This window comes from Oryx dammah, unplaced genomic scaffold, assembly GCF_014754425.2.
Source record: "Oryx dammah isolate SB20612 unplaced genomic scaffold, SCBI_Odam_1.1 HiC_scaffold_10, whole genome shotgun sequence".
Taxonomy (NCBI): Eukaryota; Metazoa; Chordata; class Mammalia; order Artiodactyla; family Bovidae; genus Oryx; species Oryx dammah.
In genome coordinates this window covers 57,653,568-57,941,925 of record NW_024070194.1, presented here as the reverse complement: position 1 = coordinate 57,941,925, position 288,358 = coordinate 57,653,568, and the positions used below count along the sequence as shown (strand labels likewise).

Genomic DNA, 288,358 nt, shown 5'->3' with positions numbered 1-288,358 from the left:
TCTGTGTGAAGCCTGTCCCACAGAACTGCACTGTCACACAAAGGAAGTAGCATAGCGTCTCCTTTGGATTCCCACACCTTCTGATCCTGTGTTACTGGGGATCCTTTGGGGGTCACTTTGGTTTTTATTGGTCGTGCCACTCAGCATGTGGCATCTGTTCTGACCAGGGATTGAACTCTCGCACCCTGCATTGCAACCTCGGAGTCTTAACCCCTGGACCACCAAGGAAGTCCCTTGGGGGCATTTTTAAGGCAAACTTGCTCAAATCGGGCCCTTCCCAGATGCACTTAGGCACTGCAAGAGGATGATTTAAGTTGGACTCAGGGAGCAAAAAGTTATGGCAGTGGCAAAACTGTTCAGGAAGGGTTTCTCTCTGTTGCCTTTTTTTGGTTCTTCTCCCAAAGAATATTAGCATGCCTGATTGCCTCACTAAAGGAGATGTGTGCAGAGGGCCTGCTGCTTTTAGTCAGGAAATTCCAAGGGACTCAGGAGAGTACCCAGTCCTTATTAGCTTTCCCTTGGTGACTGGCCAAATCTCTGTCCAGAACTAAGTGGGTCTTCTTGGGATCTATCTGCCCACAGGGAAGAGTCACATGACTACCCTGTGTTAGGATCCAGAGGTCTAAATTATTAATATTTTTTCTATTATAAAATTGTAGGAACTTCCCTGATGGTCCGGTGGTTAGGACCCTGTGCATCCATTGCTGGGGGAGATGGGGGGCGGTGCATTGGTTCAATACCTGGTCAGGGAACTAAGATCCCACATGCCACATGGTGAGGCCAATAAATAAGATACACAGACAGCTAGCTTCTTTAATATGGCATCATGCTCTACCTGCCGCCCTGCAATCTCCCTTCTTACAGCACCAGACTTCTAGAACATGACTTCTCCAGACTGCGTACTATAACAATGGACGCATGTTCCCTAATTTATTTAAACCCAATTCCCCCCTTTTTGCCCTTTAGAGAGCCAATATCGTTTTGAAGATTTTTTTTTTTTTCACAATGAGGGAATGGGCATTTTCTGTGTTGGGATGGGACTTGCAGCTTTGACTGCCCCTTCCTGGCATCTCAGGGGCTTTGCTGCTGTTTTTCCTAGGAACGCCCCAGGTTTCCGGTGGGAAGACTCTCGGCGCCGTGGATTCCTCGGGGCCGCCCGGCCAGCCCGCGCCCGCCAGCGCCTCCGCGGTCCACGCGAGCCTGCTCGACATGAGGCGGAGCGTGGCCCAGCTCAGGCTCCAGCTGCGACAGATGCGACAGCTCCAGGTACGGGTCCGCGTTCCCGGGACGCTGTCCTCGGACACAGGCTCCTCCCCCGCCCGCCGCCTCCCGCACCCCTGGCCCCGCAGCATCTTCCCGGTGGCGCTCTCTGCAGCATCCTTTGGTAGGGATGACAGCGCCAGGGCGCAGGCGCCGTGACACCCTGGGCTCCTCTCTCACACACATCATCTTGGTCTAGAGCCTTCCGCCGCAACGACAGTCTGTAGCCACTTTAAGCTGCGCGTGCTTCTTACACATGAAAAAACCATTAAGCATCTGTTTTTTTTTTCTTTTTCTTTTTTTTTTGAGGAGAGCTGGAAGCAGAGGAGTCCCGTGGTGGAGTGTTCCCACAGCCAGTTACGACTTCCTGCTTCCTAGGGTTTGGCTTTTGCGCTTCCTCCATGAGCACGTGCGGAAGTGCTGCCGGCAGCTCAGGAGTTTTGCAAGGAAAAAAAAAAACCTTTGTATTCAGAACTAGGAGTTTAAGAGGGTGAATTCATAAGGAAAAGGAGCCATCGTGGATGGTTTGAGAAAAACATCTGCATTATTATTGGAATAGTGTGTCTTCCATAATACTTCCCTTCCCTTTCCCATTCTTAGAAATAGATGAACTACACGGGCACCAAAGGGCAGGGGAAAATGACCCTTCCTGTCACCAGGCATGGTGAATAAATCCCATAAATCTGACTTGGCATGGCTGGTCCAGGGTAATAAGGAACTGGGAAGGTGTACCTTTATGAGATCATGTGTCTGCTCCGGGGATCAGCCTCACCCCTCCCTGCCCCTGGGGGTAGGCTGGTGACTGAGGATGTAGTGCTGGCTTAGATGATGCCCAGGCATCCTCCTCAACTTCGGGGAAGCTCATGGTCCAGCAAACGTTAGTAAAAGGCAGACGCGTCCAGGAGCAGGGAGTAGCCACAGGTGCGGCATCCTCAGGGGCATGCAAGCTCCTGTGCAGCGAGCCCAGTAAGGAAAGGGCACTCCAAACCCCAGCTGCTCTCACACTGCAGCTTGCCATGCGTGAGCCCTCCACTTCCCCCGACCTGAGTAAAGCTAAGACAGTGATTTCCCCTTGTCCTCTACCTCTGGGAGAACTAACAGAAGGGAAGGTAGCTTGAGAGCCTGCCCTGAGCCCTATCACAGATCACACTACTCATGCTCGGGTCTCCAAAGGGTAGTCCGGCGGCGTCCCAAACCCCTTGGACCTCCCACACAAGTTCACTTCAGTCCTCCCTGAATCACGTTGCAGGGGAAGTTCCCCATCCTCTGCATTCACTTTTCCTTGCTTTGCTGTTTTTAAGACTTTGCAGTGAAATGAAGTGTACAGGGTGGCACAATTCAGTGCCCACAGTGAACAGGCAGTAACTAAGCAAGCGAGTGGACGAGGGAGAGTGGCGAGTTGGCACCTCTGAAGGACAGTCACCACTCCACCCCAGGCAGCTCTTAACCTGGTAAAATGAGAGTCCAGTGTTTCTAGATGTTTCAGCATCTCAAGAGAATCTGGAAATAGAGGTTTTTGTTTTGTTAGTATTTATTTGGCCGCACCAAGTTGGTGCTTCCCAGGTAAAGAACCCACTTGCCAATGCAGGAGACCTAAGAGATTTGGGTTCTATCCTTCCGTCAGGAAGATCCCTTGGAGAAGGAAATGACAACCCACTCCAGTATTCTTGCCTGGAGAATCCCATGGACAGAGGAGCCTGGCCAGCTATAGCCCATGGGGTCGCAGAGTCAGACACGACTTAAGTGACTGAGCATGTAGCACGCATGTCTTAGTTTGGCACGTGGGATCTAGTTCCCCAATCAGGGATGGGACCCAGACCCCCTACATTAGGAGCTCGGAGTCTTAGCCACTGGACCAACGGGAAGTCACAGGACACACAGATGTTTTATATAAAATATCTAAGTTCATTCTAAAAGTGTTGGAAGGTAATTTAAAAATCAATTATTTAATAATCTGCAGGCCAGAGGGCACGTGTGCAGGCCAGCAAGTGTCTGTGAGCTCCTGTGTTCTTTGCTGGTGCTTAAAGAGGTTCAGCCTCCCATCTTGCACTGCATCTGCCTTTTACTGCCACCTGCTGGTCAAATTGGAAATTGTGCGCTCCTAGTCTCAAGAGTCCGGAGAAGGCAATGGCATCCCACTCCAGTACTCTTGCCTGGAAAATCCCATGGACGGAGGAGCCTGCTGGGCTGTGGGTCGCTAGGAGTCAGACACGACTGAGCGACTTCAGTTTCGCTTTTCACTTTCATGCATTGGAGAAGGAAATGGCAACCGACACCAGTGTTCTTGCCTGGAGAATCCCAGGAACGGGGGAGCCTGGTGGGCTGCCGTCTCTGGGGTTGCACAGAGTCGGACACGACTGAAGCAACTTAGCAGGAGCAGCAGTAGTCTCAAGAGTCAGACACAACTTAGTGGCTAAACATTTAGACCCCCACAAAGAAAAAAAGTGCTAAATATGTTGTTTGCAAGGTAGTTCCTACTGCTTTCGTTTGTTGGTGTGGGGTCAGAGGTGGAATTGCCGTGAAGTGTGGCAAATCTGATAGCCGGGGGCCGTGATGTATGGGGTGGCGGCATCACCCTGCTGGTGGATGGCAGTGTTTGGTCCTCTGGTCAGGGTGAGGCGGGAGGTGAAGAGGGACCTCCCACAACTTGCCATTCCTTGTAACCCTTGAACTGAGGAGGCTCAGCCGCAGAATCATAGCTTCTCAAAGAGGTGCTACAGCCAGTTCGGGGTCGCAATCTTAATTACTCAGGTTCCTTAATTGGCCCCGAGCTGCTCAGCTTTCCTGGCTCTCGGAGTAAAGAACATGGAGCAGGTGTGCTCTTTTCTTTAAAAAAAAAAAAAAAAAGATATTTATTTGGCCACACTGGGTCTTAGTTGCATCACGTGGGATCCTTTGTCACAGTGCACGGACTCTAGTTGTGACGCAGGCTCAGTACTTGCAGGGAGCGGGCTTAGTTGCCCCACAGCATGTGGGATCTTAGTTCCCTGACCAGGGATCGAACCAGCATCCACTGCATTATAAGGCAAATTCTTAACCACTGAACCACCAGGGAAGTCCCCAGGTGTGCTCCTGAGCTGAGACGCTGGTGCGGTTCTAAAGTGCAGGCACTCAGGGAAAGAGAAGCATTTTAATTCCTAACCTGGATGCTCTTGTTTCTGCCTCAGTCTTTGCATCCTCTGTGCCTCCATCAGCTTTCAGGGGAGTCTGTTTGAGACCAGACCAGTTTAGAATAACTCAGCCATCTCAGCACCAATTCCCCCTCGGCACATGTATTATACACCAAAAGGGAAGTACAAGCCCACAGTGATTATAAGCCCAATAATGGAGCTATCATTAGAGAGCTCCGAAACTCCGGAACAGTCTCAAAAGAACAAAAATTGAATTAGAAATTCAAATGTTCTTTGAACTGTGTTATAAAATAGTGAAAACGAATGAAATCTTTTTTGTGCTTGGCAGCCGGCTCCAGTAATTAGATAATTAAATCAATGGGAAAATCCTAGACTGTCAGGCATAGCCTGTGTGAGCATTTCATTTGCAAAATTGATGGATTATTCTCAGAAGTAGAAATTCGATGCAGACACCGTGGGGTGTGTAGATTTAAATACAGCAAAAAGAATGTCGAGGGAGGTGAAAGAGCCTGAGATGATGAAGAAAACCACGGGAACTTTGCTCCCGTTTTCCTGCTCTCCAGGCTAATGTGAATTTTCAGTCTAAGAGAATGGTTCTTAATTCTGGCTACCCGTGAGAATCACCTGAGGCCTTGCAGAAAAATGCCGATACTTAAGGGCCACTGCCAGAGTCTGACTTCATTGGCTGTGGATCAAAGACTCTAGAATGTTCCAGGGTAAGAAGTACTGCTCTCAGACATTATGAATTCTTAGTCCATTGAGATGCCACGTGGAAACTGACATCTCAGTCAGCTGTCACAAGGAGTGAAGCAGAAATACCCTGCAGGCATGAACAACACACTTGGTGATTTCAAAGCCCTAACTCTCAACAATGTACCTCTTTCCCAGAGACTAACCAGACCTGTTCTCTTCTTCCTCATAACTGATAAGAGCTACATGGACCTTCTGTATTGTGATAGTCCCATCCCAGGTAGGAGCTGCACCTGCATCTAGCTGAAAACAGCAGAGAGAGACAGGGGAAGGCCTAGCTCCTAACAAATGTGCCCTTCAAAAGGTGATCATCTTTGTCTATTACCCTTTCTGGTATGATTTAGGAAAAAAATGATGAGTTACATCATTGTCCCAAAATGCCCAATCCTTAGGTTTCACCCAGGTCATCCAGGACCCATAGGAGTGACTGCTGTTCTGCCCCTCATTATGGGCTAAGGGGAGAGAGATGTTTCTGGAAGAGAGGGTTCAAGTTCTGTGAACGTGAGCCTGGCCCAACGTTGAGATGGATACATCTTTCTCCAGTTGCCACAGTTTTCTTCTTGGTCTCTCGTCTCCTCCCCCTGCTTCTTGATAAATTAAAAATTGGATTATTCTGAACTCAGTGTTCCATTTTTAAGACTACTGAGAATTGACCGTATCTTCCCAAGAGAGGGAGGAGGTAAAACATCAACATAAAAAAGAAACATAGCGGGACACAGAGCCCATGCGCTTGAAACGATATAATTCAGCACCGTTATCGTAAGGTGTCTTTTTATAAGATAGCGCCTCATAGCAATGTGCCAGGGTCTCATTTATCTTCTGACGTTCAAAACAACGGTCATGGGGATGTGTGTCCCTGAGAAAAGCATGCAGGATGTTGGCCCATACTGAGCAGACCTGTTTCTCCCCACCAGGCAGAAATAATAAATGGAACTAGCACAGGAGATGACAGGCAGGCCACCGTGCAATGCATCAAGCCCTCGAAATGCCTACACTGGCTAAGGTGGGGCACATCTCCCAGATATCATGTGCTTGGTGAGCAGGCATCCCCTACCTGCTTGCCTGCAGCCCGGGGGCTAATGGGGGAAAAACTCCTGGTCAGGAATCATTCTGGGGTCTGGCTGTCATGAAACTTCCTGATGGGTTGTACAGCCCCTGTTTACTGTCACTGCCAGACAGCAAAATCAGTTCAATTAAACCACACTGTTGGCAAGCCGGATAGTCTTAGATTTTACCTAAGAACTCACGATGAGTATGTGAGGCACATGTCCATTTTGAGGTGAGTGGGATTTGGTTTAGGCAGTTTCCTACCTTCTCAGGGAAGCTGACAGAAATAATTTATTTCATCGAGTTCAAAATTTTAAAATATTTATGTACTTGTTTGGCTACATAGGGTCTTAGTTGAGGCATGTGGGATCTAGTTCCCTGAGCAGGAATCGAACCTGGGTCCCCTGCATTGGGAGTGTGGAGTCTTAGCCACTGGACCGCCAGGGAAGTCCCGTGGTCCAGTTAACTTTTATTTTTGAGTAGTTTTATAAAATCATCAAGCCACGGCATTTACAACCAACTGAAATTTCTAGAGATGTAGGGATAACTACAGCTGTTCTTGCCCTTCTACTGTTGACAACTGGAACACTGAAAAATAAATGCATGAAATAACTCTTCAGCATCGGCCAACAGACAGCACAGGAGTGTGACCCTTGGGAGAATGAAAGGAAAGGAGACAAAACCTCTATCTTCCTCAGCTTTCTGCCTGTTGACACTTCTTAGATCACAGGACAGAGAGAGAGAAACCCAGCAGAGTACTGACCACATGACCAGCTAAGGGCAAGGAGTGGATGCAGCTAGGATTTGGGGAGCCGAGTACCAAACGAGAGGAAACTCTGCGCAGAAAGAGTTACGTCAATCTGTGGACCCGTCATCAACTAATAGGCCAAGCATGAGTGTTGTGAAAGACCACTGATCCAAGCACAAAGCAGGAGGCTGTAGGCCAGAAAATTCCCAGAGCTCACACAGTTCTGGGAGATGCTCATGCCTCAACCAGCAAGCACAGAGAGGTTTTATTAATCGCTCGGGGCATTTGGTAGTGACAGAGAAAGGCCCTGCTTCAGTTTTTTTTTTTTTTTTCTTCAGTGTTTAGTTCATACATTTTAATTTATTTGTGGGCACCACATTTTAGTTGCAGCATGTGGTATTTAGTTCTCTGACCAGGGATCAAACCCGGCCCCCCCAGCATTGGGAAATGTATGTAACAAATCCTTAACAAAATATCAGCAATTGAATCCAGCAGTATATAAAAAGGATAATACATTATCCTGGATTTTATCCCAGGAGTTCAAGATGGTTTTAATATGGGGGAGGGAAAAATGATTCAATGTATTTGACCTTTTTGCAGAATAAAGAAGACAATCATATCATTTCAATAAATGCAGAAAAAAACATATAACAAAATTCAATACCGATGATAAAAACACTCAGCACTCTTGGAGTAGAAGCAAACTTCCTTAACCTGATAAAGGATGTCTGAAAACCCTACAGAAAACGTTACAGTTAGTGGTGAAACACAACCACATTCTCCATAACATCGGGACCACAGCCAAAGAAGCCTCCTCTTTCTTCTCTTTAACTCTGTACTGAATGTCCTAGCAAGTGCAGTAAGGCTGGAAGACGAAAGGAAAAAGCACATGGATGGAAAAGTTAAAAGCATAATTGGCATTAAATCACTTCACAATCACGACTGTGTAATATAAAATCAAAAAAAGATGCTTCCAGAAATAAGTGAATGTAAGCAAGATCACAATCAAGTCAATATGTAAAAACATTACAATGTTAGTACATACAACATACTAAATCCATACAATAGAAAACCACCTAGCATAAAAAAGCATTGAGGCCCTAAAATTCCGAACAGCATGGCTGGATCTCAAAAACAATATACTGACGGAAAGAAGCCAGATACACACAATTTCACAGTGTACAGTTCCATGAGTGTGACATTCCAGAACAGGAAGAACTAATCTAAGGGACAAAACGCAGGTGGGTGGTTTCTTTGAGCTGGAGGTCGGGAAATTGAGTGCAGAGTGCTGAGGATTTTTTTAGGGTGAAAACAAATGTTGTCTCTGTTTTTAGTGGTGCTTTCATCAGTGTATACATTTGTCAAAACTCATTGACCTGTGCACTATTAAATGGGTATATTTTATAGCTTGTAAACCATATCTTTTTAAAAAAATGTATTTGGCTGCACCAGGTCTTAGCTACAGCAGGTAGGATCTTTTTAGTTGCAGCCTGTGGGATCTAGTTCCCTGACCGGGGACTGAACCCAGGTCCCCTGCCTTGGGAGTGTGGAGTCTTTTAAATTGAAATTTAGAATCCCCGCTAAGAAAAACTAAATGTATTGATTTTTAGTGCTGGTGGCTAATTTATCCGAAGCATTTAGAGAGAGATGGTGACACACGTCCTGCCTTCAGCACTGTTTTTTTTTTTTAATTAATTTTTATTGGAGTACAATTGCTTTACAACGTTGTTCCTACTGTACAGCAGAGTGAGTCAGCTATACATACACACCTCCCTCCTTTGTGGATTTCCTTCCCGTTTAGGTCCCACAGAGCATCGAGGAGGGCTCTGTGCTGCACGGTCGGCTCTCATTGGTTGTCTATTTCATATATAGCAGTAGTCAGCACTAGCACTGCCTTCTGCACACTCTAGGAGCAAGTCCTAGAGACAGTGGTAAGAACTCCAGACAGGAGGGTCAGGGGCCCAGGGAAAGTAGAAACAGAACCTCTGCGTGTCTGTATTCCTTTGTGATTTTACTTACTGTGGCCTGCTCACCAGCCAGTGTGCTATGGGAAAGTCAGTTTCTTCTCCCTCTCTCTGGGTTAAGGCACTCTTCCTGGGCGGGAGGATCATACAGCCTGGAACTCAAGGCCCGTCTCTCCTTGCCTCCACTTTGAGTGGAATCATTTGAGCGTGATCTGACTCTGTTACAAGTTGAGTAATTTGAATACCGTATGCAGTTGTGTTCCTCTGATACGTCTGTAGGTTTTCAGAGTGTACACTCAGTTGCTCGGTCGTGTCCAGCTCTTTGCTACCCCGGGGACCATAGCCCACCAGGCTCCTCTGTGGGGTTTTTGGGGCGAGAATCCTGGAGTGGGTTGCCATTTCCTCCTCCAGGGGATATTCCCAACCCAGGGATCAAACCTGCGTGTCCTGCATTGGCAGGCAGATTCTTTACCACTGAGCCACCCAGGAAATCTTGGCATCTGAGGTTGATTAAATCTGAAGATGTGGAACTGTGAGTATGGAGGGCAGGCTAGGAAGTTATACTCAGATTCTTGTTTAAAATATGTATTTATCTGGCTGCGCTGGGTCTTAGTTGTGGCACGTGGGATCTTTAATTCTGGATGCAAACTCTTAGTTGCAGCATGAGGGATCTAGTTCCCAGGGATCAAACTCAGACCCCTTGCACTGGAGCATGGCATCCTAGCCACTGGACCACCAGCGAAGTCCCTATACCTGGATTTTTGCGCAGAGGGTAGGCACTCCCACTCGTGTTGTTCAAGGGTCAACTGTATTGTCACTCAAGCATTGACTGTGCTGGGTTCATCAGCTGTGTGCCAGAAGCTGCTTGTGTGTGGGAGTATAGCAGACACTGCTGTGTAGTGCTGTCTAGTAGACGCTGATTGGAAAATTACTGGGTTGAATTTGACTCTGAACAAGTCACCTCACTTCTCAGGGCTTCACTTCTCCCATCTTTGGAATTTCAGTTTTAAGGATTTGAAATATTCTGAGCGACTTCACTTTCACTTTTCACTTTCATGCACTGGAGGAGGAAATGGCAACCCACTCCAGTGTTCTTGCCTGGAGAATCCCAGGGACGGGGGAGCCTGGTGGACTGCTGTCTATGGGGTCGCACAGAGTCAGACACGACTGAAGCGACTTAGCAGCAGCAGTAATTTCTGGCTTCATAGTCACTGTCAATATCCACTGATGATTAGACTGTAATTTTATTGGAGCTTGTCTGGGAGATTTGGGCAGAAGGGTTAGGGAGGGCTGTGCCACTCAGCTCACAGCACAGTGATGTCATCTGTCCATCAAAGTGTTCTTAGACCACAGTGCTCAGACTGGTGGCACATTAGAATCATCTGAGGTGGTTTTTTTTTTTTTTTTAACACATCTATATCTTCCATTTCTTATTTATTTGGCTGCACCAGGTCTTCGCTGCAGCATGTGGGATCTTTAGTTGGGGCATGCAAACTCTTAGTTGTGCCATGTGGGATCTAGTTCCCTGACCAGGGATTGAACCTGGGACCCCTGCGTTGGGAGCACAGTGTCTTAGCTACTGGACCACCAGGGAAGTCTTTGAGGGGTTTTTAAAAATTCCCAGTGCCCAAGCTGCATCTCAGACCACTTAAATCTGACTCTCTCAGGGATGGACCTAGGCATCAGTCACTTTTAGACACATTTAATCATCTTATTTGTCCCTTACATACCCATTACCACTAACCCTCAACCCCCAAAGGAAATAGGTCTATAGGATTTGACACATGGCCTTGAATTTGATGCTGTTTTGATAACAGCTGGTTTACTATGTCTGTTTAGCAACTGTAGTCAGAGCAAGTCTGGGCATTAGCACTGAGCTCAAGACATAGCCAAGCCATGGGTCACCTTGCATTTCTACCATCTGGCAAATAATTGTGGATTTTCCCTTGTTTGTTATTACCAACTCAGTTCACACATTCAACAAATATTGGGTTGGCCAAAAAGCTCGTTCGTGTTCTTCTATAACATTTGGTGGAAAAACCTGAATGAACTTTGTGGCCAACGCCATATTTGAGTGCCTGCTATGTACTAGGCATGGTGTCCTGGAGACTCTGTGGAAGGCAAAAATTAACCAGGTAGAGGGAGTACCATGCAAAGTCCCTGTGGCAGAAAGGAAAGGGAGTCAGGCTGTCAGAAGAACAGAGAGGGTGGCCCTGCGGCTGGAGCAGAGAGCACGCTAGCCGCCTGCAGTGATAGGAGGCTGGTGATGTGGGCAAGGGCCAGACCTCCGCATGCCTTGCGGACAGAGCTGTCACTGCAGAGAGCGTGGCCGGAAGCTGCTGTCTGTGCTCTGCCTCCAAACTTGCTGCCTTTCAGCAACCGACTGTCTTAAGACCTCAATAAAAAGACAGCATTAGCGAGGAGAGTATGAAAGCATGATCATGACTCATTCAGAGGAGGTAACCCAAGGGTGGCACTTTTTTTGGGGTTCCCTCCCAGACAAAACCGCAGGTTACACCCCCACAGTTATCCTCCCTGATAGCACCTCATCTGCACCGAGAGCTTGGTTTGTGCCAGGCACGACTGTGAGCACTTGATTGCCTCACGAAGCTCCATTACGCCTCCGAGATATGAACTACTACTGTCCCTTTCTGTTTGTTTTGGAGAGACACGGAGAGATTAATAACTTGCCCACAATCGCATGGCTACTAATTAGGAAGACTGGGAACTAATTAGGGAGACTGAGAACTAATTAGGAAGACTGGGAGCTAATTAGGAAGTCTGGGAGCTAATTAGGAAGTCTGGGAACTACTTAGGAAGGCTGGGAAATGAACTCAGGCTGTCTTTCTCTGGATGGACAGTTGATGATGGTGGTGTTCAAACGATGGTGGTTCTGTAGGGCTGGTCCATGTTGAATTTTTTTTTTAATGTGGACCATTTTTAAAGTCTTTATTGAACTGTTACAATATTGCTTCTATTTTATGTTTTGGTGTTTTGGCTGTGAGGCATATGGGATCTTAGTTCCCCGACCAGGGATGGAACCTGCATCCCCTGCATTGGAAGGCAAAATCTTAACCACTGGGCCATCAGGGAAGTCCCAGAAATGGTTTATTTTTATTCAGAAAAAATGGAAGCCATGATGAGGTTTCAAGCAGGTGGTGGCACAGTCAGACGGCATTTCCTCTCTGTTTGCACGGATGATGGACAGCTGATAGAGCGTCATCCCTCCCGTGAGGTGATACACAGTCTACGAAGCCACAAAACGAAGGAAGCAGTAACAGCTAATTGGAATTTCAGAGGAACTTCAGATATAATAGGTATGATAGAGTTACTGGTTTTCAGGCCGATTGAATGAGCGCACTTGATGTACGTGCTGTCAGAAAATTGTCCTGCCCCAGGGAGCCATGTAATACCTTCTTGGAAACAGGATTCAAATGTTTGGCTAGATTTTGTGTAAAGCCTGGACTGATACTCACACATCCTATACTTTGGGGTGAGAAACAAGAGTACTCTGGAAACCACCTGGGAAAATTATGTGGAAATTGTGGTCTTATGTATGCAAGCAGCCTACGTATAATCCAGGGAGATCAGTTAATTGACAAAAGCCTTAGGGCTCGTCTGCAAATATCATTGCCACCACTGAAAGCAAGTACTGTGTTTTGAGTTTTGTTTTTCTTTTTTGAACTATAGTTGATTTACAGTGTTGTACCAATCTCTGTTGTACAGCAAAGCAACTCAGTTATATACATATAGACATTCTTTTTTATATATTATTTTCCATTGTGGTTTATTACAGGATATTGAACATACTGCCCTATGCTATACAGTAGGACCTTGTTGTTTATCCTTCCTATATATAATAGTTTACATCTGCTAATCCCAAATCCCAGTCCTTCCCTTCCCCACCCTCTTAAGTACTATGTTGTGATGGTCTGTAATTACATGGTATTTGGTCCATGGACCCATTAATAAGAGGGACACAGATATTCATTTAATTGATGGGCTGAAATAGTCCACAGTCAAACCAACATTTGTTGAGTACCTTTCTATACCAAACAGTATCTCGTTTAATTTTCAGAGTAGAAGAGGCAAGGGAGATGAATGCCCCCATCTTTAGAGATAAAGAGCGTGCCCAGAGTCTCTCAGTGCATCTGGGAGTAGGTTTAGGGTTTGATTGTAAGTCTGCTTGGCTCCAGAGCAGGTACTCTTGGCTCTCTCTATGAAAACATGTGCGATTTCATGCCCGTTGTCTGTATGTCTATCCAGCATTTAGGAAGGACTACTTTTTTGCAGACAGGGATGTGAAAATGTGCTTGTTAGCTGTCTACTCAAACTTGGATGCTGGCTGAAGCAGCAATGTTATATACAGTCTGTGCTCCCTTCTCTTTTACAGTGAAATAAAGAAAGACTCAGCTATGGGGCTGTTTATCCAGACCCATACCTGGGGCCTGCCAGGCGCCCTGGCACCCCCATGGCAACCCGGCAAGAGTTGATGGAGGGCGATTTCTTTTGTCCAACAGCTGCAGAACCAGGAGCTGCTGAAGGCAATGATGAGGAAGGCTGAGCAGGAAATCAGCAGCAAGGTAATCGAGACGATGAAGAGACTGGAGGACCCTGTGCAGCGCCAGAGGGTCCTGGTGGAGCAGGAGAGGCAGAAGTACCTGCACGAAGAGGAGAAGATCGTCCGCAAGCTGTGGTGAGTCTGGCCCTTGCAGTCAGTCCCTGGTTGCGTGCATAGCTGTCCAATCTGGAAGGCAAGCCTGTCTTGGCCAAGGAGGTGGCCCTTCCTAGACGGTGTTCTCACACTCTTTCTTTACTGAGCACCCAGTTCTGGCTGGCTCTGGATATCCGTGGACACTCGGCTAGTGCCCTCCATCCGAGCTCAGGAAATTGAACAGTCCTCAGGTGACTGAGCTTATTAGTCTCTTTGGAAGCATCGCACTGTTCTGTAGGGCTTGGCGACCCATCAAATTAAAAGGAGCCAGTGGCACAACCCAATGATAAATGGGAAGTCTGAATTTAATCTCAATAAATTAAAACTAATAGCCAAAATAACAAAGCGCTAAAATTATCCTCCTATTATTCAACTGTAGTTTAAATCACAAAAGAAGAATTTCAGTGTAAAGTATGTTTGATGCACAATGAAAGATGCTGCCTTGAATGCGACCCATCTTCTGTGAGGTTCTTATTGAAAACATCTATCAAGTCGCACGACTGAAATAAGCAGAGTTTTATTACGCCCCAGTCACTGGGGCAGGCCCATCTGTTATGTTAATATATGCTTTGTTATGCAGTGAAGATTTATCATAGAACAGTTTCACCTTTTAGTATAATGAAGAGTCATTTGTGTGGGTTCTTCTAGTGTTAGCAGTTCTCCTGTTTGTTTTTTTTTGAGTTTCACAAAGCCATTTTAATTTATTCAATTATTTGTTAATACTTGAAGTATTTAAATATTTAAAATACTTTAAAATATTTTATTACAAAATATCGGCTGTATTTCCCATGTTGTACAGTACATCCTTGTAGCCCGTCTTACACTCGATGGTTTGAACCTCCTGTTCTCCCACTAGATTCCCCTTCGCTGCCCCCACTGATAAGCACCAGTTTGTTCTCTGTATCCAGTAGTCCACTGTTTTTTTGTTATATTCACTGGTTTGTGAATTTTTTGGATTTCCCATATAAGTGATAAGCATACAGTATTTTCCTGACTTGTTGTACTTTGCATAATGCCCTCCACACCCACAGGTAAATGCTGCAAATAGCAAATCCATTCTTTTTTGTGGCTGAGTAGTATTCCATTGTAGATGGGTAATTCTCTTGTTTTTGGAAAGCATAAACGTCCCACAGTGGGATTGTAAGGGAGCAACTTTCAAATTCTTTCCATGAGTATAATCACCAGAAGCCTACAGGATGAGGAGTTATGCTCATTGACCTCTTGGATATTTGAGCGTAGCTTATGTCAAATCAGATGCCAACCCAGTGTGCCTGATTAAAATTAGAATACCCTTCTCAGTAGAGTCAGATAATAAATTTGACCACTGTTCATCAGCATCTCAAAATAGACTCCAATTTGTATTTAGTCCCTGCACTTATAGACAATCACCCGCAATGAGATAGTAAAGCTGTTATTTGTCTGAAATGGGTCTGTGACAGCTGACTGTCTACAACTAGGTCTCAAGGTTCTTCTTGAAAAGTTCTTTTAAAAAAATATATAGCCTTTAATGTTTTTATAGAATTGTCAGTTAATTTTTCTTCCAGTTTTATTGAGATGTAATTGACATGTAGCCCCATATAGTTTAAGGTGGACAGCATAATGATTTGACTTCCACACATCATGAAATTATTGCCACAGTAAGTTTAGTGAATATCTATCATCTCCTATAGGTATGAAATTAAAGAAATAGAAAAAACTTTTTTTCCTTCTGATGACAACTCTGAGGATTTACTCTCGTAACAAATTTCATAAGTAACATATAGCAATGTTAATTATATTTATCGTGTTGTTGATTACACTCCTAGTCCCTGTAACTGGAAGTCTGTCGACTTGCTGCCTGCCCCACACTAAAGGTTCTGGCACTGGAATTGCTGTCCGCTTACTGCCACCTAGTGGTTCTTCAAATCAAAGCTCTTTTCCTGTTTCTTTGATAGCAGGGGTTTCTACTGTCAGAGCAACAGGCAAAATGAAATAATGCACACATCTGTTTAGGGTGGGGTTATTGACGTGCGCAGGAGACAGGATGTTGTTATTGGTGTGTTTGTTGAAGTGGGAGACGTACACTAAGCGGTGAGTACATGTGTGCACATGCACCCCCTCCAGAAATCAGACCTGGGATCATTCATTCTCTTTGCAGCCTGGAGAGGGCAGTCCGTCCTTACTGACAGGACAGTCAGTATAAACCAGAGGTTCTCAGGGGCAAGTTTGTTCCCCTCCTGACCTCTAGGGACATTTTAACAATGTCTGTGGAACATTCTTGTTTGTCTCAAGTTAGGGGAGGTTGCTACCGGCATCTGTCATAAATGGGTGTTGGATTTTTTCAAAAGCTTTTTATGCACCTATTGAAATGATTATATGGTTTTATTCTTCAGTTTGTTAATGTGGTGTATCACACTGATTGATTTGCAGATACTGAAGAATCCTTGCATCCTCAGGATAAATCCCACTTGATCATGGTGTATGATCCTTTTAATGTACTGTTGGATTTCGTTTGCTAGTTTTTTTGTTTTTTTGCATCTGTGTTCAACAATTATACTGGCCTGTAATTTTCTTTTTCTTGGGGTATCTTTGTCTGGTTTTGGTATCACGGTGATAGTGGCCTCAGAGAATGAGTTTGAGAGTGTTCCTTCCTCTGCAATTTTTTGGAATAGTTTGAGAAAAGGATAGCTGCTGTCTCTCCTCTAATGTTTGATAGAATTTGCCAACTAAAGCCATCTGGTCCTGGACTTCTGTTTGTTGGAAGTTTTTTCTTTTTAATTAATTTTTATTGGCGTATAGTTGCTTTATAATGTTGTTAGTTTCTACTGTAAGCAAAGTGAATCAGCTCTATGTATACATATATTCCCTCTTTTGGATTTCCTTCCCATTCAGGTCACCACAGAGCACTGAGCAGAGTTCTCTGTGCTGTACAGTAACTCTCATTACCTATTTATACGCAGTATCCATAGTGTATGTGTATCGTACCAATCTCAATCTCCCAATTCATCCCACCACCCTGCTGCCTTTGGTGTCTATACTTTTTTTTTTCTATGTTTGTGTATCCATTTCTGTTTTGCAGATAAGATCATCTGTACCATTTTTCTAGATTCCATATATATGTGTGATATATTTTTCTCTTTTTGACTTCATTCTTTATGACAGTCATCAACAGAGGAATGGATGAAGAACATACGGTATATCTACAATAGAATTTTAGCCTTATAAAGGAACAAAACTGGGTCATTTGTAGAGACGTGGATGGACCTAGAGACCTTTGAGTTTTGTAACCACAGTTTGAACTTCAGTACTTATGACTGATCTGTTCATTTTTTTCTGTTTCCTCCTGGTTCAGTCTTGGGAGGTTGTACCTTTCTAAGAATTTGTCCATTTCCTCCACATTGTCCGTTTTGTCGGCTTAGAGCTGCTGCTCCTGGAGGCTAATGTGTCGAGGTCAGGGGTGCTGCTGAATACCCTACAGTGCACGGGACACCCTCCACCCCCACCACCCCCCCACCCCACCCCCGGAAAAGAATGACCTGGCCCCAGAGGTCAGTGCCAAGGTGGAAAAGCTTGATCTGCAGCAACCTGGGCTCCTCTTCTTGCTGTCTCTCCCCCTCTTAGTCCTCTGTCACATCAGAGTCCACACAGCCCTCCCTCAGTCAGCATTAGCACCGCTAAAAACAAAGAGTGGGTCCTTTGTCAGCCAGGTGGTGGACCTGGGCCTCCCCGAGAAACCTCACCTCACACCCCAGAAGGGTCTATTAAGCCAAACCAATCTACTCCTCCCCAGCTGCTTACACTTCCGTGGGCATGGAGGGACCCGTGGCGCTGAGGCCCAGGCTCCTCTGCTCTTGCACTGTCCGTAGGGAAGGCCCCGCACTCACTCCATCTGTGGTCGGCTTTCCCCCTAGTGACCTGGAAGACTTCGTTGATGATCTAAAGAAGGACTCCACCTCGGCCAGCCGTGTAGTGACTCTGAAAGACGTGGAGGATGGGGCTTTCCTGCTGCGCCAGGTGGGAGAGGCCGTCGCCTCCCTGAAAGGTGAGCATCCTCCTTGGAGCGGGAGGGGAATCCAGACAACCCATCAGATGGTGAAGGATTCGTTCGTGCACATGGGCAGGTGTTCATCCAACACCCACCGTGCACTGTTCTGGGTGCTCAAGATGCATCCCTGAACAGCAGAAGACGCGCCCCTCTCTGCCGGGAGCTGGTATTAATACTTTAGTGACTGCTGTAATCTGAATACACCTCGGGGCCCCGCAGACACACCCCACATACAGAGACGGGAAATGAGACCTCGAGGGGCTGCGCCCTGAGCCCAGCTCACGTTGAACCAGCTCTGCCTCCTGAACCCCCACACTTCTCGACCATGTCCAGTGTTGGGGTCTGGGAGGGGAGCCTGCTCTTCTTGCCTTTGCTCCTGCTGCTCACTCACTGTTCTTGGTCTGCAGGAGAATTTCCAACCTTACAAAATAAGATGCGAGCCATCCTGCGCATAGAAGTGGAGGCGGTGCGGTTCCTGAAGGAGGAGCCACACAGGCTGGACAGTCTCCTACAGAGAGTGCGCGGCCTGACGGACACCCTGACCATGCTGCGGAGGTGACCAGGCTTGGGAGGACCGGGCGGGCCTGGACGGGGTGGTGTGGGGTGGCGCGGGGTGGCGTGGGGTGGCGTGGGTGTGACCTCAGAGTTTGACACCAGACTTGTTGGTTCTGATCTCATGGCCAGGCAGTCAGTCCTATTTGGATGTTCTTATCTGTTCCAGTCCTGGTGTTGGGTGTCAAGAGTTTAAGAATAAACCAGACAGAACCCCTGCCCGTATAAAACTTCCTTTCCCACATGGAAAATAGACACAGCTACCACATAAACCACCTCCCAACAGCATCAGTCCTGAATTTTCCTTTTCTTTAGAAAACAGAACTAGGAAATTACAGAGATACTACCCTTTAGATCTTAAACCAGATTTGAGAGCCAGTCACAAGCATACTAACATCTAAATTCTTAGGAGAATTTTAATCACTATCATCTTTTGATAGGTTTGCAGGAGAAATATGTTGAAAGTACAGTTGACTTTTAGATGAATTATTAACCGTAAGGAGCAAGTGAGATTTTTCTAGTAATAGTGACCTCAAGGAAAGAGGCTCTTTTGAGATGCTAATGCTACAAAGAGCTCTATAATCTCCTGGATAAGTTTCAGGAGGCCAGCAAAAATCTGAATTAAGGTAACTCTTGCCTCTTCCTGCAGAGAAAACATCTGCCTGGGTACAGGATGAAATTGTACTTGAATTACATTTTCTCATAGACTCACTACTTTAAATTGCCAGAGTGAACTTTTTCTTCCAGTAGGATAAAAATATGTTAAAAGGATTCTTCATTAAACTCGTAACTAAATGTGGTAACCCAACCACAAAGCCTATAACAAGCCTTCCTGACTAAGTGTTTACAGAGATAGCAGGCTGGCAGCAGTGCCCACCCTCCCTCTCTTCCCTGAAAACCAATTTTAAAACATGATACAGATAAAGCCAGTTAAGTTACTTTAAAAATAAAATAAATATAGCCTCCATTAAGCTGCCCATCACAAGCCTTTATATTATTATTTCTTGGGATCTTTCTGTCTACGTGCTGTACTCAGCACTGTGGAAAACACAAGAAGGAAGATAGGAATACACCCGCCCCCAGGGACAGGCACATGTCCTGGCGCCCGACAGAGACGACACGGGTGACAGTCATGGCTCAGAGCAACTGTAGCGGGTTGGGAAGATGCTGGAGAGGTTCTGTGTGTCTTGCGTTTGAGGTGCCGGAAGGATAGCAGAGCAGAGTTGCCCAGGAAGCCCTTAGAAACGCAGACTGAAGTTCAAGAGACAGTTAGAAGGAGTCTTTGCCTAACTCAGAGGGAGGGGGAAGGAGGTTTAGAGTTGAAAGTTGCCTTCATGTAGGTGATTACTGAAGATGGAAGAGAAGCTCTGACAGAAGGAGAAGGAAAGGGGGAAACAGACCCTTGGGGATTTGAGATTGAAGCAACCAGACAGTTAAAAGAAGTGAGCAGCAGAGGAGAGCTATGGAAGGCAGTATCTTTTTTTCAAAGCAAAAGAAAAACACATTTTGGTAAGAGAATGAGGGGCTAATTAAAAATTATGGGTTGAGTATCACGTTTGATAGTATCTTTCATTTGACTATGTTGATCGTAGCCACCAGCCCAGAGGAAGGAATTAGACCATCATCATCTTTACTATAATCCACAGATAAGTACCTGAGGCTCACAGAGGTGAAGTTCCCAGCATTACAGAGCTAGAACACGGAAGCTGATAGTTGAACACAAGCCTTTCTGACCCTGAAGGTCATGTCTTTTCCACCATAGTGTGGGTGGAGCTGGACAGAGCATCAGATGACCGCCTTCCCCCCATACCCCCTACAAAGCAGAGGAGGATGAGGACTAACCCGGCAGTTAGATTCACAGTCACTCTCAATGTTGCAAAAAGGCTAGTCAAGTCCAGGTTGGGTGGCCAGATGGCTGAGCTGTAAGAAGAGCAAGTAAAAGGAACTGGCATGTAAACCACCTTCCCGACGTGTGCAGCAGTGAAAGCAGGAGAGAGTGGAGGGTTAAGGAAGCTCAGGCCAGAACCGAGCATCTGAGCGCTGCCTAGGCCTGGAACGGGTGTGGGCAGTATGGTTAGAATCATGTGTCCACTCTGGGACACCACCACCCCTACAGTGGGCACAGCAGCAGGAGTGGACCATCTCCTGAGGGAAGAAGAGGAAGCAGCTGCTAAAAGGAGGCAGTTCTGTTGCTATGGAAACCCTCAACTCTAAGCTGCTACTTGGCATTTTAGCATGTCTTAATTTCTGCAACAAAATCTTGCCTGTTCTGCGGATGACACAGCACTCAAGTAAATACAGTCCAATGAAAATGCGCGTTACCTGGTTCACTGGTTGATGCTGCTGTGTGGTCTCTCCCAGGCATGTCACCGATGGGCTCTTGAAAGGCTCAGATGCAGCCCAGGCCGTGCAGTACGTCGCTATGGAGAAGGCCACAGCCGCCGAGGTCCTGAAGGCCCAGGAGGAGGCCCCCCACAGCTCGGGCCAGCCTGTCCCCGGCGACGTGAAGGCAGAAGTGGTGCCCTTGGCCGTCCACCACGCACAGAGCTCTCCCGTGGTCATCCAGCCATCCCAGCTGTCCTCCGCGCTGCTGAACCCTGCCCAGCATGCGCCTGGGGGCCCGGGCCCTCACTCCGCCAGTGCCCCCGCCGCCACGCAGGAGGCCCCCTCCACTCTGCCGTCCCCGCAGATGCCCGGGGATGGCTCCTCCGTGCAGAGCCTGTTCATCGAGGAAATCCACAGTGTGAGCGCCAGGAACAGGGCGGTGTCTATCGAGGTAGGTCCTCCTTCCATTTCTCCTAATTCCGTGAAGGGGGAAGGATGGGGTCCTTTCCCACCAAGAGTTGACAGTCTGGTTGTAGAGACAATGGATATATGTATCAAAGATGTATATAACTTATATACATGTATGATAGATTTTTAAAAGTCATTAAGTAGGTTTCAATGGCCAGATTAAGAGAAAGGCCATCAGATTTCAGAGAAGAGTCAGGTACCCAACCTGTAGGAAGATGAGACAGTGGTGTGCTGGTCCGTGTTTAACAACAGGGAGAAGCCTGATTTGTAGCGTTTGCCAGTTTCTGTGGTGGAAAGACTTAACCAACCATTACTGATTTTGAGTAAAGCAACAGTGTGACATCCACTGAACATGACTTTGGGAGGAAAGATGACGGTCAGCCCTCCTGAGCCAATGTGAGCTGGCTCAAGCACACCACTGGTGAATGCAGTGACCTTGAAGATGAAATAGAATCTGGGTAAGCAGAGAAGGCTGGTGAGCGCATTCTCAGATAGAGAAGGTCGGGCCTTGAGTACACCTATTTACTGGGAAGAGGAGGAAAAACGGCTGGCCAAAGGGGCTGGAAGCTGACTCAGGAGAGATTACTCCCCAGTCTCAGACAACTAAGGTTTTATTCCATGGATATCAGAGAAATTCTGCTGCTTGGACCAGTCATAAAACGTGGTGTCTTGAGAAAATTCATGTGGAAACAGTATGCAGAACTGATTTTGGTGGTGGGTCTCAAATAAAGGATGCTGGATGGGAAGTTGTTACCAAAGTCTCAGAAGAAACGAGAGGGAGGCCTCAACGTCACAGGGTATAGAGAGAAAACCTGCTGTGTTTTTAAAATATTATTTTCAGCAAGAGCTGGTGTCAGTGTTCGTGCAGCACACTGCATTCCCCTGGGTCTCTCCTTCCCCTTCTCTAAACAGTCTCCTCTGCTCAGGACTGTGTCCTGGTCCCCAGTCCTAACCATTCCTGCCTCTCTTGCAAGTCAGCAGTGGATAACTTGTTTCAAGAGGTGACAACTTAAAACCATGAAGGCCAGAGTCACGGCTACTGGGCCTCTGAACACGAGGCAGCTCCCCTCTGCTCCAGACTCGGAGGCTGTGCCCCCTAAACCAAGTTAGCTGCTTATAAAATGCATATTACAAGATGGGGTGAAATGTGATTGATGATGATTCTGCCTGTCAGGGTGGGGAGGAGGCTGCAAGCACATCTTCCTCCTGACAGTTAGTGGATCTGCCACATTAAGCACCTCTATATTGCAAAGAGGTCAGTAGGATGATTCTTTTAGTTAAAAATGTCTATTGAGAATCCATGAGGCATAATTACCATTGTTATGTGTATATTTTAAGTTTTAGCAGCACATTCACACGTCACCTCTGAAATGCTCTGATCCTCCGTAAGGAGGCCTGAGTCTTCTACTGGCTCTGCCTTTGAGCTTGATTCACTCAAAAGATGTTACTGAGCCCCAGTGAGTGCTAGCCTTCCTAGGCTCTGGGGTAGGCAGTGAACAGAAGGGACCAGGCTCTGGTGATGATAAAATGCGAGGAAGGAAAAAACAGAGGCGGCTCAGGATGGTGACAGTGCTGGCTGTTACTCCTAGAGAGTGAATCTTGGGCAAATCCTTCATCTCACCGGGCCCCTGTGTTCTCACTGTAAGATACGCTGATTCTGTGATCTCCTGGGTCTTTTCTGATTCTGACACTATGGGGTTCTGCTGATGCTGGTGCTCATTTCCACTCTTCCCTCTTAAAATGATAATGTAACATCTCAAAATCACAGGAAAATGTTCTTTCAAAAAATGTACAGGTATTTTAAAATGCATTTTATGTATTTCTGTGTAGAAACTATAGAACTTAATGGAGCTTAGAGATTATCTCAATACCCCCTTCATTTGGTAAATAGGAAAATGTGACCCAGAAGGTCATATGGCAGTTCTTTAGACAGCAGCAGAACTAAGACATAGGATTAGTGAGTGTTCTGGGGTTTGTTTCTTTGAACATCTCCTCTATGATGAAAGCTCAGTGTAGACGAAAAGAAAGTTACGGGCTACACGCCTTTGTGTATCTCTGTCCCTCTCCTGAGTGCTGGAAGAGTATGTGGTGAGTGCTCAGTGATAGCCGAGTGAGTGAGGGGTTGGGTTTCTGAGCTTACTGCTCTGTGAATGAACTTCACGTGGGCTTCTGTGTCAGCCTATTTAAGGAGATGTAGCAGACAGCATAAGGGTCAGGTTTGTCTGATGTGCAGACGTGTCCCTGGACACAGAAGCCAGAGCATTATTTGACCAGTGGTTTAAACGGGTTACACTTTCTCCCACCCCAGCATCAAATCTCAAAACTTACCAATTCACGTTCCCTTCTGACTTCTGAACTTTCTTCATTGCTGATGTCCTTCAGAAAGCAGAAAGGAAATGGGAAGAGAAAAGGCAAAATCTGGACCACTATAATGGGAAGGAGTTTGAGAAACTCCTAGAAGAAGCCCAGGCCAATATTATGAAGTCAATTCCAAACCTGGAGATGCCACCAGCCTCAGGCCCCCAGCCAAAGGGTGATGCTCCAGTGGACAAGTTAGAGCTTTCAGGTAAGGTGCTATCAGAGCTGTGTGGTGCCACCCACGTGGGCACAGGCTGGCCATTGGGATCAAGCTCTCACTTCCTAAAAATCTTATATAATATTGTATCTCAACTATGCCTCAGTAAAAAACTTTTTTTAATTTATAAGTTTTAGGTGCACAATAGTGATTCACAATTTTTATGGGTTATATTCCATTTATAGTTATAAAATAGTGGCTATATTCCCAGTTTTGTACAATATATCATTGTAGCTAATTTATTTTATACAGCATAGTTTATAACTCTCAGTCCCTTACCCTTATCTTGCCCCTCCTCCCTTCCCTCTATACTCACTGGTAATCACTAGTTTCTTCTCTGTATATGTGAGTCTGATTCATTTTGTTATCTATGTACTACTTTATTTTTTAGATTCCACATGTAAGTGATAGCATAAAGTATTTGTCTTTTTCTGACTTATGCACTTAGCATAATACCTTCCAAGAGTCCATGTTGTAAATGGCAAAATTTGACTCTCTTTATGACTGAGTAATATGCTCGTGTATATATACACTGCACACCTTCTTTATCCATTCCTCTGTTCATGGACACTTAGCTTGCTTCCATATTGTGGCAAATGTAAATACTGTGGCTATAAATACTGGGGTACACGTATCTTTTCAGATTAGTGTTTGTTCTGGGAGGCTATATACCCAACAGTACTATATACTACTGCTGGTAATTCTGTTTTTAGTTTTTTGAGAAACCCAATACACACAGATGGCCAACAGTTATTTGAAAAGTTGTTCAACATAACCAGGGAAATTTCAAATCAGAATCACAATGAGATATTACTTCACATCTGTTAGGATGTCTTTTATCAAAAAAAACAAGATAACACATGTTAGCAAAGATGTGGAGAAAAGAGTATCATCATCCACTGTTGATGGGAATGTAAATTTGTACAGCCACTATGGAAAATGGTATGAAGGTTTCTCCAAAAATTAAATATAGAACTACCATATAACCAGCAATCCCACATCCAAGTATATATTCCAAGGAAAGACAGTCATCTCAAGAGATATCAACACCCTCATGCTCATGGCTGCATTATTTGTTGAGGGGTATGGAAAAGTTCATAGCTGAATAGAATGGATAACGAAGATGTGACGTGTATGCCTATTATATAATTATACATGTGTACATAATATATACTTCATATTTATACATATATTCCATTATTTGTGAAGGGATATGGAAAAGTTCATAGCTGAATGGAATGGATAACGAAGATGTGACGTGTATGCCTATTATATAATTATACATGTGTACATAATATATATTGCATATTTATACATATATTCTATGTATGTGTATACACATGTATAATATATATGTGGATAATTGTGTAATATATATATATGAACATTATTCAACTATAAGAAATAAGATAATCCTGCCTTTTGTGACAACATGGACAGAAACTGAAGTCACTCGGTTATGTCCAACTCTTTGCGACCCTGTGAACTGTCGCCCACCAGGCTCCTCCATCCATGGGATTTTCCAGGCAGGAATACTGGAGTGGGTTGCCATTTCCTTCTCCAACATGGATGAACCTGGAGCATATTATACTAAGTGAAAGAAGCCGGCCAAAGAAAAATAAATACTGTGTATCCTCACTTATAGGTGGAATCTTTAAAAAAAAAAAAGTGAACTCACAGAAACAGGGAGTCTAGTAGAATGGGGACGTGCTGGTCAGTGGATACAAGCTTTCAGTTACAAGATGAATAAACTCTGGATAGCTCAGGTACAGCATGTTGACAATAATATATAATATATACTTGAAATTTGCTGAGAGAGTAGATCTTAAACATTCTTACCACACACACACAAAACTATGAAGTGATGGTTTGTTAATGATTGTTAAGCATTTCACAATGTTTATGCTTATCAAATCATCAGGTTGTACACTTTACATATGTATAATTTTGTTCAATTATATCTCAAAGCTGGGAGGAAAATAAAGTCCATTTTGACAAGAAAAAAAATTTAATTGGAAACAAAGCCTCAGATGTCTCTAGAGCCTTGCTTCTATTTTAATTTTTATTGGCTACTACTGTTGAAGAACTGTAACCATAGCAGGGAAGCTGTGTTCTGCATTAGGATTCTAGAACAGTGTCCACTAAGGAAAAATGTAGCTTCTGCCATTCTTATGAATTTATGACCCTTTGCCACAGCAGCTGGGGGAACAGGAGGCCTGTGTTTAAATTGAGCTCTCCTTAGAAAACACCAGATTTTATGAGTTCCCAGAGGAATGTTAGATCACAGAGAGGATTCACATTATTTTTTTAATCAAAATTATTAGATAGTATATTTAACCAACCAAACCGTGGAAATTAAGCATCAGTATCTCCATAATAATATAAAATAGCTGTTAAACTCAAGCTGGTAAATCTTCAACCAGTTAAAAACCATGTGCCTTATTCTGATCTTAAAATTATGGACAAAGACATTATTTTACATGCAGCCCAGGGCACCTCAAGTTGGTCAGAGACAGAACCTTCATCATTACATATGGGAGGGAGACCAGAGCCAGACTGTTGGCCTCAGGATGAGACCCTACAACCCAGCACCCTCTGCACAAGCCAGAAACCATCCACTGCAATCACTGGCCTGTTATCCTGATGACTTACCCAAGCCTGTATTAAAGCTTTCAGTAGAAAGTCCTCAAGCACCTCCTCTAAACAACTCCATGTCATTTGCTCAGAAAAGACAAACACTCCTGGGAGGCCTGAACTGTGAGTCCCCGGAGTTGGGGCAAAGGCTAGCTGGAAGCTCCGATTCCAAATTTCTGGTTTTACTGCATTTGCGAGCTTTTAGATAGAGTATTGGTAAACGGTGCAAGGGAAGGATATTGATACAGGACAGGATTGAAGCTGTTTGAGTTTTGAATAAGAAATGCCCCTTTTTGCACATTTTTGGCAGGAAAGCTCAGCAGACAGCTGCATCTCCTAACCATCGGTGTCAGTACTACTTTTTGATTCGCTCATTTCTGCGTTTGCTTCTTCCTTTAATTAGCAGAGAGGCCATTTCTAACCACATAACAAAGACCAAAAAAATCCACTTTCTCCCCAACTCTGCTCTGTGACCCCATCTACTTCCCACTCTCCCTCTGGCCCTTCCTAGGCCAGATTCTACTCTCACCTCCTCCACCTGAAGCCTTCCTCCGAACCCTCCTTTTCAAACTCAGGGGTGAAAGCTCTGGAGGCCCTGCAAGGGGTTCTGACCTCTCATCTCTCCCAGTAAAAGTTTTGGGGGTAAGTTTGTTTAGAAGTCACACTAAGTAATACTTGCATAGCATTTGCTATAAGCCAGGCATTATTTTAAATGCTTTATGTGCATCAAGCCATTTAATCTTCACAACACCCCAGTGGAAACAGTATTGTTAACCCATTAAGCAGATGAGAAAACTGAGGCAGACAGAGGTTAATTAAATTGTTCAGGGCCTTTATAGGACTTCAAACCAGTCAGGCTTCAGGGCCTGTATTTTTAGTTGTTGCACCATGGAGAGAAGAAAGAAGTTTTGAGTCAGGTTGCACTAACATTCTAGAAATACAGTGGACTTTCTGGATGTTAATTGAAAGCTGATTTTGCAATGACACACTGTTTTCCAGAAGACTCTCCAAATTCAGAACTGGACTTGGACAAGCTGGGGGGTAGGTCCCCACCTCCTCCTCCACCACCTCCACGGCGGAGCTACCTGCCAGGATCTGGGCTCACCACCACAAGGTCGGGGGACGTGGTCTACACCGGCAGGAAGGAGAGTGCCACTGCTAAGGTCTGATGGGTGAAGCCCTGCTAAACTGGTCTCTGGGTACAGATGCTCTCCTTTAGAACATGAAAGGTAGCAAACAGAAGCAGATAATGAACTAGATCTCCAAGGAAGCGCCACAGGTGGGAAAGTATACTATTGGAATAGACTCAGCCCCAGGAGTTCTGTCCTTACTTGACTTAGCTGCAACTATGTGAAATTCAAATCACCAGCTACTTGCCCAGCAAACCACACTAAGACTGGAAATGGGGGCCTGTGGGGCAAGCACAAGAAAGATCATCTTACAGAGGTAATTGCGATTAGCTGACCCTGCTGTGGGCGTCAGCAGAGAGAGGTTCAGAGAGCTTTCACCTCCACTTAACCTGGCAAGCTTGGTCTTTTATGTTAAATGAAAATACAGGTTCCAAGGAGGACCTTTCTAAAAGGCATTAAAATTAAGGAGTTTTAATTCTTCAATTTCTTTGCCAAAATGACACCTTGGGCAAGGAAAAACCCAAGCTACATGGGAGTGGACAAAACAGCCTTTTAGCTTGATTTGAAGATCTAGGAAGCTGAGGCACCTGGCAGTGAGAGAATGCATGCTCTTCTGTGATCTGTCCCCCCTTTTGCCAGCACCTAGGGGTGAAAAACCAATAACTGTGGTTCAAATCTTCCACAGGCAACCAGTGAAGATGCTGGACCAAGTCCACAGGCTAGAGCTGCAAAGTGTCCGGCCGAAGAGCCAGCATCAGCCTGGGCCACATCGCCACCCCCCGTCACTGCTTCTGCAGAGGAGGAGGAGGAGGAGGAGGGAGACAAAATCATGGCGGAACTTCAGGTATGTGGAGAGGTGACTGACCGTGGCTCCTGGCCGCTCCCATCTGGGACTCTGGCTGTGTCTCTCACAGACTCATGAGGCAGAGTGGGCATGGGAGAGCCCTGTGGGACCTGGGCCATGTCACCTGCATCTCTGGGCTGGGCCCGAGGTGGCACTGAATATGTGTAAGGCATGACCACTGCATAAAACAGCTCAGGAAGTGTACGCCCAAAAATTAATTCCAAGCTTTCCTAACTCTGGCTGGTAGGTAGGATTTACTTTCCTTTCAGTCCCTGCTTCATTTTAAAAGCACTTAACACATTATTGACTGAGGGAATTTTGCAGAAACTAAGGCCCATGGCCAGCAGTTGGTTAAGTGAATGCTGAAGCATCTCAGGTCATTTGGTAACAAAAGACATATGACTACATCTGTGGTCAGTAGTGAGTTAAGATGGCGATTAGAAATACCAGTCCTTCCTAAGGACTGATTCAAGCCCCCTTCAAGTGGGGTACCCTTCTTTCGCTTTAATTCTTAGAATGACAGGCCTGGAATCATGTGGCCTTCTGTCCTCCACGCCAAATTCCCAGTCAGTGTCAACGTCATCTTTTCAGGTATTCCAGAAAGCAGAATAATCTTGACTCCCGTTTTCTTTGGTCTATTTGAGAAATGTTACTTTTAGATTTTTATTTGTCAACAGACCCAGTCTATTTGTAGGAATAATGATGGGATATAGAGCTGTACCCAAAGTTGATCCCACATTCAGATCCTGGGTGTAAATCTGACCCAGGTGTATACTCTAAGAACTTGTCTAGTCAGTCATAAAGCACGATTCCTAGACCAAAGTCTATTTGTAGAATATTTCATTTTGATTCATGAATTAATGTAGGACTTTTTTGCCCATTCAATGGTCAGATCAAACTTGTTTAGGGCTCCAGAACATGTTTGCCAAGGTACCAGTGGTTTTGTGCAGCCCAAGGATCTGCCTTCCTCATTTGGAGCAGGAGAACTTTCTCCAGACCATGCTATGTGTCCATCCTGCTCTCCATGGGAACAACTGCCAACGTTAAGCTGCTTGGGTTTTCCAAGGAAAGCCTGGTTTAACCTCATTAAACCTCGTACTGGCCTGAGACATCCCCTCCACTAAACAGTTTAAACCTGTGCTGCTTACAGGTTTTTTAGACCAAAGAATTTCATTCATAGGAACCATGGATTATAGTTAGTGACTCATGAAACAGTTGAGTGCATGGAGGCCTTATCCACTGAGGGCCCTCTGACCAAGACACTGGTAGGTCAAGGCTACTTGCTGCTGGGCATTGGTGCCTGTCCTAAGATGCACAGGCAGATGCTGAGGCCTTTCATTATGGCATTTGCTCCCAAATTATGGTGTAAATAACAAATATGAAGGGGAAGAGGACAAGATAGTGGAGAAGAAGGATGTCAGCTCATCTCCTCTCACAAAAACACCACAACCACACTAACTGCTGAACAGCCATCAACAAAGAGGACTAGAACCTACCAATAAGAGATACTGTACATCCAAAGACAAAGAAGAAGCCAAGATAAGATGGGAGGAGGGACACAGCTGCTGCCATAACACCAAATCCAGTACCTACCAGGTGAGAGACCCACCAACGGGAAGATGATTGTATCACAGAGGTTCTCCCACAGGAGTGAGAGTGTGGAGCCCCACGTCCAGCTCCCCAGCCTGGGGGCCTGGCCTCAGGAGGAGCCCCCACAGCATGTGGCTTTGAAGGCCAGCAAAGTTGGGGTCAGAGCACTCCACCAAGAGGAGGGAAACAAACTCCACTCCTGGAAATGCACTGAAGGTCTTGTGCACTCTCAACCCAGGGAAAAAGCAGTGACTTCATAGGAGCCTGGGCCAGACTTCCCTGCTGGTCTCGGAGGGTCTCTGGGGAGGTATGAGGTCACTGTGGGGTCAGAGATACTGGAGGCAGACATACTGGAAAGTACTCATAGGTGTGAGCTCCCCAAGCAGTCACCATGTTGACCCAGCCCCACCCAACAGCCTGTAGGTCCAGTGCTAGGACACCTCAGGCCAAACAATCGATAGGAACACAGCCCCATCTGAGCCCACAGCCACCTCTGAACAGCCACCCCTTGACACAGCTCCACCCACCAATGGGCAGGAAGCAGCTACTCTCACCAGGAAGCCTGTACAAGCCCCCTAGATCTGCCACCTCCCCCAAGAGGCAAACACCAGAAGCAAGATGAAGGACAGCCCTGGAGCCTGTGGAAAGGGAACCACAATCAAGGAAAGGGAATCAATCAGTGTGATACACCCATATTAACAAATTAAAGAATAAAAACCATATGATCATCTCAAGAGATGTAGAAAAAGCTTTTGACAAAATTCAACACCCATACATGACAAAAACTCTGCAGAACGTGGGCATAGAGGGAACCTACCTCAATGCAATAAAGGCCATATATGACAAACCCACAGCCAAAATCATTCTCAATGGTGAAAAACTGAAAGCATTTTCTCTAAGATCAGAAACAAGGTAAAGATGTCCACTCTTGCCATGATTATTCACTGTAGTTTTGGAAGTCCTAGCCATGGCAACCACAGAAGAAAAAGAAATAAAAAGAATCCAAATTGGAAAAGAAGTAAAACTGTCACTATTTGCAGATAACATGATACTATACATTGAAACTCCTAAGGATGCCACCAGAAAACTACTAGAGCTAATCAGTGAATTTGGCAAAGTTGCAGATTACAAAATTAGTGTATAGAGATGCAAGGGATTTCTGTGCATTAAGAGCAAAAAAATCAAGAGAAATTAAAGAAACAATCCCATTTACCATAGCAACAAAAATAATTAAATACCTAGGAATAAACCAGTCTCTAAGGAGGTAAAAGACCTGTATTCACAAAACCACCTAAGACACTGATGAAAGAAATCAAAGATGACACAAACAGATGAAGAGATATATACCATGTTCTTGGATGGGAAGAATCAATATTGTGAAAATGAATATACTATCCAAAGCAACCTACAATTGAATGCAATCCCTATCAAATTAACAACGGCATTTTTCACAGAATGAGAACAAAAACTTTTTACCATCTCTATGGAAACACAAACACCCCAAAAAGTCAAAGCAATCTTGAGAAAGAAAAATGGAGCTGGAGGATTCAGGCTCCCAGACTTCAGGCTCTACTGCAAGCTACCGTGATCAAAACCTATGGTACTGGCAGGCTAGAAAGCCCCAAGATAAACCCATGCATCTCTGGTCACCTAGCCTAGAACAAAGGGAGCAAGAATATACAATGGAGAAGAGAGAGCCTTTTCAATAATGTGTGCTGGGAAAACTGGACAGCTGCATATAAAAGAAGGAAATTAGAATACTCCCTAACACCATACACGAAAAGAAACTCAAAATGGATTAAAGACCTAAATGTAAGCCAGACACTATTAAAACTCCTAGAGGAAAACATAGGAAGAACATTCTTTGACATAAATCACAGCAAGAAGTTTTCTGACCTACCACCTAGAGTAATGAAAACAAAAATAAACAAATAGGACCTAATTAAACTTAAAAGCTTTTGCACAGCAAAGAAAACCATAAACAAGATGAAAAGACATCCCTCAGAATGGGAGAAAGTATTTGCAACTGACAAGGAATTGATCTCCAAAATTTACAAATAGCTCATCAAAAAATAAAACAACACAAGGGCAGAAGACCTAAATAGACATTTCTCCAAAGACATACAGATGCCCCTAAAACACATGGAAAGATGCTCAACATCACTAATTATCCGAGAGATGCAGACCAAAACTACAGTGAAGTATTGCCTCACACTAGTCAAAGAGACCATCATCAAAAATCTATAAACCCATAAACGCTGCAGAGGGTGTGAAGAAAAGGGGACCCTCTTACACTGTTGGTGGAAATGTAAATTGGTACAGGCAACTATGAAGAACAGTATGAAAGTTCCTCAAACTAAAAATAGTACCACATATGATTCAACAGTCCCACTTCTGGGCATATCCAGAGAAAACCGTCACTCACAAAGACACATGCACCCCAGTGTTAACTGCAGCACTGTATACAACATTCAGGAGATGGCAGTAACCTAAATGCTCATCAGAGGAATGAATTAAGAATGGGTGGTGTATATATACACGACAGAATACTACTCACTCATCAAAAAGAATTAAACAGTGCCATTTGCAGCCACACAGATGGGCCTAGAGATCATCATCATAAGTCAGAGAAAGATAAATATATGATATCACAAATAGCAGTTCAGTTCAGTTGCTCAGTCTTGTCTGACTCTTTGTGACCCTGTAGACTGCAGCACGCCAGGCTTCCCTATCCATCACCAACTCCTGGAGCTTATTTAAACTCATTCCATTGAGTTGGTGATACTATCCAACTATCTCACCACCCTCTGTCATCCCCTTCTCTTCTGGCCTTCAATCTTTCCCAGCATCAGGGTCTTTACAAATGAGTCAGTTCTTTGCACCAGGTGGCCAAAGTATCGGAGTTTCAGCTTCAGCAGCAGTCCTTCCCATGAATATTCAGGACTGATTTCCTTTAGGACAGACTGGTTGGATCTCCTTGCAGTCCAAGGGACTCTCAAGAGTCTTCTCCAACACCACAGTTCAAAAGCATCAATTCTTTGGGACTCAGGCTTCTTTATAGTCCAACTCTCACATCCACTCATGACTACTGGGAAAACCATAGCTGTGACTAGATGGACCTTTGTTAAGCAAAGTAATGTCTCTGCTTTTTAGTATGCTGTCTAGGTTTGTCACAGCTTTTCTTCCAAGGAGCAAGCATCTTTTAATTTCATGGCTGCAATCACCATCTGCAGTGATTTTGGAGCCCAGAAAAACAAAGTCTTTCAATGTTTCCATTGTTTCCCCATCTATTTGCTGTGAAGTAATGAGACCAGATGCCATGATCTTAGTTTTCTGAATGTTGAGTTTTAAGCCAACTTTTTCTCTCTCCTCTTTCGTCAAGAGGCTCTTTAGTTCTTTGCTTTCTTCCATAAGGGTGGTGTCATCTGCATATCTGAGGTTATTGATATTTCTCCTAGCAGTCTTGATTCTAGCTTGTGCTTCATCCAACCCAGTGTTTCTCATGATGTACTCTGTATATAGGTTAAACCAGCAGGGTGACAACATACAGCCTTGACGTACCTCTTTCCCAATCTGGAACCAGTCTGTTGTTCCATGTCCAGTTCTAACTATAGCTTCCTGACCTGCGTACAGATTTCTCAGGAGGCAAGTCAGGTGGTCTGGTATTCCCCTCTCTTTCAGAATTTTCCACAGTTTGTTGTGATCCACATAATCAAAGCCTTTGGCATAGTCAATAAAGCGGAAATAGATTTTTTTTGGAACTCTTGCTTTCTTGATGATACAATGGACGTTGGCAATTTGATCTCTGGTTTCTCTGCCTTTTCTAAATCCATCTTGAACATCTGAAGTTCTCAGTTCACGTACTGTTGAAGCCTGGCTTGCAGAACTTTGAACATTACTTTGCTAGCGTGTGAGATGAGTGCAATTGTGCGGTAGTTTGAACATTCTTTGGCATTGCCTTTCTTTGGGAGTAGAATAAAAATTGACCTTTTCCAGTCCTGTGGCCGCTACTGAGTTTTCCAAATTTGCTGACATACTGAGTGGAGCACTTTCACAGCATCATCTTTTAGGATTTTGAAATGTATTGAATCTAAAAAATGGCTTATTTACATAACAGAAACAGACTCACAGACTAAGCAAACAAACTTAGGTTACCAAAGGGGTTGTGGGGTTATTAATTAGGAGTCTGGGATTAATATGTACACATTACTATATATAAAATAGATAATAAGCAAGGACCTACTGTATAGCACAGGGAATTCTATTCAACATACCATAACATAAATGAGAAAAGACTTTTTAAAAAAACAGATATGTGTATATGTATAACTGAATCACTTTGCTGTACACCTGAAACTAACAGAACATTGTAAATCAATTATATGCCGATATTAAATAACAAATACAGTATAAATAATCAATCATGGTATAAGTAAACCATGACCCAGTTTGTTTCAAATGAAGACAAAGCACTAGATAATTTCTAATTTGTGAAAGGTGAACAAGCACTAATAATCAAAGAACTATAGGCTTTTAGGCTTGTGAATAGTCCTGCACTGCCCCCAAGAGAAGTAATTTCTGTGTTCCAACACTTGAGGATATTTCCCTCCATTGATATCTAAATGGCTTGGATGCTTTCTTTGACTGAAAGCTATACAAAGGCAGAGTATCCAGCTTCCTGTTGGATTATTGGTGGTCAGGTAGCAGTGGGAGTAAAGTGCTCTAAGCCTAAAGTTACCAGCTTCATCGGTTAGCCTGCTGCATTAGAAAGTCGGCCAGTGGCCCTGCTGGAGCCTTTGCCTCCACAGGCTCTACAGAGTTAGGCAGCCCCCAGCCCCACTGAGGCAGGACAAGCAAGGAGTGGCTGCAGCCCCAAGCATAACTGTGGGACAGCTTTCCTACTGCATGTCACTGGGCATCAGAAGGAAAAACCACTGGCTCTGAAGGCCAGGGTCTACCAGCCCAATGGAGATGGTGAATGCCCTTAATAAGCAGAGGCCTGGGGCCTGTCCAGAATCAGGGAGGACAGGGTGTCTAAGGAGGGGACCAGGAGCCAGAATAGCTGGGGAAGGTGCCAGGCATCAGCTCTATGTGTATTTTAAAAGCTGTGCTGGAATGTTCATGTGGGGAGGGCACAGGTTATTCTTTGTGTCTACAGTTATTTCCAAATGACAGTACTTAGTATTAAGAAAACATGATTTCCAAATGACAGTACTTAGTATTAAGAAAACATGAGATGATTATTTGAAATTATTCATTTAAATAACTGGTCTTTAATTCTGCCTGCACCTAGAATAATTTGAAGAGTTAAAGTCCTATGACACCATGAAACTCCTAGAAGAGAGCATAGGCAAAACATTTTCAGACATAAATCATAAATAAATCAATGTTTTCTTAGGTCAGTCTCCTAAGAGAATAGAAGTAAAAACAAAAGCAAGCAAAATGGGACCTAATCAAACTTACAAGCTTTTGCAAAGAAAGGAAACCATTTTTTTTTTAATGAAAAGATAACCTATGGGATGGCAGAAAATATTTACAAATAATGTGACAAACAAGGGTTTAATTTCCAAAATATACAACAGTTCTTACAGCTCAACAACAAAAAAAACAATCAAAAAATGGGCAGAAGACTTTACAGACATTTATTCCAAGAAGACATACAGATGGCCAAGAGGCACATGAAAAGATGATCATAATCACTAATCATTAGAGAAATGCAAATCAAAACCATAATGAGATACCGTCTCATAATATTCAGAATGGCCATTATTAAAAAGTCTACAAATAACAAATGCTGGAGAGGGTGAAGGAAAAAGGGAACTCTCCTACACTATTGGTGGGAATATATGTTGGTACAGCCACTTGAAAGAGAGTACGGCGGTTCCTCAAACACTAAACATAGAATTGCTGAGTGGAAGTCAGTTGTTCCACTCCTGGGCATACACTGGGCAAAGCTCTAATGGGTTAAGACCGGCATGCCAGCCTGGATACTGTAAAACTCTTTCGAGGAAAACACAGGCAGAACACTCTTTGATATAAATCACAGTAACATCTTTTTTGACCCAAGTCCTAGAGTAACAAAAACAACAATGGGAACTAATTGAACTCAAAAGCTTTGCACAGCCAAGGAAACTATCAACAAGACAAAAAGACAGCCCTCAGAATGGGAGAAATATTTGCTGACAAGGGATTAATCTCCAAAATAAACAGTTCATGAAGCTCAATACCAAAACAGTAAACAACCCAGTAAAAAACTGGGTAGAAGACCTCAACAGACATTTCTCCACAGATGACACATAGATGGTTGAGAGGCGCATAAAAAGATGCTCAACATCATTAATTATTAGAGAAATGCAAATCAAAACTACAATGAGGGGTCACCTCACACTGGTCAGAATGGTCATCATCAAAATATTTACAAACAGTAGATCCTGGAAAGGGTGTGGATTGAAGGGACCCTCCTACAGTGGTGGTGGGAATGTAAATTGATACAGCCACTATGGAAAACAGTATAGAGTCTCTTTGAACAATAAAACTAAAAACAGAGCTACCATATGACCCAGCAACCGCAGTCCTGGGCCTGTATCTGGAGAGGACTGTAATTTGAAAGGTGCATGCACCCTAATGTTCACTGCAGCACTGTTTACAGCAGCCAGGACATGGAAGCAACCTAAATGTCCATCAGCAGAGGAATGGACAAAGAAGCTGTGGTACATCTATATTGGGTTTGCCAAAAGGTTCATTTGGGTTTTTCCATAACTCCTAAACCAAAAAACCTGAAAAAAACTTTTTGGCCAACCCAACACAGTGGAATTCACTTCAGTTCAGTCTCAGTTGTGTCCAACTCTTCATGACCCCGTGGACTGCAGCAGGCCAGGCTTCCCTGTCCATCACCAACTCCCAAAACCTGCTCAAACTTACGTGTCCCTCGAGTCGGTGATGCCATCCAACCATCTCATCCTCTGTCATCCCCTTTCCTCCTTCCATAAAAGTATGAAAAGGCAAAAAGATATGACAGTGGAATTACTCATCCTTAAAAAGGAACAGATTTGTGCCATTTACAGAGTCATGATGGACCTAGAGACTGTCATTCAGAGTGAAGTCAGAGAAAAACAAATATTATATACTAATGCTATACTAGAAAAATGGTACAGATGAACCTATTTGCAAAGCAGAAATAGACACAGATGTAGAAAACAAACATACGGACACCAGGGGGTAAAGGAGGGTAGTTGGGATGAACTGGAATACTGGGATTGACATATGTACACTGCTATGTATAAAACAGATAACTAATGAGAGCCTACTGTATAACACAGGGAACTCACTGCTCTGTGCTGACCCAAATGGGAAGGAAATCCAAAAAAGAGGGGATCTCTGCATACATATAGCTAATTCACTTTGCGGTACAGCAGAAACTAACACATTATAAACCAACTATACTCCAATAAAAAAAGATTTTTTTAAGATAAATGTACCCCAATGTTCATAGCAGCACAATTCACAATAGCCAAAAGATGGAAACAGCCTTCATGTCCATCAACAGATAAATGGATAAAGAAGATGTGATGTGGTACATACACACAACAGAATACCATTCAGCCATAAAACAGAATGAATGATGCCATCTGTAGCAACACGGATGGACCTAGAGGCTATCATACTAAATCAAGTCAGGAAGAGGAAGAAGTACTATCTGACATCCCTTGTATGTGGAGTCTAAAATACGGCACAAATGAACCTATCTTCAAAACAGAAACAGACTCACAGAGATTAGTAGATGTCAACTATTACATAAAGATATATAGTATGGATAAACAACAAGGTCCTAGTATATAGCACAGGGAGCTATATTCAATATCATGTGATAAACCATAATGGAAAGGAATCTTTAAAAAAGAACGTGTGTTATGTATATAACCAAGTCACTTTGCTGTACAACAGAGATTGGCACAGCATTATAAATCAACCCTAGTTGCATGAAACAAAAATTTGAAAACTTAAAGAAAAAGTCCTACAGCACAAAGTCTGGCTTAATTCCCTAGGTGTGGCCCAGGAAACGGTATTTCTTGACTGGATGTCAGGCAGCCTGACTGAACCAGTAATTTCAGGGAACGCCGCTGCTTGGGTCACGCTCCTGCTCTTACTTTCACATGGGCTGTCGCTCCCTTTCTGCTCTACACACAGCTGATGCTTTCTCTCTGAAAGCTGGCCGCCCTCACTCTATTCACTAGACTGGCCCTGTACTCCTGTAACCACAGTCATTAGTTTTCAGAGACAAGTCTGTGGGGTTCTGGTTGCTCCCAGGCTGCTCAAAATTCACTTGATTCTACAGCAGAACAGTCCAGAGCATGGGAGTATGTTGCTGCTGCAAACAGTGAACTGTTAAAGATGACTTCCATTTTAAGGTTTAAAAATGTACAGTATCTTGTGCCCTTTCATCTCAATAACACTGGCAAAAATATAATGGAAACTGGAAAGATAGCTTCTTATTAATTCATTTACATAGTCAGCATTTTTAAGGGTCAAAACTCTTTCAAAGAAGCCCTACTAAGTACAAATCAGGCTCACCCAGACAGAATTAAAGGACTTTCATTTCAAAGGCTCTGTCCATTTCATCTTGGCCCCAAAAATAAGGGCTTTGCTGACCTGAGGTCAACTGGGGAGCCAGTTTTAAGGGCGCTGACTCCCTGGCCCCAGCGTGTCCCACACGCAGGTCTCAACCGGGAAATCCTCTGGAATCCCAGCTGTTCCCTCTGACTGCCTCACTGCACTCCATCCCTGTTAATCTCAGTATTTTAATTCCTTAGGCATTCCAGAAGTGTTCCTTTATGGATGTAAATTCAAACAGTCCCGCTGAGCAGTCCCGGGCTGACAGCCACGTTAAAGACACTAGGCTGGGGGCCACAGCCCCATCCAAGGAGAAGAAGGTAACGTGGCAGTTACACGTTGGCCACCCAGTGGGCCGTCCTTCTTTCCTGGCTCTGGCACTAACATCGCTCTGTGCTTGAGCTTCTGTTCCTTCTCTCTTTTCCTCACCTTTTTTTTCCCCCCTTCCTTAAACTAATGGAGACACGGCTTGGGGTTTCACTAGAGATCTCTTGCTCAGGTTTCCAGAATGGATGCTGTGTTCTGTGCACAGCACACAACCATAGATGCAGAATTTAGGCATTTTCTCCCCAAACCAAAGATAAGACATCATCAAGATTTTCTAGAACTCTTAAGAGAAAAAAAAAAAAAAGGGAACATGAAGCAGGTAGCACTTTTTCTAATTTTTAACATGTCTTCTGGACCAAAGATGTCTACATTAAAAGTAAGCAAAAGTTTTAGATCCCAGGAAGAAAATGCAGAGCAAAATTGTTGACCTGCCATCCATGGGTGTATCCGTGGAGACTTCCACACACGTTTGAGGATGCCAGAGTTCCTGTTACTACTACAGATTCTCAACGCGCCCCTTCCAACTCAGCAAGTGCAGCTCACTTTAGTGCTGTTGTACTTTGTGTCATTCTCAGAGTTTCCAAAGAGACAACTAGGCTCTGAAACAAGCTCACTGTCATGACATAAGGACTTTAAAGAAAGTGAAAGTCACTCAGTCACGTTCTACTCTTTGCAACCCCATGGGCTATACAGTCCATGAAACTCTCCAGGCCAGAATACAGGAGAGGGTAGCCAGCCGTTCCCTTCTCCAGGGAATCTTCCCAACCCAGGGATCAAACCCAGGTCTCCCGCATTGCAGGCAGGTTCGTTACCAGCTGGGTCACCAGGGAAGCCCCTGGTGGCTTAGCTTAAAGTCCTTTCCTCTAAGGACTTTAAGGAAAGGAGATTAACCTGCATGTCTGAACTTCAACTCTGTAAATTGAATCTGGAGCTTTGATGATTTTTGGAAACAGAGTCATCTTCTATGAATGAAGCCTCTGTCTAAGTTTAGGGTAAAAAGTCTTAACATTTTCTGCCAGGAACTTGTATCTCAGAATTCAAAGCTTCTAGTTTCCTTTAAGTAAAGTCAAACAAATCAGCCATAACATACAGCCCAGTAGCTACTTCACGTAGGTACCTCAGTCCAGGGATAAGCAAGTTCAGTGAAGATACAGGATCACAAAGTCAGAGGGCTATTCAAGCACAATCCTTCAAGAGATGCAGTCCTGGCTTATAACTGTCAGCTGTGGAGCCTTGACAGAGGCTGACTGGCTGCTCCCTGGCTCCCAGCCATCCCAGAGCCTCATGTAAACTCCGCCTGCCACATATCTGGCAAATGAAACTGTTAACCAGGTGATAGGGGTACCTCTATGCACCAGGGGAGATTATTGTTGATTTATCTTTCTCATGAAGAAAATCTCCTACTAGTATGAACTGAATGCGTGACAGTCACAATGGAAATATGTTGCTTCTTCAGTCTGAGGAATTTCCTTCTGTGGCCTTATAAAGCCAGCTCATAGAAGGCCCTGGCGTGTCCTGAGTTACATGCTGTACTTGAACCAAAGTGACTGTTTCTTCCAAAATACTGACCAGGAGCTTCTTGAGGATCCCTCCAGAAACAGTCATCATCTCATTGTAGAATTTTTCTAATTTGCTAAAATGCTGCATGGGGTTTCTTGCCCTGCAATTAGAAATCCATATCCCATCGATCACATAGATCAGATATTGAGCAAGTCTGTACTGATTGTCCAACACCAGGCCACTAAACACAAGGTTTAATTACAGGTACTTTTTCTGGATAATCATATTGAGTAGACTGATCTCCTTCATAATAACCATGACTCTATCAGAACTGTCCCCAAATTGTTGTCATTATTAACCTCTTCTTGGGCTATTCATCTTCTCTTCCATAAATCAAATGTTTCTTAAAATTCTTCTCTGTCGTGAAGTGCTAGCCTAATACTTACTTCTGTGTTTCTAATTTTGGTTTCTTGCCCAAATGCTTATTACCTTTGCTTCACCAGTTGTCTGAACAGTCAAATCTCGGGGTCCCGAAACAGATACATTCATGAGGCTTAATTACATTTCATGCAGAGTCTTGACTATCTAAGACTAAGATGTCATTGTGAGATTACATGACAGCTGTGAACAAGTTACCCTTGATAAAGTTACTGCACTTGCTTTGATCCCTGCCTTCATTTTTCTAGCCCAGCACCAAAAACGCTAGGTCATGTGAGACCCACACATGGCATCTTTACCTTAGTGACTTTCCATCAGAGGAAAGTCATTTTCCTTTGATGAAGCAGATCCATTCTTGCTGCTAAATTTGTTTTAAAATACATATACTTCTGGGTGGCATTTGAAATATTTCACTGGATATGACATGGACTGGCCAATCAGAACAGATGCCAGTCCTAACCCCCAGTACACAGGTCGGCAGAACAGCAGCCCTGCGTACACCAGTTCTTCCTCTGGGTGTACTCGCATTCAGGGCCTAGCACAGTATGCTGACTCCCTCTTTGGAGTTGAAACCTTAAAACAAAAACCTCGTTTATTTTTCTTCATACAGCATTTTACGTCTAAATTTAAAATCTGAATTTTAAATCCCACAAGAGATATTGTTCCACTGTAGCAGCTGAATCTCACTGCACCGTCTGGGGCCCTATGGGGATGAGGGGAGGTTAAACACGAGGTGTTTGGTGGCTGACGCGCTTAGGATCCTGTGCCGTATTTCCCTGTGATTAACACTGACTCTGTCGTCTCTCTGTTACTCCCTGGATGTGTACAGACACTCTTTCCGTTTCCAGCTGGGCAGTAGGGTTGATCTAGGTTGTCCCTGGTGGGGCCTGGGTTCTCGTGCTTCGTTATGTCGTCATCACTTTAAACCCAACCGCCTCCTTGGGATCATGCCCCAGTCTGCTCTGATCACCTCTTCCTCTTGGGCTTCTGCAGCCAGAAGAAAGGCCAGCGAGGCCCTGGAAGTGAAGGTGGGGCTAGTGTCAGGGCTGTGGACGGGGCCGAGGCTACCGCTATACCCCCAGCAGGTAGCGCGTTCTCCATAGCTGGTCCTCTCCACTGGGCTCTTACCTTCTGAATCTTGGTGGGAACCTCAGAAACACATCTTCCCTCTAAATTAGAGCACCCAGCAACTCAAAGCTGAATCATGACGGCACAGTCACGACTTCGGCCTCAAGTATCTGTTTTTTAAATGTTTAGATGATATTTTGGAGGCACTGTCACTCTGAATGAGGATTTGATCATCTTGGCTATGATTAGTTTGAAGGTTATTTTGACACTTTGCTTGGCAAGTACAAGTACAAACTGCAAGTATGTTTTCAAAGCTATGATTTGACCAGGGAAAAATAATGGTCTGGGGTTTTTTTTAACCTCAAAGTACCACACCCAACAGTGCAGGGCCCTTATAGACAATCCCCATACAAGAAGCATAGCTAAGACTGAAATAACCATCTGGCAGAGATGTGGAAACTTTCCTGGTCTAGTTCCTTGGTTTATAAGCAAGAAACCTGAGGCCCAGGGAAGTGAGGTGACTTGCCTAAAATGACACAGTTAAGTGGCAGATCCGAGCCAGAATCAAAATCTGCCTGCTGATATATTGTGCTTTCTACAACGCCACCCCAATCCTCTGGTTTTAGAGTCGGCTAAGCGCACAGTCAGATGGTGAAAAGAGGACGTGCTGGTCCAGAATCAGTCCCTTTATATTCTGTTAACTGCTCCCCCTACCGACATTTGAAATCCTTGAAGCATTTTGCTAATTGAGATTTTCGTCTTGTGCAAACACAGGGCATTTTTGGAAGTTGGAGAACCAAGCAACCCAAGGTAAACAGAGCTGTAGGCTTTGGACCGGTGTGTAACAAATGTGCTTGGCCCGCATGTTTTGGAAGTGTAATTAAAGGAACACTCTAGTTGTAGTCCACTTTGGGGGCGGGGGTGTGGTTTTGTGGAGTAACGTGTCCTACACTGTTCTACCAGAATTTGGAATTTTTCCACGAAGACGTACGGAAATCTGATGTTGAATATGAAAATGGCCCCCCAGTGGAATCCCGGAAGGTGAGTTTACCAGATATGTGTTCCAACTGATAGCATGCAGATTGACTCCCTTCCTCTCCAGATCCATTTCTGATCACTCTGTGTGGTTTCCCCCCTCTGCTCTTCCTCTCAGGTTACCCCAGGGGCTCTCACACCTAGTGACCATCCCAAGTGGGAAAGAGGAATGGAGAATAGTGTTTCTGGTGCAGCAAGAACAGCAGAATACAAACCTGACATCTCAGTGAAGGAAAGTTCCCTCTCCACTAAGAGTTTACTTAGAGACAGTAAAAACCATTCCCAGAAAAATGTGTCTCAAGTCAATTCTAGTTTCTCTGGTATTAGTTCATTCGAATGTGAAATCAACAAAGGACCTAAAAAGTCCGGGCTGCAGTACCCTGCATCTGATGCTGAGAATCAGAAGATGAATTATGGGAAGACAAAGGGGGTGAGTCAGCAAGGCCAAGAAGATTCAGAGAAGGGTCACCTTCCCTCTCCCACTAGACCAACCGAATTGACGACTCGTGATGTCAAAACTCCAGACCAAGAGGTTCCCATGACAGAGTTTGGCCAAGTTGTCTTAAGACCAAAGGGAGCTAAGCACGCTAACACGATGCCTAGTGAGGACGGGGAGTCCACACCAAGTTCTCCCAGCGAGGAGAAGGCAACCACCGACAACATTGCCTTCATGATCACCAAAACCGCGGTCCAGGCTCTCTCCAGTGGGGAGGTCCATGATATAGTGAGCCGACAGGGGGAAGATGTACAGACGGTCAACATTGACACCAAAAAAGAGACGCTGTCCCAGCAGGAAGGCACTGAAAGTGAAGAGCCTGTGGTGTGCCTGGACAAGAAGCCCGTGATCATCATCTTTGATGAGCCCATGGACATCCGGGCTGCATACAAGAGACTTTCAACCATATTTGAGGAGTGTGACGAGGAACTGGAGAGAATGATGAGGGAAGAAAAGATAGAGGAAGAGGAAGAGGAGGAGACTGGAGACCCTGTGGTCCAGAATGACACTCCCCAGAAGTTTCCTAAGGAAGGGGCCTTGGGTAGCCCTCAAGCAGGGCAGGAGGCCAAGAGTAAATTGCAGCCACACTTCCTTTCAGTGGAGACAGGAGTGTCAGGAGGACAGGAAGTGAATAAAACCGAGCAGATCAAGTTCAACCCAACTGATTCTCCAAGCTCAGAAAGCCAGGGTGATGTGACCGATGACCAGTTTGAAAGCCCCAAGAAAAAGTTCAAGTTCAAATTCCCAAAGAAGCAGCTTGCGGCTCTCACGCAAGCCATTCGCACAGGCACGAAGACTGGGAAGAAGACGTTACAGGTGGTGGTCTACGAAGAGGAGGAAGAGGATGGCACGCTGAAACAGCACAAGGAAGCCAAGCGATTCGAGATCAGTAGGTCTCCATCCGAAGACGTCCCTAAAAGCCTGTTCAGGAGACTAGAGCAGCCCAGTCCAGAGAGTACTGCTCCAGTTTCAAGAACTGATGAAATCAGAAAAAATACCTACAGGACGCTGGACAGCCTGGAGCAGACCATCAAACAGCTGGAAAACACCATCAGTGAGATGAGCCCCAAAGCCCTAGTTGAGACCGCATGTTCTTCCCACAGAGATTCTGTTGCAAGTTCATCCCACACGGCCCAGGAGGCCGTTCCCCCGTCCTTGCTAGTCCTGGATGAAGCATCCACTGCCTTAGAGCCCCCCTCATCTATACCTTCAGCTTCACGTAAGGTATCTTGGTCTGATGGAAAAATGAAAAGAGCCAGCTGCTTTCTTAAATCTGCCATAATCACCATTAGCAAAAGGTGTCTTGTGATTGACTCGCTTCCTTTCAGGTGGCTCGTTTTGTTTTGTTGTCTGTTCACCATGATCCCTTTCTCTCACACTTCTTCCCTCGCCTTCAAAACAACAACAACTAGGTGTCTAACAGCTAATCGATTTCTGTTTTTACCTCTGTTGCTGACTGGTGTTGGGAAAACCCCAAGGACGCTGGGCCAGCTATTTGCCGTTGAAGTGATTGCTCTGATACTCACATTAAAATCCGTTTGATCAGTAGTGGGGCAGTTTCATTGTTTGATTCTCCGAATTAACCCCAGTGGTGTCTCCTGATGTTCGTCTCCTAGATCTGTCCTGCATGTAGGGCTGTGGCTTCTCACGTTGAGCTTCTCTGCACACAGTCGGGTGGCCTCAGATGACCCACTCACGCCGTCCTTTCTCTCCCCCCTCTTGCTGCTCCTCTCCACAGGGCTCCACTGGGACCCCTCAGACGAGCAGGATGCCAGTCCCCATGAGCTCCAAGAACAGACCCGGAAGCCTGGACAAGCCTGGCAAGCAGTCCAAACTGCAGGACCCCCGCCAGTACCGCCAGGTAGTTCTACCTTAAGCCCGCTTTTGGATGGACACTCTTGTGCTTAAGAAGCAAGTCACTGACTTAGTTTATACCAAATATTGCACTTTTTCTTTGTTAAGATACAGTTTATCTAGACATCCTGGATCTGGGGGCATGAAGAGAGAGTTTCAAAGCCTTTGTTGAACTTCTCACCACGCTTTTGCATGCTCGCAATAAAACATCTTTCACTGTGTGACTCCAAAGTTGACCTGTAAAAACGAGGTGGCAGGCCAGGTGGCTTTCCCTGGGGGAGTGTAGTGGTTCATCAGAACACCTGGGGAAACCGAGAGAAAAGGCTGCCCTGAAATTCACCAGGACTAACGTGTGTGTTGACGGCATCGCACTAGAGGCCCATTAACCATCATGATGCCCCGCCCCCACCCCAGTAATAGCCCCCCGCATGGCCCCCCTGCCCCCTGAACCCAGAGGTGGGAGGAGAATGATGTGCCTGTTCTCACAAGCACTCTTCTTCCTTCTTCCCTGTTCTGTACATCCTCTGCCCAGCACTTGGGGGGTTTCTACCAGGCCCAGTACAGCATGACAAGAGTTAGCTCAGGCCTCGAACTGGTTTAAGTTTGGTTTGGTGTCTTTGATTTAATGATCCTCAGAAGGGCTGTGTTGCCAGAGCCTGTGGACTGATGGTGTTACCAGCTTTCTGATAAACTGTCTCCCGCCATCTTTGTTTGCAGGCTAATGGAAGTGCTAAGAAAGCTGGTGGGGACTGTAAGCCTACTTTCCCCTCCTTACCTGCTTCTAAGATTCCAGCCCTTTCTCCCAGCTCTGGGAAAAGCGGTTCTCTGCCTTCTTCTAGTGGTGACGGCCCTAACTTCCCTAATCCGCCTGCTACTAAACCATCGGTTCCTTCTAACCCTCTCAGCCCCCACACAGGACGACCTGCTCCCTCCGCCTCCCTGATCCCCTCTGTCTCTAACGGCTCCTTAAAGTTTCAGAGCCCCACTCATACAGGGAAAGGTCACCATCTCTCATTCTCACTGCAGACTCAAAACGGCCGAGCAGCCCCTCCTTCCTTCTCCTCCTCCCCCCCGTCCCCTGCCTCCCCCACTTCACTGAATCAAGGTGCAAAGAGCGTCAGGAGCAGCCACACTCCTAGCCTCACCAGCTACAAGGCACAGAACGGAAGTTCAAGCAAAGCCACCCCATCCACAGCAAAGGAAACCTCTTAAAGGCCAAATCCAATTAATCACAAGTTGGAGTTACATTTAAGAAAAAAAAAATTTTTTTTAATGGTCTTACTGTTTTCACAAGAGAATGTAACATATTGCTGTACTGTTTGAGGCTTAATGCTAAGTATGTGCTAAATACTGAATTAATAGACTTCAGTAAAGCTTTTTTTTTTTTTTTACTTTGTTGCTGTTCTAATTACATAGTGTTTACTGTCTCTATTCAGTACCTGTTAAATGAAGCAAGCATGTGTTACCAAAAAAGAGAGTATGGCGAGAGAGAAGGGTGTGTGTGAGAGGAAAATAAAAAATGTATTAAGCATGTAAAACATGTATGATTCCAGAATTTTAGTATGTTTTGTATAAAAATATTTTTCATTACGGAGACTAGAAGTGAACAGAGAAATACACAAGTGTGACTATACAAATTGTAAAACAGATACTATTATATTTCCTTTTATTTTAGTGTTATTTAGCTTTATTACAGATTTCTATTTTTGTCAAAACTTCATGGTTTCTTTCGAGATCTTTTTTGCCAAAACATTTTGATACTATAGCATTGTACATTTGAAAGTAGTGTGCTAGACAAGAAGCCAATGAACTTCTACACAAGCCGACACAGAGGCATGTGTAGAAGGCAATTATCAACCCTGCTGCACTGCCATAAAAGTTATGTATAATAATTTGCCAGCCCAAGCAAGCCAGTTCTGCTTTTCTTTCTTTCTTTTCAACGTATTGGGATTCTCTAGTTGTTTTCTTTGCAGTATCTCAATCCTCCCTTTGTTTTCTGAGACCTGGTAACCCACACTACTGCATTGTGGATTTTAAAATGTACACTTCTGTACGGTTCTGTAAACTGATCAATTTTTGTAAATATATAAATAGATGCCAAAAATACTGTATGTGACAGCACATAGAGTAGTTTTCCCACACCAAAGTTCATTTTTATGCATGCTTTAAACATCTATCTTGGGATGGGCAGAAATGGGACTTGCCGGACATTTTTAAAAAGCAAAAAGTTTGCACAGCTAGAGTGTTTTTGTAAATAAGTGTATTTGTATAACACAGTCATGTAATATACAGAACTATAAGCAGAGACTTTGCAAAACTAAATAAAGGGCTGCATGCTTACTATTTTTTGTACCTTGTCCCTATAACTACTTACTAGTCAAAGAACAAACATAACTGTTACCAAGTTAAATACTTTTGGCTTTGAGGGCATGATAAGAAAACATGTAACCAGATGCAGACGGGTTTTCTGAAAGCTCTGGGGCGGTGCATTCTGAGAAATTCATTACAAATATAGTGCCTTCCCATGAAACCTCCAACCTTCTTCATGGCTTAGCAAGATTTAGCTGACAGCAAGCAAACCAGATAGAGTTTCTACCACTCTCCTTTACCAGACGGGCTCTTATTAACTTTTGTTTCTTCATCTCCAGTAGAAGTAAAGTAGAAATAAAATGCCTTTATCACTAAGATTTTGGGGTTTTTTTTTTGAGTTCTCAATTTTAAAAGAGATCACTGGTCTAGAGGGAAATATTCTCACTAACATTACCCTATTATGTATTCATTTTAAATATCAGCAGAAAAGCTAGTGAAAATAATACCAAGATAATGAACTGACTACAAGAAATCTCAGGGACTTGCTTACCATTATTTTTTGACCCTCCACCCCCAATATTTAACTTGATTTGGTACTAAATACAAATGTTACTATTGCTTTAGCACCTGATTATTAATGTTCTCAGACTTTAGGTTTACTGAGCTGGGATGCCTTCACCAGAAATGTTAGTACATCTCTATTCAAAGTAGTCATTGTAGTCACAAGTTTCAGGGCACACTCAGGGAAGGTATCTTTTTTGTCCACTTTTAATGCAACATAACTGACACAGTATACATCTTGCTGCATAAGGTGTGCAGCGTAATGATCTGACTCACATCCGCCACGAGATGATGGCCACACTGGGCTTAGTGTCCAGAGACGGCATGCAGATGACCAAGAGGCACATGAACAGATGCTCAACATCAGTACCTGTTAGAGAAGTGCAAAGCAGAACTACAGTGCCACACCACCTCACCATGGTCAGAGTGGCCATCACTAAAAAGTCTACAGATAACAAATGCTGGAGAGGGTGTGGAGCAGAGGGAACCCCCCTTACACTGTTGGTGGGAATGTAATCTGGTGCAGCCACTATGTAAAACAGTACAGCGTTCCCTCAGAAAACTAAAAATAGAATTATCATATGATCCAGCAACCCCACTCCTGGGCACATACCCAGATAAAATTATAATTTGCAAAGATCCATGCACCCCTATGTTCATAGCAGCACTATCGACAAAAGCCAAAGCATGGAAACAACCTAAACGTCCACGGACAGAATAAAGAAGCACAATGGAATATCACTCAGTCATCAAAAAGAATAGAATAATGTCATTCGCAGCAACATGGGTAGACCTAGAGACTGTCACACTAAGTGAAACACAAATGCCATGTAATATCACATATATGTGGAATCTAAAATAAAACCAAAATGAACATATCTATGAAAAAACAGACAACAGAACAGACTTGCGGTTGGCAAGGGGAAGGGATGAATGGGGAGCTTAGGATTAGCAGAGGCAAACTATTATATATATAGGATTGATAAACAGGGTCCTGTATAGCACAGGGAACAATATCCAATATCCTGTGACAAACCATAATGGAAAAGGGTAAGAAAAAGAATGCATATGTATATGTGTAACTGAGTCACTTTGCTGTACAACAGAAATTAACACAATATTGTAAATCAACTTCAATAAAATTTTTTATAAATTAAAAAGAAATAAGTTTAGTGAACATCATCTCATATAGATACAAAATTAAAGCAACAGAAAAGAAAGTCATTATCTATACTTTGTAAGTATAAAGACCTCCAACATTTTCATCATGTCCCATAATCTCAACAACTACATTATATAAATTATAATGTATATGTTACAGTGTATGTTTAAAATATATACACAAGCTGGCTGTTTATGTCAGCTTATTTGCTCTTGTGCATGGACAAGCTGAGAATTCTTTGTGAGCTCTAGACACAATTTGCAGTTGAAACTGCAGGCTTCCCAGAGCCCTGGCAGGATGCACAGGTGGTGGTCAGTGTCAGCCAGCGTAGCGAAGGCTGAAGCATGGCACCAAGCCAGGGGGAGCTCAGCACGGCTCCAGGCATGACCTTGCCCGAGACCCAGGCAAGTGCGCCTGCCTGCTCAGGAAGCTGGAGGGGAAACTACCATACCTGGAGGAACTGAACCCAGGTGCCCAGAGCTCCCTTCACAAAAGGGCACCCTGGTTCCTTTAACTGAGGGAATGATGTCAGGTAGGGTGAGCTCTCAGATTTTGTTAAACCACAGATTCTCCTTCAGTCAGTCAGTTCAGTCTCACAGTCGTGTCTTACTCTTTGTGACCCTGTGGACTCTGCAGCACGCCAGGCCTCCCTGTCCATTACCAACTCCCAAAGCCTACTCAAACCCATGTCCATCAAGTCAGTGATGCCATCCAACCATCTCATCCTCTGTCGTCCCCTTCTGCCTTCAATCCTTCCCAGCATCAGGGTCTTTTCCAGTGAATCAGTTCTTTGCATCAGGTGGCCAAAGTATTAGAGTTTTAGCTTCAGCATCAGTCCTTCCAATGAACATTCAGGACTGCTTTCCTTTAGGATGGACTGGTTGGATCTCCTTGCAGTCCAAGGGATTCTCAAGAGTCTTCTCCAACACCACAGTTCAAAAGCGTCAATGCTAGTCCAACTCTCACGTCCATACATGACTACTCGAAAAACCATACCTTTGACTAGACGGACCTTTGTCAGTAATGTCTCTGCTTTTTAATATGCTGTCTAGGTTGGTCATAGCTTTTCTTCCAAGGAGCAAGTATCTTTTAATTTCATGGCTGCCCTCACCATCTGCAGTGATTTTGGAGCCCCCCAAAAATAGTCTGTCTCTGTTTCCATTGTTTCCCCATCTATTTGCTATAAAGTGATGGGACCGAATGCCATGATCTTAAGTTTTCTTTTAAGCTCATCATTCAACCAACTGGCTGCACCTGAAAAAAGATTCTTAGAAATAAACCATGGGGGCTTCTCAGATTCTGTCAATAACCAATCCATCAACCAGGTCACTTGCTGGCTATGCAACCTGGAGCTTGTCTTGGCTTCCTCATCTCTTAATAGAAAATAGTAATGGAGTCTACCTCACAGGGAGACTGCTGAGGTTAAATGTGACATAGTAATTAAAACTCTTAAGACAGAACCTGACATAGCACATCCAATAAAGATTAGTTAGGGCTGGTGTCCTTATCACTGCTACAGTTATGCCTGGATACTTCCCTTAAAAGCTGTTGGTCTGGCTGGTGGGGGGAGGACGGTGGGGGGGGGGCACAAAAATGGGCAGGCAGGGAGTGGCTGGAGGAGTCTAGAAGAGTGACCGTGCGATGGCAGTGAGGGCACTGAGCCCTCGCTGGTACAATACAGAACTTTTAGTAGTGTCTCAGCACTAAAGAGGCTGCTTTTAATGCTGCTGCTTGAGGCTGAACTTCTTTCCAAAATAAACACATGTTTCTAAACAGACTAGGAGCCAAGCCAAGGCCCTCCAATTGTGGTTACAGAGAAGCAGTCCTTGGTGAGACCTATTTTGCATTTTTTTCAAGCCTGGGAGGAAGTGTCCCCAAATCAACCCACCCAGATGCCTTGGGTGGTGAGAAGTGCTGGTGGCCGTCCCTGAGCTGAATCCCATGAGGAACAGTGGACGCAACTACTAAAGGGGACCCGGCGCAGGCGTGGCCAAGCCGCAACCCCTTCCAGAGTCATCTCAGATGGCTTCCACCACCTGCCATGTGATTAGAAGGAACTTTCTCCCCTCTTCCCATTCTGTAAATGAGAGTATTTGAGAACAACCAGGAAACCCTTCTGGAGGGAGTCAAGGAATGAAAACTGCCTCAACCCAAAATTCAGAAGTTAATTTTGCAAAAGTAACCAGGGAATATCATCCAGGAAAACACACCACTCAACCACACTCCTGCGGGGAGACTGTCCAAAAGGAAGAAATGGTCACAAGAGTACTTTGGGGGACAGAATCCCACACTCTGCCAGGGCTCTTGGCCCTCTAGCTCCAGAGCCACTTTAGAGACAAGCTCACCCTGGAGGCAGGAAGGTCAAGTCACACTGCACACACTCCACCAAGAAGGTAGTGGAGCTCACAGTGGAAACCTGAGATTTACACAAAATGCTGAATTGGTTAAACAGCCTTACGTGTATGGGTGTGTGTGTGTTTAACCCTCAAGTCTGTAGTCACATCAACAAAAACTGCCATCTGTCCCCTATCATGAGCCAAGTTATGGGCTAAAGTGAAGTGAAGTTGCTCAGTCGTGTCTGACTCTTTGCGACCCTGTGGACTGTAGCCTACCGGGCTCCTCTGTCCATGAGATTCTCCAGGCGAGGAACTGGAGTGGGTTGCCATTTCCTTCTCCAGGGGATCTTCCTGACCCACGGATTGAACCTGGGTCTTCTGTGTTGCAGGGAGACACTTTACCATCTGAGCCACCAGGGAAGCCCAAAGTGCTTCGCATATATTGGCTCTTAATCACTCAAAAGTGTGTGAGATACTTCTTGCCCTTATCCTCCTCCCACACCGCTGCAGACACAGGCTGGTAAGAGACAGAAGGTACAGGTCAGCCGTCTGGAATGAGGCCTAGATGGTAACCACTTGACTATTCAGGTCAGAGTAGCAGGTTTTCATTCCTGGACCAAACAGAGCATCATTCAGGAAGTCGTCCGTTTAGGGATTACTGGATGACAGATTTTGCCTGCCTCAGTCAGTCCTAAAGGAAATCAACCCTGAATATTCATTGGGAGGACTGATGCTAAAGCTGAAGCTCCAATACTTTGGCCATCTGATGCGAAGAGCTGAAGCATTGGAAAAGACCTTGATGCTGGGAAAGATTGAAGGCAGGAAGAGAAGGGGATGATAGAGGATGAGACAGTTGGAGGGCATCATCAACTCAAGGGATATGAGTTTGAGCAAACTCTGAGAAACAGTGAAGGACAGGGAAATCTAGCATTCTACAGTCCACAGGGTTGCAAAGAGTCGGACCTGACTGAGCAACTGAACACCACCACCTTCAAACCCTAATGGCAGAAAGCAAAGAGGAGCTAAGAGCCTCTTGATGAAGAATTGATGCTTTTGAACTGTGATGCTAGAAAAGACTCTTGAGAGTCCCTTGGACAGCACAGAGATCAAACCACTCAATCCTAAAGGAAATCAACCCTGAATCTACCTTGGAAGGACTGATGCTGAAGCTGAAGCTCCAGTACTTTGGCCACCTGATGTGGGGAGCCAAACTATTGGAAGTGATACTGGGAAAGATTGAGGGCAGGAAGAGATGGGAGTGACAGAGGATGAGAAAGGAATGACAGAGGATGAGAAGGAAGCATCATCGACTCAAGGGACATGAGTTTGAAGAAACTCTGGGAGATAGTGAAGGACAGGGAAGCCTGGGGTGCAGTGGTCCATGGGGGTCGCAAAGGGTCAGACATGACTGAGCAACTGAACACCACCACCATCAAAAGAAGGGGTAGGCAGAGAAGTAAGTGCTCAAGTCATGGAATTAATAGTCTCATCCTACATCCCTGGAAGGCAGGTGAAGGTGGGTGGGTAACTCAGATCATGACACTTTTTTTCCTTGAGCCCAGTTCAGTTCAGTTGCTCAGTTGTGTCCGACTCTTTGTGACCCCATGAATTGCAGCACGCCAGGCCTCCCTGTCCATCACCAACTCCCGGAGGTCACTCAGACTCATGTCCATCAAGTCCGTGATGCCATCCAGCCATCTCATCCTCTGTCGTCTCCTTCTCCTCCTGCCCCCAATCCCTCCCAGCATCAGAGTCTTTTCCAATGAGTCAACTCTTCGCATGAGGTGGCCAAAGTACTGGAGTTTCAGCTTTAGCATCATTCCTTCCAAAGAAATCCCAGGGCTGATCTCCTTCAGAGTGGACTGGTTGGATCTCCTTGCAGTCCAAGGGACTCTCAAGAGTCTTCTCCAACACCACAGTTCAAATGCATCAATTCTTCGGCGCTCAGCTTTCTTCACAGTCCAACTCTCACATCCATACATGACCACAGGAAAAACCATAGCCTTGACTAGATGGACCTTAGTCGGCAAAGTAATGTCTCTGCCTTTGAATATGTTATCTAGGTTGGTCATAACTTTTCTTCCGAGGAGTAAGCGTCTTTTAATTTCATGGCAGCAGTCACCATCTGCAGTGATTTTGGAGCCCCCCAAAATAAAGTCTGACACTGTTTCCACTGTTTCCCCATCTATTTCACGTGAAGTGATGGGACCAGATGCCATGATCTTCGTTTTCTGAATATTGAGCTTTAAGCCAACTTTTTCACTCTCCACTTTCACTTTCATCAAGAGGCTTTTTAGTTCCTCTTCACTTTGTGCCATAAGGGTGGTGTCATCTGCATATCTGAGGTTATTGATATTTCTCCCGGCAATCTTGATTCCAGCTTGTGCTTCTTCCAGCCCAGCGTTTCTCATGATGTACTCTGCATATAACTTAAATAAGTAGGGTGACAATATACAGCCTTGATGTACTCCTTTTCCTATTTGGAACCAGTCTGTTGTTCCATGTCCAGTTCTAACTGTTGCTTCCTGACTGCATACAGATTTCTCAAGTATTCCCATCTCTCTCAGAATTTTCCAGTTTATTGTGATCCACACAGTCAAAGGCTTTGGCATAGTCAAGAAAGCAGAAATATATGCTTTTCTGGAACTCTCTTGCTTTTTCAATGATCCAGCAGATGTTGGCGATTTGATCTCTGGTTCCTCTGCCTTTTCTAAAACCAGCTTGAACATCTAGAAGTTCACAGTTCACGTATTGCTGAAGCCTGGGTTGGAGAATTTTGAGCAGTACTTTACTAACATGTGAGATGAGTGCAATTACGTGATAGTTTGAGCATTCTTTGGCATTGCCTTTCTTTGGGATTGGAATGAAAACTGACCTTTTCCAGTCCTGTGGCCACTGCTGAGTTTTCCAAATTTGCTGGCATATTGAGTGCAGCACTTTCACAGCATCATCTTTCAGGATTTGAAATAGCTCCACTGGAATTCCATCACCTCCACTAGCTTTGTTCGGAGTGATGCTTTCTAAGGCCCACTTGACTTCACATTCCAGGATGTCTGGCTCTAGGTGAGTGATCACACCATTGTGATTATCCGGGTCATGAAGATCTTTTTTGTACAGTTCTTCTGTGTATTCTTGCCACCTCTTCTTAATATCTTCTGCTTCTGTTAGGTCCAGACCATTTCTGTCTTTTATCGAGCCCATCTTTGCATGAAATGTTCCCTTGGTATCTCTAATTTTCTTGAAGAGATCTCTATTCTTTCCCATTCTGTCGTTTTCCTCTATTTCTTTCCATTGATTGCTGAGGAAGGCTTATCTCTTCTTGCTATTCTTTGGAACTCTACATTCAGATGCTTATATCTTTCCTTTTCTCCTTTGCTTTTCGCTTCTCTTCTTTTCACAGCTATTTGTAAGGCCTCCCCAGACAGGCATTTTGCATTTTTGCATTTCTTTTCCATGGGGATGGTCTTGATCCCTGTCTCCTGTACCATGTCACAAACCTCATTCCATAGTTCATCAGGCACTCTATCTATCAGATCTAGTCCCTTAAATCTATTTCTCATTTCCACTGTATAATCATAAGGGATTTGATTTAGGTCATACCTAAATGGTCTAGTGGTTTTCCCTACTTTCTTCAATTTAAGTCTGAATTTGGCAATAAGGAGTTCATGATCTGAGCCACAGTCAGCTCCTAGTCTTGTTTTTGTTGACTGTATAGAGCTTCTCCATCTTTGGCTACAAAGAATATAATCAGTCTGATTTCGGTGTTGAGCATTTGGTGATGTCCATGTGTAGTCTTCTCTTGTGTTGTTGGAAGAGGGTGTTTGCTATGACCAGTGCATTTTCTTGGCAAAACTGTATTAGTTTTTGCCCTGCTTCATTCCATATTCCAAGGCCAAATTTGCCTGTTACTCCAGGTGTTTCTTGACTTCCCTACTTTTGCATTCCAGTCCCCTAGAATGAAAAGGACATCTTTTTGGGGTGTTAGTTCTAAAAGGTCTTGTAGGTCTTCATAGAACCATTCAACTTCAGGTTCTTGAGCATTACTGGTTGGGGCATAGACTTGGATATTGTGATATTGAATGGTTTGCCTTGGAAATGAACAGAGATCATTCTGTCATTTTTGAGATTGCAACCAAGTACTGCATTTTGGACTCTTTTGTTGACCATGATGGCTACTCCTTTTCTTCTGAGGGATTCCTGCCTGCAGTAGTAGATATAATGGTCATCTGAGTTAAATTCACCCATTCCAGTCCATTTTAGTTCGCTGATTCCTAGAATGTCGACGTTCACTCTTGCCATCTCTTGTTTGACCACTTCCAGTTTGCCTTGATTCATGGACCTGACATTCCAGGTTCCTATGCAATATTGCTCTTTACAGCATCGGACCTTGCTTCTATCACCAGTCACATCCACAGCTGGGTATTGTTTTTGCTTTGGCTCCATCCCTTCATTCTTTCTGGAGTTATTTCTCCACTGATCTCCAGTAGCATATTGGGCACCTACTGACCTGGGGAGTTCCTCTTTCAGTATCCTATCATTTTGCCTTTTCATACTGTTCATGGGGTTCTCAAGGCAAGAATACTGAAGTGGTTTGCCATTCCCTTCTCCAGTGGACCACATTCTGTCAGACCTCTCCACCATGACCCGCCCGTCTTGGGTGGCCCCAAGGGCATGGCTTCGTTTCATTGAGTTAGACAAGGCTATGGTCCTAGTATGATTAGATTGACTAGTTTTCTGTGAGTATGGTTTCAGTGTGTCTGCCCTCTGATGCCCTCTTGCAACACCTACCATCCTACTTGGGTTTCTCCTACCTTGGGCATGGGGTATCTCTTCACAGCTGCTCCAGCAAAGGAGGACTTAAACCCAAAGGGCATGGGGCAAGGACAGCAGAGAAACCCAGCCAGGTGACACAGAGGTCCCACCCCTCCTGAACAGGCCACATACCCTTTCACCACACTCAGGCCAGGCCACGCCCCAACCCCTATGGGCATGCCTTCTAGACCACTCCTTTATCATAGCTCACAATCCAACCCCATACCTGGTTGAACTGCCCCTTTTCTGGTCCTGGAGGTAAGAGGCTCCCAATTGCCTTCTAAAAGGCATTTCTTGAGGATTTGTTTCCTGAGGCTTCCCAGGCTCAGATGTGAGTGGGCAGTGCTTTTAAATGACAAATGTTTTAACAATAAATGCTGGAGAGAGTGTGGAGAAAAGGGAACCCTCTTACACTGTTGGTGGGAATGCAAACTAGTACAGCCACTATGGAGAACAGCATGGAGATCCCTAAAAAAATTGGAAATAGAACTGCCATATGACCTAGCAATCCCACTGCTGGACATACACACTGAGGAAACCAGAACTGAAAGAGACACGTGTACCTATGAGACACATGTTCATTGCAGCACTGTTTACAATAGGTTTATGGAAGCAACCTAGATGTCCATCGGCAGACGAATGGATAAGAAAGCTTTGGTACATATACACGATGGAATATTACTCAGTCTTAAAAAGAATGCATCAGTTCTAATGAGTTGGATGAAACTGGAGCCTATATACAGAGTGAAGTATGCCAGAAAGAAAAACACAAATACAGTATACTAACACATATATATGGAATTTAGAAAGATGGTAATGATAACCCTGTATGCGAGACAGCAAAAGAGACACAGATGTATAGAACAGTCTTTTGGACTCTGTGGGAGAGGGAGAGGGTGGGATGATTTGGGAGAATGGCATTGAAACATGTATACTATCATATGTGAAAAAGATCGCCAGTCCAGGTTCGATGCATGAGACAGGGTGCTCAGGGCTGGTGCGCTGGGATGACCCAGAGGGATGGGATGGGGAGGGAGGTGGGAGGGGGGTTCAGGATGGGGAACACATGTACCCATGGCTGATTCATGTCAATGTATGGCAAAAACCACTATAGCATTGTACAGTAATTAGCCTCCAATTAAAATAAATAAATTTTTTAAAAAATAAAAAAAATTACAAATGTTTTGTAAGAGATAAATGATTGATGACGTATCCTACCTACTTTCCCAGCAAGCCATAATACAGTGCCCTAACTAATGATAACATAAGGAAGCTGTCACAAGCCTGTACTTGACAAGCAGAATTCAATAACAAATGCTTCCACTGCATTTGGAGACAAGCCCCACGTTTGCTGATATCTCATTCCAAACAGTGGACGACTGTTTTTAAAGCTTCAAACAAAGCAAATCACGAGTCTCCCTCATTTTACCCATTCCTGGAAATGGTATTGCCATCTAAGAATGCAGGGGCAGAAAAATGCTTCTTATTTGTAAAACAGAATTAACCTCTAGACTCAGATCATTATAAACAGGTTTTTCACTACATAAATGTCCAGTGGGACCTTACGTGGTCCTGCCTGGAGGGGACAGTTCTTCCTTAGCAGCTCACTGCTGGACACCTAGTATCCCAGGCCTACATCCATGAAATGCCAGTTTTGTCTCCATCACTGTGACAACTGAAAGAAAAAAAAAAACAACCTCAGATACCACAAAGTGCTTCTAAAGGGCATTGCTGTTTTGGCTGAGAATCACTGGCCTAGAATATGGAACACAGACTCCACAGTTGAAAAATGCAGGGCAAACTCCAAAGGGACAAGGATCCAGCAGAGAGGATCCAGGCCAGAGACGCCTTCCCCACAAAATAACAGCACTCAGGGTCCATGTGTAGAGCTCAGGTCTACTTGTATGTCCTTCTGCCTTTTCTGGAATGTTCCCATGATGCCACTAATCATGTCAGCATTTTCTCTCTCTTCATTCACACCTGGAAGAGCAAGTGGTCAACAACAGAAGACATCCAACCTGTAAGTCACTGCAAGGAGGAGAGCAAGAGAAGCCTAGAGATGGTCAGTGGGAACAGATTTTCCTCTTCTCAGAGCTGAGCCTCTGGGTTTAGCAGGGGGCTGCATCATTTAGAACCAGGTCCTAACCTGCTACAGACACTTCCTCCTCTCTGATTAACTGTGAAAAGATGGGCAACAGAGTGGTGGTCACTGGGCTACACCACAGCAGCCCAATCTTGCATTTGGGATAACCCTGACTCACATTCCAGGTTCTCAAACATAGCAATCTCAAACAATCTGGGATCACATGGAAGGCTTTAATGTGCTGAGGGCTGGGTCTTATCTGCAGAGATTCTATATCAGGGATCAGAGTGCTGCCTGTTCAGGGGACTGACAAGTCTTTCCAGGCGATTCTAATGGGAAGGCAGGGCTAAGAATCACAGTCTCATACTAGGAACACAGCAGTTCAGGAATATTAAGAATAAGTTCTCTCTTAAAAATAAATGGAATGGGATTCTTTTAAAGTCATCAGCTGATTTTTCAGCAGAAAATTCAGGCCAGAAGGGAGGCAGGATATACTTAAGTAGCAAAAGGGAAAAACCTACAACCAAGATTACTCACCCTACCTAGCAAGGATCTCATTCAGACTCAGCAAGGATCTCACTCAGATTCATCAGAGAAACCAAAAGCTTTACAGACAAGCAAAAAACTAAGAAAATTCATCATCATCAATCAGCTCTCCCACAAAAGCTAAAGATACTTCTTTAGGTGGGAGACACAAGAGAAGAAGAAAAGATCTAAAAAAATAAACCCCAAATAATAAAGAAAATGGTAATGGTAATAAGAATATACACAGTGATAATTACTTAAGTGTAAATGGATTAAAAGCTCCAACAAAAAGACCGACTGGCTGAATGTATACAAAAACAAGACCAACTATCTTTAAGAGATCCGCTTCAGATGCGGAGACAACACAAACTGACAGTGAGAGACTGGGAAAAGGTAATTCCATGCAAATGGAAATCAAAAGAAAGCTGAAGTAGCAATACTTATATAAGGGAAACTAGACTTTAAAATAAAGATGGTTCTGAGAGACAAGGAAAGACAACATAATGATCAAGGGATCAATCCAAGAGGAAAACATAAAATTATAAATATATATGCATCCAACCCAGGAACACCTCAATACATAAGGCAAATGCTAGCAGCCATAAAAGGAGAAACTGACAGTAACACAATGATAGTGGAGGACTTTTAAAACTCTGCTTATACAAATGAACAGATCATCCAGAGAGAAGATAAACAGAAGCCTGATTTTTTTTAAGTATTCAAAATGTATTCATAGCCTTACCTGGCAGACAATGCATAATAAAAGTACATACGCAAACACCAAACCAGCAACTGAAAATTTTCCAGAGATTTGCCTTATTAAAATAAGCACCATTTCTAACAGTTTCAAAGTTCAATTAAAGGATAAGTTACCTCATTTCTTTTTAGGAAACACAAGCTTTAAATGACACAATAGACCAGACTGACATAACTGATATTTATAGGACATTCCATCCTAAAGCAGCAGAATGCATTTTCTTCTCAAGTGCTAACAGAACATTGTCCAGGACAGATTACATCTTGGGTCAGAAATCAAGTCTCAGTAAAATTTTAAAAAATTAAATCAAACATCTTTCAAACCACAGCTCTATGAGATTAGAAATTACAGGAAAAAAAACTGTAAAAATCATGAACATGTGGAAGCTAAACAATACTCTCCTAAATAACTAAGAGTTCACTTAAGAAATCAAAGAGGAAATTTTAAAATATATAAAAACAAATGACAATGAAAACACGACGATCCAAAACCTAAGGGATGTAGCAAAAGCAGTCCTAAGAGGGAAGTTTATAGCAACTCAATCCTACCTCAAGAAACAAGAAAAATCGCAAACAACCTAAGCTTACCCCTAAAGCAACTAGAGAAAGAAGAACAAACAAAACCCAAAGTTAGTAGAAGGAAAAAAAAAATCACAAAAATCAGAACAAAAATACATGAAATAGGAATGAAGAAAATAGAAAAAAAAATCAGTGAAACTAACAGCTGGTTCTTTGAGAAGATAAAACTTATAAACCATTAGCCAGACTCAACAAAAAAAAAAAAAAGGGAGAGGATTCAAATTAATAAAATGAAAAAGGAGAAATTACAACTGACACCACAGAAATACAAAGGATCATAAGAGACTGCTCTAAGCAACTATGTGCCAATAAAATGGATAACCTTGAAGAAATGGACAAACTCTTAGAAAGGTACAACCTTCCAAGACTGAACCAGGAGGAAATAGAAAATATAAGCAGACCAATTACAAATAATGAAATTGAAACTGCAATTAAAAATCTTCCGACAAACAGAAGTCCAAGACCAGATGGCTTCACAGGAGAATTGTGTCAAACATTTAGAGAAGCGTTAACTCCATTATTCTCAAAACTCTTCCAAAAAATTGCATAGGAAAGAACACTCCCCAAGTTCACACTCCCCAAGTTCATTTTATGAGACCATTATCACCCTGATAAGAAAACCAGATAAAGATACCACAAATAAAATTACACACCAACATCACTGATAAACAGATGTAAAAACCTTCAACAAAATACCAACAAACAGAATCCAACAATATATCAAAAGGATTATACACCATGATCAAGAGGGATTTATCCTAGGGGTGCAAGGATTCTTCAATATGTGCAAATCAATGTGATACACCATATTATCAATTAAAGAATAAAAACCATATGATCATCTCAATAGATGCATAAAAAGCTTTTGAAAAAATTCAACATCCATTTATGATAAAAGCTCCCCAGATAGTTGGCACAGAGGGAATCTACCTCTATCAACCTAATAAAGGCTACATATGACAAATCCACTGCAAACATTCTCAATGGTAAAGAAACAAAACCATTTCCCCTAAGATCTGAAATAAGATAAGGATGTATTCTCACCACTATTACTCAACATAGTTTTGGAAGCTGTAGCCATGGCAATCAGAGAAGGAAAAGAATTCAAATTGGAAAAGAAGAAGCAGAACTGTCACTGTTTGCAGATGACATGATAGATGACTTCACATAGAAAATCCTAAAGATGCCACCAGAATACTAATAAAGTTAATGAATCAATCATTATCAATGAATCTGATAAAGTTGCAAGATACAAAATCGATGCACAGAAATCTCTTGCATGCCTAAACACTAATCATTAAAGATCAGAAAGAAATTAGGGGAAAATACCATTTTTTAATACTACAGCAACAAGAATAAAATACCTAGGAATAAACCTGATTTCAAGGAGGTAAACGACCAGTACTCAGAAAACTTTAAGTCACTGATGAAAGAAATCAGAGAAGACACAAACATAGAGATATACCATGTTCTTAGATAGGAAGATCAATCAATATTGTGAAAATGACTATACCACCTGAAGCAATCTACAGGCTCAATACAATTCCTATGAAATTATCTATGGCATTTTTCATAGAATTAGAACAAAAAGTTTTATAATTTGTATGGAAACACAAAATACCCCAAATAACCAAAGCAATCTTGAGAAAGAAAAATGGAACTGGAGGAATCAGGTTCCTTGACTTTAGACTATATTGCAAGCAACAGTGATCAAGACAGGCTGGTACTGGCACAAAAACAGACATATACATCAGAGGAACAAGGTAGAAAGCCCAGAGATAAATCCATTCACCTATGATCGCCTAATCTTATGACAAAAGAAGCAAGACTATACAATGGAGAAAAGACAATCTCTTCAGTAAGTGGTACTGGGAAAACCGGACAGCTAGCTATATGTAAGAGAATGAAATTTTAAGACTCCTTAACATCATACACAAAAATAAACAAAATGGATTAAAGACCCAAATGTAAGACCAGACACTATAAAACTCTTCGAGGAAAATACAGACAGAATACTCTTTTTCAAAAATCACAGCAAGATCTTTTTTGACTCACTTCCTAGAGTAATAAAAAATAAAAACAAAAATAAACGGGACCTAATTAAGCTTAAAAGTTTTTGCATAGCAAAGGAAACCATAAACAAGGTGAAAAGACAACCTTCAGAATGGGAAAAAATATTTGCAAGCGCAGCAGCTGACAAAGGATTGATCTCCAAAATATGTAAACAGCTCATGAAACTCAGTATCAAACAAATGACCTAATCAAAAAATGAGCATTAGATCTTAGTAGACATTTCTCCAAAGAAGAGATACAGATGGCCAAGAGGCACATGAAAAGATGCTCAACATCAGTAATGATCAGAGAAATGCATATCCAAACTACTATAAGGTATCACACCTCATACTGGTCAGAATGGCCATCATAAAAAAATCTATAAACTATAAATCCTGGAGAGGGTGTGGAGAAAAGGGAACCCTCTTGCACTGTTGGTGGGAATGTACATTGATACAGCCACTATGAAGAACAGTATGGAGGCTCCTTAAAAAACTAAAAATAGAACTAACAACCAGGCACATACTCTGAAAAAAAACCTTAATTCAAAAAGATACATGCATCTCAATGTTCATTACAGCACTGTTCACAATGGCCAGGACTTGGAAGCAACTTAAATGTCCATTAACAGACTGAATGGATAAAGAAGATCTGGTACATGTATACAGTGGAATACTACTAAGCCATTAAAAGGAACATTACTCAGTCATTTTTACAGACATGGATGGATCCAGAGTTTGTCACACCTAGTGAAGTAAGTCAGAAAGAGAAAAACAAATATCCTATATTAACACATCTATGTGGGATCTAGAAAAATGAGCCTATATGCAGGGCTGGTATAGAGATGCAGATGTAGAGAACAGACAAGGTGGACCGATCTGGGAGACTGGGAGTGATGCACGCACTGCCACCTGTGAAAGAGACACCTAGTGGGGACCTGCCAGACCGCCCAGGGAGCTCAGTTTGGTGCTCTGTGATGACCTAGACGAGTGGGATGGGAAGGATGCCCAAGAGGGAGGGAACAAATGCAGACGTACAGCTGATTCACTTCACTGAACAGCAGAAACAAACACAACATTGTAAAGCAACTACACCCCCAATTGAAAAAAAAACCCTCGCAGATACAGAGAACAAGCTGTGGTTATAAGTAGGGAGGTGGTAAGGGAGGGTCAAGAGAGGGGAGGGGGATTAGAGACACAAACTATTGGTAATAAAATAAACAAGATGCAAGGATGTAATACACAGCACAGGGAATATAGCAAATACTTTCTAATAACTTCAAATGCAGTATAATCTATAGAAAGACTGAATATGTTGTACACCTAAAACATATTGTATATCAACTCTACTTCAATTTAAAAAAATGCAAAAAGGAAAAAAAAACCCACAAAAAGATGGAGGCTAAACAATGTGCTACCGAACAACCAATGGATCACTGAAGAAATAAGAGAAGATCAAAAAACACCTAGAGACAAATGAAAATCCAAAACCTATGAGATGCAGCAAAAGCAGTTCTAAGAGGGTCATTTACAGCAAAACAATCTTACCTCACAAAATAAGAAAAATTGCAAACAACCTAAGCTTACACCTTAGAGAAAAAAGAATACAGAGTCATTGGGAAAAAATCATAAAGATCAGAGCAGAAATAAACAAAACAGAGAGGAAGTAAATAGAAAATGTCAGTGAAACTAAAAGTTGGGTCTTTGAAAAGATAAAACAGAACTGATAAACCTTTAGCCAATCAAGAAAAAAAGGAGAGGGTTCAAATCAACAAAATTAGAAATGAAAAAGGAGAAATTATAACTGACATCACAGAAATACAAAGGATCATAAGAGATTACAACAAGAAATTTTTAATGTATGCCAATGAAATGGACAACCTATAAGAAATAGACAAATTCTTAGAAAGATACAATCTCCCAAGATTGAGCCGGGAAGAAATGGAAAATATAAACAGACCAATCACAAGTATTGAGATTGAAACTGCGATATAAAAACTTCCAACAAACAAAAATGCAAGACCAGATGACTTCATAGGTGAATTCTATCAAACAATTAGAGAAGAGTTAACATCTATCCTGAAACTCCTCCCCAAAATCACAAATTCTGTGTGACCACCCATCATCTTGATACCAAAACCAGACAAAGATACCACACACAAAAAAGAAAATTACAGGCCAATATCACTGATGAACTTAGACACAAAAGTCCCCAACAAAATTCTAGCAAACCAATAATACATTAAAAGAATTATACACTATAATCAAGTAAAATTTATCCCAGGGATCCAAGAATTTTTCAATATCCACAAAACAATCAGTGTGACACACTATATTAACCCACTGAAGAATAAAAATCATATGATCATCAATAGATGCAGAAAAAGGATTTAACAAAATTCACCCCTTTATGATAAAAACTCTCCAGGAAGTGGATATTGAGGGAGTATACCTTAACATAATAATAGCCATATATGACAAACTCACAGCTAACAATCTATTCAACAGTGAAAAGCTGAAAGCATTTCCTGTAAGAACAGGAACAAAACAAGGATGTCCACTCTTGATAGTTTTAGTCAACATAGTCTTGGAAGTCCTAGCCAAGGCAATCAGAGAAGAAAAAGAAAGAAAAGGAATCCAAATTGGAAAAGAAGTAAAACTGTCACTGTTTGCAAATGATCTAATACTATACATACAAAATCCTAAAGATGCCACCAGAAAACTACCAGAGCTCAGAGCTCAGAAATGAATTTTGGTAAAGCTGCAGATACAAAATTAATGCACGTAATCTCTGAATTCCTATACAATGATGACAAAGAATCAGAAAGAGAGATAAAGGAAAACAATCCCATTTACCATAGTAACAAAAAGGATAAATGCCTAGGAATAAACCTAAGGAAGTAAAAGTCCTGTACTCAGAAAACTGTAAGATACCAATGAAAGAACTCAAAGATGAAGAGATATACCATGTTCTTGGATTGGAAGAATCAATATTGTGAAAATGAATATACTACCCAAAGCAATCTACAGATTCAATGCAATTCCTATCAAATTAACAATGACATTTTTCATCTATAGAATTAGAACAAAAATTTTACAATTTGTATGGAAACACAGAAGACCTGAAGAGCCAAGCAATCTTGAGAAAGGAAAATGGAGCTGGAAGAATCAAGCTCCCTGACTTCAGGCTATGCTGCAAGCTACAGTAATCAAGACAGTATGGTACTAGCACAAAAACAGAAATATAGATCAGTGAAATAGAATAGAAAGCCCAGAAATAAACTGATGAAATAAACAATTGATCTATGACAGAATAAACAATTGATCTATGACAAAGGAGGCAAGATTACATAATGGAGAAAAGACAGTCACTTCAATAAGTGGTGCTGGGAAAACTGGACAACTACATGTAAAAGAATGAAATTAGAATACTCCCTAAAACCATACACAAAAATAAACTCCAAATGGATTAAAGATCTATATGTAAGACCAGACAACATAAAACTCTAGAGAAAAACATAGGAAGAACACTATTTTACATAAATCACAGCAAGATATTTTTTGACTGACTTCCCTGAGTGATGAAAACAAGAACAAAATAAGCAAATGGGACCTAATCAAACTTAAAAGCTTTTGCATAGCAAGAAAACCATCAACGAGATGAGAAGACAACCCTCAGAAGGAGAAAATATTTGCAAACAAAGCATCTGACAAGGGGACTAATCATCAAAATACACAAACAGCTCATGAAACTCAATATTAAAAAAAAAAAAAAAAAGAATCAAATCCAAAAATGGGCAGAAGACCTAAACAGATATTTCTCCAAAGACGATATATAAGATGGCCAAGAGGCACATGAAAAGACGCTCAAAACCACTAATGATTAGAGAAAGACAGATCAAAACTACAATGAGATATGACCTCACACTGGTCAGAATGGCCCTCATCAAAAAATCTACAAACAGTAAGTGCTGGAGAGGGTGTGGAGAAAAGGAAACCCTCCTACACTGTTGGTGGGAATGTAAACTGGTACGGCCACTATGGAGAAGTCTGGACATTCCTTAACTAAACCAGAGCTACCAGATGGTTCAGCAGTCCCACCCCTGGGCCTTTACCTGGAGAAAACCATAAACTGAAAAGATATATGCCCCCAGCGTGCACTGCAGCATTATTTACAAAGTTAAGACATACGGACCCGGAAGATGTTGTACACACAATGGACTACTACTCAGCCATCAAAAAGAATGAATAATGCCCTCTGCAGCAATACAGATGGACGTAGATTAGCACACTAAATCAGACAGAGAAAGACAAACATGATATCACTTATATGCGGAATCTAAAAAAAAAAAATACAAATGAATTCATTTACAAGACAGAAACAGACTCACAGACTGAGAAAACAAATATTTGGTTACCAAAAGGATATGGTTAGGGGTGGGATAAATTAGGAGTTTGGGATTAACATGTACACACTACTATATATAAAATAGATAACAAGGACCTACCGTATAGCACAGGGAGCTCCATTCAATATTCTATGGTAACCTAACTGGTAAAAGAATTTTAAAAAATGATGCATGTATATGTATAACTGAGTCACTTTCCTGTACACCTGAAACTAACACATTATAAATCAATTATATTCCAATATTAAATGAGTAAATAACAAATATCTTATAAATAATCAAATTATTATATAAATAAATCATGATTCAGTTTATTTCAAATGGATGACAAAGCACTAGATAACTTCTAATTTTTGAAAGGTGAATGAGCACTATTAAAAAACTACAGGCTTTTCGGCTTATCCTGCACTGGCCCCCAAGAGAAGTAATTTCTGTGTTCCATCACTTGAGGATATTTCCCTCCACTATGATCTAAATGGCTTGGATGCTTTCTTTGACAGAAAGCTTACAAAGGTAGAATATCTATCTAGCTTCCTGTTGTATTGGTGGTGATCAGGTAGCAGTGGTGATCTGAGTGCTGTAACCCCTAAGGTAACCAACCTCATCAGCCAGCTGCTGCATCAAAAAGTTAGCCAGTGGCCCTGCTGGAGCCTTTGCCTTCACAGACTGGAGAGTTAGGCAGCCCCCAGCTCCCCAAAGGCAGGACAAGGAGCAGCTTCAGCCCCCTGAGTGTAACAATTTTTCCTGCTCCGTGTCACCGGGCATCAGAAGAAACCACTGGTTCCAAAGTCCAAAAGCCTGATGGAGATGGCAAATGGCCTTAATAAGCAGAGCCCTGGGGCATTTCCAGGGTCAGAGATGACAGTGCGTCTTAAGGAGGGGATCAGGAGCCAGCAGAGCCAGAGAAGGTCCCAGGCATCGGTTCCACTTGTATTTTAAAACCTGGGCTAGAATGTTCCAGAGAAGGCAATGGCACCCCACTCCAGTACTCTTGCCTGGAAAATCCCATGGGCAGAGGAGCCTGGTAGGCTGTAGTCCATGGGGTCACGAAGAGTTGGACACGACTGAAGCGACTTAGCAGCAGCAGCAGAATGTTCATGTGGGGAGGGCATGGGTTATTCTTTGTGTCTACTGATATTTCCAAATGACAGTACTTAGTATTAAGAAAACATGAGGTGATTATGGGAAATAATTCATTTAAATAACTGGTCTTTAATTGTGCCTGCACAATGGAATAATCTGAGGAGTTAAGAAAGTGCCTGCACAATGGAATAATCTGAGGAGTTAAGAAAGTCCTATGAGGCAATAAAACTCCTAGAAGAGAGCTTAGGCAAAACATTCTCAGACATAAATCATACCAATGTTTTCTTAGATCAGTCTCCCAAGGGAATAGAAATAAAAACTAAAATAAATAAAATGGGACCTAATCTAATTTATAAGCTTTTGTAAATCAAAGGAAGCCATTTTTAAAACAATGAGAAGACAATCTACAGAACGGAATGGGAGAAAATATTTGCAAATAATGAGACAGATAAGGGCTTAATCTCCAAAATATACAAACAGTTCAAATAGCTCAACAGCAACAAAAAAACCCAATCAAAAAATGGGCAGAAGACTTTGTAACAGAGATTTCTCCAAAGAAGACATGCAAATGGCAAGTAGGCATATGAAAAGATGCTCAATATCAATAATTATTAGAGACATGCAAATCAAAACTACAATGATGTACTACCTCAAACCAATAAGAATGGCCATCATTTAAACATCCACAAATAACAAATGCTGAGGGGGGTGCAGAGAAAAGGGAACCCTCCTACACTATTGGTGGGAATGTAAGTTTGTGCAGCCACTATGGAAAACAGTATGGCGATTCCTCAGAAAACTAAGAATAGAACTACCATATGATCCAGCAATCCCACTCCTGGGCACACATCTGGATAAAGCTATAATGCATTAAAGACCTAAATGTAAGGGCAGAAGCTATAAAACTCTTCAAGAAAAACACAGGTAGAACACTCTTTCATAGCAAGATCTTTCTTGACCTACCTCAGAGTAATGAAAATAAAAATAAACAAACAGGACTCAAGTACACTTAAAAGCTTCTGCACTGAAAAGGAAACCATAAACAAGATGAAAAGACAAGCCAAGAATAGGAGGAAATACTAACAAAGCAACTGACAAGTGATTGATCTCTAAAATATACAAACAGCTCATGACACTCAGTATCAAAAAAAAAAAATAACCCAGTCAAAAAGAGGGCAGAAGACCTAGACATTTCTCCAAAAAAGAGATACAGATGGCCAACAGGCACATGAAAAGATGCTCAACATCACTAATTATTGCAGAAATGCAGATCAAAACTCTGAGTATATCACCTCAAACTGATCAGATTGGCTGTCAACAAAAAATCTACAAACGATAAATCCTGTAGAGGGTTGTGAAAAAAAGGCAACCCTCCTGCACCATTGGTAGGAATATAAGTTGGTGCAGATACTATGGAAAACAGTATAGCGTTTCCTCAGAAAACTAAGACTTATCCTATCAGCCAGCAATCCCGCTAATGGGCATACACCCTGAGAAAAATAAAATTCAAAAAGACATCTGCACCCCAAAGTTCACTGCAGCACTTTACAATAGCCAGAACATGGAAGCAACCTAAATGTCCACCGACAGATGAAAGGATAAAGAAGATGTGGTATATATATACGCACAATCATAAAAAGGAGTGAAACTGGGTCATTTGTAGAAACATAGATGATTCCTACATAAGGAGTGAAGGAAGTCAAAAAGAGAAAGAACAAATCCTGTATATGAATGCATGTATGTGGAATCTATATGGTACAGATGAACCTATTTGCAGGGCAGGAAGAGACACACAAACGTAGAGAACAGATGGCAGTGAAGGGTGGGGTGAATTGGGAGACTGAGATTGACATGCGTGCACTGCCAGGCAGCTAGTGGGAACTTGCCATGTAGTGCAGGAAGCTCGGCTCTGAGCTCTGTGGTGACCTGGGGTGGGGAGGGACAGAGGGCGGGCTGAGAGGGAGGGGATCTGTGTATACACACAGCTGAGTCACTTACTTGCACAACAGAAACTAACACCACCGTAAAGCGACTATAGTCCTTTTTTTTTTTTAAGTGGCTATTACCACATGACAGCAGATTCCCCCTGAAAAGCATGGCTCAGTCATCACAGATGTTTTCTCAAACTTTCCAACTGGTTTTTTTTTCCCTAAATAGTTGGAATTTATGAACATGTCTTTTACCCTCTGAGCAGATGTTCTCACCTGGTGCTTTCTAGAGTCTTGCTTAGGTTTTCATACTTCCAGTGGGGCCAGCATCTGCCTACAGTGACTGAACTGAAGAGTCTGTTTGGTTTGCAGGTAGCTTAACGTGTATAGAACTCAAATGCCTTTTGTAGTTGGAGTAATTTAAGGATCTGACTTCAAGAAAATGCAGATGTAGCTCCTCCCTTAGCTTCTAGAAATCCCTGAAGTCCCCAGAATGGTTCCCAGGATTTGGGCAAATGAGACATCTCAAGTGCAATTGTCACAGAGGCCCCACTTGACAGTGAGTATTGTTTCAAATGTTGTGTCTGGCCTCTGTTTACATGTTGCGAATGTAGAAAGCCGAAAAGCAGAAGCTGGGAATCACTCCTCCGGGGGAAAGGGCTGGCGGGAGGGTGGCTCCTGTAGACACAAGAGCTATTCAGGGGACACAGGGTCTGGGGACAGGGCAGGAGAATTCAGAAAGAAAGATGCCCACATAAACAGAGAAGACTGGGGAGAGCAAGCCTATCTTCGACCTCGCAGTTTTAGAGTCAGAAGGTGAGGCGTGTGGGAGGGAGACCGTTCCAAGAGGCCCCTCTCCTCTCGGATAGCCCCTCATCTTCTCCTTCCTCCTCAGAGCTTGAGCTCTTCCAGCAGACCCCTCCCCACTTCTCCCACATCCTCCTCACCCCCAATCCTTTCCTTCAGCATATAGACAGGTTGCCCACTTCCTTGCCCCAGCCCCTAATGTCTCTCTCTCCTTCAGAGAAGACCCGCAGAGCCCAGTCTGGGTCTCCAGGCCACCCTCCACCCAACACCCTGGAAGGGCTCCCTCCAGGGGTACTCAAACCTCCAAACTGCCATGCCCAGCGCACATCTGAGACAGGCTGGGGCCTGGGACCCTCCGCTCTAGCACTGCAATGCCTACCCTACGCACCCCTCTCCTCCAGCAACAAAATAAAAGAAACTGGATGGGACTAAAAATAACTGCAGGCATGCTCAGTAATGGCACCCCACTCCAGGACTCTTGCCTGGAAAATTCCATGGGTGGAGGAGCCTGGTGGGCTGCAGTCCATGGGGTCGCTAAGAGTCGGACACGACTGAGTGACTTCACTTTCACTTTTCACTTTCATGCATTGGAGAAGGAAATGGCACCCCACTCCAGTGTTCTTGCCTGGAGAATCCCGGGGATGGGGGAGCCTGGTGGGCTTCCGTCTATGGGGTCGCACAGAGTCGGACACGACTGAAGCGACTTAGCAGTAGCAGCAGCAGTAGCATGCTCAGTAAGGGCAAATTCCTGAGGAAGATACAAAAAAATCAAAATGCCACCTCTAAGAGCCCATGGCAAAAGCAGAGTGCTGCACATGCCCCGGGCACACAATACCACCTAAGGGCCTACCCCTCTGCCGACCACTGGACACACCCCTACAACACCCCATATAAGGAATAAGCTTGACCCACCTCAGCAAGTGAGCAAGCAAGGGACCTCCTGTTACTCGTTCCCCCCAACCCCCACCGCAGCAGGGGCCCCAGTAAAGCCTCGCCTGAACAATTTCTATCAATTAAGGAGGCCAATAACCCTGTTGCACCAGGACCCAGGAGAAAGGAGCAATGACCCCACAAGAGGCTGAGCCAGACTTGCCTGTGAGGGTCTGGGAGTCTCCGGTGAAGGCGTGGGTCAACAAGTGGCTGCTGTGGGGTCAGGGGCACTGAATACAACAGTCCTGGGAGCTGCAGCTGCTGGCAGAAGCCCTTTTGAATGAGGTGCTATCACTGTCATTACTCCCACCATAGTTTGGCCTTGGGCCAAACTACAGGGAGTGAACACAGCCCTACCCATCAACCGAAAATTGGATTAAAGATTTACTGAGCATGGCCCCGCCCATCAGAGCAAGACTCAGATTCTCCCACAGCCAGTTCCTCCCATCAGGAAGCTGCCATAAGCCTCTTATACTTATCCATCAGAAGGCAGACAGAATGGAAACCACAATTACAGAAAACTAACCTAAATCAAATCCCTTATGATTATACAGTGGAAGTGAGAAATAGATTTAAGGGACTAGATCTGATAGATAGAGTGCCTGATGAACTATGGAATGAGGTTTGTGACATGGTACAGGAGACAGGGATCAAGACCATCCCCATGGAAAAGAAATTCAAAAAAGCAAAATGGCTGTCTGGGGAGGCCTTACAAATAGCTGTGAAAAGAAGAGAGGCGAAAAGCAAAGGAGAAAAGGAAAGATATAAGCATCTGAATGCAGAGTTCCAAAGAATAGCAAGAAGAGATAAGAAAGCCTTCTTCAGTGATCAATGCAAAGAAATAGAGGAAAAGAACAGAATGGGAAAGACTAGAGATCTCTTCAAGAAAATTAGAGATACCAAGGGAACATTTCATGCAAAGATGGGCTTGATAAAGGACAGAAATGGTCTGGACCTAACAGAAGTAGAAGATATTAAGAAGAGGAGGCAAGAATACACAGAAGAACTGTACAAAAAAGATCTTTATGACCCGGATAATCACGATGGTTTGATCACTCATCTAGAGCCAGACATCCTGGAATGTGAAGTCAAGTGGGCCTTAGAAAGCATCACTATGAACAAAGCTAGTTGAGGTGATGGAATTCCAGTTGAGCTATTTCAAATCATTGAAAGATGATGCTGTGAAAGTGCTGCACTCAATATGCCAACAAATTTGGAAAACTCAGCAGTGGCCACAGGACTGGAAAAGGTCAGTTTTCATTCCAATCCCAAAGAAAGGCAATGAGAAAGAATGCTCAAACTACCACATAATTGCACTCATCTCACACGCTAGTAAAGCACCGCTCAAAATTCTTCAGGCCAGGCTTCAGCAATACGTGAACCGTGAACTTCCTGATGTTCATGCTGGTTTTAGAGGCAGAGAAACCAGAGATCAAATTGCCAACATCCACTGGATCATCGAAAAGGCAAGAGAGTTCCAGAAAAACATATATTTCTGCTTTCTTGACTATGCCAAAGCCTTTGACTGTGTGGATCACAATAAACTGTGGAAAATTCTGAAAGAGATGGCAATACCAGACCACCTGACCTGCCTCTTGAGAAATCTGTATGCAGGTCAGGAAGCTACAGTTAGAACTGGACATGGAACAACAGACTGGTTCCAAATAGGAAAAGGAGTACGTCAAGGCTGTATATTGTCACCCTGCTTATTTAACTTCTATGCAGAGTACATCATGAGAAACACTGGGCTGGAAGACGCACGAGCTGGAATCCAGATTGCCGGGAGAAATATCAATAACCTCAGATATGCAGATGACACCACCCTTATGGCACAAAGTGAAGAGGAACTGAAAAGCCTCTTGATGAAAGTGAAAGAGGCAAGTGAAAAAGTTGGCTTAAGGCTCAACATTCAGAAAATGCAGATCATGGCATCTGGTCCCATCACTTCATGGCAAATAGATGGGGAAACAGTGGAAACAGTGTCAGAATTTTATTTTGGGGGGCTCCCAAATCACTGCCGATGGTGATTGCAGCCATGAAATTAAAAGACGCTTACTCCTTGGAAGAAAAGTTATGACCAACCTAGATAGCATATTCAAAAGCAGAGACATTACTTTGCTGGCTAAGGTCTGTCTAGTCAAGGCTATGGTTTTTCCAGTAGTCATGTATGGATGTGAGAGTTTGACTGTGAAGAAAGCTGAGCGCCGAAGAATTGAAGCTTTTGAACTGTGGTGTTGGAGAAGACTCTTGAGAGTCCTTTGGACTGCAAGGAGATCCAAACAGTCCACTCTGAAGGAGATCAGCCCTGGGATTTCTTTGGAAGTAATGATGCTAAAGCTGAAACTCCAGCTTGGCCACATCATGCGAAGAGTTGTGCTGCAATTCATGGGGTCGCAAAGAGTTGGACACAACTGAGCAACTGAACTGAACTGAACCAAACTGATCACTTGGATCACAGTCTTGTCTAACTCAATGTAACTATGAGCTATGCTGTGTAGGGCCACCCAAGATGGATGGGTCATGGTGCAGAGTTCTCACAAAACATGGTCCACTGGAGAAGGGAATGGCAAACCACTTTAGCATTCTTGCCATGAGAACCCTATGAACAATATGAAAAGGCAAAAGATCTGGCACTGAAAGGTAAATTCCCCAGGTCAGTAGATGCCCAATATGCTACTGAAGAAGAGCACAGAAATAGTTTCAAAAAAATGAAAAGGCTAAGCCAAAGCAAAGACAATTCCCAGTTGTGGATGTGACTGGTGATGGAAGTAAAGTCTGATGCTATAAAGAACAATATTGCACAGGAACCCAGAATGTTAGGTACATGAATCAAGGTAAATTAGAAGTGGTCAAAAACAGGAGATGGCAAGAGGGAACATCAACATTTTAGGAATCAGTGAACTAAAATGGACTGGAATGGGTGAATTTAATTCAGATGACCATTATAATTCAGCTGACCATTATAATAGTAGTATTGTGGGCAAGAATCACTTCGAAGAAATGGAGTTACCCTCATAATCAACAAAAGAGTCCAAAATGCAGTACTTGGGGACCATCTCAAAAATGACAGAATGATCACTGTTAGTTTCCAAGGCAAACCATTGGAAATCCATCACGGTAATCCAAGTCTCTACCCCAACCACTAATGCCAAAGAAGTTGAACAGTTCTATGAAGACTTACAAGACCTTCTAGAACTAACACCAAAAAAAGATGTCCTTTTCATCTTAGGGGACTGGAATGCAAAAGTAGGAAGTCAAGAAACACCTGCAGTAACAGGCAAGTTTGGCTTTGGAATACAAATGAGGCAGGGCAAAGGCTAACAGAGTTTTGCCAAGAGAACACACTGGTCATAGCAAACACCCTCTTCCAACAACACAAGAAATGACTCTACATAGGGACATCACCAGATGGCCAATACCAAAATCAGATTCATTATATTCTTTGCAGCCAAAGACGGAGAAGCTCTATACTGTCACCAAAAACAAGACTGGGAGCTGTGGCTCAGATTATGAACTCCTTATTGCCAAATTCAGACTTAATTTGAAGAAAGTAGGGAAAATCACTAGACCATTCAGTTCAGTTCAGTTCAGTTCAGTCGCTCAGTCGTGTCTGACTCTTTGCGACCCCATGAATCGCAGCACACCAGGCCTCCCTGTCCATCACCAACTCCCAGAGTTCACTCAGACTCATGTCCATCAAGTCCGTGATGCCATCCAGCCATCTCATCCTCTGTCATCCCCTTCTCCTCCTGCCCCCAATCCCTCCTAGCATCAAAGTCTTTTCCAATGAGTCAACTCTTCGCATGAGGTGGCCAAAGTACTGGAGTTTCAGCTTTAGCATCATTCCTTCCAAAGAAATCCCAGGGCTGATCTCCTTTAGAATGGACTGGTTGGATCTCCTTGCAGTCCAAGGGACTCTCAAGAGTCTTCTCCAACACCATAGTTCAAAAGCATCAATTCTTTGACACTCAGCCTTCTTCACAGTCCAACTCTCACATCCATACATGACCACTGGAAAAACCATAGCCTTGACTAGAGAGACATTAGCCGGCAAAGTAATGTCTCTGCTTTTGAATATACTATCTAGGTTGCTCATAACTTTTCTTCTAAGGAGTAAGCGTCTTTTAATTCATGGCTGCAGTCATCATCTGCAGTGATTTTGGAGCCCCCAAAAATAAAATTCTGACACTGTTTCCACTGTTTCCCCATCTATTTGCCATGAAGTGATGGGACCAGATGCCATGATCTGCATTTTCTGAATGTTGAGCCTTAAGCCAACTTTTTCACTCTCCACTTTCACTTTCATCTAGAGGCTTTTTAGTTCCTCTTCACTTTCTGCCATAAGGGTGGTGTCATCTGCATATCTGAGGTTATGGATATTTCTTCCAGCAATCTGAATTCCAGCTTGCACTTCTTCCAGCCCAGTGTTTCTCATGATGTACTCTGCATAGAAGTTAAATAAGCAGGGTGACAATATACAGCCTTGACATACTCCTTTTCCTATTTTGAACCAGTCTGTTGTTCCATGTCCAGTTCGAACTGTTGCTTCCTAGCCTGCATACAGATTTCTCAAGAGGCAGGTCAGGTGGTCTGGTATGCCCAGATCTCTCAGAATTTTCCACAGTTATATTGTGATCCACACAGTCAAAGGCTTTGGCATAGTCAATAAAGCAGAAATAGATGTTTTTCTGGAACTCTCTTGCTTTTTCAATGATCCAACAAATGTTGGCAATTTGATCTCTGGTTCCTCTGCCTTTTTTAAAACCAGCGTGAACATCAGGAAGTTCACGGTTCACGTATTGCTGAAGCCTGGCTTGAAGAATTTTGAGCAGTGCTTTACTAGCGTGTGAGATGAGTGCAATTGTGTGGTAGTTTGAGCATTCTTTGGCATTGCCTTTCTTTGGGATTGGAATGAAAACTGACCTTTTCCAGTCCTGTGGCCACTGCTGAGTTTTCCAAATTTGGTTGGCATATTGAGTGCAGCTCTTTCACAGCATCATCTTTCTATGACCTAAATAAAATCTCTTATGATTACACAGTGGAAGTGAGAAATAGATTTAAGGGACTAGATCTGATAGACAGAGTGTCTAAAGAACAATGGATGGAAGTTCATGACATTGTATAGGAGGCGGTGATCAAAACCATCCCCAAGATGTAGAAATGCAAAAAGGCAAAATGGTTATCTGAGGAGGCCTTACAAATAGCCATGAAAAGAAGAGAAGCAAAAGGCAAAGGAAAAGAGAAAAGATATATCCATCTGAAGTCAAGAGTTCCAAAGAATAGCAAGGAGAGACAAGAAAGCCTTCCTAAGTGATCAACGTAAAGAAAGAGAAGAAAACAATAGAATGGAAAAGATTAGAGATTTCTTCAAGAAAATATGTGAAAAATATTTATAGATAATATATATATATTTTTAACAAATTGCATACAGTCTCACTAAACGTAAAAGAAGGAAAACGTGCCCCATCCACCATGGTGACTGTTTCCGGGTTCTTGTTTGTTCTCCGTCCTCCAGGCCTTATGCACGTGTATGACGTTGATATTTGTCATGATAGTGTGAAAGCAGCTGTGGATTTTATTTCAACCACTTTGACAGAGACAGATAAAGAGTTAGAGGAATTACTTGCACGTAGTGGCTCAGACAGTGATGCGTCTGCCCACAATGCGGGAGACCCAGGTTCAATCCCTGGTTTGGAAAGATACCCTGGAAAAGGAAATGGCAAGCCATTCCAGTACTCTTGCCTAGAAAATCCCATAGATGGAGAGTCCATGGGGTCGCAAAGAGTCGGACACGACTGAGTGACTTCACTTTCAAGAAAATTAGAGACTGCAAGTGAACATTTCATGGAAAGATGAGCACAATAAAGGAGAGAAAGGTCCATACCATTTCTGTATGGACCTAACAGAAGCAGAAGACATTAAAAAGAAGTGGCAACAATACTCAGAAGAACTGTACAAAAAAGATTTTAATGACCCAGATAACCACAATGGTGTAATCACACACCTAGAGCCAGACATCCTGGAATGTGAAGTCAAGTGGGCATTAGGAAGCATCACTACGAACAAAGCTAGTGGAGGTGATGAAATTATAGTTGAGGTATTTCAAATCCTAAAAGATGATGCTGTGAAAGTGCTGCACTCAATATGCCAGCAAATATGGAAAACTCAGCAGTGGCCACAGGACTGGAAAAGGTCAGTTTTCATCCCAATCCCAAAGAAAGGCAATGCCAAAGAATGTTCAAAAGTGTGTGTGAGTCACTCATTCACGTCCACCTCCTTGCAAACCCATGGACTGTAGCCTGCCAGGCTCCTCTGTCCATGGAATTCTCCAGGCAAGAATACTGGAGTGGGTTGCCAGTCCCTTCTCCAAGAATGTTCAAACGACCACACAACTGCACTCATCTCACATGCTAGCAACCTGGAGAAGGGAAAGGCTACCCACTCCAGTATACTGGCCTGGAGAATTCCATGGACTGTATAGTCCACGGGGTCGCAAAGAGTCAGACACGACTGAGCGACTTTCACTCACTCACACGCTAGCAAAGTAATGCTCAAAATTCTCTAAGTGAGGCTTCAACGGTACATGAACCAAGAACTTCCAGATGTTCAAGCTGGATTTAGAAAAGGCAGAGGAACCAGAGATCAAATTGCCAACATTTGTTGGATCATTGAAAAACCGAGAGAGTTCCAGAAAAACATCTACTTCTGCTTTATTGACTATGCTAAAGCCTTTGACTGTGTGGATCGCAATAAACTGTGGAAAATTCTGAAAGAGATGGGAATACCAGACCACCTGACCTGCCTCCTGAGAAATCGGTATGCAGGTTAAGAAGCAACAGTTAGAGATGGACATTGAACAACAGACTGGTTCCAAATTGAGAAAGGAGTACGTCAAGGCTGTATACTGTCACCCTGCTTATTTAATTTATCTGCAGAGTACATCATGCAAAATGCTGGGCTGGATGAAGCACAAGCTGGAATCCAGATTGCTAGGAGAAATATCAATAACCTCAGATACACAGATGACACCACCCTTATGGCAGAAAGTGAAGAACTAAAGAGCCTCTTGATGAAAGTGAAAGAGGAGAGTGCAGAGCTGGTTTAAAACTCAATATTCAAAAAACGAAGATCATGGCATATGGTCCCATCACTTCATGGCAAATAGATGGGGAAACAATGGAAACAGTGACAGACTTTATTTTCTTGGGCTCCAAAATCACTGCAGATGGTGAGGGCAGCCATGAAATTAAAAGATGCTTGCTCCTTGGAAGAAAAGCTATGACCAACCTCAACAGCATGGCGCAGCGGGGGTGGGTTGAGCTAGCAACCTCTGCCTCTGCCTCTCTCTCTGTCTTTTCTGTCCCTCCTCCTCTACTGTCCCTTGGTCCTCACGCCTACACTGCTGTCCCCTTTATCCTGAAACGTCTAGCTTGGGCCTTTGTTTTGTGATTGGTATCTCGGTGGTGTAGTTTTGTCTGGCCAGCTGCCCCTGGAGCACTTAAGCCTTGAAACACAAACACAGCCCACAATGCCTGAGACTCCAGCCTTGGGTTACCTAGTGAGATTTTAAAGAACAAAAAGAAAATACAGGAGCTTGTACTTTTCTCTCCTCTGCCTTTGAAATGTAACTATTGTGCCTGGGCTTTTCAGAACTAACTACCTGGTTCATCTATAGCCCCCAAAACTGATGGAAAAAAGAGGGCCATTTTAGATTCAAGCGGGAAAACTATAAGATCTCTGGCTCCATACAAATTAACTTGTCTAGCTTAAGCTTGTGGATTTTATACAGACCTGTCCTTACAGTAGTAAGTATAATACTTTCACTGTACCTAGGATTACTGAAAGTCATTAAGCATATTCTTTGTTAAAATATCCATCAACAGGAAAAAAAATCTGATATGATTAAATTTTTAAGTAACATTTAATTTAAATTTAACATTTCCTTGGTGGCTCAGAAGGTAAAGAATCCACCTGCAAATGAGGAGATGTGGGTTTGATCCCTGAGTTGGGAAGATCCCCAGAAGGGAATGGCTACCCATTCCAGTATTCTTGCCAGGAATATTCCATGGACAGAGGAGCCTGGCAGGCTACAGTCCATGGGGTCACAAAGAGTTGGATAAGACTGAGTAATACACCAAAGTAAATGTAACTGAAATAAGAACTTCTTGGACAACTCTATAGGAATAATTATGCTTTGGAAATGTCTATCTACAGCAGTCTCTCTAAATTTTGGCAAATTTGAAACTAAATCAAGTTAAATGATAGGACGTAATTGAATATTCAGGCCATTTCAAAGAAGATAAAATACTGGAACATTAATTGCTAAACAGGTCTAAATTTACCTACTCTTGTAAGAGAAAAACTAAAGATGTTTGGTGCCACCTTGCCAAGTTCTCTACCAACTTGTGGATGCTAATGTAAAGAACGATTCGCGGTTGCTGAAGGGAAGTAGGATGTGTGTTTTCAGAAAAGAATGTATGAGGAATGGAAATATATTTTGTTGAAAGGAAAAAATGTGATTTTGTCCTAGAGCTGGGTATTTCTGAATGAGGAAAGAATAAGGGACAACGTATGGTGACAGAAAGTTGCAGAAGGTTTTAAGAAGAGAAACATTAAGAATTTTGTAAGCAGTCAGGATTTTCTAAGGTTGGATTAAATTTATTTGGGCAAATAGATTTTAAGAGTAGGCTGGTGCAAAACTGGATTTGGTTCCTCTCGTAAGAGAACAAAGTTGTCCTGGAATGCTATTTGTGATAACAGACTGTGTCAGTTTCTGTGCCCTAAAGTGATCTGTATTTATTTACCTTTGATTTCCCCCCCACCCCGACTTTAGTTCAAGGAGTATTGTTCACAGAAACCTATGGTACTATCTGACCAGGTGTTTTAAAACTTTTTAAAATTGTTGACAGACTTCCCAAATATGAAATTCTAATTGAAATTCTCTTTGACTTTCAGTTAACTTTGGGGTGCTTGTTCAAGGGGCCCCTAGAAAATCCCAAAGAGAGATCCTAAACTAACTGGGTTAGTCTGTAAGGAGAGGTTTGCCAGGTTCTCAGAGAACCTTGACAAGTTTAGGGATGAATTTATCAGGCTGAGGTTGGCACTCTCTCTCACCTGGCAGAGCGTCGTGGTTATTCTGGCCCCCTGCTGCACCCCGGATTAGAAGGCGCGTACACTAAGAAAGGCCAGGAACATGCAGATGGCCTACCGGCTACCAACCCACACCACCAAACTCATCAGGCGGGTGCGGATGCACTCCCAGAACATGACCCGCGCTGAGACTGTGCAGACAGTGTCAGCCAGAAGATGAGGCATTATTCGTTTATCAGAAGCAGCGAAAAGGTGTATGGTGAAGCCTGTAAGTTATGATAAGGTCCAAGAGATTACACGGGAAAAAGATGGAAACCTGGCGGTCTTCCTGAGCTGGGCGATGGAGGATTCAGGGAAGACCCCTGGACAGACCGAGTCCACAGAAGGAAGGACACTACTGGCCATGTGTTTCATCATCCAGACCGTTCCTGACACCCAGAGAAAATTACACACGTTTCAGGCTGGGCCCCAAACCCCACTGTCAGTCTTGGCAGATGAGGCCTTCAAGGTCTCTAACAACTGAGACTTAACGGTTATCCAATAAGGATAAGAGGCTGTTAGCTGCTCTGATTCACCCACCACCTCTAGGGGAGTCTGGAGGGCTGAGAAGCCTGGACAGACCACCAAGAAGCTGCCTGGTCCGAAGCAGCGTGCCTTCTGTTGGAAAGGCAGGTGCTGGAAGGGGGGAATATCCTGAGCAGCCTCCTATGGGATGCCGGAGGGGCAACCCCTTGCGAATGTCTCAGACAAGAGGTTCCTGCCCACATATCATCTGACACGACCCAGGGCCCGCCCAGCTCCATATCCCACTAGATCCATCCTCATCAGTCCAGCAGAGCCTCAGGTCACTCTCGATGTGGGGGAGGAGAATTGAATGCCTTGTAGGAGCTGTCTGCTCTGGCCAACCAGCCCCCTCTCCAATCGTGACTGCACTGGACTGGAATTGATGGATGGCCAAAGGTAAGTGATTTATGTCTCCCCTTGACTGCAGAGTCAGGTCCATTATTATTACTCACTTCTTTCTATACATGACAGAATCCCCTGTCCCCCTCCTTGGGAGATTCGCTAAGTAAGTCAGGAGCCAGTATATTCTTAGGACAGGGTAAAGTCCAAGAAGGGAAAGAATCCAAACAGAACACACCTATAAGGAGCCCCAGATGACCCACATCTTGGCATCAAATATTCCCCAAGACATTCCCCAAGAAATTAGAAAATAAGTAGCTCCTGCAGTTTGGGATACCTCAGTGCCACGAAGGGCAAAATGTGTTCCCCCAATAAAAATAAGGTTAAGGCCTGGGGAACATGCCCCAGGAAGAGACAATACCCCTTAAAGCTTGAAGCCCTGAAGGGACTCCAGCTGCTGCTCAGCAAATTCCTAAAACATGGACTCCCTAGGCCCTGCCAGTCCCTTTGCAACACCCTGACCCTCCCTGTTCAGCAGCTTGGCGGGACTTCCCTGGTGGTCGAGTGGTTAAGAATCCTCCTGCTGGGAAATTACCTACATCAGTACAAGAACATAAATGTGTGAAGTCAAGGCTACATCACCTAGCTGAATATCCTACCAAAGTGGAGCCGATTAGGCTGGGCAAGTAAAAAAGACAAATCGCTCAAGGGAGGCTCCTTCGGATCCTTCTCCAGGATTTAGGACCAGGATGTTCTCCAAGACCTAAAGTCTCTCCACTGAAATGAAGATTCTCTGGGCTGAGTCTCAAGATAGAAATTCAAATTCTGGAGTTTGAGAACTACCAGATTTGAGTGTTGTCTCTATAACATATAACGGATTTACACAATAAAGACATGGGTGTTGGACAGCCCTGACTGCAAAAACTGACTCTACTTCAGTGAAAACCTCAAAAGGCAATTGACTTTCTTTACTCTGATCTCTTCATAGAAAAGGAATAGAGTGGTCCCTTGGTCTCTGCAGGGGATCAGTTCCAGGACACCAGTCCTCCCAGACCAAAATGCTGTACATAAAAGGCTATAGTATTTGCGTATAAGTTATGCATCCACCTGTATACTTAAATCAGCTCTATGTTGCTTATAATACCTAGTACAATGTGAATACTATGGAAATAGTCGACAGCATGGCACATTCAGCTTTGCTTTTTGAAACTTTCTGGAATTTTTCTTTCCAAATACTTTTGAGCTATAGTTAGTTGAACCATGAATGTTGATACCTAGATTACAAAGGATTAGCTGCAATTATACCCACAAGATATTGTTTAGAAAGATATTCAATAAATGATAGCTATGACTATTAGTCATAAAGGACACATTAAAATTCTCAAAAATGCTTTCAAATCAAAATACATTTAACTCAAAATCACATTGAGGTACCACTTTCTATATATTAGGAAAGCTATACTCAAAAAGACAATAAAATATTTGGCAAAGATGTGGGGAAATTGAACCCTCATACACTACTCATATACTACTCATATACTACTTTTTTTTTCCACAGGACTGGAAAAGGTAAGTTTTCATTCCAATCCCAAAGAAAGGCAATGCCAAAGAATGCTCAAACTACCACACAATTGCACTCATCTCACACACTAGTAAAGTACTGCTCAAAATTCTCCAAGACAGGCTTCAGCAATACGTGAACCATGAACTCCCTGATGTTCATGCTGGTTTTAGAAAAGGCAGAGGAACCAGAGATCAAATTGCCAACATCCGCTGGATCATGGAAAAAGCAAGAGAGTTCCAAAAAAACATCTATTTCTGCTTTATTGACTATGCCAAAGCCTTTGACTGTGTGGATCACAATAAACTGTGGAAAATTCTGAGAGATCTGGGCATACCAGACCACCTGACCTGCCTCTTGAGAAATCTGTGTGCAGGTCAGGAACCAACAGTTAGAACTGGACATGGAACAACAGACTGGTTGCAAATAGGAAAAGGAGTACGTCAAGGCTGTATATTGTCACCCTGCTTATTTAACTTCTATGCAGAGTACATCATGAGAAACGCTGGGCTGGAAGAAGTGCAAGCTGGAATCAAGATTGCTGGGAGAAATATCAATAACCTCAGATATGCAGATGACACCACCCTTATGGCACAAAGTGAAGAGGAACTAAAAAGCCTCTTGATGAAAGTGAAAGTGGAGAGTGAAAAAGTTGGCTTAAAGCTCAACATTCAGAAAATGCAGATCATGGCATCTGGTCCCATCACTTCATGGCAAATAGATGGGGAAACAGTGGAAACAGTGTCAGAATTTTATTTGGGGGGGCTCCAAAATCACTGCAGATGGTGTTTGCAGCCATGAAATTAAAAGACGCTTACTCCTTAGAAGAAAAGTTATGAGCAACCTAGACAGCATATTCAAAAGCAGAGACATTACTTTGCCGACTAAGGTCCATCTAGTCAAGGCTATGGTTTTTCCAGTGGTCATGTATGGATGTGAGAGTTGGACTGTGAAGAAGGCTGAGTGCTGAAGAATTGATGCTTTTGAACTGTGGTGTTGGAGAAGACTCTTGAGAGTCCCTTGGACTGCAAGGAGATCCAACCAGTCCATTCTAAAGGAGATCAGCCCTGGGATTTCTTTGGAAGGAATGACGCTAAAGCTGAAACTCCAGTACTTTGGCCACCTCATGCGAAGAGTTGACTCATTGGAAAAGACTCTGATGCTGGGAGGGATTGGGGCAGGAGGAGAAGGAGACGACAGAGGATGAGATGGCTGGATGGCATCACCGACTCGATGGACATGAGTCTGAGTGAACTCCGGGAGTTGGTGATGGACAGGGAGGCCTGGCGTGCTGCGATTCATGGGGTCGCAAAGAGTCGGACATGACTGAGCGACTGAACTGAACTGAACTGATACGAATCTTTAAAATTTTGTGCTAAATGAAAGAAGTCAAATGCAAAACCTACATATTATATGATTCCATTTATATGAAATAAATGGAAATAAATGTCAGGATAGATAAATCCACAGAGACATAAATTGGATTAGCAATTGCCAGGGTCTAAGAGGGTAAAATGAGGAACACTGAACTGTATGCTTCAAAAGTGTGAATTATCTTGTAAATAACCTATAATGGAAAAGAATCTAAAAAGAGATTATATTTAAATACATATAACTGAATCACTTAGCTTTATACCTGAAACTAAAACGACATTGTAAATCAACTATATTTCAATTAAAAATGTTTTAAAGGGTTAAAAAAAGAATCCGCTTGCCAACGCAGGGGACACAGGTTTGATCCGTGGTCTGGGAAGATTTCACATGCCATAGGGCAACCACGCCCGTATACCACAACTACTGAGCCCGCATTCTAGAGCCCACACTCCACAAGAGAAGCCACTGCAATGAGAAGCAACACCTGCAGCCGGCATTGGTTCACAGAAGGGGCCCAATTCTTCATGACAACACCCAAGCGCATGGCATAACCAATGCTTCAGAAGTTGAACGAACTGGGCTACAATTCATCTGCCATATTCACCTGACCTCTTGCCAACTGACTACCACTTCTTCAAGCATCTCGACAACTTTTTGCAGGGAAAATGCTTCTACAGCCAGCAGGACACAGAAAACACTTTTCAAGAGTCAAATCCCAAAGCATGGATTTTTATGCTATGGGAATAAACAAACTTATTTCTCATTGGCAAAAATGTGTTGACTGCAGTGGTTCCTATTTCGATTGATAAGGATGTGTTTGAGCCTAGTTATATAATGATTTAAAATTCAGGGTCTGAAACCGTAATTACTTTTGCACCAAGCTAATAACCACTAGAAACTCCTCCACAGAATATAAAGATTTGGTTTTGGCTCTTTTAGAAGCAGTGCAGCTCCCTACCTGGGCAGCACTAGTTCACTGTGGGTGTCATCAGAGGGATGGATCCTTTGTGAGCCAAGGGCATGGCAAAGCTGATCAAATTGCACAACAGTCCCCTTGACTGTTCAAGTTATGGCTCTAGTGACGGGCCCCCCTGCACTCCCCAGCCTGGCCCAGTGCTCCCCACAGGGACACAAACATGCTGAGAAATGAGGCTCTGAGAAAGGAAGCACAGGCTGGTACAAAAAGGAGGATAAGGTTCTGATCCCTGAGGCCCAACAATGGAAGCTCACCAAGAGCTTACATGATGCCACCCACCACGGGAGGGACGCACCATGGGACTTGATACAAAAGGCTTCTTCAGGGGAGGGGCTCAAAAGACCAGTAAAACAAGCAACGCTTGCCTGTGATTTACGCGCCCATAACAACCCACAGACCCATCCAAGCCCCCTTCATTACTCAGGTCAATTCAACGCAGAGGGACATATCTGGGGGAAAACTGGCAGTTAGATTTCACCCAAATGCTCCCAGGATCAGGATGTAAATATCTTCTGGTGATTGTTGATACTTCCACAGGATGGGCTGAAAACTTTCCCACCTGATGTGAAGAGGCTATGGAAGTCTGTAAGCCCGTCTTTTTTTTCTTCAGATTTTTTTTCATGTGGACTCCTTTTTTTTAAGTCTTTATTAAATTTACTACAATATTGCTTCTGCTTCATGTTTTGGTTTTCTGACTGTGAGGCAGTGGGATCTTAGTTCCTCAACCAGGGATTGAACTTGTACCCCCTACATTACAAGGCCCAGTCTTAACCACTGGACCATCAGGGAAGTTCCTGTAAGTCCCTTCTAAAAGAAACAATTCCTCGTTTGGACTTCTGAAGTCCTTGCAGTGATAGCGGGCCCTCTTTTACAGCCAAACTCACACCGGGGTTCATGATGGCCCTAGGGATAGACTCCAAGCTGCACACCTTGTGGCACCCCCAGTCTTCAGTGAAGGCAGAGAAAATGAACCACACTTTAAGGAAAACCTGAGCAAAGCTCTGCCAAGAAACTCATGAACCCTGGACCACCTTGCTTCCTACTGCACTCTTCAGGGTCTGTGTAGCCCCCAGGAGTGGTCTGAGGCTTAGCCCATTTGAAGTGACCTACAGGCGGCCTTTTCTTACTACTGACATTCTGCTAAATGAGGTCGTGAGCCAGGCCCTGAGGATATCATTAATCTAGGACAAGTTCGGAAGGCAATCCAGGACTATGTCCGTAAGGCACTGCCAGTGTCCACTGAAAATACAGAGAAAGGAGCAGTTCCTTCACAAATAAACGCCAGGGACCAAGTTTTTCTTAAAACCTGGGAAGAGGGGTCTCCTGAAGATCAACTACTGCCAAAATGGAAGGGCCCCCTATAAAGTAATTTTAACCACCCCCCACTGCTGTCAAACTGCAAGGCATATCAAACTGGGTACATTTGTCCAGACTAAAGCTTTCACCTCCAGAAGCCCCACAGGTCACAACAGAAGAACAATACACCTGAGTGTCAGTGGGAGATCTGAGATACCTGGTCAGAAGACAGGCACCATTGATAGATGAGTAAAATGATGTAGTGGGAGGGGGCTCCTATTGGAAGTCTTAATAAGACTGGGGATCTCTCGTTTCCTTGGTTGGTGTGGTTCTTGACAACTGTCTGCCACTTGAGTACCTTCTAGCAGAACAAGGTAGTTTGTGCAGTAACTAATACTTCCTGCTACACATGGATCAAGGCGATAGGACAGGTAAAAGTTAATATTAAGGAAATATATGCCTGGGCAGAGGGGCTTCATAATTTTGGCAGGGGCAAAAGGACCCTGCAGGTCCCTGGAAAAGTCAGTGAGGGACTTCGGCACCTCTAGGGCAGGCAAGGGTCTGTGGCCCCTGTCCAGCAGCAAGAAATTTCAGAAGAGAACTTGAGCCCCTAAAGAATAAGTGTGCAGAGTCTCTCAGCAAAGAATGAGACAGGCCTGGGACCCTTTGCTGCAGTGCTGCGATGCTTGCATCTGGACACACCTCTCTTCAATAAATAAAATACACAGAAACTGTACAGAACTAAAAAGCATGTGCAGGTGCAGCTGGGACAAATTCTAGACAAAAGAGCCAAAGAGACCAAAGAACCCAACTGCCAGAGCCCCCAGCAAAACACCACCTAAGGGATGGGCGAACCACCTAAGGCACCCTTCTGGCCCGACCCCCAGACTCATCCCTTCCCTTACCTCACATAAGGAACAAGCTCGCCTGCCTCAGGAAGCAAACAAGCAAGGGAACCTCTTTGTTCTTGCTCCCTCCTGCTGCAGCAGGGACCCCAGTAAAGCTGGCCTGAACTTCTTGTCTGGCTTCTAATCGATTTCTATTGATTAAGGAGGCCAAGAACTCTGGTTGGTAACACGTCCTTCAGTCCCTATCCATGGCTTTACTTAAACACTTTACCTACTAGTATTCCCTATGGAACAAATAAGAAGTCTCTGCTCTACGATGAAGGGCAGTAGGAACCAATGTTCACCTTTACCAACCCCCACAGGGCAGTAGCAATACAGACTGCAATCCCACTCCTGGGCATATATTCAGACAAAACTATAATTCAAAAAGATCCTATACTTCTATGTTCATAGCAGTATTATTCACAATAGCCAAGACATGGAGACAACCTAAGTGTCTACTGACAGGTGAATGGATAAAGAAATCATTTATGTCCACATTGAGGCATGAAAAAGAACTCAATAATGCCAAATGCAGCAACCTAGATGGGTCTAGTTGTAACATACTAAGTGAAGGAAGTTGGAAATAAAAGACAAATATCATATGATATCATTTACAGGTGGAATCTAAAAATTAGTAACAATATAAACCAATCAACAAAGGAGAAACAGACACACAAAAGTAGAAAACAAAATTATGGTTGCCGAAAAACAAAGATGTGGGAAATAAGAAGCTGGGATTGAAAAACAGAAACTATTATATTACATATAAAATAGATAATCAACAAAGACCTAAGTATAGCAAGGGAAGTCTACTCAACCCTCAGTAATAACTTATGTGGGAAAAGAATCCAAAGATGAATAGATATTCGTACATGTATAAATAAGAGATTATGTACACCTAAAACACATACAACACTGTATATCAACGTTAGTCCACTAAAAATTCTATTAAAGAGGTAATGAGACACAAGCCTTCAGGTGTGTACACACACACACTGGAACATTACTCAGCCATCAAAAAGCAGTAACATCAATGGACCTAGAGATGATCATACTAAATCAGACAGAGAGAGACAAATACCATATATCAGTTATTTGTGGAACCTAAAAAAATGATACCAGTAAATTTATTACAAAATAGAAACAGATCTACGGACTAGGAAAACAAATTTATGGTTACCAAAGGGGAAAGGCTGTGGAGCGGAGGGATAAATGAGGAGTTTGGGATTAACATGTACATACTACTATATATATATGAGATAACCAACAAGGGGGATGTAGCATAGGGAACTCTATTCAATACTCTGTTATAACCTATACAGGAAAAGAATGGATATATGTACATGTATAACTGATTCACCTTGCTGTACACCTGAAACTAACACAACATTGGAAGTCAGCCAGCCCAGTCATGCATTAGTTCAGTGCTTCTCTGTAGCAGTTAATCACATTCTGTTTGAGGCAGCACTTAAAGTGGTTTTCAGTGCTGCCCCTTAGGGAGACTAGATCTACAGTTCCAGGCAGATCAGAGGGCTAAGCTTCCTTAGATCTGTAAGGAAGATGAAGTTTGTCTTTGAGCCATTTAGTTTCCTTTCTTGTCTTTCCCCCTTTCTGACTTTGCGATCTCTGGACCACACACACTACTGCCAGAGACTGGGGCCTCGGCGCCTCTCACCTCCGCACCTCTGGTCTCCTCTGCACCAGAAGAGAGCCAGCCAGGCCTGGTCCCTGCTCTTTCTGAAGCCGAGGGGCCTGAACATCTCCAGTACCCTCAGAAGGGCTTTTTTATTTACCCCTGCCATCAGTTCAGGTAAACCAAGCCAAGTGGGAATATTTCACAAACAAGAAAGAGTTCAGTCCGCTGGAGACGGAGTCAGAAAAGCAGACTTTCAGGAATAAATAGTCACTGTATGGTGCTTGCAGTCAGACAGTCTTCGTTTCCACCGAACAGAAGCACACAGTGGATGGGTCTCAAGTCTGACACACCTTCTGGGTCCCAGAAGAAAAGAATGTCCTCTCACTGAGTGACCCCAGAGAAAGAGGTTATATCCTCCTTCTGCCCTGTCTGTCCAAAATTCCTCAAGGAGACACTCCTGCAACAAAGCGAGCCATTCCTGCCCTATGGGAGCTGGCTGCTACCCACCCCTCATCTCAGCTCAAACCATCTGCCATGTCCCTCCCTCTGCTCCACCTGCCCTACCATCTGTCCTACCCATCAGACAAGCCTGAGCCACAAGCTGTTCTCTCTGCCTGGAATATTCTCTCTAAGAAGCCAGGATTAGGGACCCTGCTATGAACACTCTTGCATAATCCTTGGGGGAGCTGACACACCCCCAAGTGGTGTGAAGTAGTCAGTAAAAATTTAAGAAGTACAGAGACTGAAGTCCCTCCATACATACAGGGATTCATATCAGGACCTTCTACAAACCATGAAGGACGATGGTTTTTGGTGGGACCTGGTGGAAGATGGCTGAGAAGCTCACACCTGTGTCATCCAAAACTTAAAGACTCACTCCAGTTCAGCAGCATTTTACCAAACAATTGTTTGCTTGCTGCCACCTGGTGGTCATTTCTGGAACTTCCTCTAAGATATTATCGCAGGAACTTCCCTGGCGGTCCAGTGGCTGAGACTCTGCACTCCCACTGCAGAGGACCTGTGCTGGAATCCTGGTCGGGAAACTAGACTACAGATGATGCAGTTAACAGTATGCATGCCACAACTAAAGAACCCACATGCTGCAACTAAGACGCAGCCCAGCCAAATAAACATAAAACACACACACCATTGCAAGCCCTCAGTTCAGTTCAGTCACTCAGTCGTGTCCGACTCTGCAATCCCATGAACCACAGCATGCCAGGCCTCCCTGCCCATCACCAACTTCCAGAGTCCACCCAAACCCATGTCCACTGAGTCGGTGATGCCATCCAAACATCTCATCCTCTGTCGTCCCCTTCTCCTCCTGTCCTCTTTCCCAGCATCAGGGTCTTTTCCAATGAGTCAGCTCTTCGCATCAGGTGGCCAAAGTATTGGAGTTTCAGTTTCAGCATCAGTCCTTCCAGTGAACAGCCAGGACTGATCTCCCTTAGGATCGACTGGTTGGGTCTCCTTGCAGTCCAAGGGACTCTCAAGAGTCTTCTCCAACACCACAGTTCAAAAGCATCAATTCTTCGGCGCTCAGCCTTCTTCACAGTCCAACTCTCACATCCATACATGACCACTGGAGGAACCATAGCCTTGACTAGACGGACCTTTGTTGACAAAGTAATGTCTCTGCTTTTGAATATGCTATCTAGGTTGGTCATCACTTTCCTTCCAAGGAGTAAGCGTCTTTTAATTTCATAGCTGCAGTAACCATCTGCAGTGATTCTGGAGCCCAGAAAAATAAAGTCAGCCACTGTTTCCTCATCTATTTCCCATGAAGTGATGGGACCAGATGCCATGATCTTAGTTTTCTGCATGTTGAGCTTTAGGCCAACTTTTTCACTCTCTTTCACTTTCAATAAGAGGCTCTTTAGTTCTTCTTCGCTTTCTGCCATAAAGGTGGTGTCATCTGCATACCTGAGGTTATTGATATTTCTCCTGGCAATCTTGATTACAGCCTGTGCTTCCTCCAGCCCGCTCCTCACTAAATTCAACTTCCTTCTCAGTTTTGGCCAGTTATCCAAATGAACAACCAAGAGGTGATATACACTGATGGCCCTGGATGAATGTGTGAGACAGGTGGCATCTGCCCTCATTTCAGGACCTCCCTCTCAGAACTACTTAGTACCTCCCATCATTCCTATTTGGGGGAAAGTGACAAATAAAGTTGATGCTTTTGAACTGTGGAGTTGGAGAAGACTCTTGAGAGTCCTTTGGACAGCAAGGAGAACAAACCAGTCTGTCCTAAAGGAAATCAGTCCTGAATATTCACTGGAAGGACTGATGTTGAAGCTGAAGCTCCAATATTTGGACACCTGATGTGAAGAACTGACTCATTGGAAAAGACCCTGATTCTGGGAAAGACTGAAGCCAAGAGAAGGGTATGACAGAGGATGAGATAGTGGGATGACATCACTGACTGGATGGACATGAGTTTCAGCAAGCTCTGGGGGTTGGTGATGGACAGGGAAGCCTGGGGTTGCAACAAGTCTGACATGACTGAGCAACTGAACTGAGCTGATAAATAAAACACTAGAAAACTAATGGTTCCCTCCGTTCCCTCTAAGTGCTCTAGGGCTGTTGGAAGAAGGCTACTTTTAATAACAGAATCAAGCATAAAATGGTGGCATACCAAGTATCGGAGGCCAGAACTGTTATGGACTGAATGCTGGTGTCCTTTTTAAGTTAGGGCTTCCCTAACATGATGGTATTTGGAGGCGGGGCTTGTGGCAGGTAATGAAGGTTAAATGAAGTGATGAGGGCGAGCCCCTCCTGTTAGGATTAATGCCCTTCTAAGAGAAGACGCCTGAGAAGATGGTCATCTGCAAGGCAGGAGGAGAGCCTTCACCAGAACCCAAGCAAGCTGGCACCCTGATCTTGAACTTCTGGCCTCTAGAGCTGTGAGGACATGTTTGCTGTACAAGTTATGCACCCTGTGGTGCTTGTTGGCCAGAGGAGCTAAGATAGGAACTGTGGTGGGATACCCTTCCAACTCAAATCTCACAGGCAGGAGTGTGAATCCACACAAGGCAGCCCTCTCTCCTGCCTCTGCTCACCATGAACTTACTGTCCTTTCATTTTTACCTGCGGGATTTCTGCAGGAAGTTGTGCTGCCCATGACAAGGATGGAGGAGCAGGAAGCTACTGACATGTAGGTGAGGGAAGAAGCCAGGGAAACCCAGGGTCTGACTCAGGTAAGCTTACCAAAGCAATGGTTCAACCCGGAACTGAAATCTGAACAAAAGACAGAGCCTAGTGAGACGGTTCCACTCTTAGTCTCATGATGCGGTTCCTATTTGAGGCCCCATGACTCTAGTAGACTCTAAGCAGCAGGGCCCCCACAGTTTTGCTGACTCTCTGGTGTCAGCAAAAGCCGGCGAGGCTTTTCCACGTAAACAAATGCCGAGCCACCCAAACCCCGTTCTGCACTGTGCAATTGATACTCTGCACTCAAGTACGAATTTATATGTATCCCTGTTGCATTTCCACCTGTTAAGAGTCAACAGATCATTCCAGGAGCCTTAAATAAAATCCAAACCCTTTACTTGGGACCCACGGGGCTCCGCTATGCAGCTCCTACCAACATCTCCAACAGGCTCGGCAGACTTGTGTGCCTCAATGCAAGGAATGCCAAGACATTACCTTTGTGTTTTAGTAACTCTCAGCTTGTGGGAAACCCTAGTTGTACCCCCGCGTCCTAGCAGGATGGAGGAGGAGGTGTGTGGAATTTCCCTCCGCAACAACAAGTCACGTACTACCAAAAAAAGGAGACATTCGGCCCTGGCGTGTTTTTGAAGCATCTCTGCCAGTACCTGAGCATCCAAAACTCTCAGGGGTCCGCACTCCTGGAGGTCGACTCACTTGGCTGGGGGGGGGGGGTGTTCTCACAGCGCATGCGCTGAGTCCAGTTCTCTAGGTTGTAGACTCCCCCCACGACCCCCAACCCCACCCACTCTATCCCTCCCACCATCTCTGGCAGACAGGATCCTCCATCTCCTGGGGACCAACAACTGCCTCCCAGGTTTCCAACTAGAGGGGATTTGCCCTCAGGAGACAGCTGCGAATATATGGAGACAATTTTGAGGACTCGCAACTGGGGCCCTAGGGGTGCTCCTGGCGTCCAGTGGGTGGGCGCCAGGGTGCTGCCGATCATCCAAAAATGCACGAGACAGTCAGTCCCCCCACAACCAAGAACGACGCGGCTTGTCAACACTCACCTCTGAGACCTTCCTGTGTCCTCGCGGCGGAAGCTCGGGGAAGATGGCGTCTGGCTTCTATCTATCCAGTTCTCGGCCCTTGGAAGACGGCAGGGAGAGAGTGGGTTGCATTGCACTTTCCAGCCAAAAGCCGCAAGCCCTTCAGGAGGAATCGACTATGACACTGGGGCCCCCCAGCGAGGAAGAAGGAAAAGGGTCTCTGGTTCCCTGGGCCTGCTTCCTCTGGCCTTCACACCCCCCAGCTTTTTCCTTTTTTACCCCACAATTTCGCCTTTTCAAAATTTGACCGTTATGCTACGTCTGTTGGCTGTCACAAGTAGGGTTTGGGAGGGAGGGAGGAGGCCAGGGCGTCCCAGGCTGCACAGCCCGCCCCATGCAGCTCTGGAACGGTCCGCCCGTGGGCCCTAAGCTGAGGGCGCCCAGCCGTTAACTGCCGGGAGTGGAAAGCTCGCTGACCCAGGGCGAGACCGGGAATTTGCTGTTAAGGAGAATCATCTGGTTCTAAAGCTCTGCGAGGAGGAAAGGGCTGAGGAACAAGGGGCGGCTCTACAGAGCTGGAGAGGCAGAACCCACTTAGTGAAGCAGGGTCTGGACACCCGCTTCGTGGCCCGGGCTGGTGGTGCCTGAGACAAGGAGCAGCAGCGATGTCTTAAAAGTTGTTTGGAGCAAAATAAGAAAGGCCTCGCACACGCTTAGGCCACAAAGGCAGCGCTTTTCCATGCAGGCAAAAGGGGAGGAGAAGTGTCTCGTTTCTTTTGCCCCTTCCTTCCAATTCCACCTTCTGAAAAGGTAAACCTGGGGCTTGCCCCGGGGTAACACTGACAAGCAGGAACTCTCAGATTGCGTCAGCGTTAGTGGTTGCTTGGGCAGCCAAGCACGTGCCCCCACGCACTACGGTAACGTGAATTGTTACCATAGCAACAACAGAGGCTTCTGGGAAGATGGCGGCACAGAGAAAAGCTGGCAATATTAAAACCAAAACCAAAAAATCCAAAACTTAAAAAACAAAAACCAACGGGAGACCAGAGACTTGAAAGGTTAGCTCAATTACTAATTACTGAGTCACACGAAAGCCAAAGGAAGGAAAGCCCTCCGGGCCAAGGTCTTGACCCTTCCCCAGCTTTTCTCAAGGAACCAGTATTGTGGGGGCAGCCACACTGTCCAGCTTACCACCCTGGGCTCTAACCAGCCCCCTTCTCAGTCAGGGCAGAACTGTCCTGCCTTAGCTGTTTCCAAGAAGAATGTCACCTACTTTTGATCGCCCTGGTGGTACGCACACTCCCGAGTTCAGAGCACATGCACTTCTGCTGAAGACGCACACACGTGTCCACAGCGGACGTCAGCCCGGGGCGTCCCGGGGGCTCAGGCTGCGCTCCCCTCACAGGGCCAGCCCCTAGAGCACCAAGGCACGAACCAACGGGGCTTTCTGCCACGCTGTCTTCCCCGGCATTAGAAAAGAAACAGCGCTGCTTTAAGTGACCTTATCTGCTTACTTCTCTCCCAGGAACTTTCCTCACATCTTTCCTAGTGGGTGCTTGGGCTGGAAGTGGTGCCTGAGAGGAGGTGGCCAATATTCCAGGGATAAGGGGAGGAGAAAGGAGGGAGGTGACAAGCAGATGAAAAGCCTGTGGGGAGACTTGTGGGGTAAGGTGGACCCAAGGTCCTTCAGTCCACAGACCCTTCTCAGCAAGATGAGGAACCCCATGAAGTTTGAATACTTAAGCTATAATTTTATGATTTAAGAGTTTTGTTTGCCTGATGTCCATTGGAATGGACTAGAGGAATGGGAAGTTTACTGTTTCCTAATATTTACAATGGTATCTATCCTAGAAATATAATACAAAGTCATATTTCAGCTTTTGTGTTGAATTATCTAGGAAACTAGAGACGTTATTCTCTGAATCTAAAGGACTTCTCTAAAAAAAACTCCCCAGAGGCTCTTGTGTGACTATGAGATACTAGGAATCTTAGGTTGACTTACAAAGCTTTAAATCGCATCTCAAATGCCTTTCTTCCTCCCACTTTCTCTTCAAAAAGCAGCCTTTTGGTATTCTCAAAAATAGAAAAGGGGAAAATTATTTGGGTACACTGAATTATGGTGCACCATGACAAAGGTTTACTTTTTTGGCACAAAAGTGACAATGAAAAAATTATAAATCTGTTATTCTGACTTGTATGAACAGACACTCCAAACATTCAAACAGAGTCACCATAAACTAGGGTCAACAGAAATATCAGATTAAAGAATTAAGAGGTTATGGACTTCCCTGGCAGTCTATTAGTTGGGACTCTGAACTCCCAATGGCCAGGGAACTAGGATCCCACATGCCACACAGCATGGACAAAAAAATAAATAAATTTTAAAAAAGAAAGAAGTTAAAAACGAAAGAATCAGACCTGATAAAACTGAAGCTATGGCAAGCAGCAGATCTAAAATATAATAATAACAGCAACCACATGTAACAATGAGACAAGGATTGTTCTTTCCTTCATTCCACATGTAAGGAAAGGCACAGAGAAGTCAGGTAGCTGTTCAGAATCATCCAATTTGTAAATAGCAGAGCCTTGATTTGAAGCAGGCAGTCTGGTTCCAGAATTCATGCTAACATCAATGGATTAAATATTTCATAGACATAAAAGAAGACTTAAAATGTGACAAAATGGATCTCACAACTGATTAAGCTAAATTGAGACAACTAAACAGAACTTTTAGAAATGAGACACAAGTGAAATTTAAAACTGGACAGATTTTTGTAAATTTAATAATCTTTAAGTACCCATTATTTCTAAGAATATCTTTGATAAACATTTTGCAAGTACTGTGTGGCAAGCAATATTTTGGAACAGTATATCAGTTATATCTAATAACCCTTATAGTAGATACTGTTATCATCGTTTGTACAAGGGAATAAATTCAGAGAAGTTAAATAATGTGTCCAAGTTTATGTATCTAGGAAGTATAGAGTTGATTTGACTTCTAAATGCATGTTCTCTTTACTCATTATCTCTATGAAAAGGTAAACAGCATACATGACTTCAGCCAGAAAAGTTAAATATTACCTGTGTACACAAGTAAAGTTAGGCCAATAGCAACGTTTATAAGAGATCTCTGCCAGACACAGCCAAAAAGAGGAGGGGGGAATGTTAAGACCAGGTAATTTTTAAAAGGCAGAACTGGGATTTCTCTGGTGGCCCAGTGGTGAACAATACTCCTCGCAATGTGCAGGACACGGGGTCAATCCCTGGTTGGGAAACTAAGATCCCACATCTTGAGAAGCAACTAAGCTCATACACTGCAACTACTGAGTCCACGTGGCACAACTAGAGAGTCCGAGTGCCACAATGAAAGATCCACGTCATGCAACTAAGGCCTGAAGCAACCAAATAAATAAATGTTTTTCAAATAAATCTAAAAAACTAAAATAAAAATTAGAATAATGGCAGTTATAAATGAATAGCATTTAACTATATATATACGGAGAAGGCAATGGCATCCCACTCCAGTACTCTTGCCTGGAAAATCCCATGGACGGAGGAACCTCGTGGGCTGCAGTCCATGGGGTCGCTGAGAGTCGGACACGAATGAGCGACTTCTTTCACTTCTTACTTTCATGCATTGGAGAAGGAAATGGCAAACCACTCCAGTGTTCTTGCCTGGAGAACCCCAGGGACGGGGGAGCCTGGTGGGCTGCCATCTATGGGGTCGCAGAGTCGGACACGACTGAAGCAACTTAGCAGAAGCAACTATATATTAGTAAGTAACAAGTTTCAAGCCATACAAAGTTCACCAAAACAATTTTTATTTCCAGTGTTTAATTGGGTATGCACACAGGCATGACACAGGTTTGGATCCATTAAGTCCTCATGCAGAATTATATTCTTCTCCATAAAGAAGCCAGTTCCATCCAGGTCACTATCTACACACCTATGTTACAACATTTATATCAAATCTGGTATCTGAAGAAAAGATACACATATAATATGTTCATTTAAGTTACGTATTTTACAGAAAGATTAAAAATTCAAGTCACACAAAACTCAAAAACTGTATTAAAAGTTGGAATAGAAAACTCAGAGATCCACCTGGAATGACTAGAGAATGGAAGTTCTGTATCCACCTGTGTTAAAACTGGTAAATGTGATGAAATTTGTTACCAATAAAACACATTTTTTTTTTTTTGCTCAATGTACGTTATCTAATTTTAACAATATGGCACCCTAAAAACCAAATGTATTTGTATGATGAGGCACTTTTGTTAGTGATGAAACCAAAAGAACACATCTGCCGCATACTAACGCCAGAGATTTTCTTCAGTTATCTTGTGTGTACACACTATGCAGTGAGTTGCAACAAATACCTTGCTCCTTTGTATACAACTATCCAATATATTTTAAATATATATTTATTTATATATTTATATATATATATATATGTTCTTCTGGCTGTAGTAATGCACCGTAAAGCTATTTCACAGTGCAAAATGATGAAACCAGCCCAAATGAAGGCTGCATAATAACAATTCTGGTACAAGAAAATATTTACAGAGTTACTGGAAAGTGTAACAGTAGCTTTTATTCGCTTCAGAAAGGACCCCCAGTTTAAAGACAGGGATGGAACTGTGCTTTGTGGTCTGGGGTTTCAGACAGTTGATGAGGTTGGACCGTGGCTGCAGAACTGGAGTTTTGGCTCGTGTTCTGGAAGCTTTCTCCATTTATTTGGTCAGGTGACTGTGGTGGCATGGAAAGAGGGGCCCTGTTAGTTGAAGCCAAGGTGCTGGAAGAACTGTCTGCATCGGACTGGAAAGACAGGGGCAGGTCCCTGGTTGGTATTTCTAAGGTGCCGAGACTCACAGGCTGGGGGTCCCCCGTGTCCCCTCTGCTCAGGTCAGTCGCACTGGTGCGTAGCCGCTCCCTGGCCAGCCAGTCTGAGATGGACAGGTCCTGGGCGGAGCATTTGGGCTTCAATCGATTCACAGCTGAAAGTTCGGATTCTCTGTCCCCGCTCTGCTCCTGGGCTTTCCAGAAATTCAGAACACTAATTTCAGTAGCATCCCTGTGCCCGCCCAGCGTGTGTCTGCGTTTGATGTTTTTCCTTTTGGCAGGATCGGCAATGGTTTTTTGGCTTCCTACTCCAAACATGTCATCGGCTGGGGCTTTGGGCCTCAGTTTTAACCGATCGGCTATTTTTGTTTTCCAAGTGGGTTCTTGTTTGTCCGATTCGCTTCTGGCGGGTGGTGTCAGTAAATTTCCGGTGGATTTTCCTTTTTTCATAACGTCGAACACTTTGGTGATGGAAGGGGCTTCTTTCTCATTCTTGGCGTCTCCTAGACTCCCACTGTCTGATTTGAACCTGGCGGATTTCTTCCTGGAGAGAGTGTCACACTCGATCAGTTTATGGGAGCTGAAGAGCTGTCTCCGGCTTTCTAAACTCGGCGTCAAACTTCCCTCCGTGCAGCTGACCTCACTGCCTTCTGAGTTTCTCCGGCTGGTCCTCGCGGCCTCCTGGAGTTTTCCTCGGAAGTGCCTGTCGGAGGCCAGGGCGGCGGGGAACACCGGGAAGTCGCTCTCACTGTCTGTCTCCACCGGCCGGCCCTCGCTGACCAGCTCGCTCCTCTCGTCATCAGCTTCGTCTCCCCGGCTCTCGGCCATGGACTGCACCTCGGGGCTCAGCCGGCTGGAGTCGAGGCCGGCCAGGTAGGGAGCGGACGGTGCGCCGGCGTAGTCGGAGGTGATGCTGCCGACACTGACCAGGAGCTCGCTGTGCTTGGGCTCGGGGCTGGGGGGTTTCCTGGTGGGAAAGCTTGCCGGGGGAGCTGGGGCACGAGTGCTGAGTGGGGTGCCAGAGTCGGACCCCGTGTCTTCCAGGTGGGAGGTCTTCTGGGCTGCGAGGGCCCTGGGGCTCTCTCTCAGGATGGCGAGGCGACAGCTCAGGGTGGGTGACCGGCTCTGCTTGGTGCTCTGGGGGGCCGGGGGCTCCAAGCTCTCCCCTCGCGGGGCCCTCTGCTCAGCTCTGCCACCTCCGCTGCTGTCTTTCTTCGTGTTGTTTTCTTTGGGAGCAACGGTCCTTTGTTTTCGGCCCGGTGTCTCACTCTCTTTTTTGGACTCTTCTTTAATGTCGTGGTGACCCTGCTCTGAGTTTTCTTTCTTGAAAAATACATTGTCCAGCTCGTCTTCCGAGCTGCTGGGTTGTGCTTTTTCTTTTGGCTTTTTCCTCTTGCGACTGGCAGCCGCGAAGATGGAGGATACAAGCAGGTCCCTGCTGTACTGGTCTTTTCCGGATCCCCAAGAACCCTGGGAAGCAGAGATACAACACTTTGAACAGAACGTCATCGAGTTCACTTTCTGAAAAGGTTTCCCCCCAAATATTTCTTTTTGTGTGTGTGTGATTCCTATTGCTTGATTTAAAAAAAAAAAAAAACTTTTTAAAACTGACATATAGTTGATTTACAAGGTTGTGCCAATCTCTGCAGTACAGCAAAGTGACTCTGTTATAATACATATAGACATTCTTTTCCATTATGGTACATCAAGGATATTGATATAGGGCCCTGTGCTGTACAGTAGGACCTTGTTGTTTATCCATCCTATATGTAATAGTTTACATCTGCTAATCCCAACTCCCCGTCCTTCCCTCTCCCACCCCAATTATTTCTTAACCGCTAAAGCCAAGTACTAACAAGGTGTGGTTTTTACACCTCCTTTTAATTTGTGCCTAAGATAAGTTTTTATTTTCAATTAATTAGAAATGGGACTAATTAATATTTATTTATCGGCCAAGTCACAGGGCTCACATACACCTGTCTTTCAGGGACACATTTTGTGTTTGGTGGCCCCCACCCCCCATTGTTCTTAACTTTTCTGTATCTATGGACCATCCCCGCTTCTGCTATACTCAGTGGGTCTACAGGTTCGTTCCTCTGGAACACAGGTTTCATAGTCAATATTCTGATACTGGTTACTAAAATCTTATGACTACCTTTTTTCTAACTACAGATATCACATGATACAGATACTGTGTCACATAAGCTGATTAAGATAATGGAACTTTTGGGTTCCTATTAGTTCAGTCAGGCTGGATCTGCAGAGAACGGCCTTAGGTAAACTAGGGTGGTAATGTCTTCACTGATCTCAAGGAACAACCAAATCAGAAAGTTCAAAAAACCTAAGGTCAATTCAAGATCTTAAATCCTTACCATAGAAACTCTGTCATGCCCTGTATTGAGAAAGTGGCAGTGCAGGCAACCAGCTTAGTCAGCTATGCCTAATAGGTTCCTGAAGATGAGTGTTTAAAAGACCATTTAATTAACATATTCATAATGCCTACAGGCTCAGTTAATGGGGGAGAGGGGTATCAATAAACTCTAGCTGGTTTAACACACCCCATTTAAGATGAGCAGGCAGCCAGTATGCTGAGTCAGAAGCTGAAAGTATGGTTTCTCTATTGTCATAAAAATTTTAGACAAGCTAGAACTATTATACTGAAGTCTTGAAAATTAAAGTAAAAACTTAGGCTGTTGTATTAAAAAGGACTTTCCAAAATCAAGTCAGATGTACAGAACTTTGTTCTTCTAAAGTGAAGTCACTCAGTCGTGTCCGACTCTTTGCGACCCTGTGGACTGTAGCCCACCAGGCTCCTCAGTTCATGGGATTCTCCAGGCAAGAATACTGGAGTGGGTTGCCACTTCTTTCTCCAGGGGATGTTCCCGACCCAGGGATCAAACCCAGGTCTCCCGCACTGCAGGCAGATGCTTTAACCTTGTTCTTCTAAAGGACTGTCTAATTATCCAGGACTTTTCTGATGCTTATTCACATTTTAACACATTCACATTCTGCTGAAGACCTCAGGGAATGATGGCTATGACTGGGCTCTGAATTAGAAGATCTGGTGTTTCTTTAGCCTGTTCTTCCCTCACTTGCTGCGTACGACACTGAGCAAGTGATTCAGTTTTCAACAACTCAATTTCATTGTTTATTTAAGTGAAAAAAAATTAGATTATTTTTAAGATTCCCAACATTGATGATTCTGTGATCACCTATATGTTAGAGCAAATGACTTTTACTTCTTTTATAATTGAAAACATTGTTACAAAAATATATCATTTGGTTATCTGCACCATAATTGAATCAGATGAAGAGATTGCTATAATCACAGGTTAAGAAATATGCTTCTAGTAAGAGGGATGGAGGAAATTTCAAAAACGTTTTTTAAACATAAAAATCTAAATCTGAAGTCTATATTCTGGCAAAAAGAGGTAGAAAAATGGTCCAAAATAAGTAAGTCTAAGGAGTCATGACAACATAATGCAAGGATTGATCCTTGATTGCACCCTGTATACAAGAAAAGAAAAAAACAAACATTGTTGGGATGACTGGTCAAATGTGTGTAAATGCTGTACATTAGAAATAATAATGTATTGTACTCATTAAGTGCCTGAGTACAATAATTATACTCTAATTATACAGAATGCCCTTGTTCTTAGGAGACACACATGGAAGCACGTAGGGGTAAAATGTTATCATATCTATAACTCAAATGACATAGAAAAAAATTACATATATGTCAAGAGTTACCAACTGAAAAATCTAGGTTTGAATGCTAACTATTATTCCAGTAACTTAAAAATTTCCAAAATAAAACGTTAGGGTAAAAAAATGATAAAAAAATTTTTAAAAGACACTAATAATCACAATATAAGTGATAGTGAATGATATAAAAATTTTTATTAACAATTTTACTTGCTACTATCTCAGCAGAGCAAAATTTGAAATAAAAAACTTTCTAACTATAAGAATGTCTTTAAAACTACTCAAATAGTTGTGTACTTTGATGGTGTTGTCAACAGAACACAAATTGTGTAAACAAAAATTGACTATAAAAACAAAATTAATGACCTTGTTAAAAAGAAGGCAAGAATATTTTTTTTAAAATATATATAATGATTAAGTCTATATCACTGCTGAAATGTTTACAGATGAAATACAATGTTTGGCATTTGCTTCAAAATAGTCCCAAGGAGGAGGAAAGTGGGCGGGGTGCAGATAAGACAAATGTTGACCATATGTTAATGGAGGATGGATAATGAGGACTGAACTGAACTGAATGAGGACTCATACTAGTCTACTTTTGAGTATGTTAGAAAATTTCCACATGTAAGAACAAAGTGGGAAATGCCTATTTCTTTGTATTATACTAAACTATGCTGAGATAAACCCAACACCCCAATTCACAATCCAGTATTCCTCTATCATATTCTAAGCATTAATTTTCCCCTTTATAATACTCTGTTAGTCTGTGTCATCAGACACAGACAGGGGTGCACCACATATGAATCATAACCATCAGCCACAAAGCAATTCGCCCCTAAAATATTTCCCAACTGTAAGAAACAATTTACCTTAGATTTTGTTGAGTCACTAGTAGCTGAATCTGTGGGAAGTTAAGGAAAACACAGTCAGTATTGGTCAGATTCTTTACTGCTTTCCACAAACAATGCAAAAACTTATGGAAGAGACAGGCACAGAACAAAATGTGAAAGCAAAACTCAAAAAACAATAGAACACAGTGGATAGTCAGAGCTCACAAAGATGCAAGCTGCACCACAGAAAGCCACCGCCATGAAAGGATGCTGTGAATTGTAGGCAGAATCAGCTCAATGAGAGGGATGGCAAAGGAGCCCTGTACTAAACAAAACAGAAACACTAGTGTTTATTAAATTTTCTAAGTATTCAATCTAGCAATAAAGCAGCTCGAAGACCTTTTGAAGAATTGCACTATGTACCACATCCTGTATCTGAAACTGATACACAATGTAGAACGTTTGAGATTGCTGGCTGCCCTCACTACAAATTGAGATGCTCAGACTTGGTGTTATCTACTTTGATTTTTGTCAGACTGTCAATGGTAAATTTGAGAAGCATTTACTGTATGCATAATATGCATTCAGATAACCCTGTTTCTAGGTCACTTTGGTGTCACGTTAAATCATGCTGATCTTTATGCTTTGGACCCCGGTTTCACATCTGTGCAGTCAGGGATCCTTTTGACTAATCACACTGCTACCAGTTTTCCAATTATCTAGTAACGAATGCTATTATGAAAATGGAAAAATGGAGAGCATCATTTTACTGTCTGGCAAAAACTCAGATTGTACGAGTACAAAGAGGGTAGGAAGGGGCTAGCAGTCTTCAGGACAACATCAATTTTTGAAATTTTCTCTTTCAACTTCAGGGAAATGGATTTTCAGTTAATGAGCTGAGCCCCATGCCACACCCCTTTCAACACATGGCTTCAATGCTTTATGACTTTAAGAACTGGTAGACCATACCATGCTATTTCTCCTCACGGTCTGCTTCAGAAATAACAAGAAACAGCAGAAAAACTTTTAAGAAAGTAGTCGTGATCTGTTTACAAGAATCGTAAGAGAAAATGTACACCACAGATCAGCTCGGTATGCGTTTACAGGAATCGGGGGTTTCTGCAGACAAGGCAGCTACAGTGTGGACAACAGTCGTCCTTCTTCCTACAGTTCCAGCTGTCCATCAGGGACACCACGGAATCCACTAGCGACATTACCGTGTGATAGACTCCTCCCATCTCGCCTGTTCAACATCAGTATACATTTGCCTGTGTCAGTAAAGTGCTGGAAGAAAAACCCTTTAGGACTAAAACACGAACTAGAGACAAAGGGAGAACATGGTGTAAAACATGCTAGGTTAGTTGCAACAGTTTGGCAGGAGAAAACTTTCATCCAAAGAGCCTGCAAGAACTTGTATTTCACCAAATATTAGGGTGGCGAGAGAAAACAGAAGAAAATGTCAAAGAGGTTGACTTTTACGGTGACCTCTGTAGTGACAAGATAATATATACTGCATTTATGGAAATGTTGCCCGTGAGCATTTTACATAGTTAACTTGCTGCTTTTTCAACAGAACATCCAGCTCGAGATAAGAATTACTTGTAACAGTCTAGACCACACTTTCTGCCATCACAGCAACCACATACTCAGTAGCGGGTATCTGTTTTACCTTGTGATGACTATTACATGGAAACTGTGAATTAAAAAAAAAAAAAAAAAAAAAGAACAAAACAGTGGTTTGCATGCTCATTTTCCCTCATAGTTCCTTTCTGACAAGCATTACAACTCCATGCACTGCCCATGGCATTACAGTCACTGGAAGATAATCAAGATCAATCAGAAAAGGAAGATTACATTCTTTTATTAGTAGAAAGGGAAAAAGAGAAGGAAAAAAAAATCAGAGTGAATTGTTACTTATGATTGATTTGCTCTTTCATGTTATAAAAATTTAGCTTTTAATCTAAAGATCAATACTGCCCAGGCAAGAGTTACCTGATACATCTCCAGGGGAGACGCCTGTCCTTCCAATGTTGGTGAGTAAATGATCTATGTTTGGCACTGGCTGGGAGTCTACTGTGTTTTCCTCCTGCACTGTCGTCTATGGTTAATAAACAAAGATCTCTTCATCATCTCTTCACAGATACTTTCTTTAAAATTCAAACAACATTTAGTAAAAGACACATTACTGAGTGGAGGACATATACTGAATTTTTTTACACTGTTTGCAGATAATTAATTACCAAACAAGCATCATACTTGGACTTTCATTTGATCAGAAACTGAGGTGCTATATAGACCTGCTTCCGAGATGCAAAGCAGACAATAGCATACAAAGCAGGAAGGTGACACTGTTGTAGGGTCAGCATCTCACGTGTCCCCAGAACAGAGTATATAAACGCTGACAGCCAATACTTACAAGAGGTTCTTCAGCACCTTCTTCTGTGAAAAACCAGTCATGCTAAAATTTAAAATAAAGATGGTGAAAAAGAGAATTTAAATAACCCCCTAAAGACATCTATATTTTGGAGGATAGCACAGGAAAAAAAAGTAATTTTTCTTAGGGGAAAAAATAAATTATAACCATATGCTACCCTGCCAACTATCAGCTGCTCGTGAAAAAGAATTTTCTCGATGAGCCGAAGCCGGAACTTACGTGCTGGATGAGTGTCTCCACGATCTTGTACTGGTCTGGCATGTGAGTGACCATGTGCGTCATGTTATCTTCGGAGGTTCTCACTAGAGTTGGACCAAACACTATGGCTAGGTTTCTTGGTTCCATCTGCAACAAAGGATATTAGAAAACATCATAACGTCTCTTAAGAAAGTAGGCTTAAATTCCCATTGCATGTTTGGCATTTTATTTCTGAAAGGTTCTTTTGATGAAAAAGAATTCAAAACAATGGTTGACTGATGTGTGTAAAATAGTAATAATACTTCCTGGTTGGGATTTCCATAAACCAATCTATATGTAAATTTTTTCTTGCTTTAATGACAATATACAACACAACTGACATTTTTTCCAAGAAGTGTTTGATTGAAAGCAATTTATCTAGTTCACAACTAGTATTATAGGGAATTCCCTAGTGGTCCAGTGGTTAAGGCTCCACAATTCCACTGCAGGGGCACAAATTCGATTCCTGGTCAGAGAACTGCACAGCACAGCTAAAAAGAAGTATTACCAAAGCTGGATAACTGACAAAAGTATTAAAATCAAAGGGAATAAAATTTGTAAAAGAATAGGGAAAACCTCTCTCCTCAAAAACCAAAAATTGGAAATAAATATATAAAAATTTCCAAATTTGCCCAACTGGTACATTAAGATCACGAATATGTAAAAATCTAATGTTTGAAAATATTCTTTCGATAAAAACTTTACTTCAACCAAGACTTCCAAAAGCCTTTTGCTCACCCTTGTACCAATATGAATACCTCAGTATTACATACCTAGATGTTTGTATGTTTATTTCCATATTTTGTATTCCTATTTAACTACCCAGTTATCAAAGGTACACATCTTTTTTGTTATATCTTATAGTGTTTAGTATAATCTTTTGACCTCAAGATTTGATTAAAACATTAAATAACCAATCCCAAAAACATACCAGAGAGTAAAACACCATTGTAGAATTAAAAAAAAAAAAATCAAACTGATCTAAGGACACATACCAAAAATTCAGTTCCCATCCATCACTATATAATTGATCCCCTTTACCCTGTCACCCTGCCTTCAGCCCCCACCCTCCTTCCCTGCATCCCTAACCCTCCTCCCCTCTGGTACCACTGCTCTGTTCTCTGTATCAGTGAATTTTTTTGTTTGGTTTTGTTTGTTCATTTATTTGGTGTGTGGTTTTTTTTTAGTCCATATGATATTCATAAAAAAGACATTTCTTTAAATCAATCAGGGAAAAACTACACATGAATAGAATATTAAGATAAAATTAAAGAATACTAAATTTTGGTGTGTTTGATAAAGGTAGTATGGTGGTATTAAAACATAACAAAGAAAAGGTCTTATCTGTTTAAACCAAAACAAAGGAAATGTCTGTTGTTTGTCACTGTATACTACTTGATACATTTTCACTATTGTTTTAGGCAAGCATTGCACATTCAAAATATTAAGATACAGTTGAAAAATAAAAAGCAAACTTTCTTTTTCATTTTTCTTGCTGGATAAACATAAAAGAGAACGTCTTTAAAAAATAGTAATTGATATTTTGGGGATCTTTTGCTTTTAAGAGTGATCTTTAGAGGGACTTAATAAGCAATATTATGTATTTTAGAGCTTTTGTTTAATTATAACCTATTTTTTATTATTTGGCCTGAAGCAGGGGAGCATGTCTTTTCAACTGAAGCCACTGAAAGCACATCTCTTCAATAAAGAGTTTACATACCTTATTTTTTTCTGAATTTTCTGCTACTGTCTTCAGATGAGCCGAAAGAAACTTGAGTGTTTCATAATGATGTTCGGGCAAATCATGAATCTGAAACATATTATTTGCATGATGGATTTAAATGCTGAACTTTTGTTGTACCTCCAAAAATACAAAATAATACCTACTAGTCTTTTTAATGTTTTCAGACGATCTAGAGGATCTTCCTTACGATTGGCTTCAATAAAGTCGGCGTATTTATCTGACAACAACAGTAAGAACAACAAAAAAATTCATCTTAAATTGTTCAAGTGAGTTGTAATCAAGTTTCCCTTTAAGATTCAATTTCAAACTATGATTAAAAAGAAAGACAAAATAGTGAAAACCACAAATAGCCTTTGAAATGTCTTTGAAACTGCTATAGTTTTTAATATCTCCTAAGCCAACGCATTTTGGACTGTTTTGTTGACCATGATGGCTACTCCATTTCTTCTAAGGGATTCCTGCCCTCAGTAGTAGATATAATGGTCATCTGAGTTAAATTCACCCATTCCAGTCCATTTTAGTTCGCTGATTCCTAGAATGTCGATGTTCACTCTTGCCATCTCCTGTTTGACCACTTCCAATTTTGCCTTGATTCATGGACCTAACATTCCAGGTTCCTATGCAATATTGCTCTTTACAGCATCAGACCTTGCTTCTATCACCAGTCACATCCACAACTGGGTATTGTTTTTGCTTTGGCTCCATCCCTTCCTTCTTTCTGGAGTTATTTCTCCACTGATCTCCAGTACCATATTGGGCACCTACCGACCTGGGGAGTTCCTCTTTCAGTATCCTATACTGTTTTTGGGGTTTTTCATACTGTTCATGGGGTTCTCAAGGCAAGAATACCGAAGTGGTTTGCCATTCCCTTCTCCAGTGGACCACATTCTGGTTCCAAATAGGAAAAGGAGTCCGTCAAGGCTGTATATTGTCACCCTGCTTATTTAATTTATATGCAGAGTACATCATGAGAAATGCTGGGCTGGAAGAAGCGCAAGCTGGAATCCAGATTGCTGGGAGAAATAGCAATAACCTCACATATGCAGATGACACCACTCTTATGACAGAAAGTGAAGAGGAACTAAAAAGCCTCTTGATGAAAGTGAAAGAGGAGAGTAAAAAAGTTGGCTTAAAGCTCAACATTCAGAAAACGAAGATCATGGCATCTGGCCCCATCACTTCATGGGAAATAGATGGGAAAACAGTGGAAACAGTGTCAGACTTTTTTTTTTTTGGCTCCAAAATCAATGCAGATGGTGATTGCAGTCATGAAATTAAAAGACGTTTACTCCTTGGAAGGAAAGTTATGACCAACCTAGATAGCATATTCAAAAGCAGAGACATTACTTTGCCAACAAAGGTCCATCTAGTCAAGGCTATGGTTTTTGCAGTGGTCATGTATGGATGTGAGAGTTGGACTGTGAAGAAAGCTGAGCACCAAAGAATTGATGCTTTTGAACTGTGGTGTTGGAGAAGACTCTTGAGAGTCCCTTGGACTGCAAGGAGATCCAACCAATCCACTCTGAAAGAGATTAGTCCTGGATATTCTTTGGAAGGAATGATGCTAAAGCTGAAACTCCAATACTTTGGCCACCTCATGCGAAGAGTTGACTCATTGGAAAAGACTCTGATGCTGGGAGGGATTGGGGGCAGGAGGAGTAGGGGACGACCGAGGATAAGATGGCTGGATGGCATCACCAACTCGATGGACATGAGTTTGAGTGAACTCCAGGAGTTGGTGATGGACAGGGAGGCCTGGCGTGCTGCAATTCATGGGGTCGCAAAGAGTCGGACATGACTGAGCAACTGAACTGACTGACTGAAGCCAACGCAAGGAGAAGGCAATGGCAACCCACTCCAGTACTCTTGCCTGGAAAATCCCATGGACAGAGGAGCCTGGTGGGCTGTAGTCCATGGGGTTGGGAAGAGGCAGACATGACTGAGTGACTTCACTTTCCCTTTTGACTTTCATGCATTGGAGAAGGAAATGGTGACCCACTCCAGTGTTCCTGCCTGGAGAATCCTAGGGACAGGGGAGCCTGGTGGGCTGCTGTCTATGCAGTCGCACAGAGTCAGACACGACTGAAGCGACTTAGCAGCAGCAGCAGCAAGCCAACGCAAGAGACCCAAGAGACATTGTTTTGATCCCTAGTTTGGGAAAATCCCCTGGAGAAGGAAATGGCAACCCACTTCTTGCCTGGAAAATCCCTTGGACAGAGAAGCCTGGTGGGCTACAGTCCCTGAGGTTGCAGAGTCAGACACAACTGAGTGACTGAGCACATACGCATATACAAGCCTTATCAAATAAAGGAAATTCCTTAAAACGTGAGTTTGTTGAGGGTACATCAGTCTGTCCACTTTCTCTCTCTTCACTGCAACACCTGCTACAGGGTCTTATCTCAGTCAAATAGTAGGCTTGGCTGAAAAGATGTTTTTCTACTAATTGTACATAAAATGTCTGAAGGCTTTTCACTGAGAACAATAATAAAAGTATTTTCAACTTGGCTGTAAACATGAATGAACAGAATAATATATATTTTTAATGAACTGTAATCATTTTTTAATAAACTCTACATTTCACTGAAATGTATCAGGAGGGAAAAACAATCCAGATCCCCAAAATAACACACAATTATGCTTTGTATTCTAATAAGAACTAAGCAAAACCTCCTGTTCCCTTTGACGAAAGTATTTTCTCCCAGTTTAATTGACTATGCTGTGGGTTCCCAACAATGTATGGTTCAACTGTTTCATCTGGTGTCTTTGGTGGAGGTAAACTCACCATTTGTGAAGAGAGGTTCTGGGAGTTTTCTGAAGAAGGATTTTAGTAAACTGCTGATCACATTCAAATCTCGCCATTTCTGGTTATGTAAGATAAAAATACAGTACTTTTATCGTCAATACCACCAAAGGGGGGGGGAAAAAGCCAACAACACAGACCAGTAATTCAAACAGAAATACCCAAATTAAAACTTACATCATCTTGTATATCAATATCAGCCATTCCCTTGTTCAGCTCCTCCTGCATACTGGAGATGGCTGCATTGTTTCCAGGGACTCTGTAAATACCTGTATATTCGAGACCTCTTTCTTCAACTAATTTACAACATATGTCAACTATTAATGGAATATACTGCAAAACAAGAAATAAACATTTGTTTAACACCATATGAATGTTTATCTTCAGTTAATAGATGTGTATCATAGCTAAAAGACCCTTTCCATCAAAAAGGAAACAGTATATGAACTGCTGTTATTTGATACAGAGAAAATGAATATAGACACTGCAGAACCGGGAAGAGATAAAACCAACAGGAGATGTTTGAGTCAGTAGAGGAAGAGTGAGTAACTCAAGACAGAAAGGAGAATCCATAGTAATAAAAGTCTAAGGAGGAAATAAGAGCAAATAAGAGAATGTGGAAACAGTTCAGTTGAATAAAAGAAGGGTAGAGGGGAAGAAGAAGGTTAGAATAACATTCACCTACTCGTGATATGAATCGTAACATGCGCATTGTAAACACACACACACATTTACATCTATAACACTTTCTCAATCAAGTCCTTGTTCCTATGCTTCTTTAAACACACATGACTTGAAAATGAATTCTTACCAAGCATTTTGAATACATGCCTACTGGTTGAATAATTATTCCATTTCAGAGCCAATACATTAGCAAAAAACGTTACAAAAATTACTCAACACACTCATACAGGTCAAAAACACTTAGAGAAAATAAGGTCTGTTAAGACAAGGAAAATATTCAACAGACCGACAGACACGCCCTATGATCTGCAGGGCTGTGTACTCAGGTCCCAATATGACTACGGCTGAATTAATGACTTTAGGAAGTCTGGTTGGCCGGTGTCTCCTACCCGGTTTGTATGAGCTGGTGGGCAATCGTCCAGTCTGACCCCGAATGTTCCCGTAGCAGTAGGCTTTTTCTCAAATGTCTTTCTCATAATACTTGGAATGCCTTTTCTCCACGTGCCTTTGTCTTTTGGAGGACTGGTATCATCTTTTGATTGTTTTCAAAACAAAATGACATAAGAGAAAATGGCAACAAGAGTATCTAAATCATGACTTTAAAGATTCTTAATCAAGATTTATGTAAGTCAGAGTCCTGTTCTATAAAGAATACAAACTTTATTTATCAAACATATTCTATTCTATTCTCTTCCAAATATAACACTCCTTTCAACCTTCCAGATAATCTATTAATAGTTGGAATCATGTATGCTTCTTCACCTTTTGACTATCTGTACCATGATTTTCTTTAAAACAGTCAAGAAAACAATCAATGTGACATCTTTATAGTGAGACTTTAGCAAAAGGAAATATATTGATTCTATTTCAAAATGAAAGTGCCTGGATCTTCATTATTAATCAAACTGGTAGTTTTTGATGTGTATATATGTGTTGGATTTTCCCTCTCTTGGTCTTTATTGTATTAACAAGAATTGATGTCTTGGACTCCCACCTTAAGAAAGGCCCCACTAGCCTAGACCAGGGACCAGTTATCTCTAGGTTAGTTCACCCTGAGCTGAGGTCAACAGAAAAATATGAAAATGTCTTTGCAATCCCAATTTTGTTTTATTAAAAAATATTTTTAACTGATACTTCAATTATATTTAGTTGATTTACTACAATCCCTGCTTTATTTTACTTTCTATTTATTTATTTTTTTGGCTGCACCATGGGGCATGTGGGATCTTAGTTCCCCAACCAGGGATCGAACCCACACCCCCTACAGTGGAAGCTCAGAGTCCTAAGCACTGGACTGCCAAAGAAGTCCCTATGGTCCCAATTTTAAATCCTACATGTATCTAGGAACACTGGTGTCAGTACCTTTACTGAGAAGCTTCCTTTCTGACTCCTCCTTAGGAGAGTGTGGACTCTGAGTCCGAGGCTCTGCTTTAGCACCAAGTAGGGTTTGCCGGATGCTGAGACTCTGGCGAGGGGTCTTCGGCAATGGCTCTGCTTTGCTGCCAAAAGAAAGGGACATTTGTGAACAAACAAGCATTTTTACATCCTGATGACCTAGGAGGCACGGTGGGATTCTCACCTCATTAGACTGTTGTATTCTTTTATTCTTCGACTAATTAGGTCCCTGTTAGTGACTCCAGTGTCCTATAGAATAAACAGAAGGTAAAATGAGAAAGTCAATTCTAAATTTAAATAGGGATCCTACATTTTTTTTGGTGGCAGGGGGTATGGGTGGGGGGGCTCCATACTACTTTGCTCATTCGATACCGACACTATGGAGTGGTTTTAAAACCTCTATTCAAATCACTACCCAACATCATTAAGTGACAAATGCTCCAAGTGCCTCTCCCATTTCCAAGAGCTTTCCGTTTATTTCCTGTATCCCTGCAATACCTAGACAACCAGCAAGTTGCCAGTGTTCAAATTTATTGAACTCATCTGTCATTTTTAATAAATGACTGGGAAACAGAGAGCCAGTTTTTTTCTTGCTAACCCCAGAAAAATTGTTAGAACAGAAAAGCTCAAAACTGTTTTGTTTTTTTTTTTAACCTCAACAATATACTGTATGGAAAACTCAGAGTTGACCATACGATAATGATTTTTTTTCCCTACTGATTCCAGCTCTATATTGACATGTGTCCTCAAATATATTTTTTACTTGTCTCATTTCGATCATAGTGAACATTATAATTTACAAAGAATACAGGCTTTGTAAATTCTCGGATTCAAATCTATTCTTCTCATTTACCAACTGAAAAAGGATATGGTTAAGACCTAGAATAAGATTGCCTGGGTGTAAGTCTTAGTCCTGACACTTCCAAGCTATGTGACTTTGAGGACACTACTTAACCTCTCTTTGTTAAATAGTTCCCATGTGTGAAACACAGTAATGATAATAGTGGGACACATTCATATGATTACTGTGATTAACCAACGTAAAAATGCTTAAAAGACTGCCTGCCATATGGTATATATGCTCAGTGAATTATTACTTTCTGAGCTATAAAACTGGGTGGAAATATCTGTGTCTGAAAAATCAGATGATAGTGATGATGGCTGGCATGAAGTGCATGTTCATGACCTACCAGGCACTGGGCTGCATTCTTTGAAAGCGTCACCTCCATCAACCCTTAGAACAGCCCTACGTCTCAAAGATGAAGTCATCTACTGCCCAATACAACACCTGGCACAGAGCAGGTGCTGATTCAAACAGGAACTCCTGTGAATTGCTATTTAGAGCTGAAATCTATATCCAAGTTCTGATTTTCCCTCTTTACTGTGACAAAACTCACAAATGTTTTTTTATAGCGGTGGTTGTAGAAAAAGGGTTGTATTGACACGGATCTGGGGTTCATTGTTAGTGACAAACAAGAAAGAGTATACACTATCAGAGGAAAAAAAATAGGCATTTTTCTTATGAACTAAGTTTTCATGATTTAAACTGGATATCATGGAAATGACTAAATTTGAAAACAAAATTTGCATAATTTTATGCTTGATGTAGGTGTTCCTGAATACTGTGAAAGAACCTTGTGTTTTTCTTTTTTTGTCATAACAACGGGTCACACAAAAGGAAAACAATATCCAAGAAAAACTGTTGATAGGAAAAAGGCACCCTTGAGTGAAATCTAGACTTAATCATTGCTGAATCTGCTCTGTAGAGTTTATAGTTATGTACACGTAAAAACAGTATCTTCACTACTGGAATTTCTGCTGTAAAAATATCTTGATGGCTGTGAATCAGAAACTCCTTATTAAAAAGAAAAACTGGCTTATCACATGATTTCCGATAATGCAAGTTTTCTTAGAATCTAATTATTGTATTACTATAGGCTATATTATACTCTTGCCTGCACCATTTCATTAAAAAAAAAAAATCACACTATCAGTATCCCTTTGAATTTTCACAGAGATTTAAGAAGCATTTTCAGTGTAACTTAAGCCCCACAACAATCCTGGTCCTAAGATAAAGAAACAGAGTATTTAGTCATTAAGGTAATGACCAGGACTAGGAACCTACATCTTTGATCAGTTCACTGTCTGACAAAGTATGCAGAATATCTGAATTATCTATTTCTCTAGCTCAGTAATGATGATTTTCCAGTAAGTGAAAATAATATAAATATGTACACTGAATTCTTCTTCTTGTTTTTTTTGTGGGGGTTGGGGTGGGGAATGCAGCTTGAGGTTCCTAACCTCAGTTCCCTGACTAGGGATCAAACCCATGCCCTCGGCAAAGGGAGCACAGAGTTCTAACCAGTCAACCACCAGGGAATTCCCTGAGTTTTCCTTCTGGTCACCTATTTTTAAGTGAAAATAGCATACTATAATTTTTTTAAGTGATGTATCAGATTCTTTCAGTCTTCTTTTAAAAAACCATTGTGAAGGTTGTTGGTTTTATTGATGTCATTTTGGTCAATCACCTCCTCGTTTAAATTGCTGCTCTCCTGGATGGTTTTGATCCAGGCTAACATGTCATCCCTGTCTTCAGCCTGAAACAGGCACTCGCAGTCAGACGTGGTAAGTCGAAAGACATTCTTCCTCTTGGTCTCGCTATAAGAGATGTCTATTAAGCAGGCGTTAACACTGATGGGCTGCTCCTCCTCAGACGGAGTCGTCTGTTCTCGTTTATCTTTGTACAGATATAGCGAATGGCCCCGAAGTACAACATACATCTGCTTCCACGGCCGAATACTTCCACCAACTCGCTGGAGAACAAGAGACAAATCAGACAGACTCAGCACTCGGCTAAATCTTAGTGCAGAACAGACACACCGAGCAGCGCTGTTAACATACAAAAATGTTAACCCAAGGTGGCAGGGGCCTGCTTTACGTCAACGTGTATTTGTTAGGGGAGGAAAGACAAAATTTGTGTAGTGTAAACCAAGTTGGGCACTGCATTCCTATCACAATCAAGGGTAGTGAAACCTCAACTTTAATTGGGTCCAGAAAATAAAATGAACAAAGTTAATTAGGATAAAGCGAGTGTAGCAAAATATATTAAAAAATGCTAAGGAAATAGAAAATAAGGAAAAAGATCAGTTAGAAAAATCTTTTGAGTGAAAGCAAGGCTTGGATCATGCAAATGATAAACACTGCATAAGGTGACTCCAAAATGATATGTACAGTGATGAATTTAGTTAACAAAATTGATCAATTTTATATGGTCAAGCAACAACATCCAGGGTGGGTTTTCTAAAGAAAAGAAAAAAGTTTGATACTCTTTTGACAGTATTATAGTTTTCTTATAAATTAACTGCCCAAATATTGTAGGGAATTTTCTGGTAAAGTTTTTATTATATTGTTATCTGCTTCATGAAGCATATACTGATACTGTGATATTCATTTAAATACCTTTTATGTTTGTAAAATAAATGGAATGATAAAGCTATTTTAAAGGCAACTTAACAGAGTAAACTGGAAGACGCTGAATAAAAGTTTTTAAATATTAACATGGAGAATTGCCACTCCCTAAAGGACTATCCTGTGATAATCCATGGGTAATAAATTTTTTAATAAGAGAAGCAGAGTTCCTTCTTAAATACTCTGATGTCACTTTAATGTTGCCAAGATAAAAGATAACATATTCCATATGTAATTGATATAAAGAATGAAAGAGGAATTAAATTTTAAAAGATATTAAATTAAATCACTGATCAGAATTTTTTAAAACAATTTTTCCTGTATGTCAACAAAGATACTTATAAATGTTTTCGACTCTTCTTATTATGTATATGTTGCCATTTTCCATATACAGACTGACTGCTTTGTTTTTCAGGGCCTGCATTTCACAAGCTCATGGTAGCTGAGAAAACGTACTACCTTGCCCTTATCAGTGACGAGTGGCCTGAAATGAAGCCACCCTTCCTTGGCAGCATCGCTGAAAACCTCTGAGGAAGAGTCTTTCCTGGATCCGGAATCTTCTGATGACTTTTGACTGTCTAAGATCTATAGAAAAGGTCACAGAAAACACAGCAAAATATCAGCTTTTTCCTTTGGAAATACTTGCATGTCGAAATTTGCTGAAAGTCTTCTACTAAATCTTCCAAATGAAAGGCTACTTTTGAAAACCCCTAAATTTATCAATTACATAAGAAAAATATCTATTTATTTATTTTTAAGATGAGCATCATTTTTTAAAGTCACCTGAAGGAATTTTTTTTAACCATTAAAAAACAACGGAAATAGTACAATTTTCCTGTTCTTAAGGGCTCACAGTTTTAGTGAGGAAAGACAAAGCAGAATAAAAAATTAAAAAACAAGAGAATGATCAGGTTGTGATTAGTGCCATTTGGAGAATGAAACAGTGAGATGCAACAAAAGGAACAACCAAGGAGCGGCTATAAATTGGTGCTGCTGAAGCAAGTCTTCTCTGCAGAAAGAACACCTAAGATGAAATTTGGAGAAAACATTTTTAAAAGGAGTAACCATGAATGGTCAGGGGAAAGAAAAAATTTAGGGAGAGTGCATAGCTAATAAATATACGTTCATCGTTACCACCTTTTCTTTTTCTGTTTTATTTTTTTGGCCGTGCCACGCAGCGTGTGGGATGGGATCTTAGTTCCCCAACTGAGGGTCGAATCCAAGTCCCCTGTGTTAGCAGGCAATCTTAACTACTGCACTCTCAGGGAATTCCTTCACTGTTATCATTTTAAATGTTCACTTTTCCATGGGAGTAAGAGAAACTGCTAGTTATGGATTGTTCAGGATCCTCCAAGCTGTGGCAGGAGTGTTGTGGGGGGAGACCATGAAGTGATGTATCAGGGGAGTTATACCATCTGATCACACAGCTGGAAGGTCGCTCTGCTTGCTACCTGGAGTGTGGATTAGGAAGGACAACCGATGGGAATCCTGGCGAGGGATGACAGGAGCTGGGACTACAGGAGCAAAAATGAAGACGGAGAGGAATGGAAAGGTTCAGGGTACATCCTGGAGGTGGAGTGGACTGGCATGTGAAATGGGAAAGAAAAAACAGGCTAATTACTGTATTTGGCACTTGAACAACTAGGTGACCTGAAGCAGATTTCGAGAGATGGGGAAAGCTGAGGGATACATGTCTGGGGGAGTCATCTAAGTCTTCTTGGGTGTGTAAACCTTGAGCTGCTCATTACACATCCCACTGCAGATGGTGCAGGGCAGGAGCCCACGTGAGCCGAAGTCTGGGGAAGAGGTCAAGGCTAGCAGTATACAGTTGGGGAGATCTCTGGGGCAGATCGTTGAGAAAATGAGGGTAGATGGAGAGGCCAGAGGAGTCAGAACCAGCTCTAGACCTTCCAACATTTTATATACTAGGCAGAGGCAGAAACGGAGACCAGCAGAAGAAAGTGTTTCAGGAGGTGAGAAATCATGCTGGATCCTCCCGAAAAGTCAAATGTGTTAAAAACCCAAGCAACTAGGGACTTCCCTGGTGGTTCAGTGACACACACACAGCCCTAGCAACGAATCTTTTATTGGTGACCTCAGTCTGAACAGTACCATCCAGATATGTGTGGGTTGAGAAAGACAAGACACGGGGGAGTGGAAACCACGGACAACTTTTTCCCAAGGAATTTTGCTGTGGAAGAGTGAAATAGGAGCAGTAAATAGGGGAGAGGGGTTGCGGATTCCAGGAAGGTTTTTCTTTTAAATACAGGAAGTAGTAGAACATGCCTTTACATGCTGGTGACTGAACCACTGGAAAGAGTGATTCTGCAGAAGAGAGAAGGGTCCTGAGAAAAGGAAAAGTGATGGAATCCACAGAAGAAATGTGGGTGTTTGTGTTTAATAGGATAATGTTCCAAGTAAAAAGATGTTTATTGGCACTTCCCTGGTGGCCCAATGGTTAAGAATCTGCCATGCAATGCAGGGGACGTGAGTCCGACCCCTGGTTGGGGAACTACGATCCAATATGCCATAGGGCAGTTAAGCCCACGTGCTACAACTACAGAGTCCATGAGCTACAACAAAGATCCCACATGATGCAGTGACGATCCTGAGTGCTACAACCGAGACCCGAAGCAGCCAGATAAATAAAAATAAATTAAAAAAAAATAGGTAAGGTATTTATTAAGATAAGGGTAAGGAAGGCAGAAAGGGTGAGTTTAAGTGAAGACCCTAATGTTTTTGAAGAAGGCAAAATAACAAAATTCCTATCTAATAACTTTTAGGGAAAGGTTCAATGAGGGGAGGGTAGATAAGAGTGGATGGGGTGCATTACATGAGGGGGTGGTGGCTGAGTGAAGTAATGTTGAGGACAGAAAAACAAACATCCTGCTGGACACTCAGAGTTCTGTCCATAAACTTGTATCAATAAAATAAGAAAATCAGCACAATGTATGTGAAGTATTATATATTTGATGAATACGTTTATAAATCACAACTTAGAAGGCAATTTTCCAAATGCATTTGAAGCTTACAGAATAAAGGGTTATGACACTTAAATATAAAATACCCAATGATAAACAATTCTCTATGAAGAGCTAAAGTAAATTAAAGTTAATAGAAACACTTATCATTTGCTTGTATTTTAAAAATATTGACTACCTACCTTGATTCCCTTCAGGCTAGATACATGTTTAAAAGACCTGTTGGAAAAGAAATCTATCAATATCTGTAATAAGTGCACAAAAATAACTTAAAGACGTAAAAGTAATTTAACTATTACAACGACTCCTTCATTAATAAGATGACCTTTCATTTTTACCATGTTAAGTGTTCAGAGTTCAATGCAAGTAAGGGAAAAAAGCCAATTTTATAAGTATTTAAACTTTTGATTCAGTGACAGAGCTTTCTTAAACTGTAAGTTAAAACCATCTCTGTATAAAAGGTGAGATTTTGTTTTCTTGGGGTTTTTTAGATCAAAGAAAAAGCTACTCAGACTAAGCACTGGGCTTTATGTTATTAGTTGCTCGTAGCTGTAATGCTCTACTAAGGATTTCCACACTGTCAATAATGAGCAGTCCGTGGTCTCCATCAGTGGCCGGAGAGACCAGCACGTGCACACTCGTCCAGCCTGTGGACATGCGGCAGCAAGCGAGTTATCAGGGCTGGTCACCACTCTTCCCTCCGATCCTGTTCTGGATGTTTCAGCACAGAGAACAACTCTGAAAGCCACTAAAAAAGCTTAGGGCTTCGGAGGACAGGTTCACAGTAATTATTCAAAGCAGTTTAAGTTCATGGGACAAAGCTGTTTTATGTTGTAATTCAAAATTCATTTAAGGAGCACAGGATTTTAATGTGTGACTGAAGATGACATGGTCCTTTCCTCTCAGTCCCACCATCTTTGCAGGAAGCAGAGTGTAGCTGGGTTAAGATAAAGCTGACTGTGAAACAGGCTGTTACCGATATCTTTTGTAAGGGGGAGTAAAGGCGAAGATGGCTCATACATCCCATTCTGCATCGTAAGAATAGCCCCTGCCAGTCACTGCCACTGCCCTGGCCACACCTCACACACTCCCCTAAGGAAGCTAGTCTAGGAAGAACAAACGGGACAGCGACTGGCAATAAATTTTGGAGTTAAAAATATACACAGCCTTTGATATAACAGTCTTTTTTCCAACTGTACTCACACACATATATCCTAAATGAACTATGTATAAATATACTCTAGGAAGGATTATTTGCTGTGGGATAAGATTTGATCATCGAAATGTCTATTAATAGAATACAGAATACCAATTAAATATATTACAGTGTAACTCCTCAGTGGAAAATTAAACAATCATGAAAAAGAATGAGCCGGGAATACACACACTGAAAGCTCTCCAAGATCCATGTGTAGAGCACATATCATTTGTCTATAAAAATAACTAGAATACACACACGAATGTATATAAGCATATGCAAACGTGTATGATTTTAAGCAAGGAATGGCTCTGGAATTACATAAAAGATAGCATAGCTCTGTCTGAGAGTAGGACTGCATGACTAGAGGTCTAAAGCAGGAATAGTTTTATGTGTATTTTTGTATCATAAAATACTATTACTGATTTTTAAACACTTAAAAAAAATTCTATTGAATGTATCATCACGTAAAAATTTTTATTTTTTATTTGCACTTCTAATGTTGAAGGTAGAAAATACATCAGTAAATTCAGTATCTATATGTCAAGGGCATACTGAGCACCCACTAACAGGCATTTAAAACCACACGCTTGAGACTTACAGTTTTGCATCTTCTCTGTAATCATCCAGGCCCTCATCATATGATTTGGATCGTTCTGTCTTTGAGCTGGGCTGGGCATCCAGGCTGGGAGGTCCAACAGATTCTGCAAGTAAAACCCAACATTCAGATATGTGCAAGTAGTTTCCAGATTCTATTTTCACGGCGAGAAGATCACCACAGTACCCTAAGTGGAAAACGGAGAATGTGAGACAATTCACATAACTACTCAATGAAACGTACCCTGGTCATGGGAGAGCTGACGTCGGATTAATGGAGCTGAAGTTGCGAGGCTGGGAGGGACCGTCGCTATGGAGGGTACCTGGGAGGTGGAGGCAGAGATGACCGCAGAGGCGGGGATGTGAGAAATGTCGTGATCGATGCTAGGGCTGGTAGGCTCATCTATAAGATAAAATGAAAATAAAGATTGGGATGTTGAATGGCATCATCATTAATGATAACAATGACGAACTGATCACTCGTACCCAGTATTAAAAGAGCCAGATGGAGATCTGAACACCACAGCGATAACAGTAAATGGCAGAGTCATCTGTCAAAAGTCTAGTCACACAGTCTCAACTCTAGTAATTCCAAAGAACTCCAAGAATATGATCTAAGAAATCAAATGAGTTGCTTTTACCCAAAATTAAATTGTTTGCTTCTACCAAACAATTAAGAGAATTCCCTGATGTCTCAGATGGTAAAGAATCTGCTTGCAATGCAGGAGGCCTGGGTTCGATCTCTGGGTCTGGAAGATTTCCTGGAGAAAGGAATGGCAACCCACTCCAGTATTCTTGCCTGGAAAATTCCATGGACTGAGGCTACAGTCCATGGAGTCGCAAAGAGTCGGACACAACTAACACTTTCACCAAACAATTGATACTTTCACCAAACTGATCATCAAGATACCAAAGTTCACAGGTATTCAGAACCTAAACTATAAAAGCAGCATGTTTGTGTGAATGTGAGAGGCACGTGTGTATGAAAGATGACCTAGCTTGCCAGCTGACGAATGGTGGAAACATTAATTTCAAGGAATCTAACATTTACCTTAAAATAATTTAATATATATTAGGTACTGATTTCACAAATTTATCTTTAGGATGATTAATTTTAGCACAAAGAATAAGCCAGATGTTAGGAATGGGGAAGACTGAGCTGCTGGTCAAAGGATTTAGATCCTGTTTTGCTGGACTTTGTGAAAGCTACTTAATTCCTCTGGATATTAAATTCATTCCCTATAAAGAAATTGGGCTAGGATTATCAGAAGGGTCATTTATAGCTCAAGAGGACTACAACAATAAATCCACAATAGGGGTAAAATTATCTGTTTAATTTATGTAAGAACATAAAATACTTAGGGGCTTTTATAAGCCGGAGATTTCTGAGGGGGCTTCTGAGGTTTGAATTTATTTTAAAAACTGACAGACCTGACTGAGAGTGTAGTTATTATTGGATCTACTTTCAATATTAAAGGAACTAGCTGAAAATCCAGAAAATCTGATTGAGGGAAATGATTCTATAATTTTTATAAGTACAAAGTTTTTTTAAAAAATTTATTTCCCTAAGTAAATAAGCATAGTATTCTACAAGGGATGCTATATATCAGTCTGAAATATTACAGGATACAAGTCAATACTACTACCAAAAGGAAGATAAATGAACATCTAAAATTATTCTGTGGTGAGCAGTTTTGTTACACTTGAAACATATAAATTTATCTAGTAAGAAGATGCCAACTCAAACTTGGGAAATCTGAGCTAGAAAGAGTGAATATTAAATTCAAAATTATTGTTTAGTCACCCAGGCCCATGCCTTTTGGGTAACTTTCAGATAATTAAGTTCTCCTGAACCAGAGAAGAAAACGGCACACCACTTCAGTATTCTTGCCTTGAGAATCCCATTAACGGTATGAAAAGGCAAAAAGATATGACACTGACAGATGAACCCCCCAGGCCAGTAGGTGCCCAATATGCTCCTGGAGATCAGTGGAGAAATAACTCCAGAAAGAATGAAGAGACGGAGCCAAAGCAAAAACGACGCCCAGCTGTGAATGACTGGTGATGGAAGTAAAGTTCGATGCTGTAAAGAACAACGTTGTGATCCAGCTCTATCCTACAAGCTCTAAGATTTCTGAATTGGTTTTAAATGCCAGTGTCAACAAGGCTATATCAACCAAATTCAATTTTAGTTAGGCTAATCCTAATTTCGTACACACGTACTGACCAACTCTAGGGTGAGAGGAACAAGAGAGAAAATATTTAAAGTATGGCAAAAATGAGGGGAGTACGAATTTTAGATGAAACTGAAGTGGGTAATACAACTGGCTTCTTTATATTAATAGTTATGAGTAGTAGTATAATGACCTAGAGGGGTGATGTGAGGGGGTGGGAGGGAGGCTCAGAACGGAGGGAGGGAATATATGTATACATATAGCTGATTCATGTCGATGTACAGCAGAAACTAAGAAAACATTTTAAAGCAGTTATCCTCCAATTAAAAATAGAAAAAAAAAATTAAGATTGGAGAATATACCTTAATACCTGCTACTAAAGAACAAACTACTTAGGAACTCATTATTCATTTTGTATTTTGTGTTTACTTGTGACAGGTGTTGAAATTTATTTTCAGGACATACTTTGAAGCTTTACAGGGCATGTGTGTATAGTGAAAGTGAAAGTCGCTCAGTTGTGTCCAACTCTTTGCAACCCCATAGACTATACATCCCATGGAATTCTCCAGACCAGAATAATGGAGTTGGTAGTCTTTCCCTTCTCCAGGGCATCTTCCAACCCAGGGGATGAACCCAGGTCTCCCACATTGCAGGGGATTCTTTACCAGCTGAGCCACAAGGGTGTGAGTAGGTATAAACAAAATACTGCTAATGACTGATCTTCCTAATTTTAAAAACAAAGTGGTTTATTTTCTTCATTTTTCTAAGTCTTGTGACCCCAGAGGACTATTAGATGTCAAATGTATAACAAAATGCTGGATTTTTTTCTTTCTGCAAGATGTTTCATTATCTCTGTATTACACAGATAACAAAGTAAATGAATTGGCTCCATTCTCTGATATTTTGGGAAATAAAGCCAAAGCACCTATTTATTTCCATTGGTTATAATGCTTTCAAGTAACAATTATTAAAATCACAGACTATTAAGACTCTGAAGTGTGATGCTACAAAAGCAAGTCTTAATTCTTTTTTCCTTCTAATTTAATGTTTCATGAAAAGCACAAAGCATAGTCCAACATTCTCCAAAGAAACTGAAATGTTCTAAATAAAAGAAAGGATTCATGGTCAAATACCTCTGAGACAAATGGTACTATATCTTGCCTAGAAAACTCATAAGATATAAGGAGTACATTCATGATCCTGAGAGTTCTATGATAGACAAACTTAATTTTTAAAACTCCACATTTCTCAATTTATTTGATCACTAATCTTCACGCCCCCCCACTGCCTTTATCAAATGGAATTAGTGTTTCCAGAAAATACTTTGAGAAACATTGCAAATGGTCTCTTTTACTCTATTTCAATGCTGGTGTCTATCCTAGTAAGACATACATTTTAAAAAATAGCTAGATTGGAAAGACAAACACCGGGACTTCCCCGGCAGTCCAGTGGTTAAGACTCTGCCTTCCAGCGCAGGGGGAATGGGTTTGATCCTTAGTTGGGGAACTAAGGTCCCATATTCCATGGGATGTGGCTAAAAATTAAAAAGAAAAAGAAAAAAAAAAAAAAAAAGAATGACCTATTGGTCAGATAAAACTCTGAAGTTCAACAATATAAAAGGATTTCAATATTAAATTTTGGTACTTAAGAATGCTTACATCCATGTAAAAATCCAGTTTACATCCAAAACAGTGAAATCAATTCTGTGTTCATATCTCAGTTAATTATTCTACCCTTTTCCATTGGTGCCGATCAAATGACATACAAGAGTCATCATACGCAGTACATTAAGGTTCTGGGAGGCGTATAAGAAATAAATGGATTATAAAGTCATTTCTATATTGTGGGACTTTTAAGTCACGATTCATAAAACAAAAGATGTCATTCATTGGAAACTATAAAAGACTGAAATAAGTACTTGAAGTAGAATTTGATTCAGAAATAATTAGTGAGCATTTTTATTTTATAATGAACGAACAAAATGGTCTCTTTTAATCATTTTTCTAAATCTTTATATGCATATACAATTAAATAGATTTTTGTTTTATATTTTAGCCAAAGTTCTCTTTAATAACATAACTGACCTTTTGGTTTATTCCTATACCTAGCAGTAACTAGGAAGAAATATTAACAGATGTAACTAGCAAACTTTTTATTATTATAATATAATTGGATTATATTATTCTTATTAAGTAGGAACAAATATAATGCTATTATTCTGGTCTCACAGGCCTGTGAAATACAGCAAGATTTTTTTTGTTTAAAAAAAATCATAAAACAATAATTTTTATACCATTTCATCTACAATAAAATTCTGCTATTGGGGGGCTGGCCTTAAGGTTACAGATATAAACATGAGCACAATTTAGGCTGAGATTCCCTACAATGTTTACAATTTGAATATGTCATATATATTTTAAAAATGTGAGTTATATGGAATTTTTTTATAAAAGCTGATTCTGATCATGTCACATGACAGTCCAACAGCGCAAGAGCTTTAAAAAATTTCTCTAGAAAAGAATAATTCTGAAACAGCACTCAAAGAACCACATTGTATTACAAAATCATGGCAAACTCTTCCTGAACCTATCCACTGAAGAAGAGTATGACCTTGGCTCAAAGCAAGGCTTGCATCACACACCTCCAGAGGACGCTCTTCACGATGCACTCTGTACAAATGATGCCCTCCGGAGTTATGCCGAGATGAGGCTGAATCAGCGAAGTCTCTATTGCTTATTAACTGTGTGACTTTGGGCAAGTTATTTAACCCCTCCATAGCTTAAGTTTCTCATTTATTACATGAGGATAATACTAAGGGACATACGCGATAATCTTGTTAGCAGATGGTATCTTAGACTTGATAAAAGTTTGTTTTGTTTTGCTACACATTTAAACTATCATCTCAAAATTATCATTCATCTAGTATTTCAACAAATATTTATTGAGTCCCTTCTCTACCCCAGGCAGTGGTTCCAGACATTAAGGACAAAGATGTGAATAAAAAGATCTAAAATCCTGGCTCTCACAAGGTTTAGGCTTTAGATCTGCAGAGAAAGATGTAATAAAAAAAAAAAAAGTACAATGTCAAGTGGAAACAAGTGGTATAAAGATAAATACAGTAGCTTAAGGACATAGAGAATGTCAGGTTCTGTGTGTATTTCAGATAGGCTGGTCTGGAAAGGCTGCTTTGATAAGGTAATGTCTGAGCAGAGGCCCAAACGTACTGAGAGAGACAGTCTTGTGAATATCTCTGGAATGCATTCCAGGGCTGGGAACTGGTGCCAGGGCCCCGAAGCAGGGTGTGCTTGGTGTGTTCCAGGGCTGCTAGGCGGCTGGCATGTGCAAAGATGGGATGAGCAGAAAATGGGAGGTAGGCACAGAGAGGTGCGGTGCGGTTGTGGGGCAGATCATGGAGGGCCTAGGCTGCCATAGGATTTTGGATTCTATTCTGAGTAACACAGGAAGCGAAACCAGAGTTCTGATCAGGAGTGAAATGATCTGGTTTATGTTTTTAACAATGTACTGGTTGCTGTGTAGATAATACACTTGGGGCGTGTGGGAGCAGCCTAAAGCCTCAGTGAGCATGATAAATGTTTTAGATCAGGGCACAGGCTTGTCATTTAAGTAATTTCTCCCCATCTATTCCAGGATTTATTCTAAGACAGAGTAATTTAGCAACAAAGAGGTCTTTTCAGTCGGCCCATGAATTAAAATTTATACAGAAATCAGCTTCAGGAAGTAAAAAGCACTGATGAAATGAAAGGTTGATTGCTAGTGATCCAAACTGTTCTACTTGGCTATTGTTTCAGCTGAATCAACAACCAAGCACAGTTTGGTTCGCTGAGTCTCCCCAGATGGTAGGGATATGTTTCATCAAAATCAAGATTAACAATGGGTACTGGGTATGCAAAATTTAAAATAAAAAAAGGAAAATTGATGCTAGAAATAATTTTTGAGAGCAAAAGCTTATGGCTCTGGGGACTTCCCTGGCAGTCCAGTGGTTAAGACTCTGCCCTTCCACTGCAGGGGGACGAGTTTGATTCCTGGTCAGGGGACTAAGATCCCTCATGCTGTGAGGTGCAGCATAAATAAATAAAAATACTAAAAAAAAAAAAAAAAAAGCTTATGGCTCTGGTTTTTAGCAGAGTGTAGAAAATTCAGAACAAGTGTTTTAAGATCACAGAGTAAAATTCCTGGAAACTAGAAATACTTTGCTGGAAAGATTTGTGACATATTTGACATGTTAACCAACAACTATGAGGTGAGCTCACCTATAAATGGGATGGAAGCCAAGGAATCACCAGGTGGAGTGGTACTTGAGGCCTTCCTCTCCTCCATCCTTTTTATATGGACCTCCCGGCGAGCATCATTAGGCAGCCAGCAGGTGGTGTCTGAGCCTGTCTCCTGGTCACTCACTGCTAAGATGTAAGACTGATGCCTTAAAGGCTGCGGTGTCTGGCGACCAGACGGAGGTTTTTCTCTTAGGATGACAGTTTCTTTATTATCTACAGCATTCGATTGCTGAATTTCCACCTCTTGTACATTTAAATCTTGATTCCTCTGAGTGACGGATAACTCAAAATCTGGAGTGCTAGCATTCTCACTTGCCAGAGCAGGGGGCTTAACAGAAGCTCCAGAAAGAGAGGGGGGCTTCCCAGTGTCCACTTGGTGATCGGGGGTGCTTTCCATCCGTAACCATGTCTGCTGATTCAATATACTGTTTTGATGCAAGTGATTTACTGGTCTTTGGTCTTTGATAGAAACAAATGAGTTCTGGCTGGAGGGTGGTTTCGCGACATGCGTAGAAGGCGCTTTCAGAGAGTTACTTCGGACTTTCCCAAGAGGTGACCTGTCTTGGGAAATCCCTCGAGGCTGGGACATTCCACAAGTAGTTTGAAAATTTCTGCTGGGCTGCAGGGGTTTTAGATCTGCTGGAATTTTTTTAAACTGAGACACTGATCCCCCGACTCTGCTGCTCACTCTCCTGCTGTCAGAATTCACCACACTTGGAGCCACTGTAAAATTGGAGCCTCGGAAAGATTTGTGAATTTCTTGCTGCCTGGGTCTCTCATAAATACCTCGCCGATCGTCCTGTTCAGTGAACCCACTCCACTTGTAAGTTTGCTTTCGTTCACCATTTGCATCCGGCGGTGGACATTCAGAATGGACGTTTTCCGAGGTTTCACCCTGTCCCTCAATGTAATCCCACGAGCGAGTTCTGTGGTTACTAAAACTAATAGAAGGAGAGGTCAGTGCACCTTGAGAGGCACTCCTCGGACAATACATCATCAACACAGAGTCCTCCAGCCTCTCCTGGGACACGCTGCGCTGCCGGACCTGGATGGACTGGGGCACTCGGTCCTGAGAGGTGCTCCGACGCCGTACCTGCAGGGCAGCGCGGTTCAGCACCACCTGGTTATAATCCGCTGTGCTCTGAGAGGCGGCTCTTAAACTATCTAACCTTTCTTGAATGGTCCGACAGCCCATGTGCAAGCGCCGGTTATCAATATACTCTTTGTAAGTTTTATAGTTTTTCCAGTCTATGTGCTGATGCGAGTTGGGAGAGTAGTGGTTGACAGTTACAGAAGGAGACTCCACAGCTGGAGATCTGCTCACCAGACCTTCTGAGTGTCCGCCGTAGTGGCCAGATTTAAGTAAAATGCCAGAAGGTTCCAATGACCTGGAGCCGGGCTGGTGGATGAGATGGGCAGTGGGAACTGAGGACGGCGGTGAGGTGGTTCTCGTCGCTGTTTTGAAAGAGGGCTGTTCGTTTCGGCCATACCTCACTTCCTCAGTTCTGTGAGCGGGAACTGTGTGGTTGCTTCTGTTAGGTAATAAATCTACAACCTTCTCAGAAGGTACAATGACGGTCCTTACACTCTCATTGCAGACACACACTGCTGTGTTGGACTTGGCCACCTCTGGTGGTGACGGAGGCACTTGGATTTCCATCCTGTAGGCCCTGCCGGGCTGCGTCAATACTGGGGGGCTAGTCTGCGGTTTGCTTGCTGTTGAGTCTGGAGGAGGTGGTTCAGGGGGCTGCGCCATGGCGGGAGGGGCAGATGATGGCCAGGGGTAGCAGACTGGTGGGGGCTCAGGGATGTTGCGGGCATTGCCGCTGTAGGCTTCATTGCCTTTCAGGTAGGCATCTTGAGAATACGCCTACATGGAGAGGAGAGAAATGGGTCACTTCAAACTCATCAAAGGAACACATTTCCAATCTTGCAATATACTCTTATTTTATGGTGCCCTGCCTTGCTCCCGAGTGGCATTCGCTAAAGCATGCATGCAGACACAATGTAAGGGGACTCCACAAATTCAGCTGGTCTCTCAGAAAGCAAATAAATCGTAGAATTTGCAAAAAATATAAATTACAATTGCCTATTTTCTCAAAAGATCTGAAACACATCAAATTCTATCCATTCTACCCGCCATAATTAGATATGGACATCTTGCTTTCAAAAATTTCCCCTTTTAAGTTTTATGTTTGTTTGTTTTTTCTCCCCAGCAGTTGGCAGGTTAAATGGCTGCCTAATAAATCACACAGCAAAGGAAGAACCTGATCTTTTGCCAGAGTGAAGGTGAAAATATTAAAAATCTTCACCAAATACATCTTTAGGCACTACTGCTATGATAAATAATATATTGAACATTGTCTTGCCAATTAATAACTGCTGAATTGCTAAAAATAATCTATTTTGATAAATTAGGTCTTCCAACAGCCATGTTAACTATTAAAATTTTTCAAATAGAGAATATGCACATATTAAAGGCATAAAATATGAATAAAGGTAATTCATCTTCCTGTATATAATTTATATTTTTTATTTTACATTCATGCAAAATTGTATTGCACAAATTTATGTAGTCTCTTTTACCTGTTTTAAGGAGACATTTCTCTATTACGAACAGGCAAGCATGCAGTTCCAATTTTTTTTAATTAACTATTTATGAAATTAGGAATATTTTTAAGAATTTAAAAGCAACAAATTAAATACAGAGACTCTATAAAACAGAGCTAATTAAGGTAACTCAGAATTATGTTCAACAGCTGAGACAGTTAGGTGTGATGTCATGTTACATATTCTTTCCTAATCAAAACAAGCTTAATTCAAAACTATCTCCTGTCTTTGCATTAGACAGCTTGCAAAGCTCAAGTGCAGCCACAAACATAACATAACGTAACAGCAAAGTACTAGGAAAGGAGAGAAGGTGAGATGCTTCAAAAATATACAGGGATGCAGATAAATGTTATGTTTTAACACCAGTTATGCACAGGATACAAAAATCAAACATAAAAAGAAAAAAATAATAAAGAAAACAATGTATCACAAACACATTCTGCAAATTAGTAAGATTAACACCACGAAGAGATTCCTCTAAGCAAACTGACAGTTTTAATAGAATGGCTTATTACAAATTTCTACAAAACATGACTTTAAAAGCAAGGAAACGGCTTCTGTGCAGTTCTTACCAGAGCTGTGACATCCTTTGTAAATTGTAGCTAGCAGAAAATAGGAAAACATAGTAGAAGCTGCTTACTGACATAAAGACAGAATCATGTTGTCATATTGATGCTGGAAAACAGCAAGCTAAAAATACATCTATACTGAATCCTCTGGAAGGTACCAAGAGAAGTAAAGGGCAGTGAGGCATAAAGATTAACTTCAGTTTCCATCTGAGCATCTTTTTCTCAGGCTTTTATCTGGCTCTGATTTGATTTGTCTACCATTCTTGAAAGCAAAATACATCTGGTAACATGCATTCCTGACAGATATTTCCTTCGATCTGCGTTGCTGTCTGATAAGGTGCTAGGAAGCTTCCCTTCCGTGGGAACAACATTGATGCCTCTCAGTTCCCCTGAGCTTCTTCCATCTCTGCTTCCAAATGACGAAACGAGTGCTCTATTATGCATTTAAAATAGTACAACGTCCTCCTTCCCCTGTAAATCCGAGCACAACCACCAGCTGTCAGCTGACTGCCGCTGCCTTGACACTAGCACTTTGGAATGAAAGAACGACTGTTGGGTGAAATGGGTTTCCCTCAAAAATTAAGATCTTTCCACATTGTCCCTTTTGTCCTGTTTGATTCACTTAAAAAAAGAACTACTTAGTGGACATGAAAAAATACTGCTTCCAGAGTAATTCTTTTTCATGTATAATGAATACCATAGAATCTGAACCAGGAGACTGTGAGAAATGAAAGCCAAGTAGATGAAAGAAAACATGCATACCAGAATACTGTAAAGGTATGAAAACAGTCAATCCAAATAGACGTTTTGGGCATTTGCCACTGATGTAATAAGCCTATCTTTTTCATGCTGATTACAGTCGCACTGATACTGTTACATGACAGGAAAACTATTCAGATGAGTGTGTTGTCTGGTTCAGTATTTCCAGAGTATGTGTGTGCAGTTTTATGAAACATCACCTGAAAGGGTGTATTCCCTATGCTCAATAAAGTAAAGTTTGGCTGATGGGTTTCGTGACTTCTCAAAACTTCTACTACATTAACATACGCTGTAAAACTCAACATGAAGTTACAAATTTATCTGGCCATGGAACCCATTTTTTTTCCTGGGGGTTTTTACACAATTCAAATTTTTGCTAAGAAATGCTGCTCTAGAACTAATAATTTAGACATATCTCCTTTATGCAAATTCGGGGAGGAGTATTATTTTTAATAATAGAAGTATATGACCAGAACTATTGGGTTGGCCAAAACAAACTTTTTGGTCAACTAATATTAAATACTTGAAAAGGTATTTGACATACTTTAGATAATGCTAAAATTTCTAGTCTATATTCATGGGTCCTCACTTCTGGGTAAAGTGATGGCAAAGGGGTCCTTAAAATACATACACATGGACCATGCATTACCAGTGGACTGACTAAACAGAATAGCTTATAGACACAGTACTATTGTCTAATGTAAGCAAATATGCTTGAGACAACTAAAATAAGAATTTATTCAGTAGTAGTATTGAATTTCCTCACACAGTCTCTCATTTCATGGATACTAAAAAAGATTGTTATCTATTTAAATGTTTCTCATTCTCATAAAGTTTAAAAACCAATACGTTCAATTAACATTCCTGGGGAAATCAGCAGCACTCTAAGGCTACTGTCGCTTAGTATGTCTTCCAGATAAGTCATGAGAATAAACTTCAATGGCTATGCTAAGAGGTGTGGAACAGACAGAAATTAGCTCCATGATAAGCTAGGGGAGTAAACTAGGAACGGATAATATGTATTGTAAGGAGTCCTCTTCTCCCATAATGCCACTAGGTTTTCTTCTGGAAAACAGCCTGCTAAGGAAAGCTTTAGCCAGGGCTTGGACAAACACTGGGGTGGATTACAGCATTCAACTCTTCCAGGTGAACATGGAACCCATTGATTAAGTTTCCCATTCTGAAAACAGAATTTAAAACTCTATAACTGGCTCAAAGCTCTGACTGTGGCGTGCTTTCTTGTGAGTCAGAAAGTAAGTCTTTCACTGAGACGTCACGGTCAGACATTTCAATGTTTTAACTACCCACTGGGAATCTCTGAATTGTCAACAGGCACCAATTAAACAGAACAAAATATCACTTAAAGTATTCTTTATCTAATGATATTGGTTTATATAGTTTTTGTATAATTATATCCTGTTATAATGATGTCAAGATCATCCTGTGTTAATGTCTGTCTGCAGTGACATGAATCTGAGCAGACTCTGGGAGACAATGGAGGACAGAAGAGCCTGGCCTGCTGCAGTCCAAAGGGTCGCAAAGGGTCGCAAAGGGTCGGGCGTGACTTAGCAACTGAACAACAACCATCCATGGCATGGCCCAGAAATTTTTGAGACCAATGTCATAAGAATTGCATATCTGGCTCATAATCACTTTGACTTTTACATTTAAGTCCAAATGGATACTTCATAGTATATATCCAGAAGTTTTGATGGAATTAGACAGTACTCAGATTTTTTTCACACTGATTAGCACTTAGAACTTCAATAGGCAATGACCAGGAAAAAAAAAAAAAAAACCCTCTGGCCAATTTTTTTCATTAGTCCTTTTAAATATCACTCTATGTTTTTTCTTGTATTTCCTTTACCCTTGTTCTTAAGTTTTATATCTTATAGTAGCTTAGTAGTTTAAAAGTTTATAATGTTAAAGTTCAAGCCATATCTAATGAAAACAGAATAGGAGCAACCCTGTCATGCATACAGATCCAAAGGGTTCTCTAAGCGGGGGTTGAGGGGAGTGAGTAAGGATAGATGCCTTACAAATGTCTTCATTTGGAATTAGAATTGTAAAGAGCATTTAAATAAAATGTAATGTTAACAGTCTGGATCTTAATTATATGTACAGTGCCTAACAGTAGCTAAATAATCTAAAAGTAATCTTTTAGTTCAGTTTTAGTAGAATTGCATCAAAGTCACTATTACCATACCCATTACTATAGTATTACTATTACCATACTGTATTTACTGTCTAGTAAATAATAAAAACAAACCAACAAAGAGTGCAGAATAAATAAGCTACTAAGATTAAAATTCCTGCCTACCAGTTCACTGTTAACAGGCTGATCTGTTAATACCTGTATCTGTGACAAAAGCAAAAATAACCACCTATCGTGTTTGTATAATTTTCAAATACATGCCAGATATGTCACAGTGGGGCATGGGAGAAGGGGATGTTGTGGACAGCTTATACCTTTCTAAATCATTTGGAACTTTTCTAACAAGCATGTTATATTCTTATAATTATTTTAAGTGAAAGTCGCTCAGTTGTGTCCAACTCTTTGCGACCCCTGCACTGACTGTACAGTCCACAGAATTTTTCAGAATACTAGAATGGGTAGCCTTTCCCTTCACCATGGGATCTTCCCAACCCAGGAATCGAACCCAGGTCTCCCACACGTTGCAGGCGGATTCTTTACCAGCTGAGCCACGAGGGAAGCCCAAGAACACTGGAGTGGGTAGCCTACCCCTGCTCCAGCAGATCTTCCTGACCCAGGAATTGAACCAGGGTCTCCCGCATTGCAGGCAGATTCTTTTTTTTAAATATATTTAAAATAAGATAAAAAAGCAGAAGAAAGTAACTGCTTCAAACTTTCAAAATATGAAAGAACCTTCCAGAATTCCTGTTCTTGTTTCCCTGTTCTAAAGCAGGACCACCCTGATGCACATGTGGCAAAGGGACACTTAATTTCTAATCGAACAGCACACTCAGTGTGGAACATAATAAGTAATTGTTTGATTAGAAAGTACTTCTGATAAATCTAAAGGAAAACTTCGGTTACATTACATTTCTCAATGGAAGTGACAATATTCATGGAGTGGTAACTAGGGCAGTGGATGCAGAGCCCAGAGACTGGTTCTCCTGACAGCTCAGACCCTGACAGGCGGTGTGACTGTGTCAGCCACCGGACTCCTTCATCTGGACCCAATGGCACTGTGGAACGGTGGTTTAGCTTCAGCTACAGGCTATATACAGTCTCAGACCTGCGTGGGTTCAAGCCCTAGCGCATCACTTTCTTCCCTGTTACACCAGAAAAGCTGTTTAACCCAGCTGTGTTTAACAGAGAATAACATGAAGTAGGCGCCAAATGCCCTTGTCAAACACCAGACACATCTGAGAATCTCCAGAGCCATCACAACTGATCAACTCAAAATTCAATTGTGAGTCCATAGTGCTAAAGGCTTACCAAAATGTCTTGAGGTGCGAAGGGAAAAGAATGCTCAGATCTAGCACCTCCTCCAATGGGTCCATATTTTTTTTCCCCATTAGCACTGCCCTTTAGGGACTTCCCTGGTGGCTCAGATGGTAGAGAATCTGCCTGAAATGTAGGAGACCCAGGTTCGATCCCTGGGTCCGGAAGATCGCCTGGAGGACTTGGCAACCCACTCCAGTATTCTCGCCTGGAGAATTCCATGGACAGAGGAGCCAGGTGGGCTGCAGTCCATGGGGTCGCACAGAGTCAGACACGACTGAGGGACTGACACTACCACTATTACTATCGCCCTTTAGGCGACTTGATGGGTGATGGCTGTTTCATTCGATGTCTGAGAAGGCAACACAATCATTTCACTTTTTTAAAAGTGCAACAGGGAGTGCTTTTTACTTTGTAATATCACCATAAAAATATGAACTTGTCTAAGATTATGATCATAGTCTAAAATATCATTACATAAGACCATCACACGACTGAAATGAATACAAAACTAAACATATTGTGGATCCAGATATGTTTAAAAAACAAGGCTGCCAAGTAAAGAAGTACTATTACCAGCACTAGTTTAATAACATAATGAAGAATTCTTAATTTTACCAATACTTTGTACTTTTCAACACTGTATCACTGTCTTCTGTAAATTATGAGATTTATTATTATATACCAGTCCTTCTGTGAGGCAAGTTTTAAATCAAATTTTCTACATCGCCTCTCAAAGATGAGCTGAGGACCTCTAGAACCACTTGGTCTATACATCACTTGAGGAGCAAAAGTTCATGGGTGCCCCATCCTGCTGTTACCCAGGCAAACATATGTAAACTGAGAAAATAAGCTTTCTCTTGGGTAAATGATATTTACAGTGGCTGTAAAAATGTTCCTGTTTTCTTTATAATGAATATTCAACCTCACAGGGACAAATACATCTTTACAAGCATGTATTTTAAGTAACAGATTTAAGAGCAACATAAATACTTCTGAAGGCCCCTTATTTTCACATGCTTTTTTAAATCCCAGATTCTCTTTGTGTTTTATAATAGCTTTTTAAAATGACACTTGTAGATATCCTAGCTAAAAACACTTATGTGGTAAAGAAGTTTCTGCATTTTGATGTTCTTCGGGGAACAACGCATAGCCTACATTAACTATATACACTCTTTCAATTTCCTAAGAAATTACAGGACATGCAAATTTGAATGAAGACTGGGTTTAAAGGTGAGGTTTTCTTTTATTATCAAGGATATGGACTTTTAACTTTTTTCCTTTTTTTTTAGAATATTTATTTATTTATTTCTTCGTGTAGACCGTTTTTAAAGTCTTGTGTTTAATTTGTTATAATACTGCTTCTGTTGTTTCATGTTGTGAGGCATGTGGGATCTTAGGTCCCCAACTAGGGATGGAACCTACACCTCCTACATTGGAAGGTGGAGTCTTAACCACTGGACCACCAGGTAAGTCCCTGGGCTTTTAATTTCTTATGCTTAAAATAAAACAACAAGTTGTAAGAATATGACTTTTCTGTTACAATATATCAGGACCCTTTACTGAGGAATTTTGAAGATCTGTGTGCTTGGGTCAGCCCAGTGAACCAACTTTTCCCTGTGGTGCAACAATTTGTAGTTTCCCTCTGCTGCTGCTGCTAAGTCACTTCAGTCGTGTCTGACTCTGTGCGACCCCATAAACGGCAGCCCACCAGGCTCCCCCATCCCTGGGATTCTCCAGGCAAGAACACTGGAGTGGGTTGCCATTTCCTTCTCCAATGCGTGAAAGTGAAGTTGCTCAGTCGTGTCCGACTCTTTGCCAACCTATGGACTGCAGCCTACCAGGCTCCTCTGCCCATGGGATTTTACTTTAGATAAAACACAAAGAGACTCATCAATTAAATTTCCCACTGATCATATCCTTAAAACACTATTGCATTGCTCATCCCCTGCATCAACCACACAGCATGCTAGGATGATCGTTCTGTGCTTGATTCCCTTCCCTCGGCATTTATTCATTGCCAGCTACTCGAAATGAACTATTTCTTTCACTGTTCTAACAAAGTCCCACCGGTGCCTTCACCTTAGCAAGGAAAGAGTCTACTAAAGATGACTCTTCCCTAGAGTTCTGTTTTGGAAGAGCACTCTATCTCTGAGTCAGGAGAATGCAACGGTTCAAGGTCAAGTCTGCCCTACCCTGTTAGTATCACCTCCTGGTCCTTTGTATAAGTAGAGCCCTAGAGAATAAGCCCCTCTTTATTTTCAATCTAGTGACTTCACTGCCTTCCATGGTTATGACTGTTACTCTTTCATTGTGCTGAATGATCAGGGTAGGAACCCTGCAACTAATTCTACTTGATTAAGAAAACCATCATGGATGGTTATCCCTCCTTGATCAGACACCCCTGACCTTAACAGAACTGTACACTTAAGAAGGATAATCTTTTATCAGTAAAACTGCCATTTAAAAATGAAATCGGCCTGCCTTGAAAACACAAGGTTGATCTCCACAAATTTTGGTTAATTATATTTTACATGTAAGTCAATCAGTTCAGTCGCTCAGTCGTGTCCGACTCTTTGCGACCGCATGGACTGCAGCACACCAGGCTTCCATAAGTGGAATTATTAGGATTAGCTTTAGTAATATTTTTTGTAAAAAAAAAAAAAAGTGTTTACAAAGATTATTTAGGACTTTGGTTGAGCCAAGTTCAAATTAACGCCTTATAAATGAAAAACATCCCTATTTTGATTCCTATCACAAAGATTCCATTAGTTCTGAGTAAAACAGCAATGCTGCTGCTGCTAAGTCACTTCAGTTGTGTCCGACTCTTCATGACCCCATGGACTGCAGCTTACCAGGCTCCTCCATCCATGGGATTTTCCAGGCAAGAGTACTGGAGTGGGTTGCCATTGCCTTCTCCAAAACAGCAATGACAATTCTCTAAAAGGAAGTTTTCTAAAAACCACAAACTTCAGCAGCCACTACTGTTTCCCCAATCTAATTGTTTTATTCTGCTGAACTACAAAAGTCAATTGAGGAAAAGTATTCCTTAACGAAATTTGTCTTCTTTTTTTACCATCAGCAATATCTGAGTTTAATAAAGGAGTTGAATACTCCATTCAATTTGTTTTCTTTTTCAAGAGGAAAAAGATATTTTAAGACAAATGCTATAGGTTTTCAGCTATCTAATTGCATTCTCTCTCTAAGATGTTAACATATTTTTCCCTTAAGGTGTGGACTGTACTCATTGTGACATTCCTTCTAATGGAATGAATGGATACTGTTGAAAACTGTTTGGTAAGTTAATTTATAAGCAGTAATATTTACTGAAAAATTAAGAAATGGCTTTGATAAAACTTCTGACTTTATAATTTTTTTCAAAAGTCTAATTCCTGGGAATATGTACTTGCATTCTGAGGTTTGGCTTTGGTCAAAGGAATAATCTAGAATGCAACACTGGGGCAAACAAACTCTTTAGGAATCTCATTCCAAATGACAACAGCAAGTTTACTGTGAAATTAATAAAACATTCTCATGTTGCTTAACAGTAAAAAATTGACAATGGTCTGTGTCTGTCTCTCTCTCTTTGGTAAAGTGAAGAGAAAAACAGAGTGTTTAAGGGTTTTCCCCCTTAGAATCTTTTTAAAAAAATCTAATTTACCTCTATCTTTAGAGAATTTTTATTAGCATTCATAACTATAAAACAATCCACATATTTAAATAAATAAAACTTACCACTTGGAGAATGTCTTCATCTTTTGGCATAACACTAAGTTCCAATGTTGTATCACTGAAATTGAATATACATAAACTATTTTAGGGGAGGCAAAAATTATACAAGAAGGACTTTAAAGGAAAAAAAGAGGTAACTCAGGTATTTTTATGAGTTTAACTTGCAGATTTTAAAAATCTTTACTTTCAAATCCAAATCATTAAAATGAAAAGCAATAATTTTTATGCATTATATAATAATTATGTACATATGTTTGAGCTATTCAGAATTGGTCAAGTGTTCTTTACAACAGGCTTCTAATTTAGAAACACCAAGTATATTACTTATATTAATATTCCTGGAACAAAACTCATCAATATATAATTATGTATTCCTTTATCTCAGGTCACAGAACAAATTACAAATTTTTACTACATAGTTTCACTGTTTATCAAGTTAAAAACCCATTAACATGAAAATAATCAAAGAACCCTCAAATTTAACATTTTAAGCAATACTAAGCATCCTAATTTTGAAATATTCCCTCTTGGCCTCAGAAGGGAAGGAAACAAGAGTTCACCATCACAGTCATCAAAACGATGCTTTATCTTTAAAAACCATACAGCATCTCAACTGTTTGCTTTCTTCTCCATGATTTAATTTAGCGCTTTTACAGGAATAGCTCAAAGTCTCATTTTATTTTGGTACTGCAAGTGTCCTGTTGAAATAATAGACAAGTTTCTCTAGGTTTAAAACAGCTCAAAGGGAAAAATTATAGAGTCCTGTGATATCAGAATTACATTGAGATATGCAAGGATAGTGGTGCTGTCCCCAGCTAGGGCTTCAGGATCTATCCTAACAATACTGGATAGATTTCCCCCCGATACAATCATGAGATTAAGAAACAAACAACAAAAAACCCAAAATCTAATAATTTACTGGTGTCTCTATTTGAACCCTTATTTTTAGGTTCATAAATGCAAAGAGAATAGTAAACCAGTAAGAACCACAGGTTCAAATAAATTCTACTAAGAAAATATGTAAGTACTTGAATTTCAACATTTAGAGTTGGTAGAAAATACATACTGATGCTTAGATAAATTCTTCTGCAAGGATACATTTTTACATTAATACACTGCAGAATCTCAATGGCTTTGTGCTGCATTAATCCATTTGCTACCAACTGCAGACAAAAGGAACACAATTTTTTAAAAGAAAAATAAGATCATGAAAAAAAAAACATTTATTTTATTTATTTAATTTTTCAAATTGCTTTACTGGTGAAAAATTAAGACTGTCATTCCAAAATGTTATTATCGTGAAAGATGAACTGCATCAGTAACCAAAAAAAAAGAAATTAATGTGGAGTTTGAGGAAAACAAAGATTACATTACGGTTGTTTTGGGAAAATGGTACTTTTAAAGGCGACATGTTAAGAAATACCCCGAAAACTCTTAAATTATAGGTTGACAAAACATATTGTTAGATTTATCATGATCTAAATTATTTTCAAAAAGAAAATTTGGGTAGATCTCCCCACTGCCTCTGGGGGAGGCTTTCAATTCTTCACCAGTCCCCAGGTTTCCTCAATACTTAAGATCAAATAGGTGTCACTCGGGAACACCTAGAATCCAATAGTAAAAAGAATACTCTGAAATCAATAAATCATGATCACCCAACTCTAAAAGGGCCTTTGTGTAAATCGTTGTTGCTGCTTAGTCAGTCAGTCGTGTCTGACTCTGCAACGCCGTGGTCTGTAGCCTGCCAGGCGCCTCTGTCCATGGGATTTTCCAGGCAAGAAGACTGGAGTGGGTTGCCCTCCTCCAGGGATCTTCCTGACCCAGGGACTGAATCTGTCTCTTGTGTCTCCTGCATTGGCAGGCAAATTCTTTGCCCGCTGAGCCACTGGGGAAGCCCACTGGAGAAGCTGGAGTGGGATGCCACTTCCTTCTCCAGGAGATCTTTCCAACCCAGGAACTGGACCTGAATCTCTTACATCTTCTGCTTTGGCAGGCAGGTTTTTTATTACTAACGTCACCAAGGATCCTCATGTAAATAAGTGGGATTATAGCATGAACTGCTTCAGATATGGTTAGAGGAGCTTGATAGAAGTCTTCAGAAAACAGTGAACTTCAATTTAATTACAGGCCGCTGAGTGTGGCTGATATAAAGCAATAGGTCACCTAAAAGTTACTGTATTTGAATCTGGGTAGAACCTCTTGTGATGATGATCTGGAAATCAGACCCTAGTAGAGTCATGGCTTATTCTTGATCAAAATTTAATATGGCAACCTCTTTGGCTTTTGATTTCTGTATTTGTAATTAAAAAAAAAAAGTCTAGGTGTGTGACAGAAAGAAAGACAGTTGGACTAAATTATCTTTACAGTCAGTCACTCTATAAATACTATTCTACCTCTAAAACTCAAAATCCTATTCTGCAGACAGTAGGCAGACAAGTGGATTAAAAGATGATTTCTTGTGGTCTTTGTTAAAACAAATGAATTTGAGCCAAGAATATTATTCAGTAAGCTATTTAAAGATAAGTTATCTTAGCAGTTTTAAAATAAATTATATATGCAAGTATTTCTATACATATTATAAACAAATTTGATTGTTACTTCAAATAAAAGTAAGAAACTTAATGGCAAATCTAGAATGTATGCCTCTCAGGCTCAAAAGGATTTTAATTACAAATCTAGTAAATTTGCCAAAACAAAGCCACCAAATACGCCATCCTCTGGTAGTATGCTCTTGGCAACTTTCAAATGCATTTTCAACTTTAAAGGAAGGTGTCCTATCTTTACATCAAATCAGCTTCTTATAGGAATACAATATTGTATTAAGTCTACTTTCTTCATTGATTTATAAAACCCATCTTTGGCCAAAATTAATCATGTCAAGACTTACCTGTTCTGGATTAAAGCAATTACTTGAGAATAGGTCTTTCCAATAACACTTTCTCCATTGACTTTTATAATTCGATCACCTTCAAAGAGGAATTAAAAAAACACATGAGGAATTCCTTTACAATGTCACTTCTGAGTACTTTTGTAATACTTCCTGAGTAATATACTTATTTTTGATATATCCTTGCTCATTGTTTTGTAAAGTATCTTTTATAAAAATGATCCTAAATTTGAATATATCCAGCTTATGAGACATAACAATGTTTTAAATGAAGAGTGCAGCAACTGATGAATTTAGAAACCTCAAAAAGTATTTTATCTCTAAATATTTATATAAATAAAATAAATCCTCTAATTTTATTTATTTGTTTTTTAAGTTTTTTGGCTATGCAGTGCAATCTGTGGAATCTTAGCTCCTTGACCAGGGATACAGCCCTGGTGTGGAGTCTTAAGCACTGGACCATTAGGGAAGTTCAGTGTCCTCCAATTTTAGTCCAACTAGTTTCTTTGTCGTATTCTCCCAATCTCTTTAGTTTACTGATTAGTGCTACAATGCAGAACTTAAATATGGGTATGCACATGGGTTTGACTTTATATATATTAACTTGTTCTTCATTTTAATGGGGTAAAGGACATCTGGATGACACAAAAAAATTCAATAGAGCATAAAAGAAAATAAATGAGAGAAAGGACAAGGGAAAGAAGAAAATAGAAAAAACGTACTTTTCATGCGCCTAGCACAGCCCCTCAACTATGACCAAAAAAACAACTAACAAATTAACAGTGTATCCTAATATATCTTAGGAATGACACCCAATACTTATACTTGTAGCTGAAAAGATATTTTAATCAAAAGGCAGTGAAATTTTTCATTAATTCCCATTTTAAATTATCTCATGTTTAAAAACAAGAGAAAGGGGTAACTATTTTAGTGTATGCATTACTCTAAACTAAGTCCTAGCTAGTTTTTATGAAAATCATAAGTCACAAAATATTTCAGAACAAACAGACCACACCCTGCAGATATGCAGCTGGGCTTGCTTGCATTGCACTGGAAACTTCAGTTACTCTTTGGGGACTTGGAGGGATGGAATGGATTGGGAGATTGGGGTTAACACATATACACTACTGATACAATGTATAAAACAGGTAACTAATGAGAATTCTACTGTACAGCAGAGGAAACTGTGCTTGATGCACTAAGGGGTGTAAATGGGAAGGAAATCCAGCACAGAGGGGTTATATATATAAGTATAGCCAATTCACTTTGCTGCACAGCAGAAACTAACACAACACTATAAAGCAACTATACTGATAAAAATTTTTTAAATAAAGAAAATTTACCATTTTAACCAAAAAAATAAGCTACTCTTTGTGGTGGAATGAACTAATTCATCTCTGGCAGGCCAGGCTCTTCTGGAATCTGGAGCGTCAAGATTATTTTAATTAGATCAATAAATATCTTCATCCTTTTGCTATTTTGTTCACGTTTGTCAAAATTAAATGTATGCAAAATAGGTTGTTTTAAAGGGCCTCTGAGAGTCCATTATTAAGTGGTAACTAAAAGTGCCCACTTTTTTGAAATTAAAAGATCCTTGCTCCTTGGGAAAAAACCTATGACAAACCTAGACAGTATATTAAAAAGCAGAGACATAATGGACCTTTGCCGACAAAGGTCTGTCTAGTCAAAGCTCTGGTTTTTCCAGTAGTCATGTATGGATGTGAGAGTTGGACTACAACGAAGGCTGAATGCCAAAGAATTGACACTTTTGAACTATGGTGTTGGAGAAGACTCTTGAGAGTCTCTTGGACAGCAAGGAGATCAAAACAGTCAATCCTAAAGGAAATCAACCCTGAATATTCATTGGAAGGACTGATGCTGAAGTTGAAGCTCCAATACTTTGGCCATGTGATGCAAAGAGCTGATTCATTGGAAAAGACCCTGGGAAAAGATGCTGGGAAAAACTGAGGGCAACAGAAAAGGGCAATGGTTGAGAGGATGAGATGGTTGGATGGCATCACTGACTCAATGGATGTGAGTTTGAGCAAACTCATGGAAATAGTGATGGAAAGAGAAGCCTGGCGTGCTGCAGTACATGGGGTCGCAAAGAGTCAGACACCACTTAGCAACTGAACAACAACAGAAGTGCCCACAAATTGTGTGTGCATGTGCTAAGTTGCTCAGTAGTGTACAACTCTGTATTTCTGTCAGAATGTATCTATTTGGGTATCAAGAAGCATATAACTAACTAGGTCTCAGAGATAACTAATATGAAGAGGAAGAAAGAAACATACAGAGGGAGAAAGAAAAATATGGAAAATGAAATATGGAAGAAACAAAGTAAGAAATTTAGAGTCTGTTTAGACATCAGCACCTGTGCATAATCCAGCTTCGAAAGCAGGTCCGCCCTCTTTCACCTGTTTAACAAAGATGGTGTCCATGGGTTCCAAGCGGTTTCTTTGTTTTCCTGTGGGAGAGAAAAGATCCAGGGCATGGTTTCACTTCACAATATTTTCATAAAACAGCAAAACAGGAAACTATGTTTAATTGAGACAATTAAGCCAAGATCTTTTAATGAAGTGTTAACCAACATATCCTGAATTTGAATGCTGAAGTCATTATTAAGAGTATTTCACAAACTCAAACATTTATTTTGCTTCTTTCATAACACAACCGCCACAGTAGCAATGGTTTCCATTTATTGGGAACATTCTGTATGTAAATTACTACACTAAATACTACCATGCCTGAGAGCTAATTTCCATAGTGAGTAAATATTACAATGGAACAAAAGTGGACACTGAGGCTCAGGGAGATAAAGTAAGTTCTCCAAGATCACAGAGCTAAATTATACAGGTGGTACTCAAGTCTACTGCCTTTTTCTTTTTCCATTTGTTCAGTAATTTATTTTTATCAAGTCTACTGCTTTTTAACATTGCATGGTATTAAGCACTGAAGTCATAATGCTAAGTAAAACAGTTCTTTCCCTTTAGGGATGCTGGAGAGAGACAGACATATGAATGAAGAATGACACTACAGTATTAAAAAACAGAGACAAACACAACAGACAGTCATGGTGATGAGGAGCAGGTGATCAAATGGGAAAGTCAGGACTTCACCAACTGCTATCCATAGATCAGCTCAGGGACTAAAAACCAATGTTTGGAGTCCAATCAGAAATCTGCTTTGTCCACAATTTTCCCTGGTGATTCACCGACACACTAACATTTGAGAACAACTGACAGTTTCAATACACAGAAGTAAAAAAAAAAAACAGGAGTCATGGATGAGAGAACGTTTAAAGTAAGTGATAAGTACGAAGGTAAGTTCTGAGAGAGGACAAACAGGTAGGTACTCAGAGTGTGGTCCCCAGACTGGCAGTATTGACAAACCCAGGAAATGTGTTCAGATCTACTGAATCAGAAACTGAAACAGAACACACAGCCCTGACTCTTTAAAAAGAATGTAACTGAGAAAATAATGCTTATACATGTATGGGATAAATTTAATCCATTTTGTTAGACTGCAATGCTGGGCAGAATTTGATTGAGTGTCAAATATAAAGAATCCATAATTGTCACATAAAACTTTTTTATATGAATTTTTATACATTGTACAGGATGCAGGGATCAAGACCATCCCCAAGGAAAAGAAATGTAAAAAGGCAAAATGGTTGTCTAAGGAGGCCTTACAAATAGCTGTAAAAAGAGAAGCAAAAGGCAAAGGAGAAAAGGAAAGATACACCCATTTGAATGCAGAGTTCCAAAGACTATCAAGGAGAGATAAGAAAGCCTTCCTCAGAGATCAATGCAAAGAAAGAGGAAAACAATAGAATGGGAAAGACTAGAGATCTCTTCAAGAAAATAAGAGATACCAAGGGAACATTTCATGCAAAGATGGGCACAATAAAAGACAGAAATGGTATGGACCTAACAGAAGCAGAAGATATTAAGAAGAGGTGGCAAGAATACATAGAAGAACTATACAAAAAAGATCTTCATGACCCAGATAATCATGATGGTGTGAGCACCAACCTAGAGCTGGACATACTGTAATGCAAAGTCAAGAGGGCCTTAGGAGGCATCATTATGAACAAAGCTAGTGGAGGTGATGGAATTCCAGTTGAGCTATTTCAAATCCTGAAAGATGATGCTGTGAAAGTGCTGCACTCAATATGCCAGCAAATTTGGAAAACTCAGCAGTGGCCACAGGACTGGAAAAGGTCAGTTTTCATTCCAATCCCAAAGAAAGGCAATGCCAAAGAATGCTCAAGCTACTGCACAATTGCACTCATTTCACACACTAGTAAAGTAATGCTCAAAATTTTCCAAGCCAAGCTTCAACAGTACATGAATCGTGAACCTCCAGATGTTCAAGCTGGATTTAGAAAAGGCAGAGGAACCAGAGATCAAATTGCCAACATCCATTGAATCATCGAGAATTCCAGAAAAACATCTGCTTTGTTGACTAGGCCAAGGCCTTTGACTGTGTGGATCACAACAAACTCTGGAAAATTCTTAAAGACATGGGAATACCAGACCACCTGACCTGCCTCTTGAGAAATCTGTATGCAGGTCAGGAAGCTACAGTTAGAACTGGACATGGAACAACAGACTGGTTTCAAATAGGGAAAGGAGTATGTCGAGGCTGTATATTGTCACCCTGCTTATTTAACTTATATGCAGAGTACATCATGACAAATGCTGGGCTAGATGAAGCACTAGCTGGAATCAAGATTGCCAGGAGAAATATCAACAACCTCAGATATGCAGATGACACCACCCTTATGGCAGAAAGCGAAGAAGAACTAAAGAGCCTCTTATTGAAAGTGAAAGAGGAGAGTAAAAGTTGACTTAAAACTCAACATTAAGAAAACTAAGATCATGGTATCTGGTCCCATCACTTCATAGTGATGGGAAACAGTGGAAACAGTGACAGACTTTATTTTGTGGGGGCTCCAAAATCACTGCAGATGGTGATTAAAAGACGCTTGCTCCTTGGAAGAAAAGTTATGACCAACCTAGACAGCATATTAAAAAGCAGAGACATTACTTTGCCAACAAAGGTCCATCTAGTCAAAGCTATGGTTTTTCCAGTAGTCATGCATGGATATGAGAGTTGGACTATAAAGAAAGCTGAGAGCCAAAGAATTGATGTCTTTGAACTGTGGTGTTGGAGAAGACTCTTAAGAATCCCTTGGAGCTCTCTGCAAGGAGATCCAGCCAGTCCATCCCAAAGGAGATCAGTCCTGAGTGTTCACTGGAAGGACTGATGCTGAAGCTGAAACTCCAATACTTTGGCCACCTGATGAGAAGAACTGACTCATTTGAAAAGACCGTGATGCTGGGAAAGATCGAAGTCAGGAGGAGAAGGCGACGACAGAGGATGAGATGGCTGGATGGCATCACCGACTCAATGGACATGAGTTTGAGTAAACTCTGGGAGTTGGCAATGGACAGGGAGGCCTGGCGTGCTGCAATCCATGGTGTTGCAAAAAGCTGGACACCACTGAGTGGCTTGAAATGAACTGAACCACAAAAGTGACTCAAAAAAAAGAAACAAATAAAGCAACATCTATCATCAACTCCGCTTACATATTTAGCTATTTATTTTGAAAGAAAGCCTCTAAAAGTAGAGAATGCTAACTCTCCTTAAAATGCAACAAGACACAGTGGAAACTGCTTGTGCTTTTCCGCAGAAGACAGGTATCCAAATTTCTTGCTTTGCCACTAGATAGTCCAGCTGTAATTAAATAAACTTTTTTACTTAAAGAAATGATTACTCTTTCTTTCATAGCATAGAGATATGTTTTAAGATTCTTGAAAAGTTTCTAGGATTCAAAAGATAGCATATAAATGTGCTCAGCATAGCTTAAAAGTGAAGTGAAGTCGCTCAGTCTTGTCCGACTCTTTGCGACCCCATAGACTGTAGCCTACCAGGCTCCTCCATCCATAGGATTTTCCAGGCAAGAGTACTAGAGTGGGTTGCCATTCTAGATTCTCCAGAGGATCTTCCTGACCCAGGGATCGAACCTGGGTCTCCCACATTGTAGTCAGACACTTTACCGTCTGAGCCACTCGGGAAGCCTAGCATAGCTTATAACTGGAGCACTTTCTCAGTAAATGTGCATTTCCATTCACGGTGTTTAGATGAAGACTAGTCCCATGTTTTCAAGAATTAAAAACTTGAAAAGTCATAAAAATACACCTGCAAAGTAGCTATCATTCAATTTTTAAAACTATTTCTATTTATCAGATCTCTTCCCAAGGAAACTCTATAAACTCTCTATGTTTAGATGACCTGAAAATATCCTAAATCCTTTGGTCACTTTTCATTAGCTATGACAACCCCAACTGAAGGAAGTAAGAGAACTAAATGCTAGTTAACTCCCTACTATAAGGAAGAATGTTCTCATTCTGAAGAGAAGTTTGTTGAAATACTTAGGAATGAAGTATTAGTAATCATCAATTATCATATTTTATTATTATATTGTTACATTTCTATTATTATAATGAGAAGGATATCTGCAACATAATTTTCAAATGATTTGAAGGAAAAAAATAAACCTAGATAGCCAGACACTCAGACACACATATGGATGGACAGATAAAGCAAATATATCTTAAACATGTTAATTGTGGAATACAGACAGACAGACAGGGCATTTGCTGTACTCTGAAAATTATAATACAAAGTTTGGAAAATTTTTCTATGCCAAGCTTTTACTTCACAGAACTGGTCATCCACTACTTACAATTACGCATTTATTTGTTTACATGTTGCTTGTTTGTCTCTTCAACTAAAATGAAGAGCAGGGATTTTTGTCACGTTCACTGATGCTCATAGACCTAACAATGCCTGGCACAGAATGGACATTCGATAAATCATTGCTCAATAAATGGACATATTTCTTATTTAAATCTTACATCAAGCTTTCTCTTACAACTAGTTTGAAAGGGAAAAAAAAAAATTCTTTTCAGTTTAAGTCACTTAAAATGCAAACAATTCCAAACAAGCTGGTAATCAGGCTAGGTCCTTATGTAGCCAACTCAACATTCACAGCAGTGGGTGTTTAAAGAAAACCATTTACTTTTTACTTGGCTAGAGATTTGAAGGTTTAGTAAGTTTCTCTTTATCAAGTCACTGCTTCATAAAAAGATTTATATAATAAAAGAAAGGACACATTTTTCTTTTTATTAATGACTTGCAGTCCACCACGTCCCAAAGGTGATTATATCATACCTACATTTAAAAACACACAAAAATATAAATGACTATTAATGACTTCTACAAAATAGGAAAAAGCTGGCTATATAGCAATATAGAGACTTCTGAAAGTTCTTATAGGAACTTTCTTTTTTTTTTAAATATAAATTTATTTATTTTAATTGGAGGTTAATTACTTTCACTTACACAGAATAAATGCAGTTCAAAATAATTTGATTTTAATTTCTATAAAGGAAACAGTAACTTGGCAATGACTACCACTATAAATTCAGAGAGACTTTGCCACCAATTGACCAATCCTTCAATATACTGCGCCTGAAAATACATGAAGATGGAGTACCCTAAAAGAAGGGCCAGCCTTACAGCAAACTATTTTAACTGCTAAGAGTTGTACTCTGATCCTTCTTGTTCACTTTCCTTTCTAGACTCTCTATAGAATTCTGACTTGCTATTACTACTATAGATGTTATCCAATTTCTTCTGGACAATAGAAAATTTTCCCAGAGGCATCCATTAATTACAGACAGGTTTAATAAGAAATATCCCTCTCTTCAATTTCTATATGCCTTGACTTTAAGTCTTATGTTAAACACATAGTTCATTAATTTTAAGAGTGTCTTCTTTTTAATATATGCTCTCTGCAATTCCATTAGAACTGGAAATCATAAGCATCAAATTTAAAGTCTGTGTTATTCAATCTCCTATGCCTTTGGTTTTTTACAATCAGTTTCTAGATATGCAAAACTAAAAGTCCAACCCTGTGGCAATTCATCAGGAAAATCTACCCCTTACTTCCCTGTAGGATCATTTGGCGGAGTTAGTGGCTTCCTTGGCAATTCTCGGTAAAACATCTCTTTCAATTCTGCATGTGTATTTTATAATTTCTTAGTTTTCTAAAGACCTTATTCAAGTATCATTTCCTTACCAGAAGAAAAGGGAAATGTGTCTTTTTAGCACACACCTGTAACTAAATCTTTCTGTCTTTGAGAAAAGGAAGAAGATGGTGGTGATCTTATGTGAATAAGAATGGCCAAAATGAGCATGTACTCCAGGAAAGTCCCATTTTATTCTATTTTGCCACTTAACATACAATTAGTAAAGACTTAGATAAGAAGATGTAAAAAGCATATATGAATTTACTTGAAGGTGAAAGTGACACTTTGAAATCAGAAAGAATCCAAATACTTTTACATTTCAGTAAATATGATTAGTTGGGGGGGCGGGGAACAACTAAAAGAAACAATAATGAATAGGTAGTAGCTGCCATCCAGACACTGAATGAGCATCCAGGTGGGCATGAGTTTTACTCTCCATATCCTGTATAACGTAGCAGTCAACAGCTTGAGACCTATGACCGGATTACAGGGTTTAAAATCCCAGCTCTACCACATACTTTCCAAGAAGGGTTACTGGATTTTGCAAAAATTATTGTCTATCAGAAATTCAAATGTAATTCAGCATCCTCTATTTTATCTGGCAAACCCATCCTCAAGGGGTTTTAAACAAATGATTTATTGGTGCCCCAGTTAACTCATGGGAAAAATGAGAATGATGATCATTTATTTATTTTCACCTGGCAAGGTTGTTGTAAGGATTAGAAGAGAGAATCCATTAACATATTTATATAATGCTTCATACCAGTAGGTTTTTAAGGAATGTTACTACTATGCTAAGTCTGATGATAACCCTTTGTACGTAGAGAGCAGGGGTGAATGAGGCCAGGGGCGCAGCACTGTCACAGGGTCAGCGCATGATTAAATACCGGTCTAGAGAGGAACGATACAAACTTAACCATCATAGCAGAGGGAAGCTGAAGAGTAGAAACCAAAGAACAACGAAAAAAAGAAGGGAGACTGCACTAAACATTTCCAGTAACTCTGACACAAACTACAAATCTGCCTTAAAGAGTGTGTGTGTGCGCAGTCATTCAGCCACATTTGACTCTTTGAGATCCCAAGGACTGTAGCCCTCCAGGTTCCTCTGTCCATGGAATTCTCCAGGCAAGGATACTGGAGTGGGTTGCTATTTCCTTCTCCAGGGGATCTTCCCGACCCAGGGATCAAACCCATGACTTCAGCATCTCTTGCACTGGCAGGAGTTTGCTTTACCACTGAGGCATCTAGGAAGCCCAGTGTATTAAAGAGATTGGTGTCTAAAAGCCAGAAGCTCTAATGACCCTCTTCTCTGGAGAACGCTAAAACCTAAAACAATTGGATTTAAATTGTTTCGAAATTTGAAATATGAAGTACACAGAGCAAGCAGACTAAAGCAAACCGATTATTTTCCGAAGCAACAGATTTTGAATTATACCAGTTACAAACAAGAGCCTACAAAGAAGACACACCGAGGGATAGATCAGGGAATCCTATAGTTCTCTGTCCCCTACAGGGACAAAGAAATGTATTTCTTAGCAGTTAAAATAAAAAAGAATTCTTTAAACAAAGAAATACCATCTTACATTTCAACCAAAAGCAAAGCAGCAGAAAACAATGGCAATTACTCAGATTGAGATTTTTAAAAAAATTTTCCTTCTCTCTCAGAGTTCACAAACATGCTATCAAACAACTTTTTAAATGAAAACAAATCTGTTTTTATAATGACAGATTAAAGTTCTTTTTTATCTATTTCTTTCCTATAAAAAAAAAAAGAGACAAAAACAAAGAAAAACAAAGAAATGCTCTATCTCTACACAAGAAAAGGCTGTTGAAATTAAACTGGGCTTAATATGAAAGTTAGATAAGCCTTAGAAGGCATGTGCTCTCCCCAAAGGCAGAAAGCTAAAGAGGTCACATAATGGAATGCTAAGGCTCCAGGCATTAATTATTTAAAGAAAATCAATTAAATAGCTCATTGAAATTAAAATCTATTTTTCAGACCCCTAATAATTGAAACCACAATGTAGACTGAGACAGCTATATCAAAGTTAAATTTGAATAATGAAAAATGATCTTTGCTTCGCTTTGCTGGGCTGTAGATCGCTACAGGCAAAGAAAGAAGAAAAACAAACCCAGGGCATGGGGAAGTACTTACTAAGCCTAAGTTTAGGAATATGGCTCTCCTAAGGCAGAAGTGATAAATACAAAATTCAAGCTAGGAATTACATCTGGGGGAAGAGAATAGAAAAGAATAAGGCCTTAGTCATATTTATAGCAATTTATGTCTTAGAGAAAGACAGAGAGGAATTAGGTGGTGTTGAAATATTAGGATGACATAGGTAGAAAGCACTTGGAAGTTACATTTCTCCTTTATTTTTCTGTTTGCCGGAAATATTTTATAGCTCCTTTTAAATTGTTGAGAACAGACTTCTACAAAAAAGAAGAAAACAGGCTTCTAATTTTCATTTTAGGGGTCTGGTTTGCTAATGGCATACAAAACACTTTTAGAGCCTAACAGACTGTTTACCATCAAAAATCCACATGTATCAATGATGAATATACATCCTATATGAAAATTAAGTAGAATCCAATTTAAGAGGACTGTCATGGCAGATTACCGGGTCCTTTTCTCTTCTCTTCCCTGTAAAAGCAGAAGCACTGAGAGAGAGAAAAAAAAAATCGCATTCCAGCTTTCTAAACCTAAGTGTTTCCAAACTTCCACTTAAGACAACTTTCATTTCCACAGTGATGGCTAGTACTTTAAATTATATCTCCCAGGCCTCCAATCTGTTGTCCAACAAATCTTATGAGCTTTAAAGTCCAAATACCAATAGTCTCTAGACAATGTGTCACCTGTCAGGTCTCAATCACATTTCATCCATTATAAGCAAACACACACTTGTGACTCAACCTCATATTCAAATAACATCAAATGGAACAAAGCAAGCAAGAAAATCTGCTAAATATTAATATACAGATCATGTTCTAACTTAATCATAAACTTTCTTTCTACCCACACCAGTCTAATTTTTTTGTTTACTTTTTAGTGTGGAAAATGTCCAGAATTTACAAAAGTAGAGAAAAACAGTAGAATAACCTCTGGCCAGGAACATAATTTAAATAATTATTCAAAATCTGTCATCTTGTTTCATTTACACTCAAATTTTCTTCCTAAAGTATTTTAGTGCAAATCCTAGGTATCATGTCAATTCATTCCTAAATACTTTAAATATGTCAGCATGATTACTAACATATCAGAACTTTACTTCCTGCTCCTTGGAAGCAAAGCTATGACAAATCTAGACAGCACAGTAAAAAGCACAGACATCACTTTGTTAACAAAGATCCATATAGTTAAAGCTATGGTTTTTTCAGTAGTCATATACAGATGTGAGAGGTGGACTATAAAGAAGGCTGAGCACTGAAGAATTGTTGCTTTCAAACTCTGGTGCTGGAGAAGACTCTTGAGAGTCCCTTGGACAGCAAGGAGATCAAACCAGTCAATCCTAAAGGAAATCAACCCTGAATATTCATTGGAAGGACTGATGCTGACGCTGAAGCTACAATTCATTGGCCACCTGATGCAAAGAGCCCACTCACTGGAAAAGATTCTGATGCTGGGAAAGATTGAGGGCAGGAGGAGAAGGGGGTGACAGAAGACAAAATAGTTGGATGGCATCACTGACTCAATGGACATGAGTCTGAGCAAGGCCTGGGAGACAGTGAAGGACAGGGAAGCCAAGTGTTCTGCAGTTCATGGGGGTCACAAAGAGTCGGACATGATTTAGTGACTGAGCAGCAATGAAGGAAAGATACAATCTGTTCACAGTTCTCCATACTATATAGTTATCTTGAAAACGTGTATCATATAAACTGACAACAAACCTGAGACTTCCTTACCTCAATCTCCCTAAAAGCCTGCCTAACATTAACGCAAAGTATTTCATGACATAGAAATGTTAGCACCAAAAGCTATGAAACAAATTTAGAAAGGTCTCACATGTAAAATCACACCAAAAAAAAAAAAAACCCTAAAATTAAGTTCTAGAACGAGTGGAATGCTCTATCTATGTACTCAAATTCAGTAAGGTCCTATATACAAGAGAATAACACCACATGAAAATCTCTGGCACACAGAACAGTGTCTGGCATACAGTGGACGTTCTGTAAATATTACTGCTGATTGTTTCAAATTAAAGTCCTGGTAAATGCCAATAGCAAGACTGCCCAAAATCAACTCAGAGACTTGTTTCAGGAACAAAGCTATTACTGTTCCTGCCACTGATCTGTACGATTTCTCTGAAATAAGAAAGAAAATGCTGTCACTTATTAGTAATTTGAGTATACCACCACTAGGTGTCAGTTGCGAGCCACAATTTTCCGGCATTATAAATCTCCCAGTCAAGAAATACTCTGGAGGGTGTTATTCATTCAACAAATATTTACTGAGCTCGGACCACAGACAACTTGCCAGGAGCTGATTACTCTGCGACAAACAAAACAGTCCTGGGACCTGTCTTCTGGAGTATTTGAAGTTTCTTCAACATCGTTTTTTTCCCTCTCTGAAGCTTCAGGAATTTCACAAAGTATGTATCGAATGTGGATTCACAGTCCGGTTATTCCAGTTGTACTAGATTTTAAGTTCTCTGCAAACCCAGAAAAATGTGCCGCACTGCACTGACCACAGGCAACTATCTTTCCATCTCTGACCATACCACTGCCTGACTACGTAACTGATAAAACCTGCCCATCTTTCTTCAAAACCTTAGTCCTCTCTAGTCTTCAAGACTATCCAGTCTCCTAAAGTGTATTTTAATCTCCAAAGTGATTATGAGAAATCACTTTCTCATGTTTACCCACAGATCAGTATTACAACCAAACTCACCAGCAACCTCAACTTCCTCTCCCCCTTGACCTTCCAAAGCGCTCCACTTGCCAATGTCCAGCTATGGACACTTCCAACCAGACCCTCCCTCTGCTCTTGTTCTTGGTGCGATGTCACTGAGCAAAACTGTGTAACCCACTGATTTAGTTGCCCAGTTGAGCTAAGTGTCTGACACTACTGACTAGAGTCTCTTGCTTGTATTGAATATTTTAATTCCCTTTCCCTTGAGGTTGCCATATCAAGCTTCTCATAACGTTTGAAGACTTGCTCTGCCATCTTGATTCCTCACACTGTTTAGATAACTGTACCTCTTACTTCACTCTATCTCAACTACTGTATCCTCTTTTTTTTTCTTTTAAAAAATCTTTTCCTACCCACACCTCTGCTTCCCTGGTGGCTCAGTGGTAAAGAACCTGATTGCCAATGCAAGAGATGAGGGTTCAATCCCTGGGTCGGGAGGATCCACTGGAGAAGGAAATGGCAACCCACTCCAATATTCTTGCCTGGAAAATCCCAAGGACAGAGGAGCCTGGCAAGCTACAGTCCATGGCGTTGCAGAGAGTCGGACACAACTGAGTGACTAAACAACAAAAACACCCTTCCTTCCCTTTGTTCTACCTCAGCTGAGGATTTAGTTACCAGTATTCTTCAGGACTCAGCTCCCCAAACGGCCTCTTCTCAACTGTAAAACCAACCTCTTTCTTCTTCTCTCCAGATCTCGTAACACACAAAAGCTTTCCAAATGTAAAAAAAACAACAGAACTTCTCCCCACTCTGCCACATAGCTACCACCTCTCATTCTCCAACCCTTCATTTTCTTACTTCTTAAAGAATAGTCTACACTCACACCTACCTTCATTTCTTCGCTTCTAATCCAGTTTCTCAGACATTGACAAGAATCTTTGGGGTACAGCATGCCCACCCCCACCTCCCACCCATTCCCTGATCTAATTCACATCACAGCCCACTGACATACACGCCTGATTCCCTCTGCCCACTGCCCTGAATCGGTTCTCGGTAACTTTACCAATCTGCTACTTGTCAGTCAGGTCAGATCAAACTGTATCTTTTTAGTCTACATCCTAAAGAATCTTCTAGGATGAATGCCAAGTTATCCACCCTCCCCTAAAATGATCCTCTCTTAATTAGCAATCCATCAACTCCTCCTGGTTGTCCTTATACCTTACAAAATTTATTACCAGATTTCCTTTCTGATTCTTCTTTCTCTGACCAGCTCTAAGATGCTGCCTTCCCTTGGGGTCTACCTTTATGCTGGATGTCATCTTGCTCTCTGATTGTATTTATGACTAGTGCTTAACTGTAGCATACATAATGATGACTTCCAAATATATCTGCAACTCTCACCTCTCCTTATGAGCTCCACTTCCAAAACTTCAACGAGGTACTGAACATTCTACAGGCATTAGAAATGTTGTTGTTGTTGATGTAGTCACTAAGTGGTATCCAACTCTTTGCAACCCCATGGACCTCAGCATACCAGGCTTCTCTTTCCTTCACTGTCTCCCAGAGATTCTCAAACTCATGTCCATCCAGTCAGTGATGCCATTCAACCTTCTCATCGTCTGTCGCCCCCTTTTCCTCCTGTCCTCAGTCTTTCCCAGCTTCAGGATCTTTCCAGTGACTTGGCTCTTTGCATCAGGTGACCAAAGTATTGTAGCTTCAGCGTCAGCATCAGTCCTTCCAATGAATACTCAGGGTTGATTTCCTTTAGGATTGACTGGTTTAATCTCCTTGCTGTCCAAGGGACTCTCCAGAGTCTCCTCCAGCACCACAATTCAAAAGCATCAGTTCTTCAGCACTCAGCCTTCTCTATGGTCCAACTCTCACATTCGTACATGACTACTGGAAAAACCATAGCTTTGACTATATGTAATTTTGTCAGCAAAGTGGTGTCTCTGCTTTTTAATACGCTATCTAGCTTTGTCAAAGCTCTCCTTCCAAGGTGCAAGCATTTTTTAATTTCATGGCTGCAGTCACCATCTGCAGTGATTTTGGAGCTCAAGAAAAGAAAATCCATCACTGTTTCCACTTTTCCCCCAACTATTTCCCATGAAGTGACAGGACTGGATGCCATGATCTTCATTTTTGAATGTTGAGTTGTAAACCAGCTTTTTCACTCTCCTCTTTCACCCTCATCAAGAAGCTCTAACTTACCCCAAACTAAACTTTTTTCCCCAGGGAAGGAGGAGGGTATTTCCCTTCTGTATCCCTCAATCAATGGTACCTCCATCCATCCACTCACTCATATCAGAAAAACCAAGCAAAAATCACAATTCATCTTTAACTGGTGACATACATTCTACCCCCAAGTCCTACCACCAAAGTTGGGCAAATACAATTTCTAAATACCTCTGAAATTTGTTCTTAAATGCTGGTTTTCCTTTGACCTGATAAAATCCTATTCAGCACAAAGCACACCCTATCTAAGAAACCCTTCCCAGGTGGTTAGATGACTCTCCGTGCTCAGACCCTGCCACAGTTGTGCAGACTTCTTTTTTCCTACCCTTGTGTAATTGTTTTACACCTTCATCTTCTATCATCCTATATAAAGAGTTATTAAATGTATATAGGCCAGGAACTGTTCTGGGTTTAAAGAAAAAAGTAATAGACAAAGCAAAATTGGGAGGACTTTGCTGGTGATCCAGTGGTTAACACTCTGTGTTTCCAAGGCAAGGGGTGTGGGTTTGATTCCTGGCCAGGGAACTAAGATCCCATATGCAGGGCAAGGTGATCAAAATAAATAAATAAATAAAAGCTCATTGAACTGTAATACCTAAAAAAGATTAAAAATAAAGTTGGAATTCCCTGGCAGTCCAGTGGTTAGGGCTCCGAGTTCCCAATTCCTGGTCAGGGAACTAACGTGCTACATGCTGGGTGGCCATAAATACATACAAACCAATTATTTTTAACATTTAAAAAATAATAATAATCTTTCCACTCGACAATCCAACTGAGGCAGAAAACATCTGAGAAAAAAGTAGTAGGAGGGATGGTGAAAGGTGTGAAGGAGAGAAATAAGCAGGGTGAGAAGGGAAGGAGAGGGAGAGGCGGGGTGGGAATGCTATTTTTAGGAAACGGGCAGGGAAGTCCTCTCTAGCAGGTGACATCTGAATCACTAGCTAAAGGAAGTGAGACTAGAGGCCATATTGCTCCCTTCCCAGCAATTGGTTTAGTGACTGGTTCATGGCAATGACTCAACAAACATCAGCTAAGAGAACGAGTAAACAACAGGAAGGATATTTCTAGACTTAATGCATTTAGCACTCATACGCAAAATATTTCTATTGCAGTTCCACGCCGGAGATGAAGTTGCTGTTAAAACTTTGAAAGCAGTTTAAGAATCATTATTAGAATTCACTTTGGGGGATTTCCCTGGGGGTCCGGTGGTTAAGACTTCATGCTCCCAATGCAGGGGGCACAGATTCTATCTCTGGTTGGGAAACTGAGATCCTGCATCCTACATGGCATGGCCAAAAAAAAAAAAAATTCACTTTTTATTATTAACTGGATCTATGAATCATATTTTGAGTACAGACTAACTGGAAAAAAAAAAAAAGGCTTATTTGGCTGTGTCTGTGATCAAGGTCTTAAGTTACAGAGCAACTAAGAAAAGACAGCTCAGAATCACCTAGTTACAGGTAATCTCCAGAACAATATTTTCTTCAGAGAAGTGATTTCCAGGACAGTTTGGAACATTAATACTCCAAACATGTGCTTCCCTGGACTTTCACCTTTATAGCTCTGTTATTCAGTATCTCCAATTAGTTCTCTGAACTCCTAGATTTCATATTTCCTAAAGGATTTAGAACCATTAAAGAGATTTTAAAATTGCATTTATCATCTTGACTGCCAACCTACCTTCATATAATGTCTTACAAAGCCTTAAAATCTACTCCAAAAATTGGATTTCTGACAATACCTACTTGTAATGTAATCAAATTCCCTTCATTTTAGATTATTGTAAAAATGGTTTCCTGGGACCTTCTAAAGTGAAGTTAATTTTTTTTTTAAACTTCTCATCGAACTTGACCAATGTACCAGTTTATTTTACAAATTCCTACTAAGGTCCTGGATTACTGTATTTTTGCTATTAGTGTTCCAGCTTATACACTTATCAACTATATGAAATAAGATTCCTGGTTTTAAAAAGTGTCACTGAGACTGTGTTAAAGGGAGACTGATGGGAGAAAGAAAAATAGAAAGGAACAGTTTTGGGAAAAGAGACAACAGTTCAACAGGTGAGGTCAGATACAAATGTGCTAACTTCTGCAGTTTTGGGAAAAGTCATTTGGGAATAGTGCCATGTGAAAGCAGTGGCACTCCCTTTATTCAACACATTTACTCAACAAATATTTGTGGTCCTACTATGTGTCATGCACTTAGCAGGCACTGAAAATTCAATGATGAATTCAAAATTCAATGAAAATCCAATATTCAATGACAGTTTCTCCCCTTAATGATCTCTGTTCTCAAAGTAACACATAAAAACATTTTCTTAATAAACATAACGACTAGTCTGAGTATGTCAGAAAATTTTACTTTGAACCTTCTGATGACCAATTATTGATAAGACAGAATCTCCCTTCTTATTTTTCTATTTTCCTGTGTCAGGTCTGTGTTCGTCTTTACCTCTCAGGAACAGGTATACGAGGAAGCGGAAAGTCTCTACTTGTTTACCACAATCACTTAGATTAACTGTGTCCAAAATACGAGTGGGGATTTTCCATAAGAGAATCAGGGAAAGAGGCTACCTGCATCTTCCCCTAGCTGTGAAACCATCCCCGTATCTGTGATCAGACATGGCATCTACTCCCCCTTGTGCAAAATATCCTTTCAAACACTTGAAAACTATTGAACATATGGAAAGCTATCAAGTTTGCCCTTTAACAAAAAGTTACAAGCTCTTTCTATCTTAAAAAAAACACACACATTGTGTTGTTGTTCAGTTGTTAAGTTGTGTCCGACTCTGTGATCCCATGGACTGCTGCACACCAGGCTTCCCAGTCCTTTACTATCTCCCGGAGTTTGCTCAAATTCATATCCATTGAGTCAGTGATACTATCTAACCATTTCATCCTCTGCTGCCCCCTTCTCCTTTTGCCTTCCATCTTCCCCAGCCTCAGGGTCTTTTCCAAAGAGTCGGATAGTCGCATCAGGTGACCAAAGTATTGGTCGCTTCAGCTTCAGCAACAGTCCTTCCAATGAGTATTCAGGGTTATTTCCTTTAGGATTGACTGGTTCAATCTCTTTGCTGTCCAAAGGACTCTGCAGAGTCTTCTTCAGTGCCACAATTCAAAAGTATCAATTCTTCAGCGCTCAGCCTTCCATGATTCAACTATCACATTCATACATGACTACTGGAAAAACCATAGCTTTGACTATATGGACCTTTGTTGGCAAAGTGATGTCTCTGCTTTTTAACATGTTGTCTAGGTTTGTCACATCATAGTTTCAAATTATATATATAAATCTCTTTAAATTTATAGATAATATATTTTATATTTATATATTTCAAAAACATTTATATATGTATATTCATATACATTTACTATATATAAATATTATAAATAATAATATAGTGATATACATAAATAAGTAAATAATATAAATATAACATAAAAATAGAAGTAAAATACCATCATGTTCACAGGAAGGTCACATTTGCCACTCTCCTACCCCCGCAAAGCAGGATTCTCCAAAGAGCCAGTGTTGGCTTGGGGACTCCTCTCTGGCCCAATACAGGCCTTCTAAGAGCTATGCCATAATTGCCTTCCTACCAAATCCTTCCTTTTCTCTCTTCTTTCCCAGGCGACAGACCTATATCACAATTTTAAGTCTTCCCCATCCTTGCTGCCCCTTTCTACAGGCATTTCCCCCAATCAACCTGTGCCATGCCTAATAGTCTTTTGCCATTGTTTCTGTCTCGGTGTTTGCTTCTCAGGGAACCCAAATGATACACCAAGTTTCAAAAAGACCAAAGTCCACCTTCATGTGAAAGCTACCTTGAACAGAAATGCAGAAATTCTAAATAAAGCAGAAAACCAAATCCGGTAATATACAAAAAATATCATACATTAGGAACAATCTTGGTTTAGTTCTATGATGCAAAGTCAATTTAACATTTAAAAAACAAATCAATATAATTCACTATCTTTAGTTGCTCAGTCATGTCCACGTTGTGACCCCACGGACTGTAGCCTGCCCGGCTTCTCTGTCCATGGGATTTTCCAGGCATGAATACTGGAGTGGGTAGCCATTCCCTTCTCCAGGGGATCTTCCCAACCCAGGGATGGAACCCAGGTCTCCTGTATTGCAGGTGGATTCTTTACCGTCTGAGCCACCAAGGAAACACATAATTCACTATTTTAAGAGTTTAAAGGAGAAAAAAAGTCCAATGATTATCTGAAAAGATGCAGAAAAATTCAAAATTCATTTGTGGAAGAGATATACCACATTCATAGATTGAAAGATTCAATATTTCAAATATTCAAGTACTGTAAATAATATAAAACCAATCAAAATTCCAGAAGAATTTGTATTGGGTTGACTAAAAAGTTCATTCAGGTTTTTCCATAATATCTCATGTGTGTGTATGTGTGTGTTACTGCAGATGGACAAGAATAGCCAATCCAAACTTGAAAACAAAACTGGAAGACTTATTCTATCTAAGAGCAACCCTTATTATATAGTTGTAGTAATTAAGGTCAGTCTTGCTCCAAAGAAAGTGACCAATGGAATGGAACAGAGTTTGGCAAACTCTTCTGTAAAGGGCCAGATGCTAAATATTTTAGCCTTTGCAGGATTCATACAGTCTCTGTCTCATATTCTTTTTTTAAACAACCTTTTAAAAATATACAACTATTCTTAGTTTGGAAGCTGTACAAAAATGAGCCATATGTCAATCCCTGGAATAGAATAAGGTCCAGAAACCAACCAAAACATATAGAGACACTGTGTGAGCAGGTGGTATTACTGAGCAGTAGAAAAAGTACAGATTTTTCACTGAATATTGCCAGGCCAATTCATATCCATAATGGGAAAAAATTTACCTTGATCCTATACTACATGTAAAAATAACCAATTACAGGTGAATTGTAGGTTTAATTGTCAATGACAAAACAATAAAGTATTTGGAAAATAATAAAGGAGAATACCTTCATGACTTTGTAGTAGAAAAAAAATTTCTGCAATAATATTCAAAGTATTAACTTTATAAAAGAAAAGATGGATAATCTGGGATCTTCCTGACCCAGGAGTTGAACTGGGGTCTCCTGCATTGCAGGCAGATTCTTTACTATCTGAGCCATAAGGGAAGCCCTAACCATAAAAGAAAAGATTGATAATTTGGACTAAATTAAAATTAAGAACTTCCCTTTATCAGAATCACTAATAAGAACTTCCCTTTATCAGAATCACTAATAGAAGTTGAAAGGCAAGTCACAGAAGAATATCTGCTAAACACAAACCTAAGAAAGTCTTCATCAAAAATATTTGACGATTCCTATAAATTAATTATGTAAAAGGACTGATAGCTAATAACCAAATAAATGGTAATCAACTTCATCAGTGTCAAGAAACTTTAAATTAACCCAAATTCCACACCACCACACACTCACTAAAATGAATAAAATTAAAGACAAATGTCAAGTGTTAGTAAAGATATGGAGCAACTAGAATTCTCATACCCTGCTGATGGATGTGTGAACTGGTATAATCACTTTGGAAATGATTATAGTGTTAGCCATACCTACCAAATGTGAGCATACCTATGTGCATACCTATGATTCAGTAATGCCATTCATTCCTAGATATACATACCCACCAGAAATGAGTACATACATGCACAAAGTACATGTGAAAAGATGGCTTATAGTTGTACTGCTTGAAACAGCTGAACATTGGAAACAAATCTAAATATCCACCAACAGCAGATTGAATAACTGAATCAAATACGTTTTTCGTTTTAAATCAACTTTCTTATGACCATAAAATGTACCCATTTAACAGTTCATAAGCTTTTACAAATGTACACACCCATGCAACCACCACCACAATCAAGATCTAGAACCTTTCCATCAAGCCAAAAACTTCCCTTGTGCCCCTTTCCAGTCAGTTCAGGCAACCACAGACTTGTTTAGATTTGTCTTTCCTGGAGTTTCACATAAATGGAATTAGACAGTGTGCACTGTTTTGTGCTTGCCTTCTTCATTAATCAAAATAAAGCTTCATAGGAAAAGCATGAGAAACCAAAGTAGATAAATGAGATTTCACCAAAAGTTAAAACTATGTACATCCAAGGACATTATCAAGAAAGTAAAAAGACAACCTACAGAATGAGAGATGATATATGTAAATCATATATTGCCAATGGAAATGTAAAAATGGTGCAGGTGGTATGGAAAACAGTTCAGTAGATCCTCAAAATGTTAAACAAATAATTACCACATGACCCAGCAATTCCACTCCTACATATATACCTCAAAGAATTTAAAAAGAGGAATGTAAACAAATACTTGTATATGCATGTTCGAAGCACTAATCACAGCAATCTAAAGGTGCCCTCCTAGTGACTCAGACTGTAAAGAATCTGCCTGCAATGTGGGAAACCTGGGTTCAATCCCTGAGTCTGGAAGATCTGGAGAAAGAAATGGCAACCCACTCCAGTATTCTTGCCTGGAGAAATCGATGAACAGAGGAATCTGGTGGGCTACAGTCCATGGGGTCCTAGTGACTCAGACTAAAGAATCTGCCTGCAATGTAGGAGACCTGGGTTCAGTCCCTGGGTTCGGAAGATCCCCTGGAGTAAGAAGATGGCAACCCACTCCAGTACTCTTGCCTGGAGAATTATGGATAGAGGAGCCTGGTGGGCTATAGTCCATGTGGTCGCAAAGAGTTGGAAAGGACTGAGCAACTAACACTTTCACTTTCAAAGGCAGAAACAGCTCAAATGAATGGATAAACAAACTGTGGTATGTACAAACAACATACCATTGTTTATCCATAAAAAGGAATGAAGTATTGATATATGTGCTGCTGCTGCTGCTAAGTCGCTTTAGTCGGGTCCAACTCTGTGCGACCCCATAGATGGCAGCCCACCAGGCTCCCCCGTCCCTGGCATTCTCCAGGCAAGAACCCTGGAGTGGGTTGCCATTTCCTTCTCCAATGCAAGAAAGTGAAAAGTGAAACTGAAGTCGCTCAGCCGTGTCTGACTCTTCGAGACCCCATGGACTGTAGCCTACCAGGCTCCTCCGCCCATGGGATTCCCCAGGCAAGAGTACTGGAGTGGGGTGCCATTGCCTTCTCCGGGATATATGTGACACAAACATTAACACTAAAGTGGAAGAAGCCATACGAAAAAGGTTACACGTGTATGATTCCACCTATATGAAATATTTCAAATACGTTAAGTTCCTCGGGGACAGAAAGCAGATTGGTGGTTGCCCAGGACCAGGGCAAAGGGAGAACAGTGAATGACTGCCTACTGGAGACATGGGTTTCTTTTTGCGGTCATGGAATGTTCTGGAACTAGATAGAGGGGGCAGATACACATTGTACACACACCTTTTAATTCTGTGCTAAATGTCACTGAATTGTTCACTTTAAAATGGTGACCTTTATATTAGGTGAATTTCACCTCAAGAAAAGAAATGGTTTTGAGATTGATCCCTGATGCGTGTGTAGTCCACAAGCAGATGTACCACAATTTAGTCGCCCATTCATATGTTTTTACTATTTTGGTCAGCTCAATCCAGTGCCTTATTTAATATGAAAAACCAACTATGAACAGTTCTTTACAAGTATTTTTGCAGGCATGTTTCATTTATCTTTGGTAAATACCTGTAAGTGCTCTTATCATTTCATGCACACACACAAAACAAAAAAAAAGTGTTGTCTGTCATTATGTAATTGAATCAAAGATGAAAACCAATTGCAGACATTAAAGTAAGGATGCTTTATCCTTAAGCCCAGCAGATTTAAGCCAACAGTACATGTTCAATTATAAGAACAATGAAGAAACTAAAGAACAAGTCTGAAAGGCTAATACAACATTAACCAAATTTTATCTGAAAGTTGCATCAGTGATTTTTTTTTTTAATACTGTTTGACTTTCAAGGGAACAGAACCCTCTTTATTATACATTTACAAGAATGAATTACGTGACACTAAAGAGCTTTCTGTGGTGTTGGAGAAGACTCTTGAGAGTCCCTTGGACTGCAAAGAGATCCAACCAGTCCCTTCTGAAGGAGATCAGCCCTGGAATTTCTTTGGAAGGAATGATGCTAAAGCTGAAACTCCAGTTACTTTGGCCACCTCATGTGAAGGGTTGACTCATTGGAAAAGACTCTGATGCTGGGAGGGATCGGGGGCAGGAGGAGAAGGGGACAACAGAGGATGAGATGGCTGGATGGCATCACTGACTTGATGGACGTGAGTCTGAGTGAACTCCGGGAGTTGGTGATAGGGAGGCCTGGCGTGCTGCGATGCATGGGGTCGCAAAGAGTCAGACACAACTGAGCAACTGAACTGAACTGAAAGAGCTTTCTGAGAAGCTGGGGTGGGAATTGAGAGAAAACTCTAGAATCAGAGTGTTCAGTTCTACCACTTGCTATTTAGACACTTTGTGCCTCAATTTCCTCATCTTAAAAATGGAGGAGTCCATGTATGGCAAAAACCATCACAATATTGTAAAGTAATTAGCCTCCAATTAAAATAAATTAATTTTTTTAATGGAGTTGATAACAGCCATCTCAGAAAGTTGTGATGATTAAATGAGTTGACCACACAGAGTCTTAGAACAGCAACCGGCACATTGTAAGTTAGCTGCTATTGCTGCCACTCCCCTCTGCCACCACCACCATCATCACCACCCCCACCATTATCGTCACCCCATCACCACCTTCATCATCACCACCATCACCATGAACATTAACATAATCAATTCTACTTTGTAAAATATTTTCAAGACAGCTTAAGACACTTATGTTCAACTGAACAGCACTAGATATTAATAAATGTATGTAACTAATTAGTATATTTACCAAGTTATTAGTATATTTACTATATGCTAATATGGACTGGTTCCAAATAGGAAAAGGAGTACGCCAAGGCTGTATATTGTCACCCTGCTTATTTAACTTGTATGCAGAGTACATCATGAGAAACGCTGGACTGGAAGAAACACAAGCTGGAATCAAGATTGCCAAGAGAAATATCAATAACCTCAGATATGCAGATGACACCACCCTTATGGCAGAAAGTGAAGAGGAACTAAAGAGCCTCTTGATAAAAGTGAAAGAGGAGAGTGAAAAAGTTGGCTTAAAGCTCAACATTCAGAAAACGAAGATCATGGCATCCGGTCCCATCACTTCATGGGAAATAGATGGGGAAACAGTGGAAACAGTGTCAGACTTTATTTTTTTTGGCTCCAAAATCAATGCAGATGGTGACTGCAGCCATGAAATTAAAAGACGCTTACTCCTTGGAAGAAAAGTTATGACCAACCGAGATAGCATATTCAAAAGCAGAGACATTTACTTTGCCGACTAAGGTCTGTCTAGTCAAGGCTACGGTTTTTCCTGTGGTCATGTATGGATGTGAGAGTTGGACTGTGAAAAAAGCTAAGCACCGAAGAATTGATGCTTTTGAACTGTGGTGTTGGAGAAGATTCTTGAGAGTCCCTTGGACTGCAAGGAGATCCAACCAGTCCATTGTAAAGGAGATCAGTCCTGGGATTTCTTTGGAAGGAATGATGCTAAAGCTGAAACTCCAGTACTTTGGCTACCTCATGCGAAGAGTTGACTCATTGGAAAAGACTCTGAAGCTGGGAGGGATTGGGGGCAGGAGGAGAAGGGGATGACCGAGGATGAGATGGCTGGATGGCATCACTGACTTGATGGACGTGAGTCTGAGTGCACTCTGGGAGTTGGTGATGGACAGGGAGGCCTGGCGTGCTGCGATTCACCGGGTCGCAAAGAGTCGGACACGACTGAGCAACTGAACTGAACTGCAACTGAACTGAACTGAATATGGACTTCCCTGATAGCTCAGTTGGTAAAGAACTAATATACCAAATATTAGTATATTTACTAAGCTATATTTAGTATAACTACCAGAGGAATTCAAAACTCAAAAAGTTAACTGTCAATACAATTAAAAATGGATCCAAAGAGGTTCAGTTAATGCTCCTTTTCAATGACACGGGATGAGTGAACCCCACTCAGTATTTCTACATTTCAAAAGTAACAAGAACACAATCCTGACACCCTACCACTACGCCACAGACCACAGATCTAGGCATAATGAGACTTTCCTCTTCTAACCAATTTTCAGGTCCATATTTTAGTGTTCTATTATCCTAAGGGAATAGGTTTTCAATCTATTAATGGAAATCAATGGCATAAAATATACTCAATTTTCGCAGCTCTTCAGAATTTAGTTCTTCATTAAAGTGAAGAACATTTGCTCTCTAAACATAGTGAGCGCTGTTCATTAAATGATGAACTAGGCCAATTATATTTCTCTCTGGGGGAATTTGGAATTATTATGATAAGAGAGGAAGGAAGGAAGGAGATGGTGAGCGTGTACTTTCTACCGAGGTCAGCACATGAGACAATCATGTATAATCAAAACTATCTGTAAACGTTATCTAAATCATCCTGTAAATAGTGGAGTTTGGGCCTCTGGAAGATCATATTTCAAGATTTTGTTGTTGATACTCTGGTTTTAGTTGCTTTCCAGGTCCTATTTCTGGTGTCTGGCACATCTGGGTATCCTGTGCTGTTTAACTTCGAATTTGGAGATGCCCTATTGGTTTTTTAGAATTAACACATCTTCCTAAGGTGGCTTAGGCATGGGGAGAGTTCTATTTCTTGCCACTAAAATATCCTTCATTAACAAACTCTAACATAGTCAATAGAGCTGTTTAGTCAGAAGTGACTGCAATCACAAAATACAAATTTTTACTACTGAGAAAGTGTACAGACTCCCCAGATATCTTTTTTCCTACCATTAACATGCTTGAATATAAAATTTAATGCCAAAGTAGAAATCCAACAGTTACTGAAGCATCCAACAAAATGATATACAAATTTTAGAATCTTGGAAGTGTCCCTACACCTAAGCTGAGTCAGAATTTTTCTCACAGAACAAGTAAAAGAGAAATAATGGTAATTACAGACCTTCAGTTATTCTTATTCTTGACTATTTATGAAGTTATGATTTAAGGGACAATAGGATGTCAGCAAGATAGCAATTATTATTATCACCAAAAAATATTTTTCTACCTCAGTGGCCTTTTTCTTGTTATTCTTATTCTTGACTATTCTTATTCTTGACTATTTATGAAGTTATGATTTAAGGGACAATAGGATGTCAGCAAGATAGCAATTATTATTATCACCAAAAAATATTTTTCTACCTCAGTGGCCTTTTTCTTGTATACAGCATCTGTATTATAGTGCAGAAAACTAACCAACAAGAATGAAAAATCTTAAAAATCCAGAGAGTACACATATATGAGAAATAATGAGATATGAGAAATAATATATAACCGAATGTAAAACTTGGGTAAAGGGAATAATCAGAAAGTTAAGTGGCAAAAAGAGACTCCACTAAATTGCCAAAAGGAAGAGAACAACAAAACAGAACCTTTCAACTGCTGCACAGAATTCTGGCAACCTAGTAGGATCTCTTAGGAGCTTGAATAAAATTCTGGGAATTCTTTTCTCTCCAGTGATTCTAGGCACTGACTCGGATCACTGCACCGGAGGCTGGGATTCTAGTTCATTAAATAAAATTCATAGAAAAGGATTTTGTAATCTCAATACTCTTGAAAATAAGTCTGAAAAGGAAATGAGACTATAAAATGAATATTGAAACGTTCAGCTGAATCAAAATAACAGATTGCAAGTCGTCTGTCTCCAAACAGGTTGTATTTTTAAAACAGATCTATAAATAACTGTTCTCAAGTCAGAAGAAATTTTTCACTGAGAATATGTTCTGAGAGACCATCCGATCAGTATATTTGAAATGGTACTGTCAGTACTAACTGTAAGTTCAGTAGGGCCTGTAGACCAGCCTGTGACGCCCCGCTGCCAACTGGGATGAGAAAAGCAAGCCTGGCCCTGGGCGGTAAAAGGACATAGAGCACCAGGAACTCTTTAAACCCATCCAGCTTTCCAGGTCCACTGCCAGCCACTTAGTTATTCAGACTCCAGGAACAAGGGGCACTTGCTTCTGTAAGATGTCTCTGGGGCCTCTGAACTTGGTGCTTCCCTGACCTTGTGGACTTCTTTGTCCTTAAGTGTTCACAAATATGGAACATTTGTTTTCAGCTTTTCCAATTCAGAGACATTTCACAGAATTAATTTCCTAATGCAGTAAATGTATTCGGTATTTATCTACTAATTCTTGACACTACATAAGTCAAACAATTTAAGTCAACAGAACACTTTCAAAAAGATGGACTTCAGAGTTATACAAGCCTGATGTGGGAGTCCAGATCTGTCCCTTAGCTGTGTGATCCTAGGCAAGTTACTTTACAGCTTTTTCACCTTCAGTTTCCTCATCTACAAAAGAGGAATATTGTCTTACACCTCAAAGCATTATAGCGAGGCTTAAATGGGATAATAGCATGTATTATGATTCCTAGTATAAAGTCTTCGATCATATATTAATTTCTACCACCCTCCAAAAATTTTTTAAAAATCAAGCAGTTCTCCAAATATATTACAAACATACCTAGATGATTGCTTTAGGTATTCTCATAACTTTCCATATTCTTCTTCTTAGGAAGAAAACATACAGATATTCTGGACTTTATAAATAATCTTAATTTGACAGATCTTGCTTTGCAGGAGATAAGGTGCTTGAATTTATATCTCTCTTATTTTAAAAATCTTAGCTACGTTGTATTTATTTTAATTCTTTTATTAGCATTTTAGGGCTTCCCTCAGAGCTTAGATGGTAAAGCATCTGCCTGCAATGCAGGAGACAACGGTTCAATCCCTGGGTCAGGAAGATCCCCAGGAGAAGGAAATGGCAACTCACCCCAGTATTCTTGCCTGAAGAATTCCATGGATAGGGGAGCTGGCAGGGTACAGTCCGCAAGGTTGCAAAGAGTCAGACATGACTGAGCGACTAACACACATATTAGCCTTTTAAATTAAATTGTTAACCAAGCTTATAATTATTATCTCCCTCCATCTTTGGACTCCTGATAAGTTTATTACATTTCAACTATTTACATTCTTTGATTTTTAAGCTATTAACTATATCTCTTTTAGTTATTAACATACTGACTGACTCTGTATTTTCTTAAACTGTTAACATTTTTCTTACGTATATTTATTCCCTCATTGACAGCATACAACGCCAGTAGAATAGCCAGATAATTTAATCTCAAACTATAGTGGTAACTTTCAGATCAAAACTCAGTTATGAGGGATAATAATCATTAAAGATCACTGGATGTGTGGTCTTGAATATCCATTCTCCTAATAGTCTTAAGTATTGTCACCAGATCAAGCTGGACTGTTGGGGAATTGTACTCTTGGGGGCCACTGTTTTAGTGTTCATCCCTATAACCTAAGGTTTTTCAACCTTAGCACTATTAAATTCTGGGCCAGATAATCCTCTGGGGGTGGGGTCTTTCGGGTGCATTTTAGGATTCTCACCAGCATCTCTGATCTCTCCCTGCTGGGTACCAGAAGCACACCCTCCCCGCCACCCCAACTGTGACAACCAAAAATGTCTCCTGATGTTCCGTGTATCCCCTGGGGAGGAAATCTGTCCCCAGTCGAGAAGTTCTTTAGACCAAACTGGACCACGGGCTTTTGAAATCAACTTACACTGAGGAATCTGTTAAAAATATTCATGTAAAAGGATGGCTTGAGGATGTTACCTCCTACATTATCTTTGTTTCCATTATGAGGAACCACAGGAGAAATCTGTCTCAGACTTCAGTGCAAACCAGATGTTGTTTTCTCATGGACAACATGAATCCTTGTGCTTAGTCACTCAGCAATGTCCTTCTCTCTGCGACCCCATGGACTGTAGCCCGCCAGGTTCCTCTGTCCATGGGATTCTCCAGGCAAGAATACTGGAGTGGGTTGCTATGCCCTCCTCCGGGGGATCTTTCCAACTCAGGGATAGAACCTAGGTCTCCCGCATTGCAGACGGTAACTGTGAATCCTCAGCTAATTCTGAAGTAATAATCCTTCCTTCTTTCCCTCTTTTCTTACCCCACTGGGAAAGCTCAAAAGCGAATTTACAGCCTGTCTTTGATAACAGTGTAGGATCTTCAGCACATGTTCATGTGGACTAAACCTCCCCAGTGTCAGTTTAATTCATCTTCCCCCCATGAAAAGATGGGGCTTTTCTCATAGCTCAGTTAGTCAAGAATCCATCTGCAATGCAGGAGAGTCCAGTTCGATTCCTGGGTCGGGAAGATCCGCTGGAGAAAGGATAGGCTACCCACTCCAGTATTCTGGCCTGGAGAATTCCACGGACTGGATAGCCCAAGGGGTCATAAAGAGTCGTACATGACTGAGCCACTTTTCACTCTCCCCTCATTTTTATCTTATTATAATACATGCCTGTGTACACAAATTCTTTTTTCAATGAGATTAAATATAAATTAATAAACAAACAGTATTTAAACTGTAAATTTTCCCAGCAGACCACATCCTCTAGTCTCGCTTATTCATGCCAGTCCAAATCTTCAGCTGGATCTGTATCTTTCAAGTTTTCCCTTATAAATGTTTGATTCTGTCCAGTCAAAACATATAATGAAGCCTGCTCACTTCAGTGAACAGATATGTCAGAAATACAATCATCTGCAGAGTACAGTTTTACAACTAAGCCCTTCTACATTTATTAGCGGTATATCTCTCCCAGTAGAAACTAGAACATGAGCGGCGTTAAACTCTAGGTGCAGTGTCCAGTAAGTAGCCCAGGCATTAGCACATCAATCCACAGGGCGATGGGGAGACAGGGCACCCTCGTCTTTCTCATGCTGATGCTGGTTCTGTCAGTTTTGCCTTTCGTCACTGAGGCCAAGTACCGTTTGGAATCCAACCTGAGCCCTGGGGCAAGGCAGACGGTGACACAGGAGTGGCCCATCTTGCACTACGGTGGAGACTATGAGGGTCCCACCTAACCCTGCACACTCAGATCATCTTCCATAGTGCTGAAAGAGACCATTTTCCTCTCACTGGAACCCTGAACATAACACCTCAAACCAGAGATGCTATTACAAAGGTGTATCAGCTGGGGAGAGGATGAACACTGTATGGCCTATTCAGGCAGGGGAGAACCACTCAGGAAAAAATACAAAGGAGTACTATTAGTACCTACACGTACAATCTGGTGAATCTCAAAAGTACTATGACAAGGTGTGGGATGGATTAGGAGCCTGGGATCGGCATACGTATACTACTACGCATAGTAGGTGACTAATGAGAACCTACTGTATAGCATTACAGCACCTACTGTGGTGACCTAAATGGGAAAGAAATCCAAGAGGGGATATATGCATACACGTGGCTGATTCTCCTTCCTATACAGCAGAAACGAACACAACACTGGAAAGCAACTATACTCTTATCAGAAAAAATAAGAAACCATGCCAAGTGAAAGAGAAAAAAGAGTACACATTGTATTTTCTGTTTATAAGAAATTTGGGAAGACGCAAAACTCATCTATCATGACGTACAGCAGATCAGTGGTTGTCTAGAGCCAGCAGTGTTGACAGCACGGTGGCATAAGGGAACTTTACGGATGATGGAAAGGTTCTTTTCAGAATCACACCTTGATTGGACTGGTGGTTTCCCAAGTGATGTATTTATCAAAACAAAACCTTAAGTAAACAATACATTTAATTGGTGCAAATAGGTATTCTTGCTAAAAAGGCATCACTGCAAACAAAAGATAAGAAAACATTGGACAAAACCAAACTGAAGAACACTGTACAGAAAAACCAAAGTTTCAAGGCCACAGATTTTAAGGAAAGACTGAGAAGCTGTCATAGACTACAGGAATCAACGGGTCGTGAAAAGTGAATATAATATGAAATCTGGGAACAGAAAAGGGGCAAAACCCAAATAAATTTTGCAGTTTAGAGAGGAGTGTCATACCAATACTAACGTCTTGATTTCCTTGGTTGTACCATAGTTACGTTTTTAACGTTGGGGAAAAGTTGAAAGAAAGAGTATACAGAAACTCATCACTATTTTTACAAGTTTTTAAACACCTAAAATTATCTAGAAATAAAGTTTTTTAAATAGGTGCGTTTTATTGTATATAAATTTTAAGTCATTAAAGTTCATATAAAAATAAAACAAAAATAAAAATGGCAGCTTTTATGAAATAACCCTATCCCTAGGCTGATTTTCCTTTCAAGACCATTACATATGTTTAAATCAAGAGTAACTAGAAGGATCAAAATATTTATTTCTCAATATTTGAACCAATAAATCTAGTAAATAAAACACACACCAAATCACTAAATTTATATGATTACTAATTGCATAAAAAAACTCAGAATTACTTTCCTTAGAACCATGATATGTTCCCCTACATAACACTAATATATAATTGACAATAAAATCATCACACATTCAGATCATAGTGACACAAGGGAATCCATAAAAATTTGAAGACTACAGTAAAAATGTTTAATTTCTATGACTTTCACATCTAGAGACTCTTTTATACGTGGACTCCAAAAATTAAATCATCTCATTGAATGTTACTTAAAGAATGGTAGGACATGAGTAGAAAAACTATCAGAGAAAAATTAAAACTTTTATTGACATACCTCCTCTGTTGCCATTTTCTTCATCCTACAAAACAAAAAGTATAAATTCATGTGAATACATGTTTAAAACTGGTAAAATCACAGCAAGGCTCGACTAAATTCAAATTGCTCTCCTGAAAATGTGCCAACTACAAGCTCACTAACAATGCCTTTTGCCAGAAGGATGAAGCTGTCATGCGTGGAGATGGAAAAGCTTCAGGTAAAGCCAATTTAAGGAGGACAACAGAAGTTCAGTTTCTAACATACTGAGTGTAAGCTGTCTAAAACAGACATCCAAGGAGAGCTGTCAGAAGCGGGCAACTGTATGGATGAGGCTAGTACCTGGAAGAGAGGGCCAGGTTGGTTCATCACTTATGTACTAAACCTTAAAAAATGTGCCTTTTAAGGCTATTACAGCACTCAGAACTATCTTTGGACAAGTTGGTTCCAAATTGCTGTATCTTTAAAACTTTGAGGTTCATCTACTTGGTTACGTTCATTGCTACCATGCTGTCTTGCCATGTTGTCTACCTCTAGCTGGGAAATTAGAAAAGCAATTTTGAAAACCTAGCATAAAAATGCATTTATTCAAATATTTGTTGAGCATCATATGAAAAGCAATGTACTATGTACAATGCACTGTGGAAAGAAAAACAAATATTTAGTGAAGGGCTGATAATTTGTTATGTAATTTTTGACCTTTATTTTGGCTGCCCAAATACGTAATCTTTTTTCCTGGTTACAAGCTCTGTTCTGAGACTGTTCTGGCAACAAGGTTGCCAGCTATGTAACATAATAAAGATACTGTTGTATTAATGGTACATTTTCTGAAAGCTCTAAAATATTAATTTTTATATACTCCTTTGAAGTGGATGAACAAGTTTTCAAATTGAAAAGATTTCAATACATATTTTCTATGTAAAAGATATAAGACTGAGACCTATTTGCAAGAACATCTGTGTTAAATAACAGCATTAATTGCTGAGGTTTAATGAGCAATTACTGTCTGCCAATTTCTGTGCTGTTTTACATGTATTATATCACTTAATCAACCCAGCCACCCATGAGGAAGGTGCTGTCACTGTCTGTTAAGAGACTCATTCAAGGACACAAAGCTGACAAAGAGCAGAGATAGGACTCAAATCCAGACTCTTGACTCCAAAGACTGTGCTGCTAACAGTTACATTGTGCCACTGAAATTTCTAGAAATATTTTCCAACAATAACAATGCATTTTAAACCTAGGTTTGGTAAAATTATCTTTTAAAATCTGTACTCTCTATATCACGATCTAATACTCTTCTTCAAAACAAAACCTAAAGACAAAACCAAGATTCTCCTTAATATGTAATTAAAGCAAGGGATTCTATTACTCTCTTATGTGACCTAGCATCTAAGTTATACTACTTACGGCATTTTTTAAGGTAAAGTAGATGTTTAGGGAATCCAGTTCAACTGTTTTACACATTTTAGGAATACCAATCTTGTCAGGTAGCAATAATTCATAATTCTTAAAAATTCTTTAGTAGTTTTAAAAGTTTATAAGATATTTTCCAAGAAAAATATAGTTTAAAAACTGTTGTCTTCAGAAGCAATATGACCCTACATTATAAAAGACAACTCTAGATTCATAGATATTTAGACTTAGAAGAGACTTTCAAATCTTCTAGTACAATTCCCTTGAATTAGAATGGAAATCTAGAGCCCAAAAGAAGTTAAGTGTCTTGGTGAAAGTGCCCCAAGTCTTCTGAATGTCATTATTTCCATTACACTGCTGTGCAATAGTCAAGATCAGGCATTCACGTTGGCCAAATTCAAATCCTAGGTCCACCACTTACTCATTACATGACTCAGATCAGTCTCCACATCTGTTATATGGGGCTAATAATAAAGTGAGATAATGCTCATAAAGAATAATAAAGAACACAGAACAAGTACTCAGCACATCAGCTGCCATTTCAGTGATTCCATTTGCCTTTTATTAGATCATGTTCCTATATGTTGAAGCCTACCAGTGTAATTCACTCTAGAGAGAAGCTGTTTAAATTCTGACTTGCCATCATATTACATATCTGAAAGTTAAGTATGAATCTAATTCCAATAACTCTACAACTATCCAAATATTTTAATGAACTATTTCCTCTGCATGCTCTGCCCAGAAAACTTATCCCCTTTCTAGATATTAGAAAAAGCAGAATGAAGTTTAGAATTAGAAATGATAGTAAAAAAGATACATAGTTCAAAATTGGTATGATCTTTCAGAGGATCTTTAATCAAAGATCTTTAATCAAAGTTTTGTTCCAGAAGACAGGAATATATCTAAAAGTGGGAAAGGATATAATAAAAATGCAAACAGACTGGGTTGGCCAAAAAGTCTGTTTGAGTTTTTCCATAACATCTTATGGAAAAACCCAAAGGAACTTTTTGACCAACCCAATAACACTTAATCCTTAAAAGACAGAAGGCAGGATGAGAGGAAGACAAGGAGACAGCAACTGCCTTGTGTTCTACTTTAATTACTTCTCTTACCTTAAATGAAAATTGAATTGCAGACTCTGGGGGATAAACAATAAAATGCCTCAATGTAAAACCAAAGCCTTGAGATGTTCTTTTCAACATAACTGTTTTGGGACCTGGCCAGGAGAACATTTCATCTTCGGATGGTGATACAGTTTCACTTTGTTCTTTTCCATCTTTACTTTTTGATACCTAAAAGGAAAAGACATTTAAATGTCAACTATATAGCACAATATATTTCATCATTTGGGGAAAATGTATGTGTAAAAATATAATAACTGAGTGCAGAGGGGAAATGACTGGAGAAAAAGAACCATATTGTGATGCATGAACTATATGTGGCATAAAAAAATCACACAGATTATCAAAAACTCAATTTTTTCCAAGAAAGGGATGCTATGAAAAGTTAATCAGAAGCAAGAAAGAACTCTTGAAAGTGAGACATAAAATGTCAGGTTAAAATTTTAAATGCAATATCCAAGGCTAGATAAGCAGCATGGTTCGTGGAGATAGAACTGACACAACCAGAATAATCACAGCAGGAGAACTGAATAAATTATAAAAACTCATACTATGGACTCTTAAGGTCATTAAAAATGATGGCAATAATAAGAAGAATGAGTTATGGCTGGGGATATTTATTTTACACAGAATTTTAAAAAGAAGTCACAAAAAAATTTAAATGCAATAGAAAAACTAAAAGACAACACAAAGAAAATCTCAGAGCATTCAGGATTAAGAAACAAAAACCATGGAAAAAATATGAAACTGTTGCTGAGTAAGAACCCTAAACATGTTGTCAGTCCAATGACAGCAAAGGACATTAGAAAATAAGAGCCCAGGCTTCAGGTTCTAAGCGTAAATTCAGTACCCACATAAATAATCCTTCCCAAACCCTGGCTTTCCGGTTGTGTGCTTTCCTCACCCCCAACTCTTGGCTTTTATCTGGTCAGGAGTAAAAGCCCTCTGCAATCTCAAACCTAAGAGCCCACCCCTTCATCCCTCTCATACGTCAACCCTTACAAATTCTTCCATCTGAGGCTGACCCTACTGCCCCTTCCCAGCCCCTCACTGCCCCATGGCCTCACCTGTCCCTTAAACCAGCTTCATATCACTCTTCTGCCTTCTCTCACCTCCTCAGAGTCATCTGAGAAAACCTAAACCTGGATAAATCAACATTGCCTGCTCTGCTCCTGCACCCATGCAGTTGAACACAGGCAGACAAAAACAGAAAATTAAGCCCCCTGCTATATCTCTCTAAGTTCATGATCACTAAGCTCACACGAGCCTTCAGTGTTGGTGTCCATTTCTCTGCAGTCTATTCATCCAATGACTATTCCATACCTTCTCCCCTGCCCTCACTTGGCACTGATGACCCTGCTTTTTGACCCAAAAACTCAAGCACCAAGATGAGTCCTTTGTCGCCTTCCACCTACTTACCCTCCTTACCTTATCTCCCCACCTACTTATCTCCCCACCTACTTACCTCTGTCCCACGTTCTCCTGTCTCCTTCCTGTGACAATGGCTGCATTCCCCATTGCTCTAAGGTCCCACCACTTAACGGAGTAGATCCCAGTCCCTTTTCCCAGACAAAGGCATGGTCCCACCCATTCTTCCCTCCCTCTCTTACATCATGCTTTCTCCTATGATCTCATTCCCATGGCGTGTGTGTACATTTTTGTAAGTTCTTTTATCTTAAAAGGACAGCAAAAGTCCTCTCTGACCACAGTCTTCTCCAGCTTCCACTTTGTTTTTCTACCTTTAGAGCAAGACCCCTTGGAAGTTATCTATGAATGCTATCTCCAATTCTTTTTCTCCCATTTGTCTCTTAAGTCCCCTTAAATCAGGCTGTGGCCTCCCTATATCCCTGAAACTGTTCTTTCGACAAGGCCCTGAAGGCTTCTACATCGTTATACTCAACGGTCAATTCTTAGCTCTTGTCTTCAGTGAGCGATAGTTGGTGCAGGGATTACTTCCTACTAGAGAAATTTCTCCACGTGACTGTCCACACTGAATTTCCTCCTAATTCCCAGGCTCCCTCTGCTTAGTCTCCTTTGCTATCTCTTCAATGGCTCAACTTCTGAATTAAGGAATATAAAAGAAATCAACCCTGAATATTCACTGGAAGGACTGATGCTGAAGCTGAAACTCCAATACCTTGGCCACCTGATGCAAAGAACTGACTCATTGGAAAAGACCCTGATGCTGGGAAAGATTGAAGGCGGGAGGAGAAGGGGATGACAGAGGATGAGATGGTTGGATGGCATCACCGACTCAATGGACATGAGTTTGAGCAAGCTCCAGGAGGTGGTAAAGGACAGGGAAGCCTGGTATGCTGCGGTCTATTGGGTTGCAAAGAGTCGGACGTGACTTAGCAACTGAACAAAAGGGCTCAGCCCACGGACCTTTCTACCTCTACTCTGGCTTTTGGTGATATCCTCAATTTTTATCTCTAGCTCAGACATCTCCCCGATCTAATAGGTATCTCAAACCTAATACGTCTACCTGGCTGTTAAGATTTTGTATGAAATTACTAGTTCCACAGCAGTTGTGAAATGTCACCTTTACAAATGACATACTTGAATATGCTTGATTCTACTACATTTTTAATTCGTTTCACTGGTGAATCTTATTTATTCCTCTACAACAATAAACCTTACATGAAGGTATTCAAATTACAAAAAAAAAAAGCTCCTGGAAGCCATTTTTCAAGAGACTTCTAAATCCTAAATATTTTCATCAGAAGTCAGTATTTTGGCTGTTACTAGTTAGAAGGAAAGAAAATGAAGTCACTCAGTCTTGTCCGACTCTTTGAGACCCCATGGACTGTAGCCTACCAGGCTCCTCCATCCATGGGATTTTCCAGGCAAGAGTACTGGAGTGGGTTGCCATTTCCTTCTCCAGGGGATCTTCCCAACCCAGGGATCAAACCTGGGTCTCCCACATTGCAGGCAGATGCTTTACCTTCTGAGCCACCAGGGAAGCCCCATTACTAGTTAGCCATTCATCAATTTCACTTTTCCATTTGGGAAGACACTAGATAGTAGCATTCCCCAAACCTGCAGTAGGGGAGACTGGACCAAGTCCTATTCAATGGAATGCAAGAATTATAAAATATAAAAATGAGCAGTATTTCTATACACTGTCTGTGTGTTCTCAGTTGCTTAGTAATGTCCAATTCTTTGCAATTCTGTGTACTGTAGCCCACCAGGCTCTGTCCATGGAATTTTCCAGGCAAGAATACTGGAGTAGGTGACCATTTCTTTCTCCAGGCGATCTTCTCAACCCAGGGATCAAACCTGAGTCTCTTGCATTGGCAGGTGGATTCGATATCACTGAGCCACCTAGGAAGCCCTTTTGCTGCTGCTACTGCTTCAGTCGTGTCTGACTCTGTGCGACCCCGTGGACTGCAGCCTACCAGGCTCCTCAGTCCATGGGATTTTTCAGGCAAGAGTACTGGAGTGGGTTACCATTTCCTTCTCCTAGGAAGCCCTTTTACACACTGACAATAGGCAACTGGAAATTGAAATTTCAAAAGTAACATTTAAAAAAAATTTTATTTTTAATTGGGGGATAATCGTTTTACCGAGTTGTGTTGGTTTCTGCCATATAACGTGAGTCGGCCTAAAAATAACATTTAAAATGCAAAATACTTAGGGATAAATATGAGAAAAGATTTGCCAGACCTATAAACTGTAATTACAAAACTGACAGATGTAAAGAAGATCCAAATAAATGGAGAGATATGCCATGCTCACAGTTTAGAAGACTCAGTATTATTACACTGTCAATGCTCCTGAAATTGATCTATAGATTCAGTGAAATCCCAGTCAAAACCCCAGGAGATTTTTGTGTACAAGTTGATAAACTAAAATCCACTTTGAAATTAAAAGGACCTAAACAACCAAAAACAACTTTGAAGAAGCAGAACAAAACTGGAAGACTTACATTACAGGACTTTGTTTAAAGCTACAGTAATCAAGACTCTGAGCCACTGATGGAGACTTTGCACATTTGAAACTCATTTATCATAAATGCATTTTACCTTATTCCCCCTTCGAAGACCTGGAAATTTTGAGGGGGAGGGGGAATAACAGCAAACACCAACATGGGGGACTCAAGCTGAGTGATCACATGATCAGGTAGAATTTGTAGCAGGAAAGTTTTTATTCTAGGCTTAATTATCCAAAGAGTTTAGTTAAGCTTTAGGTTGTGACTGAATCTTCCTTTTGACATCCAAAGGAGACAATTATTTTATCTTTGCATTTAAGTTCATTCCCTCCATATCTGTCTCTCTCTCTCAAGTTTGTATTCTTGAGTGCATCTGGTATTGTTATTTTTTTTCTTTTCATCACTGTGATAGGTGTGTGGTGGTATCTGGTATCTTGGTATGCTAATATTTGCATTTCCCTAATGGCCCATGATGAACACCTTTTCAAGCGCTCAGCTGCCATCTCCTTATGTAATTTTAAAGCCCCAAAGAATCTCAGATATGATAGACATAAGTGAATCGTTTTCTGAGGACACGGAGGCCCAGTTTAGCTAAGTGATGTATGTAAGACTTTTGTAGGCTAATTCAGAGTAAGCATTAAAATCATAGTTCCTGAATCTGAGGCGAGAGTGTTTCTCCTGTGTCGGTGTTTGTGCTTAGCCGTTCAACAGTTTCAGATTCTTTGCAACCCCATAGACTGTATCCTGCCAGGCTCCTCTGTCCACGGGGATTCTCCAGGCAGGAATATTGGAGTGGGTCGCCATGCCTTTCTCCAGGGAAATCTTCCCGACCCAGTGATCGAGCCCAGGTCTCCTCATTGTAGGCGAATTCTATACCATCTGAGCCACCACTGAACTTTTCATCATTTTTTCTATTGTGCAATCTGCATAGATTTTCTCCCCCAGTAGCACTTTGATCTAATTTATTGCTTTTACTTTTCTGCAGGACTCTAATTTTACAACTTTAAACAGTTTACATGCATTAATTTCTAGTGTATTATTATGACTTGGGCCTCAAAGCTCCCAAACATATTCAAGCTTCCTTTTTCCTATGTACCATATAGATAAGGCTCTAGGATCCTGGTGTCATACTTCAAGTTGCTGCATAGAGCCTGCTGTGTCTTATTCTACTGAGTTCTTTATAAAACGGAGAAAATGGGATAAAGAGTAAGCAACTTCATTTTTGCTCTCTGCAGACAACGTTGTTTTTTTTCAATGTCACAAAGCTCTGTTGTCTCAATTATTTCTCCCTCCCAAGAACATCACATTGAATCCTTTGCAGTCTCCTTACCTTTTCCCTACAAGGGAGGGGGAGGGTTACCATTCTTCCTACATAAAGAGAGAAGATAAAAAGAAACACACACATGTGCCTTCCTCACTCTTTCACCTCCTTACCCACAGAGCCTTTTGATCTGCTGAATTTTATAACAAGGGCAAACTGCAGGCACACAGCGAAGGACACAGAAGTCAGATTCCTCCACTTGAGAGGACCCTTCAGACGCTCTCTCTCTACACATGTTACAGCTCCCCACCACGAGCAGCAATTTGTGTACTAATAGCCTCAGAGTGTAAGAAGCCTAGAAGTGGATGGAATCATAGTGGTCCCATGCCTTTGAACGAAGAACGGTCATCTGATTCCCTTAGAAGACTTCATAACAAGGTTGCTTGATTGAGCAATAACTCAAGGTTAAAAGAAACCAAAATAAAACATAAAAACTAGATATAACAACTAGACAAAGCAAAGAGGAGTGAGAGAGAAAGTATTGGGGGACAAGCTAATCATATAACAATAAAGGTAATAATAACCTCACAGAAGGGAATGCACACAGGTATGATAGCACCTTTGGGGATAATGGAAATGTTCTCAAAGTAGATTATAAAGAAAGTTTCACTACTGGATAAATTTACTGCAAGCCACTGCGATGTACACTTACAATGGGTGACTTTTTATGGTATGTAAATTACACTTCAACAAAGATGCTTCAGAAGAAAAACTGGCATGGAAAGTACAAAGTCTAAATGTGTGCCAGAGGTGAAAGATGGAGGGCTGTCTTGAAAGCAAACACAAGTGAGTTAAGAAAGAATCCCTTTATACACAGTAACTATAGAAGACCTCAACTATCTTTTGTAATTACTTGTAATTTAAATAGAATGGGAGCTCATGTACACCCGTGGCGGATTCATGTCAATGTATGCCAAAACCAATACAGTATTGTAAAATAAAGTAGAAATAAAAATTTAAATTAAAAAAATTAAATTAAAAAAAATAATAATAATAAATAGAATGGGGATAGCTTCCTAGTATATTCCAGGAATCATTCACAATAAAGCAGAAGAAAGTATTATATTACGTTCATTCCATAAGATCTTAATACTGATTCTATCATATACCTAAGATTATAAGCCCTACTCCTATGGATTATTGAAAATGATTTGCTATTTTTTAAAAAAATTTTTACCACTGATAAAATTAGTAGTACCAGTTACTTAAAAGTAAGATTGTTCTTCCTTATTTTAGGGCCAGATTTATTCACAGTGATGCAACCCCTTTTTAAGATGACATCTGCTTCCATGTTGTTGTAAATGGCATTATTTTGTTCTTTTTATACCTGAAGAGTATTCCATTGTATCTATGTATTGTATCTTCAGGGGCTTCCCAGATATCTCAGTGGTAAAGAATGTGCCTGCAATGCAGGAGACCAGGGTTCAACTCCTGGGTCAGGAAGATCCCCTGGAGAATGGAATGGCTACCCACTCCAGTATTTTTGCCTGGAGAATTCCAAGGATAGAGGAGCTTGGTGGGCTACAGTCCAAGGGTTCCTTTTTTCTTTTTTTATTGGAGTGGACAGAGGACCCTAGCAGGCTACAGTCTACAGCGTCACACAGAGTCGGACACAACTCAAGTGACTTGGCCTGCAGACATATGCTAAGTCTACCTGACAACTCTGGGCTTGGAGCTTCTCTTGACAGAGGAAGTCTCTTTCTTAGCCAGGTTGATAACAATTGAAACCACTTTGATGTTTATTATCTAGATGCATCCAGATACATTTTTCCAATAATTAATTCTAGTTTTCAATAGATATTTTAATATTTAAGTGATAAAAGATGACGACCACAGAAATTTTAACACTCTCAGAAACTGAAGTTGAAAAATCTACAGAATTCGCTTTCACTGCTGAGGGCCTGGGTTCAGTCCCTGGTCAGGGCCCTAAGATCCCACAAGCCATGCAGAGCAGCCAAAACACAGAAAAAGAGAAAAAAAGAAAAATCTAGATGCTTGGATTTAAGTTTTAAAATACTCAATTTTTTTTTTACAACTTAATTTTTAAGTTCATTATTGGACATTCATTTATAATATCGTTTATCTCTGTTGACTGTCAAGATGGGTCCTTTCTCCTGCTTTTCTGTATGGTTTCATTATAGATTGTTTTGAATTAGCTGATATTTTCCTATGTGATTTCCTTCTCTATTCAGCATTCTGGCTTTTAATATAATTTTTATCTAGACTGTACTCTTCTTTCTTCTCTAAGATTTACTTTCAGATCCCATCACGTTGAAGACATGAGTTCTTAATTCCGCAATTTTAGAACTTCACTCTCACAGAAGATGGCTATGTTAAAACCTGAAGTAAATGAAAAAAATTAAAAAGAATGGTGTGAACTGTTTATAAATAGCTTAGTTCTGACTACCACTATGACTTTGAAACATTATTTCTAATTTACTTTTGACGCGTTATGTGAGTAAAAGTTGCTCAGTCGTGTCAGACTCTTTGCGACCTCTTGGACTATGAAGTCCATGGAATTCTCCAGGCCAGAATATTGGAGAGGGTAGCCATTCCCTTCTCCAGGGGATCTTCCCAACCAGGGATTGAACCCAGGTCTCCCACACTGCAGGCAGATTCTTTACTGTCTGAGCCACGAGGGAAGCTCAAGAATACTGAAGTGGGTAGTCTATCCCTTCTCCAGAAGATCTTCACGACCCAGGAATTGAAACGTGGTCTCCTGCACTGCAGGCAGATTCTCGACTAGCTGAGCTACCAGGGAATCTGTTAATATTATCAGTCTCACAAAATGTACTTCTCTTCACAAATTACCCATTTCCTGGGCATTTTCTCATAGTTGTCTTACTAGTAGTGATGGTGGGATCAGATTACACTTACTTTTGTCCCTTGGACCTTCTGTGACCAACAATAAACGTTTTTGTGATATTAAAGGAAAGTCTGAACTTGCTTCCTAAAATAGAGAAAGCATTTTCAAGATGATACCTTAATGGTATCATCATGTGTCATCTGGCATTTGTATAACTTTCCATATCATTTGAAAGAATTCCTCTTTATTACTGAGTCCAGAAGCAAACAAAGATGACTGAATCTAACTGGCATGCTTGCTGCATTCATCCTTTATTCTTTAATAGCTTCTGACATTACTTCCTAATTCTGTTATCAAAAATATTCACTGAAGTAAAGGAGGCTGGGGAACATGATTAGCTATTTACCAGGAAGAAGAAGAAAAGGGTTGATGAACAGCTAGCCAATCTCTGCTGTGGTTCATTGATTTTCAATGATACATAAAAGTTCATCGTGAATGTACCACTTTTTACCTATTATCCTTTAAATGGAAATAGGGTTTTCCCATTTTGCTATTAGCAAAAAAAGAAAAGAAAAAACCAAGTTGCTAAGAACATCTCCTGTTCATAAAAACATCTTTTACACCATAGTTTCTTAAGGTATTTACATAGTAGTTACCTAGTTTATTTTTTATGGTATTTACTTATGTTTACATAGTATTTAGATGGTTTCTTTAAGGTATTTACCTGGTACTGGATAGATGTTCATAGTTTAATGACAGATGGTAGCTTAACATAGTAAGTTTCAAACGTGTAATTCAGAAACCTGACCTAGACCATGATTACCATCAGTCACTACTCGCCATCTAGCCCATCACTCTTCTCTATCAAAGGGGCAAGTGAACTAGGAGAACTACCTGCCCTTTGCACGTGCAGACTGTCAACATACCACTCTCAAAGTTTCACATATATTCCTCTAGTGCTATCCTAAGAAATAATAATTTTTAAAAAATCTCTCATTTATTTAAAAACATTTATACACTGCAGGGCTATTTCCTAAAGGAGAGAAAGCCTACACTCTATGTAGGGGGAGTATTTCCACTTTAAGATACATCACCAGCCCTATACCAAAACCTCTCTAATTATTAACTAGCATTAACTATGAAGATGAAAGTTCAACTGGCACCCAGCAAGCAGGCATAGGGTATGTTCCACGTGTTACTTCAGTATTACCATACTGAACTACCATGATGGTACTGACTGGCATCTATTTACATCTTTTTTTTTTTTTTTCACCTTTTTAAAATGAGGTTCAAAAAAAATAAAGTGACTTCCCCATAGTTGTAAAACATATAACTCCAATTCTAGAGCTCTCTAAAAAAATAACTCTCTACCCAAAAAGGTATAAGAACTCAACTCAATCTGATTCCAATAAAATTTTTACTTACTTTTCCAGCACTACGTTTTTCAGCTAAAGTGTTTGCTGAATCTTACAACTTTAACGACTTCTAAACAATATTTTATTTAAAAAAAAAAAGCTCATCAGTCCACTGATTAGCAGATAAAACTAAGCACAGACTAAACTAACTATTTATTTCAACACATTAATCTCATTACATTACATGGCAGATTTAAATCCATATAGGAGAATCCGTACGAAAGAATGACCTACTGTATACCTCAAGTATTTTTTTTAATGAAGCCTTAGATAACTTAAATTTTTCTAGAAACAACAATTCCAAACTAAGTTCCTATCAAAAACAAAACTTCCAGAAGTTTATCAGTTTGACTGCTGAACATCTTCTAAACATATTAGAAATGGGTCTGTAACAAATGACGACTGCTATTTGGATGGCGAAAACCATTTAAATCTGCTTTACATATACCTTTTTTCTCTTTCCTTTGTTAAACAAGTATAGAATAGAATGACTAAATGAAATACACGTCTAAAATGATAAAAAAAATCTAAAAATGTAATTTTAGCTGCTCAAGTACTTCCCAAAAAAACTATGTAGTGGCACTATATTAATATTTAATGTTTCTGCTTAATTGTTTTTTCCTTGCCTATATTTTAATAAATATGAAACTCTACAAGCAAGAAGAGAGCCAATTATATAATACAAAGAAATAAATAAGCCATTAAATACATATTTAAAAGTACAGTGGTGGTCAACCACATTTAGCACACACCCAAAATAATAACTGAGCATTATATCACTATAGATATTTACAGCCTCATACGATTTACAATAGTATAAGCCCCTTGCCCCTGCTCTCAAAGCCTAACTAGCTATATGGAACATTTATAATCTATTTCTAAGCATGTCTACCAGAATCGGAGGATATAATTTTATCTATTTTCCTCATTTGCTGCTAACTCGCCAGAAAGTTATTTGCTAATCACAAAAATGGAAGGACAGAATGACCATTTAGAATAACAACAACAAAAAAACCTTCTTTTTCAAATTTAACACCATACTGATAGAAGTCTTCCTAAATTATTAAGCCTAAAATCTCATTCCATGCCAAAAGATTTTCAAATTATAAAGGAAAGGTATTAAATTTCCAAAATATTTTTCTGCAAAGGACTTCTGAAGGAATTACTTTACTAACCTAAAGTTTAGTTAAGTCTCTCATTAACAATATTCTCAACTAGCAGGAAAGGACACTGAAGAAAAAATATTATTCCAAACTCAATCAGGAAAAACCATGAGAATTCTCATACCCTTCTACTGGGAGTACAATCTTTCTATAAACCCTCTTGATAACATTTATCAAGAGACTTAAATTTTATACCTTTTAACCTAATAACTAATGAAATAATAAGAGGGTGAAGATTCATTTTACAAAATGTTCAGCCTAAGGTATAATAAACTCAACTCGGAAATTATTTCAAAGTCCAACAACAGCAAAAAAAAAAAAGGAAGAGTTACATAAATTATGATACAGCTGAAATATGAAAAAAAATTAATGACACAGGAAAATGCCCAAAATATAATATTGAGGGGGAAAGTAAGATTAAAATGTCATAGTTTGACAAAGTGTTTTTCAGTCTCTCTCTCTCATACACACACATAGAGTTTGGAATAAGGGGCCAGGGTCCTTTTTTTTTAGACAATTCATCAATTTTTATAAGGAACCCGTGTGAATGGTAACTTTTCACATCAGCCTGCATTACTGTGCATCATTGCATATCACACTAAGCTGCGTTTTGAACACTTTGTCTGTGTTAATGGAATAATCCACTCTTTTTTTGGTAACAAAGTGCCATACAGCATAAATCACCAACCAGTGCCTTGCAATACTCAGAGGCAGTCTCCCAGGGCCTGTATCTCATAGAGCCCCTTGTAGTGAAGGCTGTACCCTACCACCTTATAATTACTTGTTTATACATCTATTGGAGAAGGCAATGGCACCCCACTCCAGTACTCTAGCCTGGAAAATCCCATGGATGGAGGAGCCTGGTAGGCTGCAGTCCATGGGGTCGCTAAGAGTCGGACACAACTGAGCGACTTCACTTTCACTTTTCACTTTCACGCACTGGAGAGGGAAATGGCAATCCACTCCAGTGTTCTTGCCTGGAGAATCCCAGGGACGGGGGAGGCTGGTGGGCTGCCGTCTATAGGGTCGCACAGAGTCAGACACGACTGAAGTGACTTAGCAGCATACATCTATATTTTCAATCTTAGAGTAGTTTCCTGGGACACAGGAGAATAATGTCTTAATTCAGTGCCCATCACAAATTCCGACAAAAAAATAGGACTCAAAAAAAAAAAAAGATGAAATCTATATGAATTAAACAAGTAAAGCTGACATAAAACAAGGACAATGAAAAACAAAACGATTGCTTTAAAACTCTGATGGGGAATTACTCCTGTTTAAGTACTTCCCCATTTTTCTCATTAGAGACAGTAAAGGCATATAGCTCTATTTCTCATCAAATAGACAGAGAGTGAAACAGAAGCTCAAATATAGATGTCTATTTTTACACATATTTTCTTGTAAAGAGTCTCTATGACCAGATAATAGGGTTATTTTCAGAAGCTGCTTTTTTTCTGATATGAATAAAATTTTGTTTACTCTGAATCAGAGAACAGACTGTATTTTTAGGGAAAAAACAATCACCTCCCTATCTTTTGGGCAGACAGGAATCTCCAAATTAAGAAGCAAGCTTAAATTTCAGTTCATCTTAGCTACTAATGAAATACTGCAGCCCCCTCTGAGCAGACACAGTGATACTGACCGCGTATAGAGCTAGTGAAGATATGGGTACAGAAGGTCAGACCCATATCACGTGATTTCCCTATTTTGCTTGAAGCACTGTAATGACCTAGAGAGCCAGAGATTCATCTTGCTAAAAGTCCATATAAAAAAGCTTTCTGAATCTACGTTGATTTTAGATGATCAAAGATACTATGCTAGCAACCAATGTGAACAGATGTTTCAATTTCCTCAGCCTAAACTATGGAAAAATTTCACAGACTTTTATATAGCTGGAAGGAAGCATGGAGATAATATAATCCAACTTGGCCATTCACCATTTTATTAAGCACTGAATCTCCAAGAGGTTGAGCAACTTGCCAAAAGTTACACGCTGATGGGTGACCGGAACTATTCATTAGGGTCCAACTGAAGTAGGATAGACTGGGCAGAGAGTATTACTCCAGTGGATCAGGAGCAAATGGGAAAATAATTCATAAAAGACGTTGAAATGGTTTTTGAAATGTGTAACAATATAGGTCTCTCTATGTTAGCTAGGACGAAGGCACCCCATATCATGTGAATTATTCTTTTACTCACTAGCTCTCAAAGAATGTAGATCATCATAATCTATTTCCAGGAGAACAAGGACATCCTGATACATAAGGTAAGCTCAGTTCTACAAGAAACTTGCCCCCATGAATGGGAAGAGGTATAAACCTTTAAGGGAGTCACATAAAACTACATCTTCTAAAGAGGACTCTCTCCCCTCACCTTTTCCTTACTTTTTGTTGAAAGAAAGCTTCAGAAAGAAGCACTATACTCAAAATATCAAATATATAGGGCTTCTCTGTCTGGGGACAGGAGCAGGAGAGTTTGTACAGAAACCTGCTCCCTTTTGCTGCTGCTGCTAAGTCACTTCAGTCGTGTCCGACTCTGTGCGACCCCTTTTGCTAGTTCCTCAGAAACCTGAGCAGTGTGTTAAGGAGTTTAAAGATCAGAGAGGTAGGTCAACCAACTGAAATTTACTAAACACAAAAATAGAGACCCAGAGAGACTTGCTGATGGTCTCACGGCTAATCAGTGACACAGTTTAGGCTAGAACCTAAGTTTCCAATCTCCTGATCCTGGAACTTCCTCACTGTATTATAGCACGAACAGATAGGTTTAGCAGTTCAAGGATACCAGCTACTGGATCCGGCACTCTTTGCTTTTTCCATTATAAGTGATATTCATCAGATGCATATATTCATTCAAGATAAATTAGAAAATAAAGTTAAGCAAAAAAACAGTAATAACTTGCATACCATTACCTCTCTAGAGAAAACTGATGCCAGTATTTTGGGATATATTATACATATATATATATATTAGACCTTTTCATATGAAAATATATACAAACACACACAAGGAAAATGCTCTTCTAATCTTATTTTTACTTAATATGTTATGAATGTCTTTCTGAGTTAATATAGCGTGTGTGTGCGTACTAAATTGTGTCTGAGTCTTTGCAACACTGTGGACTATAGCCCACCAGTCTCCTCTTCCATGGAATTTTTCAGGCAGGAATACTGGAGTGGGTTGCCATTTCCTATTCCAGGGGATCTTCTTGACCCAGGGATCAAACCTGCGTCTCTGGCATCTCCTGCATTGGGAGGTGGATTCTTTACCACCATTGCTACCTGAGAAGCCCAATATAACATATACCTATATATTATTTTTAAAGACTGCATGGTATTTCACCATATGGATAAATAAAACTTCATTTATTCACTTTTCTTTTTGCTATTTGGAATGCACAGTTTATTAAGTCTTTTTATACTACTGCCACTATTATTGCTTATTACTACTGCTACTACAACCACCTGTGGACCAATTTCTGTGAAAAACCAGGAATAGGTCATTGGGATAAATTCCAAAGAATGAAGTTGCTGTAACATCATTATGCTGTCTTATGGTTTTATATTCAAAGTGTCAAAGGGCCATCTATAAAATAGGGACCAAGTCATACACCTACTACCGACAGTATATCAAACTACTATATCCATATTCCTGCCAACACTGGGCAGTCATTCTTTGCTAACAAGCTAAGATGAAAACTGATTCTTACTGTTTTAATTTTTTGTTTCTTTCATTTGTAGTGAAACTAAACATCTTTGCAGGTAACATCCAATTCTTAAAGACCTATAATATAAATAACACACAAGGGACTTCCCAGGTGGTCCAGTGGCTAAGATTCCATGCTCCCAATACAGGGGGCTCAGGTTAGATCTCTGGTCAGGGAACTAGATCCCAGCTGCCACTACTAAGGATCCCATGTGCTACATCTTAAAGATCCTACCTGCCACAATTAAGACCCACGCCAGCCAAATAAACTAATTAAGAAAAAAAACAGAAAAGAATACACAGGTATGTCTCAACTTGTTTGAGACTGAATTGCAAAAAAACATATTGTCGCTGTTCAGAACACAGTTCTCAGACAAAATGAGGGTTGACAGCAATGTCTCAAAACACAGTAATAAAAACCAAAACAAAATTTCTGAACTGGAAAGGGAACTTAAAGTACACAGGGACCCAGAGTTGACAACTGGGGGAAGCAGACCCCAGATCGCAGAGAGGAGACAAGCTCCCCGAGGAAAGAGGGTTAAACTGGCTCATGCTCAAAATAATCTGAGCACTGAGATGTACCCTAACTTCAGAACACCAGACACCAGGGCAGATCCAGTTTTGAGTTGCTATGTCCAGCCAAGGCAGATGACGTGACGCTCTCTAACTGCTAACTGCATGCATGATGCCCCAGGGGAAGACCGGCTTGGAAACGGAGCCACTAGGCTCTGCTCCGGACCTCCAATGTGGTAATGCACTGTCTGCTTACAGCCTTTCAGATGTACCACTGTTTCTAGTCGGACCCAATTGTGTCTCGTTTATTTCAAAAACCCAGCTAAGTAAAAACATTCCAAACGCAGGAGGTCCTTGTTTTATAATTTGTCCATGAAAAGTAATGATTAAATACCAAGACATATTTTGAACATATTTTACAGGCCCTGGTGGAGCTTACTATATAAAAGAACCCAGGGAGAAAGCCTTTAGGAAAGCAATAAATTATTTTAATCACTCCATAATTTATGTCCCATAAATACAATTGCCTTTCAACATAATGTTTTTTTCTGGAAACTACATTATAAAATGAATCACTTGAATAGATAATATTTTTACATAGAAAAGAATGCCTTAATTGGCTAAAACACAGAAATGATTCAACAACACATCCGGAAAGTAAATATATAGCAATTAGAAATCTCTAAAATCATTTCCAAGTGCAGTCACAATTTTTAAGTAAGCATAATTAAACCAGCTGGATATTATATAAGAAGCTTAAAGTATTATAAAGTACATACAGCACTCATAAAAATACAAATCCAATCTATCTTAAATTTTACTGAAAATTTATAAGGCAGAAATAAGAACCATTAATCATTCAGATCAACCTGACCAGCCCAAAGAAAATTTTCTATTAAAAGGGCTTTTTACACTCCTTTACATTCCTTTGCTTTGGCTATAGTGCAAGCAGTTTATGGTTCAGTTGGATGCCACAGGGCATTTCTTTAAATAGTAGCTGGTTGGACCATCTCCCAAATCAATTTCCAGATCTTTGTTAGTGATATTGATATTCTTGTGATTGTTGCTGCTATTGTATTAATTCAAATTTAATTAAATAATTATAATTTCCATAGGAAGAAACAAGAGTCTTCCTATAAAATAACTTTATCTTTGGAAAATTGCTTTGCCTACATCCATTTTAGCGAGGCTAAAAGGGCAATCCCATTCTCTGTAGATCTTTATTTTTTAAGATTATTTTTTTAATGTGGACCATTGTTAAAGCCTTTATTGAACTTGTTACAATATTACTTCTAATGTTTAGGTCCTGGTTTTTTGGGGAGGAACCATGTGGGATCTTTGCTCCCTGACCAGGGAGTGAACCCACAACCCCCTGCACTGAAAGGCGGAGTCTTAACCACTTGACCCCCAGGAAAGTCTTTGTTCCTTCTATTATAAAAATCTTTACATTCAAGTAGATAGAGTTGATGCAGAAAATATTTAATATGCAGTTCCTAAGAACATCTGGAAGATAAAAGTTGCTTAAAGGAGACTACCTTGCTTTGGTTACTCAAACATGCTTAGTCGCTCAGTTGTGAGCAACTCTTTTTTCAACTCCATGGACTGTAGCCCACCATGCTCCTTTGTCCATGGGGATTCTCTAGGTAAGATACTGGAGTGGGTTGCCACGCCCTCCTCCAGGGGATCTTCCCAAGTAAAGTGAAGTCGCTCAGTCGTGTCCAGCTCTTTGTGACCCCATGGACTATAGCCTACCGGGCTCCTCCGTCCATGGGATTTTCCAGGCAAGAGTACTGAAGTGGGCTGCCATTTCCTTCTCCAGGGGAACTTCCCGACCCAGGGATCAAACCCGGGTCTCCTGCATTGTAGGCAGACGCTTTACCGTCTGAGCCACAAGGGAAGCCCAACCAGAGACCAAATCCACATCTCCCACATTGCAGGTGGATTCTTTACCATTTGAGCTGCCAGGGAAGCCCAAGAATACTGGAGTGGGTAGCCTATCCCTTCTCCAAGGGATCTTCCCAACCCAGGGATTGAACCAGGCTCTCTTGCATTACAGGTGGATTCTTTACCAGCTGAGTTACCAGGGAAGCCCCAAGACTTGTCTATATTATTATTACTATATCAACAAACTTAAACATTAATACCAGGCACTAATTTAATATTAAACATTTCCCAGTTCATGTGAACCTGAAACTCAAATTAACCATGGCAATGTGATTTTAAAAAAAAGAGAGAGAGACACACATATAGACCCATAGGGAGGCCTCAGTTCTTATTTTTGTTTCAATTCCAAGTCAGGTACAACAGTATAAAACCCATGAGTTTACAAATTCAAATAGACTATTCAAAGAAACCAAAACTTCAATGACATCATTCCTCTTGTGTGTATTTTTAACACTGTATTCAAAGATATTGGGTGACTAATCCAAGTTCTTACAACTAGTGAATAATCGGCAAAGAAATCCAAGTGGCCAGTAAAAGATGCTCAAGCTCATTAGTCATCAGGCAAATGGAAATCAAAACCATTATAAGACACTATGGCAAAGAGACCAAAATGGCTAAAAAAAAAATTTTTAACTGGCAAACAATTATTGGCAAGGACATAGTGTAACAAGAATTCTCAAATATTGCTGATGAGAATATAAACTGGTACAACCACTTTGAAAAGCTGCTTGATAGGATCTGTCAATGTTGGGCCATAAAATGTGAACATCCTGTGTCCCGGGAACTCCACTCCCAGATCAACACTTGACAGAAATCCATACATGCAAAGCCATGTGCAAACGTGTCCATAGCAGCATTACTGAGGATGGCTGAAACTGGAAATGAGCTTGATGCCGTCAAAAGTAAAATGGATAAATTGTGGCTTATTCATAAAACTACTATACATAACTTTTTTTTAAGGTTTACAGCTAAGGCAACAACCTGGATGAATTGAAAGCTAATCCTAAGTGAAAAAAGTCAAACACAAATGCAATAACATTCATAATAAAATTGGGTGAACCAATACATGGTGATGGATGCCTAGAGAGTTATAATATTTGGAGGAGAGGATAATATGCAGGGGTATAAGAGGCTGAAGGGCTGCATCTATAGCTTTATTAGGGTAATGATGCCACAGGTGCATTCACTTTGTAAAATTCATCAACCTATGTATTTATGATTTAAAGGTATTTTAGGTATTGCTATATAAATATATAAAATACCCTTATTTTAGGTATTGCTATAGGGAAGCTTCCCTGGTGGCTCAGAGGTTAAAGCGTCTGCCTCCAATGTAGGAGACCTGGGTTCAATCCCTGGGTTGGGAAGATCCCCTAGAGAAGGAAATTGTAACCCACTCCAGTATTCTTTCCTGGAGAACCCCATGGACGAAGAAGACTGATAGGCTACAGTCCATGGGGTCACAAAGAGTCGGACACGACTGAGTGACTTCACTTTCACTTAGGTATTGCTATATTTCTAGTTACAGTGTTTACATGTTTGTTTAAATACAAATCTGGATCGGTCAGTTTCATGCTGAAAACCCTACAACTGGCTTCTCATCACACTGGGAAGAAACTCCAAAACCCTTCTGTTATAGACCCTTCCTGACCCAGTCCTGGATATGTCTGATTCCCTCCTTTCCCTCTGTTCACAGATTCCTGCCACACACATTTGGCTGCTTCAAACACACCAAGCTCTTTCCCATCTCAAGGATTTTACCTTTGCGGCTGCTGCTGCTAAGTCGCTTCAGTAGTGTCTGACTCTGTGCGACCCCATAGACGGCAGCCCACCAGGCTCCCCCATCCCTGGGATTCTCCAGGCAAGAACACTGGAGTGGGTTGCCATTTCCTTCTTCAGTGCATGAAAGTGAAAAGTGAAAGTGAGGTCACTCAGTCGTGTCCGACCCTCAGCAACCCCATGAACTGCAGCCTACCAAGCCCCTCCATCCATGGGATTTTCCAGGCAAGAGTGCTGGAGTGGGGTGCCATTGCCTTCTCTGTTTTACCTTTGCAATTCCCACTATCTGGCATGCTGATATCTGGATGGCTTGCTTCCCTAATTCATTTAGGATTCTGCTTAAACATCATCAACACAGAGAAGTGACTGAAATAGGAAGAAAGGGGGACTCTTCCACCATCTTGGACCTAGTTGGTTCTAACCAGGCTTTGTCATGTCCTATGACTATGTCAGTCCTAAAGGAAATCAACCCTGAATATTCATTGGAAGGACTAATGCTGAAACTGAAGTTCCAATACTTTGGTCACCGGATGCAAAGAGCCAACTCACTGGAAAAGACCCTGATACTGGGAAAGATTGAGGCCAGGATGAGAAGGGGTGACAGAAGATGAGATGGCTGGATGGCATCACCAACTCAATGGACATGAGTTTGAGCAAGCTCTGAGAAATAGTGAAGGACAAGGAAACCTGGTGTCCTCCAGTCCATGGGGTCGCAAAGAGTCGGACATGACTTAGAAATTTGCTATGTCATTCTTTTAAAGGTTGCACCCTGCTCCCTCCCCTCCTGTCTCAACTTCAGAGGGGCTTTTCCTGACCACCTTTATCTAAATTAGTCTCCCCATTGGGACTTCCCTGATAGCTCAGTTGGTAAAGAATCTGCCTGCAATGTGGGAGACCTGGGTTCGATGCCTGGGTTGGAAAGATCCCCTGGAGAAGGGAAAGGTTACCCACTCCAGTATTCTGGCCTGGAGAATTCCATGGGCTGTATAGTCCATGGGGTTGCAGAGTCAGACATGACTGGGCAACTTTCACTTCCAGTCTCCCCACTGCTCCATCCTATTTTAGTTTTTTCCTCATAGTGCTTGTCACAATCTGAGACAATATTGCATGTTTGATTATTGACTCCCATTAAAATGTAAGGTCCATCAGAGCAGGGACTTTTGTTTTGTTCATGTCAGAATAGTACCACAAAGTAGGTGAATAAAAAAATGTAGCAAATGAATAGAAACTGAGCATTTTCTCCTCCTGTTTAAGGGAAAGCTTTTATTTGCAATTATATATTTATTTCTGCTTATATGTTTAATATCTGTCTTCCCACTTGATTACAATCTCCAGGAACACAGACTTAGCAGAAGGAAATGGCAACCTACTCCAGTGTTCTTGCCTGGAGAATCCCAAGGACGGGGGAGCCTGGTGGGCTGCCATCTATGGGGTCGCACAGAGTCGGACATGACTGAAGCGACTTAGCAGCAGCAGCAGCAACATAGCAGCCAGGCAAAAACCAAGCACTGAGTCAACATGCCTGGAAGCAAAAGATACAGTACATCAATACACCACCAACGGACTTCCCTGATGGCCCAGCAGCTAAGACTCTGTATTCTCAGTGCAGGGGGCGCAGGTTCAGTCCCAGGGCAGGGAACTAGATCCCACATGCCACAACTAAAGATTCTCCAAGCCACAACTGAGACCTGCTGCAGCCGGAAACATAAATAAATAAACTTTTAAGAAATACACCACTGAAACTTTTTTTTTCCTAAGGTCACTACAAATATGCATCGTACAGGCCAGTCAGGATTAAACACTGGGATTATTGCCTGAGGTAAACTTCTTTAATCTCCAGGCCGTAAAAAGCACCATCCCCACCTCCCCACCAAACATAGGCCCAGAATTATCAATGTAAGAGATTATTTTGACTGCTTACCATTATTTATGGTAAACTTAACGTGTTCTCACAGAGAAGGCAATGGCACCCCACTCCAGTACTCTTGCCTGGAAAATCCTATGGACAGAGGAGGCTGGAAGGCTGCAGTCCATGGGGTTGCTGAGGGTTGGACACGATTGAGCGACTTCACTTTCACTTTTCACTTTCATGCATTGGAGATGGAAATGGCAACCCACTCCAGTGTTCTTGCCTGGAGAATCCCAGGGACGGCGGAGCTTGGTGCGCTGCCGTCTATGGGGTCGCACAGAGTCGGACACGACTGAAGTGACTTAGCAATAACCTGTTCTCATCCGTGCAGAAAAGAGTTCCCAAGACTGCTGTCCTCAGAGAGGCCTGCTTAAGAGTTTGGCCATGGTTGGCGTCTAGGAACTCGGACTTCAGGGGGGCTCCCCTCATTCCCTCACGAATAAGAATGGGCCTCTGGGCCTCAATTGTTAGTGCAAACAACGTGGTTCATGCTGAGCCCCTGCCTTCCTTCTGGGGGCCTGGAATTCTGGCATATGCTAGTCACATGACTGGCCCCCAGTGAAAGCTTTGTCTTACATGAGCCCCCCTCGTGTCAGACGTGTCACTCGTGTTGTCACAGTTTGTGCTGGAAGAACTGAGTGCATCTCGTGTGACTTCGCTGGGAGAGGACCCTGCGAAGCTTGTGCATGGCCTCCTCCGAGCTTTATCTCACGCATCTTTGCCCGTTGCTGATTTTGCTTTGAAACCTTCTGCTGTAATGAATGACGGTTCTGGGTACCATTGCCTCATGAATTCTCTAAGTCACTGAACCAGGAGGTGATCTAGGGGGTCCCCCTCTCAAATCTCCCAATTCTTAAACAGATGATCAATCACAACTGCAGAAGAAACAGAGGAAGAAAAAGAACAGTGACCCCCGCCTTCTGGCATTCCTGCCTCTGAACAGTCCCCTCTTCTTGAGTGGGGGCTGGGCCTGATGATTCGCTTCTAACGTTTGGAATTCAGCCAATGTGACGGATGTCACTTCCGAGATTAGATTACCAAAGACTGCAACCTCCACCTTGCCCACTCACTCTTTGGCTTTGTATGACGTAAAGAATTTCTTATTGTTACAACTGGAAGAAGGAAGCCCTGAAAATCCTCTAATCAGATTATAGGTAAGAACACTAAAATCCAGAGAAATGACAGAATTGTTCAGAATCACACAACCAAGAGATGGCAGGGCAGACAGATATGCAGGAACCTCTACTCATAGTCCAAGGCTCACTCTTTCCACCAGACCATCCAACATGCCCCAAGGCTGGGGAGGATGAACGTAAAAAGCTAATGTTTGTAAGTGCTTTTCTCCTTGCAGTCAATTTCAGCTATCATCAAAAGAGGTGACTCTGTCATCCTATTTATCTGCAGACCATTTGCTCTGTCCTGAAATCTGCCTTTTCCTTGAGAGATTTCAGTTTCGTCTTTTTCACTCATTTAAACCTGATTTAACCCACCAAAAGCTCCCAGGAAGAAGACTAGGCCAAGATAGTGTCAGCCTCTGGGCCCTCTAAGTAATAAGTCCAGAGGCACCTGGCTTGATGCTCAACATCAATATAAACTAGATATTTAAACTAACTAAACTAAGCTCAACATTCTAACTTCACCAGTTTTCAGCTCAAAAGCAATTATGAATAGCTACAGGACATTAATGACATTACTTTTTGAATTTTTTAAAAATGTGGACCATTTTAGTCTTTATTGAATTTGTTACACTGTTGCTTGGCTCAGCAGTAAAGAATCTGCTTGCCAATGCAGCAGATCCTGGAGTCACAGGTTTGATTCCTGGGTCAGGAGGATCCCCAGAAGGAAACAGCAACCTATTCTAGTATCTTGTCTGGGCAATTCCATGGAGGAGCCTGGAGGGCTACAGTCCATGGGCTCACAGAGAGTCAGATGCGACTTAGCAACTAAACAACAACAAACAGCAATATTGCTTCTGTTTTATGTTTCGGTTTTTTTCAGCCATGAGGCATGTGGTATCTTAGCTCCCTGGCCAAGGATCAAACCCAAGCCCCTCGCACAGGAAGGTGAAGTCTTAGCCACTGAACTGCCAGGGAAGTACAATGCTACTTTTTAAAACTTTATTTCAACATTTTTCTCTGTTCATGCAGACTCAATGTTTATCATGAATTGCTTATATTAATATGGTCACCGACTCATAATATATTTGTTTATATTTATATATTAACAAAGCTAAAGTTTATAAAGAAGGCTGGGCACCAAAGAATTGATGCTTTTGAACTGTGTTGCTAGAGAAGACTCTTGAGAGTCTCTTGGATAGCAAGGAGATCAAACCAGTCAATCCTAAAGGAAATCAACCCCGAATATTCATTGGAAGGACTGATGCTGAAGCTCCAATAGTTTGGTCACCTGATGTGAAGAGCCAGCTCACTGGAAAAGACCCTGATGCTGGGAAAGATTGAAGTCAGGAGGAGAAGCGGGCAACAGAGGATGAGAATGTTGGATGGCATCACCAACTCAATGGACATGAGTTTGAGCAAGCTCCAGGAGATAGTGAAAGACAGGGAAGCCTGGTATGCTGCAACCCATGGGGTCAAAGAGTCGGACACGACTTAGTGACTGAACAATGAACAACAAAGTCTCAGTATCAGGAGGACTAAGAAAGTGACATCAACTAACCAACATTACAAGGCACTTAAATCTCACAGCTACCACTATTTACGGCAAAATAAAATTCTCTGTTTCCTTTGCCTTTCTTAGGCAGCTCTTCAACCTTTTATCTCTTCTTCAATCCTGCACAGTCATCATTCCAGGCATTCCTATCCTTTTCTCCCCCTTTCCTGCTCCTTTTTCCTTCCATTTTTCTTTGTTGCTCCCTGCAGTGGCCATTAATTGGAAATATATATATATTCCAATATACATACAAAATTTTTTCATTTACTCCACATTCTTAATGGGATGGTTGGATGGCATCACCAACTCTATGGACATGAGTTTAAGAAAGCTCTGGAAGTCAGTGATTGACAGGGAAGCCTGGCATGCTATGGTCCATGGGGGCGCAAAGAGTCGGACACGACTGAGCAACTGAACAGAACTGACATTCTTAATACAGCTTTAGAATGACTAGTTTTAAAAGCTGATGCGTTGACTGTTGTATCAAATCCCTCAGCATAGTGTGAGTGGTAAGGGCAGTCTTCAGAGTTTGACCCACCCCCATTCCTCTCCCCATGCTTACATCCCATCCTGCTTGGCACCTTCTAGGCTGTGTGGCTGGCCACTTAACCCCTATTTCATCTGTTTCCTCACCTGTAAAATGGGAATATGAAAATAATATCATCTCTGAAGTCAGACCCCAAAGATTATACACTACAGGATTCCATTATATAGGGACAGAAATTAGATCAGTGGTTTCCAGAGAATGTGTACTGCAGCAGGGAAATGACCTCAGAGGGACATGAAAGAGTTTTTAGGATGAGGGACGTGTTCTATATCTGGATTGTCATGACGGTTATATGACCAGATGAATTTGTCAAAATCCATTAAATTACATGCTTTATGAAGTGAATTTCTGTAGACAAATTATACTTCCATAAGCCTTTAAACTTCTAAAATAAATTTTAAAAAAGAAAATAATATCATCTCTGTAGAAGAATTAAAGGAGGTTAACAACATAAAGTGCCTGTCACCTACTAACTAAGTGGTCACTAAATGTTAGCTATTTTCATCTCTTATAAAATATCAAGCTCTTGGAACGTTTTTTTCCAGCATTTTCGAGCCCTGGTGTTGAAAGTCTGGTCACAGGGACACATGGAATATTTTTTTTTATCTCTTCTGCCTTCTGCCAATAATTCTGAGAGTCCCAATTTTAGGTCAGCAGTTCTCAGACACTGCTGATGAAATGCAGAAACGATCTGCTTGGACTTTTCCTAACAACAGTTAAGAGGCCTCTGTACGTGAATTCTCAGCTCCCCTGGTTTCACCTGTCAGCTCTACTGGTGGAGAATCGGCCATCGGTGCAGAACCAGCCACTGGTGCACCTTGACAATGTCACTCGTATCCCCTGAACACGGACGTGTTTCTGCTAATCCTACATTCACCCTGCCCGACAGCTAGCTTCTTCCAGCTGGAATCACCTCCAGGCCCAAGCCATCTGCATAGAAGTGGGCAGTTAGCACACCACAGGCTGCAAAGAGGGCTGAACTAGAGGTCAAGCCGAGAGAAAGGCCATTGACACTAGTAGCCTTGCAAGGCAAAATCCTCAGGGTCCTTAACCTGAAGTCCTCGTTTTCAGGCTACCTGAATTAAAATAATAAAAATTAAAGATGGCTCCAGTTTCTCCTTCTATGTTAATAACGAGGCATAAAACAAGGAAAGTTGAGCTCTTGTTCTTTACGTTCAGGTATTCTGGATTAACTGGTCTCTTATCCAGTGATTAAAAGGAAACACTTAATCCCTTAGAAGTGAGTGAAGTCGCTCAGTCGTGTCCGACTCTTTGCGACCCCATGGACACTAGGCTCCTCTGTCCATGGGATTTTCTAGGCAAGAGTACTGGGTTGCCTTTTCCTTCTCCAGGGAACTTCCCAACCCAGAGATCGAACCCAGGTCTCCTGCATTGTAGACAGACACTTTACCGTCTGAGCCACCAGGGAAGTCAACTTTACTATAAATATAAGTATTTAAATGGGGCTTCGCTAGTGGCTCAGTGGTAAAGAAACCACTTGCCGTTGCAAAAGATGAGGGTTCGATCCCTGGTCAGGGAAAATCACCTGTAGGAAACAATGGCAACCCACTCCAGTATTCTTGCCTGGAGAACCCCAAGGACAAAGGAGCCTGGCAGGGCTACAGTCAATGTGGTCGCAAGGAGTCAGACACGACTGAGCAACTAACAAACACAAACACACACACACAATGTAAATAATATTTAAAGAAAAGCAGTTAAACTAAGCATCTCTTTAAAAAACAAGTAAACAAAAACCAGCTTTAGGGCTTCCCTGGGGGCTCAATGGTAGAGTCCACCTGCCAAAACAGGAGACGTGAGTTCAATCCCTGATCCAGGAAGACCCCACGTGTCGCAACTGCTCAGCCTGTGCTCTAGAGCTCGCGCTCCACAACAAAAGAAGTCACTGCATTGAGAAGCCCGCTCGCTGCAACTGGACAAAACCCATGCAGCAACAAAGACCCAGTGCAGTCAAAAATTAATAATAATAATAATAATAATAATAATAAAAACAGCTTTAACTCTTTCCAGGTGGATCTTGAAAGTGCATAAGAATCACTGGAGGGTCTTATTAAAATGAAATTCTTAAGTCTGGGCGGGGCCCTGAAAGTCTGAAAGTTTCTTACAAGCTTCCTGGGAGCACAGGAACTGCGGGCCTGTGGACCATGCAGAGTAGCTTAAGTGTCAAAAGGCCTATTTCCCAATTCCCTTGATTACCAAAAGAAAGCTTCCTTGGAGTGGTGTGAGAAGCAGCGGTTGGTTCTAACAGCTCTAAGGAACAAAGTGAACCTTAGCCTACCAACTACTTCTTAATAATGGAGAGAAGCTCAAGGGAGAAGCAATAAATTTTTAAAAAAATTTTTATAAAGTTCTCCGCCAGCCTCTCTTTATGTCTTCCATTTCGTTTCATCATAGAGGGGAGGAAAACTTTAAGCCAGGATCCTCAGTATGACTCTCTCCTGGTTTCCAGTTCAAGGAAACCACCCAGGATTCCTCTCTGGCTCTTCTTCCTTGAAAAATATATATATATATCTCAACAGAATGACTATTCTGTGAAATAATAAAGTTTCTAACCATTCTTCTAATTTTCTTTCAAAGGAAAAAAAATGGATCTTCTTGGAGGATATGATTATTTTCCCCTTCGTAACACTTAAATTTGCACAGGACACTTCAGTGAGAAAGGGACAGGTGAGTAAAAACCTAAAGAAAGTGAAGCAGCAAACTCAGCACAGATCTTTGAGAAAAGCATTTCTGGAAGAGGGAATCAGACAGTCAGGGCAAAGGGCGTGGGGTTGGAGCCCCAGATGAGAAGGGGAACATCTGAGTGGAAACAGGGTCATGGTGATGATGGAGGAAGACAGGCACACCACATAAGGCCCCAGGCTTTTCCGCTGAGTGATCTGGGCAGTGTCTGGGGGCCCAGGCTAGAACAGAATGACTATTGAGTCAGAACATTATGAATAGAGTAACAACGTTCAGATGTCTAACAGGATCAGACTGGCTGCTGAGCTAGAAACTGATTGGGAGCTCTATAGGGATATACACAAAGAATGGCGAAGCCAGGGTCTCCCATGCCTGGCGCTTCCGAGTTTTCCTTCAGAAGGGTGGAATGTTGTCAGTGGACTTGCGGGAAAATCCAGAACTAGGATGACAGGCTGTCATCTCCATGAAGCTTTAATACCCAACTCCTGACTCTGCTGTTCACATTCAGCCCCAAGTTCTAAATGCTGATAAGAACATCTAAAATTTCTCACGTACCAACATGGAAAAAGAGAAAAACACACAAGATTCTTCCCTTCCGAATGCTGTTGTTGGTGTTAACAGAACTGCTGTCTATAAAGTTTAAAATGTCACTCCTCTCTCACAAGCCTAAGAATACTTTTCTAAGATCTTCTTAATACAAAATGCATTTTGTTAAAGTTATGCGTCACTCTGACCCAATAATTTCACTTCTGAGATTGTATCCAATGAAAACGATCCTAAACAGGAAAATAAATTTTAATCACAGAAATATTCACCATACTTTATTTCCAATGGCAAAAAAAAACAGAAGCAATTTAAATTTCCAACAACAGATAAACAATTATATTATTTATATATATAAAATATTAAATGTTACAAATGCGTGTGTGTATATATATACACACATACATATGTGTGTGTGTATATATATATATGTATATATATATATATCCATCCTCTGGCTAGAATATTATACAGCCATTAAAAATGATATCACACATACATAAAAAAATGACATCCCAACAAAACAAAATGTGCATATTATGATTATAACTTATAAAGTGCCCCTCACACACACAAAGGGAGAAAATACTGTGCATAGGAAAAAGAAAGCTGGCAGCAAACACATCAAAGTATTAACAGAAACTGTACTGAACTAAGTAAATCAACTTATACTTGCCAGTTTTTATGCACAACCATGCATTTTATTTACAGGTATTTTTTTTACAACTCTAAATATTAGAGCCAGACATCCTGGAATGTGAAGTCAAGAGGGCTTTAGAAAGCATCACTACGAACAAAGCTAGTGGAGGTGATGGAATTCCAGTTGAGCTATTTTAAACCCTGAAAGATGATGCTGTGAAAGTGCTGCACTCAATATGCCAGCAAATTTGGAAAACTCAGCAGTGGCCACTGGACTGGAAAAGGTCAGTTTTCATTCCAATCCCAAAGAAAGGCAATGCCAAAGAATGCTCAAACTACCGCACAATTGCACTCATCTCACATGCTAGTAAAGTAATGCTCAAAATTCTCCAAGCAAGGTTTTAGCAATACATGAACCGTGAACTTCCAGATGTTCAAGCTGGTTTTAGAAAAGGCAGAGGAACCAGAGATCAAATTGCCAACATCCACTGGACCATGCAAAAAGCAAGAAAGTTCTAGAAAAACATCTATTTCTGCTTTATTGACTATGTCAAAGCCTTTGACTGTGTGGATCACAACAAACTGTGGAAAATTCTGAAAGAGATAGGAATACCAGACCACCTGACCTACCTCTTGAGAAACCTATATGCAGGTCAGGAAGCAACAGTTAGAACTGGACATGGAACAACAGACTGGTTCCAAATAGGACAATGAGTACGTCAAGGCTGTATATTGTCACCCTGCTTATTTAACTTACATGCAGAGTACATCATGAGAAACGCTGGGCTAGAAGAAGCACAAGCTGGAATCAAGATTGCTGGGAGAAATAGCAATAACCTCAGATATGCAGATGACACCACCCTTATGGCAGAAAGTGAAAAGGAACTAAAAAGCCTTTTGATGAAAGTGAAAGTGGAGAGTGAAAAAGTTGGCTTAAAGCTCAACATTCAGAAAACGAAGATCATGGCATCTGGCCCCATCACTTCATGGGAAATACATGGGGAACGGTGGAAACAGTGTCAGACTTTATTTTTGGGGGCTCCAAAATCACTGCAGATGGTGACTGCAGCCATGAAATTAAAAGACGCTTACTCCTTGGAAGGAAAGTTATGGCCAACCTAGATAGCATATTCAAAAGCAGAGACATTACTTTGCCAACAAAGGTCTGCTAGTCAAGCTGTGGTTTTTCCAGTGGTCATGTATGGATGTGAGAGTTGGACTGTGAAGAAGGCTGAGAGCCGAAGAATTGATGTTCTTGAACTGTGGTGTTGGAGAAGACTCTTGAGAGTCCCTTGGACTGCAAGGAGATCCAACCAGTCCATCCTAAAGGAGATCAGTCCTGGGTGTTCTATGGAAGGACTGATGCTAAAGCTGAAACTCCAGTACTCTGGCCACCTCATGCGAAGAGTTGACTCATTGGAAAAGACTCTGATGCTGGGAGGGATTGGGGGCAGGAGGAGAAGGGGACGACAGAGGATGAGATGGCTGGATGGCATCACCGACTCGATGGACAAAAGTTTGAGTGAACTCCAGGAGTTGGTGATGGACAGGGAGGCCTGGCGTGCTGTTATTCATGGGATCGCAAAGAGTCAGCTGCAGTCCATGGGGTCGCGAAGAGTCGGACACGATAGCAACTTCACTTTCACTTTTCACTTTCATGCATTGGAGAAGGAAATGGCAACCCACTCCAGTGTTCTTGCCTGGAGAATCCCAGGGACGGGGGAGCCTAGTTGGCTGCCGTCTATGGGGTCGCACAGAGTCGGACACAACTGAAGCGACTTAGCAGCAGCAGCAGCAGCAGCAGCAGAGTCGGACATGACTGAACTGAACTGAAACATTAAATTAATGGATCCCGCTTACTCCCATCTTTTTATTTTCAATATAAATCTCCCAGAGCATCACCTCTAGGTACACTGTATCAAGCCAGAATATATTAATGATAGCAAGTATGTACTGAGTGGTTAGCCATGCACTGTGTGAAATACAGCACCCAGGTTACCTCATTTAATCGTCACAACACTCCGTGACGCAGGTACTATTAGAAAAGGCAGCAGAGGCGAGTGAGTGATGCCGAGTCACACAGAACCAGCTCCTCCCTCATCCTGCCTTTCATTCACTCCTCTCCTCCCCCACACTCCCTACCAATACCCTAAGCTATCAAAGGTGTTCAGCAGCATCCCTGGGCAGCTTAGCTTCATAATAAAACTCAAATAAATCCAGCCATTGCCCTAAGTCCTTCTATAAGTCAGAAGTTACATATCAAAAGCTGAGAGCCACATTGGCCACAGGTGTGTTTTGTATAGATCTCAGTGTTTTGAAAAATCTGAATCAGTCAACATTTTTTAAATAAGCATGAATTGTGCACAAAATTGCAAATTTTTAGTTTCTCTCGAAAACTCAATGATGTGACAACAATAGGTCCAACAAGGCGTCCATCTCCTGAAGCTGAATCCCAAGTTAGCCACAGGCTCCTCCAGGCCCAGGTGTCCTCTACTTGACTCTCCCCAGCTCCCTTTACCCTTTTATGGAAACTGTCTAGACCCCAAGGCATCGAGCTGGTGACTTCCACCAAAAACTTTAAGCAGTGATATAAAAGCCACAGCAGGGGTCACATGCCAGTTTTACTTCATGCTGTGCTGTGCTTAGTTGCTCAGTCATGTCTGACTGTTTGCGACCCCATGGACTGTAGCCCACCAGGCTCCTCTGACCACGGGGATTCTCCAGGCAGGAATACTGGAGTGGGTTGTCATGTCCTTCTCCAGGGGATCTTCCCAACCCAGGGATCAAACCCAGGTCTCCCGCATTGCAGGCAGATTCTTTACCAGCTGAACCACCAGGGAAGCCCTTCTTCATGCTAAGTTCTGCGAATTCTTCTTCTGAGAGATGCTAGCAACTAAATGGCCTGTTAACAGGTCTAAGCAGCAGCAATCCTGTAAAAGCCCAGGCCAACACACTTTCGGTTACTGACTTACTGGATCAACTTATCCCGTGATTCTTTTGCAGCCCAAATATTTCTCTAGGATTAATTACAATGAAGACATCTTGACGAGGTCCTGGATCTCAAACTAGAAAGTTTTCTGATGATGAGACCAATAAGTTTAGTGATGGGGCAAACTGGTGACTAAACACTCTTTTTTTTTTTTAAATGTAAAGTTTCAGCTCTGGTTAGCTCCTGACATTATGAATTTTACATGCTAAGATAATTGCAGTATCTATCTTCTTTTATTCTCTAAGTAGCCATTTGAAATCCATATTTTTACGGTAATGTAAATCCATTAGGGAAAGAACTAGAAAGTGCATTGAGGGATCAATCTCTTGCTGGAAGAAATATAGACTAAATGACCTTCTCCATCTCTAATGTCTCTGATACATTAGTCTATTGCTCCCAACATAAACCATGAAAATATCTTCCCACCATTCCAGAACAAAAAGAATAGGACATAAAGAAAGGTACAGAGACCCAAAGTCCCACTTGGAACTAAGTTCATGTTTCATAAACTTCCGTTCATGCCATGTTTACGGGGGGACTAAGAAATGATGGAGGGTGTATGTGTGTGGGGGTGGAGGAGGCGGCTGGTGCACATCATGTCATTCGCTGCTTTCAATCTTTTAAATTTAGTTTTGCTTCTATTAATAAATTTGAAACAATACTAAAGAACTTTTAAAATAACAAAGACAAATCCACAGTGATGAATAATTCTCCAAGGTAAATAATTCATAAGATTCACTGATCACTGGAATAGAAGATATCAATAAGGCTTCTATTTTGTAACAGAAGCTATTGTGCTAAATATGAACAATATTATTTATGAATTACAAAAGCAGACTGTACTTGATAATAATGTTGATTGAAGGTTGAAGGGAGAAACAACAGCTTTTGCTTCCTAGGGGAGAAAACTCAAAAGCATATGATAACTGCCATTAAAAAAAAAATACCTGGCAAAGTTTCTCTAGCACAGAATAACTATTTTCTCAAAAGGCTATGTAGTAGACTAGTAACAGAATACAAAAATAAACTTACATTTAATCCCATAATGAAAGAAATCAGAACTATTATTTCATTAAAAATGAAAAACTAGTTAAAAAAGCAACTCATTCCAAATCTTGCCTACCTTCTCATAGATATAATATTAAATGTCTCTAAAATGTCTAACATTCATCATGTCTCACTTCTATTGCTTTAATTTTTCCTAGTTTTATTTTTCCAGTAATTTGTTCTAACTTCCCCTCCCCCACACTGAAAGCTCTCCAAATAAAGTCTCATCAGAGTTAACTCTTTTAGAGAAATTCAGATGACGAGAGTTGAGATACACCAAGCTAAACAAGTATTTCAAGAAAAAGTCATAGTCTAAAGATTACTTTTTCACTGTTAAAGGAAGACAGTGATTTCATAGCCAGCATTTTCACTGGCATTTTTTTAAATATTACAGCAGTTTTGAATTTAAAAAGCAAATATATATACACATATCCAACAAACCTGACCACTCCATGCACAATAGAGATTGCACAATAAACTCCAGTTGTGGTTGATCATGCAGTCTAAGATCCTAAACTGGGCCATGATTGCCTAGAGCACAGCCTGCGCATCTTCTCTGACTCAGCTCCTGTTCCCGGAGCTCTGCAGTGATGCGACCGGCAAGGAGGATCTACCCCTCCCTTTCCTGTCCAAGCAGCAATAGCTCACGGGCAGAACAACACCATCTTCCGAAAGATGCTACATTCACTCTGTTACATCAGGAAGGCCAGTCTCTTCCGAAAGGTCTTATTCTATATTTATGATCACTTGCTTTTTAAAAAGATTACGGTTGTTTCCTTCTTTCTGGATATCACAGGCTCACATTTATACATTCAATGAAATCACATCTTGGGAAAAATGGCATAATCAATCATGCCAGACTACATCAACAACAAGCCAGCTCCCGACACTAGGTTGAGGCAGCATCAACCTACTTCTCTGACCATCTCTTTCTTGTTAAAAAAAAAAAAAAAAAAGCCTAGACCTTTAGTAAAGATATCATTTCAACTGCCGCTTACAAATGAATGAACAGGAGCTAACAACTTAACTTTTGAGCCTCCATTTATTTGGCTGTAAAATGGAGACTATTTCAACACCTGCTCTCATGAGGTTTTCAGTATGAAATAACATAGTATCTGTAACATACTTGAAACAGTATCTAACAGACACCTAATAAATGACTGCCGTTGTTCAATAGCTCAGTCATGTCCGATTCTTTGTGACCCCACAGATGGTAGCCCGCCAGGCTCCTCTGTCCATGGGACTCTCCAGGTAAGAATACTGGAGTAGGATGCCATTTCCTTCTTCATAAATGATTACTACTATTCTTAAGATGGGCTTCCTTCCTGTCTCAATTAGAATTCTACCTCTCATATCTTATACTATCTCTAAACGATGTTATCCTTCATGAACTACTTCCAAACTTCTCTTCAACCCTACCCTCTCTCCCAAGCTCCAAATCTATGTGTCTGAATTCTCACTAAGTACACGCACCTACAAACCTTTAGACCACATGTCCAAAATGGAACTGGTCTTCCCTTTCACAACCTGTCCCTTTGCATAAAGGCGCATCATAAGTTCCCCTAGTCAGGCAAACAGAAACCAGAGTCCTCCCAACTCCCTCTTTGTTACTTCTCATGTACGGTGACCAACTCCTAGCATTTTGACTAAAATCTATAGTGAATCTGTCTCTTTTCCATTCCCACTGTCACTGCCTAGATTGAGACCCTCATCAGCTTACTCCTGGACTTCCACCAGTGCCTCCAGCTGATCTCCCAAACATTCTTTCTCACTGCTTCTGGGATCTTCTGGGATCTTGCCCACAGAGGACCACCAAAAGAATCTTTGAAAAAGCCTTCAACGCAAATAAGTTCAAAAAGCTAGGTGAAATAAAGCTGCAAGGTTATTCAGAGTCTAAGTAGGAAGGTTAGATTCAAAGGCCTGTGGGAAGGCTTATTTTTAACCAGTTCTTTAAAATCTTTAGCTGGTTTGTCTTCTCTCTTTCCTTAAGTGGTGGTGCTCCCTAAGGTTTTAACCCTGGCCCTCTTCTCTTTCCTTACCCTTTCTCCTATGAGCTCATCTTATTCCCCAAACTATAATTACAGCCAGTGTTGGTTTAGTTGACCTTTGCCTAACACAGTTGCTGGACAAACCAGAATTCTCAAGTTCCACCGTATGAAGGCTGGCTGGTCCCACGGCAAGCTCACTTGCCATGTTTGGGAAATTTTTTTCTAGCCATTTAATTTCTGCTCCCACCAAATGAGACTTATGCTTAGCACAGTTTGTTTTTACACAAATCTCTAAATCAGTTTTACTTTTGGTATCATTATGTAGCTTAGATAATACAGAAACTGATAAAATGTAAATAAAACTGAGAGTTGATGTTTCTATGAAAATGTGAAAGCTTTGAAAAGACCCAATAAAGGCTGGTGTTCACTTCTATATTTTTCTCTTCCCTGGTCTTGTACATTTTTCTCCAGTAAGATACTAGAACCTTTTCCTTGCTGGAGTCATGGGGTATATTCAGAAACTAAGGCTGTTCCTTCTGCCAGAACATTCTTCTTGCTATCTAACTAACATGACATAGCTTGAACACAATCTTCCCAGGAAGAGTTTCCCTGATCCCTACACTAGGGGAGGTCTGCCTGCTGTATATACTCATAGCTCTTCGCTCTTCTCTTACAATACCATAACTTACAGCACTCTATTATAATTCCTTGTTCACTCGTTCCCACTTCCCACTATCCAAATACATCCATGAATGCAGCAACCAGACTGTGTCTGTACTTTTTCACTGCTGCATTCCCAGTGCCTGGCATTTAGAAGTGAAAGTGAAAGTGAAGTCGCTCAGTCATGTCCAATTCTTTGTGACCCCATGGACTATAGCCTGGCAGGCTCCTCAGTCCATGGAATTCTCCAGGCAAGAATAGTGGAGTAGGTAGTCATTCCCTTTTCCAGGGGAATATTCCAAAACCAGGGATCAAAACCAGGGATCAAACCCAGGTCTCCCACATTACAGGCAGATTCTTTACTGTCTGAGCCACCAAGGAAGCCCATTTAGAAGGTACTCAACAAGTATTTGTTGAATGAGTATGGAATATGGAAAGACAGTTCTAAGTACAACAGTAATCTTTGGCACTAGAAGCAGTAAACTTGAATCACTTTAAGATAGATTTGTGTTGGAGTCTAAGGGGGTCATTATCACCACTTGAGGGCCAAATGCAAATTATGCCTTTCCTCCAATGATCTCACTAAGCTGTCAGAGCAGATCTCTAGCAAAACCCCTATATCCCTACACCATATACTGTATCCCCATCTTGCTGCTGCTGCTAAGTCACTTTAGTCGTGTCCACCTCTGTGCGACCCCATAGACAGCAGCCCACCAGGCTCCACCGTCCTTGGGATTCTCCAGGCAAGAACACTGGAGTGGGTTGCCATTTCCTTCTCCAATGCATGAGAGTGAAAAGTGCAAGTGAAGTCGCTCAGTCGTGTCCAACTCTCAGTGACCCCATGGACTGCAGCCCACCAGGCTCCTCTGTCCATGGGATTTTCCAGGCAAGAGTACTTGAGATTCTAAAAAATTCTGAAAGCAGCTGGGGGCAAGGAGGATGGGCTGTGAGGAAGGGTTTCAGGTACTTGATTTTCAGTTCTCAGGTGATGCTTAATAGTTAAGAACCACTAAACAAAAGTTCATACCCAAAGAAAAGAACTTAGAAACTAAAGAAACAGCTGTAATCAAGCTTTTACACATCATTCTTAAACACAGTGTATAACTTAATAATAATAGTGCAGCAATACTAATTGCCTTGTTTTTGATTATTGTACTGTGATTATTTAAGATGTTTATAGTAGGGAAATCTGGAGGAAGGATATAAAGGAATTCTCTACATTTCCAACCTTCTGTGAGCCTCAAGATATTTCAAAATGAAATGTTAGTTCGAAAAGGACCATAAATAGTTGCAACCCAGTAGCAACGAACATCTCTAACTTCCCGGTGCAATCTTGCATACCATCTACCGCTAAAAAAAAGCATGGTGGAGTTCCCTGGTGGTCCAGTGACTAAGAATCTGCAAATGCAGGGGACATGGGCTTGATTCCACATGCCCCAGGACAACAAAGGCCATGTTCCACAACTACTCAGCCCTCACTCTAGAACCCATGTTCTGCAACAAGAGAAGCCTGTGCACAGAAACTAAGCACAGCCCCCACTCGCCACAACTCGAGAAAACCCACACTCAGCAACAAAGACCCAGTGCAACCAAAAATAATTAGTTAATTTTTAAAAGAGCATGGCTTCCTGGAGGAATAGCTGATTCTGTGTCTTGGGCAGGAAATATACATAAAAGATATGCTGAAAACTCATACTGCTACCAAAGAAATTTAGGTTCATGTATAAGGGACTCAGGAGAAAGCTTGAAAAGGCTACCACTAGTCAAAACTGGGATAACTGGAGCTACAATAAGAAATGAAACATCTACCAGTTAATACTAGATATGCACAGAATACACACATGGGTCACCTTTGAAAGCCGATCAGAGTACTAATTAATTTCCACAAGGGAAACAATGAAAAAAAATCATAGTATCATATGATTACCAGGTATTTTCCCAATATACAGTTTATGTCGTTGTTGTTCAGTTGGTAAGCTGTGTCCGACTCTTTGCAACTCCATGGCCTGCAGCATGCCAGACTTCCCTGTCCTTCACTATTTCCCAGAGCTTGCTCAAATTCCTGCCCACTGAGTTGGTGATGCCATCCAAACATCTTATCCTCTGTCATTCCCTTCTCCTCCTTCCATCAATCTTTCCCAGCATCAAGGTCTTTTCCAATGAGTCGGATCTTCACATCAGGTGGCTGAAGTGTTGGAACTTCAGTCTTCCAGTGAATATTCAGGGTTGATCTCCTTTAGAATTGACTGGTTTGATCTCCTTGCTGTCCAAGGGACTCTCAAGGGTTTTCTCCAGCACCACAATTAGAAAACATCAATTATTCAGCACTCAGCCTTCTTTCTGGTCCATCTCTCACATTCATACACAGTTTGAAAAATTACCTAATTTCTAAAAAATTAGGCAATCTGGACCTATAATCTTATATTTACACTCCCAAAAGTCAAACAGATTTGAAAGTCAAAACATTTTTGCAACTCATTGAGAGTGAAATCTGACCTGCCCCAACCTGACACAAATAAATATTCATACATTTTACAGAAGAAATGACTACTTTGATAGCTGCGGGCTGTCTCACAACCTGCATCATCACACATTTCTAAAACCTTTCTAAAAACTTCTGAATTCTGAAAAGCTCAAGGATTTTGGATGATGGATTATAGATCTGTACAAACAACACTGGAAATAAGAGTAACAGGACAGCAAGGAGTTCAGAAGGGGGAAAAAAAGGAACAACAGGGCAAGAAGCTTACAGAGCATGAGCCCGTCTCCCAGAACATCTTTTCTACCTACTGCAATGAAGGTGAGACAAAGCTTTCTAAGCAAGTATTTAAAATGTGAGCCAGACTTGGAAGGAAGTGTGGGGTTTACATAAATGACGAGACATGGGAAAGGCGTCTCAGGTCAAATGAACATGCACAAACATGAAGACACTTCAGATCCCATGTATCTTCAGGGGACAATGGACCTGCCATTTGCTCTGAACAAATGTTTCATGTGGGACAATAAGACATCACATGTGGAAGCACCTACACCTTAAATCTATCACAGCCACTCAGCTCTAAAAGAACTGCAGGCTTTCCTCAGCAAAATATGTCTTATATATGACCAACCTACCACTTTGGAGAAAGGATAAGCAGAAACTTAAAATACAGATAAAGTTCTCTTCCAAACCTTTGTCTTAAAAGACCATTCCTGAGACTCAATAAATTCAGCACATGGCTTTAGCTCAGGAATTTAACACACTGAAGCAACAGAAGAGGCCAGTCATGTGTGTACCATAGACTGACACTTTAAAGACATAAAGTCATCAGGTTCTCTGGTTGCCAAGAGACAAAAGAGACGGTTGACAAAATTTTCAAGCTGTCTATCAATCTGCCATTGAACTGTTTACCATTTAGCTAATGGAACACAAACTATTTCCATCTAGGTGAAACCAGTAAATCTCAATCAAAGTAGAGACTTCTTGAAATTTTTTTCTTCCTTCTACTAAAACTGTTATGATCATATTAACACACTATCCATTAAATTTCTATCTTCCCCTTTTGGCTGTGTAACCTTGGTGAAGTTAATTAACCTCTCTGTACCTCTATTTCCACATGCTTAAAATGGATATAATAATAGTAGACATGTCCTGGAGTTGTTTTGAGGAGTAAACAAGGTAAATGATCAGCATTATGGTAATTAGTAGGGGTTCAGTGTTCTCTCTGAAAACCCTAAAACATTTTCTGAAGCCTTCTTTGCTTCACTGTATGTTGTCTGCTGCTGCTGCTAAGTTGCTTCAGTCGTGTCCGATTCTGTGCAACCCCACAGACAGCAGCCCACCAGGCTCCCCCATCCCTGAGATTCTCCAGGCAAGAACACTGGAGAGGGTTGCCATTTCCTTCTCCAATGCATGAAAGTGAAAAGTGAAAGGGAAGTTGCTCAGTCGTGTCCGACTTGTAGTGACCCCATGAACTGCAGCCTACCAGGCTCCTCCGTCCACGGGATTTTCCAGGCAAGAGTACTGGAGTGGGTTGCCATTGCCTTCTCTGGTATGTGTCTAGGAAACAGATTTACAGTCTAGCACTTATAAACAGTATATCAAGATGAAATAAACATTAAGGTTAATGTAAAGAGCATAAATATCTAAATTATAATAGGAATAAAAAATATTAAAAGGATGTGACACAAAACTGGAGACAAATAGATACACACTGAATGCTGGAAATCAAAGGACTACTAACTTTTTATTCTGATACATATTTTTAGGCAAAATAAATAATAAACTATACAACCCCATGGAGCTTCCCCACATGGCTCAGTGGTAAAGAATCCACCTGCCAATGCAAGAGACAAGGGTTCAATCCCTGGGGGTTGGGAAGATCCCTTGGAGAAGGAAACAGCAACTCATTCCAGTATTCTTGCCTGGGAAATCCCGTGGACTGAGGAGCCTGGTGGGCTACAGTCCATGGGGTCGCAAAAAGGCAGATACAACTGAGCAACTAAACACCGGCAGTAGCCTCGATTCCCTATGAGGAATCTGAGACTATGTTGGCAGACAAACAAATACATGCAGCTAATCTAAAAAAAGAAAAAACAAATTCACTTTTCCTGACCTTGCCTATTCAGAGTATCTATAGAAAAGCAAAACCACACCATAAAGCCCCAGCAGTTTCAGATTATAAAATAGTAGAGGAAGGAAATGAAGCAAAGATTAAATAAATGAAGGCAGCTACAAAACCGGAATACATTAAGATATTTAACAAGGAGAAGTATCTGATTTAACTCTTTTTAAAAGGAAAACTTAAAAAAAAAAATACTGTCACCAATATCACTGTTTCTCAGGGTCCTTGGGTCAATTGCTTGTGAGAATTCACAGATATTACAGGTTGACAAAAATTACTTGCTTACAGCTAGCTAGATGGAGCTTTTATAAAAAAACATCAGATCCTTGTTATCAAATACACTAGAGGTCCTCTATGGAGACATGTAATGTCTCAGAAACAGTCAGAATTGGAAAGAAAAGCAGCAAAAATCAGTTCCAAACTCCAAGTTGTGTGTTTCATTCATACAATACATACATCCTTACTCAGAAGCAATGGCAGAGGAAAATCTTAAGTGGAAATTTATGTATAGACTGGCAAGTGCTTATTTTAGTATGATTTTTTCTTCATCTTTCAGTGGGTTTCCTCTTTTATCATTCTCTCACTCTGCCTCTACCATTCTGTTCGCTCTGCCTGCAACATTCTGCCACCACCTGCTTCAGAAATTTCTGCGTGTCCTTTAAGACTCTACTCAAGGGCCACCATCTTCCCTCCATAAAAACTCGAAAGGTTGAGGTTCAGAGAGCCTCCAGGCTGGTGAACATGTAGGGATTTGGGGAAAGCGGAACACATAGGGAGGGGGTGGACCCTCCTCCACACCTTCCCCCACACCCTGCCCTCTATGTCCCTCCTATCTGGCTGTCCCGTGTTACATTCTATTATAAAACCCATGATCCAGTAAGCAGTTTCTCTGAGTTCTGTGAGCCACTCTAGCAAATCGACTGAACCCAAGGAAGGGGTCACTGGGGCCAACCATCTAAGTCAGTAGGTTAGAAACTCAGGTGGCAGCCTAGACGCGCAACTGGACGCTGACGGTGCAGAAGGTAGGGAGGCGGTGGGGCGGAAAGGGGCAGTTTTGAGGGACAGAGCCTTCAACCTGGAGGATCTGATTCCATATCTCGGTAGACAGCATCCGAATTAAGTTGAATTGTAGGACACTCAGTTCTCTGATGTCAGAGAATTGCTTAGTGAGGAAAACCCCACCATCACCACCCCCAACACACACACACGCCCCCCTCTGAATTGGTATCAGAATTTTACACAGAATTTGCCCATTTCATCTAAACTGTCAAATTCACTGGCATAAAGTTATTCAAATATTCCCTTTTTTATCTTTTTAATGTCTGTGGGCTCTGAATGGTGCCCCCCTTTTAATCCTGACGTGGACACTTTGTGTTTTTCCTCTTCATTCATTTATCCTGAGAACTGATTTCTGACATTCAAAATCCTTTTCATGGGTTACCAAAAGATGCCCATCTTATCTGCTGTCAATTCAAAGCCAACGAGAAAAGACGAACTCTTTGCCTGTCAAATCCATGCCAAGCAAACACATCACTGGAGTTTATAGAAATCAAGCAGTATTCATTTTCTAAGCCATGTGTTTTTGGGTATCCTTATGCTTCTTGAATATATATATATATTTAGGCTTTATATATCTGCCTTTTTCCTAGAGATCCCACTTGATCCAAACACTATGTTTGAGTGACTTATTTGAAAGTAATAGATAGAGAGATTATGGTGATCAAATGAAAAGACAGCCAAGAATGGCAGCAGTAGCCAAGGATTAAACAGGGAAAAATGATTCTTCTTCCAAGTTCCTCTCCTAAACTGAAGAGAATTTGCATTTCTCCTTGGTCCAGGGCAGATGCAGTTATAGCTGCCATAAATGAGGAAGTTCTGTCAATCTCAGTCTCAGCTAGGGACGGCAGTTCTGTGCACACCACTCCAGTATTCTTGCCTGTGAAATCCCATGGACAGAGCAGTCTGGCGGGTTCCAGTCCACGGGGTCACAAAAGTGTCAGACATGTCTTAGGAACTAAACAACAACATATTTAAAATTTGCTAAGGGGGTAGATTTTTTTATATTAAGTAGGCCTCACACATGTTGCCATAATGCCAACAATAATAAAGAGTGACTTAGTGTTAGTTGCTCAGTTGTTTCCAATTCCTCGTGACCCCACGGACTGACTGTGTAGCCTGTCAGCCTCCTCTGTCCATGGAATTCTCCAAGCAAGAATACTAGGGTAGGTTGCCATTCCCTTCTCCAGGGGATCTTTCTGACCCAGGGATCAAACTCAGGTCTCCCATATTGCAGGCAGATTCCTTACCATCTGAGCCACCAGGGAAGTCCCTTAATAAAGAGGGTGGGAGGAAAACTGGAGAGGTAAGGAATATGTTTATGGCCTTGATGGTGGGAATTGTTTCATAGGTGTATAACTTATCCTCAAATTCACTGAGTGTATACATTAAATATATACAGCATTTTCCATGTCAACTGTACCTCGATAAAGGGGTTTTCTAAAAAAAGAAAGGGAGACATCTAAAATATTCAGACTCTGAAGTGTTTGTACATCTAAAAATACTACAAATGCAGGACTTTTAAAGATGCTACTCCTGGACCTCTCTGTAAACAGCTTTATCTCTAAGTCAACTAGAGAAGATAAAATTTTCTATTCACTCTTAGTGGCACTGTCTCTACTTGGAAAGTACAAAAGAAATCTATTCACCACCTTCTTCTAGATTCACACCCACTTTTTTAGGTCCCTTGGTAAACAGAGCTTAAGACATGGGGTCCAAACTAAGCATCACTGCCCAGAGGAAAATGTCACTTCTCCACACTTGTAAATGCCCTCAAGGGCATCAGTGTTCACAAAGCTTCCCTTAATCCTTTGAATTCAAATCAGTCTCTCTCGAGAAGCCCATCAACCTTGATGATGCTCTCCTTCACGGGGCTCAGTCTGACTCTATGAGTAGCTTTTTGCTCCTTGTGCAATATAATTTTCACTGACTTCAAGAAATCGTGCTTCTTTTGCAGAATTGGCAGTCGAACTCTTGTTATTAGTTCAGATTGTCTTTGTAGCATACTATCCAAAGGATCTTACAAATCAATGACATCAAAAGACAAGATGGATTCAATGGACAGACAGAACAGCTGTTGCTATTAAATGAGAAGGGTATGTAAAGAGAAATTATCTGTTTAATGATTAGTTTATTATGATTTATGCTAGAATGATTTCTTAAACCCTTCACAATGTATACTTTGGTAAAGAAAGACATTTTTTTCTTTCACTGTTAACTTTTCCTATTCTTGATGAAGAGTTAATATGAACAAATGATTATAAGATGCAAATGAAATCATTTTAATGGCTATTTGCTTAAAGAAAATACGCCTTCCTGGAGCTGACATGAAACAAATGATTTTTATAATAGGTCTAAAAAGTAACAACAATAGTTTTGATATAACCAGAGCTCTATCACTTTAAAATATTTAACTTTTCATTAAAGTATAACAACAACAGAAAGTATAACATACATACAAAAAAGTACACCTATTACTGTCAAATTTTAAAGTGCTCTTTTGACATAATGTTTACTTTATTTGAAAAGAATATTATTTTGTTATACTAATGACATATAGAAATACATTTGATTATATAAAGAAAGTGATTATAATTTTAAGCTTGAAATATTCACTGATTTACAATCATTTAAATTTTCTCCCCATATTTTTATTATTTTCTTTATGTTGATTTCAATTTGGTCACAACAATTCTGAAATCAGGCTGCCCTAAGAACCCAGACCTTGAATGTCATTTTGTTTTGTTCTTCTCAAACTCAGAAGATCAGCATGGGACTTTTTAAAAAGCGAAGGTTTGGGGGTCTCATCCCCAAGGATTCTGATTCATTAACATAATGATGGGGACAAGAACCTGTAGTTTGAAAGGTGGTCCAAGGGATTCTAATGATCATCCAGATTTGTCTGATTTAAATTCCTACCAAAGCAGGAATCTCCTCTGTAACCCTGTAAAACAGAAGGTCATCCCACCTCTGTGAGAAACACATTCAATTTCAGTTAACTTCTAATTTAACAAAAATTTTTCTTCTGAATTCTGGAAATTGGCCCGTCAGTCTATCTGCTGATCCTAGTTCTGCTCATCATAGCCACACAAAACAAATCTAATCTCTCTTGAATATCTTTGTACAGTGCTTCTTAAGAGTTTCTTTTCTTCCATTTATAAAATTGATTATATATATATATATATTTCCCTTATAAGCAGAGGAGGGTTCTATAATTTAGTATTAAATGAAAAAATAAGTAAACCGAAAACAGTTCCCTAAAAGCATCATAATAAAGATCTGATTTAACCTGGGTGCCCAGAGTACTTCCTCTCCATCACATTTACTAAGTATTTAATGTTTCCAGAAGTCAGTATGTAGAACCCAAAGGAGAAAATAGGTCTCACTGATCTAGCTAACGCAAATTCTTTTTTTCCAATGACTTTTCAAAATTTAATTTCAATGACTTTTTAAAATTTCATTTTATTTTTTTGGCCATGCCACACAACACGTGGGATCTTAGTTCTTCAACCAGGGATGAAACCCGAGCCCCCTGCCTTGGAAGCAGAGAGTCTTAACCACTAGACCACCAGGGAAGTCCCAACACAAATTCTTTTAAATATAGAATTTTTAGGAAAACACTGGGAATTAAAAACATCTAGATATCTCAAGGTTAAAAAAAAAAGACTATTAATCCCCAAGATCATTCTAGCTCCTAATATTTAAGGATACTCTCCATTCTGAGTAAGGAAAAAAATCAAGCAGTTCTTAAGAATATTAGTCCTGTCAAGATCTATTAAAGATTAATGAGGTGAACCAATGAGTGTAAGTCAAGCGACTACATCTTCATTAGGTTATAAAAAGGAAAATGAATTTGTGGGATTATAAACAGACTACGTACATATCACCACCACTCATAACTATGCCAGGTGTCTATTCAGAACAGAGATAAGCCACCAGGGGAAAAGGCAATAAGTAACCAAGTCTGAATGAAGAACACGCCCAGTATCAAACAAAAGGAAGGCTCAACAGTAGCTGGCCTAAGGGAAAAAAGAAATACGCTCTTTAACTCACCTTTTTTGATTACAGTTTTCATGATCCACCCAAAAACTTTCCCCAAAATAGATGAATATTTCAGAAATATCCAATTTGGGTTCTAAATCCATTCTCTTATTCACAAATCTACACAGTGCAATTCTTTCCATGTTAATAGATAACTAGAAAAAAAAGAGGACTTCTAAAAAACAATTTCCATCACACGAAACTTCTTAAACCTATAGTACAGGAATCAACTCATCTTCAGATTATCTTAGAGGTACAAAAGGCTATCTTCCAGATTTTTTTGTGAAATTAATTATCTCCATAACTCAATTTTTTTTAAGAATATGACAACTTAAAGTAAAAAATTATTTTAGTGGAAGCAATCCAAAACTGAGCTTTTGAGTGAAGATGTCTTCCTGCTTCAAACCAACAGAATATATAGATGGCTCACATTTTTAAGGCATTTAATGCCTTATGGTCAATTAAAATTAAATAAATACTAGGACAATCTAAGTCCAATATCCTTTCATTTTACTAATGTAATCACATCAACCAGAGAGAAAAACAAGTGCCTACCATATGGTCTTTCTGTAACAGAAAATAGCTGCATTTGATAACAGCATCTGTGCATCTCCATTCAGCACGGCCCATACTTAAATCAGCATGTTGTTAAATATAATAAGATGATGGGTCCCTTCACAAAGGAAAGAACAAAAGAAATTGAGTATCACACTTATATCAGATTCTGTGACCTAAAGAAATGAGGAAAGGGTTAGAGATTCTGTAAGGAAGGCACAAGGTCTTCATGAAATGTTTCCTTTGGAAGGAATGAACGCTACAAAACACCAACAATGTGTAGAGAGATCTTCTTAGACCTGGGCACCCAGCTCCAAGCTAGACATGACAGCTAGAGAGGGGTCCCACTCTATACCTCCAATTCTAGACTTCTGTTGCTGCTACGCTTCCTAATTCCAACAGGCTATACTTTTCACCCTAACTTGCAGTGTAAAGCTTCTGCTTTCCAATGGTGTTCCGTCATCCAGATTCAGGTATATGAAGGAACACACATTTCAAGTTAAATAACAGTGTTATGTTATACTGTACTATCAGTAGCCTACAATGAATCTAGCTGACATTAAAGAAGACATATGTTTTCTTAAAAAATGTCTAAGTATTGTTTTGTGTAATTAGTATCCTTTTCAAAAAATGTCTAAGTATTATTTTAAGCAATGTAGCTTTGCTAGAAACCAGATTTTGACAAGACTGATAGTATATTACCTATTTAAATTTGTAAATGCTATTTTTTTCATTGCAACTTTGGAATTAAAACAAAAAAGAGAAATTCCAAAAATAATACTGTTCCAGTATATTCCCCATCCAGAATGAACAACTTAACATTTTGCCATGGTCAAAGTTGTGATCATTTTTAAACTTGCAATAAAATGTTTATGACATCAAAAATATGAAAAACATAAGGAGCATTCCTATACTGGCCAATTGTTTTAAGAAAGAAAACCTCAGACATACAGTTGGGCCATTGTATCTGAAGGTATTGCATCTGTGGATTCAACCAATGAACAAAGATATTCAGAAAAAAATTTTCCAGAAGGCTCTAAAAGAAAACCTGAATGTGCTGCACACTGGCAACTATTTACATACCACTTACATTGTATGAGGTGCTATAAGTAATTGAGAGAGGATTTAAAGTATAAAGGAGGATGTTAAGGGCGTATGCAAATACCACCCCATTTTATGAAAGGAACCTGAGCATCCAAGATTCTGGGGTCCACAGGGTGGGGGGTCCTGGAACCAATGCCCTGTGGATACAGAGGGATGACTGTATTTCCCTTTTATAGTTTTGCCACCCATCCGATTCCCCTCCCATTAGTCTGTTAATTACCAGTATCTTACCTTAGTGCAAATTACTTCATACATTTATACTACACACTGCCTTGGTTACTGTTACTTGGTTACCAGCTTCCCAAAGGTAAGAAAGACATGAGCAGCCATCCTAATGGAAATGGAGGTCTGAGGAAGACCCTACATCTCACACTACACCTTGCTGTATAATCTAAATTAAGAATTCACATACTGTACACCTACATGTAAACTTAAGAACATTTTGGAAATTCTCCTTAAGTCTTCACTCATTCATTTGAAAAAATATTTGAGGCCTACAATGTGCTAGATTCCTTTCCAGGCACAAGAAAATACCAGGTGAACCAAACAAACTGTACTCTTAACACTTACATACATCATCTGTCCAGACCCATAAGCAAAATCAGATGGACAAACAGGTCAGATGGAGAGTAAGTGACAGGGAGGAAAAGTGAAGCAGGTGGTGTCATGGGGAGCAGGGAGGGGAGATTCTCCCTGAAGGTGACTTCTGAGCAAATCTGGAGGAGACAAGGAGGCAGGCCCTGCAGACACCAGGGGACAGTGTTCCGAGGAGGCGGTACCCAGTGGGAAGGCTCTGGGGCACACCAAGATGGCAAGGGTGAGGTGAAGCGGGGAGCGTTCGGGAGGTGAGCTCAGGGAGGGCAGGGCAGGGGAGTCTGTCCAGGGCTCTGCAGGTGCTCTGAGAACCTTGCCTTTTCATCCTGAGAGCGATGAGATGTCACTAGAAGAATCAGAACAAATGAGTGCCAAGACCTGACTTCTGAAAGGTCCATCAGATGACTGTGGGGACAGACCACAGGCAGGCGAGGTGGGCTAGGCTGAGGGGCTGGAGGCGGTCAGATCTGCATGAGAGGCACCAGAGAGAAAAAGAGGGAGCAAAGATTGCTCTGGAGCCACTGGGCTGGGAGGGTGGGGCTGCTACTGCTTAAGATGAGGAAGACTGTGGACGGAGTCAAAGAGCAGATGGGGAAGCTGGGCAGGGGGAGGGTCTGGAGAGGAGGAGGAATTTGGTTTGGGATGTGGCTTCTTAGCACGCGAGTGGGCAGGTCAGTTGGATGGGGGAACACGAATTCAAGGGCAAAGTCAGGGTGGACACACACACACATAAATACCTGTGTATATATGTATGTATATGAATGACCAGCTTATATTGAAAACTGTGAAACTGAGTCTGGAGAGAAAAGAGGGTCAAATTGAGCCTTAAGGTATATGAAGACTTGACAGGTCAAGAGGCCAAGGAAACTTCCAGGACTGAGAAGGAGGGAACAGAGAGGCAGGAGGACCATCAAGACAGTACGGTGTGCTGGGGTCTCAGATAACTATTAATAAAATCTAAAGCCCTTTCCTCATATTTATTCATTATTTCGGCACATTTACTGAGCACCTACTATGCACCACACACTAGAAACAAACATGGTCCCAGTTTTCATGGGACTTGCAATCCAAGGGAATATATATAAATAAACTAGTAAGTGATCTTCCTGATAAAGCTCAAAGTGTTGGAGGATAAGGCACTGGGGCCAACTAACCCAGTTTTGGAAGGTCAGGGAGGGCTTCCCTGAGGAAGTGATGTTGAAGAAAAGACCAGAATGAGAGTAAAAATCAGCCAGGGAGGGGTGGCAATGGAGGAGGGGAAAATGGAAGGAAGCCTGGGAAAAAAACAGGATTTATAAGGACCTGAAAGGAAGAGAGAGAGATTGGCATGCCCTGGTTGTTGTACAGTCACTCAGTCATGGCCAACTCTTTGTGACCCTCTAGACTGTAGCCCTCCAGATTCCTCTGTCCATGGGATTTCCCAAGCAAGAATACTGGAGTAGGCTGCCATTCCCTTCTCCAGGGGATTTTCTCAACCCGAGGATCAAACCCACATCTCCTGCACTGGCAGGCAGGTTCTTTACCACAGAGCCACCAGCCTTGGAGGGAACTGGAAATCATTCAGCACAGGAAGCACAGAGAGGTCACAGATGAGTAGGAGAAGGCGGGCCAGAAGTCCTCTAGGACTGTTCTCAGGAGTCTGAGCCTTCTTCCAAAGGCAGTGGGAAGCCAGAAAACTGTTTTAGGTCAGGGAATGCAATGATCAGCTTTCTATTTCGGGAGGAGTCCTCTGGCTACAGAGGCAGGTCAGAGCTGGAAGGGGGCAAGGCAGAGAGCCTGGGACACTAGCTAGGAAGCCTGGTCGGTGATTCATCACCATCACCGAGATGCCGCTGACCTGAGCTCAGGGAGTGGCAGCAGGACCTGGAATGTAGACTCAACAAGACTTTGACAGGAGCGAGGAGGAGAGAGTCCAGTCAGAGACGGTAGGCTGGGTTTTGAGTTGGAGAGATAACCAGCAGGGCTAGTCCTTAAAAGAAGGAAGTCAGGGAGAGGGCAGGATATTGGTTAGAGTAGAGTCTGTTGAATTTCAAAAGCATGCAGCCTATCTCCCAAAACAGCTTTTGGGTAAATAGGCAATTGGCTATCTAGGTCTAGAGAGTAGCCATACAATCTGAGATAGAGTTGTAAACCAGGAATCACGGGCATGTAGATTAATGCCCTGGAAGAGTGTAAAATGAAACCCAGGGAGAGAGAAAAGAGGAGTGGAAAGGCCTGGCTCCAGTAAAAACCAACAGGAAAGAGGCAGCAGAGGAAGAAGCAGCCTAAAGAGAGAGAGAAAGAGAGATGGACAGAGGGAGAGCCCAAGAAGGAACAGGAGAGCCCAAGAAGGAACGGGGAAGCCTGGGATAAAAGTGTACAGTGTTTCAGAAAGAAGAGCAAAAGTGCAAATTTTTACATGAATGAATTCCTGCCAAGAAAATGCCTTATTTTATTATTTAAACAGTGTTCCAAAACCAACTAACAAACATTTTTCATCAGGTTACAGTACCTTTTAGTCACAGAATCATCTTAGTCTAGGTGAAGAAGCAAGACATAAAATGAACTAAGTTAATTTGCATGAGTAAATAAGATTGTTCTAATAAAAGACAATGAAAGTGCTACACACTTGGACAACCCCGCAGACTAGAGATTAAAAATGAAGCAACTGTTAGAAATGGGAAAACCAATATGACCTAGACAGCTTTGCCTAAAAAGAAAAGAAAAAGAAAAAAAAAAAAAGTAAGTTGAGCCATAAAGAAGAAACACTATGTAATATTAAAAAAAAAAAAAAAAAGGTAATACCACAGAGGATTCAGGAGTCTATACAAAGTAATTTTGTGAGTAACGTTAGTCAAGGCTACGTATCACAGATCAGCCTACGCACGTGTCTGCACAACACACACACACACACCAAAAAAACCCTTATCTAGTTCAGAGTTAATAAATTTTGAAATATAGATCTTTAGATGTTCAAATACATCTCTCTTGACAACTATGCTATCCTATTGTATTATGTTGGATATATTTTATTAAAGTGTCACAATTCTTTATTGGAAAAGGGTTGTTTGTTATTTGTTTGTTCTTTACCTTTTCAATATACTCTTGGGGGGAGGGAAGATGCCTCCACTTATCCACATAGCAACACAATTAAATTCTAAACATTGAAGATAAACAAGAAACTTCTGTGTTTCAACAAAGCAACAGATCTTACTCATAGCAGGTAGAGTTAGTCAATTAGATAAGGCATAAGACAGGGACTCCTTTAATTCCCTACACTGATTTCTCCTGTGCTGGAAAGTTAATTTTTGGCTAATGCCATTAATATTAAGATATATACTCTCATTTCTTGGTTAAGTAAAAGCACACACAAATTTATTATTCAAATACACATTTTAGGAGTGTGGCTATTGTTTTTTTCTTTGTTAGTTTTTTAGCTAGTGATTTTTAAAATTTTAAAAATAGCAGTACTACTCCAGAATGTAATTCTTCTAACAAAATTAAGCACAAAAATTAAGTGTGGTACTCGAAAACTTAAATATCTATCAGCCCAAAGTTGATACCCAAAGTATTTCAATGGCAACTCTCTTTTTATTAAATATCCACAAGATTTAATATGCACAGGAGTATAAGAGACAACGAAACAAACAGTAATTATACAACTTCCCCCACCCATCCTGAGATTTTAAAATGTTTTCTGACAACACTGAGGCCCTTTATATCTGCTTCCATACAGAATCTAAACAAACTATCTGCCTATTGTTTAAAAAGCCAAACAACACCTGCGTGTAATATCAAACCCAACTACTGTATGTAGTCTCTAAATGAGCAAAATACAGACAATACAGTATTTCCTTGGCTCTCAAACTAGAAATACTATGGTTACATCAGCAGTAAGGTCTAAATGAAAACAAATTTCACCACCCTTAAAAGATATATAACTGTCATTGTTAATAAAAGCCAAGTTTGCAGCTGGAAACTGCCTTCTAGCCAAGGACAAGATGTCTATTACAAATTCTTGGTTTCTGGGACATCCTTTAAATGACCAAAAAAAAAAAAAATCAAATAACATTAGTTCTTGCAAATATAATGCAAAATAGCATGCTAATTAAAGTCTTCAGGAGTCAATGACAAAGGCTTCAAGACCACAGTACCTATCATTATGGAGTAACAATACACAGTAAGCAATCACTAAGCCTTCCAAAAGGCGTTATTATGGTTCACCATGATCAGAGGATTGTGGTGTTATACTTAATCACGTTTTTACCTGGAAGCAGGTGTTTGCAGGTGTCGAAAAGTAAAACACTGTTTCTAACTGTAAACCTATACTGTAGTTCTAATCAACTGTATAATAATGGCACACTGATCTAGCTCACCGTGATTTCTGTATAAACTTTCTAATCCAGTACGAGGTCAGCTGCATGAAGCAAGCTCCTCTGCTGCTTTACCAACAAAAACGTAACTTGAGTCATTTTTATCAAAATGCCACAACTCACACACTTAGAACTAGACCCAGTTTCAATGACCAGAAAGTTAAAATGTAACACAAGGCACAAAATAAACCATGAGAGTGATGTCTCACTGGGAGATGTTATTGTTATCTAAAGTAATTGTCAACCTTTCCATAAAAACATAGGCATCTCAAAAGCAAAGTCTAAAGGAACCTAATTACAGAAACCATCAATAACAAAGTAAACACAAAGAAGCCATTATAGAAACAAACACCAAAAATAAGGAGGAAAAAAGACAAGAGAGGCAAGAGGGCATGGGGTGCCACCAATACACGGCTTTTCTATTTCTGCCCGGCCTGCTCAAAAAATTTCAGGAAGCCTGGTGTAAAATCTGGGCCCTTCGGAAGATGCTGGTATGAAGGCAGTATGAGCCACTTGACAGCTCAGGCTGACACTCACGGGACTTCTAAGCAGTGAAAGGAAGGGCATAAACTGAAGAACAGGGAAGGCAGGAGATTTTTAAGGCATTTGGAACGATAGTTCCATTAAGCCGTTTTCCAAAGCTGTGCCTAAACCGTCCACGGGAAAAGACTTGGTTTTCTACCCAAAGCAGAGATTCACAGCAACAGCAAGCAGGCAGGACCCGCATCAGTGTCAGAGAGAGAAAGTGGTCCAGGAGCAACAAGGATTCCAGCTGCCCTCTCAATCTCCAGGGGGAACCCTGGATACACACATGAAATATACAAAGCCAACCCCTGTCCAGCCCTACTTCAAAACTACCAGAGGATGGGGAGTGAAGGAGAACAAGCTAGTGGTATTCCTAGTCACCTAAAAATGGAATTCTGTGGTCTGAGATGATCAAGATAGGGACACTTCAAAGTAAGGAAAATGCCCTTGCAAAAGAATCACTGAAGTGTCTAGAAACAAAACCGGGCAAGGTTTCACCGCCCTACCGGTCAGGCTGGGACGCTCCCACCATTCCGCCCAAAGCCCCAAAAGCCGATTGATCTTCTTAGACCCCCAAGGTAGCTGACCCCCACCCCACACTGGCAGGACAGACACCTCAGAGACACAAGCCACACAGCTGGGCAGGGACGTCAGCTCTGCGCTTACCTCACAGGTGGGGGACCCACAGGCCTTGAGCTTGGTGTCACCATCTCCCTCAGGCAGACCAGTCCGACGAGTGGCCATCATTTCATTTCAAATTACAAAGAAGGGACCAACCCTTGGGAGTCCACATTGGGAGGGAAATGCCACCATGCACCAAGAAGGTAAGAATTCCACACCAGGTTCCAAGAGGGTGCAGGGTTGCTGAGATAAATGAAGGTTTCAATGAAGCGCCTTTCAAATGCCCTGATGATGATTCCTTCTGACTTCAACGGCCTTCACCGTCTTCGTCCATTTCTCCAGACGTAAAAAACAAAGACCAGTCTCCTGTGCAGCTAGTGAGGCCAACTGCAGAAAGCGGTCCCCTCCGTTCCTAGCGCTCCTCCCAAGTCCGAGAGCAATGCTAGCGCGTCGTGAAGGCTCTCCCAAAGAGATCTTTCCTAAAGAGGGAAAAGTTAAAGGACATGAACTTTCTCCAGACGCTGACCTTGGCCTTGCCCACGAGTCTACTCCAAGCTCGCCCTTCCAACACTTGGAAAGATAATTCGGTCCATGCTGATGAATCAAAAGATGAAATAATCTTCCCATACAAAATAAGAAAGAAAGGCGGGGGGGAATCTTTAAATCAAGGGGGAAATGAGAAACATCAGAACGGCACGATGGTTACCTCAAACATGCCCGGACTTTGTGCAGCCGACAAGAAAAAAACATTCCCCTTTCAACTGCATTTAAATTCATGTATTTTCTGGGCAAATGAGAGGGAGCTTATGTTCTTCTGCATCACCCGGATAAGAAGACTTTACAGAAGTTTTGTCCCCACGAGGCTAAAATGGGAGAATACTTTTTCAAAAACACGCCTTGCTCCCCGCCACCTCCCCAGCTCCCTAAAATAAAAACAAAAAGTCAGGCTCGGACGCGGCCAGCGGCTCTGCCGGCGTTTCCAGGCGGCCTGGGGGACTTGGGGCGCCCGCCCTCCGCCCTCCGCCCCGACAGGCCAGTGTCCCTGAGGAGGCGGCTGTTTTCCTTGGCCCGCGGCGGGGCTGGGCGGGGACGGCGCGGGGCCGGGCGGGGAGGTGTGCGCAGCGCCGGGAGGGAGTCCCTCTCCGGGGCATTATTCCGGAGCCACAGAAATGAAGCCGCAGCCCCAGCAACTTTTATTTAGTTGCCGCGCCCCAAACTACGCCTCGACACGATCGTCTCGTTTTCCCGGGGCCGCCTAGGGGGGAAAAAAATTTGGGGGGGGGGAAACCACCACCCACCTACCACTATTTCCTCCGCCCCTTCCAGAGGCAGATGGGGGAGCGCGATCTCCCGGGAAGGGCGGCCCAAATATGTACTTTCAAAAAAGAGTGGGGAGACCCGAGGGAAAAGCCAAAAGCGAGGGGGCTCACCCTCCGCGCCCCGCCTGGCCAGGCTTCCAAGGCGCAGAGGCGAGCGCCGGGGACGCGGGCCGGGCGCCGGGCCCAGCCGGGGCGCGCTAGGCCGCAGGCTCGGTTAATATTCATGAGCGCACGGGAGGCGCCCCTCCTCCACGGCCGGCCGGCAGGACCCCGGCGCCCGCTGCCGGCCTTTGTGCCCTTCCCTCCTCCCGCCGGCCCTCCCTCGCTCCGCACACGCGGGCGCGGCCCCTCCGCCCCCGCCGGGCTCCCGCCACCACTCTCTCCGGCCCCGCGCCAGCGCCCGGGCGGGGTGGCGGGAAGGGAGGGAGCCCGCGGCGAGCCCCGCTCTCCCTCTCCACCCGCCCGCCGGCGCTGCGCCCTGTCCACCGAGGCGGAAAGTCAAGCAGACACGCACCGGAGCAAGCGCGCCGAGTAGATCCGCACCGGGCCCGGCCGGTCCCCCGGACGGCGCGCACGCCTGGCGCACAGCGGACCAAGCGGGAGGACGAGCCGGCGCTACCAGCCTCCGCCGCGCTCCGAGGCCGCCGCCCCCGGCCGACCGCTCCCAGACACCGCCGCGACCTGCCCCGGCCGGCCCCGGGCTCTCGGCCGCCGCGGGAGGGCGTGGGGCGGGGCGGCGGCCGCCGGACTCTCCCCTCGCCTCGCCGGGCCGGGCCGGGGCCGCGCTCGGGCGCCCGCGATCGCCAAGTGACAGAACTGCTCCGCTCCGCAGCCGCGCCGAGCTGTTTCCCGGGGGCGGATTTCTCGCTTCTTCCTCCCTGGATCCACCTCCTCCCACTCCACCTCCTTCCCCTCCCCTCCCCAGGGGAGGCTCTGGGGCTGAATATTTTCTGTCTTGAATAATATGGTCCGGGCAACAGACGCTGAAGCAGGGGGATTAGCCTGGGGCGAGGGTCGGTGGGGGTGCTCGCCAACCCCCTTCCAATTTACGTTGGGACCTACAAGCCCTCACCCGCCCCCAACACCTCCTCAAAAACCAAACACAGAAAACCCTCCCCGCCTTCTCCAATCTCCCGAGCGCTGAGCGGGAGCGGCCGGGAACCTGGGCTTCCACTGGGAAGGGACCCTGTTCTCGGCGTCAGGGCCGGGGAGGGGTTGGGGGTGGGGGTGAGGATTCTACGGCTAGATACTCAGAATTGGGGGGAGGGGTGTCAGAGATCACGGGTCCCAGACTGCGGGGTACACGTCCGGGTGAGTTTTTGCCCCTATCTGCAGCGGGAGGGGTGCGATATGGGACTTCAAGATAAGGGAGTGTCCTTTCAACGCCCGACTGCAAAAGAGCTTCTCTTTAAGGAGGCTGGGGGCTCGCAGCGAAGCGTTATTCATTCAGTCCTTTGCCCTTTTCATATCTTCAGGGCAACTGAACAATTCGGCGCAGCTAGCGGAACTGGGAGGGACGCTGGAGGCGCTTCTCCGCCCCGCAGGTCACAGAGGTGCAGGGCCGGGAGCCCCACACCCACCCCTCCCCGCCAGATCCCGGGGCTTAGCCCCAGACCCCTGGCGGCTCGCTCCGCCCCGCCGCGCTTCACAACATCTCCCGCTGCAAATGGCCCAATCGGAGGACGCGATGAGAGATCACCAGCCAATCAGGGGCTGCTGACTCAGGCTTCCCTCCACCCTTTGCCCCGCCCCCGCTAGGAAAGCCACAGCCCCTCAGTCTCTCCTTCCCACCCCGCCCGGGTCCGGGGAGGTAGCTGGCAGATCCCGTCCTCCTCCGGCTGCAGTGGAGGAGCGGGCCGCGACGTTGGGGTTTGTCACCTTGTCACCCTCATCTTCGCCTCCTCCCAGACACGCCTCTCCTTCTCTTTCCCAGTCCTCCTGCTGATGCTGTTGAGGGGCATTTTATCTTTATGCGGGTGGGGAACTACCAGCTTTTGTGTCTGATCAACCGCCACCACCCTCCTGAGGGAGAAAAAAAAAAAAAACAAGAAGCTTTGGGGTCTGCGTACCTTTTCCTTCTTTTTTTTTAACCACACTCTCCCCGTAAGATTTAGAGACAGTTCCCCGCTCCACCCACCCCGCTGTCCACACCCAGCTCGCAGTCCCGAGCCTCCGGTCCTGTTTTTTTGTTGAGAAAAAAATCCAAAACCACTCTCAGGAGCCTGAAAACTTGTGTTGTGGTTTTTTTAGACCTTCCTAAGAGTGGAAGGTGCCAAACATTAGAATATATAGCTAAGTCCTTCGCCTTAATTAGAGGAAGGACTCATTTTTATACGGCCATGAAATTTGCATGGTCTGGACAGCCCCTGACAAAACTAGTCAGCTAATAACAAAGAAAAAAAGAAAAAGAATAAAACAGAAGGAATGCCTGCCAGCCAGTGGGTAATTTACTGAACAGCTCACTGGACTATAGCGGTATCCAGTTCTGGATACTGTAGAGTAAATGAACTAGAAGTGAGTAGAAAGACAGGGTTCAAGTAGTGTACCTCTAGTGGGCTTAAAGAGTATGTCCAGAAAGAAAAAAACAATTTTAAGCACAAAACAGCTTCTTTACAAATGCAAATGGGCATGCATGGCATAACCTGAGTCTCTCACAGCTAAGGATATCTAGGGTTAAGGTTTTTGTCATGGAAATTTTTATAAACGTTGATTTTGGAAATAAAGGCTTTCAGTTTGGTTCAGTTCAGTTCAGTCGCTCAGTCGTGTCCGACTCTTTGCGATCCCATGAATCGCAGCACGCCTATCCCATGAATCGCAGCACTTCAGGCCTCCCTGTCCATCACCAACTCCCGGACTTCACTCAGACTCACGTCCATCGAGTCAGTGATGCCATCCAGCCATCTCATCCTCTGTCGTCCCCTTCTCCCCCTGCCCCCAGTCCCTCCCAGCATCAGAGTCTTTTCCAATGAGTCAACTCTTTGCATGAGGGGGCCAAAGTATTGGAGTTTCAGCTTTAGCATCATTCCTTCCAAAGAAATCCCAGGGCTGATCTCCTTTAGAATGGACTGGTTGGATCTCCTTGCAGTCCAAGGGACTCTCGAGAGTCTTCTCCAACACCACAGTTCAAAAGCATCAATTCTTCGGCGCTCAGCCTTCTTCACAGTCCAACTCTCACATCCATACATGACTACTGGAAAAACCATAGCCTTGACTAGACGGACCTTAGTCGGCAAAGTAAATGTCTCTGCTTTTGAATATGCTATCTAGGTTGGTCATAACTTTTCTTCCAAGGAGTAAGCGTCTTTTAATTTCAGTTTGGTAAAGGAGACTAAATGTTGGCCATGGAAGATGTGAAAAGAAGGTAAAACACATTTTGGGAATTGTGGGAAACTAACATAATCTAGGGGGTTTCCTAGGTCGCTCAGTGGTTTAGAAGACCTCCTAAAGGAGGAAATGGCAACCCACCCCAGTATTCTTGCGTGGAAAATTCCACGGACAGAGAATCCAGGTGGGCTACAGTACATGGGTGGCAAAGAGCTGGACATGACTGAGCATGCATGCCCACAGTGTAATTTAGAAAGCCATTTCTATAGGAGATAAGTGGAAGGATGGGGATTACAGTCTAGCTTCATCATTTACCATGTGACCTAGGGCACAGTTTTACTTCTGTAAAGTACTAGAGCTAACGAGTAACAGTGACTACTGTCTAGGTAACACTGCCAGCTGATATTCCTCCCAGAGCTTTCAGTTCAGTTCAGTCGCTCAGTTGTGTCCTCCCAGAGCTTTACACAAAACTTAATGAGACAGGTACACTGCAGAGCAAGAATTCAAGCCCAGGACATAGGGTCCAGAGTCATGTTTTTCTCTACAACACTATCCTTACTTCTAACACAAGTTTTAATAATAACAACAGTAGCCAGCATTTACTTAGCTTATCCTGTACCGATCATTGTGTTTTGTGAGTAACTGACTTAACCCTACATCTAGAATCAGTAAGATTCTGTTGTTCTTGCTACCATATGTATCTTTTTTAAATTAATTAATTTATTTGGCTGCACTAGGTCTTAGCTGTGGCATGCAAGGTCTTCCATCTTTGTTGCAGCATATGGAATCTAGTTCCTTGAAAAGGGATTGAACTCAGACCCCCTGCATTGGGAGCTTGAAGTTCTAACCACTGGACCACTAGGGAAGTCCCAACCATATGTATCTTATGTGCATTAGGCTATCTGGATGCAAAAGAAAAAAAGACCAGAGCTAAGATTTGGGAAACCTGAGTCCTAGTCCTCTCCTGGGATCTCCAGTATGACAGGACCTTCCCATTCTTGTTGGGCTGTTGAGAGCATCAAATGAGACAATAGACATAAAGGAGTTTTTAAAAGGTAAAAACATTATTCCAATTAAAATATTACTACTTTATTACTATTATATTATAGTAATAAACATTACTATAAAAATATTACTATTATAAATACACATGAATATATATTTATATTACATAGTAATATAAAATATTATTATGAAGGAGGGGTTTGTCTTGTTTTCCCAATAGGAACTCTATACTTTTATTTCATTGGCATTTATTAGGAACATATTAACCCAGTTTAAAAAATTAGGTCTATTCCTTTCTAAGGCATGAACAGTAACAATACTTTAATAACTGCTTGAGCTCTCATGTAGATGTATTCTGAATAGACCTTGTGGACACCCTCTAGGCATCTGGGAAGCAGCAGCCTTCTCCTATCCAAAGGCTGACAGTATAATTGGTGGAGGATGCAAAAAACGCTTGGCGTTGTTTTCAGCTGCCCATCTTGGGTGTTTCACTCATTAACACCTCCACCAGAGGGAGGGCAGGAGAAAGGAAAACCAGCCAAACCTAAATCCTGTGGCTACTTGTTAACTGTTCCAGTGAGAGATTTGGTGAAACAATAGGTTTGGGGATCTTTGGAACTGAGGAGACTTGGAATTAGCAGTGGGTTTTGCACTTGGTGGTACCTTGGTATTCTTTATCCCAAATATCATGGCTAAGCAAGAACTCACAGTAATTCTAGCTTCATTTACTTTGAAAGGCTGATATTTTCTTCTTTCGAGCATAACTAATAAATGTGTAAATTTCCTAGAATCTAACTTCTGAGAGTCTCCCTTGAAAGAGTCCCAGAAATTCCTCACCCCTGCCCCAGCCTCTTTCGTGTCCAACTCTTTGAGACCCCATGGACTGTAGCCTGCCAGGCTCCTCTGTCCATGGAATTTTCTAGGGAAGAATGCTGAAGTGGGTTGCCATTCCTACTCCAGGGGATCTTCCCAACCCAGGGATTGAACCCGTGTCTATTCTGTCTGTATTGGCAGACGGATTTTCTTTTCTTTTCTTTTTTACCACTGGTGCCACCTACAGTTATATTAATAGCAACTCTAAGATAACCTTGTACACTGTAATTCTTGCAACGTAGGCAAGACATTCTTAAAGATGGGAACTATAACCTCAAAATGTTCAGCTTTGAGTTTGTTAATGACACAATATTATTGTTTTGGTAAATCATTATCTGAAAAAGCCAAAAATAGAACTATTAATAAATTGTCCTAGCCCTGCTCTAATGTCATTCGGTGATAATCTATGGATGATTTCTACTCTCAATATGGAAGTTGGTAATTCTAAGAAGCACAGGTGTTTGCCAGCGAATTCCACAAATGAAATGTGTAATTGGGATGAAGCATTTGCAGAACTATGTGTCTGAGGCAGTTAAGACCAATGGCCCCCAGAGGATTAAGCCTTTTTTTGGTTTTAGGACTATACTGTATATTTTATTTATTACTCATACAATAGAAAAAGACACATTATCTACTAATATTTCTTTGAAAAAAGACTTTCTTGTTGAACTGAATAACTACAGAGAACTCATTCTGGCAAGGCATTTAACTATTGTAATCAAGGAGAGGCAGTGATTTTCCACAATAAGTAATTTCTAGGGAATTCCCTGGTGGTCCAGTGTATAGGAATCAATACTTTCACTGCCAGGGTCCCAGGTTCAATCCCTGGTGGGGGGAATTAAGATCTCAAAAGCCATGCCATAGTCAATAATAAAATAGAAATAATAAATAATAATAAAATAAAATAGTGAAATAGATCACCAGTCCAGGTTCGATGAATAAGACAGGGTGCTCAGGGCTGGTGCACTGGGATGACCCTGAGGGATGGGATGGGGAGAGAGGTGGGAGAGGGTCAGGATGGGGAACACATGTATACCCATGGCTGATTCATGTGAATGTATGGCAGAGACCACCACAATATTGTAAAGTAATTAGCCTCCAATTAAAAATTTTAAAAATTAAAAAATTAAAAATAACAATAATTTCTAAGACTCTCCTTCCTTCATCACCTCTTTTAAATAGTGTATTTACTAATTTAATGCTCTGTATCTGCTAAATATATGATTTATTATTTCTGTCTGCAAGATCACTATCTATCTTCAATTATTAATTTCTAATCTGTAAGGTATTGATGCTGTTTTATTCAAAGTATAGAGTGTGTAGCAGGTGCCACACACAATAGACATACTTGAAGAATTTCTCTGCCTTCAACTTAACCTGGTCTTTGCTTTCTTTGGACCAGTACTCTGCTTGCATGTTTCTTTGTGGTTTATATGTCTATTTGTTGCTAGTAAGAAGTTACTTGATCATAAACAATCTTATATTATTACCTGATGGTGGTTTAGTCACTAAGTCATATCTGACCCTTTGCAACCCCATGGACTATAGCTGGCTTTCCAGGCAAGAATACCAGAGTGGGTTGCCATTTCCTTCTCCAAGGAACCTGATTATTATCCCCTCTTCTACCTAGACTGTAAACTTCTCTAGGGCCAATTCCTAGGGCATTTGGTTTCTTCAGAACTCCATAATACCTACCACAGCTTCTGCACATTTCACTACAAAATTATTCAAGAAAGGACTGATGATTGTGTGACTATTATTGACAAATATTTATACCTCAAGAAATTCCTGTGTTGTATGAAAGGAGAGGTTAGCACTCCTCTTGACAAGGATGGAAGAGGCTCTCAGGCCTGACAACACGCATACGGTTAAGGCATTGCCACCTACTTCATGGCATCTAACCACTGTTTTAAAAAAAAAAGAAAGAAAGAAAAGAAATTCCTGGCCATCCAACAATGCTCTGGGTTGCTGGAAGATATATATACGTGTCTGTGTGCATGTGCCTAAAAGGGAAAGTATAAATTACGTGAGGTGCCCACAAGAAGAACACTTGACGTGGGCCTCGATTTCCAGAAGTACCACATTTTATCTCTTTACCTGAGTCCGCCTCTGGTGACCAAACTGATTTTTGACCACATTACCATGTCAAGAACTCACAGGGACTTGCACTTTGGCACTAATTATAAAGCCCATAGTTTAACCATAATCATGCAGCAGACATTCTCTTTTGGATTCAAATATTTATTTCAGCACCTCCATAATTAAAATTAAGTGGTATGGTATTTATATTCATCAGCATTATGAAGAGTTTATGTCTATATTTTGAGGAAAAAGAATTAAAATGTCCACGTTTTTCTTTTACCCTGAGAATCATGACTTCCATTTATAAGCATTCCAGTTTTCCTTAAAAATATGAGACCAGTTTTTTAAAGGTTTCCACCCACCCAACTAAATATGAGCTGGAACATCCTGTGAAAATACTGTGCAATCTGGGTAGCAATCCAGAGTCAAACTGGAGAACTGAAATATGTCTTCATCATCTTGGGGAAAAAAAAACTAAATACCAACCATTCCAACTAAGAAACTGTGTTAGCAATTGATTTTGATATTGTAGGCCTGATCCAGAGCAATCAAATCTTTTTCTTCAGAATGAAAACAATATCCTAGCCTTCCCGTTCACCTTCTCAGGCCAGAAGGAGGAGAGACATCTAAAGACCCCACCAATCCTTGACTCAGTGAAACTCACTATCTTTCAAAACTCCCTGGCACTGTAGATCCCACTCCTCTATTCCTATCACTGCCTGCATTCTCTTCTAATCCCAAGGTCAGCTAACCAAGGATTCTACTTTCAGATAGGAAAGGTTTGCACGATGATATAGGGCAATTCACATTTGGGCTTCAGTAGGATAGCTGCAGGAGAAGGCAATGGCAACCCACTCCAGTACTCTTGCCTGGAAAATCCCAAGGACAGAGGAGCCTGGTGGGCTGCTGTCTATGGGGACGCACAGAGTCGGACGTGACGGAAGTGACTTAGCAGCAGCAGCAAAAGGATAGCTGCATGCTTGCATCTCTTTTCTCCCCAAAGATTTTTCAATTACATTTTAATTTTCTAAAATTGCAACACAGAAAGAAAAAAAATAGATATTGCAACTAAGAGAGAGCCCAATCTTGTGCCACGTTCTATGAACCCACCCTTTTGCCTTCTTCCAACCTCCTACTGTGGCTCTTTATTGGCTGAATCCACTCAAAAATAATTCAGCCACTGTCTCTCTCTCTGTGTGTGTATAATAACTGAATTATAAGCAGTAAGAAGAAACATTTGGGGAATTCCCTGATGTTCTAGTGGTTAGGACTCCATACTTCAGGGGAAGCAGGGGGCATAGGTTGAATTCCTGGTTAGGAGAACGAAGATCTCACATGGGTACAGCAGGGAAAAAAAATGAGAAGAAATATCTGGCAGAAAATAATGGGAAGAATGACAGGCTTTTAAAAAACACTTTAAATATATAAGAAAAAGTCAAAAAGGTTAAAATGATTAGATAGGAGATGAAAAATAAGGAGGACAAATAACCAAAATCCAATTTGGAGAAACCAGTGCATCTAACAAAGAGTTTAGAAGTAACGGAACTAAGAAAAATATTAAAAGATGTAATACACCCTCCTATATCTGTTCTCTCCTTTCATAAAAATAGCATTTTGGCTGGCCACGTGGTCAGTAAGCTAGACCTAGTTTCTCAGCCTTCCTTCTAACTAGGTGTGGCCCTAAGACTAAATTCAAGCCAATGAATGGTGGGCAGAAATGAGGGTCTGCCACTGTGGAGGTTTCCCTTAAAAGGTTTCCCTGTGCCTTTCTAGCCCCTTGTCCTCTTCATGATGGCTGAAAAAAAAAAAAGAGATTCCCAGATTTAACAAATAAAGAATGCCCAGTTCAATTTGAATTTCATGTAAAGGAACACATTTTCAGTATATCTCAATTATTGCATGAGACATACTTGTACTAAATAATTATTTGTTGTTTATCTACAATTCAAATTAAACAGGGTGACCTATGTTTTATCTGGGAATCTTACAGTAGGTACTGAGAATGTCAGCATCTCCTTTGATCCACAGATGGAAGTCACCCGTGGAAGATGCCAGAGATGTGGCAGGCCTGAATTGACTACTTCTGGATTGCTATTAATACCAGAAACAGACACAGCCTTCCATCTTGCCACTTCTATACATAAGGACCATTGTATTTCTAAGATCTTTTTGGTATAGGAGCTTAGCTTTTGCCTAAACTATATGTGAACTTTTTTTGTAATGTCAAAGATTAGAAGGACTTACCATGTTTCAGGAATTATTAAAAGAGAATATCTACTTGTGGGGAGGGGGCAGTTGTTAAACTTAGATTATTTTAAAAAAGAAAAGAATCTTAAAAGTGAATTGGATAAAGCAGGGGGTGATAAATTATAGCCCAGAGACTTAATCCAGTTTGCTGCCTGTTTTTTGGGGGAAAAAAAAAGAAAGAAAATAAAGCTTTATGGGAATACAACCATGGTTATTTGTTTACTTGTCTGTGGCTGCTTCAGCACTTTAATTGCAAGAGACCGTATTGCCTTCAAAGCCTAAAATATTTTCTATCTGGGTCTTTCCAGAAAAAGTTTGCTGACCTCTGATCCAAAGGAAAAACATTACTGACCGCAGAACTCTTCTCAGTATGAACTGATAGGAACAGAGTTTTGAAGAAAAAAGAATGTGACAAGATGACAATCATGTAGGCATCCACATCTAAAAGCAGCAGATAACTTCCCTGGTGGTCCAGTGAAGTGGACCCGCTCCCCTGGACGTGAAGACTCCCCATTCCCAAGGCAGGGGGAATGGGTTTGATCTGCAATATCCCACATGCCACGTGGCTAGCACCACAGTCAAAAAAAAAAAAAAAAAAGCTGCAGAAAGACACTCTCAACTATATAAAGATTTGGGAAATACGTCACCTTTCCTCAAAACAGTTCTCTGATATAATCGTGTCATTCACTAAGAGAGGACTTGGAGAAAATATAAAAGGAATGAAACAACTGATTATTCTCATGATTATATAGCATATACACATTGTAAATCTTGAAAGAAAAGTACTAAAACAGAAAGTAATAATGCTGTCAGTATAATATACTAGAATAAGAATGAGGGTACAAAAAATTGAGAGGTGAAAGGACAAAGAAAGGTGAAAAAAATGTTAATGGTAGTAATTTCCTCAATGGTTATAGGGAGTTATGGAAATAGTATTCTTACGGTATTTAATGTAGAAGTGTTGAGTGACTAAATAACACAAATAATGTGAAAAGACAAGCCATGAACTAGCAGACGATGTATGTTGCTGATATATAACCCACCAAGGATTTATATCGAGTTTATAAAAAGCCCCTATAAACCAATAAATAAAATACAAAAAGATAAATAGGCAGTTCACAAAAGAGGAAACACACGTGGCCACTAACCATAAAAGATGCTCAGTATCACTGGAATCGGGATAATGCAAATTAAAATGATAATGAGACCATTTCAAATCCATCAGACTGGCAAAAATAAGTCTGATAACATCAAGTGTTGAAGTGTTGATGAAAACAGAAGCTCTTACACACTGCAGGTGGGAAATATAAATTCATCAAACCAGCAAATGGCAACTCTGGTTGCTCAGGCCCCGCCCCCTAGATTGTCTGCAAAAGCTGTCAGGGCTGTTATCTCCACCTTGAGATTCCAAAGAGGTCTCAAGTGTAAGGTGCCTTCATCTCTTTTTCCTATATTAACATCATCCTGTTGCTTGAGACCAAAAGCTTTGAGGCAACCTTGATTGTCTTTCTCTCACACCCCACATCTCAGCTCTAACATCAAATCGTACCCAGCTTCTACTCATCTCCATAGTTCTCACTCAAATCCAAGCCAATCGTCTGCCGCCTGAATGAAGATGACAGTATTTACAGTGTTGGAGCTTCTGCCCACAACTTAGGTCTGCTCTCAACATGGGAGCCAGGGTCATCCCTTTTAGGACCTAAATCAGATCACGTCACTTCTTTGCTTAAAACCATCTACTGACTTCCCATTTCACTTGGAAAAAGAGCCCTAACTTAAAAAAAATTTTTTTATTTATTTGGCTGTGCTGGATCTTCGCTGTGGAAAATGAGATCTAATTCCCTGACCAGGGATAGAACCCAGGCCCCCTGCATTGAGAGCACAGGGTCTTAGCCACTGGACCACCAGGGAAGTCCTCCAAATTCTTACAGTGGTTTACCTTGGTTCTGTTTGATCCACCTCCTGGCTATTGGTTCTAGTGCTGTCACACCCATACCCTTGCTGTTCCTCAAACACACACACACACACACACACACACACACTCCTGCAGCTCACCTGCTGTTTGCACCTGCTGTTCCCACTTTACTAGACAGGTCTTCCCTGATCCCCTGCCCCCACTTAAAATAGTATAGTATCCACCCACCCTACCCCAAGCCAACTGCTCTCTCCCCACCCTTTAGACTTTAATTTTTCAAAGCACTAGTTGCCACCTGGTGTTTTATATTTTTATTTATTGCATCTCTTCCCAGCTTCGAACGTAAACCTCAGAAGTACGGGAAATGTGTCTTGTTTATGGCTAAATCCTTGTGCCTTGAACAGACCTGGCTTATACTAGACACCCAATAAAATATGTGTTGAGTAAATGAAAACCATTTTGCCAAGCACATTAAAAAATATAATAGCTAGGAAAATTGAATAGCTACATATTCTATTCTAGAAAAAAATTTACTTCTATATGTCTCCCCCAGAGAAACTGCCCCTTTTGTATCCAAGTAGAAAGTATAAAGTATCCCTTTCTAAAAAATCAGATATAATATGTTCTTCAGTAGGTAAAAGATAAATCAGTTTTATGTAAGCAACACAAGTCTATTTAGCATGTAAAATGAATATATCAACAAATATCAATTTATATCAAGAGAATTATGTTGAATGAAGAGGTAAGTTGTGAAGAGATGAGCAGTTTGAGTAAATACTATATACCTATGTATCCATATGTGCAACATATATTGTTTATGATAAACACATCTGAATGAAAAGTATAAAAATCATAGAATAATACATATCAACTTCAGAAGGGAAGAAGGAAGGACAGAAAAAAAGGGGTGGCAAGGGTTTAGCTGCAGTATTTTAGTTCTTTAAAAATAAGCTCTGGGTTTCCCTGTAGCTCAGCTGATAAGGAATCTGCCTGTAATGTAGGAGATCCTGGTTCAATTCCTGGGTCAGGAAGATCTCCTGGAGAAGGGATAGGCTACCCACTCCAGTATACTTGGGATTCCTTGGTGCCTCAGTTGGTAAAGAATCTGCCTGCAGTGCGAGAGACCTGGGTTCAATCCCTAGGTTGGAAAGATTACCTGGAAGAGGGCATGGCAACCCACTCTAGTCCTTGCCTGGAGAATCCCCATGGACAGAGGAGCCTGGTGGGCTGTAGTCCACGGGATTGCAAAGAGTCGGACACAATACAACCGAGTGACTAACACCCAAAATAAGCTCTGAAGACATGTCAGAAACACATTCTACAACATATACAATATATTTAGACATAATATAGTATACAATACAATCTATTTAATTTCCACAGCACAATGAAAATCAGAAACTCTTAACAGCATTTGTCTTTGAGGTATAGAATTGAAAATGGGGAATGAGAAGCAGCAGCACCTTGATCACCATTTGATCACCATTTTCCCCTAAAATTATTTATGAGAAAGCATTACTTCCATTTTTTAAATGACAAATTTAACATGCCTTTCTTCAGTCTTTGTCAGGGCAAACTGATAGGAGAGTAAAAACACTGAGGGCCTGAAAAACAGAACAAGCTTAAAATACGTATCTATCAAACTCCTCTGAAAATAAAAGAGTACCTGCCAATAGGGCTCCCAGGAAACAGTGATGAGAACTGACTATATACCAAGCCATAAAAAAGGCTTCAGTACATTCACAAGGTATTAACAGAAACAGCATAAGAGAGTTTTTCCATTTTCAGTTGGGAGGATGTACAATAAGGGGCAAAGAAAGGAGAGTGAAGTCATAGGAGAAACAGAATGGTGATAAGGAGGTAGAGTTGGGAAAGAAGAGATACTTGCTACTTCTTTCGCTAAAATACACTATAGAAATATTAGGGTCTTGAGGGGACTTCCTTGGTAGTTCAGTGGCTAAGACTCTGTGTTCCCAATGCAGGAGGCCGGGGGTTAAATCTCTGATCGTGGAATTAGATCCCATATGCCACTACTAAGACCCAGAGCAGCCAAATAAATAGTTTTCAAAAGTGGCTCTTGAAAATGAGATTGAGAATATGATTGCATATGTTGAGGGATGGAGCATGGGGGCAGGAAGGTGAATACATGAATTACAGAAACATGGAAATGGTTAACAGTGGAATGTTTTTGATGGATATCTTCACTCCAAAAGTGAACTGATCTTTTCACTTTCACCAACAATTTCTTCTGCCATTTCCAAAGGTGCGCATGAAGATCCCATACAGTGAGCCTAGCCACAACAACAAGAAAATTGCAAAATTGAATGGAAAAGTACATGCCCCAGCTCTCCAGCCTGTGAAGTGTCTCATTCAAATTTGTGCTACAGCCAAATTACAACCTGCTACAAGTCAGGGACCTCCAGTTTGTTCAAGGACACCCAAACTGCAAAATCTGATTTACTAAAGTGTTTTACTAGTAAAATTTAGGAGCATTTTATTTTATAGAGGAATAATTGATGAATAGAGCTGTATTTAAAGGGTACAACCTGATGATTTTATATACATAGATGTAGAATGATTACCAAGATCAAGGTCACTAATTTACTGATTTAATTAATTTTTAAAATTTATTTATTTTGGGCTGCACTAGGTCTTATTGTCGGGCGGGCTTTTCTCCAGTTGCAGAGAGTGGGGGCTACTCTAGTTGTACCTCATGGGCTTCTCACTGTGGCGGCTTCTCTTGTTACAGAGCATGGGCTCCAAGGCTTGTGAGCCTCAGGAGTTGAGGCATGAGGGCTCAGTAGTTGCAGCTCCTGGGCTCAATAGCTGTGGCTCACAGGCTTAGTAGCTTTGCAACATATGGGATCTTCCTGCACCAGGGACTGAACCCATGTTTCCTGCAATGATAGGCTGATTCTTTATGACTGAGCCACCAGGGAAGCCCTAATTTACTAATTTTAAAAATTGAGCTAATTACTGAAGAGGGAACTTAGAACCTTGATGTAAAATCTTATTTAGAATTCCAATTCCAATTTTGAAAATTGCAGCTTCATCAGGCTAGGAACTGAGTTGATAAAAACAGCAAGTTAAGTAGCACGTGGATTTGATCAAATGCATAAAGATTTGTGCTTCTCAATCCAGGCTAATTTCCAGGAGCTCTAAAAAACTCCTGAACCCTCCTACATTGTTGGTGGGAATGTGAATTGGTATAGCCACTATGGATAAAGTATGGAGGTTCCTTTAAAAACTAAAATAGAACTATCATATGATCCAGAAATCCCACTCCTGGGCATATACCCTGAGAAAACCATAATTCAAAAATATACATGCACCCCTATGTCTTGAGGTAATCACTGCAGCAGTAGTCACAATAGCCAAGACATGGAAACAATCTAAATGTCCATCAACAGAGGGATGGATAAAGAAGATGTGGTACATATATACGATGGAATATTACTCAGACATTAAAAAGAATGAAATAATGTTATTTGCAGCAAAATGGATGGACTTAGAGATTATCCTACTAAGTAAAGTCAGATAAATATGATATGATATCACTTGTATGTGGAATTGAAAAAGGTGATACAAAATGAACTTATTTACAAAATAGAAAGACTTTAAAAACAAACTTCTGGTTATCAAAGGGAAAGTGTGGGGGTGGGGGGAATAAGTTAGGAGCTTGGTATTAACATATACACACTACTATATATAAAATTGATAATCAACAAGGATGTACTGTATAGCATAAGGAATTCTACTCAATATTCTGTAATAACCTATGTGGGGAAAGAATCTGAAAGAGAATGTATATATGTATATGTATAACTGAACCACTTTACTGTACAGCTGAAACTAATATGACATTGTAAATCACCTGTACTCCAATACAAAATAAAAATTAAAATTTAAAAACTCCTGAGACTCAGGTCACACTGGAAACCTATTAATACAGCCCTCTGGGGATGGGGCACAGGCATTAGTGTTTTTGAAAGCTGCTTAGGTGATTGCATCCTACAGCCAAGACTGGTACCCACTGCTCTGGTTGCAAGTAGAGGAAAAGAGAATGGTTACATCACAGAAGTCTGCAGAAGCTTGACTCTTCAAAAAGTGTGTAAAGCTTCCCATCTCTGCGCTCTTTTATTCTAGAGCAGAAGGCATTTCAGAAGTTCTGATTTTGCCCAGAAATGTGAACTGTTCTGTTTAGACTTCTTGAAAGCACATGTGGGCGATGTCCCCATGAAATCACTAGCCATCTGGCAATGCAACAGGAAGTTTTTCTGGTTTCAAATTAAAGTGAAACAAGTAGGGTGAGGCGGCAATTAAAACTTATCAAAATAGCTTTGATTTTCTGAGGGGTACAAAAGAGTATTCATCCTTTCCAAAGGGATTTTTTTTTTCCTTCTTCCTATTTCCACAGAAAAGATTTTTTAAGCTAAGATTCGATTCTATTATTTTAAGAAACAAAATAAACCCTAATACTTCAAAGACTTTAATAAGAACATAAAGCTTTACTTCTTAGTCTCCTGGAGAACTGTACATAAATCCAATTAATGCAAATTTGAAGGAAACATTGAAGCTTTAAAACTGAAACCGCTTTAAAGTGTATGAAAGACTTAACAGGTACACGGTCCAGGTGGGAACAGGAAGCATTAATGTAGGTAGGTGGGTGAGGGGAAAACAGTCTCTATGTTTTTACCGTCACTTGGTGAGGGGAAAATGGTCTCCATAATATGTTTTTACCATCACTTAATGGGATGTGGTGTCTTGAGGTAATCACCGTAACATCATCTGTTCTGCAACCAAGAATTGGCTGTCTTGTTTCACAATCCACATATCTCTCCCACTCCACACCTCTTCATAACTCTTGGCAATTATAGTGTCCTCCATTTCTATAATTTTGTCATTTCAAGAATGTTGTATAAATGGAATCATACAGTCTGTAACCTATTGGGATCACCTTTTTTCACTCAACATAATTCTCCGGTGATTCGTCCATGTTGTCGGTGTATTAGCAGTTTGTTCCTCGTGATTACTGAGCAGTTCTCCACAATGTGGCCATCTCTCAGTCTGTCTTACTATGCATGTGAGGAAGGACATCTGGGTTCTTTCCAGTTTGAGGCTGTTACACGAATCAAGCAGCAGTAAAAATATTTGTGTACAGGTTTTTGCATGAATGTAAGTTTTCATTTCTCTGGGATAAATACCCATGGGTGCAATTGCTGAGTCAAATGCTAATTACATGGTTTGGGTTTTTCTTTAAGAAACTGCCAAAGTGTTTTCCAGGGTGACTCTACCACTTGGCATTCCCTCCAGCAATGTGTGAGTGATCAAGTTTCTCCACACCCTTGCCAGCATTTGGTGTTATCATTTTGTAGCCATTCTGATAAGTGTGTAGTAAGAGCTCATTGTGGTTTTAATTTGCATTTCCCTAATGTCTACTGACACAGAACATCTTGTCATGTAGTCTTCTTATGTTTATTTTCTATATACTGTCCAGGTTTTCAGTTGTATTTAGCAGCAACAAGAAGGAAAGTACTCCATTATCTTTTATGGTGAGTCAAAATAGAATAGCAGTTAAGGCATCAAGTTCTTCTCTCACATGGCCAAGGTCCAAATCCTAGCTAAATTGAATTCTGGCTTTGCAAACTTGGTCAACCACTCTTTCCTCAGTTTTGCAAAATGGGAATAACACTCACCTTATTTTGAGGATTTAATTAAGGCAAAGCACTTCAAGTACTATGGTCAATTATTTCTATTAAATAGAATTCATATGCCTTTTATGAGCCAACTCATTAGAAAAGACCCTGATGCTGGGAAAGATTGAAGGCAGGAGGAGAAGGGGACGACAGAGGACAGGATGGTTGGATGGCATCATCGACTCAATGGACAGGAGTTTGAGCAAGCTCTAGGAAATGGTGAAGGACAGGGAAACCTGGTGTGCTGCAGTCCATGGGGTCACAAAGAGTCGGACACAACTGAGCGACTGAACAACGGCAAAATACCTTTTATAAAATTGATTATATGATTTCACAAAATTTTAATATCTGTGTCACACTCATCTGGTTTTTTAATATTACAGAAAACTATTTTGATGACAAACTATTTTTCCTTTTTAAAATGACCTTTCCTGGGTGTATCAAGATTGCCTGACGTGAAGACTAAGGCATAGTAAAATCTTTGTTGAATCACCTTCATAAATATTTGTTTATCTCCTTGTTTATACCAATGGAATGAAATGGCTGAATAAGAAAAATCAGGTTTCTTTCTGTTCATTCTTAAAAGTCAAGAAATGAAAAAATTAGAGAAGGTTGAAAATATAGAAGCACAGATATTATAAAAAATAAAAATATTCCTGGAAAACCACACAATGATCAAAAGCTATTAGTGTTTTCATGTTCTATTTCTAGAGTTTCTTGAATGGACAGCTCAGTATATCTCACTCAGTTTCCTTTAACTAAATTCTTGTTGTGTTAGTCACTCAGTCGTGTCCGACTCTTGGAGAACCTATGGACTGTAGCTCGCCCGGCTCCTCAGTCCATGGAATTCTCCAGGCAAGAATACTAGAGTGGGTTGCTGTTGCCTTCTCCAGAGGATTGCCCCAACCCAGGGATCAAATTTGGGTCTCCCACATTGCAGACAGATTCTTTAACATCTGAGTCACCAGGGAAAATACTTGTTAAGCTTTCAATTATTTGGATCAATTGTAGGCATGTCCATGAATTAATGACTTCAACATATAAAAGGATCATTTACTCATTGTCAGGGATTGTGACGGAGGTTATGAACACACACAGATACATAAGTAATGTCCTGTAGGGAATTTATATTCTGGTAGAATAGATTGAAACTTTTCTAGAAATAATCATGCTTTGAGGTAGAACACGAGGTACCAAAGGACATACAGGAAAACTCCAAGGTCTAGGGAATCAATTAGAAGTGAAATGAGATTTAAAAGGGGTAGAACTGGGCCATGCAGAATTGGAAGAAAGGGCATTTTAGAATTAGTACAATCACAAAAATAGCAAAGTAGGATGCATCCTCAGGGCCCAGTGAGCAGTTCAGGTTGACTGGACCATAGTTGGCAGGAAGAAGGTTCACGAGAGAGAAAGCTGAGAAGACAGGTAAGGACTGAAAAGTCCAGAACCTTTAATGAAATTAATCTAAAGAGCAGAGAGTCTATATAGTAGATAAATGGTGGGGGCAGGGCAGGGGGAAGTTCACTAAAAGTTTTGAGGCATGGAACTGAGTGATATCATAGGAGCTAATCAAGTAGCACCATGGTTGGCAGAGGAAATACTGGATGGAGCCCACATACATGGAAGAGAAGAGAGTCAGAAATCTGAGCAAGGACTGCGGCAGTAAGCCTAGGTATATGGAGGTAAGAGCCTGATCAGGACAGTCATAGTGGAAACAGAAGTATTGGACAGTCTGAATCCACACGACTTAGATTCAGTTGATAATTTGGGACCTATTTTGGGAGGAGGGGCTTTGGACGTGTTGACTTCCAAGTTCCCGATAGATTTCAGGTGTACCAGCAGGCAGAAAGCTGAGCCAGGATGGCAGAACAAGATCAGAGCTGAAAATCCATTGTTTACCTTGTTATCTGCCATTAGTGATAATCTGGTAAAGTAAGCCTCTTTATTTAGTAATATTTTTCTAATTTGTTTCTTGGGTATTCTTGTTTGATGAGTCATCTCAAGAAATCCTATTAAGATTTTAATCAAATAGTATTAAATGGATAAATTAATTTGGAAAGAATTCACTTTTTACGTAAGGATAGAATACTGCATTTTCCTATTAATGAACATCAGTATTCTCTTCAGTTATTTGTCTTCCTGTATTACCCTCAGTGAAGTTTTATCTTTTTTTCATTCCTATTTCTCACTAGGCTTGTGTGCATGTGTGCGCAGTCATGGACTGTAGCCCACCAGGCTCCTCCGTCCATGGGATTTTCCAGGCAAGTATACTAGAGTGGGTTGCCATTTCCTACTCCAGGGGATCTTCCCAACCCAGGGATGGAACTTGAGTCTCCTGTATTGACAGGCAGATTATTTTCCACTGCACCACCTGGGAAGCCCTTATTATGCTTATTCTTGGGTATTTTATACTTTATAGTGATTTATGATTATAGATTTTCAAACCATTTATTGGTATACAGAAAAATAACCAATTTGCATATTTATTTTATAACTAACCAACTTACTGAACTTTCTCCATAGCTCTAAGAGCTTCTCTTTCCTCTTCTTTCTGATATTTATATTGATTTAATTTTCTTATTTCACATGATGACTAGAACAACCAGAGCAATTCTGGATAGTAGCAACTACTAAAGGAAGAAACACTGGGTATTTCCTTAGCCCCTGCAAATTCAGAAAAGTCAGTATGTTTTCCTCATAAATGAAAAGCAATTTTCTCTTACCTGTGCTATTTTTGGTTTTGGGTGGTTTTTTTTTTTTTAATTCTTACTCACTTTGCTTTTTAAACCTTACTTTGCCTTTTTATTTCATCCTGTCATCTTTCAGACTTTTTCTTCCCTTTTTGTCATTCTGCTTTCATTCACTGAGATAGCATTTTCCTGCACTTTGCGGAGGAAGGCAAAGAGATTCCTGAAATTCTTCAAAACTTTGTGGAGATTATTCTCTTCCTCTAGCTTTATAACATATTTTATAGACCCTTATTTTTCTTCTGCTTCTCATTCTTCAATAAGATCCGCTCACACTTTTTGTCAACAGACAGAAGTGTGGACTGTCCTGGTCCCACTCTGTATATTTGTGAGAAGATGGAGTTCTCTTCTCAAATCTACCATTTGAGAGCAAGTTAAAATTCTACTTATCCACTTTCCAGTTTTTAGGGTCTTTTTTCAATTGTTGTGATCTACTTGTGACATCTCACCCCTTGCACTTCAAAATTATGGAATCATTGAAAAATTAATATCCTCACTAGGTACCTATAATGGTTAATTTTTGTGTCAACTTGACTGGGCCAAGGGGTGCCCAGGTATTTGATCAAACATAATTCTGGGTGTGTCCGTGATGGTGTTTCTGGATAGGATTAACATGTAAGCGAGTAGATTGAGTAACAGAAGGGGATGACAGAGGACAAGATTTCTGGATGGCATCACTGACTCAGTGGACATGAGTTTGAGCAAGTTCCAGGAGATGGTGAAGGACAGGGAAGCCCGGCATGCTGCAGTCTATGGAGCTGCAAAGAATTGGGCCTGATTTAGCGACTGAACAACAGCAGACTGAATAAAGCGGATTACCTGCCCCAATGTGGATGGGCCTTATCCAACCAGCTGAAGGCATGAACAAAGCAAAAAAGCTGAGCGAGAAGGAACTCCTTTTGCCTGACTGCCTTCCAGCTGGGGCACTGCTTTTTTTCTCTGCCTCTGAACTCAAGGTGAAATACTGGCTCTTCAAACCTGCCAGCTTTAGACTTGAACACCACGTTCTGCTGAGTCTTCAGCTTGCCCACTTCAGCTCCTGGGACTTCTCAGTCTTCAAAATTGGGTGAGTCAATTCCTTATGAAAAAATCTCTTTCTATATACATTGCACTGGTACTGTTTCTCTGGAGAACCCTAATACGGCACTCCTACTGGCACTCTCCGATCTTGCCCCTCTGCCTTTGGAACATGACACGTGGAGTCTACACCTGCAACTTACTACCACCAGTTCTCCTGAGCCCTACATTCTGTGCCATCACTCTCTGGAATGATAATCACCTCTGAGTCATAAAAATAAAAGTGATAGTGACAATATCTAATATTCATGGGAACTATTAGGACTCAAGGGCTATGCCAAGGGCTTTATATACCTGTGTGCTTTGTGCTCAGTCATGTCCAACTCTTTGTGACCCCATGACCTGTAGCCTGCCAGGCTCCTCTGTCCATGGGATTTTCCAGGCAAGAATACTAGAGTAGGTTGCCATTTTCTATTCCAGGTGGATCTTCCCGACCCAGAGATTGAACCTGGGCCTTTTGCATCTCTTGAATTGGCAGGTGCAGTCTTTTACCACTGCACCACCTGGGAAGCCCTCTTTATATACCTATTTCTCAGCTAATGCAAAAATATAGAAAGACAGGGGGTGGGGAGGAATGGAGAGCGCCATGAGGAGCAAGAAGGATGAATCAGTGCTCTGGTTTTGAGACAGATCAAGAACTCTAGACTAAGTACCATCTACCCAATATTCCAGTTGCTACAGATACAGGGTGTCTGAGTGCAGGAATCACTGGGATGGTAAAAAGCATATTCCTACCTTTTTTCGGGCAGTTTAGATACACTGTGAATCTAAGTCTGAGAGATTAGAGTCAGCGGAGCTAGACTGTGAACTCTGTAAGGGTGACTGCAATTGTATTTACTGAAAAATAACATTCCCAGTACCTTGCACCATCCCTGGCACAAGTGTTTACTATATTTTCCATTAATGTTTGTCAAATCTACTTTCTGTTGGTCAAGATTCACCCCAGGTTCTAATAAGTTGTATAACTATATTAATTTTCCTTTAGGAGAACTTTTCTAATTCTGTAGTTTCAGTTATTTTAATGGGCTGCTGCTGCTGCTAAGTCGCTTCAGTCGTGTCCGACTCTGTGCAACCCCATAGATGGCAGTCTACCAGGCTGCCCCATCCCTGGGATTCTCCAGGCAAGAACACTGGAGTGGGTTGCCATTTCCTTCTCCAATGCATGAAAATGAAAAGTGAAAGGGAAGTCGCTCAGTCTTGTCCGACTCTTCACGACAGCATGGACTGCAGCCTACAAGGCTCCTCCGTCCATGGGATTTTCCCGGCAAGAGTACCGGAGTGGGGTGCCATTGCCTTCTCGGATTTTAATGGGCAATTGGGAGAAATTTTATATTTTTTTAAAATCAGAAGTCACCTTAATGAATTTTATTTTTTTTTGAGACTTTTTTTTAATGTAAGCCATTTTCAAACTCTTCATTGAGTTTGTTACAATATTGCTTCTATTTCATGTTTTGAAAAACATTTATTTCATGTTTTCAAGGCAGAGGGGATCATAGCTCCCCAACCAAAGATTGAACCTGACCCTCTGCTTTGGAAGGCCAAGTCTTAACCACTGGACCACCAGGGAAGCCCCAACCTTGATGAATTATATGATATTGTATCAAAGCTGAGGAATGGCTTTACTACAGGTCAATAAGACTACACACTTCATAAATGGAATCAGATGGTTAATGTATAGGAGTCAGAAACATAAAGGAGGAACATGATTTTGTGACTAATACTTCCATTGCTCAGAGTCCATTTCTTATCTGTACAATGAACAAAATTACATCCACCCCCTTGGCTTAGGGTGTGTGTGTGTGTACATGTGTTGGAGGAGGGGCTATAATCTGTGTAAAACTGCTTTGCAGACTGTACATCCTGTATATATTTTAGATGTTTTGGCTGCTATCACTAGAATCATTTTCTATCTCATATGCTAACCTATGTACAACATCTTTCTGTGACCAAGATTGCAATCACAAATTTTGTCCAGGGTTCCCAGAAACCACAGTACAGTCTTACAGTCAATTTCTCCACCGGATCCAAGGGTCCTGCTCTCTGGCAGGGAGAGAGTTGCTGTCAGGAAAATCTTACTGCTGGATTGAGGACAAACCATTAAAAAGCTGCATAAGTCTTTGTCAGCTTCAAGTTGTTGTCCCGCAGGTGTTTTGCACTGTTGACACAGCTCATGTTTGCCTTGCTTTATTTATTGCTCTTTCTTTTGGAAGAAATCATAGAGAAAACAGGACTCATCCCACGGGCGGAAACAGTTTCTCTATTTAGCTGCTGAGCTCCTTGGGAAAGAGGGAAGAAATCAATGAGATTCACGAATGAATAAAAAGTATTCAGCATCAAAACACACTAAAGAGGGCAATGAAGATGCAGACTAGAAGAACTTGTGCCTGAGGAACTCTGGAGTGCCTGGAAATGGAGAGGAAACGTGAAAGCCAATTTGCTTAATTTTAATTGAGAAAACAATGCTTAACCTCCAGTCATGTTCAAGGCTCTGAGGGAGATACAGAGAGGAGTAAAACAGTTCCTGCCCTCCTGTTGTTTACAGCTGAACAGAGACAATGGAGTGAGCAAATCACAAGAAAGTGGCTGCCAGGACCTTCCTGGCAGGTCCAGTGGTTAGGACTCTGTGCTTCCAATGCAGGGGGCACAGGTTCGATCTCTGGTCGGGGAACTAAGATCCCACATGCTGCTTGGCCAAAAATAATAAAAAATAAACTTATCTGTCCTTGGTCTCATAACCCCAAGATTCTGTTTTTTTTTTTAAAAAAAAGTGGCTGTCACCAGCATGCTACCCCCATTCTAGATCTTTACAATTATTAATTATATGAATATAATTTCTCAAACTGTGTATTTTCTTGAAAACACATGTTAAAATCTCATTCTCAAATAAAGCACTTAATGAGTTCAGTGAATAAAGTTTCAGAGAATAAGACTGAGTTGTCTGGGAAGAAATAAAGGTTTTAGGAAACCCAAGTAAGCTTCGGTCCAAACATCTGTCCCTGGGCTTATTGACGGCCCTTGGAAAGGCTGAGCATATAGGAAAGAGTCTTCTTTCTAATATGAAAGGCATATTTGTGTCCCGTGGAATGAGAGGTATGTGTGGTATGAGAGCAGGACCAAGGTCACGGCAGGGCTCCCAGCTCTAATGCATGTTTACTGACTTAGGTTCCTCTACATGGATCCTGATTTGTTGGTTATTCACACTCACGACTTCTACTGCATTTGTCCTATGGCACTTAATTATTCTTGTAACTTTTAATTGTTCTTTCCTTTCTTCATCATTCTCTATCTTTGTTATAGTGGAGTTTCATTTCTTGAAGTCCGTTCTATCTCATCTCCGTTTCAATAACACGTTTTACAGACATGGTTCGGCAGTTTTCTGGTGGTTTTTTTTTTTTTTTTTTTTAGTTCTTAAACCTTTTAACTCTTTGATGAAGTAAAGGCTTGAAATTTTTATACAATTTGTAAAAAAACAGATGCATTTTCAGTCTGAATAGATGTCACATATTTAGTGACTTGACAGAGTAGAAATTTAAAGCCTCCTTAAGAAAATTAAATATTCAGAAACACAAGCTTTATAAGCAATCTATCTGCTAATTACCTGACAAGGTTAATGTTTGTCTAATTTTTAAAGCAAGATGTATGTGAAGTGCAGAAATATGAAGCACACATTTTGATAAATTTTGACAAACGTATAAGCCCATGAAACCACCACCCCAATCAAGACAGCGAACATTTCCATCAGTACAGAAAGTTCTCTCATCTCTTGCAGTTAAGCCTCAACACCCAGGGGCAATTACTGTTCTGACTCCTATCACCATGGATCTGTTTTGCCTGTTCTTTAACTTCCTCTATACAAAGACACGGTTCTTACATTTTAGTGACTGTCTTCTTTCACTCCACATCCTGTTTTAGAGATTGGTCAGTATGGTTGAGTATGAATATACTGCATTCTATGAATATGCCACAATTTGTCCTTTCAACTGTTGACGGATCTTTGGGTTATTTCCAGTTTTCGACTGTTCTTAATTAACATTTACAACTAACCCAAGTCCACTTTCAAGTAGTTCCCTCACAGACACCCACTGATCAATTCTTGGCTGCATACCTGATAGGGACCTTCTGCAGGCATCTGGATTTCTCTTTTTCTGCAAAATTTTCTTCTCTATTCCTCTGTCCTGAATATTCTAGTTCCCATGGTCTCTCTGGACCCTCACTGCCATCTTCTCGGTTCAGGAAGTCAGCTGGGTTTTGCCTGGTTTTCTCTCTGTATGTGCTGAAGTTGAAAAGCTCTCAGACTCTCAGGCTCATAAACCCTGGTCAGCAGCCATGGCACACCCCTCGTTTACTGTTTGCTTCTGAGCAATCCCTGTCCTTTGCCTGTTGCTCAATGTCTTCAGTCATTGCTTCCTGCGTTTTGTCTGGGTTGATTTACTGATTCATTTATCAATTTTCTGGTTGTTGTTTGGTTGTTTCAGCTGGTAGTGTAAAACTGGGCTGGAAGCAGAAGTTTGTGTTTTATCATTTTTGATGCTATTTCAAATGGATTCTTACGCATTCGTCTTCCATTTGCTTGTTTCTAATACCTGGACATGCAACTGATTTTTTTCTGTCTTGATTTCCAAACAAGTACGGTTTTAACAAGATCATTGGATCATTGGATTAAGGGAACAAGAAATCACAGATGAAGGGACAAATTACTACCAAAGCTACATGGAGGAGATGGGACTGATGAAAGACACATAGACTATACTGTAGACAAAAGCTTCAGCATGAACAAAGCACAGAAGAAGGCATCAGCAAGGATTCCAAGTTGTGCAATTTGAATGAAAGTTGGATTATGAGTAGAGGATTTGAGAAAACAAGTCTCTACCCAGATGATGGGCTTCCCAGGTGGCGCTGGTGGTAAAGAACTTGCCTGCAAAAGCAGGAAAGGCAAGAGACAAAGGTTCGATCCCTGGGTCTGGAAGATCCCTTGGAGGAGGAAACGGTAACCCACTCCAGTATTCTTGCCTGGAAAATCCCACTGACAGAGGAGCTTGGTGGGCTACAGTCCACAGGGTCGCAAAGAGTCAGACACGACTGAGGGACTAAACACACAACAGCAACATATACAACGCGTGTGTGTATGCTCAGTTGCTTCACTCCTCAGCTCCAAGAGCTTCTGTTCCCTCTTCTTCCTGATATTTATATTGATTTCATTTTCTTATTTCACATGACAAGAATAACCAGAGCAATTCTGGATAGTAGCAATTACTAAGGGAAGAAACACTACGTATTTCCTTGCCTGCATGCTAAATCACTTCAGTCGGGTCCGACTCTTTGTGACCCTACAGGCTGTAGCCCACCAGGCTCCTCTGTCCATGGGACTCCCCAGGCAAGAATACTGGAGTGGGTTGCCATGTCCTACTCCAGGGGATCTTCCTGATCCAGGGATAGAACCCATATTTCCTGTGTCTCCTGCATTGCAGGAGGATTCTTTACGCTGAGCCACCGGGAAAGCCCTACATATATGATATATAAAACTTCTGTGCGAGAGCCTTCATGGATCCTCCCAACCAGGTGAAGTCATTTGAAATAAGCTTAATTTCTCTCACATCAAGTGCTAACAATTCTAATCAACTTTTTGTTTGCCTTTTCATGCAATGTTTGTCTTCCCTACTAGGATGAAAATTCAGCAAGAACAGGAATCATGCTTGTTTGTCTCACTGTTGTATTTCTAGCATTTAACTAGTCACTGAATGAAAAGTGGAACCAGGATAAGAAGTCTGAATTTGACTTCATATCCAATCAGAGTCTTTAAAAGTATGTGCTTTAGGAGAATGATTTAGAGAGATTTTTCTGGCAGCATGTAGTGAACGAGTTAGAGAGAGGAAAGGATGAAGAGATGCTACTGGAATAGTTTAAACAGGAGGCAAGGTAAGCCTGAACCACAGTGATGTCACAGAATTTGGAAGGAAATAGACACAAAGGATTTTGTAGAGGGCAAACCAACAAAATATGAAAATCAAGGAGGAGAAGGAATAGGGGAGTCATTTATATACCTTATATTTTGAGAGTGGGGAATTAGGAGGAAAACAGTGCCATTTATAGGAATGGCAATCTAATAGGAAGAGCTGGTTTGAGGGGGTGGCTGTCAATCTTGAGTGTTAATTATCTATGAGCTTTTTAAGTGGATCTATTGATCATGCAATTGGAAACAGTGTGGAGAAGACAGCTTCTTCTCTCTCCCAGAAGAGAGCTGTGGATTAGGGACATAGACATAAGAATCATCTTCTAAAGGGGAAACTTAGCCCTAGGGAATGATGAAACTGTAGAGGGAGAGAGGAGGAGGAAGAGGAGAAGCCCAAAGAGATAATTTCTGGAGTATTAACTTTTCAGAGGCAGGAGAAAGTCAACAAAACATATGGATATATAAAGTTTTCTAAAGTTGGAAGTGTGTTACATTATGCAAGGAGTGAGTTTGAAGCCACCTAACTGAATATGTGGGGAGCTTGAGTAATGTAAAGACAGAAAGGGCCATTAGATCATGAACAAACTTCAAGATAACAATACATGTATTCTAAGGAATAATCCATTAAGGCAAAGGATGGGGGCGTTATTACCCCCACTGTGTAGATGAAGCAGCAGAATCTCAGAGGGTTCAAGTGGTTTTCTCAAGGCCACACAGACAGGAAGCCTCACAACTGGATTTTACCCCAATGTCATCCCTGATACCTCCTCTAAACACCACACTGCAACCTATCCTTTCTAAGATTCTTCAGAAAAATGTATTTGTTCTCAGACCTATAGTCATTTTAATTCATCTCATTATTGCCTATTTCCCTAGTTCAGTTCAGTCGCTCAGTCGTGTCCAACTCTTTGCGACCCCATGAATCGCAGCACGCCAGGCCTCCCTGTCCATCACCAACTCCCGGACTTCACTCAGACTCACGTCCATCGAGTCAGTGATGCCATCCAGCCATCTCATCCTCTGTCGTCCCCTTCTCCTCCTGGCCCAAATCCCTCCCAGCATCAGAGTCATTTTCCAATGAGTCAACTCTTCGCATGAGGTGGCCAAAGTACTGGAGCTTCAGCCTTAGCATCAGTCCTTCCAAAGAAATCCCAGGGCTGATCTCCTTTAGAATGGACTGGTTGGATCTCCTTGCAGTCCAAGGGACTCTCAAGAGTCTTCTCCAACACCACAGTTCAAAAGCATCAATTCTTCGGTGCTCAGCCTTCTGCACAGTCCAACTCTCACATCCATACATGAACACTGGAAAAACCATAGCCTTGACTAGATGGACCTTTGTTGGCAAAGTGATGTCTCTGCTTTTGAATATGTTATCTAGGTTGGTCATAACTTTTCTTCCAAGGAGTAAGCGTCTTTTAATTTCATGGCTGCAGTCACCATCTGCAGTGATTTCCCTAGACCTGTAAAAACATTTGGATCTTGCTAATATAAAGATTGATATTAGGATTTTGCTGGTGGTTCAGTGGTTAAAAATCTGCCTGTCAATGCAGGGGACATGGGTTCAGTCCCTGGTCCGGGAAGATCCTACATGCCTTGGGGGCAACTAAATCCGTCCACCACCACTACTGAGCCTGTGCTCTAGAGCCTGCAACCCTCCGCAAAGAAGCCAGTGCAATGAGGAGCCTGTGCAGCACAGCTAGAGAAAGCCCTTGCACAGCAATGAAACTCCAGAGCAGCCAAAAATAAATTAAAAAAAATTTTTTTTAAAGATTGATATTAGCTATTGTCAATAAGTTAGAAGGAGTGAAGGCTCAAAATCCTTGTTTACCATCATAGGGTGTTGTCTCTTGAAATAACACAGGTATATAAATACTAGGGGACTTCTTTTTCTATTGGAGCAGAGAATACCAACTAAAGGGAAAGATCGAATTTTTCTCATCAATTCGGTAAGTTTCCTTGGGTTTAAACCTGATAAAGGACTCAGGTAGGTATTTACTTACTTCATCTAATTAGTGACTTATAGTTATTATCTGAAAAGTCATATAAGAACATAAAAACCCACTTTATTATAGTACCATAAGGCCCAGAGCAGCATTGAGCTTATTGTCTCAATGTTATTAAACATACATCCTGAAAGACACAGGTGTGTGGTGTGGGGTGGAGATAAGTCTCAAAGAATTCTGGTTTACTAAGTTACCTTTTATTTTTTTAACCTTAAGAAAGAAACTCATAGGAGATAGTTAAGGTGATAGGCTTGGTTGCTGTCTTAAGATATTAACTTGGGGACTTCCCAGTGGTACAGTGGCTAAGACTCAGCACTCCCAATGCAGGGGGCCTGGGTTCAATTCCTGGGTAGGGAACTAGATCCCACATGTTGGAGAGTCTGCATACTGCAAGTAAAGATCCCACGTGCCACAATGAAGATCAAAGAGCCCATGTGTTGCAACTAAAGACCCAGCACAGCCAAATGAATATTTGTTGTGTTTTTTTTTCCCAAAAAGAAGCTAACATGAGATGATAATATGTGCTGTTGTCATCTTCCAAAACTTCTGAAACAGATAAGTAGAAAAACAAACAAGAAAATAACTGTCCAACCTGCAGAATCTGTTGTTGGAATCTGTGAGTATAAGTTTGGGTCTGCTGATTTCTATGATGGGCACTTACAGGCAGGAAGAACTGACCCCATCACAATCAATAGTCGTTAAGAGGCCAAAGGGGCTGGTTCATTTAGTTCACGCTTTAGAAAAGAGTTGCAGGTATTGTCCCAAAGGCTTGATATCAAGGCCTCATGGAAGGCAGCCAGTCTGAGCGAGAGGGAGTCCTTTATCATGAGCTAATAAAGGTGTGGGCATGTTCTAAAAGATAGGTGTAAGCTGTCTAACTAGTGCCCCAGCGTGTAAAGCTCACACCAGAGTTTTGGGTAGTTTCATCCTTCTTTGAGAGGCTCCATTTGCTGGGTATGCTGACCCCTTTGACTAGCACTACAATTTCATTATGCATTGGTATGATTTGTCAGAAGAAAATAAAGATAATTTTAAGAGCATCTCCGTGGATATTCACTTTTCCCTATTTCAAAAAGTAATGAGACAAGGCTACAGGCTGGGTTCCATTTTGGTCAAACTGCAAATATGTGACATTTTAGGAATCTCGGGCTATTTTATTCTTCACACCCATTTAATCACGGTTTGGTGACTGGGGTTTGGTGGAATAAAGCAGTGCTGTAGATTCAGGACAGTTCTGTTTCTGGGATTTTGTAACAACTATGGTTTTAGGAGAGAATGGAAAAAATAAACACACTTAGTAACTCAAAGGCCAGCTGCTTGAAAACTGGCTTGGACATTCTGGACTCATCACCATGACTTTTTCTATTTTCTTCTTGTTGTTGTCCTAAATTGTAAACAGATTTGTGTGGATTCTTCTCTTGTATATTTATATTTGGGGAAGAAGCAGGCTGGGGCATTCCTCTTTTCTGCATTTATATAAACTTCAGAAATCTAAAAATGTAAGGTCCAGGTTTTCTACTGACTAAAAACTAAGAGCAAAGAAGTGAAAGCAATGTAATTGATTACAGGTAACTTTTCCTTCCATTGTAAGTGAACCTAGTTACCAGTATCCTTCACCCTAAACAACACCCTCTAGTGTGTCAAAGCAGAGAAGGCAACGGCACCCCACTCCAGTACTCTTGCCTGGAAAACCCCATGGACGGAGGAGCCTGCTGGGCTGCAGTCCACGGGGTTGCGAAGAGTCGGACGTGACTGAGGGACTTCACTTTCCCTTTTCACTTTCATGCATTGGAGAAGGAAATGGCAACCCACTCCAGTGTTCTTGCCTGGAGAATCCCGGGGACAGGGGAGCCTGGTGGGCTGCCGTCTATGGGGTTGCACAGAGTCGGACACGGCTGAACCAACTTAGCAGCAGCAGCAGTAGTGTGTCAAAGAGCTTTAGAAAATATTAATTTAGATGCAGAAACCTCAACTGTGTGGACTTGTATTATAAGGGAGCAAGAGAAATGTTTTTTAAAAATATATTTGTTTGACTGTGCCAGGTATCATCTGGGGCATACAGGATCATTTTTAGTTGCGGGATCTAGTTCCCTAACCAGGGATCAAACCAAGGCCCCCTGCACTGGGAATATGGATTCTTAGCCACGGAATCAACACATACATAATTTTGGAGAAGCAGTAAAAATGAAGGTACTGTGGATATTTGGGAGGCAACTCACCAAAATTTATTCTTTTCTTCTGCCTAAAGTACTCTGAGATTTATTTTTTTTGGCGGGGGGGTTAATCCCTTTGTGAATCTGTTATAAATTAGTCATGAAATTATAGCAATTACAGTGGAATTGATCCAGGCATGGGCCTGATTGGCTTAAACCCAGAACATTCTATCTTTCTGGCCATAAGGATTACTTAGGGACAAAGATCATCAATTTTGGATCCGTGAGACATGTCTATACAGAGTGTAAGTCTTTGGAGAAGTTATTTCCCTCACTCTTCTCACTACTCCCTCTCCTCTCACCAAATTCTTCCTCTGATGGAAAGGCCTGGAATAACTAGAGCTATTGTTACAATGAATGAATCTGGCCTTAAGACAAACGAGTCACTGGGTGGAGGGGAGGGTAGACATAAGAAAGAAACAGATAACAGGAGTAGGTGCCTACTTGGCCTTAAGAAACCTGAGTCAAGTCGTGGATTATCCAGTTACATGAACCAATAAACTCCCCACTCTTTCACTCTTTGGTTAAGTCATTTTGGGCCGAGGTTTCTTCTACTTGCAACCAAAAGCATCCTGATAGCTGCAAAGGGGTTGAATTACAATGTAGTCATTGGAAATTTCCAATAGAAATTTCTGTGACAATGAACATAGTCCATAAATGCGCTGATCAATATGGTAGCTACATGTGTCTACTGAGGTGCAGGTGGTGACTGAGGAACTAAGCTTTCAATCTAATTAGTTAAAATTAAAATTTCGATACAGCTATCCCCCAGAGTAGGAAATGGCAACCCACTCCAATATTCTTGCTTGGAGAATCCCATAGTCAGGATCCTGGAAGGCTACAGTCCATAGGGTTGCAAAAGTTGGACACAACTTAGCGACTAAATCACCACAGTGGCTACTATTTTGGACACCACATCACTAGATGTCTTTAAGACCTCTGATAGTTCTAACATTGTATGATTCTATGAGTGTACTCAGTGCGCATAAATAACACCCACAAATAGATCCAAACGTTACCTAAACTAAAATCTGTTGCCAGTACACACAAGACATCTGATTTCCAGTAAAATTGGATATATTAAATTTATGTGTCCATTTAAAGCTGCTGCTACAGCAGCTAATTTATGAGCAGATGATAAAAAGATCAATGTGCACTACTTCTTTCCATATTAGACATTTTATAGCTGGGAAGACTTGGACAAAATACACAAACTCTCTAACAATATTTTGAGGATTAAGTGAGACAATACATGTAAAAGATTCGGCATAGACTCTTGCCCAGAGTAAATGTCAGTAGCAGCTATATCTGCTACCACCACTATTGCTCAAGAGGGACACTGATGACCAAATGTCACTCCCACGCCCTTAGTATCTAGAAACACCTCTGTCTGGGTAGACTAGTGACAGGTTACTGAGATACTGAAGTCGGAAAAGGCTTAGAGAGCAAGTCAACCAAGGAGATATATTAATAGTTGCAGAGGGTTAAATTAAATATCAGTCATCAAAGTGACCAGGAAGTTAGTATAGGACAGAAATTAAAACCAAGACCTCCTGGCTTGAAATTCAGGGCCCTATGTATTTCCTTATTGTTGTTTAGTCACTAAGTCATGTCCGACTCTTTTGCGACCCCATGGACTGTAGCCCACCAGGCTCCTCTGTCCATAGGATTTCTCCAGCAAGAATACTGGAGTAAGTTGTCATTTCCTCCTCCAGGGATCTTCCGGACCCAGAGATCGAACCTGCATCTCCTGCACTGGCAGGCGGATTCTTTACCAATGAGCCACCAGGAAAGCCCTATAAAAATAAATAAATAAAATAAAGTTGCTCAGTCGTGTCCAACTCTTTGCGACCCGTGGACTGTAGCCCACCAAGCTCCTCCGCCCATGGGATTCTCCAGGCAAGAATACTGGAGTGGGTTGCCATTTCCTTCTCCAGGGGACCTTCTTTATTTGATTTCACAATTTTCTAGATTTTGCAAACTTCCTAGAATTCTCTGTTCACCTTAGCAAACAAGTTAATACTGGTGATTTATGGAAAACTCCATCTTTTACAATAAGATAAGCTTCTCAAGACCTTTTAATCTCAAGGCTGTCTCTAGATTCACTCTTTAAGAAGTGATCAAAGACTTTGGCTGTCAAGGTTATTGAATGTTTGAAGCATAGTTTTTTGAAAGTGAAGTGAAAGTGAAAGTTGCTCAGTCATGTCCAACTTTTTGCGACCCCATGGACTGACTATATAGTCTGTGGAATTCTCTAGGCCAGAATACTGGATTGGGTAGCCTTTCCCTTCTCCTGGGGATCTTCCCAACCCAGGGATAGAACCCATGTCTTCCACATTGAAGGTGGATTCTTTACCAGGTGAAGCCCAAGGATACTGGAGTGGGTAGCCTATCCTTTGGGGATCTTCCTGACCCAGGAATCAAACCAGGGTCTCCTGCATTGCAGGTGGATTCTTTGCCAACTGAGCTATCAGGGGAAATATTTCAAAATTCAACACTGTTCAGATCTCTTTCTCTATAACTTTTTAAAAAAACTTTTTCGGAGTTCTTAGTACTATATTATCATGGTCAAAGGCAGAATGAGAACATAAATCCCTTACCAGATCACAGATTTTCCTCTTCCTCTCTTGTCGAAGGGCTACCCTTTTTTTGCTTTCAAAGTGGAGCAAACAAGGTCTAAAACCCAAATCCCTGCTGATTTAATATTCAGCAATATTTAATAATAGCTCATCTATGGGTCAAGATGACAGAACACAGCCCACCCACAATTTATTACTAAATAAGCTCCACCCCTCCAAGTTTAGAAGGTTCAAAGTCATTCCAATTCTTCTCTCTGATTTTGCAGCTGAATTACCTCATTAAAAATTATTATTCGATTGCTATTCCTATCAGATTGTGATCAATATTTTATGGCAGGAAGATCTGAATGAGAAGGTGAGACTCCCACATGAGTTAATTTTGCATTATATTGCTTCTATAGCTTTAAGATCTGTATCTTTTAAGCTACTGTATGAAATTAAGTACAAGTGTTTTGAAGGAAATATCTGCTTTGCAAAGACGTTTCTGTCCATGGCTGTAAAAAAAAAGGAAAAACGTATTCCTAGGGCTGCCACATTTCTTCCCTTCTCATAAGAAAATTTAAGAGAGGGGCTTCCCTGGTGGTCCAGGGGCTAAAACACTGTGCTTCCAAAGCAGGAAGTCTGGGCTCGATCCCTGGTCAGGAAGTTAGATCCTACACACCGAAACTAAGAGCTCACATGCTGCAGCTAAAGATTCAGCATGCTGCAATTAAGACACGGCGCAGCCAGATACATAAATAAATATTTTTAAAACAGAAAGTTTAGAGGAACAAACTTTTTCTCCAAATAAATGTGTACCTTTGTCAATTAGGGGTTAAATTGGCTTTGAGTGACTAGAGTGGAAACTAATGATGAATTTCAGAATAATTTCTGGGAAGTGTCACCCAAGCTCCAAAAAGGAGACTGTAAGTTTTTAGAACACAATCCAATGGGAAGTTGGGGACGTTCAATATTTCACACATATTTAAAATATTTATTTCTTGGCCGTGCCATGAAGCATGTGGGATCTTTGCTCTCCTGCCAGGGATCGAACCCATGCCTCTGGCAGTGGAAGCACAAAGTCTTGACCACTGGACTTTCAGGGAGGTCCCCTTGATCAAGCTTAAAGTTTGAATGATACTGGCTCAAACATTTTTTTTAAACACTATATGGGCAACAGCATATGTTGCCCATAATTCAATTCATGGGCAACAGCACAAAATAAAATAACAGATTCTAGAAATATAATAATGAAGGTTATATGAAAAACTTTAAAATGTAAAGGACTAATGCACACGAAAGGTTACCAGGCATATTCAGGAGGATATCTAAATAGTGATAGCCAAGAAAATGTCCTATTGGAAAAATAAATGTGATGGTTGATATACACACATGAAGGACGCAATAGGTCAATGTTAATCATATCCTCCATTGCATTTTTTCGCTTTGAAAGCACTGAGAGATCCAGTAGTGAGTCATAATGTTTACTTCCAAGCAAGATCAATTTTGAAGGAGCCCTATTCCTGAGACTAACTGATAAATGTCATTTGTAATGGGAAACATTTGCTTTCTGGCTAGTTAAGAGCATTTAGGTAGACAGTAATGCATTGCAGCTGAAGGGTGGAGCTCCTCTAAAAAGAAGTATATTTTTTCTTTGCCAAATATAATGAAAAAAGTACAACTTCCAACTGCCCCACTATTGATACTCATTCAAGAAAGATTCTTGCAATATGACTCTTTCACAGGAAAGAAAAAACACTGGAAAATCAGAAGAGCAAATTATTACAGTTCAATAAACAGTGAGGAGTTGTAAGAAGAATAATCAAGATTTATCACTATAGAAACGAAGACACAAGTGAAAACAAAGAATAGATATGGTTTACAGGAAAGTCAGTATATTTTTATACACATGTTAGAATGGGCTAATTTTTGTTCTAGTTAAAATAAATAAATAAATAAATCCTAAATCTCAGGTGCCCTAGACAATAACTTAGTGTTATTTTTCACTTGCTTATTTTTCACTTGCTCCATGTCTGACGTGGGTTTGCAAGGCGGGTGTGCTCCTCTGTGTCACCAGTACTTCCCTGATCAACGTGGGAAGGGGGTTAAAGCTGTACAATACCTGCCCCGGCAAGGAAACGCCTCCGCTTACAAGTGACACATGTCCCTTTCATTTCATTGGCCAAAGTGAGTCACATGGTCATGACTAATTTCAATATAGTGAAGTGCAATTCTATCATATGCTTGCCCGGAGCAAGGAGATCATATTTGTGAACAGTTTTAATGGCTATCATATCACTTTTTTGTGTAGTTTTGTTTTTTTTTTTTTACTTTTTTAGTTTGTATTGGGGTATAGCTGATTAACAATGTTGTCAGGTTAACAGTGAAGATGCTCAGCCATACATATACGTGTATCCAGTCTCCCCCAAACTCCCCTCCCATCCAGGCTGCCACATAACATTGAGCAGAGTTCTCTGTGCTATAAGTAGGACACTGTGGTTATCCATTATAAATACAGTAGTGTGTACATGTCCATCCCAAACTCCCTAACTGTCCCCTCCCCCCAACCTTACCCCCTAGCAACCACAAATTCATTCTCTAAGTCTGTATAACATCATATTTGATGAAGGAAAAACTGGTTGTAGACAAGGACTATTACATGCAAGGTGAGTCCGACAACCAGAATAACAACAGTCCAACATGTAAGGAGAATACCAAAAATAGGAAGGTATTTAGTGTCTTCAAAAGAATAACTTTCACATTTATTGCTAATCAATATATTAACATTAGAATCTAGAAAACATATCATGTAGGTAGAACAGAAAGATACAAGTAGTTGTGACAAATGGTCCCAACATGCGTTTCAGGCAAAACTAGACTGGTCTGCTAGTACCATATATTCTCCATAGGCTTAGTTAGCGAGTCAAAGACATTTTCTAATGAATTTATTAGGAAGCATGGTCTTTGTTTGACTTTTTTAATTTTTTTAACCCAGAGGAAAACTTCACCCTCATTGGGAGGACAGATAAAATCTCAGGCAGCACCATGGCATGCAAAACAAACTGGATCTGAGCCTCTCGGACTGGGATTGGAGGCCCAATATTCCCACAGTGGGCCTGAAATATTGCAGAAACCCTGGAAAATGCTAGATTGCTGCTTCAAGAACACTTTTCTCTCTTTTTTTTTAAGGTGGTACTTTCTTTTTTTTTTTTTTAATTAATTTATTAGGAAAGAAGTTGTCTCTTTGTCAAACAATGCAAGTTTTCATTTCAAAAAGCCAAGGATTACGGATAGACATAGAGACTGTCATCACTTCAGTTCAGTTGTTCAGTGGTGTCTGACTATTTGCGACCCCATGGAATGCAGCAGCACACCAGGCTTCCCAGTCCATCACCAACTCCTGGAGCTTGCCGAGTCAGTGATGCCATCCAACCATCTCATCCTCTGAAGTCCCCTTCTCCTCCCACCTTCAATCTTTCCCAGCATCAGGGTCTTTTCCAATGAGTCAGTTATTTGCATCAGGTGGCCAAAGTATTGGAATTTCAGCTTCAGCATCAGTCCTTCCAATGAATATTCAGGACTCACTTCCTTTAGGATGGACTGGTTGGATCTCCTTGCAGTCCAAGGGACTCTCAAGAGTCTTCTTCAACTTCATAGTTCAAAAGCATCAATTCTTTGGTGCTTAGCTTTCCTTATGGTCCAACTCTCACATCCATACGTGACCACTGGAAAAACCATAGCTTTGACTAGATGGATCTTTGTCAGCAAAATAATGTCTCTGCTTTTTAATATGCTGTCTAGGAGACTGTCATACAGAGTGAAGTAAGTCAGAAAGAGGAAAACAAATATCATATATTATCACTTATATATGGAATTTAGAAAAATGGTACAGATGAACCTATTTACAAAGCAGCAATAGAGACACAGATTCAGAGAACAAATTTATGGATCCCAAGGCAGGGAGGGAGAGAGGAATGAACTGAAAGATTGGGATTGACATATATACACTACATGTAAAATAGACAACTAATGAGAACCTATTGTACAGGGAATTCTGCTCAGTTCTCTGCAGTGACCTAAATGGGAAAGAAATCTGAAAAGAGGGAATATATGTATATGTATAACTGATTCACATTGCTACACAGCAGAAACTAACAACATCGCAAAGCAACTCTAACAAAAATTAATTTTTTTAAAAGTCAAGAATTATAAGACTGACAATGCGGTTTTCAGTTCATTTCTATGTTAATCTATTTACTACGTTTTTGCAGCCATGAAATTAAAAGATGCTTACTCCTTGGAAGGAAGGTTATGACCAACCTAGATAGCATATTCAAAAGCAGTGACATTACTTTGCCAACAAATGTCTGTCTAGTTAAGGCTATGGTTTTTCCAGTGGTCATGTATGGGTGTGAGAGTTGGACTGTGAAGAAAGCTGAGCACCGAAGAATTCATGCTTTTGAACTGTGGTGTTGGAGAAGACTCTTGAGAGTCCCTTGGACTGCAAGGAGATCCAACCAGTCCATTCTAAAGATCAGTCCTGGGTATTCTTTGGAAGGACTGATGCTAAAGCTGAAACTCTAAAGGAATGGACAGAGGATGAGATGACTGGATGGCATCACTGACTCGATGGACGTGAGTTTGGGTGATCTTTGGGAGTTGGTGATGGACAGGGAGGCCTGACATGCTGCAATTCACAGGGTCGCAAAGAGTCAGACACAACTGAGCGACTGATCTGAACTGAACTAACAGATAGCACAATATGTATCCTCCAATTTAATTATGTGATTCTTGGGACAGTATTATTTGCATTTGTGACTGTGCTATATAGACCTTAATATAATATATGTGTATATGTGTATGACTGAGACACAGTTTCACAAAATCTAACTTGTCTTTACTCCATACATGGAAATTAAAATTACACAAAATTAAAAGATGCTTGCTCCTTGGAAGAAAAGCTATGACAAACCTAGACAGCATATTAAAAAGCAGAGACATTACTTTGCCGATAAAGGTCTGTATAGTTAAAGCTATGGTTTTTCCAGCAGTCATGTATGGGTTTGAGAGCTGGACCATAAAGAAGGCTGAGTACCGAACAATAGGTGCTTTTGAACTGTGATGCTGGAGAAGACCCTTGAGAGTCCCTTGGACTGCAAGGAGATCCAACCATTAAATCCTAAAGGAAATCAATCCTGAATATTAAACCTAAAGGAAACCATTAAATCCTAAAGGAAATCAATCCTGAATATTCACTGGACTGGTGCTGAAGCTGAAGCTCCAGTACTTTGGACAACTGATGAGAATAACTGACTCATTAGAAAAGACCCTGATGCTGGGAAAGATTGAGGGCACAAGGAGAAGGGGGCGACAGAGGATGAGATGGTTGGATGGCATCACCAACTGAATATACATGAGTCTGAGTAAACTCTGGGAGATAGTGAAGGACACGGTAGCCTGTCTACCCTGTCTACCCTGGGGTAGTCCATGGGGTCACAAAGAATTGGACATGACTGAGAGACTGAACAACACCACACAATAATTCTGAAAGGTTCTTTTCTATACTTTTTTTAAAATGCTGATTTCAACCCACTACATTGTTTCACTAAAGGATCACGACCTCAGTCTGAAAATCCTGACTTGAGGGAAGTTTCTAGTTGGCATGCCCTAGGGATCTAGCCTGTGAAATATTTCTCCTGGTGGTTTGATTTAGGACATTGACTGAACACCGATTGTCACCGATTGTGTTTGCAGACAGATGATATCAGACTGGAAGATGTAGCTAGCTTAGCCTTAGTAGGCTGCAACAGTGGATCCAAGAAAACAGGCTGTGTTTTCAAAAAGTTAAAGGTATAACCCTATACTACATTAAGTGATGTAAGTCATATATCCCCAATAGGGGACATATTTTAAAATTTGTTTCGTCTTTGTAGAAGGAGTTATGATTTGAAAATAGAACATATGGGAAAGATTTCAGGATTTTAATTTAGTACAAGCAGGATCCAAGTCATCAGGGTTAAGTGACTGCCAAAATAACCAGGTGAAAAGCAATCAGACGAAGAGTCCCTGAGAACCTTTCCTGAGGCCAGAGTTTACCTGGCTGTTTGCATTTACTTCTCAGAAGCACATTTTAACCAGAGGGACAATGACAAATTAGAACAAGGACACATGAGGTAGGGGAAGAACCACATCACATGAAGGACAGTTGAAGGAGTGCAGGGTGTGGAATCTGAAAATGCAAAACTTAAAGGAATTTCCAGTGGTCATGTATGGATGTGAGAGTTGGACCATAAAGAAGGCTGAACGCTGAAGAATTGATGCTTTTGAACTGTGGTGTTGGAGAAGACTCTTGAGAGTCCCTTGGACAGCAAGGGGATCCAACCAGTCAATTCTAAAGGAAATCAGTCCTGAGTATTCATTGGAAGGACTGATGCTGAAACTGAAGTTCTAATACTTTGGCCACCTGATGCGAAGAACTGACTCATTGGAAAAGACCCTGATGCTGAGAAAGACTGAAGGCAGGAGGAGAAGGGGATGACAGAGGATGAGATGGTTGGATCACTGACTCGATGGACATGAGTTTGAGCAATTTCTGGGAGCTGGTGATGGACAGGGAATCCTGGTGTGCTCCATTCCATGAGGTCGCGAAGAGTCAGACATGACTGAGCAACTGAACTGACTGAAAGGAATAGTGGTCTCAAGTATCAGAAAATCTGATCTGAATCACACGAAAGAAAGGTGACACTTGGTCCCTTGTCGCCCAGAAGGCAGAATCTTTCACTCATTCATTCAACAAACTTGTTGAGCACCTACTACTTTTTATTAAGCCAGGTTTTGGAAGTCCAGGAATAAAAGGAACTCAAAAACCACACAGTCCAGTGGGCATGAAGGACACATCCCAGCTTTCTGAAACTTGCATGTATGTCTCTTGTGGCAGCAGTGTTCATTGGGCAGGCATAGCCCCCTTGTAATGCGTTGCCTTCTGTGTGGGATCATTTATTGTCCAGACTCAAGGTCTGTACCGTGTCCCTGACCAGCATCATCCAGCAAAAATCTTTCAAAAACTCCCAGTTACCTCTAGAATAAGATCTAAAATCCAAAGGGCACCCAAGGCTTATTTTCAAAATCTCTTTTTTCATCAATGTCTCCTGCCACCCCCACCCCAGCCATTTTAAATTAAGTTCAGTTCCCTAAATGTGCTGTGCTCTCTCACTGCCTTCCCAATGCTGTATGCCCGTCATCGCCAGCCCCTGGCCGACTTCTGTGTTTCCACTATGACAACGTGGTTACCCGCCTACTTCAGGAGGCCCCTGTGCCTCCCGCTGGCCATGTTCCATGAACCCTCCTCTGTGCTCCAGGGTACACAGTCCCCCTTTGTTACTTATCCTAGTGAACTGTCACTTACCTAGAAGCTCTGTGAAGACTGGAATGTTTTCTCTTGGTATCTCAGCACCGGGTGCAGTAGGTGGCACAGAGCTGGTCTTCAAAAATGCCTGTTAAATATATCAATGAATGAAGGGTTCCGATTGCACCAAGAGATTAAGTATTCCCTAAAACAACTTTTAATAGAGTATCATCTATAAAAATATTGAGTCACTATGTTGTACACCTGAAACTGATATTGTAAATCAATGATACTTCAATTTAAAATAAAACAAGTAAGCATTTCCAAAGATAGAGCTGTTCACTGACTTTCAACTTTTGACAATGAATCTAAACAGAGGAAATGTGAGAGAGCTCTTTAGAAACTCACTTCTAAGGTCAAGACCACCATTGACCTCTAGGCAACAGGAGCCCGAAGTGAGTCAGGTAACAGGAAGCACACCCTGAAACTTGCTCCCCAGGGATGTGAAGAGAGGATGAGGAGGGATTGTTGACAGTCATCATCAGAGGGTGATCTCCATTTGCTGCTCTGTGAGTTGTCCTGGCATCACAGGGGGCATCCAGCCTTTCTCTCCTACATGAAGGCTGGCACCGGGCAGTCCATGCGTCGGGGCAGTAAAACAATCCCGCATGAAGGGCAGCACGTTGTCTGTGGGCCGTGCCAGCCTGAAGAAACAGTGCTGCCTTTGAGAGGCACAAAGAGCCACTGTCCTTGCCTCTTTTTTTCTTCTTCAAAAACTGTCAGAGTCCAAAACTTGCTGCAGAGATAACAAAGGCTCCTCGCAGACTGAGCAGAAGGCTGTAGCCATTCCACCTGTAGAACCCCAGCAAAAACCACCCCACAGCCCACAGGATTAAGGTAGTCAAGCCATCCTTTTCACCTGGTCCATAATCTGAAAGAAAAATAAGCTTTGCTGAAAAAAAATAGAATGCTCCCCCCTTTTTTATTCTCTGCCCCTATTGGTTCAGGACTGCCCTGTTCTCATCCATGGAGTGAATCAGCTTCTGCATGCCAGGATGTCTCCTTGGTAATACACATCCTACTTGCTGGTGTTTTTCATGATGCTGCCATTATATCCGTGTACTATAAAAGCCTGAGGAGTTATTTTAGCAAAGACTGAAAAACCATCCATAGAGTAGGTCCTGTGCTAAATGGGAGGTTGGACTGAGATCCCTTCCTGGTTCTGTAATTAGAAGGCAGGGAGAGAGAACATGTAATTCATTCAAGTCTGTGGTCACCCGGTGGTCACATTAATAAGGCAAATGGCTCAAATGTGGACAGTGCTGCCAAGGAGTCAAGTACAGAGGGCGAGGGCAGTTAGGAGAGAACAGAGGGAAGAGGAAGGCTAAGAGACAGGGCTGCAATTAAGAAGAAAGTTGACATCAATCTACACTGGGCACGCGCTGTCTTTCAGGCAGGAGCTCATGACACAGGTGAAAAGCAAATTGCTTTGAGACGAGCAGTGAAAAAGACACCTGTACTTAGGCTACTGCAATGCAATAGGCTGGGTGCCATGGTGGGTCCATGCAGGTAGCACAGCGTGTCTGGAGGCAGATAAAATAAAACTTCAATGAGGCAACGAGTGAGCTTACGTTTAAGAATGAACAACAGCTGATTTAATTTGGGAGGAGGGGTGGGAGGAGAGTCTATACAGAAAGGACAGCAAAAGCTAAGCTGTAAAGCATGTGAGATCATGGCAGACACAGAGAGTTGCAGGTGGTTCCTGGGCATGGCTGGTGTAGAGGACACCTGTGAAAAGAAGGCAGAAGTATCGGGAAACAGGGAGCTACCAGAACTGTGAAGGTCTCTCCTGCCATGCATAGCGGTGGGGGATTTACTGTCAGTGTTGGGAAGACATGGGTCCCAGAGCCCTAGGGAAGAACCGCTTCCTGGCAGGGACCTGTGGAGTGGACAAAACTTCAGAGAGGGCAAGAGACTATAGGCACTGGACTTCCCAGGCTAACAGAAACAGGAGAGAAGGGGGCTGGGCACAACCTTTAAGAGAATGACCTAGCCATCAACATTATGACAAAAACTGGTTAGAACCAAGACGGCGGAAGATTCAACTTCCAGTGGACCTTGAACTTCATTATATGCTCTCTGTAATGTGTTAGCATTACAAATTGCCAACATCTGTTGGATCATCGAAAAAACTAGAGCATTCCAGAAAAACATCTACTTCTGCTTTATTGACTACGCCAAAGTGGATCTCAACAAACTGTGGAAAATTCTTCAAGAGATGGGAATACCAGACCACCTGACCTGCCTCCTGAGAAATCTGTATGCAGGTCAAGAAGCAACAGTTAGAACTGGACATGGAAAAACAGACTGGTTCCAAATTGGGAAAGGAGTACATCAAGGCTGTATATTGTCACCCTGCTTATTTAACTTATATGCAGAGTACATCATGCAAAATGTCACGCTGGATGAAGCACGAGTAGGAATCAAGATTGCCAGGAGAAATATCAATAACCTCAGATATGCAGATGACACCACCCTTATGGCAGAAGGCGAAGAAGAACTAAAGAGCCTCGTGATGAAAGTGAAAGAGGAGAGTGAAAAAGTAGTTTAAAAGTCAACATTCAGAAAACGAAGATCATGGCATCCAGTCCCATCACTTCATGGCAAATAGATGGGGAAACAATGGAAACAGTGAGATTTTATTTTGGGGAGCTCCAAAATCACTGCAGATGGTGACTGCAGTCATGAAATTAAAAGACACTTGCTCCTTGGAAGAAAAGCTGTGACCAACTTACACAGCATATTAAAAAGCAGAGACATTACTTTGCCAACAAAGGTCCATCTAGTCAAAGCTATGGTTTTTCCAGTAGTCATGTATGGATGTAAGAGTTGGACTAAAAGAAAGCTGAACAGCAAAGAATTGATGCTTTTGAACTGTGGTGTTGGAGAAGACTCTTGAGAGTCCCTTGTACTGCAAAGAGATCCAACCTGTCAATCCTAAAGTAAATCTGTCCTGAATATTCATTGGAAGGACTGATGTTGAAGCTGAAACTCCAATACTTTGGCCACCTGATGCGAAGAACTGACACATTGGAAGAGACCCTGATGCTGGGAAAGACTGAAGGCGGGAGGAGAAGGGGATGATGACAGAGAATGAGATGGTTGGATGACATCACTGACTTGATGGACATGAGTTTGAGTAGGCTCTGGGAGTTGGTGATGGACAGGGAAGCCTGGCATGCTGCAGTCCACGGGGTCACAAGGAGTCAGACACAACTGAGCGACTGAACTGAACTGAATGTGTTAGGATCTAAATGACACACCCCAGTTCCCAGGCTGCCCATAAGAGGTCAAAAAGTGGGTGGTGGCCCAGTTCCTGGAAATCCCTGCCCCTTCTCCAAAATAGTTGGAATAACCCTCCCACTCACTAGCCTATGAAATTACCCAGCCCATAAAAACTAACCACCCCATATTTCAGGGTCTCCTGCCTTCTGAGGTGGCCCATACTCTTTCTGTGGCATGTGTTTCTCCCAGGGTTATTCTTGCCTTTTGAGATGAACTGCATTCTGTCTATGGAATGTGTAAAAGTGAAAGTTGATCATTCCTGTCCAACTCTTTGCAACCCCATGGACTGTAGCCTGCCAGGCTCCTCTGTCCATGGAATTCTCCAGGCCAGAATCCTGGAGTGGGTAGCCATTCCCTTCTCCAGGGGATCTTCCCAGCCCAGGGATTTGACCCAGGTCTCCCACATTGCAGGCAAATTCTTTACCACTGAAGCCACCAGGGAAGCCCACGAATACTGGAGTGGGTAGCCTATCCCTTCTCGAGGGCATCTTCTTGACCCAGGAATTGAACAGGGGTGTCCTGCATTTTTACCAGCTGAGTACCAGGGAAGCTCATGGAATGTGTATCTTTCTAAGTAAATTTACATATCACTTTGTCTCTCACTGAATTCTCTCTTTGCTGAGACATCGAGAAACTGAGCTTCATTAAGTTCTGAGACCAAGTGTGCGATTTCAACTAAAAGGCCGTGGATTCAAGTCCCCGTCTGAGGTGTGCAGTTTCATAGTCAAGATTGTCTGTTCTCAAGTGTGGGTGAAGAATGTCACCAGCCACATCAGCAAACAAAGGACATCTTGGTCATCAAGCCATCAACCACTGCAGCCATCAGAACAGTGCAGCTGAGGGGGATTCAGGATGAAGAAAAACAGGATACTGGCCAAGTGCAGCCTACCAGGCTCCTCCACCCATGGGATTTTCCAGGCAAAAGTACTGGAGTGGGTTGCCATTTCCTTCTCCATAGACAACTAAGGTGCATGTCAAAAGAATTATTTCAATGAGCTCAGCCTCTTGTATCTTCCCATACGGAAAAGCACTAAATTTGTTAACTGGAGACGTCTGGGTTTTAATTAACAGTAATTCTTTGATGTTTCTGCTACCTGGTTTTTGTTGCAAAAATATCTATATATCCTGTTTCTTCGTTTAACTCTTTGGAACAGTTCCTCAGAGGTATATAAGAGGCTGACTCCTGGGCCTTCATCCTGGTCAATCTGCTGAATAAAATATAATTCTCAACTTTTAGGCTGTGCATTTGTTTGCAGTCCATACAAGCACGGCAGGAGAGTACGTAAAAGGCTCATGTGGGCAAGGGCGACAGACATCACAGATGGACTAGAATCTCTTCCTTTTCACCCTCAACGACATGCTGGCACTGTGGAAGGCCTGGAACTCTGGGGATGTGGGCAGAAAGGTCCAAGAAGATTCAAAGTTAAATTTCCAGTAACCCAGAGGCTTAGGGCTCAGAGCATATGTGACTTTTCAAAAATTACATATGTATTTCTTTTGTATGAGAATTTGTGGCTTGAGATCTATACCTACTATGTGGATTACCTCATTTAAGCCTCACAATAACTTACATGTGAAAGTCAAATTGCTCAGTCGTGTCCGACTCTTTTCAACCCATGGACTGTAGCCTATCAGGCTCCTCTGTCCATGGGATTTTCCAGGCAAGGTACTGGAGCTGGTTGCTACTTCCTTCTCCAGGGGATCTTCCTCACCCAGGGATCGAACCCAGGTCTCCCGCACTGCAGGTAGATGCTTTACTGTCTAAACCACTAGGGAAGCCCCATTATTCTCCCTAGTTTACAGTAGTTAAACAAAGAGGCTACGTAAGGAATGAGCTCATAAATGGAAATATTCTCATTCAAGCACCTCGTTTTACCACTGAGGTAACAGAGGTTTTGGAAAAGCTAAATGGGTCTTAAGTTCCAAGCTCAAGCCTGAAGGAAATCCTGGCTATCCCAACGTGCACTGGAAGGCAGAGTCTGAACCAGGGTGAAGTCCTCCAGGGTGCATTTTTTAAAAAACTTGAACACTGCTGTTGTTGCTTCTACATTTGTAAGGCAGACACATGTGAAAGGCAGATTTCCTGGAGATTTTCTACTTTTGAAATATTAATTGCAGCCTAGGCTAATAGGCTAGAAGAAGCCTATCGGTCAGCAAGAAGGCTCTTGGTCTCACTGGGTTAACTTCTTCCCCAAACCCCTCCCCACCCATGGGAGAGGCAGCAAATCCAGTGAAGGACAGGCAGAGGAACCTCTGAAAGGCCCGCTGCTGCTGCTGGAGCAGGTAGGGAGCCCATGGGCATCCAGCCTAGGGAGCCAAGCCCGCAAGGCCAGTCAGCTGCCAGGATCAATGGCGCTCTCCCAGGGCTCCAGGGCATCCTGCTTGGAGGTGGAAGTTCCCACTCTATGGGCAATGTGTCACTGGCTTAAGAAAGAAACTACTGTCTCTAAGAGCCAAAAAGCAGGAACATTACTTTGCCGATAAAGGGAAGCCTGGTGTGCTGCAGTCCACGGGGTCGCAAAGAGTTGCACACGACTGAGTGACCAGAACTGAACTGAACTGTGTGCCTGGAAGTCTCTACCTGTGTTACTTGATTTAATTGTAGTGAGATTACTATGAGAAAGGAATTATTTTCATTTAACAGGGAAGAAAACTGAGGATCAAAGAACTTAGAGATCCTGCCAAAGTCAGGAATCAGAAGGGTGAGGTTCAAAACCAGGTATTTACCCATTCCCCCAAACCACTGGCTTCTGTTTTTTTCCCCCAGTGAGACCCCCTCATTTATTTCTAAATCACCCTCCCTTACTGCATTTTTTTTCCAGTTGTAAAACAAGCCTAGAAAAGGACTGATAAAATATCCCTCACCTTCCTTAAAATTGAGTGAACAAATGGGAAAGTATTTGGAATGAATAATATGTAAGATATATTGAAAGGATCCTTGCAGTAAAAAGATGTGTGACTTGCATTACCAAGGAGCCTCAACTGAAGTCCCGATAGGTAGTGACAACATAAAGATCATTTTGATTCCAAAACTGGTACAGGAGAAGCAGGGAGAGGAGGAAGCGCACTGTACTTCCACGTGACTGTTTTTGGAGAATTAAAAAAAAAAAAAAAAGCTTTGGTGAGCTAATCTTGAACTTGAGGCACTGTTCCTTTGTTGTCCAGCTGCTGCCTTCAAATCCTGTGTTTGTGTTACCCACAATTGCCACGGAAGCGTTTCATTTCATTTATTTATTATTCATATCCCTCTAACTTCCAAAGATAAATGCAAAGCGGGGAAGTGAAGCTTTTTTATTTTCATACACTAGATTCGTATCTCAGCTGCTTTGTTTTGCTGATATGTCAGTGTAAAAACCGCGGAGCTCCTACAAGCACCCGTGCAGAGGGCTGGGCGATGGCGATTACTCTAAAATTCAGATATTTGGATTCGAGGCAGAGGTCCGATGCCAAGGACATGCTGATCTGCGATTGAAGAGCTAAAACATGAAAGTCCCAATATTCCTCTCCCCGACTGTGTCGAAGGGACGCGCTGTGGATTTAATCTCTTTAATCTGCCTAGCTGCTTCCAAAGCCACAATTATTCTGAAACCAGGCAAGGGCCAGCAGTGCTGCTGGGTCCGCCCCTGAGTGCAAGGCAAGGCTGGGACCACAGATCCCCACGGACTCTTTGTTCTGCAGCAGAGGATTCTCTCGGTGGCCAGCTGAAGGACTTTTCTTTGTGTTGTGATTGACAGACATGAATTAAATATCACCCCACTGGGCTTTCTGATTGGTGAATGGCCATGGATTACAACAATGTCTGGGGAAAATGGTGTTTCATGATAGGGAGACAAGACCAGAAAGGCAGGGCTTTTCCAGCTAATCCTGAACTTGACAAGAGCAGAGACCTTGATTCTGGGCTGTGTGTGGGTGCGTGTGTGCGTGTGTGTGCATGTGTGTGCATGTGTGTGTTAGCTTGATATGCCTTGTTCAGGTCTGGGAAGGATGGATCCTAGAATGGTCTAAGAGAACAGGAAGAAGCCAAAGGAAGTAAAATAACTGGGGCGAGAGAAAAAGACTTTTCTTTAAAAGACTGAAGTTTCTGGAGCTGTGCTTTAAGGATTCTATCCTTCAATGGGTCTGGTGACGTCCTTCGGGCATTTTTTATTTCTCCGTTTTTCAGCAGGCAATTAGTGTTCCTTAGGGCAGCTGCAGGGGCCTGCAGCGTCCACCCTGTTCCCAGTATACAATGCACAGCCTTGGGCACAAACAGCTCTGCACACTCAAGCCTCCGGTTCTGGACAAATAGAGATGGCACAATCAGAAAGTCCTAAGTGTGGAGAGGTGGAGGGAAAAAGAAAAGCATCCCAGAATCCTAGGTGATTCAGCATGTAGGTGGCCAAGTAGGAAAAGAGGAAACGGGAACACAAATGACAAAATGACAAAACACACCTATCATTTAGCCTAAGAACTGGTGAAGGGTTTAGATGAGTGTCAGTTTCAAAGAAAGGTAATTACGCTGGTTCAACTGACCCCCCGAGATAGAAAGCGGTGATTCCCAGCAGAGGTCAGAAGCCACATTCTTAGCCTTAAGTTTATATTTTGTGAATGATATCTTCTGATGCTTGGAATGCTATGGTATAACATATATTCCAGCATGAACATACGCTGGACTCAGGTTTGCTATCAGTGGCAGACAACAGTAGGGAGGAATCTTTTGCCCTGCTTTCTTATTTTTAAGATTTTTTTTTTTAAGTCTGTATTGAAGTTTTTACAACAGTGCTTCTGTTTGATGTTTAGTTTTCTGGCCATGAGGCATGCGGGATTTTAGCTCTCTGACCAGGGATTGAACCTGTACGCCCTTCATTGGAAGGCAAAGTCTTAACCACTGTACCACCAGGGAAGTCTCCTGGCTTTCAATAAATATCAAAATTTTGTAAAGTAATTCTCCTCTAATAAAATAAATTAATTTAAAAAAGAAAGAAAAATGCAAAAAAAAATCAAAATTGTTTTGCCACTGAGTTGAGCACAAAGATTCCTTTGGTAAGATGAGAAGGCAGAAGTATTCAAGTGTTGGCCAGATTTGGGGCAGTTAAATAGATTTTTTTTTTTTTCTTAAAAAAGAGGGCAAAGAGTTTGTTTGGCCTAGGAGTTGTTACTGTGTCTTGAGAGGTAGTCTGTGTTTATCAGGGCACCTGTGACAGGCTTGTAAGCCTCAACTGGGAAAACTCCTGGGCACCATACAGGTGAGCAGATGAGGATTGGAAGCTAATATCCAAGTGTCAGCAGAGCAGCTGTGGACAAATCCAGAGTGGAGGGGCTGTGGCAGATGAAGCGCATGGGGCACAGAGCTTAAGAAATCAGGGAAAAGCGGAGAAAACGCTTCCCAATCCTGGCAAGGAAATCTGGGCAATAGGTAGGGTCCATGGCACCAGAATCATGCTTAAGCCAAAGATTCATACTCCAGGCATCTCAGCCTAGGGGCTGTAATGTTTCCCGAAGAAGCAAAAGTGAATCTTGGCATGGCCAGGGTGAGGAGGCGGTGTGACCATATGGCTCCTCTACTGGGGTGTGTTGAAGGTGGTTGTGAAGGGAAGAGAAATACAAGGCAGATGTTTTGGGAAAGCAGAACTCGAGCTAACCACCTACGCTCTCTGGCTGCTGGAAGTGGCATCCTTCTTTTGGAAGTTTTCATGTTCATGTACATTCTAATCAAAGTGAGGTCCTTATTTAGAGGTTGCACAATCTCAGTGGACTGTTTGAAACAGTGGCGAATAGATGCCTGGCTCTTCAGCGTTCAGTGCAACAGTGCCAGCTCCGGGAAGCCTTCCTAAGCTGGAAGAGCCCTACTCCAGGAGGAAATATGAGTAATAACAAAGATGCTTCTTTAATAGATCCGCAGCTTGCAGAGCTGCAACTTGGTACATCCCCACCTCCTCCCACCATGTTTTGTTGTTTTTTTTTTCTTCCTAAGGTATGCTGTGTTGTTAGGAAGATTTATGAGCTGTGTGTTCCTTTGGCTCCTTCGTGAATCCAAGCAGTTGGGTCCTATTGCCTTGACTATGATGTCACGGAAGGGAATGGGATTACGAAGCCGTCAGAGGAGTGGACTGGCTGTGATGGAGGGTATGACTGCTAGGGCTGTCATTACAATATACTGTAGTCTGGGTGGCTTAAGCAACAGCAATTTAATTCTGTTAGGCTTAGTAATTCTGAAGGCTCAAAGTCTAAGATCAAGGTGTCAAAGACCTCTCTCCTGGCTTGTAGAGAGCCGTCTCCTCCCTTTGCCCTCATGTGGGCTTCCCTTGGTGGGTGTCTGTGTCCTAATCTCCTCTTCTCATAAGGACACTACCCAGATCAGATGAAGCCCTTAGTGACCTCATCTGACCTTAGTTATCTCCTTAAGGATCTTACCTCTAAAGAGATTCTGAGGTACTGGGGGTATAGAGTCCAACATATGAATTTGGAGGGAGGGGTACAATGCAGCCTATGGGATGCCCTTGTGGGCTCCGTGGATACCCAGGAGATATAATTGCTTTGGGGTCTATAGTATTGTGGTGAAACAGTCTTCGTACAAAAGCAGAATGCTGGATTTCCGTGGTGGTCCAAGAAAGAAGAATCCTGTTAATGCAGGGGACATGGGCTCCATCCCTGATCCTGGAGGATCCCACATGCCTTGGGGCAACTAGGTTGCACTGCAACTCCTAAAGCCCTCGCACCCTTGAACCTGTGCTCCACAACAAGAGAAACCACCACAATGAGAAGCCTGTGCATGGCAATTAAGAGTAGTCCCTGCTCCCTGCAACTAAAGAGAGCCTGTGTGCAGTGACAAAGACCCAGCACAGCCCCAAATAAATAAATAAATATTTTTTAAAAAGCAGAATGTTTACAGACCTGTGACCAGTGGATTTCCACTCAATCACAGACTCATTATCATAACCCTATTATTATAGCACACCATGTAATCATCCCATCAATATCAATAAATATTTACTGATTAACGAATAACTCTTTCCTGAAAAGACTCACCCTTCCTCGTAAGGATTCGATACCTGAGAGGTGAGCCAAGGTCTCAGGTTATCTGCTGATGACCTCCTACTGAGTGAATTGTGGGCAGTCTCTAGTGAACTGTAAAGCATCATAAATAAATAAGCTAAATAAACAAATAATCATAAACTGTAAAGCATCACGTTAAACAACTTTTGTCAACAGAAATTAAGAGACTGCTCTTTACGACATGATCACTTCAGTTTTTCAAGTCTGTTGGCTTGTCTCCTGAGTAGGTAACTCCGAGATGGGTTCCTCTCCAGAGAATAGAGGACGAGATGCTGGGCAAAGAGCCTCCTTCAAAATGAGTTTCTGTGGAAAATGCCAGATTGGCAGGGCTGGGGCAGAGACCCTTCACTTCAGGCTCAGGCCAAACCAAAGCCAAACATGCTCTTGGTTAATTGATGGGCTGTTCCAGGCAGGTTTGTGGGCAGATGAGATCCCCACATGGCAAGAGAGTCTAGCCCTAGAAGATTCTAGTGTGAGTTAGTTGGCTGTGGTCCCAGAAGACAAGTCCCTGCTCTGGGAACACACTGATTAACAAGTGTTACAGTTACAGCAGCCCTGAGACAGCCCTGCACTGGGACTACCTCTAAGTTAACACAGGCCTTAGAAGAAAGAGCAAAGCTGTGGCTCAGAGTTGGGGAAAGGGATGAAGAACTGAATGCCATATCTAAGCCCCAAGAAGACGCAGACTCTTTTTTTATTGTAGTGAAATACACATAACATGAAGCTTACCATTTTGGGGCTTCCCTGGTAGTCCAGTGGTTAGGAATCCACATGCCAATGCAGGGGACATGGGTTCGATCCCTAGTCTAGAAAGATCCCACCGGCCATGGAGCAACTAAGCCTGTGTGTCACAACTACTGAGCCCAGGCTCCAAACAAGAGAAGCCAGCAGAACGAGAAGCCCGAGTAGAGCAACTAGAGAAAGCCCATGCACAACAACGAAGATCCAGCACAGCCAAAATAAATAAATAAATAAAATAAGTTACCAAAACAACCTTACCGTTTTAATCATTTTAAGTGTCCAGTTTAGCAGCATCACATAAAGCCACGTTACTGTATAACCATCACCACCATCCACCTCCAGAACCCTTTTCATCCAGCAAAGCTGACACTCTGTACCCACTGAACACCAACTCCCCATTCCCACCTTGCTCCACTGCCTGCCAACCATTCTGCTTTCTGTTTCAGTGGACTGACTGTTGTGGGGCACCTCATATAGGTGGAATCGTACAGTATTTGTTCTTTTGTAACTGGCTCATCTCACTTAGCATAATATATTCAAGGTTCACCCGTTTCAGCATGTGTCAGAATTACTTCCCTTTTTAATGCAAAAAAATTTTCTATTATTTATGTTTAGTTTACTTTTTGGCATTGTGGGATCTTAGTTCCACAACCAGGGATGGAACCCATGCCCCTTATAGCGGAAGCATGTAGTCTTAACCACTGGGCCACCAGGGAAGTCCTTATTTTCTTTTTTAAGGCTGAAAAATATTCAGCATTTAGCTTATTCATTCATTCATTTTGATGGACACTTGGGTTGCCTCTACATTTTGGCCGCTGTGAATAATGCTCCAATGAACATGGTTGTACAAGTGTCTACTCGAGTTCCTGCTTTCAATATTTTTGGACGTTTACCTAGAGATGAGTTCACTGGAAAGGCTCGTTCTTAAACCCAGGCCTCTCAGACTATTTTCTAGCCTAGAAGGAAACAATTAGAAAGGGAATTATGGCTTTCCCTGGATATATGCTCAGGAGTGGGATTTCTGGGTCACACGGTAGTTCTAATTTTACTTTTTTGTAAGACAACAAGGAGTTGGGTGGAGGGGGAGCTTCCCTGGCAGTCCAGTGGTTAAGACGTTGCCTTCCAATGCAGGGATGCAAGTTCTATCCCTGGTTGAGGAGCTAAGATTCCATATGCCTCCTGTGGACAAAAAGCAAAACATAAAATAGAAACAATACTGTAACAAATTCAATAAAGACTTAAAAAAAAGAGTAGCACTGAAACATATATATTACCACATGTAAAACAGTCGGTGGGAATTTGCTGTATGATCCAGGGAACTCAAAGGAGATGGGATATTCCATTCCAATATTCTTGTCTGGAGAATCCCATGGACTGAGCAGCCTGGCAAGCGACAGTCCATGGGGTCGCAGAGTCAGACATGACTGAGTGACTAACATTTTCACTTTCCAGGGAGCTCAAACCTAGTGCTCCGTGACAACCTAGAGGACTTGGATGGGGTGGGTGGTGGAAGGGAGATTTAAGGGGGAGGGGACATATGTATACCTATGGCTGATTAATGTTGAGATATGGCAGAAACCAATACAGTATTGTAAAGCCATTATCCTTCAATTAAAAAACCCAAATTTTAAAAAAAGACAGCAAGGGGGAATATGGGTGGTGGGATGAATTGAGATATTGGGGTCAACACATATACATCACTATGTATAAACCATAACTAGTGAGAACCTACTGTATAGCACAGGGGATGCTACTCAATGCTCTATAGTAACCTAAATAGGAAGGAAATCCAAAAAAGAGGGGATCTGTGTATATCTATGGCTGAGTCACTCTGCTGTACAGTAGAAATTAACACAACACTGTAAAGCAGCTATACCCTTGGCTCAGTGGTGAAGAAGCCACCTGCAGGAGACACAGGAAATATGGGTTCAATCCCTGGGTGGGGAATATCCCCTGGAGGAGGGCACGGCAACCCACTCCAGTATTCTTGCCTGGAGAATCCCATGGACAGAGGAGCCTAGTGGGCTACAGTCCATGAGGTCACAACGAGTAGGACCCATCTGAGAACAAGCACAATATACTCCAATAAAACCTTTAAAAACAGAAAATGAATAACAAGGACCCCATACCGAGGACTGAATTGAGTTGGTACCTGGAAGAGACCACAAGGCAAAGCCTGATCAAGGAACCTGGGCAATGAGAACTCTGACCTCAGCTTCCTGAGATACATTTTTATCAGGAGAGATTTTTACTTTTAGATTATATATCTCCTTTGGATCCCCTAGTTCCGTATCTGTCCTATTCCACCATTTCTTACACTTTCTACATTGGAGGTTATTTATACATGTATCTTAAGTTTCCTATTAAACTGTATGCTTCCAGAGGGCAGCAACTATGTGGCATTCATTCTTGAAATCCCAATAGCATCTAATATGATCTCTGAAGCCAAACTTTTGGTTATTAAATATTTACTAGAGAGATCCAGATATTAAACATGAGAGAAACAGACCTACTTACTCATTTCCTGGAATTCTTCAAGGAAAGCACTATGCTCATGTCAGCTTAGATGTTATTAATAGCAGTTGAGTAACCAGAGGAAGTAATAATATTGCTGTGGGAAAATTAGGCCACATCTGAAACATCTTGTGGTACTCCAGACCTGATTTAAGTAGCCTCTATCCTAGGTATTGAGAATAATCAAGAGCAAGAGAAGAAAATCTGGAAGCTGTCAGATAAAAACAGTTGAATGAGTTGACTGTTTTAGCTTGGAGACAAGAAGACTGGAGAGAGAGACATAATAAATGCTTGCAAATATTTGAAAGGCTTTCTTGCAGACAAAGTCAGCTTAGTTTTGCTCCAGAGGAGGACCTGGGACCAAAGGGTTTGAGAGCAAAGAGTCAAGATTCAATTTAACAGAGAACTGCTCAGCTTTTAAATTTGAGCTCACCTGCAATGGAATAGACTGCTTGATAAGATTAGCTCCCTGTCCATGAAGAGGCAGTCATGAAATCAGTAGAAAGGAAGTTACAGACTCCATTCTGCCAATTCTTATTTTGACCATCATAGTTTTTATTTCCAACCCTTTAATAATTTCCATTAAAAAAAAAGTGCTGTTGGTTTCAGGGATGTTATATCCTGTTCTCTCTCACAAGAAGAAGGTCCCTGTCCTCAGAAGAGGACACTTTTCCAGTGGTACTTTCACTTTTTGAGATTGGTACCACAATTCAGGATACTGCAGGATTGCTTTGTTTTCAGATGATTGACCTTCCTTAGCTGGAAGCTCATCATTGTAGCTGGAATCTCCCTGGATCCTGTCTATGAATGGTTTCTTTTATAATTTTTTACTTTTTGGCTGCACCTTCGGGCATGTGGGATCTTAAGTTTCCCAACCTCGGACTGAACCCTCTTCCCCTGCGGTGGAAGTGTAAAGTCTTGACCACTGGGCCACCAGGGAAGTCCCCCATGAATGCTTTCTTGCTTCCGACTATTCTCTAGCAGAAATGGGACACACTGTCAGGTGGGGTGTGCCAGTAGTCAATGTTCTAGGTATAGAGATTCCCCATTCTGGATGTTTCCAAAGTATTCTTCCAAAGCTCTCATTCATTGTTCCTGCCTACAGGCAGGGAGGGGGTCAGGGCTAATCCCCTCTGACCACTCCTACTGTATTTCTGTAACCAGTTACCTCTACATCAGCCTCTGGGCTTCCCTCTTGCTTCTCATAACTGCCACCTCCAAGCTTGGTGTTGGAGGCTTGGAGCATTCCCCAATAACTTCTTCCTTCTACAACAGACTTTTGCTTTTTGAAAAACATCTTCCTCTATCATTCCAATCCTGCCTGCCTTCTCTTGTTTAGGAATTCCTTATTTCTAGTCCACCAAGAATATCTCGTCTTATTTTTCCGTTATATTGTGGGTTTGTTATTTTAAATTGAAATTTAAAATAACTGTCATTTTTAGAAATCTGTGCTCAGCTTATCATCTTAATTTACTCTCCTGTCCCTTCCAATTCTAAATGTTGTAATTTTATAAATTCAAAAGGGAGAGTAAACAAAAAACAGTCTTTATAAAAAGAACTCATTTTAAAACTGTTTTTTCCTAACTATACCAATAATAGCACATGGCTGAAATTCCAGATCATTCATAATACCAGTATCAACACCATAATACCCATCCATCACTGTGAACATTCTGGAATATATGTAAAATATACATATATATATACACACATACTTATTATAAATATATATGCATATGTATACATATACAAGATGCTACCTTTATACACATAGATATATTTAAATGGAATAAGAATAAACTCTCCAAATTACCTTAACTATCTTTTGAAATCCCTCATAGTTATGTCATTATTTCAGTAATTAAGCCAAGTATAAACTGCAGGTTACCTTCTCTTGTCTTTGAACTCTTTTTGATTTTTCTAATTTTTGTGCATTTTGTCTTATAAGTGTTACTCTTTCACTTCATTCATTTTACTCTGTGTAGCAATCCCTGCAGAGATTAACAACACAAAAACATGGCACTTGCCACCCAGATGTCTGGGATGACACATCCACACTGCCTTTTAAGGAATTATCCTTAATTTCAACTTTTATTAAAAGAACTTATGATGCCAATCTCTTATACTGAGTAAAGTAAGGCAGAGAAGGAGAAATATTGTATGATGTCCCTTATATATGGAATCTAAAAAGAAGTGATACAAATGACCTTACTTACAAAGCAGAAACAGACTCACAGACTTAGAGAAGGAACTTGTGGTTGCCAGGGGGAAGGACGGGGGTGGGGGGGGGGAGTTAGGGAGTTTGGGATGGACATGTACACACTGCTATATTGAAAATGGAGAACCAGCAAGGACCTGCTGTATAGCACAGGGAACTCTGTTTAGTGTTATGTGGCAGCCTGGGTGGGAGGGGAGTTAGAGAGAGAATGGATACAAGTATAGGTATGGCCGAGTCCCTTCGCTGTTCACCTGAAACTGTCACAACATTGCTAATCAGTTATGTCCCAATAAACATAAAAACTAAACAAAATTTTTAATAAAATTACTGAAACAAAAACCTTACGAACCCAGTTCTAGAAATCTAACGGCAGTTCCCATTCTAATTTATAATGCAACTTATATCTGAGTTATATCTTCCTATTTATGTTTTTAAGTAAATCAATACTTGGAGTTTGTTATTATGATTATGTAAATGTGGTTCTTTTTTGGCTGAGCAAAGTAGAATTGCATCATTATGTTCGCTTTCTTATTCAAATTTTTTAAATGTTCCTGGAGTTACTGACTATTTTCTTAATTCTTACAATCGTGAACTCTTTAACTACTCCATTAGTTCTGTAATATGCCTCTGGATTCTATTTTCCAAACAATCCAGTACTGTCGTTATGGTTTAAATTCAGATCTTTTCCCTGGAGCTTTCCCTCCTTCCTATTCCTACCTAGGTCACTTCTTTCTAGGTCTGTCCAGCTGTCATCCTCTGTTGGATCCTCCGGTTCCTATAATTTCTGTTTCTTGGTTTTCTCCCTTATTTTTCTGAAAAACAGAATTAATGTTTTTCTGAGAAAGAACATACAAAAGGCAAAACATTTGAGGATTTCAAGATCTAAAAAGACCCTGATAATTTTGATAGGGCATAGTACTTTTTGATAAGAAAAAAAAATCCCTATTTTTTGAAGGTAATGATCCATTGACCTCTTGTTTCTACTATCCTTATGAAGAAATTCAATGTAATTTTGATGCCTGATACTTGTTACATGAATGTTTTTACTTTTCCTCTCTAGACATTTTAAGGAATTTCTCTTGGTTTTTGATGTTCAGAAATTTCCCAGGGATGATTCTGGTCTGGGTCCTTTGTGGGAGGTGCTGTGCTGTGTGCTTAGTAACTCAGTCGTGTCTGACTCTTTGCGACCCCATGGATTGTAACCCATCAGGCTCCTCTGTCCATGGAATTTTTCAGAAAGAATATTGGAGTGGCTTGCCATTTTCTCTTCCAGGAGATCTTCACAACCTAGGGGTTGAACCTGCATCTGCTGTGTTGGCAAGCGAATTCTTTTACCACTGAGTCACCTGGGAAGCCCTAGGCCTTTTAAATCAAGAGACTCAGATTGAAGATAATTTCTTGTTTTGTGTGTGTGTGTGTGTGTGCGTGCATGTGTATGGGGGGCAGATAGTCTGTCTGGTTATATAGAGAAAAGCAGAGCGGCCGCACTGTGTATGCAGACTTTTATCCATGTTTTCAGTTCCTTGCCTCACCAACCTTCCACAATACTCGATGACCTCAAGACCAGGCTTTCTAGGGCTTCCTGGGGGCAAACTGATGCTCTGTTCTTTGTTGTTTACTCTTGCAGGTGTTTCGGTGGCTGGGTCTCCATTCTGCATCACATTTTACCCCTTTTTTTTTTTTTAATCTAAAGAGATGTTATATCATCCATTTGGTCTTTTGCACCGTTGACATATTTGTTCCTGACATTCTAGAACTGACATTTTATTAGGTGTATAGGCTTGTGTTAAACTCACTATATTTCACCAGAAGTCTAATGAGCTTTTAGAGTGGGTCTTTGAAACAAAAATGGTCATAGTTTGCTATGGAAGGAGTTATTGGGAAAATGTTTCCGAACAGAGCAAAGAATTAGGAATATCCTGTCTCTTTTCTTTAGTAAACATAACTCCTTGCCTGCCGGCAGCAAGTGATACAAATGACAGCAATCAACTCCAGCCTTTCCCTCTTGCCTGAAGTCTTACCCATTGCTATCTTCACCAGTGCCTCCTTGCTTGCTAACAATGAAATCATCTACTATTTTACATACTTTGATCAACGAGTACAGAGCCAGGAGTCACATTGTCAGTCTGCAAATCTGACCTAAATAGATTATTAGGATAGTTAACTGTAGAGACCAGATGTTACTTCATCGTAAGGGCACTAGATTCTGAATTCTTTTCTTTTCTTTCTTTCTTTACAATTTAAGCAAAGGCAAGAAAGATGGCTTCCCAGGTGGTTCAGTGGTAAAGAATCTGCCTCCCAATGCAAGACATGCAGGAGAGGCAGGTTTGACCCCTGCGTCGGGAAGATCCCCTGGAGAAAGAAATGGCACCCTGCTCCAGTATTCTTGCCTGGGAAATCCCATGGACAGAGGAGACAGACGTGCTACAGTCCATGGGGTCACAAAGAGTCGGACACGAGTGAGCACAAGAAGAAAGATGCTGACATCATGACACTAAGACAGCTGTGCTATATTACTGATGAGGCATCTGATATTCTTTCCCTAATTAAATAATAATTAGGGAAACCCTTCTAATTCAGAGAACAATCAACCCTCTATATCCCCAGGTTCTGCATCCATGGATTCAACCAACCATGGATGAAAAATGCTTGGAAAAAATTTCCAAATAGCAAATATTTGCCACACACTGGCAACTATTTACATAGCATTTGCATTGTATTTACAACTATTTACATCGTATTATATATTGCAAGAAACCTAGAGATGATACCTAAGGTGTATGGGATGATGAGTGCAGGTTATATGCAAATACTAAGCCATTTTATATGAGGGACTTGAGCATCTACAAATTTTGGTATCTGCAGGGGTTGGGGTTGGGGGAGAGGTTGCCCTGGAACCAATTCCCATGGATACTGAAGGTCAACTGTAGTCTATCTCTCGTAGACTTGTTAGGTACCTACACTGGGGCCAAACTGCAGATGTTTGCATCCTGGTTCTACTCCTGTGACTTTGGGCAAGATACTCATGTCTCAGTTTCCTCATCTATGAAATGCTGAAATGGGGATACATTGAAATAAGGGTACAATAGTAACCAGATCATAGGGTCATTGTGGGAATAAAATTAAAATAATATCTCATGCACTGTAAGTATTATATAATTGTTGGTTATGATGATGGCTGTTATTTTACATGGCAGGATGTTGGGACTGTTACTTTGGTTTTAAAGAAATTCAGTAGTGTGTGTGCTCAGGCACTAAATTGTGTCTGACTCTTTCCAACCCCATGGACTGTAGCCCACCAGGCTCCTCTGCCCATGGGATTTCCAAGGCAGGAATACTGG

At 41.3% G+C, this 288,358-nt stretch overlaps 2 protein-coding genes, 1 long non-coding RNA gene and 2 other non-coding genes across 24 annotated transcripts in view; 2 read left to right on the top strand and 3 right to left on the bottom strand.

Moving 5' to 3' along the window:
* Positions 1-47,432, top strand: part of KIAA1217 (KIAA1217 ortholog) — a 350,338-nt gene extending 302,906 nt beyond the window's left edge. For 7 of the 15 annotated variants that reach the window (XM_040248525.1, XM_040248522.1, XM_040248523.1 and 4 more), the window contains 14 exons: positions 1,100-1,266; positions 13,421-13,596; positions 17,505-17,635; positions 18,046-18,193; positions 20,552-20,966; positions 23,366-23,549; positions 27,192-27,355; positions 28,008-28,166; positions 38,567-38,686; positions 42,474-42,509; positions 42,663-42,740; positions 42,853-44,454; positions 44,969-45,091; positions 45,802-47,432. In XM_040248525.1, the coding sequence (XP_040104459.1) occupies positions 1,100-1,266; positions 13,421-13,596; positions 17,505-17,635; positions 18,046-18,193; positions 20,552-20,966; positions 23,366-23,549; positions 27,192-27,355; positions 28,008-28,166; positions 38,567-38,686; positions 42,474-42,509; positions 42,663-42,740; positions 42,853-44,454; positions 44,969-45,091; positions 45,802-46,296 (3,998 nt within the window). In that variant the 3' untranslated portion in view covers positions 46,297-47,432. The remainder of the gene's footprint in view (positions 1-1,099; positions 1,267-13,420; positions 13,597-17,504; positions 17,636-18,045; positions 18,194-20,551; positions 20,967-23,365; positions 23,550-27,191; positions 27,356-28,007; positions 28,167-38,566; positions 38,687-42,473; positions 42,510-42,662; positions 42,741-42,852; positions 44,455-44,968; positions 45,092-45,801) is intronic. The other 8 variants (XM_040248526.1, XM_040248524.1, XM_040248521.1 and 5 more) reach the window with 5 other exon arrangements.
* TRNAG-CCC lies at positions 10,422-10,494 on the bottom strand. The gene has a single exon. It is a non-coding gene; the product is annotated as a tRNA-Gly (tRNA).
* A 49,711-nt stretch (positions 47,433-97,143) lies between the features above and the next one.
* ARHGAP21 (Rho GTPase activating protein 21) lies at positions 97,144-228,787 on the bottom strand. 6 transcript variants are annotated; one of them, XM_040248536.1, is made up of 26 exons: positions 228,644-228,787; positions 226,856-227,289; positions 175,084-175,263; positions 172,577-172,601; positions 143,126-143,218; positions 140,752-140,830; positions 137,868-137,922; positions 129,908-129,937; positions 126,705-128,595; positions 120,504-120,662; positions 120,264-120,366; positions 118,647-118,683; positions 115,943-116,068; positions 114,544-114,828; positions 112,200-112,264; positions 111,983-112,119; positions 111,010-111,152; positions 110,114-110,269; positions 109,919-109,997; positions 107,280-107,353; positions 107,113-107,202; positions 105,375-105,500; positions 105,138-105,179; positions 104,714-104,819; positions 102,761-102,792; positions 97,144-99,656 (listed from the first exon to the last, which is right to left on the bottom strand). In XM_040248536.1, exons 2-26 carry the CDS (start codon positions 226,934-226,936, stop codon positions 97,965-97,967), a joined length of 5,886 nt encoding a protein of 1,961 aa, XP_040104470.1. In that variant the 5' UTR covers positions 226,937-227,289; positions 228,644-228,787; the 3' UTR covers positions 97,144-97,964. The 6 variants fall into 6 exon arrangements, with proteins under 6 accessions (XP_040104470.1, XP_040104469.1, XP_040104471.1 ...); XM_040248535.1 differs by lacking the exon at positions 228,644-228,787 and adding an exon at positions 227,517-227,770; XM_040248537.1 differs by lacking the exon at positions 129,908-129,937 and having other exon boundaries at positions 228,644-228,781.
* A 6,334-nt stretch (positions 228,788-235,121) lies between these two features.
* LOC120869612 lies at positions 235,122-235,244 on the top strand. The gene has a single exon (XR_005722582.1). It is a non-coding gene; the product is annotated as a U6atac minor spliceosomal RNA (small nuclear RNA).
* Positions 235,245-250,450: 15,206 nt separating this feature from the next.
* LOC120869306 lies at positions 250,451-271,285 on the bottom strand. The gene is made up of 3 exons (XR_005722516.1): positions 269,573-271,285; positions 269,225-269,312; positions 250,451-251,371 (listed from the first exon to the last, which is right to left on the bottom strand). It is a non-coding gene; the product is annotated as an uncharacterized LOC120869306 (long non-coding RNA).
* Positions 271,286-288,358: the final 17,073 nt, after the last annotated feature.

Excerpts from the sequence above, each read along its gene's own strand:
- ARHGAP21 (XM_040248536.1), bottom strand. The coding sequence starts at position 226,936 with ATGATGGCCACTCGTCGGACTGGTCTGCCTGAGGGAGATGGTGACACC. Across the intron at positions 175,264-226,855 it reads GTGGGTCCCCCACCTGTGAG|GTATCAAAAAGTAAAGATGG; the intron begins GTAAGCGCAGAG and ends TTTTCCTTTTAG. Across the intron at positions 137,923-140,751 it reads ATTGCTTTAATCCAGAACAG|TGATACAACATTGGAACTTA; the intron begins GTAAGTCTTGAC and ends ATTCAATTTCAG.